The following is a 266,790-nucleotide window of genomic DNA, read 5'->3' as shown; positions in this document are numbered from 1 at the left end:
ATATTTATGCATTATCCACATTAAGGATCCAGCAGGAAGTCTTCAGTCTTCAGTCTTCACTAATTTCCAATGTGAGTTGAGCGTGTTAAGTCTTAATTTTTAAATATAAAAAAGGTGGTGGCCAAAGTTGTGCGTTGTATTTTCCACCACATTACTGTGCTTTATTTACATGTAGATTAAACAATTTAAATAATAAATTAATGGAAGAGGAATTAAAATGAATGGTAATCATTTTTATTATTTTATTATTTATGTGTTATCAGGTAATTAAGCAACATTTGAAAGCAAAGTGAGACTACTTAAAGTAATGTCAGGTAATTAAATCTAGCTGTAAATGGGCTTATCTAGTTTAATGTTAAAATTGATTTGCAAATAATAGTATAAAGCAACACAAACCTGTTCAAGTAAAGTGCTTGTACCTCAAATTGTACTTGTAAGTACAGTATTACTGTTACCCAAATTTTTAGAGCTTTTTAGCCACTAGGTAGCAGAAGAATCACAAAACAAGCCAGATAACCTGACCTACAGTATCACCTTATGAAGCTGTCATGGCTAACATAGTGTTAGCAAACAATTACATACTACTTACATGTCCAGCAGACAAGGAACAACGTTTTGGTCACATTTAACTTTTGTTTCTGGCCATCTGATGAATGTAAGCCCTATATATAGGCTGCATGAAACCGTTTAGCTTTTATTTGGTTTCCACCAACTTTTGAAAAACACATATATAACACCATTTCACTTTCTCCAGAAGCTAGCTGCTGGTGAAACCAAGTTAGCATGAGCATTAGCAGCGTTAATGGCAGAGAACAAACAAGCTGCTTCCCATTTCCTTTCCTTATCTGAGAGACTTTGATGTCTACTCAGACCTAAGAGGGATAATAGGATGCTAATTTGGTGATTGTTGTGTTTTCTGATTTGTTGAATAGATTGCTAAAATATTGTAGTGACGTATGTGAAATACTGCACACCGGAAATGCAGTTTGTGGGTTTTTTTGGTTTTTTTTTTAACAGTCAACAAAATTGTTTCCATGGTCCACTGAGAGGGTCATCTGAAGCTTTTTACATTTTAACCACAAGGTGGCAGCATATTTGTTTTGTAATTCAATTCCTGTTGTGCAGATTCTGCCTTTAAGCACTCCTATGTCCAATAATAAAGTTGCAATGACAAATTCTTGCACATGTAAATGCTTCAGGAATGTATTTGATGTTTTCAGTAGAAAACAGATCATAGAAATATACAACATTGTTGTTATTTACACAGGGTTGCAAGGGAAAATAGGCAAGGCAATTTTATTTGTATAGCACAATTCAGCAGCAATGCGATTCATACAGTACCACAGTACACACAATTTACACTTGGGTGTTAATGCAATTTTCCAACCTCTAGAACAGAGGTGTCAAACTCATTTTCACTAAGGGCCACACTGGAAAAATAGAATCACACCAAGGGCCAGACAGTGACGTGCTTTTGTTACTGCCGGTCACTTTTTTTTAACATTTTGGTAGCTTTTTTCCTCATTTTTGTTGTTCCGACTTTTTGTGGTTTTCTCAGACATTTGTCACCTTTTTGTAAATGTGTTGCTTTTTCCGACATTTTTGTATGCTTTTTGTTGACATGTTAGCCATCATAGAATTTAGCAAATCAAGCAAAACAATGATACATTTTTTTAACAACAACAACAACAACCTGTTTCACAGCCTGAATATGAAAACTCTCTGCTTCTGGGAGAATTTCTGAGTCTCAGAGTTGGCAAATCTTCCATATTTTGCTTTGAATGTCAGGTAATTGCAGTTTAAAAAACACTTTCCTGCAAGGCGGACAGATTTGGCCCCCGGGCCTTGAGTTTGACACATGCTCTAGAACATAAAAAATGTCAACCTTGAAAAGTTGTATTAAATACTATTTAGGTTTGTGTGTTCAGTTTATAGTTTCAACATTTTTGATGACACTGTAGCCAGCAGAGTTTGTATTATTTTTTTTTCTTTTACAGCCTCCTAAACAAAGCTGCAATATTTGGAGAATAAAGGTCAGGATATTACAGGGAAAATAAACTCAGAATATATTGAATTCTTTTTTTAAAGTTGGAGTATTTGCACACAAAAATTGTCATCAAAAAATGGTTGTCATCAACCTGAATAAAGTCATTACTAACCTCATCCTGGACTTTTCAGATAAGGATGAACACTCCCCTAAAAAGGATAAGATAAGGGTTCTACATAAATCACCCTTACTAATTCTTCAGTTGTCTACATACAATTATGTCATCTTCTTCTGAAAATTTGCATCTTGGACACATGTTCATAATCCTCCTCTTTGTAATTTCCTGACGGCACTTGAAGGCAGCAGTGACTGACCGACTGTATACAGTGCTCAATCAGTTGTTTTCATGTAGCGTGCAGGCCAAATCAGTAATTTTTCGGACAATTTAAATCAATAAATATAAGTATTATATTTGCATACATAATTGAAGGGCCTTATTTATAGATAAACATTTTATGTAAGTCTCAAATAATTAAAATTTTAAAAAACTGATTTTTTTTTTACTTTAATGATGTAAACAAAGCTTCAGCAGCATAAGAAAGATTAGAAAGAGAAAGATAGATTTAGATTTCAGCAGTATAATATCTGCATTCCCTTAGTTGTTGCATTCAAGGTTAAAAAAAGATGACAGACAACATGAAGCTGGTCAGGAAGTAGAGCTGGAAGAGGGCAATAACCTAAATGTCAACCTGCAGCAACATATACACTCATGCTACATGTATAGTAAAACTATGTTGCAGCTTTACCAATGTGACGATTATGTGATGTCAAATGTGCATGCATAATATAACAGTAACAAAACTAGGGATGAGTCGTAAAGTAAGCCAATTTAGACTGTAATGTTGGTTTTTATAGAAATATTAGCTGAAATTTGCTAAAATTAACTTACATTAGCCACTATAAGCTACTGGTATACCAGACCAAGTTATGCTGGAGCAGCAAAACCCCTGAGCGTACTGAAACGAACAAACCTTTTATTGCTTAAAAGGGAGAGACCATTATGTAAGTGACAGGTACCATAAGATTTTTTCTTCTTCCTGTTCCCCTTTTTTTTTCATTCATGCATGTTATGAATGAATGAATGAATGAATAAATAAATAAATGATATTTTTGGTGTATTTCAGGTTTTTATATCATGATGTAGCTTCCCAGTAGTGTTTATGTATTTAAATTCAAACATTCACATGTTGCTCGTAGTAAGTATGTTTTAGCGACAAAATGCGTTTTTTCCCCAAGCCATCTAAAAACTTTTCCCCACGTGACCTGATGTAGGGGTCTGTATGATGACGTTACAGTAAAGTAAAAAATACATGCATAAAATAAATAAAATTATAATAAACTGCCTATAAAAATGAATATTGACCTTGCGGGCAAATATTGCCTATAAAATACATCCTAAAATAAAAAAATAAATGAGGCAATAAATATAGAAATAAATGTAAATATAAATATTGAAATTAGTCAATATAGTTCAATAAATAAATAAAAAAGGTTTTTATTTTTAAAAGGACGTTTTTCAAATGACTACTTTTTTTTATTTCAGGGGACTTTTATTTCATTAACACTGTGTCTTCCTTGGTCTGAACCACGTGCCTTTAATAGGTGTCGGTGACAGTGGGAAGTCTGAACGGGATGTGGGTTTAGTCCCAACACTAATACAAGACACTGTTGCCTGGGTGCATGCATGGCACCCAGGCAACACACACACACACACACACACACACACACACACACACACACACACACACACACACACACACACACACACACACACACACACACACACACACACACACACACACACACACACACACACACACACACACACACACACACACACACACACACACACACACACACACACACACAAAAGTCATGTTCAATTACTAAGGATGCAGAAATATGGAGCTAGATTTGTTTCTTTATTACATGCGAGAAAATAAATGATCTGAGAGGAAAAAAAAAGTTTGAGAACAAAAGTTATCACACTGATAGCAAAAAAGCATTTTATAAGAGAAAAAAAAATATTTGAGAGAAAAAGTTTTCATACCAACAGCAAAAAATAATAATATTTGAGACTAAAAAAAGTTTTGAGAGAAAGTATTTTCTCATAGAACATAAAAAAATATAAATTTGAAATTTTTTTTAATTATTTCTGAGAAAAGAAAATCTCTCTCAAAATACTTTTTTAAACTCTCAAATATATATTTTTTGCTATCAGTGTGAAAACATTTTCTCAAAAAAAAAAGTGTTTCTCTCAAAACGTTTTTCTTCTTGCTCTCAAAACCTAAGTCTTTGCTCTCGATGCAATTTCTTGCTCTCGTGTCAGGATTTTGCTCTCGCTGTGAAAATAATGTCATGGGCGGGGCCACGTTCCTATTGTCGGGTGAGCACCGTCTTGTCTTGGGAGTCGAACTGAATCATTACACTGGCTGAGTAATGATTCAGTTCGATCATAAAATGCTTTTTTGCTATCAGTGTGATAACTTTTGCTCTCAAACTTTTTTTTTCCTCTCAGATCATTTATTTTCTTGCATGTAATAAAGAAACAAATCTAGCTCCATACAGAAACAGTACATGGCCTCTGCAGGTAAAATATTTGCCCGCAAGGTCAATGGCCTTTTTAGCAGCATAAACCTGCAGGACACAAAACACTGACCCCAAGTTCCAGCCAGTTCGCTTCAAAAAGAGCATGTGAACTGTGCCAAGATAAACATCGACACGTTAAGCTCTGGATGCAGCGACAGAGCCTCTGCAAAATAGTCTCGAGAAGAAACCTGTTTGTTTTGGTTGAACATTTGCGCATAGGGAGGCGACCTCTGAAATGGCTAATTGCCCCCCTTGACTGTAGGGTTTTCACCTGGTCCTCCAATATTGCGACCCAAGGGGACGCAACCAAAACCATAGCATTTCCATGCCATGCCTCTGTGCTTAACGTTTCCCTCACTAGCTCACTGCAGACGATAGGCAATGCTTGAGAATTACCGGTGGGCAAACATGCTGGCATGTCCCAGTTAGATAGTAAATGCCAAAAACACATTATTTTTAAATCTTTACAATTATTAAAAAAAAGAACCAAAGAGGCCTTCCTTATTGCATGATTCAAATGTATTATCATTAGCATTTTCAGCATGTAACTTGCTAGCGTGGGTGTTGTTGTTTCCTGCAGGGAAAGGGATTTTGGAAACGGTAACACAAATAGCAGAAGGGGAGGGGCAATGCCTGACATCCACCACACTTTATCCTTGCACCAGACTACAGGGAGAGAGGGAGAACTGCAGGAAGATGTCTCACTCTACTTCAAATTCTGGCATTTTTTTTGCATTCTACCCACTGCAGCTTTAATACATAAAAGGGGTTTGATTCTGTTTTTTAGACCAGCCTAGATTAAATTCTTAAAGCTGATAAAGATTTACTTTATATATTGACAACTGGTGTCCAATTTGCCTATTGAATAACGACTATAAAAGTTTGGCCCTGATGCTTGCTAGAAGAATCAAAACTCAAATCTCAATTAGGATTTTTGTCTAATAAACACATCTAATACAATATTAGACTGGTTTTAGAATTATATTTTTGGACACAGTAAAGCATAATTTTCATAATCCTTCACTGAGAACATTTGGGGATTTCTTATGTAATGCAATATAAAAACTGTATAGCAATCCCAATATTCACTCCAAAGTGAAAGTCAAGTGATCTGCAAAGTGACTCCATTGTTATTAGTCCACTGAAGCTGCACACAACCTTGTTTTTAAAAAGGAATTACACTAGCTATTGAAGTAATTTATAAATTGTTCATTAAAGCTTCTGGTCTAAAATGATATATTAATCCCTGCACTAATCAGGACCTTATGAAGTCTCGGCCCATTGTCAGTGCTGAAACAGTTTGGTTTATGCTGCTTCCAGTTTAATAGTATTATACGCCTGGCTGACAGGCAAGCTTGCGTAATAATCCAGTGTACAGTTTAAGAGGAACTATAGCATCTGGGTCTACACAAGTAAACAGACAACTAGACTTTTGTGTTTGAAGCCTTCTTTTTGCATACGATTCATAACTTAAATATTTTCCTCTTTGTCCAAAAGGATTACATAATTATAATTTAAGACTATCACCTGTGTTATAGTCTTAAATTCATGTTCAGTCAGTAAGGATGCAAAAAAAAAAGAGCCTCTGTAGGTAAAATATTTGCCCGCAAGGTCAATGGCCTTCTTAGCAGCATAAGAGCAGCAGGACACGTACCTGAAAGTTCAACACTCTGACCCCGAGTTCCAGCCAATTCTCTTCAATAAGGGCATGTAAACGCTGCCAAGATACACAGTTTGTCGTGACAAGCTGGCACAACTACAACTAGCTGTCGGACATTGAAACTAAATATCTGGTTGTTGGACTTGAGTGCTGCAGTGCTGCTGCTACGGCTGGTTTAATTTGACTCCTTTTGTAAGAACTCGTGATTAGTTCTAATCAAGGATAAGAAAGATAGATTTCTGTTAAAAAGTAAACATCTAGGTAAGTCTAATTTTTAAGTTGATTCCAAATGTCTCATAATAAAAAGCTTCTTTTTTATTTCCTTGAAAGTGGATGACTGCTAAAAAGATAAATGTACTTTTAAGTGGGGTTTAATTTTTTGACATGACTGTCATAAACTAATTATTCTGGTTTTGGACCTCTGAAATGTGCTTTCTTTTGGCTTTTCCTAGATGAGTCACCATGCCGACCGGATCAGTGAAACTGCAAAGCATTAAAAAACTGGGACAGGATAACCACAGCTATGACTTTTCAGATGAAGGTAATGCACAATGACAGTGAAGATGCATAATTAAACAGAAAGAGAGAGGTGTTATTTTATTTGAATAAAAAATATGGGTAAGAATTACAGCTACAGATGTAAAATTTAAAAAAATAAATAAAAATAAAAAAGTCAAATACTTGTTCTATTCTTGTGTTGCAGAACCAGCTGGCTCCTATATGTATGTATTCTTTGGAGTATTTTATCACTATGTATGCGTTGTTTTGGAAATCATCTTGGATATTGTTTTAAGTTGTAATAAATTAGTTGTTTTTTTAAACACATACAGAATATTACATGTGTAATATGTGACTGACTGCTGTGAAGTTTCCCCCTTCACAAGAAATGTGGTAGCTAGAAAGAGACATTATCTCTGTGGAGGTCAACGACCATGTGCATTTTGGCAGACATGCACATGTGTTTGTATGGGTCAGTTGATAGTGTTTCAGATAACACCAAAGATACATTTCTGGTTGTAGTGTGTCTTCAACAGCACCGCTGCATCAGAAAATTATTACTTTATAATAAGGAGTAAAAAACACATTTTAATAAGTAATGCATTAGACATTCTGATTTAATGCAAAATTGAATGCACAATACAGCTGCAACTCAAGATTATTTTCATCATTGATTAATCAGGTGTCGATTATTCTTTTCATTAATTCAATTCTATTTAAAGTATCAAATCATAACAAGAGTTATCTCAGGACACTTTAGGTCTAGACCACACTATAATTTACAAAGACCCAACAATTACAGTAATTCCCCCAAGAGCAAGCAGTTAGTGCGACAATCATTTTGTGAAAAATGACAACCACAGTTGTTTTCAAATAGGTGAAGATTTTTGAAGTCCATTTGCATGTGCTTTCTTAATTTGCAACGTATTGAGTTTTCAGGGCCACTTAATGCTACAGTTGGTAACTTTCATCAAAAATAACTTTGTGTCATATTTGCTCAAACTGTCACTATATCCTGATCATCTGTGTGAAAAAAACAACAACATATTCATGAGTCAAGATTCTATTTCTGCATTGCCCATTTCTCGCCTCAGATGTTTTCAGAAACATATTTTTATATTTTATATATTTTTGTACTGTTTAGCTATAAAATGAGAATGTTTGTCTGGCCAGCTGGTTTTGGCTCAACTTGGTCACAAAACTCTCCTTTTACAGCAAAACAGTTACACTAAAATATGTTTCTGAAAACATTTGAGGAAAAAATTATGCAATGCAGAAGTAGAATCATGTTTGATCAGCACTGCCTAGCACTGCCGAGCAGTCACTGACACTGTGTTAGAAACTGCAAATGCCATTAGAAGCAGTAGGGATTGGGTTCAGATAGTTAGATAGCAAAGGCATAGGCATTATAGAAACTTTGATGATCTGGCAGGGAATAAATGGAACACGGCTGGGTTAGGGCTGGGTAGCGGTACCAATACCAGTACTGTGACTTTGATACCGGTTCCTAAACAATACTTTTTCAATTCCAAAATTTATAAAAACAAGAAGAAATTACACATTACGGCACAAATCTTTTTTATTTTTCAGCTCCTACTACGTGAGCCCAGTCTCAGTGTGCAACGTTTTTCACGACGCGTAACATTACACAGCCAATCACAAGCATTGTTAGATCTTGGTAGAAGCATGCTGCATGCTTATTGGCTCACTGACGCTGATGAGATTAACTCCTTATGTACTGAAATTGGGTATTGAATGAAGAGGCATTTTTCGATACTTTAGATGCAATTCGGTCGGTGCCTAAAAAGTATTGAATTCGGTACCCAGCCCTAGTCTGGTTAAATATCTGCAGGGTTGACGAGGGGAAGGGAATCAGATCTGGTAGACAGGTAGAGAATTAAAGTGATTTACCAAGTGTTAATTGATGATTCTAATCATCATGCATTTCTTAAGCATGTGTTTTGTGTCTTTATTTTAAAGCGTTACACAGAAGATAGGTTTAGCAGCTCACCATGTGTTGTGTCTTTTTCTATGCAGGACCACGACAACTTCCAAGGATAACGACAAGTGAGTAAATAATAGCAATAGGTAGAGCTGGGCAATGTGAAAAAAAAAAAAAAAAATCAAATATCACGATATTTTTAACCAAAATACATCCATGTCGATATTGCACGATATAGTAGGGTTGACTATTGGGGCTTTCACTAAATATTAACGTAATGAGAGTTTTGATAAATAATCACCAATAATGTGGATACAATGACAAAGTGGGTAAAGTAAAATAAAACGAAAATGTCATCACTTTACTGTTATGCAGCCTTTAAAACCAGGAAAAGACAACACTTGTGTCATCCAGAGAAACCTGACGGAGCACGCAAACCTCATCAAAACCTGTGATGCTGCGGGGCTCAAAGGCACTTCAGCAGCTAGTTTAACTAACTGTCTGATTCCAACTGTTCCCAACAATGTGCGGGACAAACTGCATCTTTGTTATACTAATTAATAGAGAGGTGAAGTCCCTCCCCTTCCGGTGGACCACCATGGGACTTTATTTACGATATCCAAAATTTAAGACGATATCCAGCCTTGTATACCAATGTCGATATAATATCAATATATTAAATAGGCCTTGTATACTTTCACACATCACGTACAACTGACTGGTCTTCTATTCCAAACAGAAATCAGGGAAATGACGGGCAACCGGCGATAAGGGTTGGCTTCTTTCAGCTGGTAAAATATTCATTCTTCACTATGTAACACTTGCCTTTCTTTCTTCATCTCCACTTGAGATTTGTCCACCTAATGCAAGTTCTGTGCTTTCGTGCCTGTCCAGTTCCGTTTCGCCAAATGCAAGGACGTGCTGATGATGGTAGTGGGCAGTGTGTGTGCGGTGCTGCACGGCTCGGCCCAGCCCCTCATGCTGCTGGTGTTCGGCCTGCTCACCGACACCTTCATCGAGTACGACATCGAGCTCAATGAGCTGAGCGACGACAGAAAGGAGTGTGTGAACAACACCATCCAGTGGAAGAAGAACTACACCGAGGGGATCGGCCTGATGACGCCACTGAACCAGTCGGACTGGAGCTTCATGAACAATTCAACATGGGAGATGCTCACACCGCTGGAGGGCAGGCCGTGTGGGTAAGTGGGTTGTGAGAAATGCATGAGGTGGGCTTTTTTCAACATCAAACATAGTGTAAGATGTGATATTAAAAGTTTTAGATGTGTTCCAGTGTATGTGGGTTTGTAAGCCTCATATATGATTAATTTACTGTATTTGTGCCATCTTTCAGGCTTCTTGACATCGAATATGAAATGACCCTATTTGCCTTCTATTATGTTGGAATTGGAGCAGCTGTGTTCCTGCTGGGATACTTTCAGGTTGGTCTAAAATTAGATTAGGCTGTATCATCCTTGCATGCACTTAAAACCAATTCAATCAGCATGACACATTTAGACCCTATCGACTGTGAAATCTTGATGGAAATTGTGCAAGCTCTTCCTCCTGCCTTGATATTTTGCCCACAAGCTTTAAAAACATTTTTTTTTTTTTAACTGCATGGCATCAGATCTTATGCAAATAGTCAACTCTTCTCTTCTCTTCGGCTATTTCTCACAGGCTCTGACAACTGCAGTTATCACACCTTTAACAATCTAGACACCTCACTAATGAACAATTACAAATGTTATTACCAAAACGTCTTAGTATATTGGATGATATCAATGCTGCATTCAACACAGCTGCCACAACATATTACCAGACAAACAAAAACTGAATGGGACCTACTGGCTGATTTGTAAACTGGTTTCAATGTTATTTGCAGGATAGGGACTACTTTTTGGTTTGCACAGCACTAAATGATTTAGAGAATGTACTACACTTTTAAAAAACTAGCAAGCTTACAAAAAACAGATTCAAAAATAATGGTCAAAATCAAAGCAAGAGAGATTTTCTTTTGCTCGACTTTTCAGTGAGGGTGCTCTGAAATTTAGGGTTTCCATTAATGTGCTGGTTGCCACAGTTTATTTTCAACCCCCGACAGGTACACAGGTGCGCGCACTTACTCAGTAATGTTACCCGCTCCGCCAGTGTCATAAAACACAAAGGTAAAGTTAGACAGAAATTGGCGGTCGCAAGATTAGCGGGTTTGCGGTTCAATAAATCATAAGCGAAACGTGTTACTTACACAATAGGCAGCTCTATCTAACCGTGGGAAGGTAGACAACAAGCTACAACCGGTTTTTATCGAAAGTACCGTCTACATATGTGGATGAATGCAATGCACTCCTGTGAGGTTCAGCTTTCATCGGCGTCTAGGGACCGTCTACAAAGTGCAAAACCGAGAAGTGGATACAAAGATAAAAATTCAACGCTTCACTGTTATTGAGCCTAGCTCTTCCAAAATCACTCTACACATCTAGGGCCTCCCTCTGAACATACTACACTGACTATTTTTTGGAAATATGGCTCAGCCTATTTTAATGAATTTGTATTGGAAATAATTCAATACCATCAATGCTATTGAGTCTAGATCTTCCAAAATCACTCCACATCTATGACCTCCTCTGAACATACTACACCAACTAAGTTTTGAAAATCTTACTCAGCCTATTTATAATGAATTTTTATTGTGAAATATGTCAATCCGTCAATGATATTGAGTCTAGCTCTTCCAGAACCACTCCACATCTAGGGCCTGTCTCTGAACATACTACACCAACTAAGTTTTGAAAATCTTACTCAGCCTATTTATAATGAATTTTTATTGTGAAATATGTCCAATACCATCAATGATATTGAGCCCCTAGCTCTTCCAAACTCTACACATCTAGGGCCTCCCTCTGAACATACTACACTGACTATTTTTGGAAATATGGCTCAGCCTATTTTTAATGAATTTGTATTGGAAATAATTCAATACCATCAATGCTATTGAGTCTAGATCTTCCAAAATCCTCCACCACATCTATGACCTCCCTCTGAACATACTACACCAACTAAGTTTTGAAAATCTTACTCAGCCTATTTATAATGAATTTTTATTGTGAAATATGTCAATCAGATCAATGATATTGAGTCTAGCTCTTCCAGAACCACTCCACACATCTAGGGCCTGTCTCTGAACATACTACACCAACTAAGTTTTGAAAATCTTACTCAGCCTATTTATAATGAATTTTTATTGTGAAATATGTCAATACCATCAATGATATTGAGCCTAGCTCTTCCAAAATCACTCTACACATCTAGGGCTCCTCTGAACATACTACACTGACTATTTTTTGGAAATATGGCTCAGCCTATTTTTAATGAATTTGTATTGGAAATAATTCAATACCATCAATGCTATTGAGTCTAGATCTTCCAAAATCACTCCACACATCTATGACCTCCCTCTGAACATACTACACCAACTAAGTTTTGAAAATCTTACTCAGCCTATTTATAATGAATTTTTATTGTGAAATATGTCAATACAGTCAATGATATTGAGTCTAGCTCTTCAGAACCACTCCACACATCTAGGGCTGTCTCTGAACATACTACACCAACTAAGTTTTGAAAATCTTACTCAGCCTATTTATAATGAATTTTATTGTGAATATGTCAATCCGTCAATGATATTGAGTCTAGCTCTTCAGAACCACTCCCACACATCTAGGGCCTGTCTCTGAACATACTACACCAACTAAGTTTTGAAAATCTTACTCAGCCTATTTAAATGAATTTTATTGTGAAATATGTCAATACCATCAATGATATTGAGCCTAGCTCTTCCAAAATCACTCTACACATCTAGGGCCTCCCTCTGAACATACTACACTGACTATTTTTGGAAATATGGCTCAGCCTTTTTTAATGAATTTGTATTGGAAATAATTCAATACCATCAATGCTATTGAGTCTAGATCTTCCAAAATCACTCCACACATCTATGCCTCCCTCTGAACATACTACCCACTGTTGAATCACTCAGCCTATTTAAATTTTATTGTGAAATATTCAACCTCAATTTGAGTCTAGCTCTCCAGCCCTCCCCCTGCTGTCACTACACACCCAAGTTTGAAAATCTTACCAGCCTATTTATAGAATTTTATTGTGAAATATTCAATACCATCAATATATTGAGCCTAGCTCTTCAAAATCCTCCCACATCTAGCCTCCCTCTGCTATACCCTTTGAAAATCTGGCTCAGCTTTTGTTTTATGGAACAATCAAACCGTCAATGTTGTTGAGTCTAGCTCTTCAAAATCTCCACACATTTATGGCTCCTCTGACTACTACACCGCCACCTTAATCTACCAGTTTTTAGAATTTTATATGGATACATCAATAGCTCACTGTTAGGCCTAGTGCCCATTTACTCCACACATCTGGGGTCTTACTAACAACCCATTTATGTTGGTAAGCTGGTTTGTCTATTTTAAATTTTAAGTTGAAAAACAATAGCTTCACTGTTATTGGGCCTAGTGCTTTACTCCACACATCTGGGCTCTTACGAACATACTACACCTCTTATGTTGGTATAGCTGGCTTTGTCTATTTTAAAGGATTTTATTGTAGAAAAATGCAATAGCTTCACTGTTATTGAGCCTAGTGCTTCCAAATTTACTCAACACATCTGGGGCTCTTACCAACATACTACACCTTATGTGGTATAACCTATCTGTATTTTATTGGGGATACCCAAAGCCACTGTTATTGGCTGGCTCAATTTACTCCACACTCTGGGGGCTCACCCACCATTTAGTAAGCGGCTTTTAAAGGATTTTTGTGGATACATCAATAGCCACTGTTATTGGGCCTAGTGCTTCAATTTACTCCACACATCTGGGGGTCACCAACATACACACCATTTATGTTGGTATAGCTGCTTGTTATTTAAAGATTTTATAGTTGAAACATAGCTCACTGTTATTGGGCCTAGTGGAAATTACTCCACACCTGGGGGCTCTTACTAACATACACACCATTTATGTTGGTAACAGCTCATCATAAGGATTTTTATTGTAGAAAAATGCAATAGCCACTGTTATTGGGCTAGTGCTCAAATTTACTCCACACACCGGGGGTCTTACCAACTACACCATCTTATGTTGGTATAGAGGCTGTCAAAATTTTATTGTAGAAATGCATAGCCACTGTTATTGGGCCTAGTGCCAATTTACTCCACACGGGGGTCACACATACACACCATCAGTTGGTATAGCAGCTTCTTTTAAAATTTTATTGTAGAAAATGCAATAGCTCACTGTTATGGGCTAGTGAATTTACTCCATACACTGGGGGCTCCTACCAACATATAACCATTTATGTTGGTATAGCTGGCTTTGCTAAAAGGATTTATAGTGAGCATAGCCACTGTTATTGGCTAGTGCTCAAATTTACTCCACATCTGGGGGCTCCACCAACACTACACCATCTATGTTGGTATAGAGCTTTATTAAATTTTTATTGTAAAATCAATAGACTGTTATTGGCATCATCTTATCCATCAAAATCAATATTTTGATTCAATAGTGTTATACTAACCTAGGTGTAGTATGTTGAAGGACCAGTGTGAGTAATTGGAAGCACTAGGCTATAAAACCTTGTTAAAAGGAGAGGAACACTAGGCTCATCTAAAAACTAAACGGCTTACCTAATTATTTAAACCAGTGTTGATATTGAGATCTGTTGATACCAATCCTTAACAACCTACCACTATTTGTATGTTGTAAGCCCAGTTGTGAGTAATTTGAAGACTAGGCAATATCTATATTTATCAATAAAATCCTTTAAAATAACAAGAGTATACCAACATAACTTTACCGAAAAAACACAAAGCGAGATCTAATAATTATTCACAAGCCTGCATACGAAAAAAAAACAACGAAAAAAAACACCTCTACATTGCATAATACTTTACACAAGTATGCCACAAACTGGGCTTGCTCACAAGCAACAGACACGTGTGTGCACATTTCAGCCACAGACTCTGAGCTCACAAACTCATGCTGCCAGTTCCCAACACCTGCACTAATGACTCAGCAGTATTCCGTTTCATGCATCTAATGTTATGAGCTATATGCAATATAGAAACTACAAGGAATCAGAATGTGTGCCTCAAACACCAAATGCATTACATTTATAATAGGCAACCAACGGAGAAAAAATATCATGTACTTACCATTAGACATCTTCATAACAAAACAATGCTAATATGATCTAGAGCAATGCTAGCATCCTCAGCAGCAGTCTCGGGCGGGTCCCCTTCCCCTGCTCCATCCTCTGGCTTTTCTTGGTCATGCATGGTCAGTGACTTCTAGCTGGGTCTACACCTTCATGAGAAATAAATTATTACCATCATCTGTATTAGCCTTAGGTTCAAAATCTTCTTCCTCTGACGTTTTATGGCGGTTGGCAAACAACTTTTAGGCATTACCGCCACCTTCTGAAATGGAGTGTGGATCACAATGACTCTATATTCTTCGAAAAAGCCCAGTTTTTCACAATAATTTTCGTTTCCTAGCTTTGACTGTGTCTCTCCACACGCTTTGTTAATGCTAACTTACGAAAATGAGTAGCAACTCTGGCAGGAAGTGGAGGTCAAAGGTCAAAACGGTCAAGAGGTGTCAAAAGGTCAATGCGTGCTGCGCCCATTGGCCGAATCAGACCACCTGTGTTGGCTTTATGTTTTTTAGTCTAAAAATAATCGGTTTGTCTGATTAATGTATCAATTTATTTTTTACAAATTAGAAATTATAGTATTTACTCTTAAATTTTTAGAAATAAATCACAGAATTTTTTTAGTGGTGCTATGACTATCCTAGAGGTTGTTACAGCACCCACAAGCCCCTCCCTGATGCCGCCTATGGGGGGTGATATTGTATTCCCAGTATGGGTAAAAATGGCTGGAATCCACATTTCCCTTAATGCAACTCAATAGATCCAACATGCGCACATTTATTTTTCAAATCCACATAAAATGCCAACTTTCTGTAAAAAAAGAGAGAAGAAAGTAGCTTCCAATCCCAAGCTGAGACCCTGGTGACATCACTATGAGATCATCCGGGTTATTTTCTCAGACTTGACAAAGCTCCTCCAGAGCCAGAGTTTTCTGAGGCTGAGTTGTACTCCTGATGACGAATAAGCTGAACTTCAGCATGTAAAAGCGGTGTAGTGTTCCCTCAAATGCATTACATGTGGAGTTTGTTTTTACTTCAAAAGGAGGTCAGAGGTAAGGGTCAACGGACAAATCAGAGTATAACCGGTCTTTCACACTATAGATCTCCCTGTGGGTGATGGCCGCTGCCAGGCAGATTCAGGTCGTCAGGAAGTTGTACTTCAGCAGAGTGATGAGGATGGAGATCGGCTGGTTCGACTGCACCTCTGTAGGGGAGCTCAACACTCGCATGTCAGAGTGAGTGGGACAATGATGTCATGACTTCCGTCTCGTGGAGTATTTCTGGAGTGTTGGTGTGTATGCGTAACAGTGGTTCTATCTGTATTACAGTGATATCAACAAGATCAACGATGCCATTGCGGATCAAGTTGCCATTTTCTTGCAGCGCTTCACCACCTTTGTGTGTGGTTTCTGCATTGGCTTTGTGAAAGGGTGGAAGTTAACACTTGTCATTGTCGCAGCAAGTCCAATGATCGGAGTTGGAGCTGCTCTTATGGCTCTGGTGAGGCATGACTTGAACTGACTTGATTTGTTGACTAGACTTGTCTTTACTTGTTGACTTGACTTTTTCAGTTGAAACTCACTTGACTAGAATTGTTGACTTGACTTGTTGACTTTACTTCAACTGACTTTCTTTTTTGTGATTAACAATTTTTTATCAACATTTTACTGGTGTGCTTTTTTTAACAGATTGTACATAGTTCAAGATTGTGATTATACAAGTATGTTCAGCATTTTCTTATAGAAAACAAAAAAACTATGGGTATGTGTATGTACCAGCACCTTGGCATAAAGGCTTTTGGTAAACAGCAAGACAGTGGTTGCACACAAGGAACTTTTGCATAAAGTTTGTACTCATACATCCAAAATACAATCACAATTTTTTATTTTTTTATTTTTTTAACATATAAAACATACAATTCGCAACATGGACACACGTCATCACCACCCACCCAGACAAAAATAAAAAAAAAATGACAGTAACTACAATATTTAATTGACTTTCTGATTTCTCTTCTATGTGTCACTTTGTTTTTCCTCTAGTTTGTGGCTAAGCTAACAGGGATGGAGCTGCAGGCCTACGCCAAAGCTGGAGCTGTAGCGGATGAGGTCCTCACCTCCATCAGAACTGTGGCTGCTTTCGGTGGGGAGAAAAAAGAAGTGCTAAGGTAAAATTTGCCACATGAACAGTGGAAGATTTACTTTTTCCAATACATATGCAGCTGAGGTGAGCTCTCCTCCTCTACAGGTACGACAGGAACCTGATCTCAGCGCAGCGCTGGGGCATCAGGAAGGGTCTGATCATTGGTTTTTTCACCGGATATATGTGGCTGATCATCTTTCTGTGCTATGGTCTGGCCTTCTGGTATGGCTCCAGCCTGGTGGTGAACACTGGGGAGTACACACCAGGAACCCTACTGCAGGTATCACACTTACCGTATTGACAAAATATGGGTCATTACAACCATAACTGAAAAGTATGTTTCATGCCCATAAGCAGCTTTTTCTTGTTGGATTTTAGAGTCTGAATTAATTCTGTGATTGGAAGCCACTTGGTGTTTCACCTTTGGATTCCTCCTTTCCTTTATTCAGTTTTCATCACTTCAAAACAGTGAAAGACAAAACAAAAAAGTGCTGCTTTGAAGAAAAAAAAACTCCATTGCATATGGAATTTCATAATTTCCATGTAACCAAGAGAGTCTTTGGACATATAATATACTGACCTCTTCATTCTAGGTGTTCTTTGGTGTTTTGATAGCAGCCATGAATTTGGGGCAGGCCTCCTCATGTCTAGAGGCATTTGCTGCAGGCCGTGGAGCTGCTACCCTCATATTTGAGACTATTGAGAGGGTGAGAGTACTTGATGTTATAATTTCGCAAAATTTTAATTCTTACAAGGTGTATTTTTTTGATAGGAAACCATTGCCTCTTGTTGACAAGTCTCATTCTGTAAATGTGCCACTGTCAGGAGCCGGAGATTGATTGTCTATCCGAGGCTGGATATAAGCTTGACAGGGTCAAAGGAGATATTGAGTTTCATAATGTGACCTTCTACTACCCCTCCAGACCTGACGTCAAGGTACCTGCGTGCTTCTACACTTGTTATCATATATAACTGAGAGTAAAATTTGATTTCTGGAAACGATTTGATTCCTGGATTTTTTCAGTGCTAGTTTTGCCATGGTATAATGTGATCTCTACTCAGATCCTGGACCAGCTCAATGTTGCAGTGAAGTCAGGGGAGACCACAGCCTTTGTCGGTCCGAGTGGAGCCGGGAAGAGTACTGCTATTCAGCTCATCCAGCGCTTCTATGACCCTAAAGAGGGCATGGTATGTTTGACAGCTGAGACGCAAGTTCTCATGTGACAATCATGTAATATACTGTGATTCCTCTATCAGTGGGGCTTTTTGTCAACTCCTGAGATTGAAGATTTCCTCGACACACTGTAGCTGCCGACTCCTTCCTTTTAAGCTTAATTCTTTGTTCTACTGGATTCAAAAATAACCACCCCCCGAGGGTGATAGAAGTACATGATAATCTGTTTCATTATTTAACCAATGGTCCTAACAGGCTCATTTTTCACTTTTACTGGAATAAGAGGTCTTTGCACACCTTATTCGCTTATTCCTTTCGACTTCTAGAGAAGGAAATAAGCTCATACAGCAAAATGAACGTTATGCACAAGACTAACAACCTTACCATTTGAAACTAGCATTGTTGCAAAAAACAAAACAAACACATTATAGCCACAAAATACTTTAATAGCATAATCAATACATTTTAGCATAACCAGCTCTCTGTGCCCCCCTACCTCAGGTGACCCTGGACGGTCATGACATCAGAGGGTTGAACATCCAATGGCTGCGCTCGCTGATTGGCATTGTGGAGCAGGAGCCGGTGCTGTTTGCCACCACCATTGCTGAGAATTTGCGCTATGGTCGACCCAACGTCTCCATGGAAGATATCGTCAGTGCTGCGAAGGAAGCCAACGCCTACAACTTCATCATGGACCTGCCACAGGTAAAGTGGCACACAGGATTTAAAAGCGCTCATGCACAAATTCAAAATCTTAACTACCACTAGGCCTGATAACTTTCCTTGTGATTTTTAAATCGGACAGCAATTCAACACCTTGGTGGGGGAGGGTGGAGGTCAGATGAGCGGCGGTCAGAAGCAGCGTATTGCCATTGCTCGAGCACTGGTCAGGAAACCTCGTATCCTGCTGCTGGACATGGCAACGTCTGCCCTTGACAACGAGAGCGAGGCTATAGTTCAAGAAGCTTTGGATAATGTAAGTGTGACTGGTCTATTTGCTGAATTAGCTTCAGTTATTATCTCAGGTTTGGATCATTTATGGTTTCATTCCCTGATGAAGACGATGAAAATCCCTCTGTGAAGACAACATTTTACAGTAATTTCAGTTTCTTTCCTTTTTGTTGTAAAGGAGAGAGGAGGATTACTTCATTCTGACATAAGACATAACATGAAAACTATACCTCTTAGAGTTTGTTCCAAAAATATTCAAATGTCCAAATGACCTAACTCCACTGATTTAGCACTGCTGTAACATTGTCAGAGTCACGTTGGACAGTTTAAAAAAAAAGTATCAAGATCAATGCAAGTAAGTAGGCCTGTCTACTGTAAGAACATACCATGTGTAAAGATATAATACACATTTTGACCGATGATACCAATAGATAAGGGAAAGCACATTATCATAAAATAAAATAAACAAATCCACTTCACAGCCAACAAAGAGTTTAAAAATATTGACAAAATGTAAAATTAAACTTGGGGTCTAGAGAGAGATCTTTTTATATTTGAGGCCTCACTCCTGTTGTTTATTCAAAATCAGATAACCCCACCCAAAAAACAAAAATCTCAGTTTCCAGCAGAAATGATGTACAGACAGCTGTTTGATTTTTGTCACAGGTACGCAAGGGTCGCACCACCATCTCTATCGCTCACCGGCTGTCCACCATAAAAAACGCTGATGTGATTGTTGGCTTCGAGCACGGCCGAGCTGTTGAAAAGGGCAAACACAATGAGCTGCTGGAGAGGAAGGGAGTCTACTTCACTCTGGTCACCCTGCAGAGCCAAGGAGACAAGGCTCTGAATGAGAAGGCTCGGCAAAGTAGGTCCAACTTTGGGGGATGTCTCAGAAAGATATTTATCCAAACATAGAAACTATGAGGATCCACTGACTGACTGTGATCATCACCTTTTGTTGCATCTCTTATATTAGTGGCTGACGATGAAGAAGAGCAAGAGAGGCTAAACCTATCCAGAGCAGGCAGCTACAGGGCCAGTTTGAGGTATTGCACATTCCCACTCACCCTTCACTTCATTACTTGCTCCTTTGCTTACTTGTGTATAATATCTTTTTCCATGGTCCTGACTGTGCATCTAAATAGGATTATTACAGTAGTCATTTTGTGTCTGAAATTGAGGTGTGTCACGGCAGAAACTGGCACCTTCGTTTACATAATTACCCTCTTACATTTACTTCGACATTTGCAACATTTAGCTGACACTATCATCCAGACTGGAGCAACAGCAGAAGAGGCTTGCGTTCCTCGATCACCACCATTACAAGCACCCAGTAATCAGTGCAAGAAGAACAGCAGCAATTTACTCCTGTGTCCTTTGAATATTCATGTGCATGAAGTGATGGATATAGTCATGAATAATCTGGTGCTCCTGTTTTATGGTGATTTATTGTATTAGTCCGTTTTTTGTATTGTTTTGTCAGTATTTTCTTGTTTGTTTTGCATTTAAGGTATGTATCTGTTGATGAGTTTGTGTTTGCTACTATCTTTTATGTAAGTGTTGAGTTATTGCATTTAAAAAAAAAAGGGTCCATCTAGGGACGTGCATTGCAATTTAGCTTAGGTTATGGTGTGTGGCATAGGTCTATGCCACATACTTGTCCCTAAAAATTAAGAAGAAGATAACAGCAGCTCTTTTGTTTTTGCTTTTGCAGAGCCTCTATCCGCCAGCGGTCCCGATCTCAGCTGTCCAATCTGATGCCGGAATCTTTTGCTCCCATCGCTATAGAGCGTGGCCCCAGAGACGCTGTGTCACAGGCAGACAAATCTGAGGTGTGTGTGTGTGTGTGCTGGAGTGTTTGCATCCAATTTTATACGTGGGTGGTTGAGGCAGGTCAACAATAATTACTTACTGTTGTTTGAAATGTTCTTGGCCTTTGTTTTTCCTATATCAATCCTTAGATAGTATACACAGTTTACAGCTTGGACTGTCTGCTAATGTCCATTTTTGTATGTGAATGCTCAGAATGCCATCCCAGAGGAGGAAATTGTGGAGCCTGCTCCAGTTGGTAGGATCCTGAAGTACAACATACCTGAGTGGCCCTACATGCTTTTTGGATCCTTTGGTGCAGCCATAAATGGAGGGGTCAACCCCGTCTACTCTCTGCTGTTCAGTCAAATCCTGGCGGTGAGGTTCAAGTTGTATTCAGAATTTCTGAAACACACAAATCAAGCTATAATTTTAGAGTGTGGCCCCCAGTTGTTGTATAAAAAAGACACAGTGACAGCAATGAAAGATTCCACCTGGGGACAGTAAAATCTGTGTAAATGAGTTGGAAAAACAATCATGTCAGTTTCCTAAATATATATATAGATTCTATATTTGCATCAAAAATCTACATTGGTAAATATTGTACGACGGTCCATTAACATGTTTTTGTACTTGAACATATGTCTGTGTGTGTGTGTGTTTGTGTGTGTGCAGACATTCTCAGTAACAGATCCTGTGGCTCAGAGGAAGGAGATTGATAGTATCTGCCTGTTCTTTGTCGTGATTGGCGTGGTCTCTTTCTTCACACAGATGCTGCAGGTAGGAGTAGTAGTCTGCTTCAGCAAGACTGATTGCTTTAGCGCTTCTCTACTGCCTTCACCCCCTGTGTGTGTGTGTGTGTGTGTGTGTGTGTGTGTGTGTTCAAGGTTGGGGGAAAGTCACAAGAGATCTCCTTTATTATGTCAAATGAATACCTTTGGATGAAAAAGATTTTCCCACATCCTGCAGAGTTGCAGTTCTGTGATTGGTCCATGAGTTCTGACACCTCTGGGGTAGAAGGATGGCAAAGACACAATGTTTCCCAGATTAGTTATACATTACATTATGTATGATTCCATCACTGGAATTGGAATTTTGGATTAAACAAAATCACTTCATGTGTGTGTGTCTCCAGGGATATGCTTTCTCCAAATCTGGAGAGCTGCTGACACGCAGGTTACGGCGGCTCGGCTTCCACGCCATGCTGGGCCAAGAAATTGGCTGGTTTGACGATCACAGGAACAGTCCCGGAGCTCTGACCACACGTCTGGCGACTGATGCTTCACAAGTTCAAGGAGTGAGTTACAGCTTCAGTGTAAAAAGATAGTGATTTTGAAAAGCAATTCAGTCCCATATGAAGGGATAAAATTATAGTATCACAGAGAATGGGACTTCACCGATTATTTATGCTTGGTATCCGGACTTGTTAAATTCTACTCGTGTGACCTAGTTCAAATCCATGAGAGAATCAGCACTTTGAATAGTAAAAGGATCCTTCTTTTCCACCTTTTTTCTTTCTAAGGCCACGGGCTCGCAGATCGGCATGATTGTCAACTCTCTGACCAACATCGGTGTGGCCGTCCTCATGTCCTTCTACTTCAGCTGGAAGCTCACGCTGCTCATCCTGTGCTTCCTGCCATTCATCGCTCTGTCTGGTGGCTTTCAGGCTAAGATGCTAACGGGGTTCGCCAAGCAGGACAAGGAGGCGATGGAGGTCGCAGGACGGGTCAGACAACGTTTTTTGTGCTGTACAACTTCACAAAAATCTAATTTTATTCTTTGTGGACTTTATAAGCATCCAGTTTGAAAATACCACAGTATTCTGATATTGAGGCACACGTCAAAAGCATCATCTCAATAATCCTGCTAAACCTTCAGGTGGTGGGGACATCAGCCGACTTACTGACAGCAGATAAGAGACCGTTTAACAACAGTGTCTATTTTAGGCTCTAGGTTTCAGTTTTTTCTCATCACTGAAGAAAAACTCTTCAGCCCTACAGCTGAGCATTTTATTAGGTGCTCCTGTTTTTGGCAAGTTATGCACAGAGCTAACACTGTCAGACTCAATACCAGCTGGGGCCACCCAGGCTCAAAAGGCTGTCATGGTACAGACAACAACACATAGTGGATAAAACTTCAGGACAAAGAATACAGTGAGACCCAGAAAGCTCACAACCAAAGAAAAAGTCAATTTACTGTGTACGTACTTTACACTATCTCACTTATCCCAATGCAGTGAACCCCACCCATCCCAATAGAGTGGATAAGATGAAAGTTTAATTATCCCTATGGGGGGGAGGGGGAGAATTGGCTTACTGCAGCAGCATAAAATAGGATATAGATAAGAACAGATGCAAACGCTTTGCCTATATCATATTCTACCATCTGCCTGTTTTTTACCATGCCATTTAATCTGGTATTGGAATTTTAACCCAAGTCTTTTATTTGCAGATTTCCGGCGAGGCACTGAACAACATCCGCACCATCGCAGGCCTGGGGAAAGAGAAGATTTTTGTGGACATGTACGAGGCCCAGCTAGACGGTCCATACCAAGCGGCGCTGAAAAAAGCAAAAGTGTACGGAGCCTGCTATGGTTTCGCCCAGTGTGTCATCTTCTTGACCAACTCCGCCTCCTACAGGTTTGGAGGTTACTTGGTGCAGCAGGAGGGGCTCCATTTCAGCTTGGTGTTCAGGTGAGAGGAGAAGACTATCAAGTCTGGTGCCACTCTATGTGTTACTTCTGTTTACCTCCACAATTAATTGCAGGCTACACTGCTTTCTATCAGTCTTGTTTCATATCTTTTTTGAACATGGCGGACCCTGTCACTAGCAATGAAAACTACTGTGTAGACAGTTAATTACAAAATGTAAACACGTATTACTAAAAAGAAAAGCAAAAAACTGATGGTGATTTCACGAATGAATCAAGAATTATAACTTTAAAATAAAAAAAAATCTATTGTTCCAAGGAGAAAGGACCCAACCCAGTGGATGTGTGATACAAAGATTGACTGCTAAGTTACATTACATTGGTTTCTCTGGCAGGGTCATCTCAGCCATCGTCACCAGTGGCACCGCCCTTGGCAAAGCCTCCTCTTACACACCAGACTACGCCAAGGCCAAGATTTCAGCTGCACGTTTCTTCCAGCTGCTGGATCGTGTTCCTCAGATCAGCGTCTACAGCGATACAGGAGATAAATGGGTATGAGGGTGTATTCTGCCACATTGCATGCTGAGCGTATAAAAAATGAAGGCTGCCTGCTCCTTCCAGGATAGATTCAAAGAAAATAATCCAGATGAAAAGTCTAATTTATTATTCCTTTATTGCATTGCTTATTGATTTTACATAGAAGGAATTTTTCACATATTGTACATCCAAATTGAAAAATAAGAATTACCTGAAAATACAAGTACACACAGAGCCCTTTGAAATGTGAGGCATTTTGAATAAAAAACACCTCATAAGACAACTGAATGAAATGAAAGTCTTTGCTATCTGTGTATTTGGAGAATTTCCTTTTGTAGACTGGAGGTGGCCCCCTGACACACCAAGACACCTACACTAACGTTTGTTCCCTCCCTCCGTTGTGTTTTCAGGATAACTTCCAAGGGAACATTGAGTTCATTGACTGTAAGTTCACCTACCCCACCAGGCCAGACATCCAGGTCCTGAATGGGCTGAATGTGTCGGTGAAGCCCGGCCAGACGCTGGCCTTTGTGGGCAGCAGCGGCTGCGGGAAGAGCACCAGCGTTCAGCTGCTGGAGAGGTTTTATGATCCTGACCACGGCAGAGTGGTGAGGATAACTAACAAACAAAATACTGCAGATGTACACTGAATGTAAAGTGTCATAAATAGTTTCATAGTAGATTTGGAAATAGTACAATTTTAAGGTACTTTTTCTTTTCATTTTATACTACTTAATACTCCCACTTTTTACTCCACTACATTTTTTCGACAGCTTAATTAAAATAACTAGTTACTTTTCAAATATAACAACCCAACGGTAATTAAAATAAGTTCTACCTGTGTCCACATACAACAGTAAAATACTACTTACATATATCCTATTATACAGTATATACATATAGTACATTTCTCAAATTTAATACTTACACTTAAATTTTACACAAGGTTCAGTTTACTCATCCCGAGTACTATTAATCTTATTTCACAGTTGTACACTGTGTTCTGCGGTTCAGATGGGAACATTCTGTACCCTATCTGCAGAGCAACAAACAGCTGACAGACAAAGTTGGCAGCTAGCTAGTGCTCTAGTGGAGCATTCAACAGCTAAACAGACATATTTTTCTCAGAAGTTGGTGGAGACAAAAAACAGAGCTAAAAGGAAGAGAGAATATTGGACTTTCGTCTGCCAGGTGAACACTAGTCTCGCTTTGCCAGGCCTTCCTCCAAAGCATGCTGAAGTAGGGTCTGGCTACTCCACATAGCATTCGGGGATGGGAGAAAAACGTGCTCTGTTTTAATGGCATTTCTAAAAACCAATCAGAATCGTCATGGGCGGTGCTAAACTCCCCACAGATCCGCTGCAAAATAGTCGTGTGAGAGAAAACTCAGATTGGACAGATAGTCTAGCTAGCTGTCTGGATTTACCATGCAGAGATCTGAGGAGCAGTTAACCATAGTCCTCAGAAATCCACCGAATTAAAAATTCCAACAAAAAAGCGGAAGGAAACGGAAAATACATGCATCCGGCGGAATTTCCTGCAGCACCAGAGCAATCCCGGAAGTGGAACGCGAAGGATATAGACTAGGTGAACACAAACACGACTCCAAAATAAATGCTGATTTGACATAGTGGCTGGAATTACAACTTCCGTGTCCGTCACATGATGCCATTGGGTCCAAAAAGACTTTTCCCTATAGATTTACATGGGGAAATTGTCACAACCCCCGCAAAATGACACGTATAAGTATCAAAATGTTATCCTTTTGGTCCGAAAGCACTTGGAAAATCTAGAAGAGCCACACGATTAAATAATTTAATCTCCATTCAAGTTAGTCAGAGCGCTAAACCGGAAGTAGCCTGCAGGCCAGCGGAGGTCTCTAGTGCGCCTGCTCTATGGGCCCAACAGTGAGGAAGCAGTGCTGATCATCCAAGTATTTTTACACGGAGAAGCTGAACTTTTTGGGCTTCAAATAGGCAACGGTTTGCGGTGAACCTGCACAGGAAGAAATTGGTGAATACTTTGCATATTTCAACAAGGATACGTACAAATGAGAGGTCTGAAACATTATATTATTACAGCATGTGCTTACCTTTATCAAAATGTCAGATATCTCATTGTGAAATGAATCAGACATATGTATCATCTGCTTTCAACCTACTGTCTCATGAGGCTCAGATGAGTGTCACCGTATAAAGTAAAATCTGTCAAAGTCAAAGAATAATTGCTGGACATTCAGTGATTGAATTATTTCTGACTCTTATATCACTTCAATTCATGCATCAATCAGACATTTATGCTGACTTTGTGCTTTATATATATATAAAAAAGGGGCACTTCACACAGATTGTCTTTGTGCCAGTAAGAGATTCCTGCCAAGATTCAAATGGCCATAATTGAGTTGAAAGTGGTTTGAAACACATAGTCCCGATTCTCTGTTTAACATTTTAAAAAGGACAATATCACCTCTGCAAAGTTAGGAGAGAAATCACAGTAGAGATGGTGTAATGATAGCTCATTAATTATCATATTTCCCGTCTTTGCTTATTATATTGCTTTCTCCTAATGGTAAAATCAATTGCTTCCTGCAGCTGATTGATGGCCATGACTCGACTCGTGTCAGCGTGCCCTTCCTGCGTTCCAAGATTGGCATCGTGTCCCAGGAGCCCATCTTGTTTGACTGCAGCATCGAGGAGAACATCAAGTACGGTGACAACTCGCGGGAAATCAGCATGAATGAGGTCATCTCTGCCGCTAAGAAAGCCCAACTTCACGACTTTGTCATGTCACTTCCTGAGGTACTGTGGACGTTTTGTGTGAAATGTTCGTGACGAGTGTGGTGAGGACTCAAAAGCATAGACAGAGCAGGTTTTTATATATATATATATATATATATATATATATATATATATATATATATATATATATATATATGTACAAACAAATCTAATGGATCTGTGTTTATGTAAAAAAAAAAAAAAAAAATGCCAGAGGATATACTCCCAAGTGTGTGTATGGCTATATGAGCATATAATATATACATATATATATATATATATATATATATATATATATATACATACACTCGTCACGAACATTTCATATATGTTTGTAAGTTAGGTCTGACATGCCCTTTATTTTTAGGAGTTTGTCTTTATTTGGTAAGGAGCTACATTCAGCCTTAGGATGTTTTGTGCATACAGTCCCAGGTGAAGGGGAAAGGCGTTGCTGTTATGGAAAGTTCCATTAATAAAGGGCTTAGGGGAAGCGAGAGAGGTCTGAAGCTGAGACACAGAATGTGTCCTCATGATGCTTTGCTCATTGTTTTTACAAAGTACACTGAATCCTGGTAAAAAGTAATTATCGTCCATCAAAGGATTTGTTAGATTCAAGACAAATACGATGTGAATGTCCAAATAGGGATATGACTCACCATAATATTCCACCCTGCCTTCAGAAATACGACACGAACGTCGGGGCCCAGGGTTCTCAGTTGTCTCGCGGTCAGAAGCAGCGCATCGCCATCGCCAGAGCGATCATACGTGACCCCAAGATCCTGCTCCTGGATGAGGCCACCTCTGCCCTGGACACTGAGAGCGAGAAGGTAGGCTTCATTAAACTTTAAACAGCAGCGTCATCGTGTGTTGAATGCACACACTTCATATTACAGTACAGTGCGGTTGTTTGATATTCTTTGGGCACAGAGAGCAAGGAGGGCAGGCACTTAATTATTATTATCATTTACATCATTATCATTCATCATCTCTATTATTACCACCAGCAGCTCACAGTTCATATAGCCCTCCAGTAGAGCCTCTTTAAGATGTAAGCTTTTCCAGCTCAAATGGCTGAACCACGCTGAGGAGCAAAAAGGCCTCTGCAGCACACTGATACACTGGCACATTCTAATGATAGTAATCAACACATGATTGTGAAATTGCTATAATTGTGAGGCTTGTGTGTCTGCTGTGCGGGAGAACTGATGATGGCTCCTTCCTGTGTGTGTAAGTCAGTGAACACTGCTTAATGTATTTGGTTGCCATGACAGACCGTGCAAGAGGCTCTGGACAAAGCCAGAGAGGGCCGAACGTGCATCGTTATCGCCCATCGCCTGTCTACCATTCAGAACTCGGACATTATCGCCGTCATGTCCAGGGGCTTTGTGATCGAGAAAGGGCCGCATGACCAGCTCATGGCCCTGAAGGGAGCTTACTACAAGCTGGTTACCACGGGAGCACCAATCAGCTAACTGCTCAGGCAAACAGTAGCTGATTAGCAAGGCAGCCAAGAGAAACAAATGTAAGGAGCAGTGTTAATGCCGTAAATCGAGGAAAAGACCATGACTGGAAGTATGCTAAAGAATGTAAAGAAAGAAAGATACACCTGTTCATTCTTTCAGTATTTATTTTTGGGTTTGGATCCTGTTATAAAGAGAGCGGTTTTGTGAGTCACATACCCAATTCTGGGGTATTTTATAAGCAGGATATTTTTGCCGACGTTGGGCAAAAACTCCATAATAACTTCCCAGCATATTGTAAATCAAGTGGTCTGAGAGAAAACTAGACTTTTGCACCTCCTCTTGGCTCAGTTTTCAGGCTTTAGAAAATCTAGCCCGTGATGAGAGACTTTGGCCAATGACAGGTCATTTCAGAGTGAGGCAGAGAGCGTTCCTATTTGAAGTGGATCCCACAGTTCAAGGTCTTCTGTGCCAAACCAGTCCTTTGGTTAGTGGTAATGGGCCTATGAGCTGCTTTACAACCAACAACAAATCTAAAGACATGAAGAAGTTCAATTTCACGCAATGCTGGATTCAACTAAATATTATTTATGTTATTCATGTCCAAAGAAATTCAAAACAATATAATGTTATGTGTCTTATGTACAGTAGAGTATGTGCCTCTGGATAATTCAATGTAATTGCTTTATCAGATGTATTCCTTCTCCAAGCTCCTGAATGTGTGTTTTTCTTTTTCACTGTCATCTGATTGTAACTTTAATGCTGTATGTATGGTCCTATGTTTTATGCTTTATGTGGGAATTGAATAAAACAATGAAAGTGTCTTAGCTTGACTGAGCCATGTATAGTATTTGTGTGAATGAAGAATGGCCTCATTAATCAAGCATGTTCCAGTAAACTCTGATAAACTGGCTTGCAGTTTTAACAAGCAGCTGGGCACTGTTGGCAGCTACTAAAGATACGCCACCAAGTGGGCACTCGACTTCTTACAATTACTGCAGGTATGGGTATTGGGACATATCCAATGTTTGAAATCCAAATTGCTAGTCCAACGAGATCTTTGTATTTCACCTGCCTTTTAGTAAAGTTGATGAAAACCAGTTTCATTTAACAGTTTTGAAACATTTAATAATGTGGAGAAATGATCCCTAATAATAGTTAGATCAGGTAACATCAGTAATGTTTACAACCTACCCGTTTGTGGCCATGTAAGTCGACTATGTCCCTTAATTAAATATAATCCTGTTCACTTGTGCTGACACTTGCACAGGTGTGCAGGGCTAACTAGTGGTGCGTTCAAGGACACTTTGAACAAAGTCAGAAGGCGGACAGATGGAATCATGTTCTTTTCTGCATTACAAAATGTTGTATTTCACCAGCAACTAAACAAATCTGAATGACTGAGCATCCATAAATATCCAATGGAGCCCTGAAGTTGACAAAATGCAGTAAGAAGTTATTTGACAAGTCAAAAATATAACCAAATTCCTCAGTAAATATTACTAGCTAAATAATTAAAATGGTATGTAAAAGAAAAATAAAGCTTTATTCTTAACATCCAATCAGTCAGTAAGAAAAAAGAAAAAACTTTTACCCTTCAGCTCCAACACATTCATAACTTTAATTTACTCCTACTATTTTGTACTGTATTCAGTCTGTTTTGGGAGCTCTACACCACTAAATAAGAGAAAATGGCTCCTGCTTTCAACTGCATTATCACATGATGAAGGTAGAACTTTGACGGAAAAAAACAAGGGCAAGGAAACAGTCACTGTGATGGATTACATATCTCAAGCGAGTTTCAGTCTCAGCACCCAGCAGAAATTAATACAAATCACTGGAAGGAACTGTAGCAAATCCACCTAAAAATGAAGGGTATGCATCGAAAAACCCCTTGTAAGTCAATGTGATTTGTATTTAATAGGCTAATACATGCAAAGTCCCTGGTATGGCCATTTCATTCTAAACCAGAAATGTATTTTTTCTACCTGTCAGTCAGTTGTTAAACTGACAAGATGACATGCTTGTAATAAACACAGGAGAGCGCTGTCAGTGTTACTCGGTACCGTAGCAAAGCACAACCGCATTAGAACTGGCTAGTCTGAACTGCCTTCCACTGAGACACATGTTGGGATAATGCACGGCAGGGCTTCCTGCTATGTGAAGATAATGCTGGATGGCAGCATTTCAGGGCTTAGCCGCTTATAGCCGAGAGCTGCTGTAGGCCTCTCCCTCTACTTTTTCACTTACATAAACCAAACCATGAATAAGCAGTTTGATAGCATAACACAGCTACTTAAGAACTCCACCACTGAATGAATTCTTGACTCGGACAGGAATATTAAATCTGACGCAGCCGCTTGATTCTCTATTCCATGTTAACTGGTGTTGATGCTGCTGCCGCTTGTGACAGCTGTACCGTCAGAGTGCAGATGTCAGAGACACTCCATCAGTTAGTGGTAATATGTGATCACACCACACTGACCTCTGGGAAATTGAGTCTTTAATCACAACATCTCCAGACCCAGACTCCTGGTAAATTAGCATTCCTTAGATGCAATCTAAACTCGCAGCTTCCCATGCCAATTCAATCAATGAGGGGACACTGTTTGACTTTGTGCCATGTAGTGTCAATGCAATTCTGAGTGATGAAGACAGGCGCTGGAGGCTGAGGGATGTGTCTCTGTTGGGTGTGAGAGTGATAAGCAAGCTCCGCTCAGTGGGTTTTGTATGATCTCAGTCCACATAAACAAGCCCAACACAGGCAAACTGAATATTGTGACTAATATTGCTTCTTTTCGGATTCCAAATGTTGCTGGGTGTTAACTGTAACTGAGATTTTCTGTTCAGGTTACTTTATTTGTGCCTGTAGGCAGAAACGTAGAAACTTATTTTCAATTGCTCTGTATGTCTGACACATATTGCAGAATTGACAATAAAGTTGACTTGACTTGACTTTGTGGGTAGATTAGTTGATACAAATACAAATACTCATGGTTTACTCAAGGTTCCACCAATCAGGACGACCATAAGAGAGAGAGAGAGAGAGAGAGAGAAGGATAAATAAGTTAAATAAAGATAAAAGCAGGTTTAAACCAAATTAAAAATGCTTCTATCATATCTGTGCGAATATCGCTACTGCCTGTTCAGCTTAGTAATAGCAGCAGGACCAAAACTATTTTTGTACCGCTTTGTTGCTTTTAAAAACGATGCTAATAATAATAATTTAAAAAAACTATTTGTTGCAGGTGCTATCACATGGATTATTGTGTGCGCCTCTCATAATTACATCTCCCCTTAATTTCCCATGAGGATCATTTGTTTTACGGTCTTTACTGGCCAGCTGGGCTCTATAGCATTTAAAGTGCTGACTGTCAAGAAGCCATTACAGCTCACAGAGGGCATGGCCAGTAAATTGGTTGGCTTGCAGGAGCAGTAAATAAAATGGAGGAGACCCTTGTTTTTTTGCCTTGTCAATAGCTGGCCTTAAGGCGGTGGTGTCTTGAGTCAGAATTTAAATGTGGTAGAGAAGAAAAGAAATTAACATGAAACCTGGCTTCAGACTGCAGAGAGCATAACTAGAAAGTTCCATGTTTGATCTAAGGTAGCAGCTGGAGGTTATATTCCTGCTATGAGTGACTGAAAGTGTGAGTTGCTTTTTGAGTCTTCACTCAGATGCTCAATCATACTAAAAGGCTGCTTTGTTCAGCAGGCCTGTTGGAAGTGTCCTCTTAACTCAGAATATTACTCAGTTCTGAAAACACATGCTTGACCTTTAACAAACAGTGTGGTGATGGCAAATACTACCAGAAGGTTACATAGCTGCATAATCGAATAGAATTTTTTGGTCCCACATTTGTTTTCTTTCATGAATCTGATTTTATTTTGTGTCTGGACTTGAGATTGATTCTTCTAGCTTTAACACAGGAAGGCAGAGCCCATATTGAAAGGTGCTGAGGTTTCATGTCTTTTCTTCTGTCAGGCTCCAACACGGTCAGTCCCATAAAACTTAAATTAGAGTGGTCATTGTAAAATAAATCCATATTTGAAGATGTATCATTAACCCAAAAGGGGAAGTGAAAAGGATCGACAATATAACATGGGCCTAATTTCATCATAACTGATGACAGTCATTACCATTGAAGATTTTCATTATCATAATCATTATTACAGCACCAATAACAGAGTGACTGTGACCACATGGAGGGCAAGGGCCGGAATAAGAAGACTATCCTTTAATAAGTTATTCATTAATAAAATCTATCAGTGACTGAACATAGAATATAGAGGTTTCCCAGGATGTGTGTGCAGCAGGGCGGTAGTAAACACATTGCAACAATGTCATGATAGCTTATATTTAGACATTTTCAGTATTCAGAAATGGATGGGCTCACTTAAATTTGTATCCTTGCATTTATACAACTATTTTTACTTCATGCCACATGGTAATACACATCTGTCAGACCTCTATATCTAGCTAACATGACACATGGAATTCTAGTGAGAAATGGCAGCTCATATTCTGGATGTTAGCAGCATTAGCATGAACTTCCTGCAGTTACCCATCGACATATAATAGACACTATATACCAGCTGTCTTACGTTAGTGCAAAACAAATAAAACAAATACCAATCCTGTCAATACAGAACTTACTCAGTATTATTCATCAGCTGCAAGAAAGCCAATCCCTTTTGTTTTACTAACCTAGTCCCGTTTCAAAACCTTGACTACGTTGTTAAATAGAACGTTTGCATGATTAAAATTTCCACCTCAGTTGATTCTCAAATGCGTATTAGACTGGAACCTCTCAGTTTGTGTTCGATTTCCAATAGTTATCAACGGGCGCACACCAAAATGGACGCAATTAAATACACCTACAACCAATCAGAGCAAAGAAACAACGTAGGTCTGAGCGACACAAGTTGGGGCGGTGCTTGGTCCGTTATGAAGAAGGAAAAAAAAATGGATGCCTGGTCACAAACCTCCTCAAATTACAACTAAACAGTACACTAAAATGTGTTTCTGAAAACATCTGAGGCGAGAAAAAGGCAATAAAGTACAGTACATAATCTTGATTCACATTTAGTAGCCTAATAAAGAGTTAACTAACCTAATAAAGTGGGTGTGTGTGCCATCACAAACTATGACTGTTTAGTTGTGCTATCATCAATCAATGTATAGTAAATATAAGTCAAAGTGTTTCGCTGATGTAACTGGTTAGGACTCAAAGTGCCGATGAGGTCTTAAAATGTATGGAAAGGGTCTTAAAAAAAGGCCTTAAATGGTCATTAGATTTAACCTTTAGGATTCCTGCACATAGCCTACCCTGCATTCATATTTTGTATTCCAAGATAATACCTTAAAATCACTTTGCACCTCTAAGGGGACCTTTCAGATGTACTGCATTGTGATAGACCATGTCGTATTCTGCAGATGGCACACAGCGTTGGAACATGTGAATTAATGACATTACGCCCCTATTACAAACAGAACTCAATTTCCTCTTTATCTTGACTGTTATGTTTTTGTAACGGTGAATATTTATTATGAGATTTTATAAAAGCAAGACATAAATAGCAAATTATAACCTGTGAGTATTAAGTACTGAGCACTGCGGCTGGCCTCAAGTAAACCTATTTATTACTTGTATTTTATTTATTACTTGAAACATTCAAGTGGTAATTTAAGTTTCTGCAGGCTAGTTGTGAAGGCCTCTTATAGGGAAAGTATAAGCTCAGCTTGCAAGTGTAGACCTTTTGTCACCCTAAATTCAGCTTTTCAAAATATCAGGGATGTGTGAATCTTAATAATCAAGGTGACTGTTTTTTAATGGATTTCCTGGTGTATTTTTCTCACTTTAGGGCAAAGAATTGAACCATGCTGATGTGCCATTCTACATTTATGAATAGCATTTGCACAGCCTGCCTTAATCACTCACAGTTGTTTGTTTGAGTCAAAAGTACCTCAGAGACTCAGTAGAAAATGATGTGAACATCAGACTGAGGATAAAAGCACAGCATTCTGTTAACATGCAGGCCAGTCTGGACGCCCCTCAGATCTGATACACATCTCATGCTGAGCACTGCAGCTCTTTGACCTCGGATGCTGCTCAGTGGAAGAGCATACTTCACATGTATGAGGCCTACAATGAATCTCCTGATTCACGAGGAAAGCAGGGTGATACTGAGTCTCACTCTGTCATCCATGCTACTTTCTACTTCTAATCCATTACATTAATCTGACAGCTTTAGTTACTAGTTACTTAAAAAAAGATTTTTGCAGACAAAACACATTTAGTTTATAAAATAAGATGTTTAATTATAAATTAAACTACCCAACAATAAATAGGCCTACAAGTACAGCTGGAATGATTAGATGATTAAACACTTAGTTGATTGACAGAACTGAACTTTGATCGTTTCCAGTTTCTAAAATACATACTTTTACTTTAGTAACTTTTTCAATGCAGATCTTCTACTTGTAACAAATTATTTTTACAGTGGGGTATTAGTACTTTTACTTAAGTAAAGGATCTGAATACTTCTTCCACCACTGCTGGGACCCAGAGCAACCACCTTTTTACTGTAACCTCATTTTAAAAAACAGTTTAAAACATACATTTTTGTTAAATATATGGTGGCCTAAGAATTTTTTTTTTGATTAAGTGCATATGTCTGTAGGTATGTATGTATGTATGTATGTATGTATGTATGTATGTATGTATATGAGTATATATATATATATATATATATATAGTATGTATACATGTATGTACCTGAGTCATGTATATTGTTTATGTTTAAATTCTGATGGGTAGATGTTGTTTTGTAAAACAGGGTAATAAGCCATGGCTTCAGCCTACACCTTTTCGGTTACCACCCTTCTTTCTAATGAAATGCTGTACATATATTACGTTCTATGTTCAGTAACCGAATAAACTTTCATTCATTCATTCATTCATGTGATTGGTTACCCCTCCTACCCAGCTGATATTTCTCATTTCAGCTGGACTTCCTGAGAAATGCCCTTGTACAAGCGCCTTGAAAGAACTCAAGATAACAGTAATGTGCTGCTGTCTAAGAGCAAATTCTCAATCACATACAGTCTCTGAACAGGCCCATTAGCGGGATTCGCAAATAGTTTTTCAGCAAACGAGGCAATGATTGACCTTGCAGTGATTCTCGGCTGAACAACCTGTGAGCTTGGCTGATGCTCAGCCAGCGCATGGAGTCTTTTTGCACTACACGCTTCTGACATCCCACTAGGTGAGCTGAGAAAGGCAGATTAAAAAAAATTACTAAACCAGGAAACCAATCTGACACTAAGCCTTTGATAATGAAACGTGCAACTTGCAGAAATACCATCTCTGCAGAAACAACAGTGCATTCCTGCAGAGCAACGGCTCCGCTGTTTACCACCTGTGTTCATGGATTTAGACAAAACAGGTTGGTTCTCATTATTTCTGTAGTACCCACTTAATATTCTACCCCTGACGCAGGCATACTTTTTTGTTGTAACATACAACTACCCGGGTGCCTGGGTAGCACACCTGGTAGACCGTGCGCACCATATACAGAGGCTCAGTCCTTGCCGCAGCGGCAGCGGGATTGCTTCCGACCTGCAGCTCTTTGCTGCATCTTTCCCCTTCTCTCTCCCCTTTCATGTCTAAGCTGTCCTGTCGAAAATAAAGGCCAAAAAAGGCCACAAAAAAATTAAATGAAAAAATACAACTACCAAAGTCCTGCCCATCGTTGAGGTCATTAAGGAAATACATCTACACTGAACCATCCCAACAAAGTACTGCAGCGTCCTGCTGCCACCGTGAAGAAATACTTATCTGCTCAGTTTTTTGTTAGAACAAGAATATGTGCTCATCCTTTTCACTTATAACAAGGTATTTTTCATGTAATGATATATTTTACAAAAATCACACATAACATGGTCTCCAATGCACCGGGTCTGATGAACAACAGTTAATTTTTTGCAAGTGGAATTACAACTTTCATTTGTTCATCACTAAATATTGCGTAAAATAAGGCTGTGGCCTAAAGTGTTAACATTTTTATTCTGTATAACAATTATAGTTTTGATGACAGACAATGCTGGTTTACCTCACGAGAGTGTTGGCAGGGTGTAATTACTGTTCTGTGCTTATTTGCATAAGTAATTAGTAGTGATAGACACTGGTGTTTACGGTGTTTTGTCAGCCAGCTGAATGCAAACAAGAGGAGGGACTTACTCAAAATACTGAAGGTGAGTGTTGGCTGTTTTCCTACAGTAATTTGTTATTAACATGCAAGAAAACAGTAACACATGTCAAAACATAGAAACTCAATTTCAAACAAATTGTGAGATTAAACTGCATCGATTTGCCAGCTGTTCAAGCCTCACCTAGAATGACACCCAACAAGTCAAAAAAAAAGAAGAGGATGAAAACCAACAAGATTAAAGTCCTTACTGAGAAACTTTGTTTGGCTGCAATCTGTGCGACCAGTGGTGGAAGAAGTATTGAGATTCTTTAGTTAAGTAAAACTACTAATACCACACTGTAAAAATACTCTGTTACAAGTAAAAGTCCTGCATTGAAAATGTTTCCTATGTATAAGTATGTCATTACCATCTGGAAAAATGTACTTAAAGTATTAAAAGTAAAAGTACTCAGTGCAGAAAGATCCTCACATTTTAGAAACTGGAAACCATCCAAACATTTCTGTCAATCAGCTAAGTGTTTAATTAGCTAATCATTTCAGCTGGACTTGTAGGCCATTTATTTTATAAACTACATGTGTTTTGTGTGCAAAAATCTTAATTTGTAAAGTAACTAGTACCTAAAGCAGTCAATTAAATTGAATTAAATTCAAACAACTTTATTTATCCCAAAAGGGCAATTCAATTTTGCAATCAACCAGTCACATAAAAAAACAGACAACACCATGGACACCACCAATCATTCAATCAACCAACATTTCAGTAGCAGCAGGTCAACAAATGGAAAACCCAGGCAAGAGCAGCAAAGAACACACAGGTTGCCAAAAATAAAATAGATTAAATAAATATACAACCATAATCCAATTTAAGATACAAGATGCAAGATAGCATCGCCCTGGTGGCATTAAAGAGAATCCGCAAGAAAGAAAATGGCCAGAATAACCCATGATTAATGTAGTCAGATTAAGAAGTAAAAAGTACAATATTTCCCTCTGAGATGTAGTGGAGGAGAAGTAGAAAGTGGCATGAAATGAAAACACTCAAGTCAAGTACCTCAAATTTGTACTTAAGCACACTACTTGAGTCAATGTACTTAGCTCCATTCCACCACTGTGTGCGACAAAACCTCAAAGAGTGTAATGAAATAAAGCAGCCCGACAACATGAAAGTAAAAGCGGTCACCAGGTTCAGTGACTCCATGTTGGTGAGTTGCCCCTTTTCTTCATCTGAGCTGACACTGTTGTTACAACCGCCTGAGGTGGGACAGCTAGTGGAAAGGGTGATTTGTCATGATTGGGTAGGTGTACCCTCCTTCCTAGTTGATATTGCTCGGGGGGGGGGGGAAGAGTTTGAGCTGACAGTGACATACATCACATGCGAGCTTCCGTCTAGTGTGAGAGAGAGGGATGTTAGCAAGCTTATGTTTGTAAGAGTGTGTACCCATGAGCTTTTGTGTGTGTGTGTTCACGTACCCAAACAAAAATGTTAGTGCCTACGTATTTGACTTACCTTACAGTGTTAGACAAGGTTACACTTATTATGACCATAAAGAAGCCCAGAGCAATTCTCTTGGCAGCGGTTATTGTGTCCTGCGATTATCTCCTATCAGCCTGAGCCATTACATCCCCCACAATCCCCCACGGACACGGGCCCACTGCCACTTAATTACATTGTCGATTATCTTCCAGAGCGCAGGGAAGACGAACAGTGCTCCTGTATTTAATAAATTGGAAGCGATAGGAGTGAGTAAGAAGCCTCTGATATAATGTAATGGTTGACCTTGTCTTTTCCCCCCTACCCAACTGACCTCAGCCTGCTGGGTAATTGAGTTTCTCCCCACCCCACCTTTCTGAGTAACAGCACTTTGTTGAATCGATTTTGGTATTTGATTATCGCTAAAAACTTTTATCAGCTGCAAAGTCTCTGTAGAAAGGTAATATAATCTTTTCCTTCTCTTCCCTCTTACCCACACATTTATACACTCACATAAACAACACAGGCAGAGCACCTAGAGACGACTATGAATAATGGCAGCTATTAATCTCCCTGACACTTGAGGTTTGATTGAATTTTCCGCAAAGCTATCCTTGAGAACGCGCGGGATTTTTCATCTATTCAGGCTTCACACTGTCAGTCATTTTTTTTAGCTGTATACCCGTGTTCAGCCTGGATTTGTGTGATAGATGTGAAGGACTGCAAACAGAGAAAGCTTATCAGTCCAGGGAGGGTGGAGAGAGAAATTGACAAGGAAGATGAGATGATTACAGGAGGTCAGGCAGAGCGAGAGTGGCACAGCATCATGTCGAGAAAGGGAACTACACGTAAAAAAACCAAATTGGATCATGGGAAGATTCAGTTGCTGCACATGTTGGCTGATGTAAAAATATGCTGTAGTAATCCATATATTGATTTGAAAGTTACCAAATCATTATCAAGTATATCTGACCTAAAGCAATTCAGTTTGATTCCAACTTGATTGAAAAATGACTTAGTGTGTAGTAATTCAATGAAGTTGGTCCAACAAATCTCTTTTTTCATAGTAGCAAATTCAAAGTTACAGGCAATGAAAAGTAAGATGGATGCAATAGGAACTTATTTTCCGATGTGTATCCATGTGCAGTTACACAAAGTTAAAAGCCCTCACTGTGACAGGCACAAAATGTTTGCATTTTCCTCCATGCTGTTCTTACAAAGCATTTTTGTTGACAAGTTCGGAGAAAAATGTCAAACAACTGTGCAGGAAAACGTCTGCGATGTCCCCCCCCGCCCCCCCGCACCCCCACTCTGTCTATAAATTCATGCATTCCATCGCTACAAAGCCTGCTCGAAATAGCCTTGTTTTCACATTTAAAGCTGTGTTGTCTGTCAAAAGCATGCAGCGAGCCAGACAGTCTCTCAGGCATCTGCTGAGGATTTCTCGGGCCTTGCAGTAAGAACAAAATAAGACATTGAAACTGCAAGAGAGGGAGGTGGATAGAGTAGATGGAGGCTTAAGCCTGGCTTAGATCATCAGACACAGAAAGAGATGGGAAAAAGGCGTTGGGAGTTTGAGAGAGAGGGCCAGAAAGTGAAAGGCAAAAAACAAATGGAGAAAGTGACAAAAAGCAGACAGGTCTGCAGTTAAAGAGAAAACATAGCCTGCCACCTTAATGTGTCACAAATGAGATTATAAGTCTTTTTCAGCCATCCATCTCAACTCTGTACATTTTTGTTGTCTTTAAACTCTTCCATCTACCCCTTCCTAGAAAGCAGTCATCTTCTTCTTTTGGTAACAGTTCATAATAACCATCATTAATAGATGTTAAATTGATAGTTAGTTAATTGTCATTTAACTGTTAGCAAATAGTCATTTTACTGTTAACAATGAAATTATAATTAATAATGTTTACTAATTATTAGTAGTGCTGTAAATTAACAGTTTATTGTTTACACATTATATCCCTCATATACTATATTAGGTATTACTGATGGTTATTATATTATAAATGTTACCCTCCTTTTCCTTCACCCATCTCTTCAGGCATGTTAGTGGTTTGTGTTCTGAAGCACAAAATTGCATGCAAAATGTGGGTCATGTAGGGAGTGAGATGGATGTGGTTTTAATAAGAGATTAATTACATCCCAAATGAGGCAATAAACTCCCCACGGATCCACGCCAGAGCGCTTTGGACCACTGTTAATGACTGAAAACGTCCATGGGTAGTCTACAAGAACACTATAGCATCTTAGACCAAATGCACGAACAAAAGTAACTCAATTCTCTATTTCAGATGTGATTAAGTAGATGTAAATGTGACCAAACTGGATACATCAATGTTAAAAGTCTTGTAGGTTGTGCAGTAGGTTGTAGGAACTTCATCAAAGTAAATGACCCAGTTACAAAGACCCAGAGGCTTTTATTTTATTTATTTATTTATTTATTTTTTTTTTTTTTTACATAGGACAGTGAGGAAGAAAGAGACGTTTGGAAGTAGCAAACTCTATGGCTGTCAAATATCATAAAAGAGTAGTTCTATATTTTAGGAAATAGGTTTATTTACTTTATTTATTCTATTAAATTCTATAGGTTTTCTTTATTCACTGAAGTTGACGTCACTCTGTGTTGAATTTTGCTAAGGGGGGCGCCATCTTGTGAGGATGTGCTCCGTTTACCTGTGCTCGCAGGTTTTTTTTCTTCCCTTAAGCAGGTAACTAAGAGGAAAGATGGCGCCCTTGTAACAAAATTCAACATGGCATGATGTCAACTTCACATTCTCTACTCGCTATAGCCAGGAGACAACAGCTTAGCCTAGTCTCGGCAAGAATGCTTATTTCCCAAAATGAAAAGTATTCATTTAAACAACACATTAACAATAAGCTGAATAAATTAAGTATCAAAGTGTTTACAGGCTAACATCTACCAACCCTTATGGAGCTGGCTCAGGTTTGCCTTGGACCAGCTCTTAGTTATGCTGTTATAGGTCTAGACTGCCGAGGACTTCCTTTGACATACTGAACTCCTCTCTACTCTCTCTATCCATCTGTGTGCATTTATGTCCAAGAAATGCTCGTTACTAACTTATCTGCAGGGAGCTTATTCCTCGGAGTCCTTATGTTTTCCCGCCCCGCAGTTTTCCTTGGATTAGGGTGGCACCTAAATCATGGTTGCAGCTGTCGCCGTGGTCCTGCTCGGTGCCCTGCTACACCCTGTAACGCCCTGCAGTGCACTGCTATGCCCTAAACTACTACAACTACTATTTCTAGTCATAGTTGCATTAACTTTATTGTGACTATATTGTGGGTATGATGTGCCACTGTTCATCATACCCCCAACTGGCACCGTCAGACACCGCCTACCAAGAGCCTGGGTCTGTCTGAGGTTTCTGCCTAAAAGGGAGGTTTTTTTGTGACCTTGACATACAGTAGCCTAATAACACAAAGTGATTAATAAACAATAAAATGCTGTCACATTATCTTTCACAATCCCAGAAAACACAAAAAACAACCTCAAAATAATGTCATAACATTAAGATCCCAGTATAATTATTTTGTGATCAAAAGAAGATAAGACCTAATATGCTGAGAACATTAGGTAGTTCTGTTTTAATGAGAACACTTCAGACCATCCATAAAATTCCATGTGTTGATCTCACAGTAGAGAACTGGGCAACAAAGATAAAACATACAGTAGATTTGAAAACTATCTGACTTGGGATGAAGTTAAAAATCCTAAATTCCAACTGTAAAAAAAGAGTATGTTTTGAAGACAGTTTGAGTCTGTTATTTGAGTACATGCAATAATATAACTAATTAACCATTTTCCCAAACGTATCTCACAACGTAGCTTCAGGCAGCTTCTTTTCACTATGCTCTAATTAAGACAACAAGGATTTAGTATCCAAAGTCTGTACTTCCAGAGCTTGGGATTAAATATGAATATAATTAGCTGAAAGCACTGGATATTTGGCTAAACTAGTTAGGCAAAAGTAATAGATAAACAGTTGAAATATTTAGCTGAAAGTAATTGGTAACAAATTGGTTAAAAAAGTGGTTGACTTATCCAGCTTCTGCTCATCGAAGTGCTACGAATGCAAACTTGACCAAACCAACCAAACATTGACAATTTGGGCCCTACATTGCACCCGGTGCAGCGCAAAGCCCATCCCAAGTGTCTTTGCTAGTTTAAGACTGACGCAGTTGTCAATTTCCCATCCAGTGCCCATGTCGTTTGAATAGCAAATGCACCTGCACCCATCTTTGCACTCATGGGCGTGCTGGTCTTACAGGGAGGTGTGTTCAGGTGCATTCTGGGCGTATTGCTGTCTTGAGGCAGCGGGAAGTGATCGCGCCATTGACCAACAAAATGCAAATCCGCCATCATAATAGCAGTGCGCCAAGGTACAAACACGCCTGGCTTTTAAAGGGAATGGGAGATGACACTGATTGGTTTATTGCATGTTACGCCCAAAACACACCTATCAATTAATGAAGACACTAAGTGAAACCCTTTTGAACCATGCGCCCGGTGCACGGACCCTTTTTTCCACCGTCAAACTGACAGAAGTGGATTCGGACATGCCCTAAATGCAACTGCCCTAGGCGCTTCTCGCAGTGTGCTTAGATCGTTAAAATAGGGCCCTTTAAGTGTATGAAAAATACATTTTATGTTGTGTAACATCCACAAAAAAATATAATTAACACATGTGGAACACAACTGATGAAGGGATACTTATGCTCATCTGATGGGGATGCAGGGGAATATCAGACTTTAAAGGTTGGGAACCACTGCACTATGTGATGCTGTAAACCACTGAGCTGCCTCTGTAGCCTTTGGAAAGGCTAAAGGAACACTGCCGTTTGCCTGGAGGTAGGGAGAAGAACACAATACAAGGTTTCAGATAGATAAAATAGATAAATGAGTCGTATACTTCCCCAGGTATGCTAAATGATTAAAACACTGTCATCAAATAAACTGATACGGGTACCTTGTTGCTTCACCTGCTCTCCAATGATGTTGATATTCACAAGCCCATCAGGTATTTATGAGACTCCATCCACATGCAAATATACAAATATTTCTCCTAAGGTTGCAGCTGGTCATAAATATGAGCCTGCTGCTTTCAGAAGAAGGTGAGGTTGATCTCTGTTACTTCCATCAGTTCCAAGATATTGGCATTAAGGTGTAATTTATCGCTCACGCAATTCAGATTTAGCCTGTCACACTCATCAAGTGCTTGTGGTGCCCCTGCCTCACATCCTGATGTATGCTTCCTATTTAAATCCCATCTATCTGTTATGGATGAAAGAAAATAATTCATACTGCTGAAATCCTGTCACCGACAAGGACAGTTTCTCCTGGCAGATATCCATATTGAGGTTTACATATCCGAGTTGTTCTGCAGAAAGGGTTAACTTTCTGCTGCCGGACACACTTGGAATGATCGCAAGATGTGAGACATGCAGAATGTGATTGCCTATAAAACACCAAGTGACAAGTATGTCATTTATGCAGCGATGCAAAGGCAAACGCAACGGAAAGCACAAGTCTGAAGCTTATCCTGCCTCACTGCTGTTGATTGGTTTTGCAGAGAAGTAAACTCACAAGAAGAATGTTTAGTCTCAGAGGCAGCAGACGTCCGAAATCGACTTCCGTTTGCACTATATTTATCAAATGTTTGAAATGTGGCAGACAGGACTAAGATAATTAGATTCTGTGCATCAAGATGCATCATGTTTTGACCTTTGAGTTGCAAGTAAATATCACTTTCAGTGCCATGCTTCCTCCAGGTGGGACTGCTGACCGAAGAGTCAAAACTCAACATGAACATGTGAGAATAATCAAAGAATTCAAGGTAACACATCTAATACTGATCTGGGTGTAGGTCTCACACAACATATTAGTTTATTATATTATATATGTCTTCATCAGCAGATATTTCTCCAGACAGACATTAAGATTTCAAGATATCAAGATTTTAAGGGGAAAGTGTGATAATAAAACTGTACAGAAATTAAAATGAATTTGTATATTAGTCATTTATATTATAGGGATCCTTAAATGTGGTTTTCAAAATCTGATTAACTACTCTAAATGTTTTTGCAAAACAATGTTCAGATTCGAATAGACTTGAATATAATTTTGGAGGGAGGTTGGCTTACTGCATGTCTTTAATTTATCTCATTTTTTTGCAATCACAATTTGAAAGTTAGAAATAAATACACAAAAGAGATTTTTGTTTCCAATATAAACCATAAAAGCGTTAACCTTCTCTTTTTTTATTAATCCAAAACGTTAAGAAATTTGAGGGCTTTTTGAATGGAGATGTTGCCTTCATTCACACACTTACACAAAACTGAACATCCAAAACCTCACAGTCAGTTATCAAGCAACAAAAGAACATCGAGCAGATCCAACATCACTTAGCCAAGCCACTGCACATCGAGTCGTCATCATTTCAGGGAAGCTAAACAGCGTTGTGATGCATCCCAGCATCGCTCTCATGGCACTTATCCTGGAGGAAGAAGAGGATTGTTCTGCGGCTCCCCAGCTGCTCTCAATGAGCGCCTTTCTCTCACCTTGGTATAACTCCGCCTGCACAGATGGCAGATTGCACACCGCCAATTCATTCCACAGCTATTTTCTCGTAAACACGCATTCTCTTTGCCTCAAAGAACAGGTCACGAGGAGGGCATTCTAACCGAATGGCTGAAAAAAAACATAATAAGGTCAAAAGTATTTGCATGGGAATATATATATATATATATATATATATATATATATATATACATACACACACACACACACACACACACACGAGGATGTTGTTTTTTAATGAGATGCTCTCTGCAGCGGATTATGCAGCATTAAAAAAAAAGAAATTCCTCCAGCCTTAATATCATCCAACTAGACACAAATGCCAAACCAAGGTCTACTCTGTGTTGTAAGAGTGTTGGATTTCTACTCAAGGCTCCACAGGCCTGCCTTCCAATGCTATGTTTTGATATCGCAGTGTTCCCAGTTGTCTAGCACTCCGCCTCACTCGTTATGAGGTTCATTTACCACAAGCCCCGGAATAATCACTCGCTTTTCATTTTCCCCAAGCTTTAGCCTTTTAAAATGCTCTACCAATGGGTAGTTTAGCCAATTACAGAGCAGGCTTTCTATTACTCAGCATATTGTATCAAATTGCAGATGCCATAGGGGGTGATCAGAGGAATGCAAAACACAGCATGGAAGATAAGAAGCTGTGAATAACAATTATTCCACATGTATACTACTGGGCAGACTGTATTTTTTTGAAAGAAAAATGAAATCATTAGCGTAACTGATAACATACTGTGGCTGTTTAGGGTTCTTTTCTTTTCCACACAAAACATATACAGAACAAATGCACCCTAAACTGATAAACTGGAATTAAACTGTTTCAATTATATCCTAGTTTCCAAAACTGTTCGAGAAACTGATCAAAAGAAGTATTTGACGTAAAGATGTCAACCGGGAATAGTTTTATTATGAGGAAATCATAACAGCATTGGTGTGTTTTCTTCCTACAAGCTCCCACAAGATTTCGGAGCAAAACTGTTTGAGGAAAGAGCGCCGCCACAAGTGCTTCCCACATTTTCATGTTTATCTTTGCAAGTAAAGAACAGACATTTTTCATTTCTCCAGCACCAAATCCCGCCGGAGTGATGCTGCTCCCTCAGATGATGACGATGCCTGGAACAAAGAGTTCACAAATCCAACATGTACACACACACACACACACGCACGCACGCACGCACGCACGCACGCACGCACGCCTGTTGGCATCAGAGGCTGGAGCAACCTAATTCCAGTGATGTTACCTGGTGCAGATTTGCCCATAATCGCTGACATCTTGCATAGACATTTCTTTACACGTGCATCTAGATAAGATACAAAGCTCTTTACCTGTGGAGGAAAAACAAAAACAAATTAACAGGTCACAAGATTTTTTAAGTGTTCAAAAATAGGAAATTAGTTTTCATCTTGGGAAAAAACAGGGCTTATTTCTGTTCTTCTGTGCACGCACCTCATATGAAAAAGCAATTGGAATGATTTCAGAGAATTTCTGTTCCTGGCAGATTATAACCTTTGCCAACTGGTTCACCAGTGGTGACACAAGGCCTGTGTTTACGTCATTGTGAACATAACAGGCATTATTTGACTCACCAGAAATAGCCTGGTTTATAGGCTGCAGTAGGATGAGCATTTGCTTCGATGATGGTGGCCACTGCTGTAGATGTCCCTGTAGAAGGCAAACGTCAAATCAAAGAGACCATCCATTCTTAAAAATGTCTCAGTGAGGGCAAAAAAAGATTTTACTGTAAGGAATCTATCTAATCAAATATATACATTTTTATTGTTTGGCGAGTCTAATAATGTGCCTGTTCACACTGGACGGTGATGTCATAAATCCTGATGGTGTTTACAGGTGTTAAAGTGAGGTTTAAGGTGAGCCCAGAGAAGCTTCCCCTCCAGCAGATTAAGTGTTAAAACAGCTTTCTAGAGTCAAACTCTTTGCTTTAAATACAATATGTGCTCTTTCACATTTCGTGGCATCGTATACACAACAAAAAAATTACCTATGAGGGACATTGGAAACAAAGGTTCATGCACTGTATTTTAACATAAAAATCCACTTGCCTCGGTAATTCCTTTTGTTAAGACATGCTTGAAAACAGCCATTCAGCTGCCAATTTCACAGATGCTACATTTGATTTAATCTCATATTGCACGCAGTCTGCGTCTACTTACACACCAGCACCTGCATGGAGACGAACATGGCTGTGTTGTTTCCAGAGCACCTGTCAGTGACGTGTTGAGCACTGGGACCTGCTTCCAACTGAGCACAGCTGCTGAAATGAACAGCAGTCCTAATGAGAGGCTTTCATTTCTACGGCTCATGTTCTACGGTCATACCCCTCAGAGTGTAATCTAGTTTCCTTATACTGTATGCATGCTGCTGTATTAATTTAAAGATCATGTGTAATAAATACAGCCAAACCTTTGTATTGTTTTCTCTTACAAATACAATATCAAGTCTTAGAAAAGCGCTTTATTTAATCTCAAGTAATTGAAAAGAAGAAAACACTCAAGTGTTATATTCATCTTTACTGCTCTTACAGTACATTTGTTCTCCTTCATGTTCAAGTAATAGAAAACAGAATAGTCTGCAACCTGCTCACAGCACTGCCTGGGACAAATAACTGCACATTACACGTTAACAGAAGTAACATTCACGTGGGAATGCAAGCAGCTGATATCTTCACGCTGTCCGGATACTTTTTCATTGCACGGTACAAAGATCTGTGGATCTGTTGTAAGAAAATATGTCTGATTCTGAATAGAATATTACAGAGGCAAAAAGGTCCGGTCATTAACGCTCCTCATTCCACTGCTCTCTAATAGTATAAGAGCAACATGATACACATGTTTCAGTCTATTTAAATGAGTCATTACACTGTAAACACACCATGGTCCTCACGATGACAACAGCTGCTGCAGCGCCAGACAGTACATCCAATATTAACAACGTGTTCAGAAAGTACAACAACTTAAAAAACATGAGGAACATTCATAATTAGAGCTTCTAATCAACCCATGAGGCGAATGTCTGGGTTCAAAGACGTGTGTTGGCATTTATGTAATCTGCAGTTTAGTAATTGGGGGACAGTTTGTGTCTTGTATGAATGAGTAGTTGAACACAAGCCTCTAAGCTCCCTGTCTTGTATTTTCCTATTAAAATCATAGTGCTGCTGGCAAAGACAACCAACCACCTGAACAGTTTGCAGAGTTTTGGAAAACACGTTTCCAACTTTGTGCCTGTTTTTGGGAGTCTGAGCTCTCATAAACACCTTGAAGTGAGAAAGGACATAGAGTACAGAGGAGTTTGCCTTGGCACTATAAAAACTCCTGGCAAATTCCCGGATGCTTCGTCAATACTGCTCCTTCAGCTCAGTGTACAGTATTTGCCGATGCTGAAAACAGGTGATAAGAGGACATTCGATTCCTTCCCGACTCTCCCAGAGGCGCTCGTGCTAACAGTCCTGCTAACATTTAAGGTGTTTCTTGCTGGTCATGTCGTTCCAGATGCGGTGCATCTCCTCGGGGGAGATCTGGTGCACAGTGACCACCCGGCGGTAGCGGCAAAGGCTGTAGGCCATCTTCCAGTGGTTGAAGCCGCTGTTCTGGAAGGGGTGGATGCCCAGCTTACGGAGGCACACGCCCACGTACACGTCCTCCAGGTGCAGCAGCCTGGTGTGTAAAGACGTTGTGTATATGAGCTCGGCCACGTCCGCCGAGAAGATGTAGCCGGTGCCGGAGCAGAAAGGCGGGTACTTGCTGTCAGGGTACAGATCCCTGGGCATGTACCACTTGCTGCGCATGTCTCTGATCGGCCCTCCATTGATGACGTAGCCGGTGAAGTACCTCCGCCTGGGCTTGGTGGTGGGCTTCAGGAGGTTGTAGATGAGGTTCTCCATGTTGACAAAGATGTCACTGTCTGTCTTGAGGACATATTGAGCCTTGGAGCAAAACGTGGCCACCCAGCGCATGCCCATCAGCGTCTTGAGCGTCAGGTTGTGGTAAGAGTCGATAAAATCCTCCACCACAACATCATGAAAGATCTGACTCTCCTGCTCGACCATCTGGTTGAGGACGACATCGGTGCTGCGACCCAACAGAAAGAGCGTGACCACGCGCACATCGGGAAACGTGCTCTCATCACCCCATGTCTCCCTGATGGCCTGGCGGGCGTCGAATTCCTTGTGGGTGGTGCTGATCAGGATGACGAGGAAGGGTGGCTCTGCCTCGCACTTCTTGGCCTCGTTAATGAGGTAGTCAAAGTCGTGCGGGTTGAGCGAGCGCGTGCGGATGTTGCTGAAGGTGCCGTTCTTGTTTGCCTTGGGCGCTTTGCGTATGGGGATGGTCAGCTGGCCCACGTAGGATGTGGAGGGGCGGGACACACTCAGGTACCACAGAGCGCTGGCCCAGCAAACCACTGTCAGCAAGTATAAGCAGGAGACCTTAGACGGCATCGCTGTTCACTCGGCTGGTGTTAGTGGCAGCAGCGTTGGGAATGTCGAGGCCACGCCTCCATGGGTCGTTTCAAATCTGGTGGTGCAGCGTGAAGGCTGCCTCCGCAACACAGCTGACATTAATCTGAGATAATGGACTTCTCTATGGTCTAGTGTTGGCACTGTGATTTAAAAAGAAGCACTGTGGAGATTTCTCATCACGTGCGTGGCCTCACCGTGTCCCATCGCAGCTCGCACAAATGCTTTTAGCCCTCAGTGACAGCATCTAAAAAAGAGATGAGAAAACAGACATAAATCTCATCATAATGAATCTGCAGCGGTATGATACGCATGTTGACAAAAGGTGCAACTTCTAACAGATTTCATTTTCATCAAAATGCATTTATGGCAGCAAGGCGTGTGACATATCTAACAGTATTTTTTTTATTCCCCATTCATTACAGCCCATAACATCAGTCCACTGTGCCACAGAGAGTTACCCTATCATTCTATCATTGCCTCTAATAACAGCTCTGTGGTCTGAAGAATGTGAGTATCCCAGGAACCTCTCTCATTGATAGGGCCAGCTCTGCCTCAGCTCTGACCACTTTCTGTTTAGAAACGCTGTTTATCTCCCTTCTATCCCTCCTGGACCAGACACAGGCTGGCAAATCAGAGCCACTCCGGCAGTCTGAGAGGAGAAGGAGGGGTGAGACAGAGAGGGAGAAGGATCAAAGCAGAGAAGGTGAAAGTAAAATGTTCTCATGGGAAAAGATTAATATCCACTTCCTCTCATTCTCCTGGTCTCATCCCCATTTTTACTCCAGCATCTCTCTTCTCACCCATCCGTTCCGTACCTCAACGTCAAACTGAACGTGGCATGTGGATTTTTACACATTCCACTCTGTAATGAGCTTCTCCTTCATTAGCTGGCAGTGCTGTGGAGCAACTTTTAGACTCCCTGCACTAATTGGACACACTAACAGACCATGAGGGGAAATTTAGGCTCTAAATATGGATTTATTATGCTCAATCGCTGTGTGCTTCCTGTAGTTAAGCGTTTGCATTCAAAGGCGGTGATGGATAATCAATTCGCAGGATGTTTGGTGTCTAACTTAATCTAATCCTTCTTTACAAACAGACTTGTATTTGCCTCAGACATAATCTCTTTTGATGTGTTCTTATTCTGGGGAAATCTGTCGTTTTTTTACAATTCATAACTGATGAACAGAAAAAGTGGTACAGATCTTATTAGAGATACCGAAAATGTGCAGAGACGCCGCTTGGGCTCTGTTTTAAGACGGAAGAGCAGAGATAAAACAGACTCATTCTTTTATCAGACTTCCAGATATTTTCATGTTTTGCTGGGCCCGATGGTTCTTTTTAATCAGGGCTTTTCTCCTATCCCCGCCCACTCCTCTGTCTCTACTATCTCTTCCCTCTCCTCTTTCTGAAGCAGAGTCATCAATCTCATGGTCCAGCAGAATCCATCTCATCATGGCTGCTTTTCCACACCACCTCCCTCTAAATCCTCTCTATCACACCATCCTTCTCTACTTCAGTGGGTGCTTGATCCATTTTTATATGTCTGGCCACCTCAACCCACCTACTTCCTTTGACTCACTCTCTTGTCAGCTTTTTATTGTTTTTGTCTGTGGGACTCCTCGTTTCTAGTTTCCCACCCTCCCTTGTTCCGTCTTCCGGACATGTTGATCTACCTTTACTTTTCTCCATTTCTTTCTTCACAGCTTGACTCTAACTTATTGATAGTTTCTATTGCAATCCCTCCTTTTCGTTCACCTCGCTCCCCTTCACTCCCCTCTTCCTGTTTGCAGAGCAGCTTGTTTATACCTTTCACCGTTTCCTGATCAGGGTCTATTGCTTTCATAATCCTCCAAAACGACTGCAAGTAAATTTTTCTGGAGCCCAGAATAAGCCACATCCTCATTTGGCGATGCATCTCACGAAATCCTGAGACCTAAGCTCACCTCAGAGCAAACTGAAAGATGGCTGTATCGTTTCATGCTGTCGTGTCACTTTGAATTTCATTAGTTCTCAGTAGAAGTCATCTCCTGAATAGGTTACAAAGAATATCAAGGTGATGGGATCATGGTTTTAAACCGTGGTGATACAGCTCTTGCACTGGGAAATATTAAAAATGAAAGTGTTAATTTGTGGTTAGCAGAAACTAATTAGGCACGGACAAAACAGACCACACAGCCCGGAGAGAGGTTCTTTGTTGACTCTCTACATCTAGAACTCGTTTAGGGCTGCAACTAACCATTATTTTCAAACTCAATTAATCTGTTGATTATTTTCTCAATTAAGCGATTACTTGTTTGCTCTATAAAATGTCAGAAAATTGTGATTATGAAATGGTGAATATGTTGGTGGTTGGTTTCAGTGTTTTTTTTTTTTAAAACCCCAAATCAAGAGATTTGTTCACAACTTAAAAGATATTCACTTTAAAGTCACAGAGGAGTGAATAAGTAGAAAATATTCACATTTAAAGAGCTGGAATCAGAGAATCTTTTACCTTCTTTTCATAAAAAATGACTCAAACTGATTAATCAATTATCTAAATAGTTGGCAATTCATTTAATAATTAACAACTAACCGATTAATCTTTGCAGCTCTACATAATTCCTCTGAAAACTGGCGGTCAAGAACTGTAATGAACTGACATGAAGTTATAGACTGGCAACTCATTTAATGGGACATTTTGTGATGTCATCCCGCATCATCAGCACTACATGGAGCCTTTAATGCTTGTGTTTTTCGGCACCATGGACAGTGACAAAAGTTTCTTGATTCGGGACATGGAGAGGAACAAACAATTCTCTTTCAGCACCATGGATAGTGACAAATTTCTTGATCCAGGACAGGGACAAAGAACTCTTGATTCAGCACCATGGACTGTGGCACACATTTCTTGATCAGGGTCAAACAATTCTAGATTCAGCACCATGGACAGTGACACACATTTCTTGATTCGGGACATGGACAAACAATTCTCAATTCAGAACCATGGACAGTGATACGCATTTCTTGATCTGGGACAAGGACAAACAATTCTCGATTCAGCACCATGGACAGCGACAGATGTCTTGAATCGGGACATGGACAAACAATTCTCTTTCAGCACTATGGACAGTGATACACATTTCTTAATCCGGAAAACGAAAAACAATTCTGGATTCAGCACCATGGACAGTGGCACACGTTTCTTGATCAGGGACAAACAATTCTCGATTCAGCACCATGGCCAGTGACACATTTCTTGATTCAGGACATGGAGCGGAACAAACCGTTCTTGATCAGGTAAAAACTATTCTTGATTCAGCACCATGGACAGTGACACATTTGTTGATCCAGGACAGGGATAAACAATTCTCTTTCAGCACCATGGACAGTGGCACACATTTCTTGATCAGGGACAAACAATTCCCGATTCAGCACCATGGACAGTGACACATTTCTTGATTTGGGACATGGAGAGGGACAAACAATTCTCTTTCAGCACCATGGACAGTGACACATTTCTTGATCCAGGACAGGGACAAACAATCAAACACTTTGTTTCGATATATATTAAATTTACTATTTCCATAAGGCATTTTCCATTCGATATTACTTAACTCCCATAAAAACGTGTGGATGGAAACATGGCTACTGACAACCAAGTGGAAACAGGATTGTGATATCGATACTGTGATATTACAGGGTCGCTACGTTTCACTCTTTTTAAATGAAGAACTGCTAACATGTGGAATAGGACACAGAGTCTTTTCACTTTATGAAGAAACACACCCCACTCGAATGCGCAATTTGCATACATGTTACCACGGTTTCCAAATGATTGTCGTAAATATAAACATTTTTATACATATATAAATATGCTGCTTAGGACATCACATGTAAGATTGTTTTACAGTAAATCTACACCGTCCATACTCAAACTGTAGATTTACTGTAAATAGCAATATGGCTATTCAAAAAATGGCGGGACAATGTCCCTTGTAGCATTGGCTCAATGCACTTGGAACCTCGACAGGGTGGTAGAAAGAAAAAAAAAAGAACCAGGTATCCACAACTTTTGCTTATTATCTGCTAATCTGAACAGATTGTCATGACAGAACAGTAGCAGGCCATAAGGGGAGAGAGAGACCAAGTGAGAGGAAATGGTGGGGGAGTAAAGCAGTCAGTTTGCTGTGCGTCAGCATTAAGTGCCCCAACATTAAGTGCCCCCACCCCCGGGAAGTCAATTTAGCAACCTTATACTGAGCTCTGCTGCAGTTGCTGCTCTGTTACGCCTCACACTGATTCCAGACTCCACATTATGATAACCGTTGTGTGGAAGAAAAGACTGCACTTAATACTATATAATACTTATAGTGATCAAACATTTATCCACTTCCTGAAAGGTAGCTACTGAGAGAGGCAGTGCTTTTTATTACTCTGCACCTTGGTACTTTGTAGTGCCGATTGACAGAATCTAACATGCAACAGTTTTGATGAATCCGTTAAAACGGTACTCCAGCAAATTTTCAACAGACACATCATAGAAAGAGCAGTTTAAATTGATGTGGCAGAGGCATAAGGTTGGGGTTCAACCACATCTTATTAACTCATTAACTCCTAATCCAAGTCTAATAATCAGATAGTCATCCACTTTAGCAAGTCGCTATAGTTAAAGCAACTGAACTCAAATTGATATCTTGACTTTTTCATGCAACGTGACAGTGCCCACCTGGTAAATGCCAAACTCAACTCCACCAGTTATAATCCAGGCTTTCTTATTTTGTTTTAGTGAGCCTAAAAAAAAAGTTAATACTCAATTTACAGCCAAAACTGGCCCGTGATAGGGTGCCGGCTGGCCCGCTGATAATTTTCCAATTCAGAATAAAAGTAAATAGATTCACACTAATACATTTTTGTGTGCCAGAGTGCATACAAACACATACAAATAGAGCATGTTAAAAAAAAGTGAAAACCTGACAGAGGTCCAAGCTGAGCCTCGAATGTCCTCAAATCCTGGAAACACCCGTGCACACCTGACCACTGAAGATGAGTTATGGGCCTTTTAATGTGTATTAATTTTATCTGATAAGTATTATTAATGATTGTTTGTCAACTGGCTCATTGTGTACCCCTGCTCTAAGCCCAAGCCGAGATAACTCTTGATGACATCACTTTGACATTATCAGGGTTATTGCTTTAGACTTGTCTTCCGACATTATGCTACTGTTCTGACAGGCTGAGAAGTACTACACATATCGAGCAAACAGATCTTTAATGTGTACATTTGGCGGCCAGCCCCTTTATTAAAAAAGATAACCAAAATAATTATTTGTTGCAGCCCTACTGTCACTATTTATTTTTATCAATTGCTTCAAGAGCTGGAGTTTATAGCAGCACCTTGTTATCATACATTAATGAAATCAATTTGACTTTATTTCTGCTCGGAGGGGGAGCAGGGACAGGGACTTTGTACAGACGAGAATCATCTGTTATGCTGTCTTTACAATCAAGTGACCTCTATAAACTGGAGCAAAAAAGCTGGAAGGCTACAGATATGTGGGAGTTTCAGTCGCGTTTAATGTTGCACCAGATAATTGATTGCAGTTATTAGGGCAGTGTAGAGTCACCTTGCCCGGGGAGGGGTTGACTGTGCGTATGTGAGTCAGTGACAGAGGAAAGTAGAGAAAAACAAAACAAAGCAAGGTGGTTTTAGTGACTGTAATGCCTGCCGTCTTTGTTGCCTTGGTAAGCGTGGAGGGCAGACACATAGAAAAAGGTAAATAAATCATATTCAGCTCAGGGTTGACATGTTACATTCAGGCTGCCTGTTTCATTTTACAAATGGAATGATTGGCAGAGGAAAACAGGAAGCAGCCTCCGTCTCTTGCGGTTTCCATGACTGCTGCTTGAAGCATAGCTGTCAAAACGTTATGTGTAGAAATTCTTTACATCGCAGCATTATGATGTGGTAATGGTATTTGAAAGCGAGGCGCCACCTGTAAATATCACTCAATACAAAAAAAGAAACATGTGGATAATGGAAACAAAAAATAATTGCTTTTTATGTCTGAGGGGGAAAAAAATGCTACTCAGGACTAAATTATATTTATCAAACACACTTGCCACTTTGACTCTAGGGTGTGTGACACTGTCTTAGAGTGGCTGTGTATGCTTTATGATTACTGAACCCATAGCAGCTTTCCTGGAGGGAGAGAACTCACACTTTCCGCCTAAAACACAAACAAAACAGACTCAAAGGCCACTGAGAGCTGCATATGAATGCAGTGATACTGGAGGCATGAGGATGTGAATAATATGCAGTTGTGTTTTTAGAATGTCAACTACATTTGAGGATTTGAAAAGCTCTCTTCTTCATGGATTTAAAGTATACAAGCTAGAAATTTAAACATATCAAACACACACAAGCGTTCGAGCGAACCTTTCTTGCAGATGCTGACATGCGCTGCCCACAGCCCGTAACTCAACACCTTATCTCAAGCTCCTGCTGCTGAATATGCGATAGGCTCAACAGGAGGTTTATAATTGTCAGCCACAAAAAAAAAAAGAATGTCTTCTGTTCCATGTTTGATCCTCTTTTCCTATAATCTTCTGCCAAGTCTAAAACCCATTATGTCGGCTTCTAAACATTCAAAAGAGGAATTAATGCGCAAGGACTTTAACAGCAATGGCCAAATTGGTTGGCATCCCACCTAATATGAGAGAAGCACAATTAAAATGTCAGGGCTGGTAGGCTCCCAGTGTGGCACTAGTTATGCTTTTGTTTCCTGGATAATAAAGGACTTGATGATTGTTGTGGAGCAGCACGGCCAGCCGTATAGTCAGTACTACAGGCCACAGGCTGGACACTCTGGGCTTAGCGCAAAGCCTCTGAATGCAAAGCAGCTTAGACGTGACAGAGGAAATGGGATATCAATAGCGGCCAACAGATTTGGCTGCTGTACAGAAGCCTGATGCTCCAGGCCCACTCCAGTGCTGACTTGAGCCCAAACTGTGCTGGGGCATCGGTCTGCAGTCAGGCAGAGCTTGCAGAAAATCTTCAGTTTATTTTACAGGAACTTGGTCAGAGAAGGGATGCTTGCCTCAAAGGACATTATAATGATTGCTGAAAGTTAAAAACTTCAGTTTAGAACTTGAGAACTCATAAGACAATACTTAATTTGCGTTGAGCTGCAACTCCCACCCACCTGGTGCTTCTCGCAGGTTAAAACAAGCTGAGAATTATGTGCAAAGGTTCCCGTGCTGGTGGATGAGTAAGCAGAAAAAAAGGGTTTGGTGTGGAAACACAGCTGCATTTCATAATTACACAGTCAGTGTTTTCTCAAGAAAAATGAGCACAGGGACATCTGGTTTGTTTTGCAGTGTCACTGACCTCAATAGAGAATCAGCACTACGGTGTTACTAAAGGGGGTTCGGAGAGCCATCAGCTTCAGCCAGCTCCTCCACACTGGCCAGACATGTGCTATGAATGCTAAGCTCCCTCATAAATTGGAAATGACAACTTGATTCATGCAGGTAATACATTTCACTGTCCGACTGGGTGACATTGCCGTTATACAATATTCAAGCTCGGTGCTGCATCGGGGTAAGTGGGAACGATGCACCCAGAAGATGCTGGAATTATGGTAATGCCACTGAGGCATACTCAGCACCCAAAATTAAACATTATGTGATAACAGCTGGTGAGGACAAATGCTAGACTAACACGGCAGGGTGTTTCTGTTGAAGGGAAAAGGTAAAAGCAGTTGAGGATTGATTTGGGAGCAGGTGGTGACAACCTTCATACTGTATATCTGGCTGTAGAAGTCACAGCTTTATAGTCTTGATAAAATGTATCAGCTGTAGTCAGTAGAGAGCGCAGGCGCCTCGGGCAAGGCAGTGTTCACTTTTTAAAAACTTTTATATTATCCAGGGCACAGTTTTGCTGAGCACGCACTCTAAGCAGCGGGCCGGCCTCACATCTGTACACTCACACCTGAGAGCTGCTTGGTTGCTCGGTTCAAGCACCGTTTTCTAGTGTCAGACACTAACCTCTATTATACAATGGTCTGGGTGAATAGTCCATTCTGATTGGCTGCAGAGTGTCCATTAAAAAGTGATATAGGACACATTAAGAGTTATATAAGAAGCCTACAAAGGAGTTCCGCTGAAATGGACTGGTACCGTTGATACCGTTCTAAATTAATGTGCTAAATTAAATGAAAATAAAATCGGAATATCTTATATCCAAATCTAAACTTAAAACTACTTGTTCACTACGTATTATTGATTCTTTGTCTCTGCTTTGGCTTCATCATTTTCCTTCATTTTTATCTTATTTGAATGTTTTCTCTTTTTTTTTAAAGATTAATCATGATTAGGGCTTTTATCGCCTTTATTGGATAGGATGAATTAAGACCGGAAAAGAGAGAGCGGGGAGGGGGGGGACATGCAGCAAAGGGTCGCAATTGAAACATGGGCCGGGGCGCTGTGGTAAGGACTGAGCCTTGGTATATGGGACACACACACACACACACTACCAGGTGAGCTGCCAGGGTGCCCCCTCAATTGAATGTTTTTGTTCTTATCTTGCCTTGCGTATGTAATGCTATTTTAATTGCCACTGTGTATGAAATGTGCAATATAAATAATCCAGGTTGACTGCCCTGTAAAGTATACAACTGAACCCTAATACATGTGGCATCTCCTTACATTCAAAGTCCAACCTTGTAATAAATCCTACAAAACTCCAATGTCCAAAGTAATCACAAGGGTCTAACGATCAAATATAAAGTAATTTAATGCATATGCGTGGGTGTTTGATTGTAATTCAACTGAAAAGGCCTCAAACAGACATCCTGATTGCTTGGATACATTATGCCACCAACCACAAAATGGTTTGAGACAGAATATGAATGCTTAAAAAAACTGACATCTCCTCGTGGGGCTGCTGTTTATAGCAGGTCATTTTCCACATGCAGTAAGCATATCCATCAGTCCCACTGGACTTTAGCAACACAACTCAACTAGAAACAACATGAAATAGTATTAACAGGATTGCATTCTCTACTCGACAGCAAAATCTAATTTGTGTATATAAGGCAAACCTATCTATGTGATCTTCTTTATCTCAATCCATCCTTGTGATTTGAGGTGAGAGCTTGTAAAGCTTTTATATTCAGTCATATCAGATAATCTGTTAATCAAGTGTCTCCTGGAGTCTCAACACATGCAAAGGAACCTTTGTGTAAGACTGAAAAACAAACCGAGAAGGCAATCGATCCAGCAGTAGGCTGCAGCGGAGGTGTAGACACATCAAGTAGCACCAACCTCTCAAACCTCTCCTTTGAGTCGACTGTTTTCATTTAACCACTTTCCCACCTCCTTCTCCCTTCAGTTGTTCCTGTGCTCTCTCCCTTTCAGTCGAATATTGACCTTAAGCCTGTGAAAGTGTCTACAGGCACCTTTCAACACTAAAGCATCCACGGCGATACGTCTCTGATGAGCTTGTAAATTCTCTGCTATTGATCCGGCTCTATAGGGCCTCTCAGGGTGTTTCTCAGTAATTTTATTTTCCTTTGTTTACGTCCTTCAGCAAAGCAATGAATCAGACTTTCATAATACCGTGTGAGTAAAATATACTGAGGACTTCCATCAAAAGCACCAAATCTAAACTGCACACATAATAAACATAAAAAAGGTAATAATAAGTGAGTGACAGGGCATAACAGACAGATAGAACGATAGACAGGCAGCTTGAAATTAAATCACTACCATTATTACCATTCTGGGTGATCACCTTTCTCCCATCATACCATCATGCAGCAGTTTCTATGGGGACGAAAATGCCCCAATCTACCAGACACTAAGCGATGTGAATTGCATGCGAATTATGATATTCATATCAAGTGTTTCACTCCAAATATGAAGCAACCACCAATTGAAAAAAGTGGCACTTAGGTTCATGATGGATAGGACAAAAAAGGAGATAAGTGATGTTCCATTCTGAACACAAATGGGTAATTTCAGCACTTAGTTGATCAAATTAGATAACTTTTAAGCACGCCCCCCTCTCTGCTTCAAGGATAATGAACAATGATTTAAGGAATTATTTCACAAAAATGAGCCAGAATTGTAGTGTAGTGTTGCTTTAAGAATTTGTTAAAATAATTTAAAAAACTCATCTCCCCTTAGTTGTATATAGCCATTCAGAGATTTATATGGACATTTAAACTTAGAACTTTTTTCTACCAAAGAAATACTTGAAATAAAAAACATTGCTATTAGGTTTTTTTAATGCTATGACACTAACATGATTTTATTTTGTCTCCATTGTATTAGGGTTGAAGCACAAATTTCAGAGGCATTTATCTCAAAAACCTCAAAAATTAAAACCAAAAATATATCTCCACTGCAGGAGACCTTACTGCAAGCCACTAGACCATGTTACTGCTGGCTACTAGCCACCTTGCCACTGGCTATCTTGATGCCAGCCGCTGGGCCACATTACTGTGTGCCACTGCTGGCCACATTACTGCTGGAAATCCAGGTAGTGCAGACTACTAGAGCTGGGTACCAACCTTTGATACTATTAGGCACCGACTGAATTGCTTCCATACTAATGAAAAAAAAGCCTTGTCATTTAATACCAGAGGAATAAATCTCATCAGCGTCAGTGAGCCAATAAGCATGCAGCATGCTTGCCCTAAGATCTAATAATGCTGGTGATTGGCTGTCTAGCATTACACATCGTAGAGGCATGCAGTAAAAAACTGTTACACACAGAGATGGAGCTAATGCGTGTGTGTTGCATTTTTAGAGGCTCGACTACAGTGTGCGTCACATAAAAGTATTTAGTAGTAATTTGTACCTCAATGTGTAATGATGCAATTTTATTTTATTTTTTTAAATGGATTTTATCAATTTTGTATGGGAAATCCTTCAGGGACCGTTAATCAAATTCACGGTTTTGGCACAGTAATCGCTATCAAAGATTTTTTAACGATACCCAGACAACATACATGCAGCACAAATCTCCCATGAGCCCATGTGAAGCCCCCCTGATGTCAGCACCCTGTTCTCAGCGTTAGCGGTGTGGCTCTGCAACATTATTAGGCCACATGCTCAGCAGAGTCCTTGTGTTGAGTGGGGACCTACTCAGTGGGACACCTCCCAAGTCAAGCTCTAATATAAAGCAGCTAATTAACTCATGGATGTCTGAACAGTCAACATTATTTCCACACACACACACACACACACACACACACACACACACACACACACACACACACACACACACACACACACACACACACACACACACACACACACACACACACACACACACACACACACACTTCCCATTAACTAATTTACCTAGGAAAACACCTGGAGGGAGCTGATGGAGATGCTATTTCAAACATATGTGCAGTGCTGCTGCCCAATGGCAGAATTCCTGCACTGTGCTTCACCCTGCTGCAGAGCCCGAGCCTCTATCAGGGGTTGAGGAGTTATCAGGAACGCCATCTCAGTGCTGGCAGACGGTACAGCGTGGAGCAGGCTGAACACATCCCATTATATAGCAGAGCGCAGACAACAGCACCTGTCTAGATAACATGAGCGACTCCAGGCAATAGTGATGCTAGGGGGGAGAAGGCACACCATGCACGGGCAGAGACAATGCAGGCACACACACTCGCAGGGTTTTATCTAACACGTGCTCCCGTCCATATGTCCTCAACGGTCTCTCCATGTAAAAAAAGAACCATTTTTTTTAGGCCCGTGTGCAAACACAGGTGGCCCCCACCTGCTTGGTGTCTTTGCTGTGAGCTTACAGTGTTCTTGTTAGTTGCTCGGTTGAACCTAAAACCCGGTGCAGATGAAGGGTCCGGTGTAATTCCTTGTACTCATACCTAAAAAAAAAAAAAAACTAAAGCACTGTTACACGTAAACATACACTCCTTGCACTGCGGGGGGCCGCGCGGGCGGGGGGGCCGCCCACCCCCCCCCCCCACCCAAAAAAAAAAAAAAACACACAAAAACACACAAAAAACCACCCACACACACACAAAAAAAAAAAAAAAAAAAAACACAAACAAAAAAAAAAAAAAAAAAAAAAAAAAAAAAACACACACACACACACACACACACACACACACACACACACACACACACACACACACACACACACACACACACAGTCTCCTGAGCTCTGCTCTGAGGTCTGCATTGTCTTCTAAACTGTGTCCAGGTATAACTATTCGAAGTGCAAACACAGCTAAGAATGAATATTAGTATCTGTATATTTGGATATTCACATAAATGAGTGTGTCTGGTGTATAAAAATGGGTTTAGGTAAGGAAAACCAAAATTATACAAAATATAAATGATGTCTGTCCCTGATTCTATTATTCAAGAAAATAATCGTGAGATTGATGGATAAAGAAAATTACTGTCAGTTGCAACTGTAGTCCACTCGTGGTCACAGAGTGGTGCTACTTTCCCCTCACAAATGATCTGGGATGGGTACAAAAACTGGCTTGCAGAGAGCACGTTTCATTTTAGCCATTACGGAATTAGTGGTTATTACGAGCAGAGGATATGACCTGCAGTCGTTTCTCATTTTAACCAGAGGATGTGGCGTTCAGCACCAGCTAAAAATGAAAAACCTGCTACTTAAATGTGTTCTACCTTGCTCTTTGTTCATAAAGTGAAGAGAGATAAAAGGATTGATTAAGAGAACTGTTAGCGTCCCAGCTAACGAACTTGCCAACCGCAAACTGTTTCCAAAATGGAACCAGCTTTCGGAAACTGAACTGACAGCTAAAATCATTTACAGTTCGCTCATTTTGGATCCTGTTACACTGGACTGTGTATGTACTTCGATTTAGTACGATGTGATGGTTGTGTCTTCTACTCCTCACATCTCTGACATCCTATTCTAGTTTTTAAATAATTTTGATAGGCTTGTTAAATGTAAAAGCATTTGGCAGGCATTAGTTGGATAATTAGATTTTCTTTTTCATTTGAAATAAAAAGCCTATTTTTGCTGCTCTAATTCAATTCATGCCCCTAAAACTTTTAGAAATCCATGATGATATACAATTCACAAATCCTTGGCAACCAATTTCAATAACAATACAGTACACCTGACTGGTGTTAAACACAAGGTAACAAGAATTTACATCCAAATTGTAAATTTGCATAAATGTGAGCTAAGATTTGTATCTCTTACATGGTGAGATGAATATTTTTTAAATAAAAATTCCAGACAAATGGTGGCCAGTGGATGTCAAGGGAGACAGAAGATAAATATTAAGGGACATAGGCTCCTCTCTCCCTGCACACAGAGTGACACACATGCACAAGCTTCTCTATTCTGCAGAAATCACACCAGGCACTTTGGCCACTCTGATGTGTGGATGGCGTGATAACCCACGGTCCGGCTGCCCACAGCTGCCTCGGGCCCTCTGAGGTGAGGTGGCTATCTCCGGCCAGCATGACGTACGGTCAGAGGCCATGCTGCTCAGTATGCTCTGGGTAAATAAATGATTCCACCTGTCGGACCTGCTAAGCTTCAGCTTCAGAGGTGAGATGCAGGAGTAAGCATGTCTTTGAGTCAATTTCTCTGTTTATGTGTCATACGTGTGTTTGTGTGTGTGTGTGTGGCGAGAGAGAGAGAGAGAGAGAGAGAGAGAGAGAGAGAGAGAGAGAGAGAGAGAGAAGATCGAGTAACAGAGGACAGAGGACAGAGCACAGAGATGATACTTTCAGAGTTTGGCTTCGATCTAAACCATGACAAAAAAATATACATGGTAGTGTCCATTGTTCTGTTAGCCTGTCAGATAAAGTTTCGAACACACACAACCTATAAACACACACACAACCTATCCACACAACCTATCCCCACACACACACAACCTATCAACACACACACAACCTATCCACACAACCTATCCCCACACACACACAACCTATCCACACACACACACACACACACACACACACACCCTATCCACACACACACACCCTATCCACACACACACACCCACACACCCACACCAATTCTCTGAACTTTCGACCTCTGCCACACATCACTACTGGCTGGAGGTGTATTCAGAGAAGTGGCATTAACCTTAAACTGTGCTTTTGTTTGTGTGCATTCTCTGTGTGTGTGTGTGTGTGTGTGTGTGTATAATTGTGTGTTTAAGAGCTAAGCGGAGGAGGGATGAGGGGAAATACTAAAGCGTGGGCGACACACAGGCAAGGCGTGTATGTTTATTTATGTGTATGTATGTTTTACAATATGTATGAGTGATTGTAACACTGTGAGAGCACTACTATGGTGACTGCATCATGTGAAGTTCAAATCACAGCTGCATCTTTAAAGAAATAAATGGTATGCATCTCCTCCAGCAGCAGGGAGATTCTCTACGGCTAATGAATATTTAAATTCTTCCGCTGGACAAGGGTAACTGGAGTGGATACTGGCTGACTGTACCTCCAGCTTAGTGTGTGGTTCTCTGAAAGCCACTTTAATGCGAGCTTTCCAAACATTTTCACAACCAGGCCAGTCTTTGACAGAGGAGCCATTTTTACAAAGATAAAGAGAGAAAGAGAGGGAAGGAATACATATACACAAAGATGACAGAAAGATGTGGGGCAGAGTAATGGGGTAGCACTAAACACCATAAGTAAAAAATGTTACTGTCCCATAGCACAGAATGACCATAATATGTCTGCACAGTTGATCAATACCAGTGACTCAACAATTATTTTGCCAAGTGCTGAGGCTTCACGTTTCAGACCGTGTAAATAAAACACCCATTAGATGACTAAACACTTCTTTAAAAGTACTTATCTAATTAGGATTAAAGAGACATTCAGTGAAGAGGTTTAAAGTTAGACTTTGGGGGAGTCCTCACAGGCATGGTAAGGGACTGCATGCAAATTGGGATGCAGGGTGTTGGCTGAAGAGCCTCCCCTGTTTTATAAAAATCTATATATGACCCTCCCCTTGACTCATAAACAAATTGCAGTATCCTCCCCCAAATATCTCAAAATTATATATTTATGGCATACAAAATAAAATGCAACTGCTCCCTAGTTTTGAAAAGCTGCTAAATAAAGGTCATTACAGCCACCAAATGAGTGAACCAGGAACTTTGTGGCTGAATATTTTCTCCCCCACCCCAAATTCTAATTAATCATAATAAATATGAATTAGATCACATACATGTATCATGTCATAACCTGTGAAGCTGCAAAGATTAATCGATTAATGGATTAGTTTTCAACTATTAAATGAATCTCCAACTACTTTGATAATATTTTTTTTATGAGAAAATTAAAAAAATCTCTCTCTGTGACAGTAAGCTGAACATCTTTGAGCTGTGGACAAAACAAGACGATCGAGGACATCGTTTTGGGCTTTGGGAAACACTGATCAACATTTTTAACCAACTTTCCTGCTGTCCGTGCTGAAACGGATTGTTAAATTGTGCCCTACTCATTTGAAGAATCTCACACTGACATTGGGATAACCTGCATGGTTTTAAAATGATGACAGCCTTGCAGGCGGTGCAGGTCTATTGTTTATTATAGTCTTAAAAACATGTTATTTAGTTTTACTGCCTTTTAAATGAAATAAAACTATTCAAATTTTAGATTTGGTTTTAGAGACGACACAAGGTGAGGTGTATAACCGAAGCTCCATGTGTCTTGGTAACAGTTTGGTGGAAGAATAGATGAAGTGTGTGGGTTCAGAACACTGAAGAAAAACGTGTTGTGCATTAATGATCTGATCATATGAACTTTCCAAACCGTCAGCGTGTTTATTCTAAAACAATGGAATTTATGTTTCACAATAAATCCCACAAGATGAATTAAATATATGGGATGAGGAAAAGTTATAAGACCCTGCCATGCTCTCCCAAAATATTGACACTAAGCTATCTTCAGCAAAGAGAAAGAATAAACTATAATATTATAACAGTGGCTAACATAAAGATGTGTGTGTGTGTGTTTACATAGGAGTGTGTCAGTGATGACAGGAAGTGATCCAGTAGCAGTCTCACTGTTTATGATGGTCAGATGGGAGATCCATCTGTGTGATTAGCCACTGGACCGGCTGACTTTTAGAAACCGGCTGACTGGGATGGATCGATCTGGGCTGCCAGCTGAGATGACGCTTCCCCCCTGTCACAGATGACTCTGCGTGTATGTGTGTGTGTCGGAGAAGTACATAAGTGTGTGTAGGGATGAGGTTGCAATATACCATTAGTTTTATTTGATTCTTTCTAAATGTCTTCTCCAGGACATCAACATGCAAACAAAAGGACAGTAATGGATTTCCAATAAGGAAATGATGCAGTTAGAAAAAGCACAGATTCTTGATCCTTCAGTACATACAAAGTGCAAAAACTGATGCACAAGCCTTCAAGCCTACTCCTCCTCAGTCTGCTTGTTTTTTTTCTTCCATTTCTCCCCCTTGACACCTTTCTCTCATCTTGCAGCCTGTCCTTGACCAACTACAAAATGGCCTCCATCAAAGACAGGATCATTCAGCTCCTTGTAGAATCACTTGGGTTTAGTCTTTTTCAAAAAAGCTCATTTGAGGGGGCTGGAGGGGCACAGTGACAGATGAAACCAAAGCTACTTCTCACAGCATCTCTGATTACACATCTCTCTTTTAGTTGGCTATTCGACAGAGTTAAAGCCTCATCATTTCGTGATCAACAGGGGAGTTCGGGCTGCCCTGTTGGGAACCTGAGATCTCAGAATGAGACAATCCACAACTCATTTCTCAGTTTCTTTATCTGCTGCGAATCAGACTCATTCCTCTCTCCAGGATCACTGAGCCTCTTCTGAGAAACACCAGCACCTCTTTGACCTGAAGATTGTCCCTGCTGCGGCGGCCATCATGACTTTGACTCAGCCAACCAGGAGTCACATCATACGTGCAAATAAGTTTGCTAGATTTACTCATGAGCCAAGAAGGTATTATAAGCTTCTATCTGCATCATCAGAAATGTGACACCTTAGCCTTATACCTCAATTTGTTAAAGTTATTATACCAGTATAATATATTTTTTTGATTTTTATTTGTTTGATTATCATCAGATTCAGGCTGCTAATATTGCTACTAATGTTTCAACTAAGACAGATTGAAGCACAATAACAGCTGTGAGCATTGACCATGTCACCCTGATCACTGGAAGCCCTGCAACATCTTCCCAAAGAGTCCACATTGAATTGTATAGGAAATAATCTGTTTTCTAGTCCACAAAAAGAGGAACATGTCTTGCTTTTACACTACATATGAGCAAGTCTGATCTATTCCTACAAAGAATGATTATAATTATTTTAGATGGAATTTATTTATCAAAATATCTCTTATTTTTTCTAAATGAAAGTGCCCTTCCGCTGTATATGGACATATTCTTAGAGGCTCATAATTATACAACTATGAGGTCAGTTGTTGTTAGTGCCCAAAGGAACTGAAAAGTCGACAAGAAACATTTGTCCATTGTTTTTCTCTGGGTGGGACCAATGGCAATTTTGGTGAAAACATTTAGTCTAACAAAGAAAAACCTTTTCTAGAGCCCAAGGCCATTTATCTGAGCCTTCTTTCAAACTGAGATGCATTTCCCAGCATCCACTGGTCCATTATCTTGTTCTGATAAACCACGTGAAGATGAGGAAGGCTGGAGTCACAAAGAAAGAGGACAACGACTTATTTTCCTTTCCTCACTGCACTGACACACATCACACATCCATTTGAATGAAACACTTTCTGAACATTACAATAAGTGAGTAGAACAGAACAGTTACCCTGACAACAAACTCTGCACCCACTTTGTACTTGGAAGAAAGTTTCAATTAAGTTGGATTTGGACATGTTTTTATCTTGTCACTCATTCTTAAGTATACAGCTCTGTCTGCTCAGGTCTGGAGGCAGGAGGCGGGGGAGGATCGTGTGCATCGGCAGAGATCCTAAAAACTCTAATAATAGTTGTTCAATGACCCCCCTCTCTTGCCGCAAATTCATTTTTCCATCTCTGCCCTTGAAAGGAGGATGTCTGAGAGCTGTCAGGATGAGAACTTCTTGGTTGCGTAACAGCAGCCACACTGAGGCGGCGTGAATATTGAACTTGGCTGGTCCGGCCTCAATGAGGCACTTCATCGGATTGATTTTTCTGCTCAGTTTGTGATGGAATAAATAGTGGGCTAGGATTTGTTTCCAACCGATAAAAAAAAACAAAGTTAGAAAATGTGCTGGGACTGACAAAATGTACAAACTTTCCAAAAATATAAATCTAAATCAATAAAGTAAAAGCCAAAAGTCAAAAGGCCCAATAGGTTGTGTGTGCATAACACATACATTACTGACAACCATTTACCAATCCATGCAAGTGGAGCTGTGCTTTTTAAATGCATATTTTCTACCTTTCCATTGGTTTCAACTAGGGCTGCACGATTTGGAGAAAAAGTCATATTGAGATATACAATACTGCGATTGTGTTATAATGGTATCATGAGTCTACTTGCTTGATTATCAAGGACGATGCATAAAATACTAAAATTTAGATTCTTGAAATTTTTGCGGTTATGTAACATCACGATTGTGATTAAATTAATCACAATCGTGAAAATCCACTAGCAGAGACTTGAAACTTGCTCAACACATATAATGAAACCCTAGTCTGCACTGGTTTTCCTCAAAGTAAGAGGTTCAAGGTTACACATAGTGTTGGCATTGGATAACACGGGGATTCGGCACACACATTATGTAGACAACTTATTCTATATACTTATAATTAAATCATCTGTTTCAGTCATGAACAATGTCATGAAATATGTAAGAGCTAATATTCTTCTGCTATCCAATTGTGTCTCTTATCTGAGCACTACACTCCAACCACAAAGACAACATTGACTTACACTTTATATTGTATTGGTTGACATTTAATAACAAAGCCCTTCCATTGAATCACTAATTAATGTTAAGAGTGTTTTTTAGCATTTTTCTATCACTTTAATTAAGCTAATTGCTATTTGCTACAGTGCTCAGTGTGATGCCATTTATTTAGGTAAAAAATGACTAGATGAACCCGCTGTGAGAATCATAAAGGTTGTGAAGAGGGAATCTATGCTCTCTATTCAAGCTTGATGGTGTTTGATCAACAGGAGAGCACAATGTGACTTGCCATTTTACTTCATTTTCTAAATGACAGCTTCGGTGGGAGTGAAAATGAAGCTAATGAAGCTCAGCATAAGTTCTTTCAGGAAGACTTCAATAACATTTTTCACGCCTCTCCTAATTGTTCAGCTGTTTCTAGATTCAGCCATGTATTTCACAAGCCAATCACAGCATGACATCCCTACTTTAAATCTGTTCTCCCCTCTGTGGTTGTCAGTTGTCATTTCAGGAATAGAGTGCGACCCGCCTCCTCCCCTTCAACCACCGGTCTTCTCTCCCATGATACCCTGGGTCTTCGTCCAGCTGACCGCCCCTTTGGAACTTTCGATTGGTCTCGTGCTCCTTCATCACCACCACCAGTCTCTAGACTCCATCGGGGGATACGTCTGGGTTTCTCTACCCCTTGTAATCAAATTTGATACGATGGAGTCTAATCTCCTCTTTGTACAGTCCATATTTTGCTTATGTAACTTACAAATAAACATTTTCATATCTGAAAGGAAGTCTCTCCTGATTGAACTGCTTATATTCATAATTAGATGAGCATGCAAATATAAAACAAGAGGGCTAGTTCTGATAATGTTAAAGGAGTCATCAAACATTTTGTTGTAGATATAAATGGCTCATTCTCAGGAATGAAAACACAACTATTCTAATTTCAGGTGATTAGACATTAAATTAAACAATTATCAATATTATATGCCATTTCTGCCAATAGCTCACCCTAAATCCTACACACTGCTCCTTTAAGTGAACATAAAACACAATGTAAATCATCAAAGTAAAATCTTTACCAGCTGAAGGTGGCTGTAAGCACTTTAATGTATCCCTCTCATGATTCATACGGAGGCGTTGGACTGTATGTGTGTTGACTGTCAGCTTTTACAGCTGGGAGTTGAGCACCTGCTATCTGTTTAAAGTTGACGTTGCTACAATGCACATTTGTATCACGTCTCCCTTGCTGTTTTAGTGCCTGTGAAGACGAAGACTTTATGGGCCGTACATCAGCCGTATCAGGTGATACATCTGAGAGAGCTACTTCCATCTTCCCACTGCCAGGCGGAAAGGTTATGCTCTCGTTTATGTAACACTACCACTGAGAGAAAAGAATATGCAGAGAGAAAGAAGTTACCTGTTACATCCAGATACTGTTTATGAATTATTCAGATCTAAAAATCTTTACAGTATGAACCATCTCTTTAATAAATCGGGAAACCTCTGTCTGTGTGTGTGTTAGAAATATATCATGAACTGTTCATCCAAACTACTACACACTTGGTTTCCTGGGTACCGAATGACCTTGGGGTTTGGAATTTGGAGCAGTTTGGACAGCATTGGATATTGGTTATTAATAAATTAACACAGCTTTTTGCTGATTGGCTCTCCTAACGGGTCGGATCAATGGCGCAGCACCATGAGTCCATAAGGCATATGTCTGATTATTCCACATTTTAATTGTGATATTTTGTGACTTTGTGATTCTAAATATGCAACGTTCTCCGTCAGGTAAATATAGTAGTATAATGTTTTCCTCTGAAGTAGAAGTACACTGTAAGTCAGTAGTAGGCTGGTTGCATATTAAGTGCTTTGGGTTCCTTCTGTAAGTAATTTTGGGGTACCATTTGGTTCTGTAGAATGCTACAAGAAGCAATACCACAAGCCAAGCAATTGGCCCATTCCAAACAGAGACATTATGAACAGGCACTGTACTAGTAGAGATAAATCACAGAGGTTTTGAATGTGATGAGGAAGTGAGCAGCAGACACTCAATATCTTTCCGCACATGTAATCCAATAACTTCTTGTATGGACGGAATCAGCTCTCACAAGGATGGGTATAAATCTACCAGTGTGTGATTGCTCCGCTACACCACACATGGGACACACACACACGCATGCATGCATGCATGCACACACGCACTGGATTCCTTTGAATTCAAATTAAGACTATTAATCTGATATATAAAAAAAACACTTGATAATAATTAAGATTTATTGTTTTGGATCTGCACTACAAACAGACTTCAGCCTGTTGAGGATTTATTTGTACACTGCGTGTGTGTATTTGCCCCGAATATATTAACAGCTCACGCCACAAAACGTTCTTTTCATTTGTATATTTGGTACATCAAAGAAAATACTATGCTGTTGGTGTACAGGGATAATGTGAGCAATTTCATGGATTGTTTCATTATGTATAGTTTTCATTGTTTCTGACATTAAAGAGCTTATTTAGCCTAATTAGAGTGTTTAATTATGATTGATGGTCTGAACCTGTATGAAGGAATACACTGACAGGGCCGTTGGAGCATTACTGCAACCTGTAGGTCAGTAGAATAGCGTGAAGCCCTTAGCAAGGGTATGCATCACGCCAACTGCATTCTCATTCACGTGTTTATGCACATTAGTGGTGAAAAAAGAATCCACAGTGTATCTTAAAAGTTTACCTAGGATAGATATTTAATTTATGATTTTTTAACCAATGATTCACCTAAATATTTTCTGTTTATACGAACTGCTGACAGTCACTACATCGTATCCGTTTCCAACAGACCTAAAGCAGAAAATCCATGTTATGTACTCCTTTACAAATAAAATAAATGTCAGACTGATTGACGGACTGACTTGTGATGTGCATTCTTTAACTACTGCTATAACTCCTAAAGACCCGAGCCAAGTTCCCGTGTGTATAGCACGGGGCAAGGGACAACTTCAGCACAGGCTCACTAACTTAAGGGGGACTGGCTTTAAGGTGGACCAGCTATTCTCATTTTAGTGACATGTTGGTTCTCCACGTTTTGCTCTAGTTATCTCACCCTCGCCCCAAATGACTACTAACTAAACTTTAAGCACCAATATGCAAATGAGCACATGACGTCATTTGCACCTAAGCGCTCTAAATACCAAGAGGAAACCCTGATATGGTATATCTTTTATATTACAAAAAATATACAAAAATGCAGCAGAAAGCAGATTCAATGAATGCTAGGTTTATGACAGCAAGTGTTAACCCCATATAGTTTAGCCTGCAGAATCCGTTCAGCCGCAAGTTTATTTAACAATGAAATGTGTGCCCTGTGACAGACTTTTAAGGGTAGGTTGGGCTTCTAAAAGTAATTATAATGCATTATAGGTTTGATTATATTTCATATAATAACATTTTGGACAGGTGTTACAAGCACTGACAAAGCAACTGTACCTTTGCTTTTTTTTTTTTTTAAAAAACTGCCAACAAAGATTGGTTTAAAAACACTTGACATGACATTTTATTTTACTTCTGACCCTCGTCATCAATAATTACCTCTTGTATATACACTGAATTCACATTAGCATGTGTTATGTGCTGGAGGTAGGCGTTTTGGACTAATGGCATAAAATACACAAACCAGTAACCAGGGGCAACAATACTCTGTGTTGGAAAGTAAAATGATCCATTAATGTGAAGTTTTGAGTTAAGGAAAATGAAAACTTTATGGATTACATTTGAATACATGACTGCTTCATTAGTATTTCTGTAATTTACTGCACGTTTGAGAAGGGTAAAGATTTTATAAAGATTTGAGATGTATTCCCCACCAGCATGTAGATGTACATTAATGCGTCTGTATAACTATCATGTTGGCCCAGTACAGTAGCTATTCAACAAAGTAAGGAGCTCAAGATGCACTTGAAATGAAAAGCGGCTTAAGCCTGCCTGCAGTGTCTCAGATGGTGCACGCAGGCACTTTTGATATCCAGCACCAATTCTGAGTTCTGTTGTCTTGCTTTCGCTCTTCTTGGCTTTCAGATTTAAGAGAAGATGAAACTTTAATGATCCCCTTTCCCAGTTGGGTCAATGGAGCCGCAAGCAGCAACAAGACACAGCCAAGAAAGAGAGAATAAAAGAGCGAAAGCAGAGATGTTATAAAAATAAGCCAACAATAAGTTGTGATGGCAATTGATAAGACTTTATTGATACCAATGCCATTAGTGATTCTGCTCATCGGTCCGATTCTTTATTACTTCCCTTTTTGATTCCTGGTCAAGTTTCTGTGGGGAAAAAAGGTGGGTCTACGCAGGTTTTCAGCGCCAACGCAACTGTTTTGTAATATTTAGTCTGAATATGTTGATGAAATAAGAGAATAGTTGTATAGAATTCGTTTTTTTTTATGTTTTTTCGTCAGAGCTGCAAAGTTGGCAACTACTACATTAATCGGCAATTATATTGATAGTTGATTAATCAGTTGGAGTCATTTAAAAAAAAGAAAGTAAAAATTCTGATTCCAGCTTAAACGTGATTATTTTCTAGGTTATTCGCTCTTTTGTGACATTAAACTGAATATTTGTTAGAGTTGTGGACAACACATGACATATCAGGACGTTATCTTGGGCTTTGGGCAACACTGACATTTTCATACCATTTTCTGTGATTTATTGACAATGAATATAGTCGGTAGTTGCAGCCCTAGTTTTACTACTTAGAGAAAAAGATCTGCTAGAATAAAATCTGCTAAGCCTGCCTGTGTGGCACTTATTATAAAATGCCGGCATCAATAAAAACAATTGATAAGCTCGGATGCATGCGATTCTGATGGATGGGACAATTTGGAACCGGTTCTCAACTGGAACCAGTTCTCGATTCCCATCCCTAACAATAGGTTAAATATTGTTACACCGTATATGTGTGACGTGTGAAAGGAATTACACTAGAAAATTTTACATACAGTACAGCCTTATTCACAACAAACAAACTGGTGTTTGGGTGGTTTGTTATTTTAAACCTGCTCTTCCTGGAAACTGTTCACCACGAGTGAGGAGGCAAGTTTATTTTCCATCTTGGTCATCGGACACACTATAATTACTAGAATAGATCCGTGATGAGTTTTATGCTCCCACGGTGGTTAGCAGGAGCCAAATTCAGGTCAAATTGGGTTTGTGTGTAACTGCAGCAACTAATCAATGTGTCAAAAGATTTGGTAAGAACCTCAGCAGAGCTAAAATAACTTTCTAGTAAGAGTTTCTAATGTTTGGCCTTCAGTGTTAACACTGTGGAAACACCGAATGAAGCTGAACAATGTTATTGATCTTTAAACTGTACATTTTATTGATTGCCAGTAATATATTATGTATCTGATTGTATTTTCCGCAAGCAAAGGCAGGCAGAATGACCGAGGTGCTAAGACTTCACCCGACCGGACGGTGTTAAAACTGAATTGGATGCAGCTGCGGGCTAACTTGAATTATAAAAGAAAGGCAAAGATGTCTTCTTTCAAAAATGTTCGGGGCCTGTATTTATCAAGCTTTTCATAAGTTTCATCAGTTTCATCAGTTTTTGGAACTAGAGTACAAACATTTGAACGTTCTTAACTTAAGATATGACCCGTAAGGAGCTGCAGGAGATTCGCTGCAGGAGATGCGAATAGTCCGCATGTGGGAGGTTCTCAGACGATTAGCAGAAGTGGCTTAAACAGTTATGTTTTACGCATGTGTTTGGTAACTACTGGGCATACGACTGTTTAAATGAGACGTGGGTTATTTTGCATGAGTTGTGGGAGAGTTTGCAAGCAGAGGTTTTGATATAGTTTTGCGTTTGTTAAAACCTTGATCCCTATTAATTTATTGCATCAAGACATTTCTTCATTTTGTAAATCTTCGTTCACCGTGTAGACATGGGGTTCAAAATTAACTTTTTCATCCACCAGCCAAATGGCTAGTGAATGTTCAAATTTTACCAGCCACTCAATAGATTACCATTGGGTTTTTTGGGGCTGGTGAGTGAAGCAAATCTACCAGTCACTTGCATCTTTTTTTACCAACATTTGGCTGGTAGATAGTGTTAATTTCGAACCACAAAGTTTTATTTATGAATTCAAGGAAACACTGAGTAATGTATATCCAAATAGGCATTTTGACGGTGAAGTATTCCTTTAAACTTGAACAAACTGAAGCAGTTGTACTGTACTGTCTACACTACTGCATTTACTCTTTAACCAGTGACAAGAAGGTAGAAAAATGCAAGTAAAACAGTCCCTCTGTAACTCCCTCTTTGGTTCATCTGTGTTGGATTCTGAAGTAAAAAAAAAAAAAAAAGATATACACCTTATCACCTTCCTATTGTTGATAAAAAGCCCAGTGTGTGCAGACGTGGATATGTGCTTTACTCTTCACCTTATCACAAACTCCAGAAAAGTCTTAACACTGTGACAAAGTGCAGGATGCCTGCTTGTTCTTATTATCACGATCATCATCTGGATGTTATTTCCGGTGGACACAGTGTGCATTCAAGATAACATGTCCAGCGATATGCAGTGATTCATTCATTCACTGACTCATTCATTAATGAAAGATATCATTTAGCGTTATTCCCTTCAAACACACATTTCTTCCTCATTTGATTCAAGCACTTTTCCATAATGTAATGTCGGGACATTACTGCTACTTTTTAAGAGAAGCTGTATATGTAATGTGCTGGTCTGATTTACATGAAACCATTTTAATCTGAATTAATGAGCAACAAAGTATCTTACACACATCTACAAGCACACAAACTTAAATCCAAGCATGAATGCACACATGTATGGAAAGGGACCACAGTAGCTGTTGATGTTAAATGCTTATGCTGCCAAAAATGAGTGACAATTGTAATGCAAAACACATTATCCTGTGGCCACAATGGTAATTATGGTTTCTAATGTGGGACCAATTAGCAAGACCCATCAAGCTGTACTGCTCTGAATGTGCAATTAGATTTAATTACATGATAGAAGTTATGCTGATAGTAAGCGACGATGAGATTAAAAAAAACATGCTTATCTCTCAAACGTCCTATCTTTGAATGTTCCATATTGATATGCTGGCTATGTATTCCAACCCATAAAGGGGAAGCCACACTGTAAGGATAGTACTTCACATTTAGTCACATTTGGCGTCTTTTCAGATGCAAAATGCATGGGGGTTGGACCAACATAGGAGTGTAATTTGGCCCTGATTGATGCAGTGTGTGCAGGCTGGCCTTGAACTGTTCCTTTCTCCATCTACCCACTCTCAAGCTAAGGGGTGGGACAAAATAGTGATACAGCAATATGTTGTTGTCCTTCGTGCGATACGAGAATAGATACGCTGGTGCCAAATATCAATCTTTTAATTAATAAAAGAAGGCCCTTTAAATAGAAGCAGAAGACCCCACCGGGTACCACTCATCTCCACTAAAAATAGGAAAATGAGGCTACAGTTTGCATGAGCTCACCAAAATTGGACAGTTGAAGACTGGAAAAATGTTGCCTGGTCTGATGAGTCTCGATTTCTGTTGAGACATTCAGATGGTAGAGTCAGAATTTGGCGTAAACAGAATGAGAACATGGATCAGTCATGCCTTGTTACCACTGTTACCACTGGGCAGGCTGGTAGTGGGGGTGTAATGGTGTGGGGGATGTTTTCTTGGCACACTTTAGGCCCCTTAGTACCAATTGGGCATTGTTTAAATGCCACAGCCTACCTGAACATTGTTTCTGACCATGTCCATCCTTTTATGATCACCATGTACCCATCCTCTGATGGCTACTTCCAGCAGGATAATGCACCATGTCACAAAGCTCAAATCATTTCAAATTGGTTTATTGAACATGACAATGAGTTCACTGTACTAAAATGGCGCCCACAGTCACCAGATCTCAACCCAATAGAACATCTTTGGGATGTGGTGGAACGGCAGCTTCGTGCCCTGGATGTGCATCCCACAAATCTCCATCAAGTGCAAGATGCTATCCTATCAATATGGGCCAACATTTCTAAAGAATGCTTCCAGCACCTTGTTGAATCAATGCCACGAAGAATTAAGGCAGTTCTGAAGGCGAAAGGGGGTCAAACACAGTATTAGTAGGGTGTTCCTAATAATCTTTAAGGTGAGTGTAGTTCTGTAATTTTAATTTACAGACTGAGAAACTTGTGCTGCAGAATTGTGCTGTTTTCTAACAGTTTGGACATTCAGTAAATATAGAGAGAAAATCTGTACTTAACCTTTTAACTGAGCATTTTGTATTCATAGTTAGACTGATCTCGTGATGTATTATTATAGGATTGTCTAGCAATATATTGATTATCCCAGATTTGCTGTATGGTGATATTATCAGTATTGTGAGCCATGTATCGTGTACCGTATCGTGTGGTATCCTTTGATTCTCACCTGTACTCAAGCTACTTCTTCTGGTTTGGATATCATTAAACGGAAAAACCTCAGTGCGCAATCAACAGCAGATAAACAGTCACTTGCTGCCAATTTATCCATGCTTATATAGACACTTATTGTCAAAATGTAACATTTTAAGAGTAGGATATTTGGGACCCATTAAAAACACACCTATACTTATGTATATGTTTCTTCTCTCTGGTGATCGTAGTTTGAAAATACAGTCCAAATCCTCAAGGGAGGATATTTTCACAAAAGTCAGATAAATACTCTGCTCAAAATCACAGCCGATCCATGTGAGACACAGCCTGAGGTCAAAGCTGGCTTTTGGTTTGACTGGCCAGTTACTGAGATCTGTCAGCTCTGCTTTATTGTTGCTACAGGAGCAGTGATGTAGTGGGAAATAAAAGAGGTGAGCTACCTCCACTCTCTCAATATCACTCTTATTTTTTCCCCTCAGAGTAGTGTAGTTCCTTTCTCCAACGGTCTCCTAACTTGTTATGTTATCCTTTAGCGGATATTACGGAACTACATTGTTTGCACAACATTTTAATAATTTACATTCACTAAGCTGGTCCCCAACACCTAGCAACCATAAGGGCTGGGCAGGCAGGTCAAGCTGTTTAATGTCTCTACATGCTGATGCTCTATTAAGAGAGATACTTGGCATCTTTGAAGGATGGTGGGGTTTTTTTTAGGGTAAGAAATTGATTGTGTGTTTGTCTGCTTTACCATAAGCTGCAAATGTAAGCATGTTGGGCTAACTACAGTAGCTTACAATAGCCTTGGGAATTGAATATACAGGAAGCATGATCACGGCTTGAACAGAAACAATTTGTAAAATAATTTCATTTTATAGTCACTAGAAATCATGATGATCAGTATCAACTATTTCTACTTAAGGAAAATAAACCCTTGACTGGTTTCAACTACACACCAAAAGCTTAAAAAATTATTGGGGAAAACTACAATCTGAAACGAGATCATACAGAACAGCAGCTGTGCATTGTTTAACATTGATGCAGTAAATTAAATGGAAATGTGAAAGAGAACAAAGATAAACTGCAGGTCACAAACAATAGTATCAGCAGTGCTGCTGAGTTCAGCTTGCTGCCTCACTTTATCAATATACTGTACATACAGTTTGATCTCCGCTCCTATTGGAAGTTTGACTTTTCCCTTAATGGGATTTGTTCTGCTGATTATTTGTCTGCTGCATTCGACAATAAACCAAAAGCCATGCAAAGGCGAGCAAATCAGGCCTGGATCTGAACTGAGATGCGATAATGAGCACAACTTTGCCGGCCCTGCTGCAGGAAATCCCAATGCCCTGTCAGTAACCTGCTGTGAAGTAATGACTGTGCACGTCACTCTCTAATGCCATTTCCTCAAACATACACACTAACGCATATATGGAGAGATGTACACCCGTGTGCGGACAACAACAAGGGTTGTTTAAAAAGTGCTTCATTATGCTCTTTTACCCCGAAATACACTAATGGCCAATTATTCCAGATATTTTTCCAGCTGTAAAGCTAGCAAGAGTTTTAGCTGAAAATACCCTGCAGACTTTGTCCTGTGAACTATGTAAAGGCTTTCTGTCTGTGTGGAAGATGAGGTGCATCCAAAACAGGACAGGGTTTTCTGCAGCATTGACATATGTAGGGCCCAATAAAGTTAAAAGCTGTATGTCTTTTCCCATTTAAAATAGGAGCTGGCTTTCACCCTGGTGCATTGTTTCCCCCAGAAATGTGTTATGGCATTGAAGAGGCCCAGGGAAACTATAGTTAGACCCAGTTGCATCAAAGCTCTTCACTTAATCCAATACTAGTGAAATAGTTTTAGGTTGAGAGCAGGCCAGCGTGTGTACATACTGTAGATATGAGATGATACCTGTCGGTGTTGCCAGATTTGATTGACACCAAATGACTCAATCAGAGCCTCAAAGCAGCCCTGTTATCGCCAACTTTGTCATTTGAAATGTCACTTGTTTTTTGGTCATCATATGTTATTAGTCATTGCATGTCAAGCTGATAGAACTCATTGCCGACAATCTCCATCATAACTATAGGAGAGGGATTCATTGGAACGTAGCATCACTTTTCATTGTGGCAACGAGCCAAATGGTACAAAATGTAGCCCAAGCTGCCCAAAAACATTTTGCCCCTGCGCAATCGAATAAAAAGAAGCTCAATTGGGTGGGTAATCACATAATCTGGCAACACTGTACCTTTGTTTTCTTTTCCAAAAAAGTTGGAGTAACTTGAAGGTACACAACGGATTGGAGTGTGTTTGGCTCATTAGCTGCTGAGGCGTTGCACAGGATGTTTGACTGCTCTTTGAACATGTAGCTGCGTCGCAGTTTGGACTAACGTCGACATACTGGTGACATCAAAGAGAATATGTGAGAGGCTGACAGGTACGGCAAGCCATATTGAGGTGACAGAGACCCCCACACACACACACACACACACACACACACACACACACACACACACAAACACACACACACACACACACACACACACACACACACACACACACACACACACACACACACACACACACACACACACACACACACACAGAGTATGAGAGAGAGAAAGAAAGAGAAAGAAAAGAGGATTTGTGGCATTTTGCATGTTATTCAATGTTCTAGTTCTAGTTCATGCGTGTATATATATTCTTGTGATTCTTCAAAAGTTTTGAATGTTATTGCTTAAACCAGAAATGTCAATTATACTCTTATATTATGTACTGACAAGATTTAGGACAAACATGAAATGTACATATAATAGTTTTCCACTTTCATGCAGAAAAAACACCAAATTACAGTAAACCGTATCTGCAGCTCTGCAATTATTCTCCATTGCCTCCTGCTTCTTAACAGCAGGGATGCATGGAATTACAACTTTGCAGACAACAGTCACTGATCCATGGGAGATGTATAATTTGCATAACGCAAACTATATGTTATGAAGTAAATCAAAAAGAAAAAGGATAGAGAGACAAGATGGGCAGAAAATGACAGAGAAAAGGAGACAGAAATATCACCCTGGCAGAACAAGCTACGGAGTGAGAGAAACATCAAGAAGAGGATTTCTTTCTACCGGTGTCACAGGGGATTGGGAGCAGAGGGAACAGAGATACACAAGTCTGTGACCTCAGCCAATAAAAATTGCTTTTGTAAACCTAAAAGCCCTGTGACACCCATCGTGGGGTTTTATGATCTCCTGTTGCAGCGCAGAAGCCTCCTTATTCCCTGTGAGGATGTCGCTGCTGTCTGTTTACCCGTGCATAAAAAAACGGAAATCAAAATCTAGCAGATGATGCAGCTTCCCTTGGAGATGTAGCGCTGGGTTAGAGTGACGGCTGCACTCCTGAACTCGTCCTCTGATTCACTGTCTGACTCAGACAAAAGGTATTATCACACACTTGCTCTTTGCCTCGTGTCTGTACTATTAGCACGTGGGAAAAGCTTATTTTTCATTGGTGTACATACGTGTAAATAAGATGAAACTAACATTCTCCGTGTTGCTAAGGATGCACATACAGTACATTCTGTTTTTACACCCGGGAGTGCAAATAGCAAAACAAAGAGTTAGTGTGTAGGTGTGTGCGTGGGTGGGTGGACCTCAATACTATGTGTCCAACTGTTCCTAACAATGTATCCGTGTATGTGACAGAGTGTCTCACCAACCAGTGGGCCACTATTAAACTCCAACACCCATTATTTTCTGTTTCAGCTCAGAACAATTTGCACTATGGGTGGATTCAACATTGTTCCTTCTAACTTATAAATTAGTTGAATATTTCAAGCTAGCGAGCGTGACCTATGGCGTCTTGTCACAGCACTTGAATGACAATGCCGACCCTGTGCTTTGGGTGAAATGAAACGGAAATTGAACAAAGCTCTTGCGGAAAACATCTAAATGACTCTTAATTATCTTTGCCATAGTGCCAAGTGATACACTAGTCATGTAGTCATGACACACTAATCCCTCTTAAACTAACTACATACAGTGCCTTGCGAAAGTATTCGGCCCCCTTGAACTTTTCGACCTTTTGCCACATTTCAGGCCTCAAACATAAAGATATAAAACTGTAATTTTTTGTGAAGAATCAACAACAAGTGGGACACAATCATGAAGTGGAACGAAATTTATTGGATATTTCAAACCTTTTAAACAAATAAAAAACTGAAATATTGGGCGTGCAAAATTATTCAGCCCCCTTAAGTTAATACTTTGTGGCGCCACCTTTTTTGCGATTACAGCTGTAAGGCTTAAGCGGGGTATGTCTCTATCAGTTTTGCACATCGAGACGACATTTTTGCATTCGTCCTTCAAAACAGCTCGAGCCAGTGAGTTGGATGGAGACTTGTGACAAGTCAGTCCCACATTCTCGATTGTTCGGTCGGACTTTGACTTGGCCATTCTAACACCTGGATATGTTTATTTGTGAACCATTCCATTGTAGATTTTGCTTTATGTTTTGGATCATTGTCTTGTTGGAAGACAAATCTCCGTCCCAGTCTCAGGTCTTTTGCAGACTCCATCAGGTTTTCTTCCAGAATGGTCCTGTATTTGGCTCCATCCATCTTCCCATCAATTTTAACCATCTTCCCTGTCCCTGCTGAAGAAAAGCAGGCCCAAACCATGATGCTGCCACCACCATGTTTGACAGTGGGGATGGTGTGTTCAGGGTGATGAGCTGTGTTGCTTCACCAAACATAGGTTTTGCATTGTTGCCAAAAGTTGATTTTGGTCATCTGACCAGAGCACCTTCTTCCACATTTTGGTGTGTCTCCCAGGTGGCTTTTGGCAAACTTTAAACGACACTTTTATGGATATCTTTAAGAAATGGCTTTTTTTGCCACTCTCCATAAAGGCCAGATTTGTGCAGTATCACGACTGATTGTTGTCCTATGGACAGAGTCTCCCACCTCAGCTGTAGATCTCTGCAGTTCATCCAGAGTGATCATGGGCCTCTTGGCTGCATTCTGATCAGCTTCTCATTGTATGAGCTGAAAGTTTAGAGGGGACGGGTCTTCGTAGATTTGTAGTGGTCTGATACTCCTTCCATTTCAATATTATCGCTTGCACAGTGCTCCTTGGGATGTTTAAAGCTTGGGAAATCTTTTGTATCCAAATCCGGCTTTAAACTTCTCCACAACAGTATCTGGACCTGCCTGGTGTGTTCCTTGTTCTTCATGATGCTCTCTGCTTTACACGGACCTCTGAGACTATCACAGAGCAGGTGCATTTAAGGAGACTTGATTACACACAGTAATTCTATTACATCATTAGCATTTAGGTCAATTGATACAAAGATCCTCACGAACTTCTGGAGAGTTGCTGCACTGAAAGTAAAGGGGCGAAAATTCATTAATTATTGAGCTACCACAGTTTTAATTACACACTAACAATGGGGACCCTTACTTTGGGTGGTGCGGATTGAAAAGCTCTTGCACATAAATTACAGTTTTAATTATCTTTATGTCGAGGCCAAAATGTGATACACTAGTCATGTAGTCATGACACACTAATCCCTCTTAAACTAACTACATATATTAAGCAAATGTCTGCATCTTAAAATAAGTCAGTGTAGAGAATTTTAATTCCTCTACAGATATATCAAAGAAATGTTGAAAATAATACAAATCTCACACACTCATCGGTTTATTTTAAAAGGTCCTGTGAAATAAACATGTCTTTGTCTATTGTCTCTACATGAAGCTGTTGTTTTGTATGCCAAAAATATGTCAGTTTTTCTGCATGTGGATATTTTCAAATCAAAATCTGACCTTTATCTGTTTTTACAGTTTTATTTCCTACAGTAGTTTCAGTGGTATATCCAAAATTCTACCCTGATGTTGGGGGTGATCAACAATTCCATTAGTCCAACGCTTGCAGCAATAATCATTATAATGTACTGTATAATATATAAAGATTTTGATTTCTAACAACAATTTTAAACATCTCTAATCACCAGAAGCTATACTGATGTACAGGAGCTGATGTCCCCTTTTTTTCTATTTTCACCTCGACCTTTAGTGTCTCTTTTCCATTTCTGCTAGCGTTTGAAGCTTAGAAACCAATTTCCTCCATATAACAATTCATGGCCGGCCATTCTGTTAAATGTGAGAACAAAGATGACTATTACAGTTTTAAAGACCATGAAAATCTGTGTGTGTGCACAAAGATTAAGATTTTGTTTTTTTGACTGCTGTGAAGGGGGTTCAGCTGAACAAAGAGTGATGTTATCACCAATCAGGATTCAGCAACTTTTGAAATAAAGGAGACCTATTATGTTTTTTTCAAATTTTCTGTTATATCTAAAATGTTACAATTTCGGATGTTGTAATAAAACTTCAAATAACGGGTTAATGTATTTAATAGAAATCCATGTGAGCCAAAACCTCAGAGTTCACACTGTTCTTAACACTCTGGTTTCAACAGTTCTAATTTCAGTTTTCATATGCTACATGCTCATGCAGGGAAAACTGTAATCTTGGTTGCGGTTGTTGTTACTTTTATATATGCATAAAGCAGTAACATAAGCATTCTATCATAGGCAGACAATCACAGACTCTGAACAACAACCCTTAAAATATATATATATATATATATATATATATATATATCTCAATCACACTGCAGCTAGATAGCAAACTATCTGCTCAGTTACATCACATTATATAACATGTATGTAATGTACCTGCAAATGCAAAATGCAAATGTCACTTGGGTCCAGTTGGATGCTGGTGTGGTCTCTACAATACCACTAACAAAACCCATGACATATAACATACAGCGCAACTTTGTTTACTTTGTCTCTCCCTGCTGGGGCTCAGCCTGCCAGCTGCTGTCAATCAGACAGACTTTTCTTCAACTTTAGCTGGGACTATTAAATATGTTCAGATTAGTCTGAGCAAGAGAGACCATAATGTTGCGGTTTAAAAGGCCCTGTACATCTATGGTCTAGCCACATGGGTGTCTTCAGTATCCTGGCTGATTAGGAGGATGTCCATATTGTCATATAAGTGAGGGAGATGGTGATCAATAGGCCTTTCTTTAAAAGGACATTTTGACATTTAACAATATGAAGAGCACAAATGTAAATAATCAAATGAATAATAGCTGAATTCCATGTAGCTGCTTCAGTTTCAGGGTCCTTGTATTGTGCATGCTGGCTCACTGTCACAGCTTATTGGTACACTTGAATTGATTATTAGTAACACCTGTGCTTTTCCGACTACGACATGTCAAAAAGTGTGCTTGTCTGATTGTGTACACGCCCACACAGTCCAGAAGAGTGAACTAATCAGAGAAAATAAATAAAAAACACCTGCATGGATGCTCTTTATGAACTAATCTGTATGTGGGAGTTAATCATTTTACTCAAAGGGATGAAAGAAAAATCATGCAATCATGTCTGCATCAACATCAAAGATAATGTGCGTTTCTCTGACGGCAAACTTTCCCTGCGAGAAAAGTAAAATACTTTTCAAATCCTCATAATTGCATCTTTCACGACCCTACATGTAAAACGCTATACGTTACACGACCACGAAGTGTGTCCTGCAGAGCCAGCGTTAAATTACACAGGCGTAGGAAGGCAGCTTTTCTGTTCTACTCACCCACGCTTTTTTTATTCCCTTCTCTCATTTCATGCACAATAACCTTCTAAGTTAGAAGGGCTTGTAGTTGGGGCGATACAACGCATGAACTATCACTAATTATCTTATAGTAATTCTAAATTACATTTTTAATTATAAATTTAAATGGGCTGATATTTAGAGATTCCTTTTAACCACTTACATCAGAAGATTCTCATATGATTGCATTTATTCGTTATTTTTGTGCAAATATCTTTACCAAAAGCCTTTCGGCAGATTTTTTCATGACACAGATTTAAACACGCTATGCTGCTTTGGGCTGTTGTCTGAGTTCAAAGAGGTGTTAGAGGATTTTTAGTGTTCCGTTATGGAGAAATAATAATAGAGTGGGTGTTAATTATGCTTAAGTAGTTAAGGGCTTTTCGGTGAAAGAATTTGATTTGAGTTTTATACTTTCAACACCTATCATGAAAACATTCATAGCAGTTGATCATCGAGATTAAGGATTTTCTTTATCACCCTCCCTCCCAGACTTGTCCGTCTCTTCCGATTGCCATCATAACCTCCACACAGGTCCTCTGCAAACCTTCCATGTCCAGACCAATGCTGGTAGCATCCCTCCCAAACAGTTGCTGTCCCACAATAATGCATCACACGTACAGTTTGTCAGGGAATCAATTCATCTTCCCTATCTGCTGTGTACATTTCATAAGTGTTATCGCGTTCGGCGTGGCATTAGTAGCCCTGGAATGAAGAAGCCGCTTGTTTGGAGCCCATTTATTTTCTCAAGAAATACTGTGTCATTACATTCGCTTCATCCAATTAAAGGGCGGCTGAGAGATAATAAGGAAATATATGCAGAGAAAGAGGGAGAAGAGAGTGAATGAATGTATAATTTGATTTCCGTGCCTGGTCATTTACATGAGTCATTAATCAACATAAACCAAACATTCTGATATGTATGTCTACCACCATCGAACAGCAAAATAGTTTGACCTCATACAGACATGTAGAGCTGATGGGGGATTCAAACAATGGGCTGGCAAAGGTTTGAGTAAAAAAAAAAAAAAAAAAGACTTGTATATAAAGGGAAAACTAATGACCCTTGGTCAGCTGGTTCGTAGATACGCCATCCCTACAAACCACTTCTTTAAATGCCTACAGTTATGGAGGTTCAAACACCACAGACTCACTCCTTAGAGGAGCCATCCGTGTCAGCTATAGAGAGGACCACTCCAAGTTTAATGGATACCGGAGTCCAACTGCTCGTAATTTATGCAATGCTGCGGTCCAAATCCAAACAGAATTCACACACTTAAGACTCAATGCTTGGAGAGTTGATCTAAAAGTAGATATTAAAGAGAATGAGTGGGAACATGTTTGTCTAAAAGCCCAAACACAGACTATCAACCCAGCAATGAAACAATATAAATGGCTATTCAGAACCTATGTGACACCTGTAAAACTTCATCAGCATAATCATAACATTCCTGACAACTGTACCAAGTGCAACGATAAAGGTGGTACTCTACTGCACTGTACAGGTGAATGCCAAACGACAGTTAACCTGGTCTCCAATATAGCTGCTATAGAAATTCCTCTTGAGATCTCTATATGCAAGTATATATGGTGTATATCCAGTGTTGTAATATAACAAAGTACACACACTTTGTTACTGTACTTAAGTAGAATTTTCACATATTTGTACTTTACCTTGTTATTTTTATATCTGAATACCTTTACTTTTACTCTCAACTACATTTTCTAAATAAAATGTATACTTTCACTCCACTATATTTCCCCTAAGCTTACTACAAATTAAAATCAAACAAAAAAGCAGGTTTGGCAAATCATTGCTCCTGGTTTGCCAAAAATAAAAAAAAGAGGAAGAAGCATAATAGCGCCATGGAAGCACCTGCAGCAGGCTCTGCCGCCAACGTAACAGACGATGAGATGAACACCCCGCCGACACTGGTGAATGGGATGAAGATAACATTACACACCTGTGGCCATGTTTGCAAGATGTTTTCTTACGTTTGGAGTGAAAGATTCTTCCTCACAAAAAAAAGAAGGTCATTCTGTTTCTGTTTTTCTCTTTGTTAATGTCAGCTCTCTCAAAATATGCAGTGTTGGGTCCTTGAACCTGAGGGAATTCCATCCATCCATCACACCCGTCGCTTATCCGGTTTTAGAGTTCGGCGGGGAGCAGCTCCAGCAGGGGACCCCAAATTACTTTTTCTTCGCAGGCAACATTTAACTCAGGCTCCGCCTGGGGATCCGAGGCGTTCCCAGGCCAGGTTGGAGATATAATCCCTCCACCTAGTCCTGGGTCTTCCCGAGGCCTCCTCCCAGCTGGACGTGCCTGGAACACCTCCCTAAGGGAGGCACCCAGGGGGCATCCTTACCAGATGCCCGAACCACCTCAACTGGCTCCTTTCGAGCGAAGGAGCGCGCGCCCTCTCCCGAGCTCCTCACGGATGACTGAGCTTCTCACCCTATCTCTAAGGGAGACGCCAGCCACCCTCCTGAGGAAACCCATTTCGGCTCTACGCTGGATCTGTATCTTTCGGTCATGACCCAGCCTTCATGACCATAGGTGAGGGTAGGAACAAAACTGACCGGTAGATCGAGAGCTTTGCCTTGCTGGCCTCCGCTCTCTTTTCGTACAACGGTGCGATAGATGGAATGTAATACCGCACCCGCTCGCGAATTCTCCGACCAATCTCCCTCCGCTCCATTGTCCCCTCACTTTCGGGGCAAAACCCCAAGGTACTTTAACTCCTTCACTTGGGGTAAGGGCTCATTCCCTACCTGGAGAAGGCATTCGCGGTTTCCTGCTGAGAACCATGGCCTCCGATTCAGAGGTGCTGATCCTCATCCCAACCGCTTCACACTCGGCTGCGAACCGATCCAGTGAGTGCTGAAGGTCACAGGCCGATGATGCCATCAGGACCACATCATCTGCAAAAAGCAGCGATGAGATCCCCAGCCCACCGAACTGCAACCCCTCCTCACCCCGACTACGCCTCGATATCCTGTCCATAAATATTACAAACAGGATTGGTCACAGAGCGCGGAGGCCAACCCTCACCTGAAACGAGTCTGACTTACTGCCGAGAACCCGGACACAGCTGTCACTTTGGTCGTACAGAGATTGGATGGCCCTGAGTAGAGACCCCCTCACCCCATACTCCCGCAGCACCTCCCACAGTATCTCCGGGGGACCTGGTCATACGCCTTCTCCAAATCCACAGAACACATGTAGACCGGTTGGGCATACTCCCAGGCCCCCTCCAGGATCCTTGCGAGAGTGAAGAGCTGGTCCGTTGTTCCACGACCAGGACGGAATCCGCATTGTTCCTCCTCAACCTGAGGTTCGACTATCGGCCGAACCCTCCTTTCCAGCACCTTGGAGTAGACTTTACCAGAGGTAAACCTGAGGGAATTGTGTCTGGAAAGTCATTTGGAAAGAGTTTGAATGTAATGATTAAAAAGGTGTGTAAACCTTGAATATTATGCTTTACTTAAAAGGAGGCTACAATAAAGTTCATGATCAAAGTTTTTTTTTCAACTTTTACTTCAAATAATGAAGTATATTTAATATAAAAAAATACATTTGATACTTAAGTACAGTAAATATCAGATACTTTAAGACTTTTACACAAGTAACATTTTATAAGGTGACTTATGGTGGTCATTTTCTTGAAAGATATTGGTAAGATACTTGTACTTTTACTTGAGTATTGCTTTCAAGTACTTTATACAAGACTGTATGTATCTTGATCACTTCGCACCAGGCCGAAAGGTAACGTCCTTGATTAAAATATGCCTGCTTCAGGCAAGGAGAGTGGAAAAGTATAGACAGCCCAACATCTGCTATTTGATCACAGAGAATGGCGTCCTGCCTTGCTTTGGAGAAATTAAGCTATGGAGGTCAGAGGAAAATCAAATAAATCCAAGGAAATATGGGACACTTTTATGCAATTCCTGGAATGTGATCAGGCTAAAATTGAAGGAAATCGATACATAAAAAACTAAATAAAAACAAAATGGATATAGGAGGTATTTTTTATATGTACTTGTTTATTTATTTATTTATTTATTTATTTTTATTATTATTATTATTATTATTATTATTATTATTATTATTATTATTAAATTCCTAATTTAATTTCACTAATTGTTTTCTTCCCCTCTCTCTCTCTTCCCGTTTCATGCAATGAAAAAAAACAACAATTATAATGCGAAAAGACATAAATAAACAGCCTATATATAAAAAGGTGTCAGGAGATGACTATGACCCCATACTCCATCACAATCCAAAATAGGACAGCTAGAATATGTACAATAACCCACTCAGCAACACGTCAACATTGATTGTTAATTGTCCTCATTCTCACAGCAAAACAATATTATTGACATACTGAAGGAAAGATATTTACAAGTACAGATGATGTGAAATAGCACAGTTTTGTTCTATGGAGATGTAGCTGACTAACGCCTCAGCGCTGAAGGTCACACATGCATGCATCGATCACAGCCAGGGAAAGTGAGAGGGAGATACTTGTCATGACTGCCAGTGACACTCTTACAATTGAACTTGCATGTGATGCAGAGGGAGATGGAACAATAGTGTGTGAGTCAGACGGGAAAAAGCAAGAAGAGAAGAGAGAATGTGGAGAGGTATGGGCATTTGACATTAGTCTTTCTCCTTGAGCTTTCCGCCAGCGGAGGGTCCCATGGTAACCTCCCGCAGTAAACAAGCAGACTACTGTAGATCACTGACAGAGCTGCCAGCCACAGGGTAGGAAAGTAACCCTGCATTACAGCAAGAATAGTCTTGCATTGCCAGACCTTCCTCCACAGCGCTGTGGAGGAGGGTCTGGCTAGTCCACACAGCATTCCGAATGAAACGTCGTTGATATAGACTAGCGTTTGGAAAGGGTGACAACTAGCGCTGGTCACATCCTTAAACTGGCTTTGTACGGTTACTGTACTGCACACACACACGCTGCCCACACACACACACACGCGCTACACATACGCACACACACACACACACCGCGCTGCCCACACACACACAACCACAAAAAAAAAAAAAAAAAAAAACGCTGCCCACACACACACACACACGCTGCACACACACACACGCTGCAAAACACACACACACTGCCCACACACACACACACACACACACACACACACACACACACACACACACACACACACACACACACACACACACACACACACACACACACACACACACACACAAAAGCTGAATGCCAGAGTTTTGAAATAACAAAGGATAAAGTTTGTAAGGGAACTGCTTTGGGTTTTGTTTTACAGTTACAAGAATCTGTCCACCTGCTGTGTTTGGAAGTGGCTCAAAACGTATTTCGTTTTGTTCACTACACTGTCAGTTCTCTGCACACGGCACGTTTATGGAAATATTTTGTCCATAAGGATGATAATTGTAGAAAATCTCAGCACACACCTGCTTCAAATACCAACAGCAATGGTTTAACACTTTACTGATGAGTGTTTTATTGGTTTTTCAAATTGTGTGTGTGCATGCACACATAAAAGCGGTTAAACTGCAAAACCTCCTATGAACATCTTTCAATGGGCTGTTCTCTTTTGTTGCACCTTGTCAGGTGGAAACCTTAGGTTTCTAAAATGTCAACTTTTTCCAAAGCAGCTTTCTTTCCAGCCTTGAACACCGTGTACTTTTGGCTCAGCCAGTGTTAGAAAAATCTAAGTAACTTTGGTCTTTTTAAAAGGACACCATGTAATACTTCTTACAGATCATTCTGTATATTTCTTGATAGGTAAGAATTAGGGCTGTCAATCGATTAAAATATTTAATTGTGATTAATCGCATGACTATCCACAGATTTTATCTGTTCTAAATGTACTTTTTAATGCTAAGTTGTATTTAAGGCTCAATGTACTCCAGTGGTAACTCAATTGCCAACAGTACATGCAAAGAACTTTAGTCTTGTCGAGAGAACCATCTGAAAGGGCTTTGAAAGTGAACTTGCCATTCAAAAGACCCTTTCTTTATCCATTTCTGCTCAATGAGGCTTTGTTTCTGCAAGCCATCCACTCCTGTTCCACCGTCTCGGCTGCAGGCAGGCAGGCAGATTGCACGTGTGTTAATTACATGCCAAAAAATGAGGAATTTGCAACTTAAAACAAAGATATCATGATGATATTATATGACAGGTTTGCTGCCTTCTGTGCTGTGCTCCTGATGCTTTCACTGTATTACGCTACAGGTGAATGAGCATAGCAAGGTGAGAAAAACAGCCTTTGTTGCCTCTCCGTCCTTCCTCCTCTTCTAACTTCTCTCTGGGCTCTCAGTCCTTCCTGGCAGCTGGGGCGCCAGAGTCCCTTTTGTCATTTCCACTTCAATTACAGTCGCCTTCAAGACAAGAGCCCCCACAGCACTGACTATGCATTTGTAGGTGTCCTTTGGAAAGACGAACCTCTTCGCACAGCAACAGCATTTACGTTCAGTTCACAGAGCGATCTAACGGTCCAACAATTTGATAATCTCTTGCTCCCTGTTGGAGTCCTCCGCTATCTTCCTGGACACGTAGTGAGTAATGAGAGTGGGGTGTGAGCCAAGCCGTTTGGCTGTCCCTTTCATAATGCCCTTCTTCGGAGGGCCAGGGGTCATAAATAAACAACAGAGCAACGCCGGTGTGGCATCGCCGGCATCTGGGAGGCAGCGTCGAGGCGGGCAGATTGTAAATTGGTCTTGCCTGGGAGGAGCGGTAGGGTTACACCGCTGATGACTGAGAGGGTCACAAGGTGCCTTGGTGCGAGTGCTGCACACACTTGTTATGCTGAAGGCGTGATGGACGGGGAGGGAGAGGAAGAAAGAAGGCAGGGCTGAATGGAGAGCTGTCTAGGGGTTATGTTGACTGCTGGACCTTGTGATGATAGGGAGCTCCCGTGGGGAGATGGGGACCTAGAAACAGCGTCCCTCTGCAGATGTACTCTGTGTGTGTGTGTGTGTGTGTGTGTGTGTGTGTGTGTGTGTGTGTGTGTGTGTGTGTGTGTGTACTAGTGCATGACTGGATGTGCGATGTGAGACTGTGCAGCCATTTCTCCTCCTGTAGCTGTGAGAGCATCAACTATGTGTACATTTGCAAAATCGCTGCAAGGTCAGACCGGGCCTCGTTGCTCAGTGTCAAAATGGAGGACAGGAAGGAGGTAGGTACTGTAGGTAGGTGGCTGTGTGGGTGTGTGCGGGGAGAGTCATCACTGTCTCTGTGGGAGGGAGGGGATGGGGGAGCCTGAGCCCTTGTTGAGTCCTTGAACTCCTCTCTTTTTCCACCTGCTCACAAAACATAAAATTAACGCCTGCCTTTCTGAAACACAGTCTTACAGATGCACTGGCTAAGAATGAGCTTATGTTCACGTCCATAAACCCTTGCCAAACCTGTCAGCCATATATGGGCCAAAGCTGGATATTCGTTTGTCCTCGGTTGCCAGAACACAACCAAATGTTCTGACACTCTATCTGCCTATTTGTTTATACGCTGATCGACAGAAAATTGATGGGCAACTTTTTGATATTTTGATAATTGATTAATGATTTTAAGATTATATCGAAATTGGGACATATTAGTGCTACAGCAGCTACACAGCACACACAGAATATACAAGAAATAATAAATAGGATAGAATACAAGAACAACTATTCAGAAAATATACAGAGGAAAGAATGTACGAACATAGTGCAGATAAAAAATGTTTAACCTACTTAAATAGTATTTATAAAGATGTAAGTAAACCTATGTTTGTGCAATAGTGCATATTGTGATGTTTATGAATCTTATCCAGCACTCAGTGTTAAAAAGTTTAATTGCATGTGGTATAAATGATTACCTGTAGCCGTCATTGCGACACCGAAGCTGTCCGAGTCTGAGAAATTGTTCTGCTGTTGGACCAGTGTGGGGTGGAGAGGGTGGTCAGCGTTATCCATGATGGATGACGGTTTAGTGATGATGAGGATTTGGATCGGAATCTATGATCCTTTTCTGCTGGGTTTTCCACCTTTCTTGTGTCGATCTAAATATATTTCCAGTTTGCATGGAAATTACTTCACTTCAAGTGTTACTGCAACTGAACGTGTGCAAGCCCATGCCTAATAGAGCCCACAGCTGTGCCCCAGCATTGCCCCTTCAAAACTGAAATTAGCCCTAGAGTTACTTTTACATAACCCACCGACACAAAGCACTTTGTATGCTATGCAACCCACTTTGAGCCACCAGAGATGGCTACAAAGCCTGCACTCCCACGGATAGGAGTGGAGAGTAAGCATGTGTGGCAGAGTGCTTACGTCCAGATAAATACTTTTGGGCAGAACTTTGAAAGTTTAGGTTGTCTTTTCCACGTCAGTTGTAGGAGGAAAACAGAAATGTACCGAAATGTAAAAGTGAAAGTCAACATGTTTACCAAGACAGAGCGGTGAAACTGAAACAGATGAATATGCTGGAAAAGTGTGGACAAGAAGACAAACCCACACGCATACACAATCTGCTATATATGCTGCACTTTTCCTTCCTTTGTCATTCTCTTTATCTATTACCTCATTTTTACCGTGCTTTCTTTCTCACTCTGCCTTCCCCTCTCTCTCAAAAAACGTGGAAAAATGAAAAATGACCTAGTTGATAAAAAGGGGGACGTGATAAAATTCTGGCTTTTGAACCTAGTTCTAATGTTATGCTGCATCAAAACACTATTGTGCCAAAGTCCAAGCGCCCACATTCAAGTAAAGGTATTGCAGTGCATAAAAGCCCCCTTATGAAGTGTGCTATCAGTATGTGGAGGGAGGGTCTATTCATCTACAGAGTTTAGCTTTATCAAAGTCATGCAAAGCAGAGTATGCAATTGCTCATTGAATACACAAAAGACTAAAGGATTTGGGCAAGGAGAAAGCCTCACAGTCCACACACCCTGGTTCATTTCTAACATCAAACACCACTGTTCAAAGCAATAGTATGCTGTGTGTGTGTGTGTGTGTGTGTGTGTGTGTGTGTGTGTGTGTGTGTGTGTGTGTGTGTGTGTGTGTGTGTGTGTGTGTGTGTATGTGTGTGAAAACACCTTCAGGAAACGGAAAGTGTAGGCAGTGTAGGGGAGAAGCAGGGGGTAAATAGACAAAGCATAAGTGTGAAAAGGAGGTTTACCACGCAAGAGAAGCAGAGAAGGGAATAACAAATGCATTGGCTTTTCACTGACAGTAGCTTTTGGAACAACATTTTCATTTTCAAGCACTTTCACCTTGATACCTCGGCATCAACAGGCCACCTCAGACATCATCAATCAAACTCAGGCTTTTTTATGTTCAACAAGGCTCTTATTCAAAAGCCAAGTGAATGGCCCCCTAAGGCGGCAAGGGTAATTTAAACCCACAATACAACGTAGAAAGAAACCAACAAATTGCTCTTTGAGTTTCACGAAGCTTGGCAGGCACTCAAAGAAAGGCTACAGGGTTTATTCCTTTGGGAGATCAGATTGTTAAAATCATTGCAAATGTCGCTAATATCATTAGGTTTTATCCACCAGTGACCATTAGTATCAACAGCAAATTCCATGGACATCTGGCCAGTAGGAGAGTAGATTCTCGCTATGGACCAAAGTGTTTGATAAGGGAAACATTTGACTTGACATTGGTGTTAAATAAAACGTGAGGTGATCTACAAAATCATTTGGAATGATCCTCTAGGGATCGCAACAGTGAATAACCCATTTAATGGAAATCTGGCAAGTTGGTGTTGAGGTACTGGACCAAAGTGTTGGACAAACCGATGGACCAACATTGTTGGATAATTCTTGAAACAAAAGTAGATTGTATGACATGTCTAAAGGACAAATGTGTTTATAGCTATTCCACAAAACCTATTTCCATTGGGTTCCTTTTTAATACCACGTACGATGCAATTTAGTATCCGTTTCATGGTCGAGCAATCGTATGAAGTATGTGCTACATCTAACGATTATTTTCATAATCGATTCATCTGTCAATTCTTTTCTGGAAAAATTGATTAGTTGTTTGGTCTATAAAATGCCAGAAGATTGTGAGAAATGTTGATCAGTGTTTTCCAAAGCCCAAGATGATGTCCTTGAAATGTCTTGTTTTGTCCACAACTTCAAGATATTCAGTTTACTGAATTATTCACATTTAAGAAGCTGGAATCAGAGAATTTCTTTTTACCTTTTTTTAAATAAAAAATAGTTGGCTATAAATTTAAAAGTTGACCACTAATCGATTAATCTTCAAAGCTCTAAAAGCATTTTATAACTAAGATTTCCTACAGAATGCAAAAGAAAATATTTATGACTTTAAAATACCTTTTAAAGCCTTTGAGTTAAGATTGTTGTAGAGGTGTGTGGGGAGGGGGTTTCACACACTGTTCGACCATTCAAAAAGCACTTCAGTTGAAGCACACTGACGCCTTTAGGCTAGGGCTGTGCAATTAATTGAATTAAAATTTTGGCTCCCATTGATCACCAAAATAGTACAATCGAGAAAACACTATTATTTTGTCTTGTGTTCTGAATGACACACGAACGCGCACATCCGCACGCGCACATCCGCCCCTCGGCCCCTCCCGAAGCCATAACTCTCTCAGCTTATACAGTCAGGGAGGCAAGTCGTGTGCATATCATCCGCTGGAATTTAAAAACTCAGCGCGAGTAAAGATGGCAGGAGGGCAGCCACAGCAGCATTTGGTGAGCAAAAAAGGCAAAACCAACTCTGTTGTCTGGGAACAATTAACGTTAGCTAACCCTGTGGTCCCTCTGCCTTTGCCTCCCCGCTGTAGTAGACGTTGTATTCCCCTGACACGCTGTATTCACTTACTGTTTAAAACTTTTTCCAGCTTAGTAGGGGTGCATAGGCATGAAAAATCATAGTAATGTTCCCTCTGCATTTTGTTTTGTTGTTAAACTGTATGTAAAATGAGCAGGGACGTTAAATCACCTGTTTCATGTAACGTTATTCTAATGGATTTTTCCTTAGTTTAGCTAGTAAATAAGCCCACTGACGTCAAAAGTATTGTTCATATTTTGGCACAATGTTTAGTAATGACAGTAGTAGTGGTCATAGTGGGTGAAAATGTGAAGTGAGATGCACATTGTGTTATGTATCATGAACTGTTCATTAGCTGTGTAACGTTATGTGTGATATCTGTAAAGCTGAACCGACTCACAGTAGTATTTTATTCCAATCCAAAGACTCTTTCTGTGAGATAAAGGCACAAGGTGAGATAAAGACACTAACCGATTATATCCTGGACACTATCCATTACATCCAAAGGTTAATGAGTAATCATGTTAAATAATCTTGATTTCAATATTGACCAAAAATAATTGTGATTAATATTTTTTCCATTATCGAGCAGCCCTACTTTAGGCCCAGGTGTTGAAGAGAAAAACTAAACATCTGTGAACTGTGCTGTTCCAACAAAGCAAAATGGTTAAAACTGCACACAGCTCATGCTGGTGACTGACTGCTTATGGACTTCTCACAAGGAAGTGTCAGCCAAAAACTTTAAATTAGCAGCAAAGTGGAGCGACTCAGAGAGGGGGGATTCACTCCAGCGATTTCAAAACAGAAGCAGCTCGCAACCTTCACTTTAAATGAAACCTTCATTTGTCAAGAGATGCTCTGACTGGCAGAGCTCTCTAAAGGGGATATGCACTACCACTAGACAGAAAACAAAACAGTACTCAAACAGCTTGGTTCAAGGCCAATGCAAACACTATATGCTGCTTCTTACACAGATTTTAACTTTGCAAACAAGAAGATGCGGCATCTGAAGGCTCCACTCGTCCAGCCCACTTCACAGTTCAGGCTTTGTGCTAGGTTGAAGGTTAAACATTGCAGCAATACAACCTGTGAATTTAGGTAGATTCCGCCTCCACTCAGCTAGGTTAAGTAGGGACTCCATTTGTCTCATAGATATTTGTAAGGGCACCTTTAGTTTTCCTTCAGTCAGATGAGTGCAATTTAATGGACAAAGCAGCCTGCAGAAAACAGAGACTGTCCATGTTGGCATACAGCTATCGCCAACTCTGCCAGAAAGGAAAATATAATATTCCTCTTTACATGAGCACTAAATCCTTGCTCTTGGAGGAACGGTTGGGTCTCAGTAAATTATAGAGTGGTCTATTCCTACTCTACATGGAAAGTGTCCTGAGATTGAACATTGCAGTAATGCTATTTTGATTATCCACAGAAAATGGTTTCTTAAAGACTAATAAATTAAGATAGAAGAGTGCATGTGCATCACAGCCACAGGCTGAGGTTTTGGCTCTTAAGTCTTTAGCCTCCCGTTTTCTTTTCAAAATCCTAAAATGTTTCAAACTAAGCATATATAAGCATTTGCTCCACCTCCACAGAACACAGCCTCCACAGATCAAAGAAAGAAGAATGCAGAATTGTATACACCAAATGATTAACACCTTAAGTGGTCGACTTAAAGTTATAATTAAAGTTTGCTCAGAAATCAGTAGCCTAGGATGCTAACACTGTCACCACGCAACTTGACAGTCTACTACTAATGCCAGTTATTAGATGTCAACCGCTGCCATGGGAAACACTCACTTTGAAGCTTGAAGCTCATAATAATATACCAGAAAATGCTTACATCAACTAAGGGCATAACTGCATATAAGCAGACTATAATGTGTACATGGGTCCTGACCTGGTGCCTTAATTTCTTAATGACACTGGGCTATTGATGGAAATGTATTTATGCAATAAACGTACAGTGAGGTTACACTGGGTGACTGGCAGTTTAGCTATCAGAGCTGTCCAGACACAGCAACCTCCACCCATCAACAAGTTCAGTGAAAACCTAATTTGCATTTACTACTTGACCCCGGCCAGACCTTCTATGTCGAACCCAGCTATGATTTAAAATATTGTACATCAGCAGACAGAGGTTCTGCATGGAGGCTGCTATGATTCACATGTCAGTCAAGACAAAGAACCTGGGCTTGAATTAATCACCCTTTCATCCTACAGAGCACTTATTTGAACCCAGGCGCACATAATAAATCAACTCACACACGGCCATGGAAGACCTTCGGAGGTGCATCCACAGTCCTCTGGCTTCTGTTTCCAAAGCAGCGAGATGCTTTTGTTCGAATCAGGAGCCACTTGCTGCTCGCCAATTGAAACCCCACCATGGTTTCATTTAATCTGACAAGTATAATCTTCTGAGATTACCCTTTCCCGCTGCGATATCTGGACATCTTATAAAAGACTCACTTCATTGATCTGAAGACACTTTAAGTGGCCTTATTGTTGTTCCCATGCCATAGAGCCTTTGGATTGGAATAATGCCAAACAATGCCAGTCAGTGAGTGAGTCAACCATGAAATAAAAGGCTTAATAGTTTTATCATTGCTTCGAAATTGTGCAGTCCATCTGTGTATGTGTGGCCGTCTTTCTGTCTGTAAATCTGCCAGCAGTTCGAGCACAGCTCGTTTAAGGTTACCACAGATGCGGCCATTGTTGAAGTCATATAGATTGAAATAAGGAATGTTCTGTGGAGAAAATACCATAAACTCTTCTATCTTTGAGGATAAATTACTGTTATCATTGACAATAAAAACGATTAAGTGGAGCACACACATCCTTTCCCACTCATCAAGTCCTTTACCTCCCACTGTGCCAAAATGGATTTCCCCCAGAAGCCAGCATTCAAGGTTTATGTTCCTAATGACCCACAATAAGTCAACCATGATTGATCAGCGAAATCCACTAATGAGTTACAACTACCCCGCCAGGACAGAGATGTTAATCTCGGAGGCTTCTTCATGACTGTATTAAGCATTGTGTTCCCTGATATCTCGCTGTGTGGTCAAATAACTCACTGCCATTGGCCGGATCTGAGGCCGATATTTCGCTGTGGTTGGCTGCTGCTAATGCTGAACACACAGCGCGGGGGGGGGGGAACCGTGCGTAACAAACTGGGCCCTGTGTTCACACTTCATTCGGGGGGTGACTGCTCGCCGCAAGGACAGCTGGGAAAGATGTATGAGTTGGTGGCATAATGTATTCATTGGGAAAAAGATGGAGAAATTGGTCTTGGGACATGATAAAGTGCCTGTTGAGGTGTGTTTGATAAATTATGATGAAGCTGTGCAAATAGCCCCTGCAGCTGGATCTCCAGCATGTACGGTTCAATTAGTGCGACACTGTGGTGGTAGACTAATACTTGGACTGGGTGAGCAATGAATCCATCTATTACTGAAATTCAGTCTGATATCCAGCATTATGATAAAAATCTAAAAGCAATATCTTGAGTTTAGTACAAATATAAAAAGAACAAATTATGATGCTTAGATGAGTCTAAAATCAACACTTTGTCATGGGACCCTTGTTAAGACACCAATTAACAAGCCTAGCAGCAAGACAAAGATACTTATTTTTTTTACCCAGTGAGAAGAAGTCTCATAAAAGGAAGTTCAATTATGTTGGCACATTACACTCTTATATCTGAATCTGTGTCAGAGAGCTGCTTATAAAACTGCTACAGCGTAATTCATCATTGTGTTTTTCTATTTCTCTAACCAAATAAGAGAAATAGAAATCATCCGACTTGTCAGAACGATGACCTCAAGGGTTGATAGAACATTTAAAAAGAGTTAGTTTTATAAATTAAAAGACTGGATGAAGTGCTGCTTTTAACTATTTGTGTATACTCATAGGGAATTCACAGTAACTCCCCGGAGTGCTGATCTGGGAAGTAGGGGAAGCAGTTCAAAGAAGGCTCAATTGCTTCTTAGATACTGACGGTTTTTCCCCCAAGGCTCATCAATACATCCACTCTTTTTCACTAAATATTTCACCATGGTTATGCATGAATCACCCATGCATTCAGATTTTACATTAGGTTACACAGTGTGACTTGTGTGGAGCAGACACCCCCTTCGTAGTATGTGATTAGATGCAGCTTTGAAGCCCAATTTAGTTCTTCTAGTAGCCGGAGAAAAAGCCACTGCAAAAACATTACTATGATCCACTGGGATCAGATGGGCTTCCTTCCTCAGATATTCCATTGCATTTCAATTGGGTTACTGCTACTGATAATCATCATTGATGAGTTTAGAAACTGGAATTTCAGTGTGATTACAGCGTTGAATATCATAATACAGCAGGAAAAACAATGTGTCCGGCTTTAGAGCCACTGCAATTAGAAATGACAACATATTAAAATACTCTTCAAGGCTAGAAAATGCTAATTATATGCAGATTTGTAGTATGATTCATGTATTAATTTGGCATGCTGAGCGGTGATTAGGTGAGTGGGAGTAAGCAGCAGTTGCTAATGCCTAGCAAAGGCTAAAAACAGTATAGTGAGGGGAAAGCGAAAGCCGGCAATTTCCTTCATTTAATCAGTGTGAGAGATGACCTTTTCACAGAGTCCCTGCCTGTGGCGCTAAGGAAGTGCACATGAAGGGGATTTGAACTTTAGCCTGCATGGAGCATCTGACATATGTATGCTGACTATTTGTGTCTCTGCAGGCTAGCGCAAACAATGGCAGGCCACTGAGAAAGAGACACAAAGGGAAGAAAGAGCAGGCAGTTCTTAATGTCTTATTTAAAAGACACGTTAGTCAGATTTCGTTTCAGAGCCCAGCAGCAACCCAAAACCAAAATATGTCCTCCCACCTACAGAGGACATTTGGATTTGTGATTTGTAAAATCCTGATATGGAAACCATGTTCCATCAAATACACGGAGAGCAGTTTACTCGACGTGATCACTGCAACTCATCCTGTGAAAACAGTTCTGGATGAGCTTTGTTAAGTCTGAGAAAATAACTTAACATAAAACCTGTGTCACCAGGGGTTTGAAAGGTGTGGCCGTTTACTAGGCAGGGGATTAAAGATGTTATTAAGTTGCATTACAGGAAATGTAGGATCCAGTGTTTTTATAGTTTGGCCCAAACTAGGCACTATCAATGCATCAATCAACCTTTTTTTTTTATCTGTATCTCATGCGAGCCTCTTTAACATCCCGACAGTACTTAGCTGTAATCCCATGTCATTTAAATATCTATATACAGTACATTTTGAACCAATTACAAATAAGTCGAAACATTGATACAGTTTATAGTAATGACATAAAAAAAAGACTGTAAAATTTAGACCCATTCCAAAGGTCGACCCAAGCACCAACACCAGCAGCAGCATAACGCACCACCAATCAACAAGCAGCCACGGTCAGAGAGAGTAGCAGTACCCATCATTTTCCTCTACTTTACAGTTCATATTCTGTGTCTTGCCTCAAGAAACACAGTTTTCTCCTCTGGCGATTATGACGCTTCAGGTGATCCTCCGGTTATATTGACACACAGACCAGCGAGACCCACAGCAATACAATTACGTTGATATTAAGTGAAATAGGTTCGATTGAGGTTAGAAAAGGTTTTGTTCAAAATTAAAAAAAAAAATCATCCAGGGTATAAACCTCATTAACATTCAGCCGAGATATCACATTTTGAAAGCAAATGTTGAAAAGCCATCCATTTTTACATTTGACAAATTACACCACAATCAGATTCGTTATTTCATAGACTGATAACACAAGACGGCGACTAGGTAACCCCATTTTCAACAACCTCCTCCATCAATCAATGTATGGACAGTATACTACATGTGATTCTTGTGCTGCAGATAGCGTGGGGAGGCAGCACAGACTTGAGAAAAGAACTGACATGAACCACTGCGATGCACCGTACACCATATTTTCTCTTCAATTTAGTAATTCCCTTTGATGACTAAGGGAACCCAGGAGACTTAAATGCATGCAAGGGTGACAAAGCCTCTGCAAGATTGAAGCAGTGAACCTCAGAGGCAACAATAACTTTTTATCTAAGGCTTCTGTTTCAGTTCTCAATCTCATCTGGCTTTTTTTTCCAGCAGAGAAAGCTCTGTGAAATACAGGAGCACTGTGTCTACCTATTATGAAAGGCCTTTTAAAACCAGAAATAGGCTACATCCCTGACTGAGCAGCACTTTGACAAACGGACAGGAAGCGGAGGTCAGTGTAGCATACAGTACCTGACACAGCTGGCTCTCGTCCAAGGCAATATGGGCTCCGTCTCTTCATACCAGCTCTGGAAGAAAAAAAAGACAGAGCCAGGTCAGGAAAAGTGGTATGAGACTTCAAGAAAGAAAGGAAATTGGAAAAGGAAAAGAGATTAGATGATGCTGTGAAGATGCAGGAAGTATGTATGGCTCTAAGGCTTTTAAGATTTTCCAAAACAATTTTACTTTTCAAATAAACATCTTGTACTGAGGCTAAAACATCACTGTGAATCTGTTAAAAGCATCTCTAAAATGAATAAATAAATTGAATTCAGTTGAAAGCTGAACCCATTCTGTCAGAAAATTAAACAAGGATTTAGTATTGTACGCTTTTAAATAGCAGATACACATATGGTTTCCTTTATACAAACTGCATAAAAGCTCGACTCAACCCAAATGTTTTTTGACACACACCATGAGGGTAGTTGTAAGTGTAATCAGCCGATGGCTCATCAGTATGCTGCAGCTACCTAACTATGGAAACAAACAGGGGGAGAAGTTGGAGGGATCTATTGATGTATGCTCTTTTGAGAATTTATCATTCAAGACTCACTTACGCCCAGAAAAGGTCAAACGAAATTCTCTCATATCAAATTGAGTTTTTCACTTGATTAATAAGCTTCTGTGACACACACACACACACACACACACACACACACACACACACACACACACACACACACACACACACACACACACACACACACACACACACACACACACACACACACACACACACACACACACACACACACACACACACACACACACACACACACACACACACACACACACACACACACACACACACACAAGGCCTTAAACTCAGATAACACAGGTCTAATGAATATATTCCAAAAGAAAATATTGCGATTAGCAGACTTGGCACAATGAACGTGACGGTTAGGTTTTACTATACGTCTATCCTCTGAGAGCATTGGTAGTAGTAGTGAGCAGGATGTCTTCCTGTCTAGTAAGAGCACTTGTTTACTCATTCACTATAAAAGTCACTCAGTAGTAAACTGAGATTTCAGACACATTGTAGGATTGTTAGCAGAACGTGTACACTACTTCTTTCATTCTGTGCAAATTTCTCACAGAACCATATAGCAATACATTTCACACTCAAGATACTCAAATAAAATCAACATCATAGACTATACAGTGAATAGGGAGTGATATGATATGGCTGCAGATTAAAACTCCACAGTTGGAATGGAACACTTTTTTTTTACGATCAACTGATTAATCATTTGGTTTATGAAATGTAAAAATAAGCTGTGAAAACCAGCCATCAAAACCTGAGAGGCCAAAGTAACAGAATTAGATAGAAAAGTAATAGATATTTCATTTTCTATCATATAAAACCAACTAACCCAAAATCCAAAAATATTTAGTTTACATGAACATGAAACTGTGAAAAAAAAAAAAGACAAATCCTCACATTAAGAGATGGACCAGAGAATGTTCAGCATTTCTGCTTGAAAAAGTCTCAAAAGATGAATCAATAATCCAAAAAAGTTGCTTATTAATTTTGTGTTGATCGACAAATCAATTAGTCAACTAATCGTTTCAGCGATATTATAGTCATTGATAATTCAGTCTTGATTGAAGGTGCAGACCAGTCAGGCCAGCAATGTCATCCCACTAAGCTACTAGGAAGCCTAAAAAAAAAGGAAAGGGAAAAAGCAAATAAAAGTATAGACTATCATGGTGTGACTATCTTCCCGTCATCAGGCTTAAAAGGAACACGCCGACTTATTGGGAATTTAGCTTATTCACCGTAACCCCCAGAGTTAGACAAGTCGATACATACCCTTCTCATCTCCATGCGTGCTGTAACGCTGTCTGACGTCTCCAGCATTAGCTTAGCCCAGCACAGATCCTGCAGGTGGTTCCAACTAGCCTACTGCTCCGAATTGTGACAAAAGTGACCAAATAACGCCAACATGTTCCTATTTACATGTTGTGATTTGTAGAGTCACAGCGTGTAAAAAAACAACGTAACATGAGACACAGCCATCTTCTAACCGTAAACAAACCGGGAACTATATTCTCAGACAGGCTTGCCGCGAGCATATCACTACGCCCAAGTACTATATTCTTCCGCCTGAGAATATAGTTCCCGGTTAAATCACAACATGTAAATAGGAACATGTTGGCGTTATTTTGTCACTTACTCGGAGCAGTAGGATTACTGGAACCATTCACCTGCCTGTTCTGTGATGGGCTGATGCCGCTGGAGCCGTCAGACAGCTTCACAGCACGCATGGAGATGAGAAGGGTATGTATCGACTTGTCTAACTCTGGGGGTTACGGTGAATAAGCTAAATTCCCAGTAAGTCGGCATGTTCCTTTAAGACGGAGAGAGGAACGCCACGCCAGGGTCAGGATGGAGCCCTGTCAGCACTCCCGCAAACAGGCAGATAGCAGTGCACCCTGGGTAATTGGGAAGAGTTTCCTGCCCTCGGGCTTGACTGCCTGAAGTTAGTTACCTGATCGGAGCTTAGCTACACAGAGCTGTCAGCATCAGCTCTGGAGTAATCGCAGCCCTCCATTACCAAGCCTCACTCACACACCAAAAATGGCTCTCAGAGAGGGAGTCACACACACACACACACACACACACACACACACACACACACACACACACACACACACACACACACACACACACACACACACACACACACACACACACACACACACACACACACACACACACACACACACACACACACACACACACACACACACACAAAGGAGGCAGCTGATGAGCAATCACCTTACAAATTGGCTTACTATCTATGCAGAGAAACACTTTTTAATTAGTGCATTACACACATGCTTTGGTGGCCTTGGCACAGTTCTGACTTACTATAAAAGCTAATTCAGAATTTATTTCTCATGCATTTACCTCATTGTGGAAACATGCCTTGGTTTGACATTAACATAATTTTTCTGACGCTGGAAAAAGTGGTGCCATGTGGAATGCATTACGCCCCCCTGTCACTGTGCTAATCAGCATAATATGAATTATTGCTATCATTATAGTCAGGGGCCGAGAAATAACAATAGGTCTTAATTATTCAGCAATGAGGAATAATAAAAGGGAAAGCAAATGCACCTTTAGTCTATGCTGCCAACAATCGTTTGAGTTTGTATCTCTCTCCCCTTAGGGAGCAGAATGTCTCTGTTGTGGAAATCATTTCTGAGACCATGATGAGTGATGAGCTTGTTTCTCGCCCTGAATATACTCCTTGTGCCGTTTGTCTGTGAGAGCTCACTGCCGAAATTATCATAAGAGCCCAATAAAAATGTGCTTTGCATTAGTGTAATGAGAATATAACTTGTTACTAAAAAGTAGTACAAGTTTGTGTATGTATTGTTCTGCTGATGTTCTTTGAAAATAGTTTGATGAATAACCAAATACTATTATATTATGTATGTTATTTCTCATTATGCACGTTAGAATAAGGTAACTCAACCTAGTATGGCGTTTCCTTTTATATCTGTATACCATTTGAAGTAAGATGCTTCTGGCTAAATGCTAACATCAACATACCAACATGCTCAAAATGACAATGCTAAAATGCTGAGGTTTAGCAGGTTTAATGTTAATGTTCACCATCCTACTTTAGCTTGTTGGCATTCTAACACTTGCTAATTAGGAAATTAAATACAGATGAGAAACCATGAATTTTCATCTATCCTATCTATAATAGATAGGATCTATAATCCTATCTATAATCCTATAAGATTGGCCTCTTTGAATCTTGTTTCAAAAAGGATAAAAAAAAATGTAATAAACATTTTTGGTATTAAATTCAAACATAAATGACATCAGGGTGTCATAATTCCAGGTCGGCGATGTCAAACTCTTTACAGTAGACTTTTCATGAGAGATAAAGGTTTTAGCTGAATCCACCAGTACGGCAGGGTTCCTCTGACCTTTCAGAATGAGTTGCCAATCAAATTTCAGTCCGTCTTAACGGAGACATGGGGATTACAGCGGACATGATTCAGAGCTATAAACTGCTGCCCTTCCAAAAAGAAAATGAAGTAACAAAATGGGTGATTGTTGCTTAGAGATACGACTTCCACATAATAGAGAAAATACGGCAATGATTTCATTGGGGTTTTCGTGGATCACTGTTTCTCTCTAGTAACGATCTAATAGCTAATGGACACGTCTGTCAACACTGGCATTTATTCGTCTCAACCAACTTCCTGATTGCTGATCAGTGCAGCTAACTGGGGGGGAGGGAGGTGGGGGGGGGGTTTACAATTCAAAGCGTGTCTTTGTGTGGTCTGAAAGCTTGAAACAGATACCGTCAGATCCTGGGACACCCGCAGGGGCGAATGAAATAATTAACTTTCAGCTTGAAGGCATCCTTAAGACTTCCCGTCAGCTGCTGTTAGAGTTGTTGACAAAGTCTCAGACGACAGACAGCAGGTATGTAAATGACGTTCGATCTCCCCCCGCTCATTTCAATCATTTTGCAGCTGATCCACGCTCTGTAGACATCCTGACCTGGAGATCAACCCACACTGCCGTTCAGTGTGTTCACCGTAACATGGGATACGAAATTCAAGGTTACATTTCACTCCCTTGCTTTCTGGATTCTGTTCCAATTGAATTTCTACCACAGGTCCAGATCACAAGAGGCTTTGTCAAAGCAACGCAATACTCTGTTGCTTTATATGAACTATACTGCCAGCTTTACACAAAAACCTGCTTTCTTCCTTGCAGGTACAACATCTCTGAAAAAGGTTTTCGGTCTAGCACACTTTGTGATGATTGCAGTCATAAATAAGTAATACATTACTGGCCACTCCTTTGTGCCTCACCAAGAAAGGTCTTTTAGCACAACTGACCACCTGAGGAGCTGACTCCACCTTGACTTAAGGTGAGACACTGCAGGCAAAAACATTGGTTTTCCATGGACTGGTCGATTTTGGGCTATTTTGCTGTCATATCATAACACTTCAGTAGCACTTACATACAGCAAACCTTCCAGTTTCATGCCCATCTACAGTATATTCTGAATTTTTTTTTTTTTACAGAGGGGTTTCTTCATATATCATTCAGAGCCTCATTTAAATAACATGTTATTTCTAAAAACATGGCAATAGTTTTTATGGCTGTTGACAGTATTTTCTGATTTATGGAGTGATAGAAAGAGATATCCAAAATTCCCTTAGTAAAAGCCTTTGACTATAATATGTCAACAAAATAAAATAATTTTAAACCTGGCTCTAGCCAATGTTCAGATTTCTGTTCTGAAAATATATGCAAATGAGCAGATGTTTAAAAAGATAATGCCTCATTTGTATATTTAAACTTGAAATACAAAAAATAATTGTCTGAATGTGAGTAATCAACGGGGGAAGTTTCATGTCGATATCTATTAGTTTATTCTTTATATATTTATTATACAATATCTTTTTTTACTCAACTCACCTGCAGTTTCTCCCCTTAAAGAGCAGTGTACTGCATTTTAGCTCGAACATTGCCCCATTGCTGACTTCCCCCCCCCCCAGCTCTGTCAGATGGTTGCCCCAGTGGTTCCCTATCTCTCCCGCTGTCTAGCCCTTTTCAGCCGTTTTAATGCAACATTACATGATGGTCATCAAGAATTTATAGGACCACGGAAGGAATTTCACGGCTGCCATGATGGCCAGGGCTGCTGAACCTCCTCAGTCTGGCCTCATGCGCCTCAAAAAATGATATGCCCTGCGGCCACAGTGGCCTTGATACCCCGCCCGCACTGCTCCAGCTGATTCCGCCATTTTATCCTCTGCCTTTTTCCTAGTGTCTTTTGTTGAGACAAAGACAGAAATATGCATATGCATTATTTTCGTCAGATTTGGACCATAAAGCTACATGTACGCCTAATTCTCTTTTATAAATCTTAATTATTGTGGAGCTAGGCTCACACACAATGAATGTAATGAAGACAACAGACGGGGACCAGGACAGTGTAATAAAGTACTGTACTGTACATGTAACTTACAAACTCAAAAAAGTGGATTTAGTGTTCAGTCACTATTTAAATTGATATGGGATCAGGTCTGTGCAATATTTGTGAGTGGACCTGACAAAAGGCTGGTCTTTATTAATGTTAAGAGGCCTTGCCTGCAAGAGCATTGTATTATGAATAGTGCATTAAGAATTTAATTATTTTAACTGAAATGACCCAGATCCATTTGGAAATGCCCTAGATCTTGATTACTCTAATCATGCACCTGGAGCGGCCGTCACACAGTACACAGTGTTGTGTTTTTACCATTACCATAGGCTTAATTGGTTGACCTTTTCAATATACCTAGCGTTATTAGAGCTCTAATTAAGAGCCCCATTAGAATCTGAGATCCTGTCAATTAAGTCCTTAAAACACAAAGGTTTAGGTCTCTCCAAGACTTTCAGCAGTCATCATCGAAGGCAAATGTCAGCTCATGACAGAGGAAAGCCCACCTGTTATTGCTGGGAGGAATGAAAGATTGTCTTACAAAGCATGTGGTAAAAAAACGAATATACTGGTGTTGAATCTCAAAGGAATTACAGTATTTGAAATTTAATTAAAACGCCCAAATACAGGGTTTTTAGTCTAGTCCAAGTAGTGTCAATTAGGGCCTTGAGTTAAGATGTTTTTACAGTCCTGTACTGTAGGCCTGGGTAGAGAAGTGGATCTGTAAGCTTGGAGGAACATTCTTCTCTTCATATTCCTAGCTGAATAAAGTTATGGAGAAGAGATTTACACAAGAGACATCCATCCACACTATTCATAAAACATCCACTTTATGCTCACATTTTCATCATATATCAAGTCAACATAAAAGACATCCCTCTTTACTGTAGTCTTTGCCTAGCTGTTGATGCATGTAAATCAGGAAAATGGCATCTCCTGTGTGTCAAACTACAGTATGTCCTACTGTTTCTCTCCTTCTGCCTTCAGTGCTGAGAGAGCAGCTGCACTCAGGAGAGAGAAATAGGTCACGTCTCCCTAGATCGCCTCTGTAACCTCTCAGTTCATTATGAGCATGTTTAATGAGCAAGACACTCACCAGGCATTCTTCAGCATGGAAGTGTGTCATTTTCATTGCGCTACATACATTGCGTTTCACTAATGTGTTCCAGTCTATGGCACCTTTATTTGAGCTCCAAATGTGGTTCTCCCTGGGGCCAATGGGCCTGGGGAGTGCAACTTTGGAGGCTGGGTGCAGCTGTCAGATGCGTCTTTTCCTCAGGTTTTGTCTAAACGAGATCGGTGGAGTCTGACATATTGCATGTGACACATGAATGAGCAAACAAATTATGTACCCCCCTTCAAACCTGGGCTGATTAGTGTGAAGTTAGAAAGTACTTCATGGTAATAAAGTGATGAGACGGTCCCTCAAGTTTCAGGAAACACCAACGGACAAATTAGACCAAATAGTGAATTTAAAAAAAAGAGATTAAAAAAAGGGTTACTACTTAAAGCCCCGTTTGGCCACAAAGTGAAAGAGACATGAAACAAATGTCAAGAGTATTGTCAACACTGCCAAAAACATGCACCAAAGACAACTAAATATTTTTCACTTTAAGCATCACCATCCACTACAGTCTCAAACACCAGTAATTGAACAATCCCCAATTTTGTATGTATACTGTATTCATTTAAATAGATTTCCTGTGTACAGATCATACATCAGGCTCGCAAAATACTCCTCATGAATCCTAAGGTTAAGGGAATCTATAAGCTCAACAGAAATAGTGACTCAGTTTTATGGTGACAGATTAGCGCGATAACACTTTTTGACATATTGCCCAGCCATAGATGTAGGACCTATGTATGGAACATACATGAAAAAAAAAAATAATAATAATAATAATTCAGCAAAGGCCTAAGTGCACACTGTTACATTACATATGCATAAAGCTTTCAGGGAAAGTGCAAAGCAAATATTTGGAGACAGCAAAGTGAGCTTAAATACGGTTGAGAGGAACATACAGCGATTGAGCTACAGGTAAAAGGATTACCCTGTCCTATTTGGTTCTGTTCTAGCTCTACAGCCTCCGTCTACAGTCCTCATCGTCATTGACTTTTCATTGAAGCCCCCCCCCCTTCCCCACCTCTTTTCCCCTGTCAAAGGAAAGAAGAGACAGGCCCTTGATGAGCACACCTTTGATCTTTCTGAGGCGCCTCTGCTCCTCCCCCTCTCTTTCTCCCATCATCCTCCCTGTCCTCTCTGCTGGGGAGCTGTCAGAGTTCTGAAGGCTCGGTCTGTCCACTCTGCTCCCGCATCCACCCGACCACGTCTCCAGGCTCTTTCATCCTCACGCCCAATGCTTCAGAAAAGCAGCTCTAGTCCCAGAAGGAACTCGCCACCACCCAAAGTCTAGCCTCGGCCAAGTATCTGCCACCTGCCTTCCCTCAGCCCTCCGGTTAATCGTGGTTGGCTTTTTTTCTTTGAGTAAAAGCGCAGCCATTAGTGAGGATTGAAGGCCCATTCCTCACTGTTAACAGCTAATTGTTGCAATCGCTCCACCGAAGCGCTGGCAGTGTAGTGTATGAGTGCTAAGAACAACAATGTGCCATGCTTGATCCTGCAGCATTGATCAGGTTCATGCATTAAATGTGCATAACAAATAGGTTAACACATCATTGCTCTCCTTTTTCTGTTTATTTATGAGACTGTCAGCACTGAAATGGCCAATCAATCCAGGCCCAGCGGGAGGTGTTTCAATCATAGCTCAGCATTTGATTTAATCTTGTTATTTACACTATGTACCATGGGGTCCTTGTTTATCATTACTCCACAGATTTTGAGGCAATATTTCACTTTAAAAGAACAGTTGGACTTGCAGTTCCCATTGTGGGATTTGCGCGTGTCATCTCTCCAGCCTGGCATCTGTTATCTTCCCATGAAGAGATACAGTGACTGGCCCATGCTTCAACAATGCAATGAACCAAGCTCACTTCAATCCCTTGTGCTATAACATATTCAATTAAATTCATAGTCTCCTCGCTAGTAATAGTGATGAAAATGCACAGCGTTATTTTCTTTGTGTCTGTAAAAAAAGGAGACATTGGGGGTTGACAAAGCATGCCAGCTGATTGGATCCCTGGTTGCTGCAGGGCAAACTGGCGGAGGTTAATGTTGCAAGCAAGGACAATGTGTTCTGAAAAGAGACATTTCTAAGTGCCCGTGTAACTGGCACCCCTATGCATCGCTGACACGGGTCACAGAGAAATCACATACATGAGGAAGTGATGCCTTCCAAGGAAGATGCTTTGTATAATAGTTTAGAAATGCAGTAAGCTACAGATGCCTGAAAAGAGTCTGTGGCATCAGTGCAGCAATTTAAAAAGCCAAGGATCCACCTAGGTACAATGCATCCTCATCCAAATGGCCTCATTCAAAAACAAGTTTGTATTCTTATAATAAACCTAAATGTTTTCTGTGAGGTTTGCGCATACCAGTGTCCCAAGTCGGACTAACCAAACTCTCTTAACTGCACAACTTTTTCATTAATTGCTAACTCCAATTTGATAAATGCCACATGTTTATGATTAAGTGCATGTTCATGAGATCTGATTAGTATCATCAACGCCACCAAATTGTTATATAATCTTGCAGGTTGCAAATCAGCAACAGATGAAAACATAACAGTTACTGGAAAAATTAGGAAATGTTACTACAACTGCCAACAATGTGTCATCACAGAGCTGTACTGTGACAGAAAAAATGAATGAATGGATGAATGATTTCTATGTGCTAGACATTTACACTATGTAGGGCTGCAACTAATTATCATTTTAATTATCGTTTAATCTGCAATTTCTCACAATAACATTTTCACATAAATGCATATTTGGTGCTCTGTCATTTTAGCAATGATGCACTGGTTTGTAAGGTAGCATCATAGATATAGAACAATGTTCTATATCTATGATGCTACGTTACATGACTGGATTACACCATTCTAATGGTGTCTTTGTACCTCTGCACATAACGTCTGTGTTGGAATTTTTCTTTTTAATGTTCTATATCTATGGGTAGCATGACCTCACAGATGTTTAATTTGTTCAACGCGCAAAAAGAAACACTTTCTCCAGTAACTGTCAATTACCTATCATTATTAATGTCTGAATGTAATGTCTGAACAATGTAAAGCTGGCTGACGATGACTCACACCTTGCCAAACAAAAGGAGGCAGCCAATGGTTGCCTTAGGAACCCTCAGAGCAGCGACTGCAGCTTGCACTCTACATAAATGGGGTTTTGTTCACTCCTATTCTAAAGTCATTGCTTCTCTTTCAGCCAAGCCATTACAGGTTCTGAGGAATCAATGGCTTCAAATATGTGTAAAAACTAAAGTTGTGAACAACTAAAACTCTGGCGAGATTAAATTGTTTTTCCCCTGATGATCAGATAAAGTGCTGACTGATGTAGCATTAGTCAACTTGTGCTACACTGAGGATAAGTGGGTATGGATAGTTCATTAGTCCATAGAAGCTGAATTAACATTTGCTAGGACTATTTGTGCCGAGTGCCATCATCCATCTTTGAAAAGGCACCTTTCCTCCTTTAGACAAACACTGGCAGCGATAGTGAAATAAACCACTGGATAAAGGTGGGTGATACTGATTTTAAGTAGGATTCCAGGTATATACACACAGGTGCAGTGGAGACCAGGCCTCATTACTGTAGTCATTTCAGTGACAAAAATAACCGTTAAAGATGCAAGGTAGCATTTAGTAATTGTCTGACTGACGCACATACTGAGGCAAGAGAATAGACTAGATAAGTGAACATCTGGATTGCCCCCTTGTTGCTGGCTGCAGTATAGGTTGTAAATCCCCACCCCCCCATGTTAGCGGATGGGATATGGGCCAAACTAAAAAAATCTAAGTACACGTCAAATATTTTTTATATTTTACTCAAAGATGGCTCTGTCATTTAGTAGTAATGATCTTACTGCCGTGTGTCCCATGTGTAAAAATGAGGTGAAATGACATGATTGACAGCTGTGACTGACTTGCAATTGGCCGGGCGATACTGTGGCTCTCCCACCTGACCATTGCTGCTCAGACTCTCGCTCCAAAATTACAAGATGGCAGTGCCCGTATCCAGGATATTTTGGCTTCACGTTTGTACAGTGGGAGGAAGTGGAGACGCGTCCTCCATCTCTATATACCATTTTTATATAGTCTATGCATGAAATAAATAGAAATAAACAGTTTTAGCCATAAAAGACTGTCAAGGTTGGAGTAGAAAAGGTCTTTGAACAAATCATTCTGTAAACAAAGTCAATGGTGGAGTAAATATTTTAACCGCAGGAAACACACTGCTCTTATCAATTGACACATCAAGATGTCTTTTCTTCTCAGCCATTTATTCCCCTTCATCCATTTATTCCCCTTCATTCAGGTATACTTTGACTACACTGCAAGTATAACCAGTTTATCTCCCAATTTTTCCAATCTTCTATCTCCCTCTCTCACAACATACACTGAAAATCGATGACAGTGACAGAGCGTGGGAGGCAGAGGCTGCCAGCACAGTGTCATCCAGACCGATGTCACCTTTACTGCACCCTGCACTGGGAGCGCTGCCAAAGTGCGGCTTTTTATCGCTGAGTCAGCCGGTCCTCCGCCTGGCAACCATGGTGATGTGCATCGGGGGATGCCTCTAAGTGTCATTAACTGGCATGGATGGATGGTCGTGGCAGGGCACTGCCACATGCTTTTGCCAACACACACACACACACGCATGCATGCATGCATGCACCCATGCCATGGGCATGGGCATACCAGGAGCAAAACCCCAGAGAGATGGAGAGTAAGAACACACAACGCAAGGTGAGCAAGTGAGAGAAAGAGCGGGAAGTAGATAAAAAAGGCAGGCGAGTAAAGTCAGACTGACTCATTCCCCGAAGCTCATCTGAAAATTCTCTTTTTGTCTTCGGTTCTCTGTCTGCCGAGTCCACAATAACAGCACGTCCTCAATCCTTCACAGGAGAAACAAATGATAGATTCATGAAGAACTGCCTTTTTCTTTAGTTGAGGTACAGTCCTGGACGTTCTGTCTCTGAAGCAGCTTTAAAATGAACACTGACGGCAATCTCATTGTGTTGGCTAAGAATTTATAAAGATGTTGCTCCCGGCTGTACTGTACTGTGCTGCACATCACAATGCCCAACTTTCATGTTACAGGATTAGGAGGGATCAGTTTTCTGGATCAATAGGATTATAGCTGTCGTTAACCCCTCTGAGAGGAAAGAATCACAACCTACAGAGGAAACAAGGGGATGTACAAATAAAAAAAAAAAAAAAAAGTCTGTTGCAGGGTGGAAGGAGGACAGCTCTGCCAGTACTTAGCACATCAAAACAAACAGTTATTCCAAGCAGGAATAATCTGTACTTGGAAGCAGACGAAAACTAAACTGCCCACGGCACAACATTAAGAAAAGCATGCTGGAAAAGAAAGAAAAGAAAGCTCTTATTGTTCAAAGAGCCCAAAAAGAAAAATCACTCACTGTAATTGGCCTGCCTTTCTTCTACATCTACCTCTAGAGAGGAAGAGAAACATGCTTATATATGTGCAAAGAGAACTGTGTCTTCTTGACCTGCACAATAATTGACTTTTTTGCAGGGCACAAACGCAAGTCAGTACCTACTGTCAAATCTACTTTGAGCTGCTTTCAGCCCATTGCATCCGCTGACAATGAGGCTGTTTAAAACGTACAGCTTGCAGGTAAGTTACAGAGGAAGTGTGCACTCCGCAACAACCTTTACTTGTCTGCTTGCACACAAACTCCTAGAATTGCAGAAGAAGAAATTAAAGAGGAATGACATCAACATAGGGGTGTAACGGTACACAGAAGTCACAGTTCGGTTCATACACCGAGTTAGCGGTCACTGTTCGGTACAGCTAACTAAAAAAAAAAATACACAGAATAATACAAAATACAACTTGTGCATTAGAGTTTTTTAATTGGTTACAACTGTAGACTGTATAAAACATGTTACACCTTGGCTTAAACATTCAAAAGCATTCCATTTCGTTCAATGGGACACTCCTCTGATGCAGGGGAGGGTCTGGTTAGCCCACACAGCATTCCAGGATGGGAGAAAAACATGCTCTGGTGTATTGGCATTTCTTTAAACCAATCACAATCGTCTTGGGCGGCGCTAAGCCCCTGACACAATGACTGTGCCTCTGCAATAAATAGCCAATCAGCTTGTTGTGCTAACAGCAGCACATGTTGCTAACTGCATACGAGGAACTCACACATGTAAACTTTGGCTCTGCATTATGTGCATCAATCTAAATATCGCATATTTTGCATGCAGCCATGATTCCCGTACCATGACAATTCGGCAGAAATACACAAAGCGTTACAGCCCTATGTCAATGTGTTGTTTATATGCAAGGATAAATGCTTTCTACTTACCGATTTACCAGTGGAGCAGTGATTTGGCTTCCTGTTTCAACACAGCATCATTGGCTCATGTAGGTATTTTCACTGTGTTTTTTTCGACAAAATGTATCCACGTGTACAGTATGTGTAAGATTTTCATCGTGTGTGTGTGTGTGTGGGTGTGTGTGTGCGTGCGTGCGTGCATGCATGCGACTCGCTTAGCACTGTTCCCACATCAGCCCCTCACAGCAGCACAAGATGGATCCTCTCGAAACAGCCAGAGAGAAAATTAAGAACAACAGGTCAGTGAGCTAAGTGAGCAGGAGAAAAAGAAGCAGAAGAAGAAGAAGGAGGAGGAAGAAGAAGAGGGGGAGAAAAAAAAAAAAAAAAGACAACCCTGTGAATTCATAGAGTCGCAGCTCGCTCAGTTAAAGCCAGATTGACATTCAGCGAACAGCTTATTAGGAAATTTCATGGGAGTGGTGAAGTGATTATCCCGAACCTGTCAGCTGCAAACAGCATGTCAAAATGCCACCCAGGCATTTCCCCCCTCCAGGTGGTTGATGCGTTGCTGCAATGGAAACTAAACATGTGTTCATAAGACTGACGGCTGTGCAGAAGGAGGCCAAATAATACACACACATCAAACATTTACTCTTACGCAAAATGAGCAGATGAGAACAAGTGCACTCAAGTGTGAATGCTTCCCTTCTTTCTCCTTATGTCTCTCCGTCTATCTATCTGTCTGTAAACTGATTTGATGAGTCTAGAGCAGCTAATAAGGGGTGTGAATGAATCCCCCCTTGAGCTGTTTGATCATCACAAATCCTCTATGATGTATTTTAAATCAACATTTGTAAAGGAATTCAAAGTGCTATACATACAGTGTCAGGTTCACATGGTGGGCATCTATCCTATTGACTGAAGGTAGGGCTGGGCGACATGGAGAAAATCAAATATCACGATATTTTAGTCTAAATACCTCAATAACGATATTGCGACGATATGTAGGCCAATTGGTGCTTTCACAAAATAATCACACAATGAGATTTGTGATAATTAATCATCTGTAATGTGGATATAATGACTAAGTGGGTAAAGGCAAATAATAGAACTGCAAGAACAGTCCGGAAAGTTCAGAAAATGACATCACTTTACTGTAATGCAGCCTGTAAAACCAGGAAAAGACACCACTTATGTCATATTACGATATCCAAATTCTAAGACAATATCTAGTAGGGGTGCACGATTCAGAAAATGTCACGATTCAAAATTGATTTTTAGGCTCACAATTTGATTCAAAATCCATTTTCGATTCTTGATAAAAAAATAAAATAAAAAAAAGTATTTATATTTATTTTTTTACAGAATGTAAATGTAGTTACTTTTCCCATGTGATTGCCTTAGAAAAAAAAATATGAATTGATTTTTGGAATTCTATGAATCGATTTAGAATCTGTAGAGCTTGAATCGCGATTTGAATAGGAATACATTTTTTTGCACACCCCTAATATCTAGTCTCATATCACGATTATCAATTTATATTGATATATTGCCCAGCCCTAGCTCAAGGTCAAGGAGGGAGGTCTTATTTAAAATGGTAGTGTCATAAGGAAAAGGAAGAACGGCCAATAGTGGAGTGGAGGAGGCTATTAAAGCAACAGATGAATGCCATTCAAGCATACCTTTCTGTGCACAAGTGCCATGCATGGATCCCCTGGCTTTAAAGCTTTGAGATAATAAGCCATGGTAGAGATTGTAGTACGTACATTATTCTTGTAACTCTGACTCACTGGCATAATCTCATCACAAACAATGCAGAGAGCTCATGAAAAAAAATGGGCAAACATAGACATGTGCAGACTGCCTGAAAAGCTAAAACATGTTGGGCAACAGAATGATGCAGAGATAATAGTCTGTTATTCAAAACCAGCAACTTAGCCTTCTTCTATTTACTTTAACTCTCTTGATTTGGATACAAGATCATTTGAAAATATAATGCAGTCCAAAATACATAAATGCATCCAAACCGTGAGGTAAGCCAACTGCCCATAATACTGTGTTGAGTCTGTCAGCTAAACAGAAACATTGAGCATCAACAAATTTGCTATTTTGTGCCTACTCAAGAGAAAGGGTTTCCAAACATTAATAAACAGGAGCATTGCTTTTCACAGCTTTGAAATGTCTAAATTAACATAATTCCATGTAGCTCTAATCATGCTATATTAGGTTCAAATATGAATTTAGTATTTAATTAAGTATTCTGTTTGTTCTGTTTCTGTGTTTATTTTTGTAAACTTTCAAGGCTAAGATCAACTTGAAGTTACCATTGGGATTATATGGAGAGAAAACTTTTAAGATTCTAAGTGAAGTCATTAAGATGTTGATTATACGTTGTGCCGTATGCGACTCTGGTTACAAATTCTATTTCAAGATTATTAATCTCATGACTCCTAAGATCATCAACAGGCAAATTCACATAGGTCAGCCAAGGACGCAACATAAGTGATCTGCTATCACACTGGATTCCAGCATCAATCTGGTATTTTCACACAGCAGCATTTTTTTTAAGATACATTTTTTAGTGGTTTTATATTTTTAAACATAGAGAACAGACAAAAACAATTGAACAAGAACAACAACCCTCTCCGACCCCCCACCCTCTGCTGAGGTCATTAGGACTGATACTTGTTCTCCTTTGTTTTTCCATAGGTCTATAGTCGATGACTTGGCTTGGTTAATCCTTGCTGTAGAGAGCTCAAGCATAACTATGTCTAGAAAATACACCAACCACTGTTTTATACAAAGTGAGTGTGTGTGTGTGTGGGGGGGGGGAGCCAGCGCTGAGCTATCATTTTCTTGGTTGCGGTTGATCCGGCTAGCCAAACTTTCTTCTGTCTCACAAGTAGGTGTAATTTAGAGTCATCACACAGCAGATTTAAGAATCAAAGTTGAAGATTAACTTAACAGCACAATGTTTCAGGCCTGTTAGACCTTTGACCACACCCAGCATCACTGATGAGTGGGTTACCTGGCACCAAACACAAAGGATGTAAAAACTGCTATTGCTGTAACGTGTTTAAAAGTCGGAGAGAAATGTAAAAGTTGCCAGCATTTTTGTTGCGCATATATTTACAATATTTAAAAGCGTTACGGTTCTCATTTGTGAATCTTGCCATGCAGGAAAGGCCAAGCAATGCATAAAAATGTGACAACTCTGGAAATGTGTCACCCATGCCGTATACAAAATTTATAATATTTGTTGTGGCCCTTAAACCCAAAGAGCACCTTTGTTCACAGAGTGTTACTTTTAAAATCTCAAATCACTCTTAAAATAACTTTTACTTATTGAGTGGAAACAAGCGCCGCCGTTTTCTTTCTTTATGGTCTCTCAGGGACGAAAAAGAAGTGTATGCCCAGGTCAACTGTGCTATTCAGAAAGAACACCTAGAAAGGATGTTTCTCTTCTGTGTAGATTGAACAGCAAGCTTTTTCGCAGGCCATCACGCTGAACTACACCACTGACAAGACCGAGTAAGCATCGAGACGGACAACATAAGGTAACTCTTCATGGATCTGGTTTCAGGTCTGCTGCGTGTCAGCAGTTCTGGTTTCCAATTAAGACGAAAACGACAAGACAGCAGACAAGATGCAGAAAGCTTACAAGTTGAGTATTGTTTTACACTTCCAACACAAGCCTGAAATAGCTTTTTAATAGGAAATGTCTCGGAGCAGATGCGAGCTGTTGTACTATTTTTTATTTTTTTTATTTTACCATCCAAACTAATTTAGAGATAGCATTGGTCTTTTTAGTCAAACAGGCATTCACATGACTTTAAAATTGGCTATTTATTTTCTATTTCTGCATATATGATGCTATTTATTTACGTAGGCTTTTTTATGCATACATGCATTTCTAAACCTTCCTCGTTTGATGGAAGCAGTTTGATTTTTAAAGCAGAAAATACACCTCAGGAAATCCTCCTGGGTGCTCTCTGTCGCCTTTATTATCCTTGCTAATGTAGTCTCTCAGGAGCCACCACAGATGTTTCATTTTGATGAAATGACAGGATCAACCTTTTACTTTGTAGTTGGAGAAAGTAGCTCAAATTAACACCACTGATTGGATCCTGGCAGACTGGGGAAACCCCTGAATTAACAGCATTGAGGGCTAGATTTATCAAGCCGTTTGCGCCTGTTTCCAGGCGCTAATTGGTCGCAAAGACGGACGTAACCGATGCGGGCTATTTACAAACTGGGCGCACTTGGGTAAAATCGCAGATTGTCTGCCACATGAACGAGAAGAGACAAGTTGCACTTTCAATATGCGTTCGTGGGAGGGTCGTGGGGAAAGTGGGAGTTCCACCCAAAAAGGTGGGAGGATAAGCGCAAAGTGCACCTAATTATATATTCCGTGGTATTTACAAAGACAAAGAAAGTCAGTAAGAGCGCGCCTCTATTCTGCGGGGGAAATTCTCCGCCTCTTAAAAGCAGGTCTAAACCAGCTGCAATCGAGTTTCCTCGTAGACCTTTATGCCGCTGGTGAAATGGCAACACTAATTTGAGCAAGACGAAGACATAGGCGAGGCTGAAAATATTTTTAACACAAGAATCACACGGTCAGTGAACACAACATCATTTAGCGCTACAGATCAAGCAGCCATGCAATATTATCTGAATCTCCCACTCAGCGTTCACATCCCATTCCAGCAGTTGTTAAACTCCTCGCTACATTACAAATATTGACATCAGGATCATTTCAAACAGTCATAGCATCAGCAGTGGGAATATCGCAGTCTGCACTCAGCCATATCATAGCACAAGTACCGCTTTGCTACAGCGCAATTTACGGTATAGTGGGCGGAGAAAGACGCTGATTGCCTGATGGGTGTCAGGGTTGATAAATACTACGCAAAATGTGGAAGCATATATAACTCTCATAAACAGACGCAGTGCAAACCGCGTTAGTGTTAGTAAATTAGGCCGAGAGTGTGTTAATTTTTGAAATAAGTGATGTAATGATGACATATGCCTGGAGAGAATAATACCAAGCCAAAGTTGTCAATATGCAAAACAACATCCAGTATCGGTGTTCTGTAATAAGCTGCAGAGCACATATTTTCACTGGGACTGTATGGGTGTTGAATGGATAGAGAAAAGCAATTGTGAAAAGAATATCAGGCAAAGTGATTGTTTAGGTGGTATGTGTGCGTGTGTGAGTGTGTGAGAGGTGGTTTTGTATGCAGGGTTGGTCGGTGGCTGAGGGGCCTGATTAGCAGCAACATCTTGTGCCAAGCTACTTCTTATCAGTACTGATTTCACCCAGCTATCTGTATTCATTTATGCATGGAGCGAACGTGGAGGATGAGTGGGGTGCAAAACAGACTTCTTTTTCTTCATAGGGTCTCTTAGAATTCACTCTGCACTATTGCCATCGCCTCTGTCTCCTAAGTCATCGTTCTCTTGCGGATTCATTTTAATATTATGAGCAATAACATTTCAGGATTCTCAATTTGTCATTCTTTTGTGTAGGATTCCAGACTAAAAGGAGTACATGTGTTGTTTTGGGATTTTGAATGCTACTATGCAGCCACCCACTGTTCAGAAACAGTCCTACTATGAATAATAACTACATGACTCTGAGAGAGAGAGAGCAAAGCTTCTCGGAGTGAAAGCAAACTGCTGTGCATTACACATAAACATCAGGCTTTCATCCCTTCTCTTCTCTCTCTCTCTCTCTCTCTCTCAATTGTGTGCCCTATTTTGATGTTGGGTTTGGAAAAGGAAAAAACTAAATATTGACATGCAGGGCTCCAGACTAACTTTTCCCCAGCACATGATTTGTTGGTACAGCATGCAAATGTAATGTCAGGATATGCCTTCAGGACTGTGTTGTTGGATTAACAGATCGATTTTGACATTGTCATAGTAGAAAAGTACAGTTGTTATTTGGGATGTCACAATTTGGTTTTACTTTCAATTTTCAGGTGCCAATTTGAAATTTCTGTTCCTGCACTGATGGCTATGCCAAGATCAACATAGCATTGGTTTTATGTCCTGACAACTGTCATTTACATATTCAAATTCTCCTTTAAAAAGTGTGATAAGGAATGTAGCGACCATATGGCCATTTAAAATAATGTATTTAAAATGTAATAACTAGGGCTGCCAGTTTAACGCGTTATTAACGGTGTTAACGCAAACCCATTTTAACGCCGACAATTTTTTTATCGCGCGATTAACGCATTGACAGTTAAATGATTAACGTTCTTTCGGATCTAGCTAGACCGGAAGCAAAATTATGAATCCCACTATGGCCACGCCAAGACCCGCCCTACGAAGCAGCTCGATTGGTTGGAGTTAGGCATTTCACCTCAAGTGGTTAGGATAGCGGATTTGTCAGGGCATAGGACCTGAACAAATGGGGTTACGTTACCTTGGACGCCTGGCCAATAGTAGTGTTTGAAGGGCGGGTCTTGTCGTGGCCATAGTGGGATTCGTAATTTCACAGACCGGAAACAAAACAGACACATGCTGCGGCCGCACACACTTGTTTGGGCTTGCGAGCCGCGTAGCTAGTAGGCTCGCCACGGCGATTAGCTTCGGAGCGAGTAGTGACTCTACAGTCAGTGAGAGAAACAAAGTGTCTCCTCTGTTCTTTCTGACCACGGTGGGAAACCTGTAGCAGGAAAAGTTAACCCTCTCCTTGAATTTACGTTGGTTATGGAGAACAAGAACCAGGAAATGAGTCGGGGGAAACCATAGTCGCTATGACGACCAGCCACGCTTGTCCTCAGGCATGAGGCAGTACTATCTGCAGTGGAAAATGGAGGTAACAGTGTTACATTATGTGACAGATTATTAGTTCCAAGTGAGAATGTTAGTGTGAAATTGAACACTACGTATATGCCAATGTGGTTTTCAATAAAAAAAACATTTGCACAAAGCAAGCCGATCCACTTTTCCATGTTGATAAGAGCATTAAAATGAAAAAATATTTATTAATTTTTTATTTATTTTATTTAACCTTTATTTATTCAGGGAAGGTTCACGAGAGGCAGCCTCTCTTTTGCAGGAACACCCTGATCACATTCACACAGTTCCACATACCTGGAAGCTGCCCAGTATAACCACAGGGACATATAATGGGACATTTAGAACAGATAAAAATGTGTGATTAATTGCGATTAATCGTGATTTAACTATGACATTAATGCAATTAAATATTTTAATCGTTTGACAGCACTATTAATAACACTAACTTATTTCACCAGGCAATTGGAACGAACCGTTTAACAAAAACAAAAACTTTATGGCAGAAGGGTGCTTAACAATAACAGCTCGAGTTTCCTGACCTGCAGAAAGCCACCACATCCTGGCGAGGATGGAAAAGATGCCTGTGTTAATGTTCCCAGGTAAATCTATTTGTTCATGATGCCTGCAAATCTGTCCTGCTATATTTGTTGTGAAGCGTGTTTTTCTGTCAATGTGTCAAATGTGTTTTCTGAGAAAAGTGCCTACAGTAATGCCTAAAATCAAGTGGACTTGCTCTGAACTTATGGCTGTAGAGGCGTTGTGCTGCTGCCCATATATCCTGCGCTAACAGTAATGATGGCCCTGGTGGTGAAATACATCGCAAAGATATTAACATGATAATTAGCATTTCACTTTTGGTGATTTCTAGCTAACATCTAGTAAAAAAATACAAGATTTGATCAAAACACCTCTGGGCGAGAAAGACAATGAAAAATTACTGATTATCTGCATTTAAACGATCAATATTCATCACACTGCAGATGCAGGTTATCTGGCCCTTATAATACCATGTGATCTAGGTATTTTGCAAACTGAAATCCCTCCAGTCCACACAGAAGTATAAAGGAGAAAATCAACACCCTAAGTCCGAACTCCTGACTCCAGAGGAGCGGCTAATGTTGCTGTAGTTAATGCACCACCTTGCCTCAGTGACGCAGCAGCTTAGAAAAATGTGTCCAGTTCAGGGAGGTACGCCAAGTCTCCCATTGCTCTCATTAACCAACTAAATAATGATGACAGTAATGACAGTAACTGTAAAACTGAGCCGAATGGACACAGACGGGTGACCAATTAAAGGAAACACCTGAATAAATGTGAGCAGAAGAAAATGACTGTAGATCTTTCCATTCAGGTCACAAAAGGTCCCTGTCTGTGCTAGACAGGCATTTCTACCACCATCATTAAAACATTAAATGAAGAAGTTAAAGCTATTATATATATATATTTATTTCATGATTTTTATATGAGTTTTCATCAACCAATCATTTTGTTCTATTAATTCATTACACAGTTGGTCTTTTCTAATATTAGAAAACAACCAAAAATACCAATCAGTCTTTTAAAATGTCTTGTTTTGTCTGTCCAACAGTCAAAACCACAAAAGACCTGGTTTACTATCATAGACTATGAAAACGTGACAATATACACATTTAAAGGAGCTACAGTAGAACCAGTGCATTTTTGCTTTGACTTTGGAATGCATCATACATTTCCAGACAACAAGTGGAGGTTCACACTAAGCAGGGGAAATGTTTTAAAAAATCTTTGGAAGTTGTGAATCGATTCAGAATCTTATACAATAAGAATAGCGATTCTTACATAAATCGTTTTATTTCCAACATCCCAAATATACAACATCTATGACAGTGGATGTAATGCATATACAGAGTATGTGCTGGTTAGCTGTAATCTATTAGCAGAAAATCAGTCAAATGTATTATGGCTTGTCCTCAGGCTAACACGCTCATGTAGCGTGATAGATGCTGTAATACACATAACTGTGGTTTATTGACAACTTCCTGTTATTGATGGACATCAAGCAGCTTGCATATTCTGTTGGAATTGTAACTCCCAGGATTTGCTACAGTTTAGTTCATCTGGAAAATGTGATGTTTGGAACACAATGGCTAAATTTAAAACTGCTGGCTTTCTGCAAACCCAGATGGATGTATCAAAAGCAACACAGTCCCTGGCTTTGTAGTCAACACTAAATACAATAAGATGCTTGCTTCAAATTCAGCATCCAAATGAAGCTACAAACCGCACACAGGCCATCACAGAGTGAGCCGTGACGTTACCCCTCCCTTGCACACGAGCATCTTTTGATTTATTATCGGGCTAAAGTCCTCACTGTACAATGTTGCAGCCATGCTGATGTATCCCTGGAGACGCATTGCAATAAAATGAACTGCCATTGTTTTCTTGCAGAACTGTACAAATTGCCTCATCAAAGCCACAACATGGGTCCTCCACCTCTAACCATTAATCAGTGGGAGAGACATAGGCGCCACAAAATGCCTTTGCATTTTCCTGAAGCTGAGAAGAGCATCAGGCTGACAAGTGTTGGTATTTCCATGTTTTACTCGGGGAGACAGGAAAATGAAGACCGAGTAGTGTTGTCAAGGCCAGATGTTTTAAAGCCGAGGCATCGGAATTGACTTACCCAACTTCCTACTACGTTTTATTCAAATGATATGGATTTAGTTTCAGGTTGGGAGTGACAGCAGGTGATGCTGTGCCAGTGGTAATCCCTGACCTGCGAGTCAAAGACAAGACACAGAGCTAAGTGTCTCGTATTAGACACGCCGTTGTTCTAAATGACATTCTGCGATGGAAATCTTGCTATCGCCTTCACCCTAAAAATGAACGACACCACTTTGGGAATAAATTAGACGTGCTGCAGGCTGAATGCTAATGGCCGTGTTAACCTTTTCTAACAAAGTTCCATTTACATTCACTTTTCAAAGGAGAGTGAAGGAAGATGGCCTTCCAACTGTTCTTCTCATAATTTCCTGCCCTCGTGTTCACAGTTTTTCATTTCTAATTGGGATGAGAGTTGTGAGGACGTGACACTTGAATTTCATTAAATTACCAAAAATGGATTAGATTTCAGACGCCCATGTGCAGTCATTATTGCGCTATTTTTGGCCCCGGCATGTGTGAGATCTTAAACTCTAATTGTGTATGTGCATGGAAGGGGGGGGTACCTTCTTATGATTGGACCAGATATGGTTCTTCAGCAGACTGATGAGCTATTGGAGTCTTATAATGCCTGCAAAAAAACTAAATGATGATTAGTAAAGTTCAATAATTTCCAAGCTTGTGTTTCAACAGCAGAAGAGAGCGTTTTGTAGAAAGTGGGAGTTATGCAAAAAGCTTGTGACACAACACTGCTCTTATACAACAGAGAAAAACAAATAAGTTATCCCCCTGAGTCCCGGCCTGTGTGGCCAGTTAACCTGAAAACACACATTCAGACAGGCAACAAATGGCATTTCCTGTATGGCAAACGAATAGAAGGCTCACACACAATAGCATTTGTTATTTAGCCTTACACTGACTCAAATATCATTATTATGATAATGCCTAAAATAAATAAATCCACCTCAGTCTGTACTGTGAAGCAAGTTTAACATAGCCAGGATATCTTTTTGTTATCTGGCTTAAATAACCCTAACAACTGCAATCCCGCTAAGCGGTCACACGACGGTGGTTATCAACTCGGTAATTCAACCCAGGGTTTCCCAATCTAGCCATGAGCGTGTTCGCATAAAAGCGACAGTGTTTGCAGCATATGACCAATCACATACTGAACATGGACAAGTCTACCAGCAGCAGTGAGGCATATTTTACAAATGAAGAGCAAACCACAATATTAGACACATACAAACAAGTTAATCATGATCCAGACTAAAAGCAACACAGTTGCAGCTGCCAAATGCGGGAAGGACAGCTGGCAAACAAATCGCTGACTGAATGAATGCGTAAAATAATAGGCTTATAATATCACTGCCCCATCTAGGTCACAAGAAGATCTGGCTATAATTCCATTTGTGTATTCCAATAAATGAAGGTCTTGCAACAATTTTAGCCCTATTCTTTCAGCTGCAACCCCGAAGGTTTGAAATGGACATATAAATAAAAAAGAAATATAAAAACAGAATTTAAAGCAGTAAGTAGGTTTACTTTAGGAACAACAAGTACAAGGCTTTAGTGCTTTAATCTCTGTTGTAGGATGATATCGGTATACAAAAGCACACACAGCACACATAAAAATACCTGTAGCAAAGTAACGCAAGGCAATGCAGACAGTCTGCGTAAGCGCACAACTTCGACGTGTTGCACTGGCAACATACTGTTTAAAGGTCCCATGGCATGAAAATGTCACTTTATGAGGTTTTTTAACATTAATATGCGTTCCCCCAGCCTGCCTATGGTCCCCCAGTGGCTAGAAATGGTGATAGGTGTAAACCGAGCCCTGGGTATCCTGCTCTGCCTTTGAGAAAATGAAAGCTCAGATGGACCGATCTGGAATCTTCTCCTTATGACTTCTCTGCTTTGTCCGCCCAGAGAATTTGGCCCACCCATGAGAGAGAGACATCATGGCTTTCAAACGAGCAAAGTGGCAGTTGGTCAAGGCCACAACCCCACCCTACACCTTTGCCCCCCCCCCCCTCTTTCCTCCTCAATAGCTACAGACACAGAAATGGCACATCCTAAAGGAAAATCTGTTGTTCTGGCTATTGTGGCTATAATTTCGGCCAAGGCTGAATTTCGGGGACTCAGGATAAGTATGTAATAAAACTACTAAAGGCCTATATAAACCTTAAAAAGTCTCGCATACTTAAAAAAGAAGACAACATAAAATCCCTCTGGCGAGAATCTATATCTTTCATATACAAAATCAGGGAAAGCCACGCAGTTGATCGGCAAGTAGGTGGTGCTTTTATACGTGTTGATCGAGTCTCTCGAACATAACCTGCTCCGGAGCAGGGATAGAGACAGGACATCACGTCATATTCTGAAAGCCACGGCCACTGGAGGAAAAAACAACTCTCCGCTCTCCATTGACTTGCGTGAAGGTGCCTCCTCGTCAATTCCATCTGCTAGAAAAATGCCTAAAAGCTGCTTTGTGGTGGGAAGCACTACCAACACTGTATATTACTGATAACTACCGTTTTTATAAGCTGCCAACCTGAAAAACTGAGCTTTTAGGAAGACAAAAGTGGATACAGATGTGAAGAATCAGCAGGGAGAATGGGAAGAATATGGGATCCTGACACAAAACTAACGTTATGTCTGACGTTACATTTCCAGCAAGCATTTTGTTACCAAGTCAAATATCCAAATGTCAATTTGTCTGTGAGTTAAGCTAACAAATGTAACATTGGGGATATTGTTGGGTTTATTGTCAAGACCTCAGTCTCCCCATTCTTCCTGCTAATTCCTCACGTCTGTATCCACTTTTGTCTTGATAAAAGCTGGGTTTTTCAGGTCGGCAGCTTATAAAAACTCAAGTTACGGGTTCTTTACATTGTTGGTAGTGAATATCAACACACAGAAGCTTTTAGGCATTTTCTGCTAGCAGACGGAACTGGCGAGAAGGAACCTTCACGCAATACAAGTCAATTGAGAGTGGAGAGTTAATTTCCCCTCCGATGGGGGCGGGACTCAAATGCACTCTGTCTCTATGGGTTTTGTGGTGTAACTCAACAACTATTGGCTTATAAAAACATCATAATAACCAATAAATAACGCAGGCAACCTTTCAGTGAACTCTGGGACACAACCAAAATTTGATGTGCATACATTGCTTGAATCACCATAAACATGTAACCAAGCATGATAGCTCTTTTTGCTTATTAGAACCAGATCTATTGATATGTCGACTCATAGCAAGATACACCAGGAGCAAGCCTCACTTAAACATGGGCGGAAGGACAGTATCCTGTGAAAGGGATAAGCAACTCTCTGTTCTTAAACGAATGCAGTGCATTTGCAAATGCTTCCTTACATCTGATGTGAAGCTACTGCCTACCACAGTACACGTACACTGAGTCACTGCTCTCAACATACGAACCTCTATCTGGACGAGAAGGTTACTTTTCCTGTACCTACCAGTAACAGTACATAGTCTCGTTGACTATCCCTTCCACCGGGGTGGGGGCTTAAAAATATTTGTATTTATAAAAGAAGCTGCAGAAGAAGTTTGCAGTATGCCATGATCACTTTATGGGCATAAGAGCTCAGCGCATGCAACCAAAGAAGGAAAATGTGGACAAAAATATGGATTTGTTGGAAAATACTTCCTTAAAAAAAGAGAATGAGATCAGCTTTTTTTGTGATAATGTTATGTTATGGCAGAAAATATATGAGCTAACTTTATCTCTGAATCCTTAAAGGCTGCCTGTGGTTAAACCGAGGAGGGCACAGCTGAGTGAAACTATGTTTTTCAACTGGCTTCATCCCTTCCCCAAAAGATTCTTTCTGTGAACCGCAGCCTCTAAATCCTGGCTGTCAATCCAGCTACAATCCCTCTCACACAGAGCTTTTCACAGAATAAAAAAAAAAAAGTGGTTCCCACCAGTTCTCTAAATATAAACTGTGATGTCACATTGTGAGACTGCTGAAGATTTATGTCCCGGCTTGATTGCTGTCCGTTTCTCATAATTACAGTGTTACACTTGTTGCCCACAGAGCGCAGCTCATCTTCCATTTGGGGCTGTTGTCAGCTCACCTCTATTAGCCGACAGTGCTGGGAAATCAGCCAGGACGAGGGGGGGTGGGGAAATAATGGTGTTTGCATGTCAGTGTCTCACACATCAATAAACACGGAGAAATATAAATGGAGAGGGCCAACACATGGTGACCTCATGCCCCACAAAACTTGCAAAGGGATGGAGGGTGCATTACAAGAATAAAAATGATTGCATTTGCTTTGCGTGTGCCGGATGTCTGTGACACCAGCCTTGTTTGGGAACACGACTGTCAGATAATCTTTTTCATCAATTTGATCAAAATGTCAACTTCCTCTGAAAATGTCACATAAATAACCTCAAATGAAATCCTCAAAGTAAGCCGTTCTAACGCCGGGGGGGTTTGGAAATTAACACAACAATGCTGTTCAATGGAAACCAATATGGTGACAAACATTAATGGCAGCCACATTAAGTCGGGGCTTTTTATTGCTTCTGAGAGTTACAGTGTAAAGAGTATTATAACGGCATAGGCTGAAGATTATGCCACTAATCTGTTCCGACAACCAACACTGTCACTGTTGATTATTAAAGGCCCAATCTATAATCCAGAAGCACACAGAGGGGACGCCTCACTGCTGAAAAGCGTTCGTTCGTTCATTCATTCATTATTCATTCATTCATTCATTGCCAGGAGTATTGATACAAAGAATGACAAGCTGGGGAGCTTGATAACAAGTTTGCGATGTAGACTTGCATGCAAATGTGCATGCTGGTAGAGTATAGCTCAGCAATGTGTTGTAACAGCAAAAAGCCTCTAATCCTTTCCTTGAATAATGGCAATATCTACAGTATTAGTGACATTTCAAACATGCTTTGGGGCTTATCGAAACGTCAGATTGTTGTGGTTGCACTACAGCCTCCACACTGTATTGATTCAAATAAAAAATAGCACCTGCATATGGCTAATTAAAACAGCGTCAAATTTCATATCTATGACATTTAAGTTCAATTCAGTGTTAATCCCATGAAAGATTTTCACTAGCCCGAATGGAAACTGTAAGGCCATCAGCAGAGAAATCACTCATTAATATTGAACGAAAGACCAACTTAGTGGGGAAAGACATCCAAGAGGGGGGCTATTCAGAAAAGTACTATATTCTACTGCATGGTAACTTAATCTACAGTAAAATAAAGCTATTTAGATTTATACTCTCACTGAGCCGCTCTAGAAAATGTCTTCTGTCAAAAAAAGGACAGAACACAATGATCTCATTTAATGACAAAAAATAAAATGTGAACTCGTCTAGGATGGATAGGAAGACATGCTTTCAACGGCTGCAGATGAAGAAGGACGAGATGCCTGTTGCAATTAATATCACGGTACTTTTAGCAGCCTCTTATTAGGCCTATAATTTGCTGGAACATGAGGCACCTTTGAAACCTGGCATCCGTCTTTGCTCCCCTGACACCTGTAACGCGTATGGCCCAATCCATCCTTTTTTCATTTTTCTCCATTAATCTCCCAGCCCAGTAATTCAGTTTTCATTTGTTCCTCATCTTGCGGGCTGGTGAATGCCAAGCCGACGTAGCAATCTCTGTTAGAGACTCATGCCAGATGACTGCTCAGCATTCCGCATATTCTTTTTCCCAGACAGGAAGCCGGGGGACAGATTAGGCTAACCGCAATTACAGGAGAACAGTGAAGGGGAGGATTCTCTTCGTTTGTTGTGGACCTCGGCTAACCCCGGCTAGTATCTGTGCACCTGGCCTGTCCCTCCTGGGCTCCTGTACTTCACTTAATTAGTGAAAATCCTTTATTGCACCTGTGCCTCCCATTCACCAGCCTGTGCGTGCCCTTTCCCTCACCAAGGATGGCAAACATCCAACAGCATAGCACAGACAGCCCTTTTATCGTTGTCTCTCTTTTTATCCCTCTACCTCTCGTTCTGTCTCTCTTTCTCCCTACCTCTCAGATATTTAGAATGCAAAACAGCTATCAAAAATAGATACTTTGAATGATTCTCACAGCACCTGAAAAAAAAAAACTCTGTTTGCCACTTTCTGTGAATATGACAGGTGATTGGGTTGAAAGCTGTGAAAAAAATAAAGGAGAAAACCTACTTCAATCAGTGTATGACTGTATATGACTGTGACTGCCAATCTTTTTTCTTAACTGTCACTTTTATATTTCCATCCAAAAATAATCCCTGTTGACCCCTCAATCAGTGTATGAAAAGCAGCCTTTCCTGCATTACAGATGACAGAATGACTGCTGAGAGTTGAGAAAAGAGCTCCACAGCGATTCACACATTATAACAACACTATAGTGGCCTTATCACATTCAGTTGGCCTTGAGGAACTGACTCCGACCGACTCTTTATCATGAAACACAAGCCCCCGTGAAATTCAAGAAAACAAACTACAGATAACACAGGCGGAGCGCGTAAATTCAAGACACATCCGGCAGCAGAAAGCCAGAGGGGATTTATGGACAAGGGAGATGACTTGCAGTAATACTATAGGGTGTTTAAGTCCTTTTGTGCTTCCCATAAAAAAACTAAAAAAACACACACCGCCAGTTTGTTTTGTGCTGAGTTTGTGTTTGTGCAGTCTTTTCTTGGAGGCTTGATATAAGAAGCAGGTATAATAAAGTAAAGAGTAAAGTCAGGGCTGTCGAGCTGCAGATAGACACTATTGTGTACATACGGTATTTTATGACTCTTGCTCATAAAAAATATTTGCATAGTACATAAATAATAACTTTTTATGTGTTCAAAATGGGTACATGTATCATTTCACTGACATACTTATTTAGTTACTGTACCTTACATGATGGAGATTTTAAAAGATGGTACAAATCTGCAAACTTCTTTGTTGACAGCATATTCTGTAAAATAAAGACTTAACACTGCTCAAATTTTTTTCTGTGTAACGCATGATTAACTGTTCAGTACATATCCAAATCCACACTACATCACCTGTCTTCCTACAAAACTAAAAAAGACAGATTATTTTCAAAATCAGAGCGAAGGCAGTTCCACGAGGGATTTTACCGTATACCCATGGGCCATTATAATGAGCAACAAAACACCACCGTAAAAAGTGTTGTACAGCTCCATAAAACCGCAGGTGACAGTTAACTACTGAGCCAGCCAGAGAGAGATGAAAGAATGGATAAACAAGCCACAAAGAACCCAAGAAAATATGGAGCATAAAAGAATCTAAAAGCTCAAATAATAAAACAGAAGTTAATAAAAAGTAGAAAAAAAGGGCATAAAAAAGGGATCATAAAAGGACTTTTGCACAAAATGTGTTAAGCAAAATAGATTTGAAAGGAAATACAAACTCAACACATCCAGCGGGGGTTCAGGAAGGCAAAGAAAAAAAGTTGTTGCAAAGTCAAATAAAAATATGCTACACTATCTATTTCTTAACTGCTAGGTAACTTGCTAGTGCAAATTTTGTTTTGCTAAGTTCACAGCAAATTTTTTTTTGCTAAGTTCACGGCTCTCACAACGGCCAGCTATGTGACACATGCCACTAAAATCAATGAGGACTGGTGGGTTAAATCAGCCGTCCTACACACAGAGTAAGCCAGGCATACACACAGCTAAGCTAATTGATACGGTGGAGACAGGAGGACATAAGTTCCGTGTCCATGGACAGCTGTGGTCTTGTAACTACCGCTCGTGCGGACTGGGAAAGTGGCTCCATGTGTCCACGACTACAGCTGGGTATCTTTCAAAAATATTCGATACCGGTACTGATAGCAATACCGTGACTTCGGTACCAGTTCCTGAACGATCTTTTTTTTCAATACCGATTTTATAAAACAAAAAGAAATTACAACATTATACATTTTTACTTTTTTATTTTTGACGAGGCATTTTTCCAATACTCAATACTTTAGAGCACATGTTTCAAACTCATCCGGGCCGCATATCAATTTAGGTTTACAATCAATTTTGGCCCATTTAGTAAACTAAAAAGAAGGGAAACTGTTTTTTCAAACTGTAATCGTGGGACACTCAAAGCTGAATTTGGCCGACTTTGAGACTCAGAAATTTCCACAGAACCAGAGAGTTTACATACTGTGTGGTAGACTGCTTTTAAATTGCAATCATTGCTCTGCTTAATTTGTTAAATTCTGTAATGGCTAAGGAACTATTTTGTAAAAATTTTCTGGCTTTATGTCGACCAAACTGTAAGTGCGAAAGCTATATAAGACATGAAATAATAATGACAAAAATATTTTACTTTTTTCAATTAAATAAAAGCCTGTCAAAGTCTACATGTCTTGCCTTTAATGAGATTCTCATTTTCCAGTGTGGCCCACCACACCAGGAGTTTGACACCCCTGCTTTAGAGGAAATTCGGTCGGGGCCTAAAAAGTATTGAATTCGGTATCCCAGCCCTATCCACGCCAGCGCACACCAACGCCGTGGTTGAGTGACCGGTACAAGTCCACAGCTGTTTGCAGACGCTGAATGCCCGAGCCTCCCGCACAGGTGAACTGGGACTCAGTCGCCTGCTTGTCGGTTCACGGTTAATAAACAGTTAACGAGGGTCAGCTATCGGTCCCAATTAAAAACCCTAAATTAGCATCCCTACTCTGAATAGTGGGGAAATTATACAGAATGTCACTGAAACCTACTGTAACTTTTTTTTTTTAAGTGAGGATCCCCAGCAGGTCGAGGCTTCTAGGCTGCTCAATGTTAGCAAATACCGCCTGGCCTGTTATTATAGATAGAGTCCTGGCTCTTCTCATCAGCATTCACTCTGGGGAGCACCTGCTGCTGAGGTGGATGCTCCGCAAGTTATTGGATTGCTAATCTCTTCCTGGGAGGCCTTTTCAGCCAGGCGGACAGATGAGGGTGGAAAAGGCAATAAGCCATCTACAGGGAGCAGCTGATGATAAACTTGAGTGAGACGACAGCAACATAAGGAGGATGGGGGGGCAGGAGGAAGTGGAATGAGAAACTTATGTCCATGTACACAGCCGAGTTGGGGAAGGATGGCTGTCTGGCTTGCTAAAACACGCCTGCCTCCCTCCACAGTCACAGAGTTATTGCTTTTATTTGAAGACCGCTCTGGCTTTCTCCCTCAATAGATCATAGCGCTCAATAAAGTGATGGGGGGGGGGCTTTGGGGTGATTGGGGAGGAAGGGTGAATCTGTACCTGCCATCTACACCGCGTGCTTCCTATAGCCTAAGCTGATCTGCAGCCAGCTGATTGCTCGCTTAATGGTGATGAATGCACAGGAAATGGTGGGCCCACTTCCACAGATGCAGTGTTGGAAGGGAGCAATAACTCTACATCATGAGAGCCTTCGACCGTGTGCGGGCACAACATTACACACCGTCACGGAAACACCAAAATGAGTCTCAACAATCCAATTAAAGAGATATGATCACAGTTTTGTCTGATTAGTCAAAAAGGTGGCGCTAGAGCAGCAAAGAATAATCGATTAGTTGTCAACTGTTAAATCAATTGCCAACTGTAAACCTGTAAAGCGACTTTGAGTTCGTGAAAAGTGCTATATAAATTCAATTATTTTTTTTACTATTGTGATAATGGATTAATTGGTTTGAGTCATTTTATATGAAAAACTAAAAAGTATCCTCTGATTCCAGCTTCTGAAATGTGAATATTTTCTAGTTTCTACTGCATATCTTTGAGTTGTGGACAAAACAAGATGTCATCTTGGGCTTTGAAAAATAAAAAAACACTGATCAATATTTTTCACCATTTTCTGACATTTTATAGACCAAACAATGATTATATTTTCTGTCGATTAAAAACTGAAAATGATCAACAATGAAAATAATCGTTAGTTGCAGCCCTAGGTGGTGCATACACAACACACTTTATAGCTTATTTGCCTTTGTCTGGGGCACATTTTTCATAGAGAAGTAGATTTTGTCATCCATTTTTTGTAAATTCAAATTTCAAGATGCTAAAACGCTAAGTAGTAAATATGGTAAACATTATACCTGTAAAACATCAGCATGCTCATTGTCATTGTGAGAATGTTGATATGGGGACATTAGCATTTAGCTCAAAGCATTGCTGTGTCGGAGTACATACAGTATGAGAAATACTACTCTAACACTATTGCTCATGGCCTCTGCCCAGTTACAGCACAGTTATCTGCTGTCGTCCTCTGTTGCGTGTATAATGACGCAGCAGAAAAAAAAAGGGCAAGTGACTGGACTGACATCATTTCAGGAATTGACAGGGCAGCCCTAATCGACACATCTTTATTTGGATTATAGATTAACAGCAAAGCTTTTCAGCATCAGTGTTGAACAGAATGGCTGGTGAACTGTAGCATGATGCCATAAAACTCTTCTATGTGTCATTTTTGGCATGCATGGGGACAGCTGTGTGCTTGGCTTTGAACCTCTGGGATTATTGTGGCATCTTTAGGCGTCACAGCACATCAAACACATCTGAAATGCAGAGGGGAGTCAGAGCTGCGATCCTACAAACCGCAAAGAAGGACTATCTTCCTCTGGTTCATTACACACGGCCTGTTTATATGTCATTGTGAAAAGTGGAACGTCATGGCAGCAGCAAATAGATGATGGTGATAGTCTATCCTGCTTTCTCTCTGTATAATAACAGGTGAATGTGTCTTTTATCATATTAGATATTTTGTGTTTGCTCTCCATAACATGACAGAGCAGGGGTGACACAGCAACAATCACATGGCTGGGATATCATGGATAACTCAGCTGAATCAAATGACTCTGCAACAAATTTTCCCCACAGCATATTCTTGCCGGAAAGGTCACCAGGTGTCCACGACTGAGCCAACGCTGCTTTCCCCCCCAGGCAAAGATGGATGGCGACGTTGATGAATGAATAATCAAAATCATCCAAATATCCAGACTTCCTGCTGAGCAGGGCAAACAGCCAATCACTGCCCATCCACATGAAGAAAATGCAGTTATTCATGTGTTTCTACATACCAGGACACATTTACAGAAAAGACTTCCTTTCCAACTGACTGCTTCTGTTCCACATTATTAAAGCATTCTTCTTTTGTTGCTTTCTGGTGCAATTTTGATCCTCATTAGTATACCAGCTTCCACTATTTTCCTGGGAACCTTACCTTCAAAAAAAAAAAATAAATAAAATAAAATTATATATATATATATAAAAATGTGATTAAATCAGGGTTATTTCAAGATGTATAACTGACTAGATATCAATAAAAATTCATGACAGAGGATGAAAATGTTATGCCAGAGGCTTAACAATAATGCCTCAAAAAAACAGAATTAGGGGTAATATCACCATATGCTAAGTAGCAAATACATTATTTCTACAAGAACGACCCTATAAGTCCACAAAACAACGGCATAGCGGTGAAAGCAAACAAAGTAAAGGCACGTCTGTAACGTGGATGCACTGAATATTAATGGCCACTCTTGTGTAAGTAACCCATAATGCCTGGAGCTGATTAAATATGAAAAATAATGCAGAAAATGTAATCAACCGCATCGTGAAAAAATGTATGGGGTTCACATATTAGAGAGGATACAGTGTGCATCTCACCAGAACACACATTAGCCTGGCCCGGTTACACTTCTTCTTCTTCTGTGAAGGCAACTAGATAAGACAGACATTCCTGCAGTAATCTAAGCAGATAAAAGGATCTTTAGAGCTGGGGCTTCAGACGAGTCATTTATCATTTTTAGATCATAACATTTATGTTGCAAAGAACGTATGCAGTCAAAACTCAGCGGCTAATGGAGTGCAACATGCAGAATAAAAATCAATACACCACATATTTGCGGGCTTTTTCTGAAAGATAAATGTGCATTGCTTGCCTGGAGTACAAATATAACAAAAGAGTGCCCTGAATGCCTGAGAATAAACACGCTCCAAGAAAAGATTATACCAAACAAACCTCAAATGTGCTTTGCTTCTATCCCCATGTCTTCTTGGGTGCTCCAGGGGAAGAATTGTTTTTTTTCCCCTTTTCCACCCCTGTGCCACTGTGAGCGCACAGACAAACAAATAAACTATGTCTGGTGCAATAAATAAAAAATAAAGATTTTGTGTGCACACTTGCTCAGATACAGTACACTCCCAATTACGTTTTTATTTTGTCAATGTTTCAACCACTTGACAATAACCCATATCTACTTTGTTTATTTTTGTCTTTGTCATGTACCACTAGGGCTGCCGATTCATTTTCAATTAATCGTTTGGTCTAAAAAAATATCAGAAAATGGGTGAGAAATGGTGTCACCATTTTCCAGAGCCCAAAAGGTGATAGCTTGAAACATCTATGTCCAACCAACAGTCCCAAACCCAAATACATTTAATAACTAAGTAAAACAATCCGCAAATATTCACGTCTGGAATTCTTTGCATTTTTGCTTGTATAATAATGATTGCTCCACTATCCAAACTGATGCTTATTAATTCATTTAGTACCACACACATTTGCTATCTTCACAAAGACTAAAGTGTTCCAAATTTCTACGAATGTGTACATATTTTATTGGTAGCACCTGAGCAAGTGCATGATCTCCACTTTCCTTCAAACAGTCAAGAACTAATAAAATATAAATGGAAAAACAAGAAAAATACAAGAACAAGAATGTGTGCTGAACAAAGGTATTCTCCTATTATCATTCAGGCAGCTTAATGTTGTGTTATTTGACCTTTCGAGGCTTCCTCACAGCTGTTCCCCAGCAAGAAAAGGAATAAATGAGACTAAAGTCTTTGAGAACACAGTCCAAACATCACAGATACACTCCTGTCCTATATCTATGCTTAGTGCATATAGGGGTCCATAAAAAAAAAAAAAAAAAAAAAAATACTGCTGTATGTATAGGGCTGGCGATATACTGTATACCAAAAATCATATCTTGGTTTTTTTTCCCGGCTGAATGACAATACACGTTATTTGTTTTTGGTATTTTCTACAAAGTGGGCTTAATGTTCAGTTGATAGTCCAAGCCACATGTGAGAGCACTTTTATCAAAATAGACTGATCAAAATAAAATGCAAAGACAGTTTCCTTCCATATTTCAAAATATACAGCTGCAACACCTGCGATAAAGACGAGAGAGAGGGGGAGCGTGCTGGACGGAAGTGTTTAATACAAAGTTAACGTTAACCTACATCCAGTAACTGTAACGGTTACTGTTCTTTGATATTTTCTTCCGGCGGCAGACACCAGCACTTCAAGAGCGGGAACTCTGGTACAATTACAGCTTTCTCTCTTCAGCTTCACAAAATATACACTTCACAAAATAAGTAGTAAGAACTACAAGTCTCTGATATCTTGCTTTATTATGCATCCACCGTCCATCATGTTAAAGTAAGAACATTTTTGCAACTTAGGGAAGGACGGGTTCTCGGCATCAGCATGTAACCCGGCAGATTTTTTTTAAATTGTTTACTGAATATTTGAAGGAAAACTTAACGTTTATGTCGACATAAAAACTATTATACGCATTTTGTTGCAATTGTATCAAATTAATAATAAATCTTGTTCAGTATTTTATCATATCATTAATAATACCATTATCGGAGATATATCCTGAAATACTATGATATTATGTTAGTGCCATATCGCCCACCTCTACCCAATATATTCTGTTTTTGGTTGCTTTCCCAGCCATTCTCACTTTTCAGGAGTTCTAGTTATTCATCCTTTCAGGAGTTATTCATCCTTTTTCATCATCAATCATCAATACTGAGAGCTAGGTATTGACTAAATTTAAACTTCTATGAGATGTGAAGCACTGAGATACGTTTCAAATAGCACCGAAGCTTCAAATGTACAAATCTAAATCAAATACGAACTTGTGAAATCAAGCGCTACAGCGTCGAGCGGGATAAAAGCACCCGTGTTACTCAACGTCCCAGCCCAATGTGTGCATACAGTAACCTGCAGCTTCATGTCATCAACAAGAGCGGAGGCCGAGGAGATCAGGATCAACCCCTCAACTCTTTGATGGCAACCATCTGTTTGGTCTGGAAGGTCAGCTCTGAAAGTCTTATCTGTGTGTGTCAGTCTTGCGTGAAATATATTTTTCGTCTTACGGCCGAGAGCGGAGGCAGTTAACAAGACCAACTGGGATAAGATGAGGATAAGATTGCTCCACATTAAATCTGCCTATCTTCAAAATCAATTTTGGTAGAGAGAACTTTGAGAGGCAAATGTCATATTTACATACAGGCCTCGTAGGATGATAAGTGTATCAAACATATGTAAATAATTGGTGCTGCATCTAGTTTGTCTAAGATTAATGATGTTCCGTATGGTGTGCACACATAATTCTGCAAACTCTATAGGTCCACTGAGGAATGTGAGAGCAGATGCTTTATTGAAATCAACCATGCATATATGCAGCCGGATGTCAATATCACCTACTGAATTACTCCGAAAGCAGTAGGAAATGTTTTGACGTACAGCCTCGGAAATAAAAGTAAATGTCCTCCTCCATGGTGAATGAGGGGCGGGTTGCACTCTCTGTATTTATTTAATTTAGCTGAAGAACTTTAAAACAGCATGACTTTGACTCCTCATCCCATTCCCCAGGCACCCTGCTGCTATAGCAGTATGGAACAATGTTGGCCGTCCCTAAAATGGATAAGAGTGAGGAGGAGGGGGCGGGAGGATCAGACAAAAAAAAAAAAAAAAAAAGGATGATGCTTTTTTCTTAGACACTAGCATCTGCCTTCAAAAGGGAAAGGCACAATGCTACATTCCAACATGTCTTCCAAAAGTCTTTTTTGAGAAAAACAGCCTTCTTATTGGAGCATGAATTTTAAAAACGGATGGTTCTGAATGTGCTTCACATGGGTCTCCAAATATGCTCAACATAAACTTTCAATTCACAGCCTCATAATTAGAGCGACATGTATCCACGCGGTAGCAGAGATAAGGTGTAAGCATGCCCCATCACAAACGAGGCTTCCTAGTATTATAAAAGCAGTGCTCTCGGACGCGAAACAGCCTGTAGAGTTACACAGGGAGATGGCTAATTTGGTCCTCACCCTTATATCCCCCGCTATTTGACCACTCCAATGTAAATCCAATAATCTACTTGACCGAGGGAGAGGGGGGGTGGGACAGGGAGACATCAATAGTCGTAGCAGCCAGCTTGGCAAACTGGCAAAGTCCCGTCATCGGAACCCAATCAAAAAAAATCAGGGCTAGGAGACTCCACTCTGCACTCATCCCATGCCAAGTGTCATGGCGGAGTGGGATCAGCAGGCTTTGCAGCAGAGCCTTGCGTGTGGAAATGGAAAGGCAACGGCAGCCAACATGCAACTGCAGCTGGTAGAGTATGAGATAACAGGATGCCGGGGGCAAGAGAGAGAATGGCATGAAGCTAGCACAGCCCTGCTTTCCCTGCCTCTGACCGGCTATGTGATACAACTACAATTAGGGCTGAAAGATGTGAGGAAAGTATGTGATATGCTATAACGTTGTTGAATATCGCGATAACGATATTGCTCGCAATCAGTAAAACAGATATTAATGTTTACAGTGTTCCACTAAAAAAAACAAAAAAAACATACAACAAATGCTTGTTGAATTTCAAACAATTGAAAGGTAATCATTTCAAACATTTGGAAATGATGCCCTTTTATTAAACAAATTGAACATTGAATTAAATATAAAAAGGCACCACTAAAAGAAAGGAATCAAAGTTACATTTTATAGTGCAGTTTTCTACGGATATCTTTCAACAAAAAAAAAAAATCCCTGAGTGTCTTTCGCAATATGTGCCTTTCGCAATGTGTTTATTGCGGCAGTAGATATCACGATGGTGATTAAAAAAAAACTATATATTGTGCAGCCCCAACTACAGTCATAAAAATAAACCGCCATGACCCTAAGAGCTGTGCACAAAGAGAATAAAATGCGATTCAGCACTTAACCAAGACTCCCCCAACAATCTCAGCATTATCGAACAGTGTAATCAGCTGGCTGTTTTATCAGGCCCAGCTGCAGCAGGAAGTTACTCACTTCATCAAGCTGAAATGGTTTTTTTCTCTTTAGTAAAAAAAATAAATAAATAAAAAAAATAAAAAGAGAAGATGTCTGCCAGCTGAGCATTTTGGTTAATGACAGCGTATTACTCCTTATCATTTGTCATTTTTGTAAACAAAAACAGTAAAATGGGTGACACCAAGTTATTTAGTTTCTCCTTGCTATTACTTTAACTGTGGGAGCCATGTTTCTGTGTCAAATTCAGGAACTATAGCCAGATAGAAACAGTAGGGCTGAACGATGAATCGTTTTCAAATCCAAATTTGAAAGAATGGGATTAGCTAATCGTGACACCGCGATTAATCGAATGTTTGGTGTAACATTTGGTTCAACATTTTTTATTCCTATTTTTATTATTATATTAATGTTTTTTTTTCATAAGATTAATGCTGGAATAACGTTACATATAACAGATTGTTTACAGACATTTTTTTTTTCAGTGGACTTTCCATTTATTTTATATCATTTTATTTAACGTGATCGTAGAGGGTGCAATATGTAGATGCTGCTGTTGAACGGAGGCATATCTGAAATTTCAGTTTACAGGAAAGTACTGATATTTTTCAATGGAATTGTTTTTGTATTACTATAACCTTAACTTCGGTGATACATGTTCTGTGTTTGACTGTTCAATGTTCCATGCTTATTAAAAGAAAAACACTGGCAAATGATTTCCAGGTTATCATCCTTGCTTACGAATATAGAGCAGTTTTGATGGGGTCTCATGTTACAATGCTCCATGACATGTTTTATCTGTTACACAGTGAATATTGAACTTTAGCTACACAAAAAAAAAAACACATATCAAATCGTAATCGCAATATCTGGCAGAAAAATAGCAATTTGATTTTTTTCCCCAAACCGTTCAGCCACAATATGTATTGTTTTGTGCCGGGTTGTTGAAAGGCCTGCTTGGCAAAAATCGGTATGATCACAGTATGGTGTTGTTGGATTTCAATCCATCATCTGTGCCCACAGTCATATGCAGAACTGGAGACACGCCTGGCTAAGCTCCGGGCCAACAAGATTATCAAATGATCCAATAAACTTTGGATGGCAGTCACAGACATGATCACAACTAGCGCAGTTCAACAGATGAAACACACAGCTCTCTGTGCAGCTCTCCAAAGCCTTCTCCACAGAGACAGAGTGAGCAGAGCAGAGCAGGGCTGAAAGAGAGGGAGCCAGTGTGGAGGAACAGCATAGGTCGGAGCACACCAATGTGAAACTAGCGAAACGCCCTCGGAGAAAGAAAAAAATCAGAGGGAAATTCTACAGCCACAGTGGCACAAAACTCAAGACCTTATAAAAGATGACAGCTTTGCAAGTTACAGCCTCCTCCTATCAGTACTTGCAGTGTAGCCAGGCAGTCATAAAGTCTAATGCATTGTAAATTACGAGTTGTTACACAGAAACCATTAATTCTGCATGAAAACAGGCTCTCCTCCATTGGTTTGCTTTCCCATGTGCGATTAAATTGAACTATTTGGTCATTCATTATTCAGAAAGAAGGCCAAGTGAATAACAATAATGCGATACTTTACTGATCCCCCTGAGGGGAAATGGTCTTTTCGTTTGCCCTGCCTCTGGAAGAGGTCGACAGTTCCAGCACCCTCTGGAGAGATGTTCAAGGAGGAGGGGAAAAATTAAAAGGATCTTACTGCTCATTGAGAGGCTCACGGTGTGCAGAAAATTAATACATTATCAATCATTTCTTTGAGCAAATTGCAAAAAGAATATCAGATTTTTCCTGACCAATATTGCATTTGCTATTTAAATTGCAATTATCTTCTGTAGATCAAAATACAGGCCGGTAATTCTGGCCTATTATAGATATGAAATACAAGATATGATTGTACCAAGCAAGTTATTTAGTTTCTACATTAATGATCAGATAGCATAATGTATTTACTTGGTAAGTTGCTGTCTGACAATGTTTTGCTATCCGACTGATGAACCCTAATGGTCCTGTTAACAGCTCTGTACTTAAGCTGCTTAAGCTAACATTTACGTTAGACTGACAGGACGAGCGACTAATCCCAGATTTATTAAATGTATCTATACTTCACCAGCTACCTCCTCCAAACACTGAAGCTGCTGATTCAGAACTAGGACGTTCATTTCATTGCAGTGTTGGGGCGTTGAAATTAATCATTGCATCGATGCATCGCAATGCGGACCTAGATGTTTCTGCATCGACAGACCGTAATCGATTATTATTATGCCTACTGATGTTACTTGTTGATTTTCGGGTCGCTGCTTTTGTCTTGTTGTCTGCTGTGTTCAGCTGCTTCTGCTACATTCAGAAAGTGTCGTTCAGCAGATACAATAACAAGGGGGAGTTCACATATGTCTGACTGCTTGAATTGTCGATGAAAACCATGTTCAGCTAATAATATTGAGGAGGCGACGCATCTTGAGATCAAATCGAAGACAGGATAATCGTAATCGAATCCTAAGACCAGTGAAGATTCACACACCTAGTTGGTATGATACGAATCAAAACTGCAGGTGGTCACTTAGATCATGTTTCTATAGAAGCGTCTCCACTCCGTAGGTCCCTGCTGTTGAACTACAAAAACATGCAGTGTACTGGCGGCTGTACAGTGGTGGTAAAGAGCGATGCGTCTTTTCACTCACAAACAATCTTTGTCTGAATACAGACACCGGGGGCACGTTCAGCCCCGACAAAACAAAAGCAAAGCGTTGTTTTAAACTGAAACCCAGCTGTGTGCGCAATCGCACTTCCTACGTACACGACGCTGCTGATTGGCTAACATCTCTGACACACCCACCAAACGAGAGAAAACATATCTCATAGCTTGTTGCACACCGTTTCTCAACCATTCAACCCGGAAACTGTAGCAAAACGCTGCACGCTGTTTTGAGATTGAACGTGCCCCAGCTGAAGCAGCACATAAACAAAGAAACAGCCAAACTAGGGATGTTAATAATGAAAAAAAAAAAAAAAAAGTGCGAGAAGGCGATACATCCGCCACATGTTGACCATGTGCCGTGTGTGGAAGTCTGTCTTAAATGCTTTGCGTTACATATTGGATAAATCTTTGGCTCACATTTCCCACTATGTATATTTAGCATTTTGTTACTGTCATTCTGTCAGTTAAGCAGCCATTTGGTTGCAAATGGGGAAGCAATGTACTGGAAAAACCCAACATTAGCACTGAGTATTGGAGTATTGTCCAGCTGTGTGTATTAAAGGAAAATTCAGCCTTGGATATTTGAAAGTCATCATCCTGATTATGCTCAGTGCAAAGAGGAAGTCATTTTCTTTACTTTCCCTGATTTACATTTCCTGCAGAATGTGTCTAAACCTGATGATGTCAATCTCAGGTGGTCAAATGGCTATATGAGATATGCTTGCCAACTAGTCCACAATCATTTACCGGTACCTGTGATTGCGGCCATGCCCTTTACTCAATCATTTACAGGTACCTGTGATTGCGACCATGCCCCTTACTCCTTAGAAATTGGTATCTCTTTGTCTTTTATGATGGATTTCTCCCTGTACGACGCTTGAAATTTGATGCAAAAAGACTGACACCAATTCCTGATGAGGAATGGCAGAGCAGGTTTGGCAAACACAAAATTAAACCAATGGCGGTGACGGCGGAAAAACAGCTCAATTAACATATACTAAAGCAGCATTTTCCAAGGGAGACTCCGACAAAACAGCATATGTTCCCCGAGGGCACCAAAATGACACTGCACGCCGTGACAAACGGCAACCCACGAACTGACAGATTTTCCCTTTAAATTGCGTTGACAAGAAAAAGCAGCGGCAAAAACGTAAGTGCATTGAAATTGTGAACGAGTTAATAAGCTGGTTTGTAATACACTTCGCTATTGGGCTCTTTACAAACGTCATTCATCACGGTCACATACAGTTTCTCTCATCTGGGTGAGCCTTGTTGCACCATAAAATCAAACTCCAATCACTTCCAGGACAAAAATATGATGTACCTAGGGGGAATCTGGTGTTGCCCGAGGGCTTCTTCCAGATTCATTTTAGCCCCAAACATATTGTCCTATTCCCTTTCATATTTGGCACTACAAGTGAGAATAGCATCCAGTTATTTAGTGTGGAACTAACATTTAACATTTCAAAAGATCAATTATGTGTGTCACATTGGCCCACTGACTCTGACAGGCAGGAGGCCTTCACATATAAAACCCCACACACAGGGGTTAAATGAGTTAAAAGCAGCCGGTTACATGCCCAGGGGCTTGCTTCCACTCACAGGATGTCAATAAGATGTAGTTCCCAACACAGCATAGGCCTACATAAACCGCCTATTTATAAATGGAAGGGCAGTGAAAGGGCTCAGAAATGTTTAATAGTGATGTACTGTGACTGCTTTTTCTTCTTTAAAAAAAAAAATAAAAAAAAAAAAAAAAGGGTTAAAACCATTGATTTTTTGGGACCTACAGCCTCATAAGGAGGAAATTCTGAGGGGCTCCTATTAACACACAATCAACAGCAGTGGTACAGTATGATGAGGAACTGATCAGCAGGGATCTAAACCTAGATTCTGGAAATAGCTTTCCAAATTTTGAACATTTGTAGGAGCTTTAGTGACAGACAATGATTTATATCAAGATTGGGCTTTATCAAACCGAGGCAGTCCCAGTCTGCCAAAGAGAAAAATGGAAATTGTAAGATGAAGTCAAGCAAGCTGAGATTAATTAACAGCTTTTTTGGAAACACAGAATCAGTTCTATCACGCTCAGTGCACCAAACTAGACCTCCACACTCGTGTTCATCACTGTCATCTGCAACCATCCGTGTGTCGAGTACCCATTTTGATGTCATTGCCTAATTGAGATTAAACCACTGTATTCCATGTCATAGGTGATGAATGGAGGACTGTGGAACATTTCTTTTGATTAAATTGAACATTTTTTCCCACCGCCACAATATCAGTATCTGGTCATGTGCCAGCACACAGGCTTAAATGAGAGAATTTGGCAGGGCTGACGGTATTAACGACCCAGGCGGCGGTGTAAGGTTGAAATCCACAGTGCTCACAAAAGAGATGGGCTTGCTTCTCTGGTATTATACTCCATGGCAAGAAACAACGTGAAGAAGTATTGATGTAACCACTTCAAGGAGCGGTGTAATTCCAAACAAGACAATCAGTCCTGTAGGAGGGAGATGCGTTTGAGATCTGTGGCAAAATAACTCTCTAGAAATGGATTTCCAGAGGCTTAGGCATACTGTTCACAGCGAGCAAAGACACTGGCCGTGAATTGTTGTTATACGACCCCTCGACCAGAAGGTAAAATCCCAATGAGCAACTTCACCACAGAGGATTATCTCCCACGCTTTCCATTTCTACTGACTCTTTCATACAACGAAAATACAGTAGCAGTATCTGACAGAGTGATAAAGCACAGCATGGTGACACTCATCCCTTTATGCAATGAAACAGAAGGCTGATGGATTTTACTAGTTCATGTTAAGTGACGTGGATTAGTAGCCAGATAAATCACTGGACTTGACATTAGGCTATAAAGTGCACAGCATTATGAAATGCACAATGCTCTTATCTACTTATCTGGATGTAGGCTATGCTGTCTCTGCATTGCTCTCTTATTCTCTCGCTCTCTCTCTCTCACACACACACATATAATGCAAATAAATCAGACACAATCGATCCAACTTTAAAATTAAATACTGACATGCACTGGAACTGAAGAAATTAAGCCTATGAATGATATCGGACTTGAGCATTCTAACCTGACACAATAGGTAGCAGCTCCAAACAACGCTACCTAGTCGCTGTAGAGTAATTGCATCCGAAAAGACTAACTGAAACGTGTTCAAGTAGACCCTCGAAAGCAAGTTTAAAAAGCCATCGTTACGGTTTCAGTAGAATTTTTTATATTTTTTCCAAAACAGCCTTCTCCGCCACAGGGGGAGGACGCATTAACTGCCACAGCAAAAGGTCAAATAGCGCATCCGCAAACAAAACGGCACATGATGGACTTAGCGTGCCTTTTAACTCAATTTCAGTTCCAAAAGCAGCATCCGTCCGGCGGCGGGAGAGAGCGCGTCACTGGAGCGAGCAATTAGTGCCTAGAAAGCGTGCAGCACCCCACACGACGAAGAAACGCAGCATTTGTTTTCAGCATTTCTGCACACCCACCTGTGTTGTTCTCCGTGTCCCGTCGATACAACTCGTCCTAGTAGCCGAGCAGCGTCCGCTCCACACCGCGCGGATTCCTCCTCTGCTCTGCTCTGCTCTGCTCTGCTCTGCTCTGCTCTGCTCTGCGCTGCTCTGTCTGCTCTGCTCGGCGTCTCGCGCAGCGCGGCACGCTCCTTCTGGAGTGGGGGGGGGCTGCAGCCAGCCGGCGGAGGAGAGCAGGCGCCGCCGTCCAATCAGCGGCCGCCTTTTGGGGAGGGATTACAGCCAATCGGCCCCGGCCCGGAGCGAGGAGCATGATGCTGCTTTGTTTAACGGGAGATTTGCTTTCAAGCAACGGAGCGGCCGCTCGTCGTGCTCAGGTGAGCTGATGGCATCGCGTCTGGGCAGAACAAAATAAAAAGCCGCTTTAACTGTAGGAGAGGTATCAGGGGAGTTGAATGATTGACTGGTTCTGTTACGGACATCCTTATTTGATTGAACACCAGTAAAGGAGAGGTACTGTATTTTCATCCTTATTTGATTGAACACCAGTAAATTTTCAAGCCCATCTTGCAATCACTCTGAAACAATTAGATGATATATTGAGTAGTTGATCACTAGCAATCGACTTATCGACTTATCATTTCAGTTTAGTTTTTCTCACTTTTTGTTGTACCAAATAAATCACTCTGACTTCACTCTGTGGGCTTTTGTGAGTGCCATTGTTCATAATTGCTGATCCTTAATAACGAATTAATCAGTTAATTGGGAAATAATTGGCAGAATTACTAATAATTAAAATAAGCATCATTTGCTGACCTGAATCTCTCCTCCTCTCCAGACATGCAATGAAAAGATATATTCAGCATGGCTGAGTTGGACCAATCAAGTGGCTACTGTGTTCCCCCCAAACAATGCTTTTATTAGAGAGTTGACAGGAAATGTAACAAAGGTCCCTGGTCATATTCAACCCAGGACCATTGCTGTTCATGTGGGATAAGCTACAAAATACCATGGTAAAATATGGCATCAAACCTTCCCAAAATGCTATTTGAGCTGAATTATAACAAATAACTTCACACCATGCCTTGAATTTATCAGACCTAACTAGCCTAGAGAACAGAGAACTGTATGATGAAACTTTGAGGGACTCTGCAAAAGAATTACTATAGAAATACAACTAAAAACATTAAAAAAACACGTTGGTTGCGAAAAGTTTAGCACAGTTGAGGGGGGATTCTTTTTATGCAGCATGCCTGTGTCTTTTAATGTGCATATGGGGATGTGGTCACGGTTAGAAGACAGACCTGGAAACATGTGAACCTGCCCTTTAGGCTTTGGTGATCTATCAGGCTGGGCTGCAGATTACCCTGTTTGGCTTATGGCTAAATCTGCATTTCCATTTCAAAATTGAATACCGTCTTGGGTATCTTCAACAGCTGTACACTGGTCAGTTTTATTATTGTTGCCTCTTCTTTCTGATTGAATGGGCAGTTGTTTGGGTTTGTAATTATTTGGCAGAAGGATAAAACGAATAAAAACATACAAAACTGCATCTACTTTGGATTGTCAATAAAACACTACAGGGGGAAAATAGCCCAATTAAAAAGATGCCAAACCGCATTTCAGGAGAGGATGCTGAATTATTGAAACAGCAACAGTGCTTCCCCAACTTAAAGGAGCTGTCAGCACAATGTAGCATGACGACCCACAGTGAAATTGTAAAGCCATCACTTTTCTGACACTAAAGTAATTTTTTTGCTGGTTTAATTAACATTGCAGTATATTCTCGTTGCAGCCAATTACCCATAGTGTTCAAACTGTAACTGAGAAGGAGAACAAAATCTGTCAGAGGTGACAAAAGCCACCTAATGGAAAAATCTGTAACTCCTACATCAGGCCTGCTCTCAGTGAAAATCAATACGCCTTTCGCCAAAGAGATCTCAGCTGAACTGGGTTATCTAGCTAGGCCATATATCAGACTAGCCAGCCACACAAAGGGGACACAGCTAAGTACCAATACTGCTCCCGCGTGTCTATGCACCTACTAATTAAAAAGTCATATATTGTCGAGTTCATGAAGCTTTATTTCAACCATAAAGACATAATAGAAAACGGGAAAACCTCTTTGTTCAGACACAAAAGAAAGCTGGCAGCCATTCATTCAAAGAAAAACAGTTTGTAATTAATGCACATATTAAAAAGTTTTAAAATATAGCCCTGTTTCGATCAGTCAGCAAAAAACATATATGCATACTAAGTAAAATACAAGAAAAAAATAAGCACTTAACCATTTCTCTGCACACCAGGTGCATTCAATCAAACAAAGCTAAATATTGAATAAAAGAGCAGAAGAACAATTTTAAAACCCAGTACAAAAACACTTGATTGAAATCAGAGCAGTTCATCTCTCCATGGACATAAATTTGAAATTACAACGCTGCCTGATTATTAGCTGAATGGGCTGAAGGGGTTCAAGAGTTGTCGCTGTCATCGTCGTCGTAGTATCTGTTCCTCTTGATCTGCTCCTCCACTGTCAGGCGGCGTCGTTCGTCGTCGTCGCCGTCTGCCCACAGAGAAGTGCCACCGCTGCCTGCTCTGTAGTTTGTGGCAAAGCTGTCACTGCTCTCATCCCTTCCCCTCACATCTCCCGCTTTATCTGCGCTTTCTCTCGCCACCATCCCGAAATCAAAAAGGTCATCCAGCGTCGACACCGGAGGCGTCTCCCCGGCAGATTGACTGAAGATGTTGGATCTGAAATCAGACAGCAAGCCGGAGCTGCTGGTGCTTAGGCCGGCGAAAATGTCCTCGAGGAAGCTTGATGTGCTAATCTTTGGCTCGGTGGCCTCGTTTTTGAAAGTGAACATTCCCTCGGCTGTGTCTGTGAAGAAATTTGTGTCTGTGGCTTCAGTACATTTGGCACCCGCTGGCACAAAACCATCATCCCTCTGTGCCAATTGCAGCACGTCGCTTGGCATCCATTTTGATTCTTCACAGTGATCGGCTTGGAAGAAATCGGTTGTTCTCGTTGTATCTGTCAAAAAAAGTGACTGGTTTTTCTTCTCCTCATCCTCGCCAAGCCCTTGAAACAGGAGGTCATGCTCCAGCAGGGTCTGGCCATAATTATTGTTATTGTTGGAGTTTGCGTTAAGTGCCTGTCCTGCAGTGGCCTGCTCATCTATTAAAGTGACCTTTACCGCCTCCCCATTGTTCGTACCATCATTCTTTTCTTTATCTATCTCCTCCTGGCTTTCCTTCTCGCCCGCTGCACTTTCTATCTGCCCATCATGTCCATTTACGTTCACTTGCTCCACCCTTTCTGCGCTTTTCTCTCCATTCTCCTGCAGCATGTTTGTGCTCTCCACAGCTCCGCCACCATTCCCTGCGCTTTCTTCCTTCTCTTCCACTCCAGGGTGCACTTCAGAGTCCATTTCAGAACCCACTGGTGCCACAGCCCCGGAGCCACTGTTTGACTCTTTGGTTTCTCGAGTGCGAGCGACACTTGTTGGTTCCTCAGCGACTGCTAGGGGGGAGGCCGAAGCCTCTGACTGTGTTGGAGTCTCTTCAGGCATTTTAACATTCTCTGTTGAACAGGCACTCTGTTGCACCTTGTCGTTTTCCTGGGGTCCATTTTGTACTTTATCTGCGGGGATATTGGTCTCCTTTGATGAAGGACTCATCAGCTGATTGAGTGCTTCATTTTCCTGAGCTGAGCCCTCCCTGGGGGGCCACGATGGCTTAACCAATTTCAACTCCTCCTCTATGTTGAAGGGTTTCTTTGGTGATTCAGATTGAGGAGGCCACACTACCGACATCTTGGTTGTGAGCTTTATGCTTTCCTCCTCTGATTTTCTTACGTCATCATCCTTAATAACCAGTGTGCTCTGAGCGGTGGGAGATCTGGAATCCATGACTTTCTTCTCGGGGGACGGCGATTTGACTTTTGTGTTTTCAGCTGAATTCTCCTGGTTCTTACTATTCCATAGTTCTTTGTGTGGTTTCTGTCCAAATCCCTCGTCATAATTTCCTTTGGATTTGAACAGCTGCGTGTAGTGGGGCTTGCAGTACATTCGTCCATGGAGAGAGGCATAGTTACCAAGACTATTAAAGAAAGAAAGAAAACAAGAGGTTAGAGTCGTGCAAACACTGGAAAAAAGGCCACTTCTCATAAAAGTACAAAAAACAACAATGAAAACAAGGTGTTTTTGCTTGTAATAAGTAAAAATGTGAGTGTGTGTGTGTGTGTGTGTGTGTGTGTGTGTGTGTGTGTGTGTGTGTGTGTGTGTGTGTGTGTGTGTGTGTATGTGGAACGGTGTGTCAGATGTTTGCTTGGTGATACAGATGTTTTTTTTATGTTTGTGTTTTTTAATGTTATCTGTTGATTGCTGGAGCAGAAGATGCAAGACAATAAAGTTTTATCTTATCTCTTATCTTCTGCTGTTTTTAAGACTCTTTCACTTAACAAGATATTTAAGATGCATCATCTAAAAACGAGTCCCTATGTCTCACTGAAATATTACTTGTTAGGTGAATGTGTCTTATATTAAGTGGGATTAGATATTTTGACTAGAACTTAGATGAATATACTTGGTAACATGTTGCTTTTTAGCAGTGAAGAAAGTCCAGACGAAGGCGTTTGCTCGGTGAAATAGCTCTACCTTAGTTTGCCTCTGCAGTGCTCACAGCGAAAGCAGCTTTTATGGAAGTTTTGTTTGTCTGCGATCAGCGATTCCATCGGGTACACCCTCTTCCGACACACCCTGCACAGTTCGGACTCTGGAACTCGAATTTTCTGAAAAGAAATGAGGTAACACTTTAATTTACAGGGTCGTCATTTCCCTTGTTATTTCCTAGGAAATTTCCTGAAGAGAGCCATATCATTTGGTACAAAATCACAGGCAATATAAAGATGTTCAGTTGGTACATTTCACATTCATTTGTTTAGTTTAACCTAGAGCAGTGTTTCCCCAACCTTTTAGGCTTGTGACCCCTCCACATTAAGCAGCGTGGGCTTGTGTATAGATAACTAATAAAATAATTGTAGGAAAGTCCCAAAAACATTAACAGAAGTTTGTACAACAAAAATTATTTTTTGGTTATTCTTATCTCTTTAATAATCTTGTGACTGTTCTGATTTATCTTAGGGCCACTCGGGGATTCATGACCTGCAGGTTTGGAACCACTGACCAAGAGAGTCTTTAAAGCCAGACAAATAAATAAATAAGCTAGGCCTATTTTATCAAGAATTACTATGAAATTACAGAGCTCTTTCCAGGAAAGTTAAAATCATTGTTAGGAGAGTGTTACCAAAAGGAAAAACACACTATTCAACCGGCAAACAAAATAAAACTGTAACTGTGTGTATCAACACAATGTGGATCCTTCTTCTGTTTGTGTCAGAATATGTACTGCACTGTAATTAGCATCCGCATTGCAATTGCAATTATCGTCTAAAAAGGGCTTGTTTTTGAAGGTCTGAGAGTCATTTTCATAATTACTGCAACAGCTTTAAAAATGTGAATAATTTAATGCTTTAAAACCTTGCTTTAGTTTAAAATCCACTTATTGAACGTGGAATAAAAGGTGAAGCCTTATCTTTAACTGAAGAATGCAAAAATAATTCAATTGTTTATCTTATTGCTGGAGACATTTCAAGGCGTTCTCTGCATCACACACCCATGCATAAGAAATGTAAGTTTAATATGTTGCCGTCATTGCCAGCTTCTCACATCAGAAGCATAAATAAAAAGGGACAAAGTTTAACCCGTGAATATTAAAAATCCGTGAAACCGACAGCTCCTAAACTGCGAGCAGCTCAGAGCTTTAGTGTGACCGTTTCAAATAAAAAGAAAACACATCAAAAGGAAATCATGCCGTGTAAATAACTGTCAAACCAAATGCTAATGCTTCTTTTCTTTTCCACGCAATGCAGTCGATGCTTGAAACTTCTCACACACAATGCATGTTAAACACACCGTCACGCCTGTTTAGTATCCTCATGCTGCACAGCTCGGTTTACCCGTCACGACAGTCTCCTGCTGGTGCGTCACGATCTGCGAAGTCCTCTGCTCCGTGACACTGAAACCCAGGTTCTGGAAAACTCCTTGGCTCTCGGCCCACGACTGCTGGAAGTTTCTCAGCAGTTCCTCGGCCGAGGCCTCGGCGGGCACGCCAACCGTTGGAACATTGCCTCTCACCACGTCAGCGTAGGACGGAGGGTTACCGCGGGTCAGGGAGTTCTCCGAATGCATCTCGCTCGTCGTCTCACTTATCAGGTTCCCGAAGTCGTCGACGCTGCAGAATTGCTCGGTGACTGCTGTCGTTTCAGAGTGACCCCCCGATACGGAACAAGCTGACTCAGATTCTCTTCTTTCTATCTGTTCTCTCAACTCTCGGGCAGCCTGTGAACTATGCTCGCCGGTCTCAAACACATCCTTGATTGCTTTAACGTTGAATGAAGGGATTTCGTCAGCTCTTGGTGGGTCAGCCTCTGCGTCCTCCGTATCGCTCCCCAGCCTCTCGCTGATGGCAATGGGCTCCTTTCTGGCGTAGACTTTGGGTTGTGGAGATTCAAATCTGTTCACCAGCTTAGACAGATCAACTTTGGGGAGATCCTCTTTCAGAAGGTCTATAGTCACAGCCTGGGCGCCTTCCTCGGCGTCGGGTCCCAAACGTTCGGGGATATCGATGGGATCCTTCCGCGTGTACGTCCTGCTCACCTCCGCCTTCTGCGCCTCCTCAAAGAAAGACTTTTTATCCCTCACAGTCATCATGGAGTCCCCCATTTCTGCGACGTCCACAAACTTTTGCTCATCGGCGTCTATGGGAGTCGCCCTGTCGCCAAACGGGGAGGGTTGCTCTCTTTCAGCCGCGAAGCCCTCTGACAGCGGCATTGGAGGCGGAGGGGTAACGCTGATGGCATTGCTGGAAAGCTTGGAGGTGGTGTCCCGCAGTTTCATCAGCTTCTCCGAGCGGCTCAGGGTGGGAGACGGCGTGGCCCTGCTGAAGCTACATGTGGGCGTGTAGGACTTGCGAGGAGGAGGCGGGGGTGTCCCGACTGACTTGTAGGGCGGAGGAGAAGGGGTCACTCTGAGCGGCGAGTCTATCCTCCGTGACTCGATACTTATAAAAGTGGGCGACGGAGTGCGGATACTCGCTAACGGGGAGGACACTCTCGGATCAGCCGCGTCACTCATCTCCTGATACACTTTCCTCTCTTGCAGTGATCTTTTCTCTTCCACTACTTTCTTTTCACTTTTGGATGAGCCGATACTGATCTTCGATATTTTCGCAGTCGCTCCACTGATAACGCTCTTGTCTGGTTTCGGAGGCACTGGCGGCTCTTCTTTTTCTTTCCCCTGCTTCTCCACAGCGGTTGAGTTTTCCTCCAAAAATGTGAGCTTTGCTTGAAACATATTTTTCACGTAGACCAGCATTTCTTTCAGCTTTTTCTTACTTTGGTGTTTAGCAATTTCACTTAAATTCTTTTTCTCGTCTGAGCCCATGGCCCAGTCAGGGAGTTGGCTGATTATCATCCTGACAGTGTTGGAGTCTATTTTGCTCGGTGTGCCCTCGAGCTCTTTTATTTGAGCGAGCAGCTTCTGCATCATATTACATTTCTCCAAATCAGTGATTTCTTCGGAATGAGCCTCGTCTTTAGGGGCCGCTTTCCCAGTCGCTCGCACAAACACATCCTTAGGTTCACCTTTTGACTTTACTGCCTTCATCTGCATTTTATTTGTTTCTGCTGCTTGTACCTTGCTTTGTTTTTGCACCTGAAGATCCTCTTGCCTCTGATGGCATTGCTGTACCACACTCTCAGTCACAACCACCTCCTCGTGTCTTTGAATGTGCTCTGCCTTCATGCTCTGCTGACTGTGGGAGACAGATACATGGCCTTGATAAGTTGCTGCAGATGTTGTCTTAGCCACCTTAGGCATTAAAACAGTAACTGATGGTGACTGCTTTACTTCACTCTCATTCCTTTGCACCGGCTTTCCCTTGTCCACGTTAATGTCCACTTCAACTCCCTTTATAGGTGGGCTCACGTGACTTTTCTTCTCCTTTTCTTTCATTTCTGTTTTCATCTCGGTTCTCGCTGATGTCAGCTGGCTGCTTTTCTGATACACTTTTGTTTCACTTTTCTGTGACACGTTGCCTTTCTCTTGCTTTAAATGCATTTCACTTTTCATTTCACTGTCACATTTCTCCTCTCTCTTCTCTGTTGGCATCTTAAAGGTTTTCACCTTGAAATTTGGAGTTACCTTTGGAATTTTAGTGGGTTGAGAGGGACCTATTTTCCCCTCCTCTGTCAGAGGCACATTAATATTCTTTACATCTTCAGCTTTCAATGTGACCGCAGTCTGGCTTTGAAGATTTACATTTTGCTGGACAGCACTCTGTGTGGCAGCAATAGACCTGCTGCTGGATTCCTTAATAAACTGCTGCTGCTCGCTGACTGAAGAAGTGATCACACTCGAGCATGACTGGACCTCAATATTTGAGGCCTCGCGATGACACTGAGTAGGAGAAACAGTCTGATTCTGGGGTGCAGTTTGACTCTTTTTAACATCAGTTGAGGAAAGTATTTTTTCTGAGGAGTGCTCGCTGGCAACATGCTTTTTATCTAAGGACACATTTGTAAATCCAGATGCTGATTTCTTATTTACCACTGAGATCAAGGGCTTGCTCAAAGGGATCTGGGAAGGGGTTTTCTTGGCAGGCAATGTTCTTTCTTTGGAAACGCTCTTGGCTTCTTCGCTCTTTGCTTTTGTCGCTTCCATGGTCGCTTGTGTCTCTGTGTTCTGTGCTGCAGAAGGCTCTGGACTGGCAGCAGTGGATGGTATATTAATTGGCGGAGGAGTTGGAGTTGTGACATTACTCCTCACTATTTCTTCTTTCTCCGTTTGTTGCCGATACCTTTCCTCTGCAAGCATGAGCGGGGTTTTAAATTTGCGAGCGTAAGGCCTGGGCTTTGCGGCTGGAGCGGGTTCAGGAGGTGGAGGCAGTTTCATGGGAGGGACAAACACTTTTTTAGGTGGCTGTGGGCTCTCTTTTGGTTTCACAGCCGGGATGCTTGGTATTTTTGTTGTCGACGCTGTTATTAATTCAGACTGCATCTGCTTGCTTGTTTCGATCAGCTGGCTAGTTTCCTTTTTCACTTCTTGAACTTGAGCTGGTTTTCCCCGCTCTGTTGACGCCGTTTCTGCTTGATCAGGGGGGAGCTGTGCTGGAGGTGGAGGTGGTGGAGGAGTTGGCTGCTTTTTCTGCCATTTGGGTTTAACGTGTACGGGCTGCTTCTGTGTTTCTGGCTGCTTGGGCACTTTGAATAAAGGCTTGCCAATGGGTTTGCCCAGCTTTGCAGGCGGAGGCTGAGGCATTGCGTTAAGCTCTTGCTGCGAGGGGGGCGGAGGGAGAAAATCTTGTCCACCCACAGAGGGCGGAGGAGGTGGAGGAGGAGGGAAAAAGTCAGCGTCAGACCTGCATTCCATAGGAGGCGGAGGCGGTGGAGGTGGGAGGTCGCTGTCCTGCCTCATGATAGACGGGGGGGACGCTGGGCTCCCCAGCACTGGTGATGGCGGCGGAGGGAGGGACAGCTCAGACTCTGAGGGTGGAGGTGGTGAAGAGGGAGGAGGGGGGAAGTGAATCTCCGGCTTCGCCTTTTTGATTACCCCTTTCCCTCTCATGTCAAGGCTCCGGTAATCACTCTTCATATTTTTTATGTCATGCTTTTGCGTGACAGCCCTGCTCTCCATTTGCTTTTGAGACATTTGCTCGGATACATTTTGCTTGTGCGTGACAGTTTTCTCCGTCACTGTAGTCTGCACCTGTTTGATCGTCTTTGTTTCACACATTTGCTTGTTTGAAACATTGGTCTGTGATGTGTTTTGCACCTCTTTCATCACACTCACATCCGATGCTTTCGTCTCTGTGTGATCATTATTAGTCATCTGTTTATTCTTTATCATAATAGGCTTAGGAGCGTGTGTTTTCTGCGGGGGCGGCGCTTTCTGTTTCTGTTCTTTCATGCTCTTGTGTTGAGAGGCCCCAGCAGTACTGTCTGTTTTGGCTACAGTAACAGAGTGGTCCTCTTGGGTTATTACCTGTGTTTTCACCGATTTGCTTTCGTGGTGCCTCTGTGTGTGCTTCTGTGACTCACCGCTCTGAGAGAGATTTTTCACAGCGGGGGCTGGATTGACTGCTGCACTCTCACTCTTGACTTCATGTAAGCATTCATGCTCCGCTTGCTTTACGCTTAATGGATTTTTCACAGGCACTTTTGCTTTCTTGGGGAGATGCATGCGTTTCACATTTGAATATTGTTTTCTATGCATTAGATTCTTTATTGCCCCTCTAACGTCCCCTTTTACTACCTCCTCTTTTTCCACCTGCGTTGTCTCCTGTCCTTCGTAAAGACATTTTATAGATGTTTTCACATCTCCTTCCATGCTCCCCCTGCGCTGCATTTTGGGAGAAGTCGTGGGCTCTAGCAAGAGCTGAATAGTGGCTTTGACATCCCCTTGTTCGCTCACTTGATGCTGGTAAACCTTCTTCGCGCTTGTTGCCTCATGTAAGCTTTGCATGGCGATGTGGATGTCTCCTTTGAGAATTTGCTCTTTTTCAATCTCTTTCACGGCTTGCTTTGCCTCCTCCAGAGACTTCAGGGTCCCTTTGATATCACCTGGCACTAGATCTTCAACAGTCGTTTCCGTATTGCTGGTTGCAGATTTCTCCAGGGACTCGAGAGCCCCTCTGATGTCTCCCCTGACAATTTCAGGCTTTTCCATTTCTTTGGCTTGATGCTGGGCCTCCTCCAGAGACCTCAAAGTAGTGGGGATGTCCCCCTTGACCACCTCCTCTTTCTCTATTACCACTTTCTGATTGATCGCTTGGGTCAGTGAATCCAGGGCTGCGCTCAGGTCACCTTTAACAATATCCCTTTTCTCTAGGTTTCTGTAGGCAACGGCAGGCTCCGTCATAAAGACTTTAACATTGCTGTGCACGTCGCCAGGAACTATGTCGTCCTTTGCCACCGTGCGACCAATCTGCTGCTGATTCTTCTGCAGCAAGATTTTGGTCACCGCGACATCACCACCTATGATATTCTCCTTTTCCATCTTTCCCTGAGCGTCATCGGGTCCGTACTGAAGCTGCTTCAGGTAATCCAAGGCTCCCGACTCAATGCATGTGGAGTAAAAGCTGACGTTACCCCTCTCCGTGTCTCCCACCCTTATAGTTTTCGAGTCTTCCCCTCCTGAGTTGGAGAGAAGACGATGAAGGGTTCTGCTCACATTTCCTTGAATGATATCCTCTTTCTCCATGGTAGCCCTCTCCCCTTTATTCAAGAGGGAATAGATAGTCATCCTCACGTCTCCTTTCTCATCCTCTTGAATCAGAATCCCACGCTTGGAGGAGCCTTCGCTCTTGAGCAAATTGTTTACGGCCTCTTGAATGTCACCGCGGACAATTTCCTCTTTCTCCACATTGTTTTCCCTTTCCTGGTTGAATAGCTGCTTCACTGTGGTGTTGATGTTCCCCCGCTCCTCGCTGTCAATAGTTATCCCCCTTTCCGTGAGCTCTCTGCGGTTTAGGAGGTTCATCATTATGTTGCTCAGATCCCCTCGGATAATTTCTTCTCTTTGGATTTGTGGAGCCTCCTGGTTCATGAGTTTATACTTGGCCATGCGGACATCGCCGATCTCATCTGCCTCAATAAGAACACCTTGGGAGTCCACCATTTTCTGACAGTAAAGCTCCTCAAGTGTCTCTTTGATGCTTTTACCTATAATTTCCGTCTTTTCCATGCTGCTCTCGTTGAATTCATGGAACGGAGTGGATTCAAATAGCCATGTCGTCGTCTTCACATCGGCCTGTGGGATTTCCTCCTTTTTGGAAATCAGCTCTGTGCCATCAGTCTCTCTGATGCTGTCAAGAGGCTGCTTCTCAAAGAGCCACACAGACTGTTTGACATCCCCTTTCATCACTTCCTCTTTTGTCACTCTCTCCATGCCATCATACTCTGCGCCTTCGCCGTGGATCTCATCCATTGTGCGCGTTTCAAACATCCACGTGGCAGATCTGACATCGCCCTTTTGGATTTCGCTCACGCTAACTGTTCTGATGTACTTTTGGGACATCTCATCAGTCTCAAATCGCTGCTTGTTTGTCTTCACATCGCCGCCTTGGATATCTGCAACTGTTTTCGACCTGACTTTAATTTCCTCTGTAATTTCATCCAGAGGTTGCGTTTCAAACCTCCACCTTGCAGAGCTGACGTCTCCTTTGTTAATGCCTTCCTCAGTCACAGCTTTAATAACATAGACCTCCTCTGAGTCTCTAATTGAATCCAGAGGCTTTGTCTCAAACTGCCACCGAGCCCCCACCACATCCCCTCTAATGATTTCTTCCTTAGTAACTGTAGTTACTTCATGATAATGGCCCTCTTTGTCGCAGATGGCGTACAGCGGCTGAGTTTCAAACATCATGGTGTAATTTTTCACATCCCCCCTCTCTACTTCATCTCTAAAGATACTAGTGAGTTTAGAAATATCATTCTCAGTGGACTCCTCTTTAATTTGATCGAGAGAGAATGTCTCAAAAATGAAGCGGCCTTTGTCAACGTCACCCCCCTGTACGTCAGTCACAGTGCGACTTTCCCTCGCCTCTGTAGAATCATCACAGATGGCATCGATAGGCTGATGCTCAAACTTCCAGGTACAGTTGACCACGTTTCCCCTCTGGATGTCCTCGGCCTGCTGTGTTTTCAACCTCTGCATCGTTTCCTCAGAGGTGGAGCTCATAATGTCAGAGGAGCGATTCTCAAAGATGCACTTCATCCTGGAAACATCGCCCGACTGGATGTCGATTTCCGTCACCCTCCTGAAAGAGGCGCTGTCCTCGCCTGTGATATTTTCCAGGTTCTCTGTTTCAAAGAGGAAGCGGGCCAGTCGCACATCTTTTCCTTGGACGTCCTCTTGATTTACAGTGCAGGTTTTCAGAATGGTCTCAGAATCTGTGTGGTCGCGTATGTTATCAAGTGTCTGGGTCTCAAAGAGCCAAGTGCACGTTTTGACATCACCTTTTTGAACTTTCTCGATGTCGACCTCGCTCTTTTCCACCTTTTCATACAGAACATCCATCGGTTGGGTCTCAAATAGCCACCTGCAAGTCTTAACGTCCCCTTTCTCAATTTCAATATCTTCCTTAGTTTTATGTTCTTCATCCTCAAAATTACTGGAACATTTAATGGCATCAAGCGGTTGAGTTTCAAACAACCACTTGGCTGTTTTGACATCCCCTGACTCGACCTCCTGCTTGGATATACCTTTTATGATCTGAAACTTATTGATGCTTTCATCAAACTCGTCGATAGGACGGGTTTCAAACATCCATCTGCAGCTGCGCACGTCACCCTTCACAATCTCCTCACGCCTCACGGTCCTCACCTCGTGGTAATGGCCAGAGCTGTCCTGCATAGCGTACATAGGGGTTGATTCAAAAAGAACTCTGTTGGATTTGACGGATCCACATGTGACACCTTCAATCTGAATTCTCTGTGTTCCTTCACACTTACTTAAATCCATGCTTTCAAACCTTTCTTTATAGTTTGTCACATCTCCTTTGTCGAGAGCTTCAACGTTCACAGTTCTTGTAATCTCCTTCTTCTCCTCCCTTATATTCTCCAGTGGCTGGCTCTCAAAGACCCACTTTTGATGCCTCACGTCACCCTTTTCTTCTTCAGACGCAACCGTTTTCTTAAGTTTTCCCACTTCGAGCAGTTCTTTCAGATTTTCCATGGGTACTGTTTCAAACAGATGCCTGGCTGATTGAACGTCGCCTCCTACAATCTCCTCTGAAAGTAAAGGTCTAGCATTGGCATTGTCTTTCAGAGTATCCATAGCCTGAGTCTCGAAAACCAGACAGTGCCTCCTCACATCAGCACCGATTATGTCTTCTTTTTGCTTCCTGGAACTCTCCCATTCCTCATCCTTAATGGTGTCAAGGGTCTTTGTCTCAAAAAGCCATCTACCTTTGTTCACACCGCCTTGAATGTTGTCCTCCATGGATATACCACATATCAGCTTCACCATCGCGGGGTCTTTGTTAATAATATCCAGAGGCTGGGTTTCAAACATCCAGCGTGATGTCTTGACGTCTCCCTTCTCTGTCTCCTCCCTGCGGATGGTGGTGATCTCTAGCATCTCTCCCGAATCCCCCCTGATGACACACATGGGATGGGTCTCAAACATGCGAGTGGTTGTCTTCACATCCCCTTTGATCTCTTCCAGCTCAGACTTCAGGTTCAGGAAGTGGCTCTCCTCAATAGTTTCGGTTTTACCTAGGGAATCCAAATGCTGGGTCTCAAAGAGATATCTAGCGGTTTTCACATCTCCGCCGGTGATGCTTTCGGTGGTGACAACATCCGTCTCCTGCTCGTCTTCCTGGTAGATCTTATTCAGATAATCAAGTGGCTGCGTCTCGAAAAGCCATGTAGCAGTGCGGACATCTCCCCTTGCAAGCTCAGCCGATTTTTGTGACTGCTCAGTTGAATTTGAAGCCTCTGTCCCCAGAGCATCCATGGGCCGAGTCTCAAACATCCAAGCTGTGTGTCGGACATCTTTGCCAGCAATGATTTCCTGCTGCGCGATATTCCTCACCTCGTCCTCATCTGGGGTGTCATCTTTGATTGTATCTAGTGGCTTGTTCTCGAACATCCAGCGCATGGACTGCACTTCGCCTCTAAGGATCTCCTCCCATTCCAGATCATCCCTGTCGGGGCTTGAACACTTACTCGAGCCGTTGCCGTCATTTTCAAACAGATAGCATGCCTGCTGAACGTCTCCCACCATGTCCTCGCTTTCTAAAGCCTCCTTTTCTGCTTCAGTAAGCGTACTCAGGAACTCCTCTTCGAGGTTCTTGCGAACCTCTGGATGAATGTGCTTGGAGATGCGCTTGAGTTCAGCCATACTCTTGTGTTTAAAGTACTGCTCCTTGGTAACAGTGCGCTTATGTTGGGAGGCTGGCTCCTGACGCTGGGATGAAACGTACTCAGGGGTTTCCTGTAACAGGTGTAGGCGGGCGGGGAGGGAAGCGCTCGGTCATCTCATAAGCTACTGACGAGGCAGACGCTCCTGACGAGGCAGCGGCAGTCTTTACGGTAGAAGAGGTGTCATAGCTGGTCATGGTTGAAGCTTTAGAGGACTGATTAACTGGTGCCCACTGGAATTGGTTGAAATCCACATCAACCTATGGTTCATATGTGGTTTTGGTTAAGGAGAGAGGGACAGTGAGGGTTGTTTTTAAGTTATAGAATTTGAAGATTGAAAAGCACAGAAATGGACATCTTTGAACTACAGCTACAGAGTAATTCTGGAAAAGGAAGTATCATCTTTCATCCTAAAATTAGAATCATTATAAGTGTTATTTCTAGGACTTGTGCAGCTGAGTCAAATTTATTTTCCAAATTGAGAAGCACCAAAAAACAAAAATAATTTGGATGTAAATCAACAAATACAGACACGTCTCCAGTCTGTCAAACCCAGACATTTTCAGTGTTGTTCCTTATTGCTGACTTGATTGAAATATTCATTGATGATCACTTTAACTGCAGACAGTAACATGAGTTCCTGTTTGAATCTGGGTTTCCATTTTGACACAGAAAAAAAATAAGCTTCAGACGTTGGCTGCGTAATGACATGTGGTCTTTGATCCAATCCAATTTATTCTCAATCATCTCATAGCATGAGCAATTTTCTTTTGATGATTTCATGATATGGCCTCGTCTTCATACTGATACCTCCTGAAAAATCCAAACTATAATATATTTGGATAAACAGACAGCATCATTACCTTAATTTCCTTGGCTGGTGCGGCTTCCACAATCGTTTTTTCATACTGCTGCTTCAAAGCCTGAGTGGAAACCTTTGGTAGGTCCTCTCCTCCGACGAGCATAACTGAATTAGACACAAGAAGAAGGCTGCCTCATTAAGTCATTCGCAGTGAGGGAGCTCAGGGGGATTGGACAGAGAAATAAATCATTTCATTAAAAACCTGAGTAGTTTTCATTTTCTGAAACCATGCAGCGGTGATTGCCCAATTTCCACTTTCCAATATTTTACCTTCCTGACTTTGCCCTGATTAGATTTGCTGCTATGCACTGAAAAGAAAATCATCTGCACTCCAACTCATTTCCATAGCTCATCCCTTATTCAGCTGTAGTGGGAACAATCATTAATATACAGGACACAAGTAGCGCTGTGGTAAAAACGTGCAAATTACAAAATAAAAGCAATGAGCGGAATAACCTGTTTCGCCGTAATGGTTCCCGTAACTGGCGGCCACATTGTTCTGGTGGACTCTTTGATCATGGATTACCTGTGAAAAGGTAAATCATTAGTACACTGGCATGTTCACTGCAGCCTCCAACGGTTTTCATTCAGTGAGAATTTAAAGGATTAGCATGAGGCAATTTGTCTACATCGGGCACATAAAGTGCGACAGAAAGTTCAGAAATAACCAAAGAACTGGGGTTATTAGCAGCCTGTCATTGGAAAGATGCTGCAATGCAGCTGGTGGACAAATGGCGAGTGTCACAGCCAGTACCTCTTGTTGGTTGTGAAAGAGGGTTGTGGTGGGAAGGACCTCTCTGGCACTGCTTCTCACTGTCACCTCTGAGGAGCTTGACATCTCCTGTCAAACACAGAGAAATGGGAATGTGGAATCCCTCTAACATTGACATCACATGCAGCAGACACACACACCGCCACGGTATTATCACAGCATGACTGTGAGCTGTAAGAAAACAGCAGGTGAGTAAGTCATTTTTATATTGTGAAAAAGCTTAATAATCCCCTCTGTGGCTTACAGCAAATGTTTTATTGTTACAGAGCTGCTTTCTAGGGAAATACTGAGTAAAGGAGGATCTCAGTGTGTGAGAAGAAAAGCAATAGATTACAAAAACTGTACAAAACTACATCAGCCATTTTCCTCCAGTGAGATTCATGCAATTTGAACGAGATGAAAGAGAAATATAATATTTCAGCTTGTATCCACTGCTGTTAACATGAAAAATACATGGAGGGTTTGGGGTGCTCTTTACTTCTCAAACCACTTATGTCAGAATAATATCTTTCCTGATGTACAACCAGTTTTTAATCCAAAGTAAGGGTATTACACCTGTGAGGAAAAACCTGAGCTGAAAGTGGTTTGCTGTTGCCACACAGAAGCAATAACTCGATCAAACAGACACTTCCCTCACGAACCCCTCTGTAAAATTTAGCATTCAGCAAGGTCCTTGAGCGCTCAATGAATCCACTCTGCTTCTCGCCTGAATGAGCAGATGGGGAGAATGCACGGAGGGGCGGATTTGACCTTACTTCACTGAGATCCGGCCCCGCGCCAGGCTGCTAACATGTTCTGACATTTTCCTCACGCACTCGATGACAGTGCCACATATTCGAGCAAAGTTCAAGGTGCCCTTCTTTGATTTGACCTACAGTACATGAACGCCTCACAGCCAAAGCAGCCATGTTTTTTCCAATGTAGAGCTACAGTATAATGTAAATCATTCAGTGGCGTGTATGTGTTTCTTACTTCTGAGCTGGTGAACAGAAAGGAGAGCTCAGCAGGGGTGGAAGAAGTATTGACATCTTTTGCTTAAGTAAAAGTACTAATACCACACTGTAGAAATGCTCTGTTACAAATAAAAGACCTGCATTGAAAATGGTATTTAAGTAAAAGTATGTAAGTATCATCATGAAAATGTACTAAAAAATCCTCACATTTTAGAAAGAGGAAATGATCCAAACAGTTCTGTCAATCAGCTAAGTTTTTACTCGTCTAATCATTTCAGCTGTACTTGTAGGCCATTACATTGTTGGGTAGTTTAATGTATAATAAAACATTGTATTTTATAAACTACATGTGTTTGGTGTGCAAAAATCTTAATTTGAAAAGTAACTAGTAACTAAACCTGTCAGATTAATGTAGTGGAGTAACATTTCCCTCTGAAATGTAGTGGAGAAAAGTAGAAAGTAGCATGAAAGTGCCTCAAAAGTACAGTACTAGTAAGTAAATGTACTTAGTTACACTCTACCACTGCAGCTCTGTCTTTCAAATTCCATTGACTTTAAATAGGAAGGAGAAAAATGGCCCTCAGTATCTTTAATAATGAATTATCTATAGATAAGTTGCTTATTCAGTGATGGTATTATCACATCACTTCATGCTCATTGCAGACAATTTTCTAAAAAAGCCTGTTCAGCAGTGATTCCATTCTTACCTGGACAGTTCTCTGCTCAAAGTGAAACTGGGCGACACTGGACTGAGAGGACGAAGAGGCAAACTCCTGCTTCTCAAACTGTTTCTTCACACTGGCAAGGCCGCCAGGCAGCGAACAAGCCTCCGACTCATCCATCACCTATCAGCAGAAAACAGATAACGTGAAATACACCTGGAAACCCATCTGGATACCAGATAGATTAAAGATTAAACACACTGTAAAACTACATCATTGGAGTTTTAGGAGATTGGATTGGAACCCATCTCTGCTTTCATTGATTGTGAATATGTTATACATTCACTTATACTAATGTTAAGGTGATTATGCTAATGAGTTTTAGAAGCAGTGTTGGTGTTCTTTAAACGTGGCATGAATGCTAAACATCAACAGTGGAGTAAGATGCTTCCATTACAATCCTCTAGGGGGTGTAAAAGGCAAAAGGTCATTGACTGTAATGTACATTTAATAATACTGAGAGATAGAAGTCAAATGCAAACAACGTGACATATTGGTGATACTACTGAGGACCACAGCTAGCTGAATAGATACAAAACATAAACCTACATAAAGATACTTTTTTGTATTGATTTCTGGCAAAAATGTCAGAAATAGCTAAAATAGCAGGCACCTAAATTTAATGGATTTACTTTTTCCATTTCTATCCTGCAACGGAGCGTGAAACATCAACAGGATATTCAGTATTTCAGATAAGTCTTACTAAGTCACTTAAATGGAACAGTAAAAAAAGCTTTTCAATACATTTTATTGAGCTACAGAAGGAATGAATCCTTAAAACTGCGAAGTACAAAAGCCTGGTTTCTTTGCAAAGAAGAAGACTTTCTAAACCTAATCAGCATGGAGGATGCAGTCCTCACGCTACGAGATCTGGGCAAAAATGCTCACTGACTATTTGATACAATAATCTTTTGGGATTGTCAATTACTTTCCTAATAAAACATTTATATGTAGGCGTCTGCATAGCTTCTGGGAAACTGCAATATAAGAAGAAGCTTGCTGCTCCTGCTGCTGTGTGTGTGTGTGTGTGTGTGTGTGTGAGAGTGTGTGTGTGTGCGCGTGTGTGTGTGCGCGTGTGTGCGTGTGTGTGTGGAACACAATCACCCGTCACTTTTCCCTTTTTTTTATGCAAATGAGGGGTACAATGCAATTTGCGTGTTATTGCAGAGGAGTTCAGGTTAGTGACATTTTATGGCAGGGCACCATGTTATCAATATTTTACCACTTCTGGGTGCATTGGTATGCCATGAAATAAACCTCTCTCATTTAAAATACATATATGACGACATAATGTCCACTGAGAATGCATTCAGACAGGTTCAAAGAGCAGGGAATCTTACCAGTATTTACCGTTTTGCAATTTAGTAGTGTAAATATGTACAGATATTAGTAGAAGACAGGGCTGCTGGATGATAGACAGACTGACAGCTGCAAAGGTATAAAGGAAAAACAAGATTCCTATAAAAAAAAAATAGAAAGGCTGTATTGAAGTTGTCCAGTGGTTGTTTTTCAAGCATACTTATGTGGATTAATAAAAAAGCAACAAGCCACTTGAGGCAGTGCTTTATCGTGATGTTAGTGCAGCTGGGAAAGTGCTCTGTGTTATGTTAACAACACGTCTCATCTGTTCTGACACAGCTGTAAAGCTTGGCCTTGAGTGGCTTGTTACTACGCGGACCTGTGAGCAGCTAACAGTGAATGCACTCCCTGAAAGTCACCACCAAGTTGCATAGTAGAGGACAACTTTCAGTTGTTGTTGTAACTACTCTTAATTAGTTTTTGAATGTATGTCATTCTTTATCTTAAGATTTTAAATTTTGCTTCAGTTCTATTTGAGTCCATTGTCGCTGATTTTTATCACCACTTTTTTTTCTAATTACTGTAAAACACAGCATGCAGATGGGGTGTCTCATCATGTACAAAGACTCCAGAAGGTGGCAGGTTGCCCTGTGTCAACACGCCGCAGCGTGGCCTCGTGATCGACGTGCTGGGCATCGATTATTCATCACCTTACGGACCAACAGATTCAAGGATTGGATGTGATGCTTGGATGACTGTATTTAACCCTAACGCTATGAGCATTGATCAGAAACCAGGGGATCCACCGAAAGATACATCTTAAAAGAGTAGAGTTACTCCAAAAACAAAAAAGGACACAGATGATGATGTTACAGTGTCAATCTTTTGGTTTTACTTTAAATCTATCATCAGGAGCAGGTACAGGTATCAGGAAACAACAGCTAATTATTATTATTATTATTTTTTTTTAAAGCTGACAGACCTAAACTAAAACGTAGTTATTTTTGACCAAGTGTTCGACACAACAAGCTCAAGTACCCGATCAAACCGTGAGGAGGATTTAACACCTGCTATTCTCACATATCACATTTCAGACGTTCATTTCCTCTGTCACAGTGGTGACGGAGTGAATAATTAGTAAATAAGGAACAAGCTGTTACGTCCTGTAGCTGCAGAGCACAGCAGAGAACAGACATGCTCCCGTTGGGGAAGGCTTTGTGTTAGATACGGAGCTGGCTTAGTGCAGTGGCCTTGGCTTACTAACTGCTCAAACAGTTGAATTATTGGGGTCATAAAGTGCATTCAGGCTCTTCAAGCCGCTGAGGCTTTTCTGTTCTTGGTAATGATGAATGACTCAGGGATATTCAGACATGTTTTTGTGTTTAATTAAAGCTGTGTGAGTTTTTCTGAATTTGCTGCAAAATATGCTTTTTTTCCTCTCTCTTTACAGATGCATGACATGGTTGTTGATGCTTTTGTGCGTGTGTGTGTGTGTGTGTGTGTGTGTGTGTGTGTGCGTGTGCGTGTGTGTACCTATCCCTCTCTGTATGTTGCCGGGGCATACATACACTCAGTTTCTCAGCAGGCCAAACCCCCACCCTCCCCCACGCCCTATACCCCCAGTCCCACGCCTTCGCCGCGAAATGTGCAACTGTACATTTATGTTATGTTGTATTGTGTTATGTTATGTTATGTGCAGCAGTGCAAATGTACTGTTGTGTGCTTATGTGCTGAGGTGTTTTTTCCTGTTCCCACACTGTTCTTATCTTTATGAGGATAGTCTGAGAGCCGCTTTTTTGTTTCCCTCTCCTCTCCTCATGTCATGCTGTATCTATTGCGAGAGTTAGGAGAGATTTGAGATGGCGCCGCATATGGCGACTCGGTGTGTTTGTGCATGTTGCTTTAATGCTTTAATGTGACTTGCACCTACGATACCACGACACATCCCTTGTGTGTGTTAACATACTTGGCAATAAAGCTTTTCTGATTCTGATTCTGATTACAAGCAAATAACATGCATTCCAAATCTTACTGAAGTATTATCAGCAAAATGGACTTAAAGTATTAAGAGTAAAAGTACTGGTTCTGCAGAAAAATGCCCCTGTGGGTAATATATTTATCATATATTAAAGTATTAAATTGTTAATCTTAATGCATAGGGCATATACCATTGGCAGGTTATTCCAACCTAGGGGTCGGGAGATAAATCTTAGGGGTCAGGAGATGATTAATGCTAGAAGAAAGAAGAAATAACAAAGGTCTGCTACACAAATATATACATATATTAATTTTCTGGACTTTTCTCTCATCTTAGTTTTTTGTGAAATATTGGATAATTTTACTCCTATGAGCCTAGACCTAGAGCTTAGAGAGAAAATGTCTCTTTGGTGGAAATGCTATCAACTCAATAGTCAGGTTTCCATCCAAATGTATCGCAAATTTTAACCAAATTTCGATAAAATTGGCAAAAGAAAATGCGAATGAATACGAATGTTTCCATCCACTACCGTTATGCGATTATTAGGAGTTGGTCTATTGAGAAAAGCAGTAGGTGGCGCCTATTCTCCAGTCAAAAAAACATTATACCACTGCAGAAGAAGAGGGCGCAGCCAGACGACGGAATTAAGACCTTAGCGGCTGGAGCAAATGGAATTCAGCCAGATGAGCTGCTTTTTATATGAGGGGTCCTGGAATACATATACAATTATTATAAGCATAAACTTTATACTGTAAGTTATTCTACATTCAAATAGCATATTCATTTGGAAAAAATGTCTAAAATTGTTGTTGAGAAATGAATTCTATATCCTGCTGAAACAGCAGCCCTATATGAAATACATGCTTCACCCTGGCTCCCATACACACTCCAGAGGTTTGGTTTTCCCATCCTGTACTGAGCTATATGACACTTTGACAAATAATGCTGCCTTCCCTGTTCCCTGAATCCTGTAACAGCGCATTATGTAATAACTATGCATTATGTAATAAAATGACAAAATATTGAAAATATTGACTTCATTATGTAACAGAACCCACATTATGTAATAATCTGCCGCAGTTTGTAATAAAAACCTGAACTCAATTTGTAATAAATTTATTTTGCACTTTTATTTTTTTTTACGAAAAATGTAATATGGCTTATGCTGTAATAAGCACCCAAAAATGGATGTCTTCATTCATTTTTTATAGCATTGTCATGTTTAGTTTATGAATTCTAGCGTGAATCATGGTGAGTCAAAATGAATTTAAAAAAATGTTTAGTAGATGACTATTACCTTTCATTGGTCAATACGCAGTCACAACCCTTATTATATATGGCGTTCAGGGTTTTAATTACAAATTATTACATAATGAAGTATAAATGTATCACATTTTGACCTTTTGTTACATAATGTATTATTACAATGTCTGTGAGTGTCTGCCGTCTCCCTGGCTGCCTGCATGTCCTCACTGCCATCCCCCCTTAAACCCATGTGGAAGTATCGTCTTACCGCAGCCGAGGAGGAGCTGCTGGTTTCTTTCTTGGACACGGCAGCCTGATACATCGCCAGCCGCTCTTTCACCGACACCGGCTCGTCCTCCTGTTCCTTGGCGCTGGGGGCCCTGTCCTTGGGACGTCCTGATGTGGATCTACCTGCGCTGTCTGCAGCTACACACACACAAAGAAATAACCCTCAACTTACTAAAATATTACATAATCACACTGACGTTCCATGACAAGGAAATAAACATACGTACACACTTAATGTAGTTGGTGACTTGACTTTTTCTGCCTTTTTCTGATCATAACTGTTTACAATCCCCCAGTTTAATAAATATAGCTGCATAGTTGCTGTAGATGATACTTTATGGATAATACTGTAGATGTTTTAAGGCAAACAATATGCAACAAATGTTGACAAGAAACCGAAGCGGAATACTCATCAATCACAAAGCACTACTGTATGATACTTCATAATGCTCAGCACATCCCTGCGGATAGCCAATTAGAGAAAACAACCTTTTTTACTTTTGACTTTCCTGCATAAAAAAGCATCATTAGGCAACCAGAGAAGGCTCCATTAAGGCTGAGCATACACCCACACCGGACCTTTTAACTCTTGGCATGTTCTCTCTCTCTCTCTCTCTCTCTGGGCAGCAACACCGTGGGATGATAGAAGACCCTAAATAGAAATGATTCTCTCTCATTATGTGCTCACGCTGCAACCTTTTGACATTTTGAAATCCTCCTCCTTTCCCCCGCCCCTAGATTATTACATATTTTCTCCACATGTATGCATACTAGTATAACCGTAGCTCAAAAATAGAAGTTCCACCTCAAAACTGATTGAAATTATAGCAGCTGCTTCTCAAATGCATATGTGTCCAGTCTTGCTGCTGTTGTAGAGCTTTGTAAGAGATTCAGTGCTTAGTGGTAAAGTACATGGTGTGCATGCTTGGCTGTGCAAAGCAAGCTATCATAACACTTCTCTTAGCCCACTAATAGTATATCTATATCCAGTGGGGGAATGTCCCTAACTACATGTACTCAAGTACTGTACTTAAGTACAAATTTGAGGTACTTTACTTGAGCCTTTTCTTTTCATGTCACCTGCTACTTCTACTCCGCTACTTCAGAGGGAAATATTCTACTTTTTACTCCACTACATTCATCTGACAGCTTTAGTTAGTTACTTTACAAATTTAGATTTTTGCACATGTAGTTTATAAAATACAATGCTTTATTATAAATTGAATTACCCAACAACATAATGGCCTACAAGTCCAGCTGAAATGATTAGACCATTAAACACACAACAGTATGGATCGTTTGCAATTTCTAGAATGTGAGGATTTTTATGCATTGAGTACTTTTACTTTTAATACTTTAAGTACATTTTCCTGATGATTCTTACATACTTTTACTTAAGTAACATTTTCAATGCAGGACTGTTTAACAGAGTGTGGGATCTGAATACTGTCTATATCTCCTGTACACTCCCCTGGTGTTCATTTAATCAATATGAAGAATTGGAACACACCCTGTTGGGTGTCTTTGCACCATTGACCAGTAGAGTTTGTATACTGAGAGGAGCTGCTGGTCCTGAATGTGTTCTGTTGGTATTTTGTTGTAGATTGATAATCAAATTAAATGAATGATGTATTGTCATTTAAATACGGTTTAAGCAAGACTGAAAAGTAGGACTCTTCCTGACTATGAAAATATCGTATAGGTTTATGTAATGGCCACACGTTTTAATTTTTTTTAACTTTGTTTCTGGGAAATCATGTTTTTTTTCTCTCAGTTTGGCGTGGTGGACGGCTCTAAATACTACAATAACCATGAGCCCCAGTTGCCATTGCTACGGAGAAGAAGCCAGGCCAGCCAAGGCGTGAATTCAGAGCTGCGGCGAATTTCAAAAGGTTTTGTTGTTACATATGTGAACAAGACCCGCTGAATTCATCCAAAATTGAAACAGAACCCAAAAGTGAATTGATTTAAGATGCTTAGCTTACGAGAGAGCTTTTTTTCCTTCTGTAATAACCCCTTACTGAATAAAATCATGTACAATCATGTGAACAAAATATCAGAAGGGGTAAATGGCACAAGTGCAGAGAAAATAAAAGAAATTCCGGTTGGGGAGCTATGGTGAATAAAGTGGACCAGAATGTTCCTGAGTTATAGTGTGTTCGCGGTTAGCTCCCCAGCTACGGTTGTTTACCAACTAGCCCTGCAAATAGTCCCTAAGTCACCAAGCTTCTATTACCACATATTTTGTAACAATGCACGGATGAATTTAGTTGTGACAATTACTGGTGTGACCTTAATACAGACAAGACAGGACTAGACTGACAAGAGCATGCTCTCCTCATCCCTCAACTATTTTAGCTTTCTGCTACGTCCGGCATGTTAGTGTAACCAATAACCTGTCAGAAATAGGCTGCCGCAGACAGCAGCATCTGAAAATAAATGGAGGGTTTGAACATCCTATAAATATGGGTCAGAAATCCTACACCTGAGGCCGTGGTGTAACCTAATACCGTTTTGACAGAAACACAAGGATAATGCCCTCATTTATCACCCGAGACAAATGTCCACGTCATGGTCTGGAGCTGTCAGAGAGGCAGAGACACGAGGATTTTTTGATGAGAGCGGTGACAACAGCGCTCTGGCTAACTCTGGCTTCTGAGAAGGGAATGCCATATGCAAAGCTCCCAAAGCATGGAGGTGAGGTAACCAGGGCTCTGAGGAGGTCGGGGGGTAGTGGGGGGCTGACTGGAGAAGAAAAAAATAAACTGAGCCTTTTTATAACCCGGCTCTGCCTGCAGCGTCATTTTCCCCTGTAACAGGGAGATTTGTGGAAGTGTGTGTGTGAGAGTGAACTAAAAGGACGAAAAACTAAGTCAAAAGGCCAATTTAAGAACTTCTTATGAGATACAATGCTTTTCTAAGATTTGAAAGTCACCATTCCTCCATGCTGCCACTAATTGGCACCAACTGATGTTTAATTAGCATTACACAATAGCTTTCAAACACTGTCTCATTGCTTAAGATGCCCCCACAATAATGAAGGCCAAGTCTCTGTTTACAGAGTGGTATTGATATCAGAAAATCCTTTTCATTTAGTCATTTGTGCTTTTGATGGAGAGCATATTGAACTGTTTAGCGGCATATTTACCTCCACACTCACTCTTATTATTTTCTTTTTTCTTCGATGCCACAGAGGCAGCGCAGGTGATTGCCTAGGTGGGGGGTAATGGAAGTAAGAGAGACAGGGAAAAGTCAATGGGGGAGGCCATGGCGCTACCAGGACGCACGCCTCAGTGGCTATATTAAGCCGAGCCAGGGGATATTGACCTCTCCGTCACTGTCTCCTCGCCAATGCCTGCGCTAAAGCGATCAGAGGTGAGGTGCTGCACCGCCGCCTAGCTAGAAGTGAGGAGGTGAAGGGTGGCACGGGGTGTTAGGGAGAGACAACAGAGGAGAATGTGTCCAAGAGAGAGTGAAAAAGAACAAGAGAGTAATTTCAGAGTTTAAGGTTGCAGGATATGGCAGCAGGGCTCCGTAGCTCAAAGCTAAATCAAGGCCCATAGATTTTTGTCAGGCAGAGGCCGTCCCCTAATCACAGAGGTGTCACCACCATTCGCTGCCCTTTCCTCGCAACAGAAGCCTTAAGCAACCCAATTTTCTATCCAGTACTTACTGACCCAAGCTTTTGGCTGGTGAGGTTTGACAGGAGAGCCAGATCGAGCTACAGTAATTGAGAATGTCAGCCGTGGAGGGCAATTTCTTCCTCACAGACGAAAACAAAACAGGCACAATAATTGAGCTGTCAAATCTATCAAAATAACTTCTTTACATGGAGGCTGGATTGCCCCCGGGTGCTTCCTTATGCTGGGCTAAGCACTTTGTCTCCGATTTGCTACGCTTTCAGAATATTCCGGATCAGATTGCTGCTGGTTACGTCTGGTGGAAGGAAACAGGAAGGGCCCATGCATGTTTTATGACTAAGCACAAATCCTAGTGGAATCCTGGAAACGTACTGCAATATCACGTCTCATTCTCTATGTGGCTCCAGCCCCTGATGTTCCAACACAAAACAGCCACTCCACTTCATCGCATTTCCCATTTTACACCAAAGATGCCTCATGTCTGCGCAGCATGGGCACATCAAACCGATTCAATATCAGCCATAATGTCATCTACCATTTTCAATTTGTTTCCCTCCACTTGTGCTTTGGTGAAAAAATTCCTTTAAGTAAGCTGTGCTGACAGTGAGGCTTAGGTCGACACAAGATTGAAATACATTGCTTACCTTATTTAACTGTGTAAGTTGCTCTTGACGTTAAACAACAATAGAATCCAACGGAATAGAAAAGGGCCTTGGATCTCCAGAAAATGAAAATGGACTTAGTCGCCCAGCCTCAACCCAAAACAGAAAGCAAATCCTTGGCAGAGACAGACAGTAAGGCTTGGAGACCAGCTCCAGCAGTGTGCTCCACAGCTCAATGAGGCCCAGGCGTCCAGTGACAGCTGATTTTATTTTAGAAGTCCCCTTCGTAAAAAAAAAAAACAGGAGTGACTTGGGGGAGAGGGAAGGTGGATGTGGGTTGGCTTTTTTTAGTATCAAGTATCGAGGTACCCAACATGCCCTTAACCTTATGTCACAGAAGTCTTATAGACACAGACGTCCCACGTGCTGAGCTGGAAAACAGACACTTGGTACATCCTTCATTTACGCGGGGAGACATTTGGCATTTGAAATCACTGCTTGTTAGCATGCTAAATACCAAGGTATTTCATGATTTCACGAAAATTACAGACAGAAAGTGAGAGGGCTTGTATATATTCAGTGACATGTTGGCAACAAAACAATGAAAGATATAAAGCTCAGATCAAAGAATTGTTCCACATTTTTAGAAAATATGCTTATTCACTTTCTTTCAGAGAGTCAGATGAGATGATACCACACTGTCTGTACGCTAAATATAGAGGTAGAGTCAGGAAGTGATTAGCCTAGTTTAGCATTAAGACTAGAAGCAAAGTCTGGCTTTGTCCACTGTTGAAAACACACATCTAACAGCGTCTCCGCAGCTCACAAAATAAATCACATCTCATTCATTTAATCAGTACACAAAACAGAGATGTCTCAATGAAATGTCCTTGAAGAAAAAGAACTCCTCTCACACATTATTGTCTCTCCAGAAAAACACATTTCCAATTCAATGTGTTGAAAACCTGCTCTTGTATAGATCTAAGAAACATGCTCATGATGGCCCTGAGTTAAATATTGCCTGTAAAAGCTGCTCAACTTTTTTTTCAATGTGGTGAATGATTTAAAACATTCTGCCAAGAGGACTTGAGTGACCTTTCTAGGTGAAACTGTTGCTCGCTCTAAAAAAACATCTTGTACACTGTATGTCTGCCATCAAAATGTCTTTGAACCCTTTTCAAAAGACAGCTCCTCGGATGGACGGTCAGGCAAACGCAAAGTGAGAAAATTTAGTGCCTAGAGGCCCGAGAGAATGAGCAAGAAACCTTTAACGGTGCACAGGTAATGAGATTTAAGATAAGTGAGAGAAAGGACATCATATTGTTATCCTTTCTTTCTGTCTCTTTCTTTTAATCCCTTCTCTTTTTTCTTCTTTCTTGGCCACATGTTGCCCTAAAGCAATGGCAAAGGTCCTCTTTTCAACCTTTGGCCTTATGTTCACTCTTTTTCAACCTACATCCTTCTTGACAATGTGACAGAGATTCTAGCGTTTATTACCCTGCAGGAATCATTTATGTCTGTTCTTTCCAAATATTTTGCTGTGTTCGTGACTGTTTACCGTCCTCCTATATGAAACACAAGGTGTTCTCCAGGAGCCCACCCCAGCACATCGACTAGAAGAGCGTAGTTATCAGGCTTGTGGAGAAGCTGCACTCTGCTGATAATCCCGCTGAAATTGCACATGGATTTCCTGTTCCTAAAGTGGAAAATAAACATACTCCTGTAGAATACCTAATGAAGGGGCCTGAGAATATCACCAAACTGACGTCCAGAGTGAGTCTAATTCAAGTGAGTTTCAAACTAAAATAACTTAAAATTGAGTGCTGAATGTGATTAGTGTGTTTAAGTTGCTAGAGTAAATTTCCAATAAATTGGAAACCACTCTTTATTTTTAATTTCCAAACATCATTCACAGGGCTAATTTGTGTCCTATAAAACCACTAAGGGGATCAAATCTGGAAACAGGAAGAACATCTTTGTTTTCCCTGAGGATAATATTATAAAGACATCATCATTTGGCAGGCGAAACTGGGAGGAGATTAATTAAAACAAAAACCACCTTTTGGCAATTCCAGCTCCAATTGGCAGCATTTGCACACTGTGCACACCGTCTGACAAGTTAAATCTGCCACAGACTAATATAGATAATAATATAAATCCTATTTAACTCCATGCTACTGTGAGTGCCACAAAGCCAGCCACAGTGTCATGGGGGGGGAGGGGTGTTGTTCTGGTGTAATATGAGAGGAAACAAGTAAACAAGGATGCCTGTTTAGAAAGAGCAGCAGCATGGAGATTTAGAGGTGAGCTTTGCATCTGTTTAAAGCGCAGTTATTTTAACGTTGCGGCTTTGCAGGGAACAGCTCCTGTAGCCCTTCAGTCATTTGACCCGGCAGATTACGTGCTGTTGTCACTGACAATTTGTCAGCCAAGACAAAAGCGATCGCTCAGTCAGGACAACGGGATTGTCAAGAAGCTCCGATTTTAGACGCGGCACGGAGATTTAGTAACTCGCAGGGCGACACGAAAGCATTTCTGATCCCAGATGGAGAGGCTCTCTGTCTGGTGTGAGAATATATTGAGTGTAAGCATGCACGGTTAAGCTCAACAGTGCGTGTATGTGTGTGTTTAACACCTCTACACCACTTGATGGCCTGTCAACACTTTAGATTCTCGCTCTCCACAATCATCACCACCTCTCTCTCGTTGTTTTTCTCTTTTCAATTTCCATTTGCTAAAATTTTGTGTTCATTCAGATTCTTTTATTTTTTCAGATGTGCCGGTTGAATTTCACTGTTATGGGATTGGTATGTAGGGGGGATTTAATATGTTCTGCTCTACAAGCACCATTACATGAATAACTGTTTAAGCCACCAAAGTAACACAGACCACTGCTGTGATACTGGAGAGGTCAATGTGTTAGAACCTGTCTCTTTAGTTTGTGATTCTCACACAGCTATAAAAAAAACTGTACCTCGCACTGTAAGCTCCATATGTGTGTACACCGCTATCAGCATCAGTGGAAAACAAACTGGAGGTAGCCACCACGGTGTTTCTATCACTGTAATGGAAGCACAGTATCTAGCAAGCCCCCAGCTTCCCATTAAAAAACCTGCCAGGGAGGCAGCCTTATCTGGCAATGAACAATCTAGTTTTCAAAAAGACTACTTTCTGCCAAATGTTTATCTCATAGAACAAATGGGACACCACATTGCAGTAACCATGCTGCAGTCTCTGTTGTTTGTTTGACGGACTAGTGTAACCATGATGCAATCAGAGAGCTAGGACTCCTATATGTTCTAACACATCTGATGTTGCACCAAAGCCTTTGAAACTTTTTAACTCTGTTTTCTAAAATTGCAATTCAACAACAAGAAAGTACTCACAAAGAGTGGTGTCCGTAGGTGAGGCCATGGTCTGATCTGTTGATGGGTCAGCCTGTGTGAAATTACCGGACGTCACTCTTTTAGATGAGGAGGTGTGGACGGACACTTCCTGGTTGAGAGAAAGACAGAGAGAGAGAGAGAGCTATCAGAGAAAACACCTGTGCTCCCTAAACAGGGAGATGGAGAGGTGACACTACGGGTTATCCAAACCAGATTGCTGTGCCCAAATCACCCCTACACACCCTGACATATACACACATATGTACACACACCCTCTCACACACAGAAAAACAGAACATAGACATGTTACCACACATACCTCACTACTAAGAAAAATGATACAGTCAAGCGTCTGTTGACATTTAAGCCCTGGATTCCAGTGAAACTTTGTTGCTGTCGTCTGAGCTGCACACACACACACACACACACACACACACACGCACGCGCACACACACACACACACACACACATCTGTGAGTGTAAAGAGAAACGACCTTGGACACAATGTGAACAGTAGGCATCGACTGGAAAGTTAGTGCAAACAGCACTTGGTTGAATTTTAATAGAGCCAATCTTGCAGTAACTAAAGGTGTTTTCACAGGCTTCTATTGATAAGAGGTGCAAATTTGGTAAATGGCATGTCCTTGGTGCGTACAGGCTTGTTATTCCCCTGGAATCATTTTGTCAGCTGGTGCAACACACCTATTCAGTTGCAAATCATCCCTGCGGGGAACAAACACACCTGTGTCTATTTGTGTAAATGTGTGTGTGTGTGTGTGTGTGTCTTTGCAAATGTGTGGGTATGTTTTTCATTTGCAAATCAAATGTTTTCCAAGTAGCGTTTTTTGACTTGCCGGGCGTCAACTCGGAGTGACAACAAACACGAAAACATCTCTGCGCACGTCATAACAACGTGGTGGCACACACACACACACACACACACACACACACACACACACACACACACACACACACATACATACACAAACTCTAGTTTGTCTCCTTCGCTCTAAGGAAGGTGTCAACCGTAATTTCAGAAATGCACCAAAAGACAAAACATTGTCCTCAAAAATCCCATTTACAAATCCCCGGAAGACATGGTCATTTGCATACTTTTCTATTACACACACACACACACACACACACACACACACACACACACACACGCACACATGCACACACACACACACACACACACACACACACACACACAGTGGCAAAACAGGCATGTAAGCATTATCTCTCCCTTTCTGTCACTGTTTCTGTCCGTCTGTCTGTCTGTCTGTCTCTCTCTCTCTCTCTCTCTCTCTCTCTCTCTCTCTCTCTCTTGCTGAAGTAGCACTCACATCGAATGAAGCTCAATTCAGAGAGCTGTGAGTTGCAGAAGCAAACGCTCCAAACCGGCTGCTAACCACAGCTCCCCAGTGCTCTGTGTTTGACTGCTGATATTAAACAGAGTATTTTGTCTACGACGGGGTGTTACTTTGCTCAGGGGATGATTAAGTGCACAAGCGGTAAGGATGTTTTTACAGGCCAATGTGTGAAGAATGTGTGTGTGTGTGTGTGTGTGTGTGTGTGTGTGTGTGTGTGACTTTGTGGTGGCTTCAGTTCATTACAGCTGGTTACAGAAGTGAAGGTCGCTGAACGAAAGCCATTAAAGGGATTGAAACATTTATCTCTCTTTGGTTGTCTGATGGGCTTGTTTACACCTCACTTAAAGCCAATGTCAGTAGTAAATTATGCACCTAGCACGTGTGGCGTGTGGGTGGGAACACATTTTGAAAGATTTTCTCTGTACATTGATATACATTTTTCTTTTTTTTGCATTACATCAGATGGAAGGATATTCAATCTCATTGAAGAAGAGTGCAATTACACGACAGTAAGTACTGCATATCATAACTAAGCAATAGAAAAAGGGGATTCAGTATCTCAGGACAGAACCCTGGGGCACGCCACAAAAATATTTACTCATTATGATCAGAAAAAAAGTGTGCTCTAGGGCCCAACCTGATAGTATTACCTCTCAATAAAGAGATAGGAATTGACTGTATTAAACGCACTATTGAGCTCAAAAGATACCAAATTAGACATTTATTAGTATCCATCTAGCATCTCAGTGCTGCACTTGTCACTGAAGCAAGACTGAATTAGAACTGAAGCCAGAATTTTTTTTCAAGTTTGACAAGTAAGAAAATAATTAAGTTGGAATTTGTTTCAAAGCTATTCATGTTACTGGTGTAAAGAATGTGTTTTTTTGTGTGTGCGTTTTCAGAAGAGGCCACACAAAGTCAATTTTCAAAAGCCAACAAAAAACACACAGTCTTCCAGGAGAGACTGATAATGTGGAGAAAAAAATATCGCAATGTCAGTTTTTTTCCGATATCGTGCTGCCCTAATGTGCAGTAATTCTGCTGACAACAACCACTGAACCTCTTTACAAAGCTGGTCAAGGGCACAGAGAGAGCTTCAGAGGACACAGTCCTGACAGCACACCTATCATACATTACAACAGGAAAGTGTATTCATTGTCAATTTATCATTATAGAGAAATACGGTACAATAATGTCATAGAGTAGCAAGACTGAGTTTGAACATAATAACAGGACAGGAGGAAAATTACTGGCTTTTGCTGAAACTGTTACCTGGGAGCTTTTTGTGAAAATTTATAAAAACAGGAACTGATCCATTATTTGATTCTAAAGACATCACATTGCTGATTGGTACTATCTCTAATTTTTTTTAGAGTTCAGCAGGTATGTTCTGATATGATTCCACCAATCAGAAGTGAGGACTGCAGTTTTCCATTTCATGAAATAACCAGCCGAACAGGAGCAGTGTCAGCCCAATGTCTCATGCAACCGTCACCAAGTGCTATCTAGCTTTGACTCCCTGCCATATGTTCTCCCTGGCGCAGGCTGCCACAGAGGAAGAAGGAAGAGAGGAAGGGGGGGTAGTGGTGGTGGAGGGGCTGTCTCTGCACATCTCCTACAGACTGACAGAGTTAATAAGGGACAGTGCTTGGTGAAATCTGTCTAAACGAACCGGCCTGTCGCGAAAGATAATCCCTGTGAATACAAAATAAATCATTGGATCACTGGAAGAAGCTCAGCTAATGAAATCAATGCTCGCCATCTGGGACCATTTCATGTGTGACATACGCCTACAAAGAGGCCAGTTGGACCTGTGATGGTGAAACCATGGTAACAGGAAGTAGTACATTACTAGCCTAGGGAGGTGACACCATGACACCCTCCACCTTCACATTGGTGCCTATTAGAGGGAGACATCACCAGAGGTACTTTGGTGATGGATCGAGGAAACTGTGAGCCCGCCATCACACATGCAGGGATCACCCAATTTTACGCTGATTGTCCTATATCAGCTGTTGACATTTTTGCCCTCTAGTAAGCAGTGCTCCTTCTGGTAGGACTATAATGACATGCCATGGTGCATGGAGGGTCTCTGAGGAGAGCTGTCCGCCTCTTTCTACTCAAATGTTCTCCATCTGTCCTCCCCCTCTCCCCTCCTGTGTCATCCCTCTGTTTAAAAACGTCAGTCTTAATAAATCAAAAAGTCAGGTTACCGAGTTTTAAAAACAGCTCTAGTTGGGTCATCAAACAGTGTCTAACCCTGCCTTCCGAAAACGATTAATACATTTGCTTTTAGATATGGTTGAACAACATATCCTACGGAATACAAAATCTGTGATCACTGTGAGATAGCCCAGCCAGCCAGCCAAATTAAAACGCCCTATGACATGCTGCTTTTTGGATGCTTTTATATAGACCTTAGTGGTCCCCTAATACTGTATCTGAAGTCTCTTTCCCGAAATTCAGCCTTGGTGCAGAATTACAGCCACTAGAGCCAGTCCCACAATGAGCTTTCCTTAGGATGTGCCATTTCTGTTTTCTTAGCTTTAAATGACATTGAGGAGGAGAGAGGGGGGGCAAGGTGGAGGGTGGGGGTGGGGACTTGACCAGCTTGTGGCCACGGTTGTAGGTCTATTTCCTCATGGGTGGGCCAAATTCTCTGGGCAGCGGGCAAAGCAGAGAAAGGGGAGGTAACCTTTCCCCTCATGACGTCATAAAGGGAAGATTCCAGATCGGCCCATCTGAGCTTTCATTTTCTCAAAGGCAGAGCAGGATACCCAGGGCTCGGTTCACACCTATCACCATTTCTAGCCACTGGGGGACCATAGGCCGGCTTGCCTTTAAACTAAATAAATATAATGTCTTAATCAATGAACTTTAGATTATTTTGTTGACATTTGTTGACTTTAGGCAGTCAGGGTAGCTGTTTCCCCTGTTTCCAGTCTTCACGCTAAGCTAAGCTAACCAGCTGCAGGCTGTAGCATTATATCTAACAGGCAGAAAACAGCATAAAGTCAAAATTTGTTGTTAAAGACGATTAAAGACGACTGAATCCACCAGTGAGACTACTGTGTCCCACTTGTTTCCTTCTAAGTACTAGTAAGAATGAACTGTTTAAGTGAAACTGCATTTAGTTTTGATTAGCGTAGAAGATTAGGATACTGTTTGGCAAATGTTTAAGCTGTGCCTGTTTATTATATTTAGTCATTTATTAAGCACATAAAGAGCTACAATCGTCTATTCTGCACTCAACTACTTTGGACTCAAATAGCTGGGAAACGGCTCCGAGTGCTTTTGCTGGAGTTGCTGAAGCTACAGTAGCAGTTCAAATCGATAAGGTTCGCTGGTTCGATATCAGGTGTGACATTTTGGAGGAGAGAGGGCGCCTACCTCAACGCAATGTGCTCCTTTAATACTTTTAAGATCTTATTTTCCTTTTCCCCTCCAGGTCTTTTTTATTTAAATTTAGTATTATATCTTTCAACCTTCTCTTTTCTTTTTTGTGGTGAAACAGCTCCGCGGGCTGCTTGAGTGCAGCATGCTTGGTATCCTGATTGTATTATGCTGGACAAATTCCTCACACATCTATTCAGAGGCTTCACCGATTAGCAAAATCCATGTACTCAATTCATTTTATGCCTATGTCAGTGTCTCTGGGGTTGCACTAGCTGGTGTACTGTATGGCGAGTGACTGAAGGGGCCTGCCAAGAAAAGAAGTCACTCACACATGACTCACTGTTTGGGTACTTCATTTTAAATCAAAGGGTTCTTCGTTGGCAAATGGTGCATACACGAGTGAATCCAAGCATGTGGACACAGACACTGTATTCACATATACAGTTCAGCCACATGCACACTCCCTCTGTCAGCTATTAGACTGAGTGCTTCTGGCTGTGAAAGCCGCCTTATGGGTTTGCTGGCATAACATACAAGTGGCTGCTCTCAAACATGACTCACGAGACCCTACAATGGTAAACAAATCACTGAGCTGACCGAGGCAACCAGTTGCTTTGGATTTATTGCTCTTAACACGCCTGACCTTCTTCAAAGCAGTGAGCAGTCCATTCAAACTGTTACTTTGCAGGAAGAGCTGCACAGAATGTGTTGTTTGAGTTTGTTACTGGTCTGTATCACAAAGCAAGCCCACTTTAGTCTGGCTGTCTTAGAGTTGGTAAAGCTTGCAATGAACTGAACTACATGAACTGAATTCCATCATGGAAAACTAAATTGCAGTTAACAGAATAAGGGAGTAAAAGCTACCCTATTCTATATATGTGAACAATGCGGAATCCTGTCTGCAAATTAAACGCAATTAAAGGGGCACTTCACAGATTTTACATCTCAAGCAGCTGTAAAGGTGGTAGACTTTTAAGTTTCTGGTGTCTTTATTGTGATATTCTTCCTCTATTTTATCTATTAATGGATTAGGTACAAGCAGGTTTTGGAAATATGTCTGTCTATGAATGCTTTATTTAATTCTCTGTGCATTCATTATACAGAAATCAACATCCATCCACTTATTATGGTTACTATAGAGAGTGTTGTATTTAATTAAGTTTAAGCTCTATCTATAGCAATGGATATGTAAATGAACGTTATGTATTTATGCCTGATTTCAGGTGGAAGTTGTTGATTGGTGCACAAAAACAGTCACCTCCTACAAAAGATGGCTTCTCAGGATGTAACACCTTTTGCCTGAAAATGGTCTATTACCGAAACGTTGCCTACTATTAAACTTTATATGTTTTTTGCAAGTTAGACAGTGTGCGGGAGTTTTCTTTGCAACTTTTGCCCTGCTTGTCTTCTCATGTCATCAAGTGGGCTCACCAGAGGATACCCCAGAAAGTTTGCACCCAGTTCTACCACCATTGAGTGTCCTCACTTCCTCCATCACTTTGTGGTACACAGCATCCTCTGCCCACACCAAACAAAGACTGGAAAACAACGTACAAACAGCCAGGCGGCTCACAGGCCAGGAACAAGTGCCCGTGAGCGTTCCGGCTCACTGCCTCTTCAGAAAGCTCAGCGCAGTTTTTTTTCCCTAAAGCCATAACTCTCAACAACCCATCCTAGTTCCCTTCTTCATCCCATGACCACCCACCATGCATTGTTGCCAACGCCCCAGGTTGGTTTACTAGTCATGCTGATTCCTACTCAGTTTAAAACAGTTGTATAATGTCTTCTATGGCTCCGGAGAAGCTTAAACAAGTCTGAAAAAATGATGATGGAGACTACAAATTCGTAACAAAACTGAGTATGTATTCTTGATGTCTAGTTTCAAAATGTTATATTCGTAAATCAAAAGTTACGAGCCAGAAGCCAAACAATTTTATATATAGCTGAATATTTTAGCAAAATATACATTCATGTACACAAATGTTGTTGTTGCTTACTTGCTATATCTGTTTCAATAAAAGTTTTTTGAAAAAAACCTTAGACTGCATCAATTCAATGCAAACTAAGGTTTTTGGCAGCTTATAGAAGAAATGCATCTTAAGGCACTTCTGCTTTGGCTTCAACACTCAGCTGTTGTGGTTGCAGCTGGCTGTATAGACACTGCAATGCCTCAATCTCTGGGGCTAAAACATTCACACTGTGTGAATAAATAGATGAGTGAGTGAGTGAATGAATGAGTGCCAGAGTGAGAGGCTTTGTTAATTATCTGAGGTAATTGTCACCTTGAAAAAGACAGCTACTGAGAGAAAAGAGATTTAAATGCACAGAAGGATCTAATAGGTTTTATCTGCAGTACAGCCCATTTGCTTTCATTAAAATGTAGTTCATATTTACCCATGTTATTTTGATGTGTTTGCCAATGTAATTAGTTTTTAAACATTTACTCACATTGATGTTTTAATTGACCTGCTGCAGTGTGAAGCTGAGGTTAAAATCAGCTCCCACTACAAAAGATGGAAATGAAAATCTATTCTTTAACGCAACAGGGATCCTCTGTGACTTCATTTATTCTGCTGAATGCCAGGTGATTGATAGCGAGACATTCAATTTGGGCATAATGAAATAATAATTTAATTTAAAAGTGTCCCTTTACTCTCCATGTTTATGGTGATGGATCACCTATCATTGTGGAAGTTGCTTTGCGTGTTGTAGCTGCAGGAGTGAGTGGCAGCAAATTAAACCAAAGCTTTGTACCTCCCACTATACTGTGCAGACAAACCAGGAATTACTTAAACATCAGAGGGGAAAAAACTTTAACAGTGCTCCAGGAACCTGCTCATGCCAGCATGCTAACATACTCACAATGCTAACATGCTGATGTTTAGCAGGTAAAATGTTGTAGCAGGTAAAGTGTAGTGTGTTAGCATGCTAACATGTTCTAATTAGTAAGGACGGGGGAAAAATTGATTCAGCATAGTATCGCAATATTTTCTTTCTCTTATTATATTATATTATATTGCATGAGAATTTAACTTTTTGGTACTAGAAAAATACAATAAATTGGTTTTTCAGTCCACTACATGGTGCAGTTGAGTTTTTTTTCCTGGCGAGGTCAACAGGGGAGACACAGATATAAAGTTTTCCTTTGGGGACATAATTTAAAGCTGGAAAAATGGTGATAGATAAAGGATAAATAAATGATAATATCATATCGTGGGGCACCTGGTGATTCCCAACGCTACTAATTAGCAATAAACGCAAAGTAGAGCTCAGGCTGATTAAGCCTTAAGGTATTTGCCAATAAAAGTATTTCACAAATTAAAAAATTGACCTGATGGTGGCAGTAGATGAAAAGTCAACAAATCAACAATATCATTAGGATACATCCTATTGGGGTGATTGTACCAAATGCTGTGACAATCATTTCAAGCAGATGTTGAGATATTTCACTGGAACTCAACATTGACCTGCTGGTGGCGCTAGAAAATCACCAAAGTCAGTAGGACGTATCCTCTGGAGACAATGAGTGTCTGTGCAAATATTTGAGCCTGGATCAAAGTGGCCGGCCGACCCACCAACAGACCAACATCACCATCCCTAGAGCCATGCTGCTAGCATAAAATACAGCAGCAAATCTGCAGCAGCACACACGTTGTATATGTTCTAAAATGTCCTTGCAGTGGTTTTTTGTAGGACAAAAGAAGGCCTTTAAAGAATCATATCTTAGTTGACTTCTAGGTCCTCCATTTTGACTGAAGACCCAGTAGTGTCGAATTGTTAGGCTGTTTCCACCATTAAATGATGCAAATCAGTCAGTGTGCTCAAGACCTTTCTTTGTCTCTGAAGTTGCTGTCCATGATCAGAAGCACTTGAATCAGCCGCACATTGTTGGAAGAAGTGTGGAGAACCCGCTTTTTCATCAGTGAGAATGTGTAGAAAATAAGCAGCCTGAAATACTCAAACAGTAAAAGAAAAACAGCCACAAATTGTGATTATTTTTCTGTGCTATGCCATTTGTCATACGAGATAAAAACCATACATAGTCTCATAATGCCTGAATTTGGACCTTGAGGCTAATCGGTTGCCTTCTTCTATCACCCCTTCTTTGTTGGTGTTGTGCAATTGTGCGCATTGTTCTTTTGAAGGTCTTCCCGGCTGTCATGCCATCCTTCTTTCCACTCCCTCCCTCCCTCCCTCCCTCTCTCTCTGTCGACTCTGGCAGCTGCTTTCTCTTTGCCAGTGTTTTTGTTTGCGCCGGGTGCCATAAGCATTCCCTTTTGCAATCTAGTAGAAGTATGAAAACAATTTTTTGGGGGTTTTTCAATCCTCTATCGACTGTCCTCATTACGACTAAACAGAGGCACATCAATATTTTAAGCACTCGGGGGTAAACAAGGGCGCCAAAAAGAGACACGGTCCAGAAACAGAAAGGGAGAAAAAGAAAGAGATTAGCCACAGGCCAGAAAAGAAGACAGAATAGAGTGTCAAAGTACAGTACATGGACAGACAGAGAGGACATGGTATAGGGCATGGAAAAGTCAGACAGGAAAAACAAATCTGATGAACAACAGAAAGAGAGTTATAGAGAGGTAGAGAAGGTGACTGTCGGACGGAGAGTCTGGTTTGTAACAGTGATTTGAGATTCTCTACCTAGGCCAGCTGGGACAGAACGGATTAACTAAAGGCCAGACAGAGTCGCAGTGAAAAGCTAGGAGGCGGACAGTAGCAACAGAGAAGAGAGACAGGCAGAGGAAACAAAGAAGGACATACATATAGCGAGTTAGAACAAAGCCCACAGGAATATGTGATTCACACTTATTGTAACAGACAAACAGTGCTGCAACACAATGTATATTTGCCGGTCACAGCTTGTGCTGCATTTTCCACTCTGGTAGTTTTTTGAAACATAAAAATGTTTTCATCCCATTTCTTGTGAAAAATGTTTCTTTGTGTACATGATGCAACATTTAGTCAGAGTTTTCCCTCAGCTGTATTTGTGGCTCTGTTCTGTCAAAACCCTCCTCCCCTGTGTCTGCTTGACAAACAGTGGAGTGGCTTGTCCTTGCTATTTTTTATTCTGAGAGGTAACATCTCTGTAAAATATTGTTTAAATGAATATTTTGTCTCAGGTGCTGTATTTAGGCATAGTCATACCAGAAAGTGGTACAGCGGAAGCTTGGTGACGCAGCAACTTTATGCGTAGAGCTACTGTAGTTGGTGAAATACTGTAACTTGCCAGCTAACTCACTAGCCAGCTGGGCTAGTGCTATCACTCACTAAATAGCTCTCAGAGATTTTCTCCATTTTTCTCTCTACTGTTCTGTTTACTCCACGAGCTAACAAGCAAATTTGTCAGCTCGTATGCTTCGCTCAGTTGCTAACAGGACAACATGTTTACACAGATTATTGAAACGACTAAATAAAGACTTAAATAAAAGTGGATGGTGCAACAATATACAATGGCTTTGATATCTCCGGCTCTCAATCCAGGAAAATTTGTAGGTTCCCGTGAGTATATCCACTAACTGCTGGGATTCAATAGGCATGAATTGAATTTCAACACAGATTTCAAATTAAAAGCTCACACAGTCAAATTTGTATACTTAAGTTAACTATATATACACGATAGACTTCACCTTCACATACTCAGCGGTTTGATCGCCACACATTTACACCAAGGATCCGCCCAGTACAAACACAGCTGTCTTTGGCTGGCCTCTTAGCAGCCTCACTGGAGCAGTTGGAGGTTATTATGACTAAACCTGCTGCTATTTTTAGCATAAGCACTCCTCATGGGGCAGCTTTGCTACAGGAACACCAGGGGGTAGTCCAGTATAGTGGCAACATGGATATGTATTTCCATAATTTCCAGCTTAATAAACACATACATGAACATTAAATCTTAGTACAATCACCATGGTGCAACATACTAAAAATATTGCACTATAGGAGCAGGTGTGGGTAATCCTGCGAGTAGTCACTACAGCACAAAGCCTTGAAAAGGCCTTGACAGTAAAAAGAGAATATCTGTCTACTCACTCACCAACCATACAAAACTGTGTTTTTCTGTAACATCCATTTGGTGCCAAACTTCCAACAGTTTGGAGCAAGGGTTTGAGTGCTTCACGCTTTTCTACAGGGTTAAGTGTTTTGCTCGCCGACACTCCAGGGATGGAAGCTGCTATAGGAGAGGAGAGCAAATTAGCTTGCCCAACTGGGCCCATTTGCAAATGACAAAAATGACCCAGATCTAGTGAGCAGATAAATTAAAGCTTAACAGACGCCCAATGATTTTGGAGTTTGGCTGCAGAAACTCCCTGTGTGTATTGACTGCTGAAATGAAATGAACAGGAAAACTAGCCATTAATCCAGGCTGAAGGTGTGTTCCTCCCTTATATGTAGATTTATGCAACAAACTTATATTAGTAGACATTTCTGTGATTCACATCCATCAGAGATATATAAATGTTTGTTACATATGTATGATTACTGATGTGGAGGGCAATTTACATTGTAGCATTTTGTTCATTATGATGACATACTGCAAGTCAACTTGTATAAGAATATCCGTACATTTATGGTGACATTCACTAAATAATATAATTGTGTCTTTCAGTCAAATTTGAAAATATTTATTTATTTATTACTTTTCCAAACAAATGAAAGTTTTGAATGAATTCAAGGCTACGTCTTTTGGTTATATCACTGCTATGTGACCCAGATAATGTAATATCACAAATACACGCCTCTTTATTATCATAAAACATTGGATTTCTTTCTTTTTAAATGAACATAAAATTCGCAATAGTACAGTATTATACAGTTTTCTGGACCTTGGCTTATGTAAGCAAATAATTGCGGTTAAACAAATAAACTGTGATTATGTAAAAATAATTGCGATTAGACAATGATTTAATAATTGTTACAGGCCTATGAACATGGACTTGTATAAAAGTTTTCTGAACATATTAAATAAAAAAAAAAAGAATATTATATGGTCACTGAATATAGGATCCTGCTTATGTTGTGTATATAACAGTGGTTGTAGTCTGCGTTTAGAGCTCCTCATTCTGTATTCCGGGCCTTTCTCTTCTGTGTATCAGTGTTCTTGTTCTTAACGGGGGATGAAATCTAACAGACTATGTGCTCGGCTCCAGGGAAAGAAAGTAGCGGGGAAAAGAGCAAATTGAGCAAAGGGTCAGTTTGTGCAACCCTGAAGTGGTGATGAAGCCTGTAATTATTGAAACATGAATATAATTTGTTAATCAGACTCTGACCTGCTTTACTTGCTAAAATATGAGCTCGCTTTTCATTTTGATTCCCTCTGGTAACGGCTGTTTGTCTCTGAATCTCCATCGCTCCCTATCCATCTTCATCCTCCGCGCTCTCTGCCTTCCCCTCCCATCCACTCTCCCGGGCTGCTCTTTCAAAATATGGCCCTATGCTCACTGAATGTAAATCAGATTTCAGTCTCTTTCATCAGGCTACGTGCTCTCTTAATGTTCAGTGAGCGATGCCAACATCATCTAGGCACTACTATTTATACATGACCACTCTAAAGTGGTTTGGGATCCGGCTCTGTTTTCAGCCTCTCCAAATATACACTGAATCATGGACACTGACATCGGCTGACACACTGCATGCCTAGTCGATATTCTGGGGATTTAAGTCTATAATTGTGCAAATGTGTAACACAAGCTCATGCAAGTGGACGAACGTCACGTCACCTGAGCATACCGGTTCTACTGCTGTGACTTTGTACCAGACTGAAATGTCTCAGCAGCTATTGGATGGATGGCCATGACATGTTGTGCATTCAGATTCCTAGAGGATGAATGCGTTGATAATCCCCTGGCTTTTCTTTTAGTACCACCACAAGGTGGAGGTTTAAGGTTTAAGGCTTGAAGTGAAATGTCTCCACAACTGTTGGATTTATTGCCATGAAATATGAAATGTGGACTTTAGTTTACAGGTGTGTAATTTCCTTATAATTTTTTTTTTTAATAACTATGTATTTTGAAACAGGACATTTTATATTATATTTTATTACCAATATATTTATACACAATTTTTACTTACAATTGATTCCAATTATTTGCCAGGATAACCGCCCTTATAGTCAGTGGACAGCAAGTCAGCCAAAGATGTAAAAATGTGAAATTTGTCTACAGGCAAGAAGAATAAAGTTGTTGTTTTAAAATGAAATTCCTTTCGAAATTAATTGCTACTCATGAACTCGACACAACTAATTAAACTGGGTTTTCAAAAAGGTCCTAAGAAATTATAAGAAATTAAAAATAAAGCGTTACCAAACATTCATGTTCCTCACAGGAACACTCATAATAACTTTGATGATCATAAATGTGTCCAATATGTTGGTTTATGACCAAATAACTGCAAAACTAAATGACATTCCCATCAGCGTCAGCTGTACTTGTTCCTCAGTACTCATTAGTTAGCACTGATCTGACATGAAGAACACGGTAAACATTATTCCTGCTAGGCATTAGCGTGTTAGCATGCTGACGTCAGCATTTAATTCAAGGCATGCTGTGCCACAGTACACATGAAGACAAGCATGGCCTTTTTTCATTAAATCTGTAGAAACATGCATCAAAGGTGGACTCATCAACAAATCAAGAGGAATGACAAACCAAACTTAAATTCAAATTGTGTACTTCCTGTCTGATGTTTTAAACCCTGCAAAATGTTTAAAAGATGGAGAAGCTTTTGTTTGTTTGTTCAGAATAAGTATTGAGATCATTTACTTAAAGAGGTGTTATGCAGTTTTGGCCATTTCTTCACTGTTTTCTCGCTTTTGCTCGCAGGTTTCTCTATAGAGCTCCCCCTACAGCTTCGGAATAGATATTTGGCAGCTCCTATGTTTACTCGTGTCTGAGTCCTCTCTCGGTCAGTTTCCTCTTTCTCTGTTCCCCTGACAATGCTTTCCTAGTTTTCTGCTTCTTTTTAGCCGGCTCAGCCATGCCGATAGTGTGAAAAACTCCATCACTACCTTGTTTGCCGGTTCCTGGATGGGCGTATGTGTGCAGTGCCGTGAAGCAATTTGTTACATCGTGAGACCTGATATCACGCCATACTTCCTGACGCTGAGGGTGGATTTTCCGTTCATAGGCACTAGGGGGGAGCAAGACGACTACCATTCAACTCGAAAAAAGTCATATAACCATTCCAATGACTCCCACACTGTTCAGTTAAGGTCAATTAAGCTACAAAAAACTGCATAGTTCCCCTTTAAGTAAAAGTACTAATACCACACTGTAAAAATACTTGTTTGCAAGTAAACGTCCTGCATTGAAAATGTTACTTAAGTAAAAGTATGTAGGTATCATCACGAAAATGTACTTAAAGTATTAAAAGTAAAAGTCCTCAATGCAGAAAAATCCTCACATTCTAGAAACTGAAAATCCAAAACTGTTCCGTCAATCAACTAAATCAGTTCATCAGCTAAACAATAAGTTATATTGTTGGGTAGTTTAATTTATAATAAAACATCAGATTGTATAAACTACATGTGTACACTAAAGCTGTCAGATGAATGTAGTGGAGTAAAAAGTACAATATTTCTCTTTAAGATGGAGCGGAGTAGAAGTAGAAAGTGGCATGAAAAGAAAAGACTCAAGTAAAGTACAAGTACCTCAACATTTGTACAGTACTGAAGTAAATGTACTTAGTTACATTCCACCACTGGCCGCTTCCATCTCTTAATGCTAACAAGGCACCGTGATTTCCATCATCTCCAACAGATTATACTGTATATACGGTATAATGAGACAACCAGGGCCTATTTCTGCCAACAATGCAGAGAAACTGACAGCAGAAATTTTACTATGTAATCTGCTAAATTATTAGATCAAGGTCAACAAAGGCACACAGCTTCTCAATGAAGCACTTTCTAAAAATATTTACAAAAAAGAAAAGCCCTGGATGAACATTGACAACTTAAAAGAAAGTACTCGTTTTTCTTCATCCGTGTCTTTATGCTGTTTTTCTCTGCTCCAGTCTGAAGGTTTTAATGATTGGGCTTTGATACATAGTGCCATAATAAATGATTGAAATAGCAAGCCTTGAGGTCTTTGGCTAAATGTTGAACACATATGCTCTTGTAGGGGGTGGGGGGGTGGGTGTCAAACCGCGTTAGAGAAAAGAGTCACACAACAATCTGTATGGAAAAAGGCCCGCAGATATGCATTCATTACCGAGCTATGGGGAATGGATTAACATACGTTTAAATGAATATGCACATGCTACCACGATACCTCTGGTAAAAAAAGGGCTGTCTTAACAAGTTACACAGAGGAGACTTTTACGCATGTTTTAATAAGACAACTCCATAAACAAAGCAAATGCCAGGTAGGCAAATGAGTCATCTCAATGGGTCAAATGAAGCAGGGAGTTTCTGAGATGTGTTTTGGCAGACATCGTCACAGTGCAACTATTCTCAGAGCCAAGGCGGCGAGCAACAAGTCATCATCACACAACAGAGCAGCAATGCGTCACCCGCGCGGCTCCTCTGCCAGCTCCATTAAAAGATTTGAATCTGTGAAAGTGAGACGAAAGAGATGCCTGGTAAAAGTTAATGGAATTTTTACGAGCTCAATGGACTTGATGAGGACGCCCGTGTCCTCATCAAGTCTGGATCAATTTCTTTGCAGACACATTGTGGCTTTTGGTTTATTTAACGTTTAATGAAGTGCGTTTAGGAACAGTAGTGCATATTGATTGATTTTCTTTTATATATATATATATATATAGTTTTCTTCTTAGCCAAAAAGCTATCATTCTCTTCTTTCAGCATGTCATTTGAGACTTTAAAGTGAGATTTTCCAACATGGCAAAAGTGAGTCACTCTTTGCTTAAAAGCTGGAGAAAGGTGACTGAAAAAAAAAATTATAGAGAGGAACTACTTTCTTTGGTGTCTTTGAAATTGAATACTGCCTTTTTAACTTTGGCATTTTGTTGAGAGAATGACATGAAAGCTCTATAGAGAAAATGCACTTAAAAGAAGAAAATGACAAGTACTGTAGATTTTCAGTCTATTGAGTGACACATCCAAAAAAACAAGTATGAGTTATGGACAGTGATGATACAAGTTATGAAAATAAACCATGTGAATATCTAAAATGCCAGCGTCTTTCATGTCAGCCTAGTCAAAAAAGTGTCTGTTTTAGACATGAATCTTCTAAATCTCACAGATGCTACACTGCCACCCACTGGCCAACACTGGCCATCACAACATGAATGAATGCCATGTCAGGTCATTTAAGTTATGTAACTAATAATTTATGCCTGAACATTTTGTTAATGCTAATACAGAATAATGAAAAGCTTTCTCAAGTTCACCATTCCGGCCTATTTTTGTGCATGCATGTTAATTACTGACACTAAACCATGTGAGCATGTATGTGTGCTTCTGAGAATTCTAGCCCCCCCCCCCGCATGATGGGTAATGATACTGTAGCATAGTGTCACCTCCTCTGTCTCATGCGTGTTCATCAGTGTGTGTGTATTGTTCCCTGTGTGCACAGTCATGACCAGAAGGTCAGACAGATGTTGTAAGCACAAGCCAGTGTCCCTGGAGGATTGGCCTGCTACACAAGTGGAAAAACAAGCTTTTGCACTCAGTATAAAACGTTGCATCACGACACATCTGCGGTTGTTGGAAACACGGACTGTCCTCTTTCCCGCTGAGGATTTTGGCCCCAGCTGAGCGACCACATCATTGTTACGGCTATCCGTCCAATGACATTGCACCGTTTAAATAAATGAAATGGGGCCACAGAAAGAAAAAATACAAAGCATCATCAAATATTAAACTCAGCCTCACAGAGGAGTTGGAGACAAGGTCATGTTTTATAAGCAGCCGGCTGCAGAGCTGTAGTCCTCTCCTCTAACTGGGAATCTGGGAACACTGCCCACACTCCATTAACTCCATTCTTTTCCAAGAAAAGATAGGAATAAGCACTCAAGATACAAGGCTAAGATACAGCATGTGGTCCAATGCCAGCATGTGACATACAGACATTTTTGACCAGCCTACCACAAATGGCAAAAATATACGATAAAGGTCATTTCATATTTTCCGTTTTCTGGCAATTCAATTAAAAAATAATAACCACATGGTAAAGCCTATTTTTGTATACTACAGAGTGAAGTACTGAGTATTTTCTGATTTCATTAAGAACTTTAGTGCAAAATGAACATAACATGCAAGCGTTGTGCAAATGAGTAAATATTGCTTTATAGCGCAGTTCGGCTGCTGGCTTTTTCATTATATCACACAGCCTGACAGGTTGTTACTTAAGAAAAGAATATAAATAAAGGATCTTCTTCTCTCCCCTGGGTTAAGTAGAAGAAAACAAATGCAAAATGTGGATCTGAAGGAAGTGATTGTAAAGTCAATAAGCTTTTCAATGTCAACAGGAAAAATTCAAAGGGAATTATTCAACAAAGCCTCACTTTCCAAAAGGATGATACTATCAGAATTAATGCTGGGATGAGGAGACTAACTCTCCTACATACTGGATATGTAAAGAAGACTCTAGACTAAATATATGTTAAACATAAGCTTTTAAAAAGCGAGATTAAACAGAAACAAACACCACTATACAGATAAAATCCATCCTCCCAGGAAAAAAAAACAGCATCAGTCGTTGCCTAGCAATGATATACATTTATATATCATGTCTGGTTGCTCCACTCCCAGTATGTAAAATGATCATCTAAAGCTACAATAATTGACTATTTGGCTGTTTGGGGGCAGCAAAAAAAGCTGTAAACACAACCCTGATATATTATCACCTTTTAAGTTACACATCCAGCAGATATGCAGCAACAACATTCATTTTGTGTCCGCCTGATGAATAAGAGTCCAATATTCACTCTCCTTTTAGCTCTGTTTTTAATCTGAGGAAGGAGAAAAAAAGATTCTGGCTCTTTAGCTGCTAAATGCTCGACTATGTTCACCAGCTAGTCGCTAACTGTGTCTGTCTGCTGTTGGGTGCTGAGCAGGTAGGGTACTGTGTGTTTTTACAGCTGCCTGTTGCGGCTGGTAATAACGCTGATGATAGCAGTATGAGTGAACTAAATTGATAAAGGTGTCAAAAAAAGAAAGATGCTTAAACACTCTGTAGAGCGCAGTCTGTTATTTAATATCTGTAGGTTTGTCACTACGAGTGAGCGCTTTCACATTACACAGTCATTTGATCCATTGTTAATATGAGAGTATTTACTATAGCCGCTTTAATGGATCAAACACTGTCAACAAAGAAAGACTGATAACGCTAAAGCACACACATGGCTCAGTGATACGCTGTCAAAAGGCTGAGAAAAATTCTTCTAATGGTGAGCCAAAGACTTTTAAGTTTTAAACATAACTAATGGTCAATGAGATACTGGGATGTAAAACAGCCATAACAAAACCAAAGTAGAGCTCTTATCTTTTGAGATTGTTATGGCGCATACCACAGTAGTCCAAACACACATAAATAAGCATTCATTAGCCTTCACAGATGCTATCTTTGACCCTTTGCTTTAGTGATGTGGATCATTAACCACAGTCATCTGTAAAATGCTTCTAAGGAGCCAGATGTGATTTGATCAACATATCCACAGTTCTCTCTACTCTGTCTCTGGCCTGACGGAGAAACTTTGCGCTGCTTCCAGCAGCAGCCAACATACCAATTACAGGGTTATTTTTAAAATCCTGCTTAACCATAAAGCCCCCCCAAAATAGGTTTTAAATAACAGGGTGTCGAATATCAGCAACCCAGTGGCACTGCACAGATGCAGCCAGTGTGTGTCTGTACCATCAGTCGGCACTGGCACACACTGAGAACCACATTCCCCATAATGCATTGGCTCATGCAGATTTTGTTTTAAGAGTTTGGATACTATTAAAAAAAGAGAGGTTTCCACGCACGAGCTTTAGAGCTCACTGTCCTTGGAACATTTTGAGAGGTTAGATTCAATGTCACAACATTAGGAGCAAAAAGTAGGTCATCTGGGCCTGTTAGTCTCACTGTCAGACATTTGGTAAATGGGAGGTTTTCTGATAATGGCCCGCTTCACTTACACTTAGATTTTCCTCTCAGAGAAGCCAGCTGAGATGGAAAAACAAAGCAGGGAGAGAGAAGGCCACCCTCCTCTCTGGCAACAGAGACGTGTACTGTAAGCATTTTTTTTCCATCAACGAAATGACGGAAAACCCCAAATTGCCAGCAAGTGAATCATAATCAAGCACATGGAGAGATAAGCAAGATCCTGTTTTTTCTTCCCAAATGAATCTAAAAATAAGTCAACATGTAGGGTCAAACAATATCACCCTCAACAGAGTCAATGCACAAAGAGGGAAACTACGGCTTACACCAGTGCAATCTAGTGTACAGTTTCACCACCCAGAAACTAGATGTCCCCACTGCTGACTTTACATTTCCAAGTTTCTTTAAAAGGTTGCAAAAGCTTTTCTATTTGTTGCATCAAACCCATCCATCTATCTGACGTGGGCATGGCAGTTACAGTACCTAACGCTCAATTTATCAGGAGAAAAGTGGAATTTCATTGCATAAAAATGTACAGTTCACACCAAAAAATAAAAACAAATGAAAATACAGTGGTAGTTACTTACTGTGTTTGCCACAGCTGGCTTCTCAAACATCCTCTTCAGGTTATCGAGTGGGATGTCAAACCTCTCAATCCTCTTAGCAGCCTGCAGGTCCTCTTTGAGTACAGGCTCGTCTGATGCCTCTACCTGAAGCCCAGAGGGACTATGGGAAACGAAGCCCGAGGTCGCTGACACTGCGCTCGCCACCTCCTCGCCATTTCCTGATTGAATTTCCATTGTTGCAGAGAAACTGTATCTCACCCCCCTTTTCCCCTTCAGGCTGGTGCTTGCAGAGGAAGTCTATTGTGTGGAGGTGAATCAGGAGGGGTGAGGAAGTGAGGGAGCGAAAGAGGGAGTTATGAGAGGGTGAGAAATAGAGATGGAGATGCAGGAGTTGCTGGGGTTTCTCTCTGTCTGGGAGGCTCGCTGGGTTGTGCAGGCACTCCGAGTGGCTGGAGGAAAGAGGAGGAGAAAAAAAAAGTTCACAGGGGAAGTTTTTTCCCTCTCTCCCCTGCCCTGTAATTACTCATGCATACACAGAAGCCTATGTAAACCCACATGTGGGCTCAGAAAAGCAAATTGAGATATGTAAGAACAGGACGACGGAGTGACGACGAAGGGAAGGAGAAAGAAAGTGTGGCTGCCAGAGAAAATAGGAGGAAAGAGGAGGGAGACATTTCTGTAAAGGTTACCTCTAATGCTTTGGGTCCTCTTTAACACCTCTAAAACTTAACTAAAACATACTTGTATTTTACTTGACCCTTTCAATTTTATGCTATATTTAATACTTCTTCTCCACTACAACTTAGAACAATATTGTACTTTTTACTCCACCACAATAATTAACATTTACGATTAAAATTTTGCTTACAAAATATATGTTCACTTATACAATATGACACACTATATTATAAATTAAAGCTATTATAAATTATTTTGAAATTAAATCTACTGTCAATTCCGTCTGCTAAGTAGTATAGCTAAGTTTTTACAAGATGCCAAACCAAAAAAACGGAGCTTTTAAGAAGACAAAAGTGGATACAGGCAATATGACTTGAGGCATCAGCAGGAAGAACTGGGAAAGTGTGGATTCCTGAAACTTAGTATGCGTAACTTTAAGTGTGCACTGACATTTATCATTAAATATTTATTTTTTTTACACATATTAGACATTAAGGACTGTGGGACCCAAACAAACCGAGGAAGCAAATCCAGCATCAACAAACCACAAAGTTAATGGCTGGCAATAATAAAATCTGATTTCAATTCTGCTCAACTGCTTATAAGTGAACATCTGCAGGCTTTCAGGAAACAGATTAACAGCTTTTTGCCTCACCCATCCTCCCTTTAACACCACCAGATCTGGGGCGGGTAGGAAAGCTCATTATTCCTGAACAAATCAAGGAAGGCCCACAACAACTAACCCTGCTGGCCTGCCCTGCATCCATGATGGGGGATATATTGTTCATTTTTCACTAGCCACACCAACGCTTCCCAGGGAGTGTTTTCCTGTGTCCTGGAAAGAAAAGGCACATTAACACATTAACTTGGCTTCCTCTGTGACTTACATTTCAGCTGTCATCCTGTCATGTTTAAAGTAGGGGCTGCACAATATATGTTTTTTGTTATTGTTATCGCAATATCCACTGCCACAATACACACCTTGCCAAAGGCTGTAACATATCGCGAAAGACACTCTGAGATTTTTTGTGTTAGTTGTAAGAAAATATCAGTAGAAAAATGCACGTTATAATGCAAGTCATTTTTTTTTTTTATAGTGCATTTTATATTCAATGTTCAATTAAAGTATGTTGGGAATGATTTCCTTTCATTTGTTTTAAATTCAACAAGCATTTGTTGTCTTTTAGCAGAATACTGAAAGCAGCAGAAATGCAGAACTGAGATCACTTTAATATCTGTTCATTTATTGCCAGTAATACCGTTATCGCAATATTCAACAACGTCATCGCATATTATATATTTTCCTTGTATCGTGCAGCCCTAGTTTAAAGTATGATACTCACTACACTGGGGCTTTATAGTATATAATTATTTAATAACACTTCCTTATTTTACCAAGTACATTTACACATACGAGGATCGTATCCTCTATATTTAACCCATCCTAACTATTAGTACATCCTAACTAATTAGGCCCGGGGACCAACCACAGTTGTAATGCCAGTATCCATGTCAAGGGCAATGGCATGAGTTACATTTTTGTAGTCCAGCTTTGTTAGCTGGAGTCAGAATTCCCTCCCTGTTATACTCACCTGAGCTGAGAAAGAGAAGCAGGGGTCAAATGATGGGAGAGGAGAATATGAGGGGCTGACTGAGGAAGAGAGAGACTGACAGCTTAGTTACAGGATCGGGTAGAAACAAAGACAGCAGAGTTACAAGCCTGAAACAGTCAGTGAGAGCCACAATAGAAAAACATCAATACAGAGGGAGAGTTAGAGAGAGAGGAGTTGAGAGGCAATCCAGGATAATCCAATCTTGATGAATGAACGGTCATGATATATGCATCTGATAGTACTTTGGAGGACACAGTATCACTCCAATTATACCAGTGGCAAATCCATTATTCAGAGAGGACCCAAGGTATGTGTGTCACTTTCAGCTGGATCATGTGTCCATTGAGGCCACTCGGTTTACAGCAGATACTTACATGTAGAAGGAATAAATAAAAAATACAAATGCACTTTTATGTCTGATTGTACAATTTTGAATTTCTATGAACTGTTTTGCCAATTCTTCATTTCAGCATTTACAATAAAGAGTCAATTTTAAGAGAAAAAAATAGGACACTAAGGAGATGTTCTTGAATAATAGTGTAGTAGGGGTTTTCCGTGACATGCATCTTGATTTGTTGCAAAGTGAAAGTAGATACACAAGCACATATGCTGTTAAGTGCGGGGCCGAGTGGAATTCAGTGTGAGAACAAAACATAATGCCCCTTAACAAATAGCTCCAGAGCAGCTTTTCTTTAATACAACACAACAATATTTCAGCCATAGTGAGGCCTCGAAGAGTATATCTGGTCAAGATTCACTGGGGTAAAACACTGTCAGCTTCTATTAAATAAAATATATTGCTGGTTCTGTGTTTGCTCCCATGTTGAATTCTTGGCCAAGGACTCCAGACGAGTTTGTTTAGAGGACAGGCTGAAATATGATCCCTCTGATAAGATAAGAAGACAGAAGTAACTATTCTAATTATTTTGTCTACTCTACACTGTCAGAAAGAAGTATGTGTACGTACACACAGATGCTAAATGTCACTAAATACCTCCACATAGTTCAACATGGTATCTACTTATAGAGCCAAAAGGTCCTTATGGTTCCCAAGAAGAAGTTTGGAAACACAAAAACACATTACACAATCCTGACATAGGCTAGATTCAGCTAGAAAAACTGTTCAAGACTCTAGCCAGGAAAATATTATTCATTCTATTTGGGTTTGTTGATATTAAAGGGAATGCCATACTCTCTGATTTCAACACTCTTGTTTTTTAGCCAAAGATGACATTTAGGCCTGGAGCTTTTCTAAGTGTATTATTATACTCTTGAACAAGTTCAATATTTTCATATCAACACTGGCTCAAATGACTATGCTTAATATGAAAAAAAGGCTCTTGTAGTGCTGAGCCCACACAGAATTACAACTTAGTATTTAATACTGTCGTTTCCTTCACCTCTACTGAGCATCTTCCAGCTAATGGTTTTGATTTTATACTGCTTTATACTGTCTAACCACTTTTACCAAAACTGTTTCCAAATGCAAGAGACAGCTGTTTAGAGTAATAAAGCTCTGACAAACCCACAGTAACCTACTGCTAATACCTGCCCAGCACCAAACAACAGAGAGACAAAGTTAGCGACTAGCTAGTGAACACAGCAGAGCATTAGAAAGCCAGGCCTATAGCCTACCCCCCAGTTATATTTCTCAGGAGCTGGTGAAGATTAAAACAGAGTTACAAAGAAGGGTAAATATTGGACTTAGCTACTTGTTTCAGGTGACCAGAAACAGGACTCCAAGTTAACGCTTATGTTGCTCCATGTCTGCTGGATGTGTAAATAGGCAACTGCTAACACGTTAACGTTAGCTATAACATCAAATGCGTGAATTTAGCAAACATTATTGAACTTTAGATAGATTTGGTTGTGTACTGAGAAATTTTGCTGACTTTTTGACTCTTCTTTACCTGCGCTATTAGTTTAGCATGTCACAGATAAACATTCCAGTGGTTCTAGCACAAAAGTAATGCAGCAAAATATACATAACGTTACCGTAGTCTCACTTTATTTATTTATCTATTTCTAAGGAAGAGGATTAGGGCCACATGTGGAGACCCAGGTGATTAACATTTCCAAAAGGGACAGTAACAGTTTTTCTTTTCATAGGTGATTAGTTTTATAGGGTAATTACTTGTTATATCCACATAGGGCCTACCTCAGACTGATGTGACTTTGTATGAATAATTAACAAAAAGGCAAAACATGTAATTCAACAAATTGTTAAAAAAAAAAAAAGGCAAAAAAAAAAAAAAAAGGCAGCCCCCTTTCTACATATAAGCTATGTTAGTGTAAGAGCCAATTAGAACTCTTGGGAATGAATAGGAACCAATCTTTGGTTAGTAAGGTGTTCTACACAAAAGCACAGACAGTTTTTGACCACACACACATATACCGTTTGTTTGGAGAAATTATGAAGATGTAATAGAAATAAAATGAACTACTGATTTTAACTGCAAATACAAATTGGACTTTAATTGATCAAACAAGGTAAAAAGTGTGTTAAGTTTATCCAATATTTTTATTAACGGTTCTACCACAGCCACAATAACTCAGATAATTGACAAAAAGGGTTAACAGCACCCCGTAATTGTTAACGTATTATATTGTCTCATTGTTCAGTATTTTAATGGTTAATGATTTTCTTTGTTGGTTTTTTAGATTACTCTATTTGTCCTGTCTTTACCCTGTTAGTTTGATGCTTCAGTGACCTAATTGTTCAGCAGGGATCAATAATGTTTTTTGTTATCTCAACCTAAATTAAAAATCTTCCCACAGACACTTTATTATGGAGGAGCTGCAATTTGCTTTTTTGGCGTAATCAATTATCCTCAGCCCACCTCCTCTACTTTAACTTCAGTCACTTATTTTCTTCATTTACCCAAATGCCTTTTGGCAGCTCACAGAAAAGTGTGTAGATGGAATCTGTATGATTATCAAAGCAGGGCTTTAGGGTAAAGGATAGACTCATGAACTGAAGCAAACTGTTTAAACGGGTACAGAATGGTGTCAGTGATCTTTGAACTCTGTTGTCAGTTGTCTGACCCAGGTTCATTTATCCAATGTTTTGGAATGGAAGCAGTAACAAAGCTGTGTAGCAGACCTTTGACCTCCTTAGAGAGGGTGACAAGTTTCACTATTTCAAAAATAAGGTGGACAACTGAGTTAAAATGGATTTACATAGCACAACTTTTTCTCACATTGGGCTTTAGGAAATTGTACAAGACATTTTCAATAGTTTCTGTTTAATAATTGGCAGATTAATTCATAATGAAAATAAACGTTATTTGTATCCCTAATGTAAGTACTAGTGGACCAAGAATAGACCCCTGCTGCATCCCATTACTGATGGCAACAGAGTGTGACAAACTAATCAGGCCATAGCTGAAAATTAATCTTCACGTCAGATATCACAATATGCAGATTAATTATAGTTCTACAACTACAGAATCATATCCACATACTCCAGAATAGCCACATTCCACCGCTAAAACATTTTGTGTACACCTCCAGACAATTTACTTCCCACAGGAATTTACTATAGTGTACTTCCCCATATACACACTATGACACTTACTGCTCACTTTCTATGCACACTGGTAGACACAGCAGATCAGATGACAACTACATTACTCCAATTACTGAGGTTTTACTTCTTACCTCACATTCAATATAACACAACAGGTCATCTGATAGGCCAGAGGACAGTAATGCAGGGTAGTAACAGTGTGGTCTACTACAATAACAGTGAAAACAGAACATATAACGCATATAAATAAAATGTTAATTCTTTAAAAGCTGAAATTAATCTCCTTTTTTAATTTATGAGTGCAGCTGGGTGTCATACTAAATAACAACCACTTCATGCTCAATTTTGTGGGGCTGTAATATTTTCTTTACTGTGAGAAAGCTCAAATAACAAATCAGTTAATTCCAGGGAAAGCATTTAGAGTAGGTTACACTGTACTGTACTTTGAAGTTGAGAGAAGGATTCAATCTTGATGTGGAGGCTCTGAGATCATCCCGGGCCGTGTAGTTGGCTTGTTTGACTTGGGGCTTCGCCTGCAGTGTTCTTTAAACAGACCAGACAGACGGGCACGCCATCTGCTCTCCTGACCGGTTCTCAGCCACCTCCTCCTCTTCTGAGTAGGAAAAAATGACAGATCACATTCATCACAGCTGGCTGCAGCATTATACCCTGGTTTAAAGGGAGCAATAAAACATGTTAAAAGATGGAACTGCTGAGTATTGGAAAGGTAGATCCTCTGTTGAGAAATTGCAGGGTTTCATAGGTCTTTCAAAAAATCTCATTTACCATGTGGTTTTATAGAGACAATGTCCCATTCAATCTAACAAGTAAGTCCAGTAGGCTTTTATAGGGTTTCCAAAGCAAGGTTTGGGCACCTTTGCGGGTCTCTGTATGGGTTCCTGTAGGGTCCCTAGCAAGCCAGGTTTTACTGCCCCATTTCCACATATATTGTGGACACAGTAACATTATTCATTTGATAATATCTAAAAATAATAATAATAATAATAATAAAAAAATGATATTATATGTGGCTGTTAAGGCATTAATGTTGAAATAATAGTCTTCACTATTTAAATACAGTCTTCGCTAGTTGATGGACCCTCGGGTTCCCCTACTTTTATTCCACCATCAAATGCCTGTAATCCGTTGTCAATGCCAAGTCTGCCATCTGGTGTCCACTACCTGGAAACACACCACAGGATTATTAAACTAAAGTGGATGTCATTTAGAAAAAGAAAAATAAACTTTTGTTGAAGGTATAAATGGTGGAAATGTCTGCTTCACGCCATCTTAAAATGTTCCATGAAAGATGGTTTGTGAACAGCAAGTTTCTGTGCATTGTAGGAAGAGCTAAACCACCTGTCACTTGCCAATAAGTTTGATTATTGTTGAAACTTAAGGAATTAAATGTATATTTAATTGAATAAGGAGGATCACTCTGAATCTAGGCAGCCAGGATTTAACATGACTGCTGTTTTTAAAGGCCGCACATGGGTGTTTTCATCTACTGAGTCATACCACTATGGCTCTGTTCTATTCAAGTGTCCCAGTAGCCACGACAGTATGACAATGAGCCAGAACTGAAGAAACAAAATCAGATTCAGCCATCATTAAACTTACCATTAACATCTGTGCTTTTCTACTGTGACACGTCAAAACACCAAGCTAATAAATCTTACATTAAATCCCAGAAACATCTCTCTTTGTAAAGCTTTGTTTGGTTTTACATCCAGTGTTTGTGTCAAAATGTTCCCCAAGTGATGCCAACAGGAGGGCAATGAATTATTCATGTGTTAATTACAGCACAATGGAATAACACAAGTGGAAATATGCATAGCACAAAGTCTCAGTGAGAGATACAGGTGGGAAAATAACCTTGCCAAGTAAATAATCAGCTTTATGTACTTGGAAGAGTAAATGTTTTTTTTTTCTAATTTTCATTTCAAACAAAGTGAAATTTATGACTCCCAAGACAAAAAAAACAACATTGGCAAACATTTGTGTCTCTCTCTGCTATCATTCTTGGAAGGACTGAACTGCATGTTAGACATCATATAAATCTTTAGTTTCTATGTCAACTACTACAAGTCCTGGATTTATAATTTTCATAATGTTATGCCCGCTGTAAAAAATGGCTGTTCTGGTTAAAATGGAAATACAACAAAATAGAAATTATGTAATTCAGACCATGTATTTGTTCCCCTGAGGTATAGAAAATCTCAACCCAACCTTTCTCTCTCTCTTTTGTTCACACACACACACACACACACACACACACACACACACACACACACACACACACACACACACACACACACACACACACACACACACACACACACACACACACGTCTGTGGGTCACGGAGCAGCTCGACAGCTGAGCCATTTATCTGGGTCCCTGGGGAAACAATTACACCCCACCAGGCTGTAGAACTGGACAGAGGCTGGGAATTAATGATGGGCTCATGACTCAAGCTGAAGCAAAAACGTAGAATGAAAGGATGGTGGCACTGACCAAGACCCCTGCTGGTTGTCGACACCATGGTAAATTACATTAACTGCTTCCAGAATATTTTTATTTCACTCCTCTTGTTAAAATCTATGACCATGGTATCTTAGTAGCAAATGTATTAAAACACCACAGCAAAGAGATGATATGATAAAATGAATCATTTAGGCTACAAAATGTATTGCATTTACATGTCTACATATACATATCACACTCGTGCTCATGTCCAAACCAACAATATATTCCTTTGCTATTTGCAACATGTGTTTACAACTGATTATCCTCCCATCAATTATACCAGAAAAGAGGACTCAGAAAAACAAAAATAACCAACATTAACTGAAAAGAGCTATGAAAACCAGCGTTATTAGGCTAGATAAAATAAATAAACCTGCCACTTCCTTTATACTTAACAGCAGAATAAATCAGACAACACCAACATGTACTGTACTGTATAAACTCAGAGCGGCTGCAGCCATAAACACATAGCAAATGTAAAGCTGCACAGTTTTTGCACACAACATGTAGCATGCACACACACACACACACACACACACACACGTTGCCTAGCAACGTTGGCGTTCTCTTCTGGAGAGAGAGTTCAACCATCATAGTTTGAACGAACAACATTCTGTGTCTTGTGCATTGTGAAGTCTTTCACAATCTGCTCTAGGGTAAACCTCTCTGATACTCAAACTATAGTAAAAATCCCCTCCCCCTCTTCTCCCCCCCAAAAACACCCCCCCCCCCCCCCTCCCCCCCCCACCACCACCCCCCCCCCCCTCCCCCCCCTCACACCAAAACCCACCCCCCCTCCCCCCCCCCCCAACAACACCCCCCCCCTCCCCTCCCTTCCCCATTAACCCCCCCTTTACCCCCCTCTCCCCCCCCTCTTACCCCACCCCTCACCCCTCTTTTTTCTTTTCCCCCCCCCCTCCCCCTTCCCCTTCTACTCTACCCCCCACTCCCCCCTCTCTCCCCCTTTTTCCTCCACCCTCTCCTTTCCTCTCCCATCCACCACACTACCCCTCTTTTTTCTTTTTCCCTTTCTTCCTTTTTTTTTCTCCTCTTTTTTTTTTTTTCCCAGTATAACCAGTCCACCAAGCTCTCTCTGTCCCAGCATATAACCCAGTCCACTCAGCCTCTCTGTCCCAGTATAACCAGTCCACTCAGCCTCTCTGTCCCAGTATAACCAGTCCACTCAGCCTCTTTGTCCCAGTATAACCAGTCCACTCAGCCTCTCTGTCCCAGTATAACCAGTCCACTCAGCCTCTCTGTCCCAGTATAACCAGTCCACTCAGCCTCTCTGTCCCAGTATAACCAGTCCACTCAGCCTCTCTGTCCCAGTATAACCAGTCCACTCAGCCTCTCTGTCCCAGTATAACCAGTCCACTCAGCCTCTCTGTCCCAGTATAACCAGTCCACTCAGCCTCTCTGTCCCAGTATAACCAGTCCACTCAGCCTCTCTGTCCCAGTATAACCAGTCCACTCAGCCTCTTTGTCCCAGTATAACCAGTCCACTCAGCCTCTCTGTCCCAGTATAACCAGTCCACTCAGCCTCTCTGTCCCAGTATAACCAGTCCATTTTGACCTGATGAGGCTCTGCAGTCACATCAGGGACCTCACACCCCTAGTTCCTAAGTGAACACAGAACCGACTGTTGGAGGAACCATCACAAGCATTTTAGCGTTTAGCCTGTTAGCCAGAGCCAGCAGCATGCGCCTGCTGGTCATGCAACGTGCAACATTCTGAACTCAGTTGCATCTCCTACTACTAAAACTAGACAGTCAAAGAGTTCTACCCTGTGGTTTATGTAACGCGGAAAGGTTTGAAAGGGAGGACCCAAATGCAGAAGTCCAGTCAGACTGGTTGAAGAAACAAAAAGCGAATCCAAAAAGACAAGAAACACTAAACACTGGAGAAGTAAAAACTAGGAGAGTCAGGAACATAAGCAGACAATCCACCACTAAAACAAGAGAAAGGAAATGAGGGTGGTAATGAGGGACAGGTGAAACGCATCAGGGCAGGGCAGATGATAACAACACATACAACATGAAACAGGAAATCAAACCAAACCCAGGATCACGGCAGCTTAATGATGAAACACATGCCCTTAAGCAAGCCTGCAGGAGATCGGCACGCAAACGGCCGAAATCAAAACCGGAACTTAGCTACCTCTCATAGCACAACTGTGTATTCAATTACAAGCATTCTCTGTATTCCTCGTGCTTGACGAGTAAAAATAAACACAATCATGGGTGATTTTAGACCATTTTTAGGGGGGCTCAAGCTCTTTTTTTAAATCAATTTTGTTACTTCAAGTGAGAGTTTGTGAATTTGTCTGTTAGTGACAGACAAACAATTACAGGTTCAAAGGGTTTGAAACAGGTTTAAAATCCTGTGTGTCTGTCTCCGATGCTATCCACCTGTAACCCCGTCAAGGAAAGAGTTAACAGAAACGTAGTTTTGGCCAATCGGAGGTGGTTGTGCCAGACTCCCGCCTTTGGCTGAGTCTCTATCTGATCTGTCAGAGGGAGAGCAGGAGTGCGGTTGTGAAGTTTAACATTGGTAATCCCCAGAGAAGAAGTTGGTCATTTCATGGCGCAGATTAGAACCCAAATTGAAACGTAAGCAACTAAAATTGCTGAATGTTAGAACATTGTGTCAAACTGGTGGTTATTACTGTGACTTATAAAATGTCAGGTTTAGTTCCATCATTGTTGCAAAAAACGTTAGCTGACGTTGTTGTTCAGTAGCTAGCTCAGAGATTATCGGCTAATGAAATTACTGATTTAGCGGGCACTGTATCCGTGTCACGTTCTCATTGGGGGCTGAGCCCCCCTAAAGGTTTGATCCTAGAATCGCCCCTGAACACAATCCTGGATTTTTTTCTTTGACACTGTAGCCAAACAGCCGACTGTTAGCTGCTCATCTGCATTGCATGTCTGTCCGTCAGTTTCTCTTTCGAGGTTTTATTCAATTTTTTCCCCCTGTTAAAGAGTTTTTCCCTTATCGGACAGTGATTACTTTGTCTGGTACTATTAAGGTTGTTTATCCTGCAGACATGACACACAGTAACAATAGTACATTTTGTTCATTATTTATTACAGGATACTGTGTGGAGAGATGTGGAGCCTTAATAGCCCTGTCCATGTACACATGTGCAGATGGTTGCTGTTAGGGTGTTATTTTTACACGTTTTCCATCTCATACTAATGAAGACATTTGATGTATTCTATGATGAATACAATGTTATGCTCAAAATATAATCACGTGCCTGATAGACAGTTATGTTAATGTCTAATTTTCGCATTGTTGAAATTTCCAACACACACACACACACACACACACACACACACACACACACACACACACACACACACACACACACACACACACACACACACACAAACACCATTTTCTTTCATTCGCTGGAAAAAGTAGACCTCTTCCAGCTTTCCCCTCATGTTTCAGCAGTAGCTGCCACATCCCAGCCCCCACCTCCCCACAACCCCTCTAGCTGCCTCCTCCTCCTCATCCCTCCATCCCTCCACCCTCCCCACCTCCCTCCCTCTCGTGGCCCGTTGCCATGGAAGCTGATTGGAAGGATCACTCTGTCTCTAGCACATTGCCACTCCATCCTTGCCAGGAGAAAACAAGGCGAATTGGAGCGCAGCACAAACCCCCCCAAAAGCCCTTCTCGAACAGAAAGTGGAGGTCAGTTATTAATTACTGACAAAAAAAACTACATATAAAAAACACATTATTCTGTTTTCATCGTAGTGTTTTTTTGTTTATTCATCTATAAAAAAAATGCAGTAACTTTTCGTTTAACTCCTTACATTTTTAATTCCCAACAGGGCCAACTTCTAAAACACCTATCATCATGTATTGTATAGACATTTTAAAAAAGCAGATTCTGAATCCATGGCTATTCTGCAATGATGTGAGAATATTTATTCATACCAATCACTTGATTTGTGTTGTGATGTGCATTTTGCTCTTATGGTCAAGGACATTGTCCTCCACGCTCTGGTAGTTTCATCCAACTGCAAACAGCAACCTGACAGCTTCGATAGTTTTTAATTACCCTTTCAACTAATAAATGAATCTCCTCACTGCAGAGAGAGAGAGAGAGAGAGAGAGAGAGAGAGAGAGAGAAAGAGAGAGAGAGAGAGAGAGAGAGAGAGAGAGAGAGAGAGAGAGAGAGAGAGGAGAATAATCAGCTGCTGCAGATCCTAATGCACTGCAATTATGTTCCACCTGACAGCTATGATTCAAACAATCCTATCTGGAACTCTTCTATGATTATCACAATATACCAACTAGGTTTTTTTTAATCAATATTTACTTCAGTGGTATCTCCCATAAATGCACCAATTAGCCTAAAAGTACAATTTCAACATTCAGTTTTAGTAGGTCTTTAACGTGTAAAACTAATTAAAGAACTCAGATGCTTCTTGTGAGTCCATATTGCTTCCCACTTCCTCTGTGCTGCGATCGAAAAAGAGAAAAGAAAATGTCTTCCTGACAGATAAATCACTTTAACACACACACACACACTCTCTCTCTCTCTCTCTCTCTCTCTCTCTCTTTCTCTGTACAGTACATACAAACTCAAGGCTCTTGGTAGCTTTATTTCTGATATTCTTCAACCAAGCACAACTATTATCGGAAGAGAGAACATTCCGGGTCTAATATTGCTATAGCAACCATGTTTAGGGGCTTGTGGGTGGGGGTTGGGTGGTTAATCACATAATTCTGAAAGAAATGTAGTTTATATTGATAGTTATCTTCCAAAGCACTATACATAAAATAAGTGTTTACAATTTATTTAAAAAGAAATACAAATTTCATGCTAACATGCTTACAGTGACAATGCTAACATGCTGTTTAGCAGGTGTAATGTTTACCATGTTCACCATCTTGGGTTAGCGTGTTAGCTTGCAAAAAGTACAGCTTAAGGCTAGCCTAATGTCATCAGGCCGTATTAGTATAGGACAAATTGAGTTGATGACTTCTAGTTCATGCTGCGAGTGCTATCCTTAAAGAACACACGACACGCTGTACAAAGACATGACACCTTGAATTTGCATGTGTGCATCTTTGAGCTGTACATATAAGCAGAGGCAGTGAGTCATCTTGCATGGGCAACAAAACCAGATTTTTCAAATTTTAGCCAACTGCACGTTTCATGCTGCCTCAAAATTATTGACTGTGATGTATGAGCTCAAAAGTCAAACAGTCAGCATTTGGTCAACCTCAGGGTAGCCCCTTGGAGACAATGGCCAATATTTTGGTGGGTTCCGGTGCAGATATCCGGGCCAAGACAAGCACCTCTTCCGTGCGCCGTGTCCAGTAAGCAACTTGGGAATCGAGAATTGAGTTGGAGTTGAGAGATGATGTCTCTATAAACAGATATTTGCATATGCAGATACAGTACATTTAGGTAATACAAAGCTAAATCGGTGTCAGACGATAGCCAATTTGTTCCGAGATTGCATGAAATAAAGTGTGCTAATAGCTAAGTCAAATCATGATGAAGAATAAAAATGAAGCTAATGTTAACAAGCGTAAGATGCCATCTCATCTTTTGACTCCCAGGAAAATTATTTGGATTTGGTGAGGTTATGCTAGTTTTAAATCATATATTTCATGTGTACATATGTACATACATTAGAAATGCATTTATTTTATTGATTTCTATATACAGTACAGTACATATTTTTAGTATAGCTTACATTGCATATGTAATGTATCATAGACGTACAGAAACCCACCCCGTGAAAGAAAAATGTAATCCTTGTAAACTTGGCTGTAAATTATCAACATAAAATGGGAAAGAAAGCTGAAAGACCACATTTTGTTGGTAGATACTGCAATTTCCCTTTGAATTTCATGAAGATGATTAAAATTCAAAGTGCAGTATCTGCATTATTTGTGTATTATGTAGGTTATATGGCAATGTTTTTAATATCCTCAGCCTAAAAAGCATACAATTAAGGCATTACAATCTTTCTATCTGTTAGGGAAGCCATCCTGAAACCCTTTTTCTCTTCCCTTGATTTGTTATCTTTGTATTTTTGTGTTATAGACATGTTTTTTATTCCCTTTTAATGAATGTCAGTGACCCTTTGCATATTTTATTTTTTTAATTTATTTCCCAGTCATTATGTCTGTTTCCTCTTGTTTCTTCTGTTCAATTTGTCTCCGCTGTCAATTTAAATTTCAAATTGCCTTTCATGGAAACTAAAAGAAGGAACATAACAAAGTATTACATTTGAAATAAATACCCTGCAAAGAAATAAATGTGAGAAATAAAATATTGCAGGGAGTGAAAAAAAACAAAACGATATCCCCTGTGACGTTAGGTGGAGAAATTCACTGTTTTCACTTATTTGTTCTTGTTGTAAAGAAATATTGCTTATATACTCGTGTGGATAATTGCCCTGAAGACTGTGAAAAAGAGGTATTTCACACTTCCCACCCCCACCCCATCGCATCAACCCCCACATCCACTACCCCCTCCCTTTCTCTCTGTGATCTCCAAGGGCTTGCTTCACCTCAGTCAAGCTCCAGCGCTCCAGCCGGCAGCAGCATCGGGCTAACAAGTCTTTGTGAGGAGAGAGAGAGAGAGAGAGAGAGGAAGAAAGGAAGGGGTGCAGAGCAAGAGAGAATCAGATAGAGAGGGACTTGACAGTATGAGCATAGGATGAGGGTGCAGAGGGAGAACGCATGAGATAGGGACAGAGACAAAGGTGTTGTTCAGTGTTGCACAATAGAGCAAGAGGCTGCTGGAAAGAAAGAGAGAAAGAGAGAAAGAGAGAAAGAGAAAGAGAAAGAGAAAGAGAAAGAGAGAGAGAGAGAGAGAGAGAGAGAGAGAGAGAGAGAGAGAGAGAGAGAGAGAGAAAGCAGGCATCATGGCAGCGCTCACTGCATCATCACGACACATGGGGATGTTTGGCTGCTGCTGGTGAACACTGTGTGATGCAGAGGAGAGAGTCGAGGACTTCCTGGAAACCAAAGGCAAGCTGAGGAAACAGGTCAGTGGCAGTCAAACAGACTCGAAGAAAGCCTTTCGGCATGCAGCAACACGGGCAGATATTTGTTCACGTCACAGGATGATGCTGATTTACATTTGTCAATAAGATTTCCCCCTGTTAGTGTTTGGGATGTGGACATTGGGGAGTGGGAAGTTGCGCATGCATGCAGACATGTGAGCAGGCTTGTATGCTGTACATGTATGTGTGTGTGTGTGTGTGTGTGTGTGTGTGTGTGTGTGTGTGTGTGTGTGTGTGTGTGTGTGGGATTGGTGCTCTAAATGGCACCGGTTAAGAGAGCTTGACCAGCAGGGACGTTTAGGTTAAAGAGGCATGGCTAGCACAAGAAAGCTTCCTGGATGGAAGAAAAACTGCAACACCCCCTGTGACATCAAATATGTAGTGTCTCTTCTACTACAGATCTTTCTGGTTTTACATGTTTTATTCCTGAAAAGTAGTGAGCCGTAGTATATGACTGATTACCAGGGAGGCTGGAGATAGAGAGTAAAGGGAACGGGAACTTAAAATAAAAGGAAAAAATGAATAAAGAATGGAGGAATTAAAAGAAATGAGGAATGGAAATGAAGATTAGGCAGTAAAGGACATGGCACAGGAAAAATTGTATTGCAGTAGGTAGTAAGAGAAAGGAGACAAAGCCTGTTTGAGAGGAAAAGCTTGGCCCAGCATTTAGCTCTGCTGCATATGATGTAATCCTCTACCATTCCAAGCAGTCAGCTCAACAGTTTTTGACAAATTTTAAATTTAAGTATCAACAAAGTACAAAGGGCTAAGGACACACTTCCCATTACCAGGCAACATGCAGCATTGAAGTGTGGGAAATAACTTATCATCTCTTATCAGAAGGGTACCCTTTTCCACAAATACAACTAATACAAAATATCAGTTAATCAAAATCTTAGTGAGCACAACACTTCATTTGATGTGAGTCATACTCTACTTTTAAAGCATTACAAAGTAAGGGAAGGTCACCTAACAACAGTGGGGTGCCAAGCTTTGCATAAAAAAACTTAAATTAACCCAGATTCCCTGCAAAATGCATGTTAAGTAAGCTCAATTGAGAAGTACTTTTGAAAAATGTGTTGACAGTCGAATTACGAAAACAGTTTTCCAAAAATGTGTGATCAAATACTAAATTTCACTTCCTTTCAGGCGCTTGCTTTGCGTTGATGCTTGCAAAAGTTGAAAGTTCCATACAAAGGTTTGTATTAAATTCTGCATAATTGAGTGGTAGTTCAGTGAATGGAGTTGGTTCAGCTGGTGTGATAAATGAAATGGGCTTAAGATGAATACATGGGAAACAACAGGTAATTCAGTCTTGTCATTATGGCTTTAAAAGCTGACATGATCTGTTTTATTTCCAACATGTTTGAGAATCCTTTACAAAAAGAGTCAAATATTATTTGTGAGCTTAAACACTGTAAAAGCCACCTAATTGCATTTCTAAATAATACTTTGTGTCACTACATCAAGGGTTTTCTTTCTAAATTAGTCCCATTAACTTTTGTGGCTAAACAGTTGATCATTTATATGAAAATTCAGCAATTCAAAAGCCACAGCACTCCATTATCATTGCTATTGTTTTCCCTGAATACATTTGTGGTCACCAATGAACTTTGTCCTTTGTGTAGTTGCGGCCAGTGGGAGGAGCCACATGATGAGTGGGATCCTGAAGAGGAAGCTTGAGGAGGGCCCGCCCCCTTACCTGTCACTGCAGGGCTCTGATGAGGACGTGTCCTGCAGTGACAGCGGCAACAGCAGCGATAGTCTCAACCATCCTGTCCCCTCTGGCCTGCTGGACTGTAAGATCACATTACCACACTGTTTATTTAAAAAAATAATTTGCACATAGACACAGGTGAAGTCGCTACTCATAATCTACCCCTCCCTATGTTCCCTTACCGCCCCCTCCCTCTCACCTTCCCATCCTCCAAACCATTAGTGACTTATAGTCTATATTTATACTTGTAATATATTTAGACAGACAGGGATAACAGACAGACAGACAGACAGACAGACAGACAGACAGATGGACGAACAGAAAGCTAGCAGACAGACCAACAATTAGACATACGGAAAGACAGGTGAACAGTCAGGCAGATGAAGCAAAAGATGGACACAGTTAGTATGTTTTGGTACAGTGGAAAGCATTAGAAACACTTTAGGTCTTACGTTAAAAGCACAACAACATTTCAAAATTGGGCAGAATCAACTAACATAGACAGAGAAGGTACAACAACTGTGTCCCAGAGAAAGAAAACATGGTTACTGTAGGGATTGTTTTGGGATTCTTATGTATGCTTTGGCACTTGATACTATGACAATATGCACCAACAATATGCTGTTTTGCATTAAATTAATCATGAATCAATAAATCAATCTTTCCACCTACACTATTAGTAGCCCTACAGCAAATGTTCCAACAGGGCTGAGTGTAAGGAGTATAAATGTTTCTATGAAGTGATCACCCTAATTCAACAGCAACAAATATACGTACCAATAAGAATACTTTTTCATCTGTTTATATTACCATACATCTGGCTTTTGCTTTTTATTGTACCAAAACTGCGTTCATTATGAACACCAATTATTTACAACTTGCATTTGACTCTGTATGCTGCTCAATTTTAATCTTACATCACATCTTAATGACAGGTTGGCACCAAGGACATGGCTCTCAAATAATCTTATTCCTGCCTTACTACTAAAAGTCCCCCCTCCCTCACTTGTGGTGTCCTCTGAGGATCTATTTAGGACCACTTATGTTGCCATTGGGTCACATATTACGGAGATTTTACATTAAATTGCAGCTCTATGCTGATGACACATAACTGTATAACACCAAAAGTGACCCAGTGACACACTAACCCAATTCTTTTCACGTCCGTCAGAAATTAAGAGCTGGCTGACTTGGTTTCTTTTTTTCACTCAGTATGTTTCCACCTATTTGTCTCAATCTCAGCCACTCTCCAGCAGCAATCGAAACGACTGCGGGGCCGCAACGTTCACTTTGAGAGCGTGACCGTCTACTACTTCAACCGTCGGCAGGGCTTCACCAGTGTACCTACACAGGGCGGCAGCACCTTGGGGATGTCACCACGTCACAGCGGGGTGAAGCACTTCAGCCTCAGGGAGTTCGCCATGGAGCAGAAACGGAGCCACCGGAACATGCTGAGGGATCACCTCAAAGAGGAGAAACTCAATGCCATCAAACACAAAGTCAGTGGGATTACTTTATAAAGCCTCATTTACCTTAAGTGCCATGGAATGTTTGGATCTTGAGCTTCAGAATGTTCCTTGTTACTGATATATTTTCAAGTCTTCAGCTTAACGTGTTCTCCTGATGGTCTACAATTATGTGTAGGCGTAGATACATGGCCCAATCTTAATTTAACTTACTTTTTCTGTCCTCAAGCTGACTAAGAATGGCACCGTGTCATCCGTGGAGGCGGATACCCTGACGCTGGATGACATCTCCGAAGACGACCTGGACGTGGACAACACGGAGGTGGACGATTACTTCTTCCTCCAGCCTCTGACTACCAGGAGGCGCCGCGCCCTTCTCCGTACCTCGGGGGTCCGACGCATTGATGTAGAGGAGAAACACGAGCTGCGTACTCTCCGCGTGTCCCGAGAGGAGTGTGGGTGCCGCTGCCGGGGGATATGCGACCCGGAGACCTGTGCTTGCAGCCTGGCCGGCATTAAGTGCCAGGTAAATGGAACTGTGGTGAGGCCCATCTATAATACTAAAGTTTTGTTCATGTCTGTTTGTGCAGTAGAACTTCTGTAAAGTCAGTAAAACTATTACTAGTGAAATTATAATAATTTTTGCAAAAACATCAAGTCATAAATCTTTGGAGTTTTTTTATTTTTAAAACACGTTCTTATCTGGTCAAAATTATAATACCCAAACTAGAAAAATTCTGTTTTATTTATTCTTCTGCAGTGACAGGGTCCCCACATTAGTGTTCTCCAGGGAACTGGCTGATTTTTATTCGTGTGAGAAAACATTAAAGGAGTTCAAAATAACACTGAGATTCCCCCAGACAGTGTTAAATCACTAACATATCCAATGCTATGAGCCTGTTGAAAAATTGGAAAATCACGTCCCATATCAACACTGCTAGGACTATGACGTGCTCCACTCAGTAGCGCAAACTGGAAGTTAACAACCTGTCTCGTATTTGTCACATGGCTTTTATCCTCATTTAAAAAAAATGAAAAGATCTACACAATATTTAATAATTTCATCATAGTGTATTTGTCCTTACACAAAGGTCAGGTCTATTCTCCAAATTCTATTGTACTTTTTTTTATTTCAGCTTTAAAGATTACAGTAAGTAGTAGGGCTAGGTATCGTTCAGAAATCTTCGATACCGATACCGGTACCGATACCGGTACCGGTACCGATACCAATACCGTGACTTTGATACCGGTTCCTGAACGATTCTTTTTTCGATACACTTTTCTAAAATCCATTTTAACAAAAATAAATTATTTATTTTTCAGGTCCTACTTCTTGAGCCCAGAGTTTTTCCTGCTGCCTTTACGACGTGTTACTTTAGACAGACAATCACAGACATTAGATCTTGGTAGAAGCATTCTGCATACTTCAATGTCACGGATGCGATTTACTCCTTAGCTATTGAAATTTGTTATTGAATGATGAGGCATTTTTCGATTCTCGATACTATGGAGGCAATTCGGTTGGTGCCTAAAAAGTATTGAATTTGGTACCCAGCCCTCGTAAGTAGTGCCGTCTACCATTTCCCAAAGGGCCTCATGCCTGCAGTTCCCTCCCTTCTGAAACCTGACAGCTTCTGTGCACGCCACAGGTAAATTTTTCTTTGTCCCCAGGTGGACCGCATGTCCTTCCCTTGTGGCTGCACCAAAGACGGCTGCAGCAACAACACGGGACGCCTGGAGTTCAACCCGGTCCGGGTCCGCACTCACTTTCTGCACACCATCATGAAGCTGGAGCTGGAGAAGAGCCGCGAGGAGCAGCAGCAGCAGCCAGAGCCGCAGCTTGTAACCAATGGCAACGGTTACCATGGCGACTCCTCCTTGGTCCAGCAGCAGCAGCAGCAGCAGCAGCCACCGAACCTGCAGTTCCCATTGATAAGTGGCACGTCACACATTCCCATCCTGCACCTCCAGAACACAGGCGACACCGATTCACATCTACATGAAGAGGAGGAAGAAGAGGAGGAGGAAGAAGACGAAGAGGATGAGGATGATGAAGCATATGAGGAGGATGAGGATGGCAGCAGTGTTTGCAGTGGCCTGTCGGACTGCAGCACACACAGCTTAGACACAATGGACCCCGAGGAAGAAGAAGAAGAAGAAGAAGAAGAGGAGGAGGGATGAGGAGGATGAAGAAGACGATGAAGACGATGAGGAGGAAGAAGATGATGAAGAGGAGGAAGATTGGGGTTGCTCGTTGCACGGTACAAGTCCTCCGCCCTACTCGGTTCCACTTCCCTCTGTGCTGAGTTACTCTAACAACACACTCATGAGCCTCGGTAACCCCTTCCACAACAACAACACTCCCTCCATGCAGCGTTATCAAACAGACAGCCCTGTGAATGACACCCATGCTTTTCTCAGTGAAAATGTCCCCGTCGCCCTGACACTCCCCACAGTAGAGACTGCATTAGAGTCAGAAATAAAACCAGAACTCCACCGCCAAACAGAGCAGCAAAGCACTCCCTGCATTTTCCCCGACCCCGCAGAGTACCCGGCGCTCCAAAGTTGCTTACATTTAGACACCCGTGTGAGCAACACTGCCCCCTTGGGTGCAGCCGACGAACAGCCGCTCCCTACAGACTGCCAGAACAATCCAGACCGCCGTGACTCACAGACTGAGGCTTCGGCTGGGTCTGCGGCGCAGACAAAGGGGGAATTAATGGAGCTGATAAAGGAGCAACCAGGACCGCAAAAGCAGGGAGACGCCGATCAAATCACAGACACGTCATGCTCAGAGAGTACCTGATGACTCAAATGTTTTAGAAAGACCTCAGTTAATAATTGGAAATCTTTAGTCAAGAATTGTGACCTTCAAGCATCAGTTTGATTTGTTCTTGATAAGTGCACTTCCAAAGAGAGAATGAGTCACACAGGTTCAAAGAGGTGATCTAATTTTAACTCTATTTGTCTCTAAACCTTTCTTGGATTGTTGGTTTAGATAAAGACTATTAAATAATAAAAATGTCATTGACAAAGCTCAATAAAACAAAAAAGTGTTTCTATGTGTTACTTGCAAATTTGTGGAGTATCATTTATGCCCTCTTATACAGTCTTTGATCATTACAGCATGCTTCCTGGTTGTGAATGGCATCTATGACAAATGAAGATTTTGAGGTGTATTGTATTGTTTCACTATTTTACATTGTGCTGTCTCATCGTTGCTGCTAATCGTTCTTAAATGCCTGTCTGTATAGCATGTGTTCATTTTAGCTAAGATGTTTCAAGGCTTTACACAAACTGTAAAATGATAAGTGATGTCACTGGCAAAACACTGGTATTTATATGAATTACTGCCAACATAAATCTGTTCTAATTCATACAAAAGGTCTTTTTTTGTTCCTTTTTGTGCTCAGATCTTTGGTTTAGACTTGTATATCTCAGTTCAACTAATGTCTGTACAATATTGAAATAATGTACAAACATTCTTGTTCCGCACAGAATGAGTTATAATACCTTTGGACATCCCTTAAAGCAGCCATATTTTTATTAACAATGGATCATGACTACTTGTATGCAATCTAAGAACTCATTGGCTATCACTCTGACAAAAGACAACGGTGTAGCTAATGGATATCGGATAACAGATATCTGAACCAAGACTTCCTCTTCCATGCGCCGGTCATGTTTACAGTAGGAGTCTATGACATTTCGGCTAATATCTATAAACAGATATCTGCATATGAATAATAAATATATAAAAGATAAACACATAACCAGTCCTTCACCAAATGGCAGACAATAGTGGCACCTAGCTGGTGAACATAGTTGTGCATTTAGCAGCTAAAGAGCCAGATATTTCCCTCAGGAGTTGGTGGAGACCAAAAACAGAGGTAAAAGGGGAGTGACTATTGGACATTCATCAGGTGCACAGTGATTCTCACGGAGCTAATGTTGCTCAGTGTCTGCTGGATGTGTAAAAAGACATCTGTTCGCTAATGTGTTAGCCGTATCAACTCAGACTGTGATGCTATGTCAGTATTGTTTCTACAGCTTATTTCATGTCTCCAAGTAGTCCAAAAAAAAAGTAGTTGCAAGTTTAACTTTTCATCTAGTGCCATCATAAGGGCAAAATTGTGTCAACTTTTCCCCATACTTTATTTTTGACCAAATATCTGCAAAACTAATGATGTTCCTATCAACCCTAGATGTACTTTGTGTTTAGTGCTAGTTAGCAGATGTTAAACATGATAAATTAAGATAATGAACATTAACATCAGCATGTTAACATGCCACTGTGAGCATGTTAGCAGGCTGACATTAGCATTTAGCTCAAGGCACCGCTGCTGTACAGCCTCATCGGTCTGCTAGTATGGTGACTCTTAGTGTTGTTTAATCCTACAGAAGAAAAAAATCTCAAGCACATGTTTCAACAAGTTAACATGTAAACTATAGTATACTGTAATGTGAACATGTGAAAATGCTGCCATCACTATAGAACGATGCCAAATCGTCTAGCCTTCTTCTGGCCTTCTAGATAATACAATTCTGTTTCACATAATCTGCCTTAAACACATGATTTGTCAGTGCATGTTATTTATCATTTTACAGTGTTGTGAACAATTTGGTAAAACTGCACTTTTTAGATAGATAGGCTTGTTAGTGTAATAATCTTTTTCTCTCAATACTGTCAAAACTGGGTGCCAAATATATTTCATTTTCTTATTGAAAAAACTGTACATTTCAATGAGTGTGAATAAAAACTTTTTTTAACATCCATCTCAGTCTAATGGTGGTTAATTAATTGTGTTGGCGGTTATATAGGCCTATCTTCATTCTTGTTACCCGACCCCAAAAAAATAATAATCACAAAATGGACTTTACAATATGCTAATAAATAGAACAATAATTTCTTGATCAGGATCAGACAAAATCAACAATTAATTTCTCAGAGTACTCTATTTTTTTACCAGCAGATGGCATCTGTTGCTTAATAACTTACTTCATCTTGCTGGCCACTGACATCCTCCAACATGAAGGGGTTAAACCATTTTTTTCTGACGTCATTGAATTTGTTGATTACATATTTCCTGCTTCAGGGCAATCTGTGACAACAGTTTTGCTCGGGAACACCACTCCTCTGTCAGCAAACAGACATTTAAATGCTTTTTTTCCCTCACTGAAAACTATAAAAATGTGCATACAACTCAGGCTTCGGGGACATTTTGACAACACACCTTTGGTTTTCCAGTTATCTGTCTAACTGCTGTGTCACCCTGCTGTCCCATTCTCATTTCTACACTCCACCAGTGCTTCCAGTTGGACTTTGTTGCACCTTGTAGCCTCTAGAGAGCACTGCTGAGTTAACAACAGTGTGTTTGGGTGGGGGCGAGATCAGACAGGGGCAAGAGGAAGCCCTGTGTTGTGTTCTCACCTCATTGGCCAGTCTATTCATGTATAGAAATAATATATCATGGCTCATTGCATACACAACACACAACTGCAGCAGGTGCTGGGCACAATAGGGACTGAATGTACAGTACATTCAGTAGGGATTCTCCAACAATGATGCACAAATATAGGCTGTACACTGGTTTTCAATAGGAACACAAAGCCATCACTTGGCTCTTATATAATCAAACAGGTAAGGTGTGTGTCCACTGTGTTGTTGATTGGTGGAGCAGGGAATGCCTGCTTGCTTTTAGCCAGCAAGGTATTGTGGGTAAGCAAGCTCAGAGACACTGCTGATCAATCACAGGCAGGGAAGCTGTAATGGTAGGTTGCCAGGCAACAGGAAGAGAGAAGCAGGAGCAGCAAAGCATTTGTAGGGGGCTGCTGGGTGGGGGTAGTCTCAGCTTTTCACCTCCCGTCTCCTTCCTGTTCATCCCAATGAATATGAATGAATATATTTTTTGGGGGGGGAATTGTTGGGTCTCTGTAGATTATTAGTGGGGTCTAGACCTACTCTGTAAAGTGTCCTAAGATATTGTCTGGTATGATTTGACACTAAATCAAAATTGAATTGAATATTGTTTAAAATGCACATACAAAATTGTTTGTTCCTTTAGCAAAGTGGTATATCACTCTCTCTTTCAGCCATGTCCCTTCATTCTGTCTAACCTTTTGATCTAACCAAGGATGTACACACTTTGTGTTTGCTGGCTTTCAGAAACACAAAACTGCATTCTAACTCAGGGTCCACTTTGCATATTTCTTCAAGGGCTTTTAACCGTATCTTGTAAGCCTGCATCAGCAAATATGGATCAGCTGCTCAGTTGTCAGGTCAGTTTGTAGCTTAACATAATAGATGGTCTTATGGGAGCAAGAGTCCAGAAGAAACCACATTCTCTGAAAGAAATCTAGTAAGTAGACCTTAAATTATAATATATTTTTGGTCAACCTACAGTAGTATGTTCCGAAGTGAAGAATATTGACACTCGACTGTGGATGATAATTATGTGTTAATACATGTCTATAAATAGCACACTGACAGATTTGTCCATGTGTGTAATGATGTCATTAGATATTAGACATTATTACTGTGGTATTAGTCATTCATCAACTAATTAGTTGACACATGAATACATTGATAAACACGAATGTCCATGTTTCTGCCTACATTAGTTTAAAAAAACATATCTGCTTATAAATTGTGATCGGTTAAATAAAATTTTTGGCATGCCAACTATGGTCTATGTCTAGGTATTTTGCCCTTTACAATTTCTATTATTCTAGTTGAATTGAAATAAAAGTAACATTTTGGACACAATGAATGCATCCTGCATGCAAAATATGCTTTCCAAAATAGGTTTTATTTTGGAATTCTAGATTTGGTGTTTTGTTGCCACATCTTTGGTTATAACAAAAGAAAGTCACTTGTCACATTTTGCAAATTGATACATAGTTAAGTGTAACATGTATTTGTACCACATGAATGATCATGCTCAACCAAAAGTTCATACTTCAGGTTCAGATCACAGACCAAAGAGCAGATGCCACTCACAGAAAAACCTATGGAACCATCGAACTAAGACAAGGCTGGAAAGGAAATGGAGAAAATAAACAAGCGTTTACAAAAAATATGTCCTTTATTCTTTTGGCTTTGAAATTATATTACCATATGAGCGGACAGTAGTCACTTCTTGCATGCAGTTCACTAAAACACCACAAGCGCAATGAGAGATGGCTACTGATTGCTTCATGGTTTCTATCTACAGATATGGGGACCATACACGTGTTTCATCTTGTGTTACAGTGCAGAAAAAAGAAGAAAAAGACAAGTTCTAGAAAAAAAAATGCGAATCAAATCCAAAGACTGGAAAAATGCACTCATATCTACAGTAAAAATGTTATTTATAATCAGTGGAACAAACAACCTGCAGACCCCAGTTGCACACAAACACACTCACTCACATAAAGAGATAGATGCTTACATTCTCCCCTTTGTCACAAATATACACAGACGTACATATCTCGCACGCACAAACTTACATGTATGACCGCCACACGTAGTATTACGTAGCATTGGGGATAAAAAGTGCTCTTACATCAAATGTAATTGTGATGCATACTGTGGGCCCAAATAGCTATATTATATACAAACCAAACCACTACATTAAAACCACTCACTTCTCAATCTGAACCAAGAACAACATGAATGTTATACAAACATTTGGGATATTATAACCTTTAAATGTGATATATTGTCATGTTCTAGCGTGAGAGCAGTTAGATTGACATTTTCTTTTCATTACTTAAGGTTTTGTCTTTACAAGAGCTCTGGGAGACTAAAGGGGGAAACAAACGTGTGAGAGGAGACAATGCAACACGACAGCAGATGAACGAGTAGATATGAGCGTCGCCTTAAAGGAACAGTTTTGACACTTTTGGGGAATTAAGCGCCTTTGCTTTCTTGCCGAGGGGTAGATGAAAAGATTGATACCACTGCCAGATAGGAACGTGGTATCGATCTTCCTCATCTAAAATCGCTGCAAAAAAAGCGACAGAATATTTTTGTCAAACTGTCAAACAATTTCTTCAAATGTGCCTTGCATACATTCAGCTTCTCTGGATTCAGAGACTTGTGTTTTCTATTGAAATGGGGAGATGGCAGCCCAGAAGCACAATACAGATTTCAACAATAACACCAGTGAATACAATGAACTGTATTTGTCCATTGCACTTCAGCGGTATGCTTTCCGTTTATAGCTGTGTATACTGTATGAACCAAGAGCATTGTGGCAGCGACCCTGCACTGTACTTTCAGATGGTTGGTGTAGTTTTCAGCATTGACTTGGTCTGCCCTTGGTGATTTTACAACAGTGAAAGCAGTGGTCACATTCTCACAATAATCACACACAAAAAAAGTAGAAAACATTCTTTCTCATAAAAAAAAATTAAAAAAATGAAACCTTGTAACTATGAGCAAAAGAAATGCAGAGTACTTAATAAGTGATACAGCCATTGTTAAATTCAAGAAACTGGATTTATAGTAGTAGCAGCAGCACTAGCTACAGACAACTTAACAGTACACTCAAGTGTGTCAGATAGTAACAACAACCAATAGGAAAATCACAAGCGTTTTTGCACCATGTCATGTTCCAGTCAATCTCTGGCAATGTCCGCTGGGTCGTTTTGTTTCTACATCACTCCTCTGAGAAGACCCCATGTATTCACATATGACATAAGCACACTCCCGTTTTCGGTCTGTCTGGCGTAGCGTTCCTCATCTCTCAACAATCGATGCAAAAGGGCCGTACATCTATCTACCCCCTTCAGAAGTTGTAAACAAATTTCCCTCGTGTTATTTTTTGTTCCTATTTAAAAAGTCTACTTCTTTCGGTCTTTTTCCCGCTTTTTTTCTTTCTCGTATTTGTCCTTGTCTGATTTCGTGACGCTGTTGTAGGAGGGCAGGGAGGCCGTGGAGGGCGTCATGTCCGTTTTGTCCGAGGTGGAGTTATCGTTGCACTTGCTGATGACCATGACATCCTTGTCGGGGTCCCGGAGGCCCTCCTTCAGCTTCTCCTTGTAGAGGGTGGAGGCCTTCTTCATGGCCAGGCGCATCAGGTAGCGGCGGAAGGCCCTCTGGATAATCACGGCCGCCATGTCCTCCTGTTTGCGGCGCAGGGTGGTGGTGATGGGCTCGTAAGACACCTTGGAGGGGTTGGACGCCATGAAGCGCTCCTCCATCTGCCCGCGCAGCACGTCCATCTCGCCGCTCTCGCCCAACACGCGCTTGGTGAAGGCGAACAGGATGTCGAGGCAGTGGATGCGCTCGCCGCTCACCATCGGCAGGTCCATGGAGATGAGCTGGAGCATGTTTGGCTTGGCCATGCGCAGCGGCGGGTCTAGGGCGTCGGCGAAGGCCGACAGCTTGCTGTACTCCATGAACTGGGTGGCGTCCGGGTCGAAGCGCTCCCACACCTCGTAGAACATCTCAAAGTCGTCCTCGCTTAGCGGCTCGGCACTCTCCTCCGTGGCCACGCTGAAGTTCTCCAGGATGACGGCGATGTACATGTTGACCACGATCAGGAAACAGATGATGATGTAGCTGACGAAGAAGAAGATGCCCACCGACGGGTTGCCACAGTTGCCCTTGTAGTTGTTGCCCGGGTGCTCCATCTGGCTGTCGCAGTCGGGTTCCCGCTTGTTCAGGATGGGCGCGAGCAGGCCGTCCCACCCGGCCGACGTGGTGATCTGAAACAGGCAGATCATGCTGTTCCCAAAGGTCTCGAAGTTGAACATGTCGTCGATCCCCGCCTCACGCTTGACGTAGGCGAAGTTGGACATGCCAAAGATGGCGTAGATGAACATGACCAGGAAGAGGAGGAGGCCGATGTTGAACAAGGCGGGGAGTGACATCATCAAGGCAAAGAGAAGCGTCCGGATGCCTTTGGCGCCTTTGATAAGACGGAGGATGCGGCCTATCCTGGCCAGACGGATCACTCGGAACAGCGTCGGGGACACAAAGTACTTCTCGATGACTTCGGATAAAAACATACCTGCAAAAGCAAAAAAAATTTTTTATAAAAAAGGAAATCATGTTCAGTGGAAAGCTGAGGCTCCTTAAACATCTCCTTACCTACAATGGACAGGATCACCACCACAAAGTCAAATATGTTCCAACCGATGGTGAAGTAATAGTGACGCAGGGAGATCATCTTGAGCATACACTCGGCGGTGAAGAGAATGATGAAGACCAGGTTGATCCAGTAGAGGATTTTGTCCATCTCCGGCATCTGGTCGTCCGTCTCCACCATCATGGTCACCATGTTGAGGCAGATGAGGATCATGATCACGATGTCGAAGGCCTGCTTCGTGATGCAGTCGAACACGCAGCCCTGAAATGAATTCTGGGCGCAGAGGAGGACAAGAGACAGGCGAGCAGAAGTCATTTTACACCTCCACTTGTAGTCCATTAGTATCCTATCTATCTATCTATCTATCTATCTATCTATCTATCTATCTATCTATCTATCTATCTAACTATCTATCTATCAATCAATCAATCAATCAATCAATCAATCAATCAATCAATCACATTTATTTAAAGTGTAAAATAACCATTAGACATGGTCTCAGTGCACTTTACAATTAAAGGAACATAAATAACAGACAATGGAACGGCATTAAAGCCGTATAAAAAACTGCAACATCTAATGGCCCTACACCTGTAACCATATATTGTAACTACATCTTGTACTTTTTATGTATAGGATTATGTACATGTATATGTTGTAAGATTTCACTTTTGTACATTCAATGCTTATGAATTTAGTGAGAAATCTCTAAGGACCACAATGGAAACAAGCCTTTGGGCTTTATTGTGTTTTTATCCTTTTGAACACCTCTTGTTGATTGTTGTTCAATAAAGTTTTTCATTCATTCATTCATTCATTCATTCATTCATTCATCCATCCATCTAAAGAGTACATGAAGAGGAATATGTATGGTTATGTTTGCTAGAAAGAATATTGTTAGTTATACTATTCTTATTTCATGTGGTTGTTTTGTCTGAATATGTCTCATCTGTTGTCATGTTTATTTTTTTAACCAGTTTTGTTAATTGGGGTTTATTTACTCAAGCATAATATACATTTTGTTTATCAAATTGTCAGAAATAACTGGAAAATGCATAGATTTCTGTCAAATAAGGCAACACAGACTCATTACTCATTTTCTGTACGCGGACCGATCATGCTTACTGCTGTGTGTAGTCGTGTTTGTGTGTGGTCGTCTGTGATCATATTTTCTAGTTTTTGTCCAGATTCTGGCTGCAGTGTTCTGAGCAAGCTGAAGGCCTCTAGTGGCACAGTTAGTGAGAAGTGACAGTGTGAACACTAAAGAGTCTTACTGTTGGTCGAGGTATCGGTTTTTGGGGTTTCTTGGAGCCCAGCTTCTTCATGGCATTGTAGTATTTCTTCTGCTCTTCTGTCATGAAGATGTCCTGACCTCCAAAGTAAAGGGAGCACAACACAACAAAACTTGGTTACAACCACATAGAAGACGGTCTGTCTTTTACATTTTAGAGAGCAATGTGAACAGAGCAAACATATGTCTTACAAATATATTGGTTTTTGTTTTTAACGAAATGAGCTTCTCAGTGGGCATTCAAGTATTGTAAGAGTGCTAGGTTCTGTGATGGAAAATGGAAGTTGTGTCCTTTAGATTGACAGAAAATTCAAGGTCAAATCAAGGTGGACATGGAGAATTAAAAAATACATGACGACTAATATGTTGAGTTGGCTTTTTACTTCATTCATAGAAAAAGGTGTAGTGCCTAAGACAGAGAACACTGTTTCCATCATAATAGGGCACTTCTGTTAAACATGGGAAATGTTCTTATTTTGCATTTGTGGAACTGTATATTATGATATGTCAGGTGACCATTTTGGTTGTCTTGTGACACCATACGGGCTGGGCACCACAACCAATCAAACATCAGAAGGTAAGAGGAACCAGGTGCACTGCCTTTCAGTGGGGTTCTCTGACTCAATAAAACCAGCATGTCTGCATTTCCCAAAAACAAAGTCGGGGGGGAAAAGGTGCCAATCCAGAGAACAAACAGTAAATGAATCACCTCATGTGTTATTCATTTGGGTAAACTGATTTGCAATCAATAGACAAATCCGCTGCTGCATGGCATGAAGCCTTCATCAGAGCATGTATGACAGCAGTGAGCCTTCTTTTGAAAGATCCTGGAGGATCGTATTGCGAGTGTAATCGTTTTCTGTTCCCTATATTCTCAATCTCATAGGGAAAATGTCTCATGATAAACTCGTGAAACTGTTGTATCCGAGGTTAAACATATTTTGTCTCATATCTAGCGAAGACTCATTGTATCAAGATTCCATTTAAATTGCACAGCATGAAAAATACATTTACAAAACTAACAGCTTCAACACTTTTTGAAATGATTTCCAAAAAAGGACCCACATTTAAGCCAACACAGTCATAATGCTCTCATTAATTACAATATGATACATGAGGCACACATCACACCGGCAGTGCTGCTCACTGAGTGTTATGATGCGTGTCTGGAGGGCGGACTGGTGTCAACGCTGAACAACCATATGTGTGACGCTGCAGCTGCGGGGCTGCTGAGCCTCACCAACTGATCTCAGTCAGTCAAGTCAGACTTGCCAGCGTGCAGCAAACACAGTGCAATCCCCCCCCAACCCCCTCCTCCCTCTCTTGGGTGTTGCCAATCCTACGTGTTAGTGTAGGAGGGCACAGACTACATTTATTGTGACACTGCATGTGTGTATATACAGTATTTATATAAGTGTGTGTGTGTCTCTGTCTGTGCAGGCCGGGTGTTTCTCAGTGACTAATGCACCCTCAGTAATCGTTGGCAGCAGCAGGTCCTCACCATGCTGCAGATAATCATTATTCTGTAGCTCAGTTCTTTTCTCGAGCACAGCTGTGGGTCTGCTCTGGCTAAATCGGGGTTTGCTTTGTATCCGGGGCTACGCATGTAGTTGGCACAGTGTGGCACAGGACTGCTACCTGTTGGTGTTCCGTTGCAGTAACAATGCAGAGCAGAACCAAAGCTGCGAGTGTCAACATTAATAACAGCTAGCAGGGTGGACCAACAACACAGGATGGCCTTTGGATTTCATCTTCACTTTGAAATATTATTACATCTACAAAAGCTAAACAAAGCGGATGTGTTTCCAGAGCTGTTTCACTATCACACACACAATTGTATTGGCTGTGTATTCTCTTAGTTGAAGGAATCTGGTAGTGACTGTTCATGGCTGTGCGTGATAACCAGTGTTTTCTAAATATGCATATTGCAGGAGACTAGGAAGTTAAGAATAGGAAGCCAATATTTTGCACTTTCATGTGGTTTCCATTCCTACTAAGAAGTATACGGAACATTTTTGTATCTGAGTTTACATTATCTGACAGAGACCGTTACTAAATTCAACTTATCTTCTTCTTCTGCTGGTTGAAGTTGTCGATGATGACACCGATGAACAGGTTGAGGGTGAAGAAGGAGCCAAAGATGATGAAGATGACAAAGTAGAGGTACATGTACAAGTTCACTTCATATTCAGGCTGGTCTTCCAACTAGATTAGGAAAGATGGAACAAATTAAACACATCACTGGCTTTCATGGCTTGTGTATGTTTGCCTCTTGACTTACAAATCCCTCTGTTGAGCACCAAGAGACTTACATTGCGAGAGTCCACGGCTGCGTACATGATGTCCATCCAACCCTTAAATGTTGCCTAAGAGCAGATGAGAGAAGTGGCAGAGTGTCAGTCTGATGTGTGACAGTCAAGCTCCACTGCTTTGCTGTCACCAAGAGGAGTGTTTTATTTGAAATGTCGGTACCTCATTATAACAATAATACTAATGTTATCAGCTCTGGGAACACCCCTGTTTTTAAGACATTTTTGGGAAAGAATTTCAGTGAGTTTGGGTCATCATTTAGGACTCACTATTGTTTACTAATCTTTGCTGTAAAATAGAACAAAATCCCCTCATATATCACATAACCAGCTGTTTTAATAACGGGCGTCATTCCAGCTGCAGGAATGATTCTACGCTCATATTAGGTACTTGTGTTTGTGTTATTCATTTCAAAGAAAAGTAAGGCTATAACATTGAGAAATATTGTTATATTGTCTAATTGTGTTTTCCAGGACTGGGTGACATTACACATGCGGTTTCCCTCACAATGAGCGTGACTGAAAGTGGCTTTGGACAGTCATTATTGTCCATGGAAAGGTGCGTGTGACAGCCCAGAGCCTGTGTGTTTGTGCATTTGCAGGTCCTTGGCCAAGGTGCTAACGAGGTAATTGGGAACACCTGGCCTCTGTCACTTAACCTCGCCTGGCCAGACGCCAGTGTGTCGGTCCCTTTACCCTGCACCAACCTCAGTTTACTTTTGTTATGTTGCTTCTTTTGTTAACATTGACAAACATGCACCTCACATTGACCGTGGCATTCATACACCACTGATCCTGACTTTCCCACCCCACTGTTCTAAGGTTTGCAATTGATCTATATCCACGACGTTCGACTTCCGGGATTGCTCCGGTGCCGCAGGAAATTCTGCCCGATGACCCTCTTTTCGGCCTGATGTCCAATACCTTCCGCTTTCTTTGTGTTGGAATTTTAAACTCTGGTGGATTTATGAGGACTATGGTTAACTGCTCCTCAGATCTCTGCAGGGTAGATCCAGACAGCTAGTTAGACTATCTGTCCAATCAGAGTTTACTGTTGCATGACTAAAACAATTAAAATTGCAAATTTACACAAAAACCATACGAAAAATGATATTTAAAAAATGACTTGTGGCTTGGAGGTAGAGTGTTCTCCACATAACTGCAAAGTTGGCGGTTCAATCCCAGGCTTTGGCCACATGTCAAAGTGTCCTTGAGCAAGACACTGTACCCCATGTTGCTCCCCAGATGCTATTAGCTGTCCACTGCTCCTAATATATTTAGGATGGATTAAAATGCAGAAATAGAATTTCACTACTGTGTGTATGTGACGATTAAGAATACAGTTTGTTTGTTAGTAGCTCTCAACTGCATCATAAATACATATAGACATTTTGTCTTCATAATGCCGCCTGTGTCACCGAGGCTAAACTCACCACTTGCAACAGAGCCAGATAGCCAGCACCGACGTTGTCGTGAAAGTTGATCTTGACGTTCTTCCAGCGGGCGCTGTCGTTGACCAAGTTCAGGCACTCGCTCTTGTTGTTGACGACGTTGATGGGGAACACCTCGTCGTTGGTGGTGTTGACGCAGTAATAGTACTTCCCTGCAAACAGGTTGACGCCCATGATGCTGAAGATGAGCCAGAAGATAAGGCAGACCAGCAGCACGTTCATGATGGAGGGGATGGCCCCCAGCAGCGCGTTCACCACAACCTGGAGAGGGCCAAGCACACAGACAAACTCAGCGCTCTCCTGACGGTCAAACCGAGGTCTCTGCTTGCCAAAAATAGAGAGGGCTGTTTCATTTGAGACGAGTGGCCATTACGATCATCTAATCACTTAACTGGTCATAAATAACAAAAGGTGGACACCTGATTTGATTGAGCTGTAAAGCTGATGCTACGGAGTGGCTATTTCAGAACAAAAGCCAAGGCTGACTCAAAAAACTTCATAGTCCTATATTATTCAAAGCTGTATTTAATATGTAATGTCTGCACACATAAAGCTCTTAACACCATACATATCTACAAAGAGAATTTAACAGAATGACAGTTGGAAAGATGAAGGTGGATAGGTGAAAAAGTTTACATTTGATAGATAAAAAAGCAAAACAGAAAAAAACCTTAGAGAGGCGGGATGAAGTCACAACATTTTGTTTGACTGTAAATGAAAAAAGACACACAACAAAGAAAAAATTACAGGTCAAAGGCACCACACGAGCAACGTCAGAGAACAATGCCTGAGAGCAGCTATATACAGTGGTCCATTAACACAATGTGCAGAAAGGCATGCAGACAGAAGAGGTACAGTGCTGAATTACGGGATAAGATAACTCTACAGAAGCTGTAATAAGCATGCAGTCTTACGACAGTAAGGCCCCCTAACATGCTAAAACCATTTCCTAGACATCCAACGTTGAACCTGAAGAATCTGAGATTCTTAAAATGGAAGTATAAATTATACTGGCATTTTCCTTTAGCAGCCTAAAGCAGAGGAAAAGCACACCTGACATATAGCAAGTCAAATAAAAATAACATGACTAGAACACCATTAACATTTCATAAAATAAATGCATGGGCTAGCTGAAGATGGTCTAGCTTCAAAAGGTTAATATTCTAAAAAAGATTTTTAAATTTCTTAATCTGGCATGCTGGTTGTCAGCTAGCCCACAAACAATCAAAATTTACTATTTATTATTACTTTAATATTTCAACATGTCCTTACCCTCATACCCTCAAACCGAGACAGGGCCCTCAAGGGCCGGAGGGCTCGGAGTGTCCTCAGAGATTTGATGGCGGAAAGCTCAGAGTAGCCCAGAGCGTTGGCTACAAGGCTGACCAGGGACACCTGAGAGACGGTAATGAGAAGAGACAAGCAGGGTGAACGGTGAGTAGTAAAAGGTCCCTCTGCACTGCGCCAGTCTGAGTGTTTGAACAAGATGGTTGATTAGGCATTAATGATTAGTCTGCACTGGTTAAAGAGATAATAATGCATTTATAGTCTTTAAAAAGTACAGTACAATTTGAGATAAAGACAACAATGAACAGTCACTTGTGCAGACTCAATGGTATTTATATCTGTATGATAAACATTAAAGGAATAGTTTGACATTTTGGGAAATATCCTTATTTGCATTCTTGCCACAAGTTAAATAAGATAGATACCACGCTCATGTCTGTACCAGGGTTTACGTGAGCCAGTGTATGCTGGCTTTTTGCCAGTATCACGTGTAGTTATCCATTACATGTCATTTAGCTGACGCTTTTATCCAAAGTGACTTCCAATTAAGTGCTTTCAACCTTGTAGAAACTCCAGACAGCAAGAATCAAGCAAGCACATTAGCTTCAAATAACAAACTACAAAGAGCCACATAAAAGTGTAAGGGAATTTTTTTTTCTTTTCCAAGGTGCAGTCGGAAGAGATGCATTTTAAGCCTGCGGCAGAAGATGTGTATCCGGCAGATGAAATTATCACTGGCCAAAATGTCTGTTGAGAAACCTATGTCAAATAAATAAAGGATTAAATAGCATATTAAATCATTGGTCTTGTTAACCAAATATTTGTATGCACCAATTTTCTTCTAACAATGATAGAACAATCTAAGGGCCGTCCGTCATTTTGACAGACTAGAACTTATTCTATTTATAGCGTTTGTGTTTTTTGTGTTTTATTGCAGTTTAAATGTAGACTACTGTGTACTGTATTTCCCAAAACGTCAAACAATTCTTTAGAGTCTAAATCGCCTTCGACTTAACGCCAGATTGGAAGCTTTATTTTTTTAGATGGACTGAAAATACATACATCTACAATGAGGAAGTCGAGCCAGCACCAGGCGTTTGTGAAATACTTGACAAAGCCGTATGCCACCCACTTCAGCAGCATTTCCAGGATGAAGATATAAGTGAAGACCTTGTCTGCGTACTCCAGCACTGTTTTGATGGTCCTCCGCTGCTCGATGTAAACGTCCTCAAATGCCTGTACAGCATGGAATAAATAGTAAAGACTGCTGGTGGAAAACAATGAGTTGTGAGTTAGGTGTGATCAGGGCTGAGGTGCTTCCTGTCATGTGTCAGTGTTAACCACCAGTGTTGTAGTCGAGACCACCTAAACCGAGACTAAGTCATCACCAAGACCAGAGTGTATCGAGAACGAGACTTTGAGGGTTTGAGACCAAGTCAAGACCAGATTTGTGTTAGACAGCCAGAGCTTCTTGTCCTGTCTCACGCATTCACTTTCTAGGCAGGTTATTGGTTGCATTTGCAAGTTTTGACACCTAGGCATAAATCAGACAATGCAGAGGCAGTTTAGCAATCCCTGCAGTTGTGGTCTAGACCGCTTTTGAAATAAAATCTAGAGTCCTGATTATCTGCCACCGAGACGAGAAGTACAAATGAGGTTGATTTCGAGATGAAACCTTCAAAAATTGGTAGTGACCAAAATCTATCTTGAGTACTATAACACTGCTAACCACTTACAAAAATAAATAAATAAAAAATATTTTAGGTCACAACAGGAGGTAAATGCACATGCATACAAAAGCACCTGCTTACCAGTGCTCCACTGCTGAGCAGGATCATGAATATGATGAAGGATTCAAACCAGTTGTGCTCCACTATGATGAAGCAGGTTTTCCTGAGTGTCCACCAGGTCTTAAAATGGTCGTCGTCCTCATTTATCTGGCAGCACTGGAACCTGCTCACACAGCCTGCAGGCATGGGAGGGGGAAAAGGGGGGAAAAGGCAGAAGAAATGGCCACAGGAATTAATATGGGGTCCATGTTGACTAAAGGTGGTTGCATGATTAAACCAAAAAAAACCTAATCTTTTTTTTCATGACTTGGCTTTTCTACAGCCAAGTTTTCATACAAACCTAGTCCAATATCAAATTTATATCTGATTGTGTTCTTATCTACGGTTACCGTTTGAGTGCCATTAAACCATTGCAGAATCGTCATATTTCATTTCTGTATTCCACACTCATGAAAGACTGAAGAGGTACTTGCAGATTCAGAATTGTACTGGAGGTGTGTCAGACTAAATGTCAGGTTCCATTAGAAACCAAGACAATCCCACAGACTAGTTTTCTTTCTGTACTGCTGAGCATTTGTATTCACTGTCACTCAGCGGTGAGTAAAACACACCAGTGTAATGCACAAATAAGTTCATGTGATTTGAAAAGTGCTCTGAAAGCATTTCACCTCCCACCTTTCTCACTTTGCCCCACTTTCCCACTACCCATCATCCTCCCTGCCTGTCACCCTCACATCTAGGGCTGGGTACAGAATTCAATCCTTTTCAGGCACTGACCGAATTGCTTCTATAGTATCGAGTATCGAAAAATGCATTGTCATTCAATACCCAATTTCAATACTCAAGGAGTAAATCTCATCAGATGAAGACACAGATTTCCTGTGTCAACCAGGTCAGTGAGCCAATAAGCATGCAGCATGCTTCTACCAAGATCTAATAACGCTGCTGATTGGCTGTCTAACGTTACACGCTGAGAGACAGGCAGGAAAAACAGAGACTGTGCTCACGTAGTAGGAGCTACGTAGTGTTGAAATTTCTTTTTGTTAAAATGGATTTTATAAAATTGGTATGGAAAAAAGTATTGTTTAGGAACCGGTATCAAAGTCATGGTATTGGTATCAACATTTTTTTTAACGATACCCAGCTCTACTCATATCCCTCTCACCCTCTGTGAAGCAGGCCTCTGGTTCCAGTGACTCCTCCGGCTCCAGCTCCACTGAATCCACCCCATCTCCTGGGGGGCGTATATCCACTGTGCTCCCCTCCGATGAGCTCAGAGGATGGGGCTCTGCATCGAGCTTCTGCATGGATGAGGAAGTATATGAGAACACAAAGTTACAATGCAGCACCACAGAGGTTATGGGAGCCAACTGTCTGAGCTGGTTATCATTGTGATTCTCCATTCACATGTACTCCAGTGCCACAACTATAGATACCTTAGTGTGGAGACTAGGCACTGTAAATGCTCACAGAGTCGGGCTCAATAAAGTCACTGTATTATCATCACATGCATCATTGATCAAATGTACCTACAGGCTTTGATATTAGTTGCATATGATGGCTCAAATCAGATTATGTGGCAACACATAGGCATAAGGAGGTTGGCGTTACGGAATTGCACTGTGGGTACGTTTGATTTGACCTCAGTTCGAGGAAGAGTGCATGCAGTATTCCAGGGCATTATCAATCCAAGCCTGAAATAGTACCAAGCAGAACGTGTGCTGAAGTATTTTCATGTCCACTGAAAAATGACCTCAAATCAATGTATCTATAAATTATCCCATTTTCAAAATTACTTCTATGAATAATAAACCCCCACCCAAAAAAGCTAGAATCCACCCACAGAAGGATTGCTGAACATTTTCCTGAGTGACATGAAAACACGTTATTTCCATTCCTTGAAAGCAGTGTACAAGCTTCTTCTCTTTGTGTTGAAGTAGACGGTTGACCACATTAGCTTACCAGCAAAAACCAGTACTGTGCACTGTTTAAAAGCCAGCATGTGGTCTGGCATTTTTGTGTTCCCATTTATAAAACATGCTGAATTAGCACCAATGCATACCCATACTTTCATCCTTCTCAGTAATATGTAACACATGTAAGGTTGTTACTGTTTTCAAGTTCTTCCTTGCCAACTCTGAATTTTGAACCCTGGCAACCCTAAAATGCAGTGATCTTTGTTTTTGCATTATTGGTACATTACAACATCATCTGCATATAGTGAGACCTTTTGGCATTGTAAGGCTTCCTTTCTGCTATTCTTTGGGCAAACATAATGTTATATGGTCTGATCTGTCTGTCTGGCTTGAAGTACAGGAACATGTCATCCTAGACAGTGCAGCAGCTCTGATTGCCGTGGGACCCAGCTAATACGGCATGGGAATGATGGAAGCATGCTGCTCACAATTGCGTTTTCTGGAGGGGTGTTTCCCACCGGTTTCTCTTTCTCTCCTTCAGCAAGAGACCTATTTTAGCTTTTCTGGGCATAGATTATTTGAGGCTTAACGCTTAACCTAACACGCTTTTATTTGGCAGATTTTGTTTGCATTTTACTATATTTGTACAAGTTGGGTGATGAGAAAGTTGCAGTGGAACGAAAGTGGATAACCCAGGCGTAGAGGCACATAGAACAGCACTGGCTAATCCACAATACTTGTGTACATGCACCATCTCTGGGAGGATTCAATGTAATTTGGGATGAGTTTCTTCTATTCAATATTTGAGAAGGATAAGAAATTACCCTAATTTAAAATCATCGTCATAAAAAAAGTCTAATTTAATATAAATTGCCATGTGTTATCGGTTTTGCCAACCTGAAAAAATGGATTCATTTGAGTTTCAAAATGATCTCCTTGGAAAGAATTCTGTCAAAAAAAAAATCATCTTTTTCCATTTGAGTATCATAGAAAACAAGTACACACAAGTATTCCATGTGTGTATGCATGGGCTATGAACCAGACAAATTACTTTTGTCCATTCCATCTCCCCCCCTCTATTATCTTCCTCCTCTCTTCCTTCATTCTCAAGTTCAGAGTGTTGGATGGTAATCAAGACCCAAAAACAAGTCAAAACCAAGCAATGAATTCAAAAGCAAAGATCATGTTAGATGAGTTTGTCTATCAATGGAAAATGTGGAGTTGCTCATTCGTAATGGTTTGTAACTGCAGTACAGCCTGATGCTTAGAGATAAATTATGAAAGGGGGGGGGGGGTGTAAAGGGAAAACAATTACAGCATTGGGTGTGCTGCTGTACGGGGAAGGGTTGGTATAAAGCAAAGGGGGTGGGGGGGGCGGAGGGCAGACCAGGCAAAGAACGAATATGGGCAGTCCATTGAAAGTATGAGAAAAATATGTTTTTTGTCTGTAAATGGCATAGGCAGTCCTCATGGTTAGTGCTATGGTACAATAAAGTGGTCTTACAATTCTCCTCTCACTGAAAACCTTGAGAGCGTCTGACACAGCTGCAATAACAAACGGGGGGTTAAACAAAGTAAGTCAAACACACCATAAGCCAGTAAACAACCACAAGTGTGCTTTCACTGGTCAGCTATAAGGCACAGTGGGAGAACACTTTAGCCACACAGCACTTTATACATTTCCCTGAAAGCATATTCCTTAATAGACAGCAAAGCAAAATATTGGGATGCTGTTTTTGTACTGACACTTGACACTCATTGCACACAACTAACACACACCAAATTGTTATTATGTAACTTGAAATGCATAAATTTATATTTCTTATATCTGATTTGAACTGGTGCTTGATAATCACAATTCACCTACCCCTGGCTACAGGGTGTTAAGATCAGTAGTGACGTGAGTGAGCATTTGCTGATCCGTATATGGAACATGTGGTGCCATGGCTAGAAATAGTCTCCTGGGTTGTTTTGAATCACAGGGGATTGGCACCACACCCACAGTGGCAAGTTGATATCACCAGGTCAGCCTGGCAACACTTAACAGCAAATCTGGCATTTGCTCTGTTAGAATAGGCAATGAATTACCAAGCAAGACTTGTTTTTCTTAAATTGTAGTTAATTGCATTAATGTTATCTTAACACATGCATTATGCATGTTGCTTCACCTAAAACATGGAACAATGAAGCAGTCTCTCTGTGCACAAATCTACTGACACATACACTAATGAGCTCATGTAGAAAGTGAACCTGCTACATAAGCCCAAAGCAAATTTGAGTCATTATTTGTCATGGCTTCTTCTGCTACCAAGGGCTTCAGAACTGAGTAAAAATTCAAGAAGATTCCCTCACTAGCACAGCATGATGCATGTTGAAATGAGTCAGCAGATATGTTATTTTCAAACTGCTTGACTATTGGAAGATTTTCTGAAAAGGCCATTGCTATGCTAATCTTGACATTCAAGCATCAACTGGCTTGCGTTGGGTGTTAACTATTACACATATAAAAAGGAGCTAATCAAATACAAAAGCTGTGTGACTCAAAAGGTTTCCTACAAACTGGCAGACATCTAATCAAAGTCTTTAATTTTACCTCTTTGCTGCCCTCCACATCCGACGAGTCGCTGCTGAAATCTTCTGTGTTTAGGTTCTCAAAGTCCGACTCGCCCACAGCGATGGGCACCGTGACTGTCAAGCTGGGGTTATGAATAAATGACAAATAGTCACATTCCTCCATTGGGTACTTGGGTGTAGTGTCCCCACCAACCCCAACTACCAGCCCTCCTCCTGGTCGTCCATTGTCCTCTGTCATGTACACCCCACTTGGGTCCTTGGTGATCTCCACTGAAGTGTGGTTGGAGATGCAGTTTCCTTTGCCATTGCTGTGCAGTTCGTCCAGGTGTTTGATCTCCTCCGCCAGACCGGAGCCCTTACCGGCCCGGCCAAAGCAGAGGCTCTGGAGAAACTGCCGCACTTTGGATTTGACAAATGCGATGCCCCGCTGGATCCGGCCCACAGCAATCTGCAGGTTGTTCATCTCATTGTCGTCGTCAGTTGCTGCCAGATTGTCAGCGCTGAATGAGCTCAGAAGGAGAGCCAGGAACAGGTTTAAAACCTGGGAAGAAGTGGACATTAGGCAAGGAAAGAGCTCTCCATTTGACCTTACTTACAAACAGATCATATGTGCCTTACGACTTGACTTTAAAACCAATCCAACAAAATATTCAAAAACTTCAAAATCTGAAGCAAACTATTGCCATAATCTTAACAGTGTTATCCTGATTATAGAAAGGAAATATAGAGGAAGATCCCCATACCACCAGGTTTCCAATGACCATGACCATCATGAAGACTATCAGGCACATGGACTGTCCAGCCACCTCCATGCAGTCCCACATTGTCTCGATCCACTCTCCGCACAGCACCCGGAACACGATGAGGAAGGAGTGGAAGAAATCATTCATGTGCCAGCGGGGCAGCTCACAGCTATCAGAAATCTTACACACACACTCCTTGTAGTTCTTGCCAAACAGCTGCATGCCCACAACAGCAAAGATGAAGACGATGATGGCCAGCACCAGAGTCAAGTTCCCCAGAGCGCCCACTGAGTTACCAATGATCTTGATCAGCATGTTTAACGTTGGCCATGACTTGGCTAGTTTGAAGACCCTCAGCTGTTTTGAAACAAAAGGAAAAGCACAGTTGGACTTTCTGGATTTCTTCTATAACATTCAATAAATAAACATATTTTCATACTATTGTATTCTATATGGATATTATATACATAAAGAGTGGTATCAATCTTATGCAACAAAAAAGCAAATAAGCACATTTCCCAAAATGTTGACGCTTTGCTTTAAGCAGAACAACATTTTATTATACTGTACCATTTCCTTAAATAGTCTAGCAGCACAGCAACAGTCATACAAAGCTAATCAGGTGGACACACTGTATCCCAAAGGCCAAAACAACTCTCAGTGGGACCTCTCATGTACTGCACAAAAGCTCTCATTACATCATTACCTCATTAATAACATGAATGTTATTGTGAAAGCCATCGTGGCCTGACCCTAGAAGTACAGGTACATCTTCAATTTTCTCATCTACGGAGCAGATGAATCATGTAATGCAGCATTTGTAATAAGATATCACTCAGCCAGTGCTCTTACCAATCTAAAGGACCTGAGCACAGACAGGCCTTCTACCTTGGCCAAGCCAAGCTCCATCAGACTCAGACTGACAATGATACCATCAAAGATGTTCCAACCCTCTTGGAAGTAGTAGTAGGGATCCAGGGCGATGATCTTGAAGCACATCTCTGCTGTGAAGATGCCTGTGAACACCTAATGACAAAAAGGGGGCAACATTCTAATTTTACAACTGAATCTACATCATGAGAGACATTTTACATTTATGTTTTCTTCTGGTTTTGTCCACTCAGAGTTTGTAAGCATATCACATAATACTTGCCAGGTTTCCAACTGAGAGTACGTAGTCAAATTCATTAGTCATGGGGTAATGCTCCATGGCCATGAAAAGGGTGTTGAGGACGATGCAAACTGTGATGGCCAGATCCACAAATGGGTCCATGACCATCATGCAGACGATGTCCTTGAATTTCAACCACGTGGGGCTACAATCCCAGATCAGACAGGTGTTGGCGAATCTATACCAGCAGGGGGGGCATTTCTGTCTTGACTCTTCAAGCTCTGGAAAAGGAGAAATGACCACATTTCATTATAATGAAATGCTCAACGTATTTCTGTAAGATTATTCCTTCATATGCTGTCCTTATAGTTTTCTCCAGAACTAGTAGGCCATGGCATAAAGTTCAAGACAGGAACAAAGAAGACTAAGGACAAAAAATGTATGGCGTGATCCTGACCTTCCATGGTGTTGGTGAGGATACTGGCCACACTCATGGCTCTCTGCCTGGCCACTGTTTCATCTAAATAATCCATGGATGGCTTGCGAAAACCTGACCGGCGTTTCTTGAGCTCGGTATCCGTAGTGGTTCCCTGGAGGAGAAAAAAAAACATGCATAAAAAAAAAAAAAAAAAAAGATTCATGAGCAATACTTAGCAGAGAGGGAGATGTGTACAGTACACAAGTCAAACAGACATTGAGCTTATGAGAACAAACATTGGAAGTATTTTATCATTTTATAATTCATGGAAGTCATTTAGGGACAGTCTATTGCAGCCTGGTTTCGTGTGTGATTATTTCAAAACATGTATTCTAAAGGACTTACACACCCATGCTTCGCCTTCAGAGGTGTTTTCACTTATTTGCCTGATTAGACCTGGTCTGATCCCCCCACGGTGACACAATAGAGGTAACAATAGACTAAATGGTCGCCAATCATTACCTAATTTTTCCAATGATGTAACCTAAGTGTTAGTGAAACAATTCACGTGAATGGTTTATTTAAATGAGAACACTACTATTTTTTTCTTTTTCCTGTGCTTATTTATTTATTTTGTTTAAATTGTGTACATTTATCTGTCTTCCCTGTGTTGCTGAATGAATGCCGTTCATCCCTGTGAACTATGAGTGGATGTTAAGAGGATGCTGAAATCCATGGACTGACCCCCTAAGACATTTATGCCTGTATTGTGTCTCTGAACAGCTGACAGTACCGTTTGATTGCAAAGGAAATAAAAATAAGTTAAAAAACAAAACAAAATACAAAGATCATGTTTGGGTGGGCATGTAAAAACCCTACTTGACTGACCCTTTGTCTGACCCTCTAATTAGTTTTGTTGCACCTCTTAGAGTAGGGGAGGTTAGACAATCATTCTCACGTGATTTCATCCAACTTCAACCTCCGCTCTAATTAGCCAGAATAAGTGAAAATCCTGCGAGGATGTGCAGGACCTTTAAAAAGGAACTCATACCATTACGTGACGAAACCGTTCCCTGTCATGGAAATAGGCCATTTTGTAGTGGTGTTTGAATTCTCCGCGGTTAGTTTCATTCACTATATAGTCCACTATGAAATACCCACAATGCACAGCTAACTTTCTCCCAGAGGAGAAGAAGCAGAAGCACCCGCAAAAACTGAAAAGGAAAAATGGAGCGGGTTTACATTTCCTGAGTGCTCGGTTTGTTTCAGAGATGTTAGATTATTTAGATGATGCTTGGCGCACCCGCCTCCGTCACACAAATAACCGGCGCATCTACTGACACAACGATACTTTCAGTGAGTGTCAGAAAACTCCTTTGATCGTTCCCTATATAGTTCACTGTTTAATAAACACTATATAAGGAATAGTGAATGAGGGAACGGTTTCAAACAAAGCTAATCATTCATCAACATGAGAACAAATGGGTGGGAATAAAAGCAACTAAGGGGAATAAACTAGAAGCTGGTCAATGGGAAAATAAAGCATGAAACAAACAGTTACATCACCTCAGGCAGCAGGAGACCTACAGGGGAGGTTGTTACAGAGGTTCCTCCGACCAGCGACACTACACCGTTGCAGTCCACGGCGCAGTGCATCTTGCCGTTGGCGGGCAGCATGACCCGCGGCGCCCCGAGGCTGGTCTGGCTGACGGCGCTGCAGCGGCGCTCGAGACGGCGCGGCAAGAACAGCGAGCCCCGGCGGCTGTCGCTCTCCTCGAAGGTGCTGTGCTCGTCATCGGCGAAGTCGTTCTCGGAGCCCATGTCGCGCGCCCGGCCGCGGAAGCTGAATAGGCTGGCGCGGCTGTTCCTCCGAGGCGAAAAAAGGGATCCGCGGATACTGAGAAGAGAGAGAGAGAGAGAGAGAGAGAGAGAGAGAGAGAGAGAGAGAGAGAGAGATGATGAGAGGTGTGGAGTCCTGGAATACTTGGTGAAGACTTTGAGGATAGAGGGAATACACCAAAATGACACATTAGGTGCTGGGAGGTTCTGTAAAATGAGGGAAGGACAGGGACGTAGTTAGACCGAGCAGGAAGCAAAGGAAAGAATGATGAAATATGCCACAAACGTAACCGTAAATGTAGCTTGATATTTATTGCGGCTTCTTTAAAGGAATAGTGCGACATTGTTGGAATAAAACTCATTTACTTTAGATAAAAAGATTGATATCACTCTTATGTTTCTACGGAGAAACTGATAGCCTGAATCAAAGCTCACTAATTAACACATTACATATTGTTGTTACGGCCACAGCCAACAAACACTATTTAAAACTATTTAAATACAATTGTTTATTTGGTTTTATTTCAGTTAGCCTAATAGCTGGTTTGATTTTCAGTGAGCGATGATCTTATGGAAAGTACCCCATGCCAATCTCTAGGTATGGTGAAGGGTATGTGATGATGTGGGGCTATTTTATTTCCAAAGGCCAAGGGAACTTTATCAGGATGCACAGTATCCTGGATCCATGAAATAACTGGCCTTTACAAATAAACATCTGCCTGCCTCTATGGGAATTTAACATAGGGGCGTACTCACTTTTGTTGCCAGTGGTTTAGACATTAATGGCTGTGTGTTGAGTTATTTTGAGGGGACAGCACATTTACACTGTTATACAAGCTGTACACTTAATAATTTACATTGTAGCAGAGTGTAATTTCTATAAGTGTTGTCCCATTAAAAGATATAATGAAATATTTACTAAAATGTGAGGGTGTACTCACTTTTGTGAGATACTGTAGGTGCAAATAAAGTAAAATGTCATCCCTGGGTTTACCTAGTTGTAGCTTTATGTATATCACTGGCATGATGTGAAATGTGTATAATTTCTCAGGGAACAGTCACTGACAAATTATCAAACTTAATTGTCAGGGAAGTATTTACCTGGTTGGGTGAGGAGCATCTCTTTTCATAAGAAAGTCTATTGGCATCGATGGAGAAGCGGAAGCTAGTTCTCTTGATGCTGTCCTCAGACTCAGACTTGTGGAACTTGTCGCGGCCCCCCCTCTCCTCCTCCTCCCTCTGCTTCCTCTTCTTCCACCTGTTGCGTCGCTCCTTGGCACTTTTGGAGCTGAGCTTAGACGTCCCCGAGGAGGACTCCGAGGTGGGGCCACCTCTCCCGCTGTACTCTCCACTCTCCGTGGCGGCTGCCGCGGCAACCTGCCAGCCAATCAGAGCACAAACACAGTTGTCATGGCGACCCCGTGCCTGTCTCAAAGGCTCTGGTGGACTGGAGCGGAGGAGAGAGCCTGGCAGCTGAGAGCAGCAGCAGCATGAAGAGCCAAATAAGCCCCAGACACCTTCTAAAAATGGACGCCTGAATGTTTTCATGCAGACCAAAACATTTCAAAATTCTTGCATTTATAATATTCATCCAGTAAGAGTGTGTGGATGCTGGGATAGGTAGCAGCCTTTTTGTTTTATAAACAAGTTGGAAATTCTACTTTTAGACGCCAATCAACATTGATCAAATCACTGTTTAGAAAAACATTAGAGGCGCGGAATTTCTAACCCTAACCCATCTTTCCTTAAGAACTATGATTTACTACCAAGTGCACTCTGTTTCATATTAGGCTTTTTCCACAGAAATGTGCTGTGTTATCTTCATGAAAGGTTACTGAGAGGCTAGGTTGGGGGATGTCAACGGGTAAAAGCTGGTGATGTCAGGAGAGGTCTATGAATTTACAGCATTGCCAAACATATCACCAACTCTGCATATCCAATAATTACAGTACAGGCCAAAAGTTTGGACACACCTTCTCATTCAATGTGTTTCTTTATTTTCATGACTATTTACATTGTAGATTCTCACTGAAGGCATCAAAACTATGAATTAACACATATGGAATTATGTACTTAACAAAAAAGTATGAAATAACTGAAAACATATCTTATATTTTAGATTCCTCAAAGTAGCCACCCTTTGCTTTTTTGATAACTCTGCAAACCCTTGGTGTTCTCTCAATGAGCTTCATGAGGTAGTCACCTGAAAAGGTTTTCACTTCACAGGTGGGCTTTGTCAGGGTTAATTAGTGGAATTTTCCCCCTTATTAATAAAAAATCAAAGGGTGGCTACTTTGAAGAATCTAAAACATAAGACATGTTTTCAGTTATTTCACACTTTCTTTGTTAAGTACATAATTGCATATGTGTTCATTCATAGTTTTGATGCCTTCAGTGAGAATCTCCAATGTAAATAGTCATGAAAATAAAAAGGAAACGCATTTGAATGAGAAGGTGTGTCCAAACTTTTGGCCTGTACTGTATGTGAATACAGTATGTCACTTAATTTAGAGTTTTATACTTAATCTTCTATCTTTGTTCTAATGGAGAGAAATTCTTCATGTGTCCCACAAAACGTACAGCACTATAGCAAAAATGATTTAAGAGTCTGTCATGGCATTTTTAGCTCAACTAACAACAGCAATTGGAATGTGCACAAGCCTGATAAGACAGTGTTGGGTCTGGCAGATTAGAAGGCTTAAACAGAGGTGTTGTAGAAGGTCTGAAAGGAAACAGAAAGCAAGAGAATGTATCTGATCTTCCACTAATGACGAGGAGGTGGAAAAGATGTGGTGTAGTATTGTACGCAATGAAATGCAGAACGTAAAAGGAAAATAAAGCTTTTGAATTATGTTACACTATTTATACAGACACTGTTGTTCCCAACCTTTTTTTAGGGGGGGGGGGTCACACAATGCCCACATCCCTGCCACATGATCTCAAGTGCCCCGTCATCAACTCTACCAGTTATGTGTTCATTTCAGTAGATTTTAAAAGAGGATGTTAAGTAACAATGCATAGAAGTGGATATTTTTTACAAGAATCTTTAACAGGTACATGAATTGCCTAGGTTTAGGTCAGTTCTGTCAAGTGTACATTCATAGTACTACCACATGGAGTGTTAAGAACTAACCCTTTTTACCATCTACTGAATACATTTAGCTTACTGATTCAACAGTTTACTTTTAGACAATTATTTCAACTGTCTACCTGTGCATTCGGGCGTATGTTACACATGTCGCTGGACAGAAAGACTGTCTGGCTTTGTTGTCACAAGCTTAAAAAATAACTGGTTATTTCTATTTCCATTATCCAGATTTCACTTGCACTCCATGTCCAGCTGCTAATTGTTCTTTCTGTAGGTCGACCAAGGACTGCCAACCCCTGAGGGAGCAGCAGAGGGGTGTCAGCAGTCATCCAGGACAGTGAATCCCTCGGTCGCCCGGGGCAACGCTACTTTTGGCAGCTAGCACAAGACTACAGTATAAGCCCAAGAATCAACAGAGTCTCCCCAGTTACATAGATACAAAGAGATTCTCCCAGCCACTCGTCTATGTTATGAAATACTCAGACTATTTTACGTGCTCCAAAAATTCAGAGTTCCTAAAACTTCCCCGTCGCTTTAGCAGTTTAAAACTTCAGTTTAAAAGGACTCTCCGCTTCTCAAAAGGACCCCTTTTTCCTCACAACTCATTTTCAAATGAAATGTTTTGAGATATTCACTCGTATGAAATGGACAGACAGAGCAACTGGTGGCCTGTATCTCAATTCTACGAAATCTGAGCATACAAAGATAAATGTCCTGCCTGTGCCTCCTCCTGCTGTCTCTTCAGCTGCTCCAGCATGGCCTGGAACTCTTCCTCCTTCTGCTGGGCCTCCTCGATGGTCGCCTGGTTCTGCTCGTCATAAGCCATGGCCACCACGGCCAGGATCAGGTTGACCAGGTAGAAGGAGCCCAGGAAGATCACCAGCACGAAGAAGATCATGTAGGGTTTTCCTGCCGCGCGCAAAGTCTGATAGATCCAAGAGAGACAGAATTTATTTAAAAAAAATCTACCTATGTATGAGAGTAAAAGAAGGCTGCCATAGATTAGTCTTTGAAGTAACACAATACACTGTATTGTGTCCAGTTGTGGTCATGCCATTGTTTGGTGACTTGTCAAGTTGCTGCATTGTACTGCTGCAGTACAAAACAGAATAGCCTTACATAACAGGCCTGGTCTATAATTGCAGAATGACACACCCTTTTGAAAAGACTCTTCTAGAACTAACTGGGTATGTTTGCTCAGATATTTACTGTTTGAAGGCAAGTCTTTTATTATGAAATGAAATATTTAAAGATATGTGTTACCAACGTTCTGTGAAGTTCACTGTCAACAACCTTTACAGATAAGATAGTAAAAACAGTAAATATACCCAAGGGACAAGCAAATTCGGCAATTCTGTAATGCTCAGAAATGAATTCTACCAACCTGCTGGTAGAGGTTTTCCCAGAAGTCCTGGGTCATGAGTCGGAAGAGGGAAAGGAACGCCCAGCTGAAGGAGTCAAAACTGGTGTAGTCATAGTCTGGATTACGACCAGCTTTGATGCATATGAAGCCCTCCGGACAGAGCCTGTCAGGACACACAGGTGTTATGAAAAACACTTTGCATTAGAGGTGGCATGTTGAGTGTTTTAACATATTACCATAAAGCTCATATCCAAATGTACCTCTTGGTTTTTGCACAGATGAGGGCAAATTAACTATAATCGAGTTACAATGTTCTGAGGGCAACATGGTTTACATGAAATCTTAAAATGTTTTGAAATACATAGCATTGACTAGAATTACCGCCTTACGGTTGCATGCCTCCGACAACGAGTCAAGGAGCAGTTCACATCCATGTCTGTCCAGACATATAATATATATAATGAAGACTTTGAAGCAGTTTAATAAAAAGGTATATTTTGGTATAAAAGGTGTATTTTTTGGCGAAACATCAATGCTTCGCACACATCTTCAACCCGGCAGCACAGAAGAGCTATACAATCGCCAGTTCCAAGATCAGTGTCACTAATTTAGTATCCAACCAAATGTGAACTTTTGCACATCCACTAATCAATGATTTTGCACATCCTACACTAAACCCTACAGCCTTCCTTTTTTCCATTTCTAAGACAGTTATGTCCATAACTTTTTATTGTAAAATATCTATTCTATATTCATGTTCTTGTCTGTTGCAGTACTTTGCCTTATTGTTTATTCCCTTTTTAATATGTTTATTGTATGCACAGAATACACAAAGGCAAATCCATTTCAAGTGAAAACTTACTTTAGTAATAAATATGATTCTGATTTCAGTCACAAGTCTTTGAACTGCACTGATTAATGGTTTAATTATCAACTGAAATGAGTAAGCTTCCCTTAACGTAAGCAGAAAGGAAGGAGTTTCAACATTTGCCAAAACACATTAAATGAAATGCACTCATAGTTAACCAGCAGTTTAGATTCTTGCAAGGCATCAGAGCGGTGGCGAGTGTCGACACTAATTGTGTATGCTCAGCTTTGTGGTGCATCTAATTGGCCATATAAATAAAACATGTCAAGCCTTACCCGGCGCCACTGCCATTCCCACAGAGCAGAGCATCCCTACGGCCAGGGAGGTAATAGTAATTTCCTAGAGGAGAGGGGAGACAGAGGAACAGTCAGTCAGAGCAACTTCACAGGAGTGAGGCTGCGGATATGAGGAAACAGAAAAGATCGATGAGGGAACAGGAAGACAATATGCACCCTGTGGGGTTCTCTTCACTTGTTGTGTGTGGTGTAATATTGTACATTGGCTGAGAGCAGGGGTGTCGGACTGGGGGGTGGAAAGGGGACTGAGCACCCAGGGTCATCATGTGAGGAGGGCCCAAAAAGACGCTACAATGAATAGCTGTGGATGTAGGGAGGGGCCCATAGAGAATGCCTTTCAACAGGGCCCAGAATTGTGTCCTACACCCCTGTCTGGGAGACCGAGAGAAAGGATGGTGATTTGTCTGTTTTAACACCCAACCACATTAGTCATCCTTTTGGTGTGTTTTTTTGTGTAAGCACGGGACTTTTGATGCAGTCACGGCCACTCTGTCCTCATCTACCACGTAACTGTCACAAAATTACAATCACACCAGACTTTTTTTGGAAATAAAATCTCATTGATGCAATAAAGATGCCAGACTATAAGATCAATGCAATTGTAATCAGCTCTGCCTGTCTCTCCTTCTTCTTCTCCTCCTCTTGCTCTGGCATCTGCTTGTCATGTAGCTGGTGCACATCTCCTCAATATCCTGCTGGCAGTCACTGACTCACCCTCCTCCGGCACTTTAGGCGGCTCATGCCACACAGATGGGCCATGGGAGAATGATGAAGGGTAGTGAGGAGGTGAAAGTAGAGGGTTTTATTGTTGTGGCGATTATCCGCCACATTTGCCGCAGTCTCCCACCAGCCCTTGTTAGAGAGCGCAGCCCCTGCTCCCAGCCATGGCTGTCGCTCCTTATCATGGCAGTGGGCCAGTGTGCCTGACCTCCCCCACGCAAACCACCGCCATGACCCATCTCTGCATATGAATTAGCCAGTATCTGACTCGGCCCGTCTGGGGCAGACGCTAACTTGACCCCGGTTAACCCGTGTGCCTGGGAGACATGCAACAGCACTTTCATGCCGCCTCACTCGGCTTACTCTCATCGCTGATGTACTCCGTCCAGTTGAAGGAGCTCTCCGTGGCGTTCTGCACAAACGCGTCGTTGATGTCCAACAGGGTGTTGTTGCTGAAAAGCATCGTGGTGTCGGCGGTGACGTTACTGCTGTTGGTGGCGTTGCTGTAGATGGGCTCGCGCACGCACTTCTGCCTCAGGTTGCCCATGAAGAGCTGCAGCCCGATGAGGGCGAAGACGCTGAGGCAGAACACGGTGAGGATCATGACGTCTGAGAGTTTTTTTACCGACTGGATCAGTGCGCCAACGATGGTCTTCAAGCCTAAACAGGAGAGAGGGCAAGGGGTGGTGGGAAGGGGGGACATCGCAGAATGATTACTGACTGGTAATTACAGCCACACGCTTTTATAGAAAAGCTGCTGCTAATAAGAGCTCATGGTAGCAAGCAGCCAGGGGGATCTGCAGTGGAGGTTCCTGTATGAAGTGTTGGAAGTCATACAGGAACCAGGCTGAAACGGATCGCTGCTTATCATGGATAAAGCACTAGAGAAAGTTAGGTTTCTCATGCCTATTATAGTGCTATGGTATAAGGTTCTGGAAAAGTGATCGTTAATAAATAACGTGTTATAATAATCTATACATCTGTGCTGTTGTCTTCTGTTAGAAAGCCACTAAAAAAGTTAAATTGAGCTCTTTTTTAGTGCCGTCGCAAAGACCAGCGCACAGTACTAAGTAATGTGCACAAGGTCAATGACGACACATCCAAGCACACGTTTTATCTATATAGGCACAGCACTATGCACAAGAGGGTTGAGTGAAGTGGTAAATATATTTGGAGGGTGGTTGTCACATTACTGGTCTGATACCTAAAAGGCTCCAGTGCTTAACTCTAAAACTTTCAATCTAGACTGTTTTTTGTACATATTGAACAAATGAGATACAGCGTGTTAAAAGTGAGTTTTAGAGGTGATGGAAGATGTATTATTTATTTATTTTTTACTTTTGGACAGAGCCAGACTAGCTGTTTCCAGTCTCTATGCTAAGCTAATCACCTACTGGCTGTAGCTTCATGTTTGGCATGCAAACACGAGAGTGCTATCGATCTTCTTATCCAACTCCCATCAATGAAGCCAGTTGGCCTATTTCCCAAAATGTAAAACCCAACCTGGTGTTTTGATGTCTATTCTCAACACTTAAGATCCATTTTCACCAAAACTCCACTCTCAATCTTACACCTCTTCTCATACCTTTGTGCCATGTGCACTGTGCTCTGCATATAAATATAAAAGTGACAAGCGAAATGCATTTAAGGTCGGGAAAATAACATGTGCTAGCACCGCTTGTACTAGGCTTTGCACTGCAACACAAATAAAGCTCAAAATGTTTCAAGGGGGTCCAAATGTAGTCGTGACAGCTAGAATATGTAATGTATGTTGTGGAATTAGATGATCTTCTTTATATAAAGAGCCAATGATATGTTTTCCTGGATGGTTTACATATGACCTTTTTTTTAAGTTTGTGATGTGAATAGGGTTAGTGTTTGAATGCCATTACCCACTCACCATATCACAATTTCTCCCAAAACACACAACATTGAACAAGACATGCACAGGAAAACAAGGTAAGGAGGAATCCTACACACGCAAGTACTTGCCACCAGAAAATCGGCTTTTGCAATGTCTCATGCAAAAAGGAAAAAAAAAATAGTACACAAAGTCTAGTTGTAAGTCTCCCAAGGCAAGAATAGATTTCAACCAAAACGAATTCTGCCTTAAAGGATGTATCTTAAAAGCTAAGAATCCTGTCAATCTGTGCAGATTGGAGCAGATTCCAGCTTTTACTGGCCTTGGGACGAAGGCAGCATGAGGGATGGCGACGGGCATCATTAGGCTTAGCTACAGTGAGATGAGCTGCGAAGGGGGGGCAGGGGTGCTTGGATGTTAGCGAAACGCCAGTTAGCCATTAGCATTTCATTAACCCTATGGGCCTTGATAGCTCTCTCACCTGGGATGACTGAAATAGTTTTCAAGGCTCGCAGAACCCTGAAGGTTCGCAGTGCTGAGACATTGCCCAGGTCCACAAACTCTGTGACATATCTGTAAGGGAAGGGAGGGAGGAAGGGAGGGAGGGAGGGAGTTGGGTAGAGGGGTATTTTTGGAAAAGGTGTGGGACACACACGCAAACACGCCCAGGCACACACAAATCAGGCACCCACACACATGTCGTGACAAGACAAAAGAAGGGTCATGGGGAGGGGAGGGCAGAGGAGGGAACGGCAAACGGTCACACACAGAGGACAAATGGCAGGAGTGCTGGCAGCAGGCGGGGACAGCCTTACCTGGTATTACTGAGATAGTTTTCAAAGCTCGCAATACTCTGAACGTGCGCAGAGCTGAAACATTGCCTAGGTTTACAAACTCTGTTATATACCTGCAGGATCAAATGCACAGTTACTACACAGCAATACACAGGCAGACACCCATTACACACCATCTGAGAAAAATAAATCCACCTCTCATAAAATTAGGAATTACAGGAATCTCTCCGAGAAGATTGCAGTCTTATATTATGCGACCAGCGACAAATACTATGATAACAAAAAAATGAACTAACATTCAGAGTGTAACCTAATGCCGAAGGCTTTATTTTGTAGTTTTTCAAGACAAGCTGAAGCCATTGAGGCGTTGGACAAAATATAAGCCAGGATCATCCATGCTTTGGGGGCTCACATCCATAATAACAGAGAGGAGAGATTTCTGGCCATGATTTCAAAACGTACACAATTAAGCTGCAGATTTTATTACTCTCTCTCATACTCTTCATTCTCTCTGTTCTCCTCACATTCACAGTGGGCTGCTGTGCCAATTAGCGTTAAAAGCATTTGGCCTCTTAATCTACGCCAGATCATGTTAAATTGATCCTAATTATGCTTGTCAGAATACTTACGCCATGAGGATAACGCTGAAATCCAGCCAGTTCCACGGGTCCCGCAAGAAAGTGAACTTCCCCACACAGAAGCCCCTAGCCAGGATCTTTATAAGGGACTCGAAGGTGTAAATCCCTGTGAATGTGTACCTAATAAACAAGTGAGGAAGAGAGGAAGTGTGGGGAAAGAGGAGGAAAAGCCACACAGGGAGAAATAATGATGTTGGTTAGCGGCTCCATCGCTCAGAGGTAAGGTGACAGACTCACTGTATGCAGGGCAGTACTGAATCTTTATATTACATCTATCACTGCATCCTACATCTCATTAGTCAACCATTTTCTTGATGGGATCCTTGATTATTACATTATCTCCAATATTTGCCTTCATGCTTTGGGGGATTCAGGCAGGAAATATGTTGCGTTATGGATCAGGTTCAAAGGACAAATTAATGTATATTGCAATGTAAAACCACAAAATAAGTGAAGCGAAAATGTGAACTTACTCTACATTCTTGGCCCATTCCGGGGGACTACTGAGGGTCATGAAACCACAGTTGGTCAGGATGGTTAACATGATCAACATGCTGAACATCGTAGAGACAAAGTCAAGGAACACAATATAGCGTTTGTGTTTTCAAACATTAATCACTGTACTCATGCATGCTATGTGTGATACACTACCACCAAACCTGACAGCTATCATAGTCATTCATACAAGATCTAAAATGTCTTCCACTTGTCAGCAGCAGTAAAGCCTGATATAACGTCTGCATATAAAGTCTAAACCAATCATGACATTTAGTCTTCGTCATCATTTAAATCCCTCTTTTGTCTGGTAAACCCTTTAATCCAAATCAAGCTTCGTCCACAGAAAACTCTGAAAGGATATGAGTGCACTAAAACTCTAATAGCTACCCTCCTTAGAGGGTTGAAGGGGTTTAAGATGTACAAGGCAGGAGTGGCGTTGAAACGGAAGATTACCTTCCCGCGATTCAATACTATGAAGGTCTGAAAGAGAGACAGAACAAAATTGGTTAAAATCTGTACCATGCAAAGCCTTGTCTTGTCCCTGCTCACCTTATTTGGGGCAGTGGTGGCCCATTGGTTAAAGAAGCGAGCTTGTGACCGGGAGATCACCGGTACAATCCCCAGACCAACAGGATAAAATCTGGGTAGGGAAAGTGAAAAGAGCAGCGCTTGTCCCTCCCTCATTACCACCACTGAGGTACCCTTGAGCAAGGCCCTTAACCCCAACTGCTCCAGTGGAGCTGCTATATATATATATATATAAATAAATGAGATATGCAGCACCCAGGGGAGGTAAAACCACACTGAAATGACATTTCATAAATCTGCATGGGTCTTATAGTGTCTGCTCATCATGTCATGTGTGATTTAACATAAGAAGAGAAAGGACTAAGCAGTCCACCGATCAGGCAGCCAGACATGTTGGCACTGCAGATCAACTGGCACAGCAGCTACATTAGCATTTAGCACCACTGCTAAATGCTAAGGCTCTGCCTTGGCTGATCACATTACCGTTGAAATGGGTTTTGCATCTCACCTGTTGAAATACCAAATGATAATGTCGCCAATTTGTTTGAATTTAATGGAGTAAAGAAACAGGCATTTCACTATAAAGTTGTTAAAAAAAATAGGACTGGACACGCTCAACTCAAGTAGAATACTTAGAAAACTTTGAAGGCTGGGTGCTGGATCCTAAAAGTGAATAATCATGAATAGAGCTACTAGGACAGCGCTCCAATTTGATTGAGTTTATTGCCCCACTAGGGACGTTTCGGGCAGCACCCTTCCTCAGCGTGTGCACAGGCAATTCCAAACCACACGCCACACACAGCTGGGTTTAATTATAAAGCCACTACTGCACAGGTGGAGTCAATCATCCACAACTAGCACATCAATCCCAACAGAGGGAGTCACAACCAATCAGATCAGGGTTAGTAAACACAAACCAAAATATGAATAAGCAGTGAAAAATAATGTAGGTATCTGAAACTTAAGAAAACTAAAATCTTCAAGAAAACTAAAACCGAACTACAACTATATAATCGAGCCAAAGAAACCAACCAGAAAAAAATAAAATAAAAGAATATAATAATGTAAACTTAAACATGAACACAAATCATTTCGGTTTTGTTTTTTACAGAAATAGAAGACTTAACATTGGCACTCCAGGAGATGGCTCTATGCCTACAATGACTAAAATATCAGACACTAAAGCAGTGCAGAGATTAAACATCCTTTTTCTACACTACTCCTACTATTGATTTTTGTCTGTATATGTAGCTACATACATCCAAGGCGCTAACCCTGATCTGATTGGTTGCGACTCCCTTGGGATTGATGTGCTAGTTGTGGATGATTGACTCCACCTTGCAGTAGTGGTTGTATAATTAAACACAGCTGTGTGTGTGTGTGTGTGTGTGTGTGTGTGTGTGTGTGTGTGTGTGTGTGTGTGTGTGTGTGTGTGTGTGTGTGTGTGTGTGTGTGTGTGTGTGTGTGTGTGTGTGTGTGTGTGTGTGTGTGTGTGGGAATTGCCTGTGCACACGCTGAGGAAGGGTGCCGCCCGGAACCTCCGTTGTGTGGCAATCAATCAAGTTGGAGTGCTGTCCTAGTAACTTTAACTTTATATTCAATGTTAATATTCAGATGGTTTAGTTAAATATAAGTAGCAGTCACTATTATTCAAAGCTAAATCAGTATACATAATGATGCTTTAACCCGTAAAGAACGGAACTCCAGCCGGCAGCCACTAGAGGTCCGTGGGAGATTGTTGTTAAAATGATCCTGTTAAAATCTATCTAAAATAAAGACCATAACAGCTAGAGTGTTCGTTTTTTTGCAGCAGAAAAGCTAAGGCTTCTGTCTTTATCATTTCATTGTATGCGACGTCTGGTGAAAAACCGCAGGCGGACCATCTCTATCGCAGATGAAACTATCAAAACGCCTTTACACTCTGCTCGTAATAATAAGCATATCTTAAAACAAACCAAAAATGTACTGAGTTCAAATAACTTCTCGAAGGATATGAAGCATTTTAAGATATTCCAGGAGATGAAATCATAGTGAGAAAAAATACCAACATAGAGGACCGTTTCTATTGCAGAGTTCAGAGGGTTAAAGCACAGTCAAGAACATGCATTAAATGTATCCAATCACATTAGTTTGAATATTTTCCTTTCATAAGGAGGACTTGAATTATTTCAGTAACGGACCTTCTGATTGCTGTAGTAGGTGTCCAAGTCCTCCAGAGGGGTGGACACCAGCTGTGGGGGGATGTCCCCATAGATGAAGGGGAGAGATTTCCCCGCCTCCAGGTCACTGTTTGGTCTGGGCCCATTTTCATCGTCGTCGTCATTGCGGCGCTCCACCCGTGGTCTCCGGGCCTCCTCCTCGGCGATGCACCTCTCGATGGCGGCCAGCGACTCGGGCACGAAGGGGCGGAAGCTGTCAGGTCCGGGCGGTACAAGCAGCTGTGCCATCTTGTCATCCTGCTCCTTCACAGGGCAGCGAGGGGCTCAGCTGGGGCAGGGAGCTGCAACGAGAAGGGAATGCATGGGGAAATGGGTCAGCAGTCACGGCCTGGCTTCAGGGTTTTCCCTGCAAAGAGAAAGTTTTGGCGCACCCCCAAAGAGGTTTTAGCAAGCGCCAAAGGAAAATCACGAGCGCCAAAGCAGCCAGCCTCCCTCTCATCCACAGCTGATATATTTTACACATGTGGCTAGCGCTGGTAAGCCAGCTAAGCTATAGCATATTAATTAAACAAACTGGACTTTGAGGTCAAGTGCAATCAAATCCGGGCCCAGGTCCCAGATGCAAAAGCCCCCTAACTGCATTATATTCCATTACATTTTTACATTTTGAATTGTTACCTGTCAACATAATTTTTTTTTTTTTTTTCCTTGACATAAATGAAGACATTTCACCATTATTTGGTGCCTAAAAGGCCCATTCTAAGACAGGAAAACCCATACATTCACTTATGGAGGGTATTTCCTCATTCATGCAGTTGAAAACCATTCCTGGAAAAATGAGATCACTTTAACAGCTTGAGGAAGCCAGCCCCAGGTTGTGCCCTTATGTATTGCCATTACGTTCCAGTCACTGCTCAGAGCGTCCTATATTCCGAATTCCGAATCTTTAAAAATAAACAGAAGGTAGTTAACAACACGTACTGCTGTTCTGAAGATATTTACAAAATCCTATGATAAAACTATTCCATCTGCTGATCATTTTTTATCATCTGTTTCCAAAGTTGTGCCACTTTTCAACAATCCAAATAAATATGGTAGCCAAAAATGACATATCTCCCTGCTCAATTTCTACAACATGAACCAAAATCAAAATTCTTACTATCAGTCACATTGGTATATGTTGACGTGTCTTTGCAATATTTCATATTATTATACAAATTAAGGTTCATATTTTGATTGTGTTTTACAAAAAGAGCTAGGACACATCATTTTTGGTTACCTGGTTACCTTTGGTTAAAAAAAAAAGAAGCTTTGCTCTGTGACTGCAGGAATGTAACAGTAATGCATGAGACACAAACTGGGGCAAAAATGTAGCCAGCAATGTTAAATATTCCCTATCTGAAAAAGGCTTTAGAGTGGGGAGACTTATTCTTACATATTTCATCCATTTGTTATTTTTTTTGGTGACTTTTGTGTTAATGGAGAACATCTTACAGTTTCAGGAATTGCAGGCTTGAACCCAAATGCAGAAGATGAGAAGAGGAGGTAGCAGGGAGAGTTTCAATGACTAAATGATGAAAATGATCTTAACATCCAGAAAAGCAGGCAGTAAATCCAAAAACGGAACAACAGGTACACTAGGGAACTGAGTACTAGGGACTGACAGAACTTCCAGACACAAGGTACGACAAGCTGACAAACAAAGGGAGCACACAGACTAAATACACAGGGAGGGTTTGTAACGAGACACAGGTGACATTAGGGCTGATGAACAGGTGAAACACATCAGGGGCAGGAGAGGCGATCACAAAGGTGGGAAAACACACCAGGCAGAAAGTCAAACAAGACGTGACACATGGGAAGGGACCCTACAAAATAAAACAGGAAACTAAACTAAACCCAGGATCCTGACAGAACATTTACGGAAAGAGCCACAGTGCTTGCTCGATATTTGGTGAGAGGAAGTGATGTCGCTGCTGCTGGAGAACAAAGTGGGATATAAAGGAAGAAGAGGGTTTTTGTTGTCTCACAGGCTGCAGCAGTGATGGACCTGTGCTATGTTGAAAGTGTTACACAATTATTACTAGGTGTGACGTGGTAATATTGCCATTGTGACTTTTACATAAAAGTGACTCAGGCACTAAGTCATGCATAAGACCAACATTTTAAATGTCCTTCACATTTACATAAAGAGGCTAAAAAGCTAACCCTGATCTGAAAAGCTGATCTGAGATGTATAAATGGCCTTCATGTTTTAACGTTGACTACAGGGCAGTAAGTTTGTGTATTTGTGGTGAACGGTCGTGGGTAGTGATGTGACACACGCCTTTGGTGTGGGAGACCCGGGTTCGATTCCCACTGCGATACATCAACCAACGTGTTCCTGAGCAAGGCACTTAACCCATCGCTGCTCCAGAGGTGTGCGACCTCTGATATATATAGCAATTGTTAGTCGCTTTGGATAAAAGCGTCAGCTAAATGACATGTTATAATCAGGGTACGGGGGTCATAATCTGATGCATCAGAAAACACATCAAACATGCTAACGCAAATTCCAGCGCATCACCAGGATGTGCCAGTCACTTTGACGAGGAAAATAAAGCAACCTGACCTTAAATCCTTATTTCTGCTGCTTTTAAGGATTTGCTTTTTTCAATTTAAAGGAATAAGAGATGGTTTTCAGTTTTAAGGTCTATTGTGACCTGTTGCCTTTGGGGAAAGTGTTTGTACAGTGTTCATACAATGTAATACAGATAGGTTTGCAATGTTTCTTGATTTTAATAAAAAACAGTTTATCAATGTTGCCAGTGGGTAAACTTCTACCTCAGTCCTCAGAAGAGGTTTTTGTCGGTCTAGGATACTTGCACTACCGTCCTAATGCATGCACCCCTGACTGCTAAACCGGGGTATGAACCAAACCGTGACTTCTGTGGACCGTTACACCTGTTTTTTATGCTTTTGGCGCTTTTTTAAACATTTGTATTCCTCTTTTCAACACTTTTTTTTTAATTCATGGTCAATAAACCTAATAAATTGACATTATACCTATTTTTTTAGTTTGAAAAAAAGCATATATTATGAAATATTTTGACTAATACAATAGTAAAGATCAGAGTATGTTGAGTGAATCACAGACTGGTTTATGTCAAAGTTCAGTCAAGATGCTGTTTTGAAAGTATTTAAACTTTTTTTTTTTTAAAGTCATGATTTTATAACCAAAATTCAATAGAAGTAATAAATAATGTTACCTGCGAAGAACATGGATGCATGAATGTACTGTATATGTTGTCTGGGTTCCATACAACGTACATGCATGCATCCAAGTTATTTTTGAGCAATTTGGTTGTAAGCAACCCATGTTTCTGATATAAAATCTTTGAAAACGGGTCAAATTTGACCCGAGGACAACACAAGGGTTAATTTATAATGATGGAATTCCTTTCTATCTGTAAGTTATGACCGCATACAGACACTAAACTTACAATCTCAAGATCTCTTTGGCGGCACCTATGGCGATAAGCGATAATTGAGAGACCGAAAAAAACACTGCTTGGCCCGCTTCACACACAAGCGAGTGTAGTTCCGCCTACCATCGCTGGCGGACCAACCAATAAGAAGCAGATTTAAAATGTTGCCGTGTGTCACGCTGACCTCTGGGTAGAACGTTTAGTTCAAAGCAGTGACAGCTCAGAGGTACGGGGGGAGGATTTAGAGAGCCAGTGAATAGTGAGTCTGACGTTGGCGACACGCCTTCAGCTGATTTACAGCATGAGAAAAACCAAACATTAAACTCTTTCAAAGGAACATCATTCTTTTACTTTTCCCCTAAATCTACTCATTAATGTGTTTTGCTTTGTGGTGAAATGGTTTCTGTAAAGAAAGAAGCAGAAATGTTTTCTTATGGCCTAATTAATTAAGAAGAAAAACAATAGCTTTTTACAATAGCTTCTTGTAATTGACAGCAATTATTGATTGCAATTTTTCTCTCCACTAACACTAGATTCCCCCTTTAAACCATCTACCACCCTTCACAACCAGAAGCCCATTATGGTCCCGCAGGAAATAGTGGTGAGGCACACAAACAATATGTTCCCAAAAAACCCTGCTGAACCATTATCAGTCTCAAAGGTGGGTCTTGTTTCTCGTGGGACACTGTACTGGCCCAGAAAACAGGAACCTCCCCTCTGGCAGAATCTCAAAAGTGGTGTCTACTTGAGTCCTCAGCTTTTCTTATTTGTTACAAATGGAAATGGAGGAACAGAGACCACCCTACAACCTATTTTTCTTTCCATTTTAAAAAGCACCGGTAGAGCAAGAGACAATTTTAAGCCATTTTGACATTTAGACCACGCCTGAGTAGCAAGCAACTCAAGGGAAAGCCTGGAACACAGTGTCACACAGCAGACAAATAGATGCTTAGCCATAATCTAAATATGGGGTTTACAGACTTTGTGTCACATATAACAATGGCACCATACCTAAACTAATTCCCATTTTACACATCTCTGCAACCAAACTTCTTTTCCAGATGAAAAACTGAATACTGAATGGACAGACAACCGTACAACTGTACTTGGACAGCTGTCATTCCCACTGGAAAATTGAAACACTATCACAAGCCTTTTGTCCTAAAAACAACCATGTATTTTATGCCGTAACACACATGCTAAAACATTTCATTTAAACTATTTCTCAATGAGAGAGCAAAATTGGAAGAAAACACAATAGATAAGTGATATGGCTCATAAATTCATAAAGTCCATTATAGCATCCTGGAGTGGAGGCTCGTTTGAAAGCCAGTAGCCGGCTAATATTGTGTTTCTAAGAATTCATCAGGCATAAAACTGTGAATTGTAGCTTCTCCCATAGGGGCATCTCATAAAACACATCTGCTTGTGTCCCAAATGCCCCAGGACCCAGTGTTATGATGTGTGGCCTGACAGCTTGTCTAGCTGCTGGGTGGTGCTGGGTAGTGCTGGTGGGGGGTGAGTCCTGATTGACACCTGTAGGCCCAAAATCCACACCCAGCTCTGAGCTCCCCTACCAGCGCGGGTCATCCCTGGAGTCAAATATAACATGACGGTCTGAAAACATGTAGGGGCAGCCGACAATTTCTGCAATTATGTATCCTGGCACTGAAAGGAGTCACAGTATAGATACTATGACTCCTTTCAGTGCCAGAAATCAGAAACAATCCGGTTTGCATATAGACAGCCTTCAGTGTGGATACAGCACTTAAACAATCCTTAGATATGTAAAGTGCTTTCACACACTTCACGTTGTTGGCAAGGGATCAAGAGCATTTGGAGAATGGGGAATCATTTGCATCAGTTTTATTTTCTAATGGCCGCAGAATAAACATGAATTCTTCTAAATGATGCCTCTATCATGCTCTTAATCTTGTTGACATGTTTTAAAAAAAAAATAAGCTACCATGAGGCTTCCGCAGTCTGATTTGGACAAATTAAGTGTGCGTCCTCCATGGTTACTCTCTTTTTAGTGCCCTCTGTATTACTACTGTGACGGACAGAGCTCATTTGTACCAAAAAGTCTAATGACACAAGACTATACTCACTTGATTTGTGTAACTCAGCTTCATTATAGCTTCAGCTGAATGAACTGTCGGATCCAATTTTGCACTAAATGGGGAGGAGTATCAATCACAGAAACCAAATGCTGATGTAATGTGCATTTGGGTATGTGAGCATATTGTTTTAATATGGACAATGACAAACATGTCCTTTACGGAACAACATGTCCACATCTCGATAATGTCTCCTTTAAGCGTCCTTGAGGGAATCATTATCTGTCTTTTTTTCCAGGTTGAAAAAATAGATTAATAATGGACAGATAATGGACAGTGAAAGAGATGCTTCACTGTCCATGGTGCTGAAGAAGGTGACCAGCTGCCTCAGAAAACAAACAGCGAGCGGAACCGTGCCTCCGTGTACGAGACAACAACAAATACAGCATCTCTAGTGTTCCTGAGCTAGACATTTGCTCTCTGCTCGCTAAATTTACCTGAGTTACAATCCTTTCATCTGAATGACTACTTCAGCTGACATGGTGTCAAAAGGGCGCTGCGCTGTCCATTAAAGAAAACATATGGAAACCTACCTGAGACCTATGAGGCATTTTGAATGTGTCTAACCACAGCATGAATGTCATATTCGTCTACATTTGCGTCTCTAGAGCGACTTTATCGATACCTTAACGTACTTTGAGGACGTTTGTAATCCCCTGTGGTCCCTGTAAAGGTATAGCAAACATGTATACCCAATTTGCTGTATTGATATTCTCAACAGCTATTGGCTACATATAGAGGCTGACGTGAAAGTATGTGGCTAAGTAGCGTCTACAGGTAATTCAGAATCAGAAATAAAGAGACGACGGGTGTCAGACGATACCTTAATTGTCTCGGTTTCCAAACGAGCCGAGGGGGCCGCGGCAGCTGTCGCCATGTTGATGATGTCTCCGCGGAATCTCAGGCACTCCGACAAAAAAAAATCGACACTTTTTTGTGTTTTGTCACAGACGAGAGCCTGTTGAATCGGCAGCGGCCGTCATGTCGTCCTCCCTCCCTCCCTCCGCCCTACGCCACCAGCAGCACGACGGCGGGCGACACCCAGGAGCATCAAAAAGGAACAAGAAAGGCGAATGCACGTACACACCGGTGAGCGAACGACCGAGGTTGAGTTTTTTTTTTTTTATCGCTTCAGCGGCAGCAGCCACCCATCATCATCCCCTGGAAACCAGTGGTGCCCAAACTGAGGGCCTGGGGCCCCATGGGGTCCTTGAACTGTGGTGAAACGGCTCCAAGCTAATCTAGGAGTGATGTATGTGTTGTCTCATTACTTCCATGTTACACAATTAATACTAGACCAACAACTTATACTGCCCTGCTAGGGTCAAATACTTCTCAAATGGAAAAATAGCCTATACGTACAAACTAGAGCCTAAGTGTAATTTGACTCACTGACGTCGAAGTCCCACCACCCCTGAGTGGGTCTCAATCAGTCTGAATGGGTCTGGGCGTGTCCTTGCCGGATGTGTCTAGCCCATGTAATCAATCACATTAATAGAGAACAACTGGTTTACCAGAAAAATAAATACACCTTTGTTTTTCTCACCTCATCCGTTGGTTTAATTATGAAACATCTGTAAATGTTTGCCATCCATGCTTCACATGTTATGAATAGGAAACATTTTTGCACCAAGTGGACCTGAGGGCTATCCACCCCCCCAGCACGTCGGGGTAGCTAATATTTTTCTATAATTTTTTTTTTCACACCGTGGAGGTTATTTTCGTTCATTTTGTTCGTTTGGAAATGAGGGGAGATGTACCCCTTGTGCTTAGACAGTCCATAACTGAGCTACAGTATTGTCAGTCAATTAAAAACAGCACCAGTGAAATGGTAGCCTCTGTGAAGTTAAGACTACATTTCTGTGCATTATATACGATATAAGAGGGGCACACCTTTTAAAGAGCCTATATATATTACACTGTGGTATGGGCATAACACAAGCCCAATTAGCGGATACATATTAAAGATAGAATATAAGAAAAATATTACATGTACGTTGTTTATATGGCATCTAATTCACACAAAAGCCATCAGGGTGTTTAAATTGTTTTACCTCGGCAAAGGAAAAAAAAACACAAATCCGACTATAATTCAGCTGAAGTGAACTATCGTATCAACAAGGCTGTAATACCCTTCTCCAAAGATCTGGATACTCACCACCATTACGGTGCCCAGAGAGTGGGGACCCTGATAGTAGATCCCATGTCCGAAAGAATAATCCTTTATTTAAGATGATAGCCTGTCAATTTCAGATTTAAACGCGTATGTGTCTCCTTTTGTGAAATCCCGTTTGAGGGTTGATGGATTATCATTTAATAAGCGGTCCTTTGATTTTTTTTTTTTTTTTTTAGCCGCCCTTGCTTGCCATGATAAAATCAATCCGGGCTTCCGGTTGGTTAGGCTTCATCACAGACTGGGAATGGATGTCCTTATAGCTGTGCCTGTCGCAAATTGGCCTGAATGTAGGCTACACTGCACTTCCAGAATAATCCCAATTGACGGAGAGGGACAGCAACCTGTTGTTAGTTGTTATAGGGCAAACATAAATTACATGAAACCTTCTTATTATTATTTGTAAGGCAGATTGGATAAGGAATAGCCTACTTAATATTTAAATGTATTAATTCATAATTCAGATTAGGCTATAGTTTTATTTTGGTAGCTGATTGTCCTATCACTTCCTTAAGGTTTTCATCCTTGGTTATCATAAAATCCCTGTTCTTATTCAGTTTCATTTAAAAGTTGCCTACATTAGACCCACAGCTATATTACAGTTGTTTTGTTGCAGAGAATAGCGTACATTACTGTTTTCAAGCTCTTTCAGCAGTTATAGCCTACGTGAAATAATGGAAACCAAACCTATTATTATTATTTAATTTCTATAAGATTCAGTTAAATTAAATTCAAATAACTTTATTTGTACCCGATGGGCAATTAAGAGACACAAAGAGTAGCACATAAAAGGACAGTTCACAGACAAGGTACAAATAGCCTATGAATAAATATTTAAATAAATACATGGTAATGCATTGCATAATGCTGTGCATTCGAAAGTTCTAATCTGTAGTTATTGTATTGGCAGCACAAATAATATGAACTTTATAGACTACTGACGATTTGGCTTATATGAAGGCGGATATTGAGGTGTCAGGAAGCTGGCTAGTGCTCACATGGAGAACACATTGGGGTGCAGACATCAGTATAGTACGCCCTCAGTTTTTTTTCTTGTCAATTCATGCCATCTGCTGGACAGTCGGTAAAGTTACACCCAAACATGGCTACGCAACGCCTGCATTGTGGAATAAATATTTTTCTCTTCTGTAGTTGGGAGTAGAATCCAGCTCTGTGGAATGGTCACAGGAGTTTATAGAAAGCACAGAAGGTGGAAAAACTGTTACCTCCACGGGGACGGGGAGCACATCCACCAATATAAACAGCTATATAGATACTTTACATGAATGTATTGCATAGTTGAGTGATCCCAAATATGTAGATTAGATTTGGGAAGTGAAAAAGAAGCTAAACAGAGTCACAGTCAGTAGAGGTGGACACACCCATAAGCTTGATGTAGCGTGTCACTCTCACATGGGCGCTCGCGGTTTCACTTCATCATGTGAACATAATAGTAACTCCTACATACTTTTACAAGCAGCCCTTAGTGGGGTTCTCATGTATTGTTTTACTGCTTTCCTAATTCAAATCACTCTAAACAGTCTTCTGGTTATCAGAGCTGCACAAATCCATAGAGGACAGATGATTAATGGGTCTGTAAGAATTTTACAAAGCATTCTAACTATATACAACACTTTAAAATAGGTGTACGGTAGCAAATTAAGCCTTCAAACACTCTGGTTTGACAGCCAGCGTACTTGCAATTGTGTAGTCAACCCAAATTATACACATTTGACTGCATGTCTGTGTTTACACAACACGCTCAACCCCAAGAAAATTAGATTTAAGGGCATCACTCGAAAATGTTATATGAATATTTATGGTTTATAGTCAGCAGAATTAACATATAAAATACTGCTAAGAACACATTTAGAGCTGCAATATATACAGTGTTTCCCTGGTTATATTCCACCAGTTAAACACTGTTTCCAAAGCTGAGTACAGCTTCTTGGCAGCCCTCTGTGACTTTGCTGCATGTTTCATTAGAAGCAAAGTGATGAATTTAGAAGCCTTGGTCAAACAGTGGGACGTCAGAATTAGGTTGTATGTCAAAGGAATGCTTCCATTCGGCATTTGACATATTTAGCCCTTTGTTTCTGGTGGTGCCCCTTTTGGAAAACAGCAAAACCATACAGTTTTTGTGTATGTTTATACTGAAAAAACGGAATGTAGATTGTGCAGTACACCTACAAGTTTACATAATCCTACACATGAATGTAAACATGAATGCTGGGTAAAAGGATAACACAGGGAAATGAATTCATATTGTTGCCATTTTGATTTCCTTTGACAGAAAAAATACAGCTTGTCAGTGTCACGCCATCGCACTTAGCTGGTCCCTGGTGGCGGGTATCTTGCTATAGGCCTGAGCTAAATCTATCCCTGTTCTCAAGTGGACGCATTTGTCCGGGCCTTCTTCCATTTCACAACATGATAAGTGATGAGACAGAGAGACAGACTGGATAGTGTGACTAACAGGCTTTCTGTTCATCTGTTAGTCATCAAAAGAAGTTCATTAACCTAGACAGTTACACTGGGATCTGTTTACTGCAGCCAGCTACAGTAGAAGCCCATCGCATCTCCACTAACAGACTTCACAATGAGATTACAAGATTACAGCGTGAGCATGTGTTCCTTGTGCTTAATTTGATTAAAACTCCCACTTAACTGCCTGCTATACTGCTCACTTACTGTATGCAGATGAATCAATAGCTTTGCATGACACCACTGCAGTCTTCCCCATAGCTAACATTCATTTGAGTTTCTGTAATTCATTAGGGCGTTAAAAAATGTTATCTAATCACATATTATCTAAAAATACAAAATCTAGGTAATTACTTCTCTGAATGAAAGCTGTAGGTCAGGGATACTCAACCTGCTTTGACTTGGGTCACTTTTGCAAAATGACGGGAGGCCAGAGGCCAGTTAACAAAAAAGAATTAGTAATATTGATTAGATAAAATTAATAAAACATGAAAAGGCCCATAACTAATCTTTCTTTGAAATTCTTTATTTTCAACTTAACTGACTTAATAACTATACAATATCTATATCTCTATATGGTTGCAAGCTAAAAAAAAAATAAAAACGAGATTACAGCCATATTTCTCAGATAGTTTTATTTGAATACATTTTTTGGGGCCTGAAGAGGTCAAATTAGCCAGTAGTTCACAAGAAGAAAATAAAGAGTAAATAATGTTATTGTCTTGACCCCTTAAATGCATATCATGACCACTTATGTCCCAACCCCCAGGTTTGGGACCACTGTTTTAATGCATTCCATGAGTTATTTTTTGGTCTACACCCCTCCCACAACTTGCTTCAACTACTTCTACTCAATTAGTAATTTGCTATGTTTCATTACAGAAAACAGAGCTCAAATCACAGACGCTAACATGAACATTTTGCCTGGTTAAACAAGAAGGTGGAGAGAGGGAATAGGGACAGACAGAGCTGAGCAGGAGCAAAATAGTAGGATTTTCCAGTGGAGCAAAAACCGTCTTGTGCAAAACTGAAAGGCCGATATTGGCTGCATTTAATTCTGGAGGATATACTGGTATTTCTGCTGCCTCCTTGATACATTTCTTGGTCCAAAATTGTGTGTTTGCATGCTATACAGTATGATGGACTATAATATAGCTGATCAGCAATGTTTATGCCAGATCTTATAGAGAGGATAAGTAGTTTATATGGATTACTGGCCTTTTTACAAACTGAGTGGTACAGTATACTCTTTTAACCTTGATGTGGTTTGGGAAGAGCTTTTCAAATTGCAGACTGGTTCACCAGGTTACCAGGCACATGTCAAACACAGACATGCAAAGTGATGTCACATGACTGGGCAGGGCCTATAGGTGTGGTAGCTTGTCTGCTAAACAGGGATTACAGGGGCACGAACCTCTCTCTTCGTCAACATCCCTCCTCCTACCACTTCATAACACAGAAGAGAAAGTTGAAAGAGAATGGGAAGAATTTGTAGACACAGGTACGTGTTAAATGGCTATTGATGCATTTATAATCAATGAAGAATTTCTGTATGTTGTTAGAACAGAGAGACGCAGCCTTTTAAAAGCACTAATCCCTCTTACTCAAGAAGGAGTGTAAGCTTATTTGGAACTGAGCATTACTGCTTGAACAACATGGCTGAAACAGACAGGGGCTGCATGGATCTTGTCCTGTATGAGTACAGATACATTGTCTGTGGATAAAGATGGCTTTTTTTATGGCATCATTGTAGTTTTAATCTAATAGATATTAACTATAGACCAGGCTCAGTTTATCAGAAAAATATG

The 266,790-nt window shown here is 40.8% G+C and overlaps 5 protein-coding genes, 1 long non-coding RNA gene and 1 pseudogene across 13 annotated transcripts in view; 4 read left to right on the top strand and 3 right to left on the bottom strand.

The window, feature by feature from the left end:
- The first annotated feature begins 6,376 nt into the window (after positions 1-6,376).
- abcb11b (ATP-binding cassette, sub-family B (MDR/TAP), member 11b) lies at positions 6,377-29,301 on the top strand. The gene is made up of 29 exons (XM_039793364.1): positions 6,377-6,557; positions 6,749-6,837; positions 7,000-7,018; positions 8,832-8,861; positions 9,476-9,527; positions 9,631-9,938; positions 10,091-10,178; positions 16,068-16,201; positions 16,295-16,466; positions 17,009-17,133; positions 17,214-17,388; positions 17,702-17,815; positions 17,934-18,044; positions 18,171-18,296; positions 18,784-18,987; positions 19,088-19,258; positions 19,900-20,101; positions 20,213-20,282; positions 20,951-21,068; positions 21,262-21,423; positions 21,721-21,825; positions 22,181-22,342; positions 22,568-22,771; positions 23,497-23,738; positions 24,091-24,247; positions 24,643-24,840; positions 26,824-27,030; positions 27,690-27,836; positions 28,281-29,301. The coding sequence occupies exons 2-29, from the start codon at positions 6,759-6,761 to the stop codon at positions 28,479-28,481; spliced, it is 4,083 nt and encodes a 1,360-aa protein (XP_039649298.1). The 5' UTR covers positions 6,377-6,557; positions 6,749-6,758; the 3' UTR covers positions 28,482-29,301.
- A 16,794-nt stretch (positions 29,302-46,095) lies between these two features.
- On the bottom strand, positions 46,096-146,547 carry LOC120554485 (beta-1,3-galactosyltransferase 1-like). 2 transcript variants are annotated; one of them, XR_005638464.1, is made up of 5 exons: positions 146,445-146,547; positions 101,295-101,350; positions 49,431-49,480; positions 46,934-47,034; positions 46,096-46,424 (listed from the first exon to the last, which is right to left on the bottom strand). XR_005638464.1 is itself a non-coding variant. In XM_039793404.1 (3 exons), the coding sequence occupies exon 3, from the start codon at positions 49,213-49,215 to the stop codon at positions 48,229-48,231; it is 987 nt and encodes a 328-aa protein (XP_039649338.1). In that variant the 5' UTR covers positions 49,216-49,480; positions 101,295-101,350; positions 146,445-146,547; the 3' UTR covers positions 47,215-48,228. The 2 variants fall into 2 exon arrangements, 1 of the variants encoding a protein (XP_039649338.1); XM_039793404.1 differs by lacking the exons at positions 46,096-46,424; positions 46,934-47,034 and having other exon boundaries at positions 47,215-49,480.
- A 3,838-nt stretch (positions 146,548-150,385) lies between these two features.
- On the bottom strand, positions 150,386-198,878 carry xirp2a (xin actin binding repeat containing 2a). Its single transcript, XM_039793342.1, is given in 13 exon segments — positions 150,386-150,524; positions 151,082-151,215; positions 152,443-161,504; positions 161,506-161,669; positions 162,273-162,376; positions 162,728-162,797; positions 163,026-163,112; positions 164,704-164,841; positions 169,509-169,666; positions 177,158-177,266; positions 196,571-196,998; positions 197,971-198,062; positions 198,820-198,878. Coding segments are annotated over 10 exon segments (10,200 nt in total). The 5' UTR covers positions 196,784-196,998; positions 197,971-198,062; positions 198,820-198,878; the 3' UTR covers positions 150,386-150,524; positions 151,082-151,120.
- Positions 178,511-180,951, top strand: LOC120554503. Its single transcript, XR_005638484.1, has 3 exons — positions 178,511-178,671; positions 178,993-179,039; positions 179,904-180,951. It is a non-coding gene; the product is annotated as an uncharacterized LOC120554503 (long non-coding RNA).
- Positions 198,879-211,442: 12,564 nt separating the features above from the next.
- Positions 211,443-219,877, top strand: LOC120554476 (annotated as a pseudogene).
- A 2,312-nt stretch (positions 219,878-222,189) lies between these two features.
- Positions 222,190-262,723, bottom strand: scn1lab (sodium channel, voltage-gated, type I like, alpha b). 7 transcript variants are annotated; one of them, XM_039793361.1, is made up of 27 exons: positions 262,484-262,723; positions 254,763-255,082; positions 252,416-252,534; positions 252,030-252,119; positions 251,548-251,676; positions 250,940-251,031; positions 248,627-248,923; positions 247,523-247,586; positions 246,401-246,542; positions 245,735-245,941; positions 243,030-243,305; positions 241,656-241,997; positions 240,129-240,261; positions 239,714-239,952; positions 239,413-239,586; positions 238,561-238,917; positions 237,837-238,358; positions 234,493-234,628; positions 233,349-233,503; positions 232,600-232,773; positions 231,523-231,645; positions 230,233-230,511; positions 228,803-228,856; positions 228,558-228,695; positions 226,474-226,578; positions 225,202-225,472; positions 223,950-225,121 (listed from the first exon to the last, which is right to left on the bottom strand). In XM_039793361.1, exons 2-27 carry the CDS (start codon positions 255,027-255,029, stop codon positions 223,950-223,952), a joined length of 6,057 nt encoding a protein of 2,018 aa, XP_039649295.1. In that variant the 5' UTR covers positions 255,030-255,082; positions 262,484-262,723. The 7 variants fall into 7 exon arrangements, with proteins under 7 accessions (XP_039649294.1, XP_039649295.1, XP_039649291.1 ...); XM_039793357.1 differs by lacking the exon at positions 250,940-251,031 and adding an exon at positions 250,606-250,697; XM_039793358.1 differs by lacking the exons at positions 250,940-251,031; positions 262,484-262,723 and adding exons at positions 250,606-250,697; positions 261,149-261,415.
- Positions 262,724-266,367: 3,644 nt separating this feature from the next.
- The window catches only part of LOC120554470 (cordon-bleu protein-like 1), a 13,103-nt gene continuing 12,680 nt past the window's right edge, over positions 266,368-266,790 (top strand). Inside the window, exon 1 of the mRNA XM_039793381.1 lies at positions 266,368-266,483. The gene's annotated coding sequence lies outside the window, so the exon portion shown is untranslated. The remainder of the gene's footprint in view (positions 266,484-266,790) is intronic.

The sequence above is a fragment of the Perca fluviatilis genome, chromosome 24 (assembly GCF_010015445.1).
Source record: "Perca fluviatilis chromosome 24, GENO_Pfluv_1.0, whole genome shotgun sequence".
In the NCBI taxonomy this organism is placed as follows: Eukaryota; Metazoa; Chordata; class Actinopteri; order Perciformes; family Percidae; genus Perca; species Perca fluviatilis.
The sequence above is the reverse complement of the archived record's forward strand: the minus strand, read 5'-3'. Positions and strand labels throughout refer to the sequence as shown.

Bases quoted from the DNA above. Each gene is read 5' to 3' on its own strand.
- abcb11b (XM_039793364.1), top strand. From the start codon at position 6,759: ATGCCGACCGGATCAGTGAAACTGCAAAGCATTAAAAAACTGGGACAG. The intron at 16,467-17,008 runs GTGAGGCATGAC...TTTTTCCTCTAG, and splicing joins GAGCTGCTCTTATGGCTCTG to TTTGTGGCTAAGCTAACAGG. The intron at 18,988-19,087 runs GTAAAGTGGCAC...TAAATCGGACAG, and splicing joins TCATCATGGACCTGCCACAG to CAATTCAACACCTTGGTGGG.
- LOC120554485 (XM_039793404.1), bottom strand. From the start codon at position 49,215: ATGCCGTCTAAGGTCTCCTGCTTATACTTGCTGACAGTGGTTTGCTGG.
- scn1lab (XM_039793361.1), bottom strand. From the start codon at position 255,029: ATGGCACAGCTGCTTGTACCGCCCGGACCTGACAGCTTCCGCCCCTTC. The intron at 238,918-239,412 runs GTAAGAGCACTG...GTTTCAAAACAG, and splicing joins TGCTCAGGTCCTTTAGATTG to CTGAGGGTCTTCAAACTAGC. The intron at 228,857-230,232 runs GTGAGTTTAGCC...ATCTGCTCTTAG, and splicing joins ATCTGGCTCTGTTGCAAGTG to GCAACATTTAAGGGTTGGAT.